We start from the raw sequence: 287,134 nt of genomic DNA on the forward strand, positions 1-287,134 counted from the left end.
GTGTTTGAGTATTCCGGGGTGAGGGCAGGATGCATTGCCTTTGCTCTGACTGGGCTTCATGATATCATCACAAAAGATTATATTGGAATAAATTTTCCTTTCCTTCTTTGCTTCTATGACCCGTAGGTCCTGAGCAGTTACAGAATAAATTTTGTTAGTCTTGACGGTGTTGTCGGACTCCCAGAATCCTGTTTTTCTTTTTTGCTACAGACTAAACAGGTTGTACAAGTGGGCAGGGACAGTGCCATAAACCAATTCATCTATCAAAAACTAAGGAAATGAGTTTTAGATGTCCTTCAGGAATGCCACCAGGGGTGGGGGAGGAGGCTGTGACTCAGAGGTAGAGCATCTGCTTGGCATGCAGAAGGTCCCAGGTTCAATCCCCCGCATCTCCAGTTAAAGGGAATAGGCAAGTAGGTGATGTGAAAGACCTCTGCCCAAGGCCCTGGGTCTTGTAGTCTGAGTAGACAATACTGACTTTGATGGACCAAGGGTCTGCTTCAGTAGAAGACAGCTTCATGTGTTCAGGTTGCTGAGAAGGCCCTGCTTTTAGCAGAAGCCAGCTTCTGAAGTGAATTCTCAAATTTGGGGAATGATTATTGTATTAATAATAGCTAATTAGGCGGAGTTTGATTTTGTTATCCAGTGTTCATCTCTGCCTCTTTCTCTTGCTGGAGTAGGGTGAAGCTGGCACCAGAGGCTCTTTTGGACTGCCTGGGCCTAGTGGAGCTACAGGGGAAGTTGGTGGAAAAGGACAGAAAGGTCAAAAGGGCCAAGAAGGATTCCTGGCAAGTACTTAAATCTCCCCCCTGACCTATATGGCCTAGGCTAGCCTGATTTCATCAGTTCTCAGAAGCTAAGCAGGGTTGGCCCTGGCTAGTACTTGGATGGGGGACCACCAAGGAAATACAGGGTCGCTATGCAGAGGCAGGCAATGGCAAACCGCCTCTGAACATCTCTTGCCTTGAATACCTGATGGAGTTGCCAATGCCAATAATCAGATGATGAATGGTCTGTACAGAGAAGCTTATCCTCTATAAGGGTGGAAGCTGTTATTTTAATTGGTTTCATTGTTCTATTTATGGCTTTTACTTCCATTTTATTTGTATTGATTGTATTTTAAATGTATTTTTAAATGTTGTAAGCCGTCCTGAGTCCCCTGCAAGGAGAGGGTGCTGGGTATAAATTAAATAAAGAAATAAAATAAAACTTTGAATTGATAAGAAATGGGCTGGTGCTTTTCCAGCTGCAATAGTCCCTGCTCTGACCTGACTGGGACTTGAATTCCATCATGCATTTGCATAGCGTGGGCTATTCCTGGGCTGTATGTGGGAATACAGAGTTTCCCACTGAAATGCCTTCAGAGGTTTTGCTATAATTCTTTGAATAAAATACTTCTGTGGAAAATGAAATCCCAGCAAGGACTTTTCTCTCCACTAGATGGCAGTGTCATTTAGGCATCTATGCCTCGCTGCTCAACTTTATGGGATTTTTCTGGGGACTTCGGGAACCAGGGCAGATTCTGTCTCCCATCTTCAGGGCTTCATCAGAAGTAAGCTAACATATCCCCTTCTTCTCCTCCCTCTTTTTTCTCCCTACAGGGCCAAGCAGGTGTACTTGGGATGGCTGGAGCGGAAGGAGCCATAGGACCAAGGGTAGGTGAGATGTAATTATGGAGTGGGGTTGCCAGGTCCCTCTTGGGCACTGGCAGGAGATTTTAGGGATGGAGCCTAAGGAGGGTGGGGTTTGGAGAGGGGGGGACTTCAGTGCCATAGAGTCCAATTGCCAAAGCGGCCATTTTCTCCAGGGGAACTGATCTCTATCGGCTGGAGATCAGTTGTAATAACAGGAGATCTCCAGCTACCACCTGAAGCAACCGTATTATGGAGGTAGTCCGTTTCTTGAGCTATTTCTGAGCCGCCCTGTCCTTGTGGCCAGGGTAAGATTGGCAGCGCCTGAACCCTCCGGTGGTTAAAAGAACCACTCACCCACAAGATCAGAGCAGTTCCTAAAGATGTTTTCCATGCACTGGGAACATCTGGCTTGTCATTGCTGGAAACAGTATGGTAAATTCAGTGGACCCTTGGCTTGGTCCAGCAGAGGTCCTCCTCTCGTTCTCCCATGCAACACCCTTTGCTTATCTGCTTGCCAGTTCTAGAATCTTTCCACACACACCAGTCCCTTCCATGTTTGTTTGTTTTTGCTCTACAGAAGGCTTTCTGTTGACACTAATGTTTAAACAGATCTGCCCTGTGGAGAGACAGCTGTTTGGTTCTTGTAGGTTATCCGGGCTGTGCGACCGTGGTCTTGGTATTTTCTTTCCTGACGTTTCGCCAGCAGCTGTGGCAGGCATCTTCAGAAGAGTCACACTGAAGTTCAGTGACTGTCCTTCAGTGTTACTCCTCTGAAGATGCCTGCCACAGCTGCTGGCGAAACGTCAGGAAAGAAAATACCAAGACCACGGTCGCGCAGCCCGGATAACCTACAAGAACCAATGAACTCTGACCGTGAAAGCCTTCGATAAGACAGCTGTTTGTTTGGGCAAAAACGCATGGGAGGTTTTGTCTTGGATTTGCCCCTCTCTAGATGCACAGTTTCCCCATCTGAATTCTCAGAACTCTGCCTGGGGGCTTATTTTTGAGTGTTGAGAGTTTGGAAACTCTCTCCCCTCTCCCCTCTCCATTTGGAAAATGTGTATGTAGAGAGCAGCAAATCCAAGGCAAAACCTCCCATGCGTATTCACTCTTTGTTTGTTTTTCAGGGTGAAGCAGGAATCTGGGGGCTTCCTGGATTAGATGGTCCCGAAGGGCCAAAGGTAAAGAGTCAAATTAACTTCTCCCCACAGTGACTCTTGCTGTCTACCTTCCGCCTGCAAGTCTGCTGATAAATCTTCTAAGCAGGCCAGGGGCAGTGAGATAATCTGCATTTGTTTATCTGCACGAAAAGGTATTTCTACCCCTCGTTCTCACTGCATGGTCCCCCACCAAGTCAGGTCGCAACGTTCTTTTAGAACAACCCTTTCACAAACCAGCCACAGCAGTCAAATGAAACTACAAAACGGAGCACAGCAGAAACAGACATGAATAAAGCAGCATTTAAAACAGCAAGATTTACAGGGCAATCCTATGTAAAGTTTTTCTATTGCTTTTCAGTGGGCTTAGAAAGGAACAATGCTGTGTAGGATTGCATTATCCATCAAATATACGTAAAAGCAGATAAAAACGTTTATTATCGTTTAGGGGCTGGATCAAAAATAAGGGGCAAATAGAACTGGGTGCCACTGTCCATCTAATGTGGCCTTACTTGTTTGTGCTCCGTAAAAAAATTGGGATATGGTACCATATGACAGGGCCTTTTCTGTGGTGGCTCTGAGGTTGTGGAACTCCCTCACCCTGGAAGAACCATCCCTCCAAATCTTTCGAAAGTTGGCTACATTCTTCTTTTTTGTTTGAGCCTGGGATACGTCGGCTGGGAGGTTGGTCGTACTCTTCCCTCCAGTCTGCTGTGATCTATGTGCTTACAGTGCCATTTTTAAGCCTCTTTATCTTGTTGCTGGTTTCTTGCCCTAACTATGAGTCACTTTGATGGTATGTGTAATGGGAAAAAAGCTACAAATATTATTTAAAAAATAAATAAAATGAATGGGAGGAGTTCCATGAAAAGTCACCACTATGAAAATAGCTCTGTCCGTGGTAGTCAGCCATCTTCCCTCCAGTGGCGGGACATCCTGATGAGAGACTCAGTTGAAAGTCTTAAGGACATTTGGGGAAAGTCCTAAGGGTTTGGGGGAATGGGGTTCTGGGGTCATATGTAGGGAAAGCGTACTTCCTAGGGACCTGCATGCCAAGTAGCAAAAATAATTGGTATGTGCATGTTTTGCATTTCAGGAAAATCTTTGTTCATTTTCATTGTATTAATAATTATCCCCACTCATTCCCCCCCCCCCAATTCCATTGCTTTAATTGGGAAACCTTAGATTTCAGGTTGATACCACCTGCTTGCTCCTGATTCTTTTCTCCTCCTTCTAGCCTCTGCTTTGAAGCTCTTCTGTTGTGAGAGCTGGTAGACCTTGCTGATTGGAACTCTTACATGTCAGTTTCACTCTTCTGGCTCTTTCCTGTCTGTCTCACTTCCCTTCGACTTCATTTACCTGCAAGGAAATAAATAATATTAGATCTTGTTTCCCTTTCATTTCCATTGCAATAATGAATATATTAACATTTTTGGAAGTGAATGTGCCCTCCCCCACATACATACAATAGTCTTCATCTTTGTTTCCCCTCAGGGAAATCCAGGACCTGATGGTAAGATTGGACCAACTGGTATGCATGGTGTGGAGGTAAGAACAGGGCACTTAGTACTTAAATCTTAGTCTTTCTGTCACTTGCATTCTTAATTTTGTTTCCCTGAGAGGCTTTTGCTGGAGTCACCCACAGTTGCCAGTGCCTCCTGGCGACTATGGACCAAACTAGACATGATGGCATCCGCAGGTAGATGCTGTCGCCGTTTTAAAATGATTTGACGAGTGTTGCAAGGACCTGAACCTGATTGGACTTGTAGCTGGGCAGGCTAAAGAACTCTCCCCACCCCTCTCTGGAGCAGCCATGTATGAGGGGGTGCAACTCTTTGGGGTTATCATCGAAGGCTGTTGAATCCATGCCAGCTCTGTCCTTTTCTGACCGCCATTCTTTCTGTACCTAGAGATGAGGCTGGAACTGTTAATCCTGATTTTGTACATAATTCCTCAGTCAGTTTGCTTGATAAGGGGAAGGGGTTTGATGATCTAAGCATGAGATCACTGTCCATTGCTACACGGGCTTCTACAATCCAAGCGAATGTGGTTAGCTGAAATGACGTTTGCTGTCAGAACAAACTCATACTACTGAGCTTGCTAACAAGCCGTTGTGTCCTTTTTATATTTCTTCATTTTTTTAATGGCTTAAGCAATTAACTCATCTGCCTGTTTGTACAGCAGTGGCTAAGAGACTTAGCAACAAATCAGGAAGAACCTGGTCTGAGAAACTCGCTTTCTGCTATGAACTCTATAGATAATCTTACAGCCCAATCCTTTGAAGGTCTGCTCAGGAGTAAATCCTATCCAATCCAATGGGATTTACTGACAACTAAGTGTGTGTAGGATTGCCACCCAGATCAAGCCTGTGTGCCTCAGCCCTGCCATCTTGAATATAGGGGTAACAGCATTGACCTACCTTACGAGGTTGGTTTCGTAAGAACTGCAAAGTGCAAATGTGAACATTTAGAAGCTCTATATGCATTATTTATTATTTTTTTCAGGGCTTCCCAGGAGAGAATGGGGTGAAGGGAGACCAAGGCCAGCGAGGTCCTCCAGTAAGTAGTGAGCAGAGTGCCTGGATGAAGAATGTTCATTCAAAGGCATCCAACAGCCTGTATGTGGGATTTGACCCCCACCTCATAATTTCTGTATTTATTTATTTATTATTTACACTTATTTTCCCACTCTGCCCTGCCAGAATCAGGCTCAGAGCAGCTGTACACAAACACACAGGCAACTGAGAGCCAGCATGGTTTAGTGGTTAAGAGCCATGGTTTGGAGCAGTGGATTCTGATCTGGAAAACCGGGTTTGATTCCCCACTCCTCCACATGAGTGGTTCACTGGTTATTCTGGGTTTGCAAAAGTGCCCCCACCTTGAGTGTTCACTGCAGAGATTCTCTGGTTTGATTTTGGTTCTGTTTCGCTTGGCGTAGTGGCTTTTGGTTCTACTGGGATTACTGGGTGCTGCAGTGGTTCTGTTGGGCTTGTTTAGTTGATTCTTCCATGGGAGGCATGGTTTGACCAGTACTGCTGCTTGCAGGCATGGCTTTAGCCTGGAAGCAGCTTGGAGATTTTTTCCCCTTTTTATCCTCCATAGGAAATAATGGAGGGTGGCTGGAGGCACCCTATTCAGGGGGCCATAGAATTGGACCCTTTGGTCCAATCTACTTGAAATTTGGGAGGGTTATTTAAAGAGTAGGCACCAGCATCTCTGTGGCAATCTTGGTGCTTGTACTTTCAATAACAAACCCCCCCCCCAGCCACCTGGAAATTTCCCCATAGGGAATAATGACCCCACCCCAATTGGATTTCCCCCAAAAAACCCAGAATCCAAATACCATATTGGTATTGGAATTCGAGAATATCGGGAATACTGATATTTTTCAGGTCTGATATACCCGAATCCAAAAATCGATACACAGTTGGCAAACATTGATATCTCGATACACAATTAGCAAACATAATTTATCCCCATTGTATCTGTAGAATCTATATCTATTCATGCCATATATAAAAAAAGCAAAATAAATTTGTGTTTGATACTCACTACTCATACAATGCTCAGTTGTGTTTATGGAACTGATGATCTTGCAGTCATTCTTGTTGAATGGGCATTGATGTACATCGTCTCACAAATTAAAAAAAACAACACAAAACAAGTGAATGTTAATGCAACACTGGCCATGCAACTCAATATTGCCAGTCAAGTTCTTTCTTTATTTCAAATAGTCTGATGACCAAATGGTCTTGGACAACAGTATTGCCAGTGTTACAAGCAAAGATGAAGTTTGTCTACTCTTTTTCCGCTACTAATTGACTAGTTGACTAGGTAACCTGTGGCAGCCACACACCCCGATCCAACCGGGTTGCCTACCTGTAACTTCAGCCCTGACAGTTTGCTTTTCAGGGCAACTATTTAAGTTGCTTTACAGGGCAACTATTTAAGTTCCAGCAGTCGCTGACAGAAATATCGGAAACAGTTTTGTCTCTTGATGAAGAGAAAAGTCATTTCTCTGATCTGGATCTGTGGTTAAAAATCAATATTTGCTTTAATATATGATTAAACTTGTATGATAGTCTTCCTGATCCCAGGCAGAATAAGCATGGAAGTTTCATTTTGAGCCTAAGGTTGCTGTATCGGTTAAGATCGGCAGGTTTATGATGAAATAACTCTGTTCCTCACAGAACTCTTCAAAAAGCACAATTTTACTTACTTTATTAAATTCATATAGTTAAGTTGAACTTACAGAAGCAATGTGACTTTTCTTACACTTTGTGGGCAGATATAATGTTATCTGAACTGATTGAAACATAGTTTTAACACAGAGAGAGAGGTTTACAGACTGATAGAGCTTAATCAACCAACAGAATTCGGTCAAGAATTCTCCCAGCATGCAACACCCCCCCTCCAATAGGAACAATGTCCTTATGCAAGGATGTCCAATCCCAACAGTTTTGTCTCTCTCTTTTGTGCTTTGCAGGGTCTGGTGGGCCCTGCTGGTTTGAAGGGGGTCCGAGGACTCAAAGGTCTTGATGGCCCAGAAGGATTGAAAGGGAATGCGGGCAAGAAAGGAGCAGTGGGGCAGAAGGTAACTTTTTTTAGCTCTCGGGTAATATTATGGTGGTCCTGGATGGCCCAAACTATCCTGATCTCATCAGATCTTGGAAGCTAACCAAGGTGAGCCCTGGTTAGTACTTGGATGGGAGACCACCAAGGAAGTCCAGGATTGTAACACAGAAACAGGTGATGGCAAACCACCTCTGAACGTCTCTTGCCTTGAAAAACCCATGGGGTCGTGTTAAGTCGGCCATAAGTTGGACACAACTTGATGGTACTTTCCACCACCAATGTTATGGTGGCTCTGGCTCCCTTCATATCTGCAGATGGGCCCATCTCTTTGAACAAGAACTTGACAATTGGGATTTAAACCAAAGAACAGTTACGCTCCTTGATGACAGAGAATCCCCATCCTTGGGAATGGGATGCTTGCTAAAGCGGGGCCAGAGAATCTGTTTGGACTCCGTTTTGCCATTTCTCTGTGGAATCAGAGAGCGGCAAGGGGAGGGCTTTCCTTCTAAAGCTGGAGATAGCCAAAACATGGGGGCGGGGGGGGGGGGGACCTTGGACTTGGCTGAAGAGGGAAACCCGCCAGGGGAATCCTTCTCCTCCCCCATCCCTGTTCTTTAGCATAAACCTTGCAATTCTTTTTGTTTGACAGCTTTAATTTGACAGATTTGTTTTCTCTCCCGTCCATTTCAGGGCCATCGTGGGTCAGCTGGCCAAAAAGGAGTGACGGGGCTGGCCGGCGCTGCTGTAAGTAGGTTTTGTCTGCAGTGTTTTTTATGCACTTAGAAAAAAAGGCAGAGCAAGAACTGGGTCAAAGGAAGCTGTTCCAGTGTCTGAATGATACATTGAATTTAGGTTCTTATGATGCCCATTGATCAGTTCCTTGGGCAGGTAGGCCAAATGGGGCTGGTTTTCCCGCTGAAACCACGTTTTCCGTTTTCTCTGACTCTCCCTCTCTTTGAAACAGTTGCCATGGTTTCAAAGTCCCCAATCATAACAGACAGTTCCTGCATGCTAAAAGCAGTAGTTTGGGGGAAGGCACCATAGCAGGCATTCTTCTCATGGAGAAATGCCAACTTCTTGCCTACTGAGCTATAATACTCAAATGGTACCGTTAATCCAGACCTGGTCCTGCTTTATGAAAGCATTGTTCCATAAAGAATTACATTGTTTGACACAATATAGGATTTGTTTTTCTTTATAGGGACCTCCAGGCAAGAAAGGAGATTGCGGGCCACTAGGAGAACAGGGCCAAAAGGTAATATACTAAGAACAGGATTGGTGGGAAGCTTTCTTACTACCAAGCACCGTTCATTGCAAGGGTCCCCAAACATTTTGAGCCTGTGGACACCTTTGGGATTCTTTGAATGGCTACCACCGTTTACCTTCAGTCACACAGCGAAGATCCTTGTGCTGTGGTGGCAGCTGCTGCCAAAACAATTTTGTTTAAAAAAAATAATCTCTACAGCCCTTCAAATCTCCAATGGCCTATCAGAAAGCTTGCTGGGCAAAAGCCCCACCTGGCCCCACCCATTTTCTAAAAACACTTGGCCGGTACGGGGAAAGCGGTTGGCGGTTGCCACATTGGGGGCCCCTGATCTGTTGTCTACTCTGACTGGGAGGGACACGCCAAACCAGAACCGGGTGTTTTTGGAGCATCCGCATGATATTGTCCTCTCATCAGCTACTTTACAAGGTTTCCCCTGGCTTTGCTCCAATCTTTCTGAGGCATGTTTCGAGAGTTTGTGGAAAGATTCCCCATCCAAGCATGTTTGTATGCCATGTAAGCAGGGAGGTGGGCTTAGTCAAGGAAAGTGGGGTGGGGGAAATGCCATGTGGGCGCTGACAGCTTCAAGGAGAGTCATGGCCATGTGGACACAAACAGAGACTGAATGGATTCTAAAAGCTCATCTGGTCTGGGAAGCCAAAAAAGAGGCATGTTAATGCCTTCAAAATGAACATTTAATGTTACAAATATATTCCCATTGTATTCTGGCTAGGGGTGTGCATATTGATATCCTGAAGTAAAAAAACAACAACCAAAAAATACCTTTTCGGTATTTTTGGTTTTTTTTTTAAAAACCTGGATGAAAAAAAGGAAGCAATAAAGGGAGCCAAAAAAGCAGATCCTGCATAATGCCGAATTTTTTCGCCATTATTCAGGCCACTTTGGCCCACCACCATTTCCCCCTTCCCTCCCCTCTTCCCTCTCCCTTTATTTACCTACCTCTGAATTAAGTCCCACCCACCCCCTTTCCCTTAGATCCATGCTGCCAAGGTTGACAGCATGGATCTTAATGAAGCCCACCCCGCCTGGGTTCTTTGGACTCCGGAGAAGCTGGGTGGGGTTGTTTTCTTTCAGATTCATGCTGCCAGCCTTCTCCGGACCCCAGATCTAAGAGAAATCCATGCCGTGGATTTGAACCATTTTTTTGCTTTGGATATATTTCGGGTTTGGGTTTATTAGCTTGAAAATTTTTGATTTTTTTTATTGAAAATTTTAGGGTTTGATAAACCCAAACCCAAAAAATACCGGTGATTTTTTTAAAAAATTTTTTTGCACAGCCCTAATTCTGGCAGGTTTAATAAAAGTAGTTATTAGCTTTTTAAATTAAAGTACTTATCAACTTTAGAGTTGTTTATATGACCGTTTCCCTTCATGCTGTTGAGAAATCTGAATGCCAAAAAATGGTTTTGTGTGTTTGTATCTGTTGAGGATTTGCTTGTGCAACACTGTCGGTGCAGTCCTGAAGAGGGGGTGGGCAAAAGGGTACGATGTGAGAATTGCAGGTAACTGCTGTCAGTAAATGAGCCGTGGTATTTTTGCAGGAATTGGAGTTTTCAGATCTATCGCCAAAGGTTGCACCAAGGAGATCATGTTACAATAGCCCAAGGCTTACGGCATTCCTAGTGTGTGTTTTTACTTTTAAACAAATCAAGGTTCTAGACCTTATGAGTGTGCTTGCCCAGCTCCTACATCAGTCTTTTTGTGTTAACCGTGACAGTCACTGCTGTAACCACCACTACCTGGTAAGAAGTTCTTGTCTCTTCTTGGTTCAGGGTCTTGAAGGGCAGCCAGGTCTGAATGGTCAGAAAGGGCATAAAGGAGAAAAGGTATCTATTTATCATTATTGCTCTATGCCTAGTGTAAGGAAGAGGGGAATGTTTTTTTTTTCCAGAAACTGAATATCTCAGCAACATTTCTTTTGAACCCCACCCCTCCCCAGGCTCCACCCCAGAAATCTTCAGGTATTTCCCCACCTAGAGCTGGCAATAGGGTTGTCAAGTCCCTCTTTGCCACCAGCGGGATGTTTTGGGGTGGAGCCTGAGGAGCGCAGGGTTTGGGGAGGGGAGGGACTTCAATGCCACAGAGTCCAATGGCCAAAGTGGCCATTTTCTCCAGGTGAACTGATCTCTATTGTCTGGAGATCAGTTGTAACAGCAGGAGATCTCCAGCTACTACCTGGAGGTTGGCAACCCTAGCTGGCAACCCTACCTATAGGTCTCATAAAGTGGCATCTGTTTTATCTTTTGTCTCTTTCTCCTTAGGGGCAACGTGGGCATGATGGGGCACCGGGATTCCATGGCAATCTTGGCAGGAGGGTAAGAAAGCATTCCCCACTTCCTGCTTCCCCATAAGTGACTGCTAGGCTGATAAGACCAGCAGAGGATAAGCACAGCATGTCAGTGACTAGATACTAAGAGACAGAAGGGTGCAGTAAATGGAACCCTAACTGATAAGGTGGTAAATCTGTGTCTGGCCTATTTTGCTTCAGACAGCAGGAGTGTGGTTGCACGACGGAGTGGTCTTCTGTGAGAGGGTGGAGCTTGGGGGCTGGGTTGTGGTGTTGTTGGGACTAGCAGCATGTGGCTGAAGCAGAGGATGTCACCTGGTGAGTAAAGGAGCAGAGGGGTGGAGCCTGACACACACAGGGGTGGTGCTAACAGCTAAAGTTTCGATGCCCATCAGAAAATGGCTTGCCCTTTCCACTCTCCTGAGGTTTAACGCCTTCCTCTGTAGACCAAGGCCTTGAAGTAATGATATTTTGGTGTCTTCCTCCCAATCCTGCTTTTTCGCCCAGGGCAAACGGGGCAAAGCTGGATCCAGACCCCCAAGAGGCTCCAAAGGCCCCGAGGTAAGCCGAACCTCTGTGTTTTTGCTTCAGCCTCTCATAATATAAAAACTCTCAGAGGCACTCAGTAAAATTGACGGGCGGTAAATTCGGGGTAGACAGTTCTTCATACAATGTAGAATTAATTTATGGAGCTCACCGCTACAAAATACAGTGATAGCCACTACTTTATAAATGACTTTAAAAGGGGATTAGACAAATTAATGGAATGCAGAGTCTATCAGTGGATGTTAGCTGGGATGGCTGAATAAAGCTTCCATCCTCAGAATCAGTGCACCATGGAGAGAGCTGAACTAGATGGATTTTTGATCTGATCCTCAAGTTCTCTTGTTCTTGTTAGGTTTTCTTGGACAATAAAGAGAGAACACATTACTGTTTGTGTATGTTACTGTTTGGTAATCCAATCATCTGAATATATACAGTTTCTAGGAGCCCCGTAGTGCAGAGTGGTAAACTGCAGTACTGCAGCCCAAGCTCTGCTCACGACCTGAGTTCGATCCCGACAGAAGTCTGTTTCAGGTAGCCGGCTCAAGGTTGACTCCGCCTTCCATCCTTCCGAGGTCAGGGAAATGAGGACCCAGCTTGCTGGGGGTAAAAAGAAGATGACTGGGGAAGGCACTGGCAAACCACCCTGCAAACAACGTCTGCCTAGTAAACGTCGGGATGTGACATCGCCCCATGGGTCAGGAATGACCCGGTGCTTGCACAGGGGACCTTTACCTTTAAGCAGTTTCTAGGCTGCACGCTCAGCTAGAAAGTTCTCAAGGTGGCTTATACAAAATCTATGGCATCTTTCCTGCAGTGGAGGAGGAGGAGCCCAGTTAATTTCACATTTCCTGCCTGTGTCTCCTGACTGATGGTTTAAACACGATTTTATTGATGTCAGTGGAAAAGCCTGAATCGCACCACTTTGCTGCCATATTTGAGCACTGTTGAAATATTAGACGTTTCCCTTAATTCTTCGTGCCTTCCTTGCAGGGCTCTCTAGGTGAACCAGGCCTCACGGGACCCCAAGGACTCCAAGGCCCTTATGTAAGTATCAATCCCAAAGAAGGTTCATTTGTTATCCCCAGACTAAGAAGGCTCCAGTTCATACCTAGAGGCAAAAAGGCAATTTTTTTGCTACATCATAACAAAATTGATCCTGCTGGCAGCAGTTTATAAGCCACAGGATAAGGGCCAAGAGGGAAATGGTATCCTTTTTGGCTCCAGATAGCATGATGTAGTCTGTACAGAATAAAGGTTATGCGGGCTGTATTGTAAGATTTTTTTGTTATAGGTGGGACGGGACGTTGGTTTGTAAGTTTGTTTTGCTGTTTTAACTTCAGGAAAAAAATATTTCTGCATTTGTAAGGAACTCTAAAAACAACCATAAAACCAGTTTTCGACATTCCTTTACACTCGAACGTGACCAAGAAACGGAATCCAAAACAAAGCTAAGCAGTCAGGCTCTTTGGAGCAAGTAGCTCATTTAACTATCTCAGTTTGCTTCCCATTCTTGGCACCCTCATTGTCAAATGGATCCTGATGAATATTAATTTAATTTGGCTGCTATTCAGAGACTTTATTATACATATGGGCACAACATATCCCTTTGGCGTTGCAAGTGTATAATGCAATAATTGTGACCCAACTTTTTTATGGGGTACTTATATGGATTCAAGCATTCAAATGTAATGTTGAATCAATTCAGACACCTTTTCTTTGTATACTCTTCCAAGTCCCAAGATGTGTGGCTTCGTCAACCCTCCCCCCAGAGGCTGCCATGAAGCAACTGGCAACCCTTGCTTGGTCTGCGCATACAGGCTGGCTTGGTTTTTCCATTAATCTAAATGAGTTCTAGCTCACTTTGCAGAGCCTACAGTCAAACTATAGGACTCATTGCCATAGGACAGCAACAGTTTCCATCAAAATTGGCCTCCCTATTCCTGCGTTGTGTATAAATGAGTTGGTGCATCTTGCCCAACCACCTGTGTCTCCTGACTGATGGTTTAAACACGATTTTATTGATGTCAGTGGAAAAGCAATCATGCTAGGAAAAGTGGAGGGCAGCAGGAAAAGAGGAAGACCCAACAAGAGATGGATTGACTCTACAAAGGAAGCCATGGCCCTCAGTTAGCAAGACCTGAGCAAGACTGTTCAAGATAGGACATTTTGGAGGACATTGATTCATAGGGTTGCCATGAGTCGGAAGCGACATGATGGCACTTAACACACACATTGATGCCTTGGACTGAAAACTGTATAAAATGTGGAACTTTATTGGATTTTAATAGAAACTTATAAGTATTTGTTAAAACATAACATACTGTGTATGATTGTTGACCATAGTGATGTAAGCTGCCCCAAGCCCAGCCTTGGTCAGGGAGGGGGCGGGATATAAATGTAATAAATAAATAAATAGTCTGTTGGGAAAGCAGCTTGAACACATGAAGCTGCCTTCTACTGAATCAGACCCTTGGTCCATCAAAGTCAGTATTATCTACTCAGACCGGCAGCAGCTCTCCAGGGTCTCAGGCAGGGGTCTTTCACATCACCTACCTGCCTCATCCCTTTAACTGGAGGTGCCAGGGATTGAACCTGGGACCTTCTGCATGCCAAGCAGATGCTCTACCACTGAGCCACAGTCCCTCCCCTTGTTTGTGAAGAACTGCACGTTTGGAGGTTTTGCCAGCTGCTAGTTTGCCTAGAGTGCGATTAAATACGAAGCCCTGCTGTGAGTGTTGTTTCTCATATTTTCCATTCTCAGGGGCTTCCTGGCCTCAGGGGAGAGACGGGAACGAAGGGACCCAAAGGACGAAAGGTGAGTTCCATCCACCAGTTTATTCCTCCAGCTGAGCCTATCTCAGCCACTTGCACATCAGTTCCCACCAGTTACTCATGTTATTACAAATGAAATGAAAATTATCCATTACATTTGAAAGCTATTCATACTTTTCTCCTTCTTTTGCCCTCCTCTAGGGTGACAAAGGCAGCAGGGGATACCTCGGTCCACAAGGAGATACTGGTTTTAAGGTAGTTCCAGATGGGTAGCTGTGTTAGTCCATAGCAGCAGAATAAGAACATTTATTCTGGCATAATCCTCTGCGAATCAGAGCATGCTTCATCCGGTGAAGCAAGCTCTGAGATACCTATGTGTGTGTTTGGTTTCCAAATTAATTTTGTGAAGGATACAATAATCAGTGAGTACCTTCTGTGAATTCCAGGGCAAGCAAGGACCTGTCGGTGTTGCTGGGAGGCCAGGACCCAAGGGGAAACAGGTAAAGTACTTGAATGAATACATAAAGGTAGTTTATAATCTGTCAGCCGATTGGCCCATCTGGCCTGCTCTGACAGGCGGTAGCTCTCTCTTCCCCAGTTCTGCTACCTGAGATGCTTCGAAATTGGAGATGCTTGGAATTGAACCTGTGACCTTCTGCAGGCAAAGCATGATCTCTAGCACTAAGCTATGATCCATTGGAGCCCAGTATGATCTCCTGTGACAGGGCTCTCCAAGTTCTTAGGCAGAGAGAGGTTTTTTTCTTCCACTTTGCTACTGCAGGCTGTTTTTAACTGTAGACGCTAAGGACTGGTTGAAGTCCTGGGGCTATTTGTATGCAAAACTTGTGCTGTACTGCTAAGCCATAGCCCCTTCTCACTGTTCTCTTTTCCTCCCTGTGCCACCAATAAAGCTTGTCTGGATGATGCATAACTGTAAGCTAGTGGCTGAGGTGATACTGATCTGCCCAGTTACTGTCCTGCAGAATGTACACTGAAATTGTGCAGGAATGTGACATAGATGCCCCTGGACATGGAACAAGCCAGCCAGTTCACATATTTGCACTAAATGCAAATACTTGTGGAGTAAAGACTAGCCAAGCTGATCTGCTCTTATGCCCCTTCTCACCCATCCCTCTCACAGCCATTGTCCATTTGCCTGTCATAATTGGCAATTATGTACTACCAGGGGGTTAATGAATTGCTCAGAAGAACACCCTAGAGTAGACACATAAGATGCCCGGTGAGTCATCCACGAGGAGATCAAAGTGTAATGTTGACTTTCATGATTGTTATAGTGCTTGGCAAGATTGGACCAGCTGCCCAATCCAAGGCCAGTTGAGGGGACCCCATGAGCCTGAGAACACTGCCATGGGTTGTTCCTAGGGTTCCAACGTCCAGATCTCCCACTATTACAACTGATCTCCAGGCAACAGAGATCAGTTCACTTGGAGAAAATGGCCACTTTGGAAGGTGAACTCAATGGCATTATACCCCATTGAAGTCACTCCCTTCCCCAAGCCCCACCTTCCTCAGGCTCCACCCCCAAAATCTCTAAATATTTTCCAACCTGGAGCTGGCTGTTCTAGTTGACCACATGAAGCTGCCTTATACTGAATCAGACCCCTGGTCCATCCAAGTTAGTATTGTCTACTCTGACTGGCAGAGCTTTCCAGGGTCACAGGAAGAGGTCTATTCAGATCACCTACTTTCCTAGTCCCTTTAATTGGAGTTGCCGGGGATAGAACCTGGGACCTTCGGCATGTCAAGCAGAGGCTCTGCCATTGAGCCACAGCCCCTCCCCAAGTTGTACCCATCTGGAAAAAAATGGGAACTAATTGATCTAGCTAAGGATGCTGGGTCAAGGTTTCATAAGATAGATATCACAACTGGGGACCCCAAGACATGGGAGCTGGCCATGTCAACAATGTATCTCTCATTTATTTGCAGGGTGCTATTGGTCCCCCTGGTGGACAGGGGTATGCTGGACACCCGGGCATTCCGGTAAGCTTTTCCTTTTGGGCCCAAGGGAGATGAAGGAACTGCATGGTATAAAATTGCTGGGTTTCGCTTCATGCTGTTAGTGACTGATGGACAAAGACACATGTACTAAATGACACAGGCATGCTACATTCTGTGCCAGGAATTCTGCGAGATGTATAAAGTTGCAGTTTCTTTAGGGGCACAATATGGATCAGGGCCATAGCACCGGGGAGGAAGATTAACCTTTTCCCTTTCATGCCATTTCTCTGAAGGGGCTATTTTCACAAAGCATTTTCTTCTTTCCCTCCCGCCCCCCACCTCTGCAGGGCTCATCTGGACAAAAAGTAAGTTACACTCTCTCCCTTGGTGCTTTATATGTAATTGATCCTGAATATTTTTCTAAGCAGGTCTGTGGTCCCCCAAATTGCTTATTTCATACATATTTAACTATGAACAAAAAACCACAGTAATAACCATAACCAGCGGTGTACTGTGATAGGCATACTTGGATCTTGTGATTCTTTTGTCCTGTCTCTTGTTTTGCCAGGGCCTCAAGGGCTTAGAGGGCCTCCCAGGACCAAAAGGCAAGCCAGGCCTACCAGTAAGTCAAGCTGCCCACATGAGGACTAGAAACTACAAGTAGCGATCAAGCAATTTCTTTACTACATGACCTTTTTTCAGTGGTGTAGTGCAGTCATTGCGCAATCTTAAACAGAGTTAAACCTTTCTAAGCCCATTGAGTTCAGTGGATTTAGCAGGGTGTAACTGTTTAGGATGGCACTGCAAATCAGTTATCAAAGCATGTACAAATACTATACATTAACGAAGTTTCGTCATGATCCAGGATCTCGTCTCGATAACTACTTTTACAAAGATAGCCACTCTTTCAGTAATACTCACCTTCTCTTCAACAAGAAAATGATTAGTAATATCTTCTGCTAAACAGCCTGGTACAGGAGCTATAAGTCTTCCAGATACCTTTAACTTCATCATCAAACTTTATTGCTCATTGACAGAGTCTTAAGCATTTACATTGTACAAAAGGAACAGTTTTACAAAAACAACTGGATCCCATTTAAACTTAGCACAGAATAGAAACCTTTAACAGAACTTTTTCCTTGCCAGACTATTTTTGCTGGTTAGAAATCCATAAATTCAGACAAGCTTTCTTATTGGTGAGGTGGAATGCCTTACAGCCTATTCCTGAGGTTGGGGGCCAAATGGGCATAGGAGATGGCGTGATCCCTACACTGGCGTCCCTGCCACTTGCACCGTCTAAACTGGCACAGACGCTAGCGTTGGGGCACGCTATCCCCAGCCATGGCAGCTCTCAGGATTGTGCTGTTAGACTCAGTCAAGATTTAAGGGAGATGTGTGTGTGTGTAAAGTGCCTTGAAGTCACAGCCGACTTATGGCGACCCCTTTTTGGGGTTTTGGTGGTAAGAGACTAACAGAGGTGGTTTGCCAGTGCCTTCCTCTGCACAGCAGCCCTGGGATTCTTTGGTGGTCTTCAATCCAAATACTAACCGGGGCTGACCCTGCTTAGCTTCTGAGATCTGACGAGATCAGGCTAGCCTGGGCCATTATTGCAGAAATGCCCATTTTTTCTGGATCAAGTAGACTTCCTAGCCCACCTTGTTTTAGCATGTTTACAAAATAATGCTGCATGAAATAAATGTATTACTCCCTGGATAAAACAGCTAGTGACACTTTCTGAGAAGCGGATACTGTGTTATCTGCCATCAAGTAGACCAGTGAATTGCATGAAAGACATGGTAACTTTTCTCTCTATAGTGTCAAGAAAAAAATAATTTTCATCCCCCCCCTTTTAACATGTGGAATGGTAGATGAATAGCCGATGGCCATGAAATCTAGGGAAAGGAAAGTAGCTACAAGAGGGTAAATCCCTATCTCTGACTCTTTTGGAGTAATTATAGAGGAACATCACATGAGCTCCTACCGTCTCTAATTCCTCTGCACCAGAAAGACAAAAAAGTATTGTTCGAAGGAATTTGCCTGTAACACCCCTCAAGGATTGTTAGTTGCAAAACATTACAGTGAGCTAAAGTAAATGCTCTTCTATATTTAGGTACAGTTAGAAATTGTAAATAGTTTGCACTTCGCTGGAGTAATGGAAAATTTGGATTTCAAGTTGAAGAACAGGATGCTCATGCGTAGCACTAACAGTGCCATTTACTGGGAGTAAGCCCTACCAAAATGTTGAGTAGACCTGTTTAAGATTGCTTTGATATTCTGGTAATCCCTGTCAAAGAGCTCCCCAACCTGTCTCCACCAGTTGGAGGCTGCTTTGGTTTGGTCAAAAGTTTTCCAAAAGACAAAATCTTGAACTCCAGGCTTTCGCCCCAAGTCCAAGGAGTAGCTGCCACCAGCCCTTTCAAAAGGTTGAGCTCCAGGGGGAAGATAAGGGCAATCCTCTCCCAACTCACTCCAAAATTGAGTGCAATGCTTACCCTGCAAGGTAGAGGCCTGCCAGGGAAAGATTACACTCCCAAAATGTCTTAGGTTTTTGGTAGGTGGTTTTACACTCACACAAGGCACTTAGAATTTAGGCTTGGAATCCCAAAATCACAGACACAAGCCATTTAAAGGCTAACAATTTATTTATAAGATTCAAGCTGGTTTACAGGAAAGAAAAAGTCATGAAGTGTTAAGCAAGAAAATAATAAACTATTTAGCTTAGCTAATTAATACATTCAAAAAGCCTTTTTGGTTCAAAAGGATTGGCAAAGGTTTCTTGCATCAGGTTTATAGTTACCAAGTTCCAAAGATGCTTCCAGCATTCAAGTTTCAAAAGGTTGTCCAAAAGGTTTCTCCAAGCAGGTCAAGTTGACCAGAGTTTCCCCGTAGGGCCAAAATCAAATGGGTTGTGATGCAGCCAGCACAGCCTTCCTGCTGTACCCCCAAAGCATGCATCGTTTTCTCAAGGGTTGGTTTGTCCTTATATTCGTTTTCTCAGTGGCATGAGCTCATAGAGGCCAATTGAGAAAACGCAAGCACTTAGCTGTTAATTAATCGCTTGGTCAGAATTGCTGACTCACTCAGAGATGTGTTCAGGTGAGGAAGCCTGCAGAACTACCTGCACCTGGACATTGTCATGATGGCCGACCATTCAATTACCATGGCAATGCACGGCCTTGCATTCCAAAAAGAGGAAAGGTTAACTAGCACCAGCTGGGGCTTACTCCCTCCACAGAAGCAGTTTTCAAAAGGAAACTTATTTTTCTGGTCTAAAATCCCAATAACACAGAATTCATAGGCCTCCCAGGCCTGAACCAAAAGAAATAATACAATCCAAGAAATTGAGAGGTCTCAACTTCTTGACAATCCCTATCACAAATTCTTTGTGTGATTAATGCCTGAGCCTTTCCAAAGTTATAAAACAATAATGCTGGGACAGAAACAACTAGTGCCATTAAAAAAAAATAGTCACACCAGAAAGGATTTCTGTACTTTCACAGTTTCATTGAAACACCATGACCTGGGGATGGCAGAAACAAATAGAAGGGAGAAACCAGGGCAGTTCAATGCATAAAGAATTGGCCTTTGATTGGCATTGAAGACCTGCGTTTAGGGATGCTCCAAATGTTTGCTCACTAACATTTTGGAGGCCAAAATAAAGGCCTCCCAAATCCCCCCCTTTGTAACCTATTTATAGCCTGTTTGTTCTCCAGTTAGCAGATGCTTCTGAATCCCCTCCCCACCATGAGTCTTCTTCCTGGGAGTAGTGATTTTGCTGTGTAGCCAATCCTATTTGTATCTGTGATGACATCTCTGAGGGGGAACAAAGGTAGTAGAGAGTGGGTGCAATAATTCCTTCCTACCTTGTATATGCACAAACATTTTTTTTTAGTTCCCTCCCTGTGTGATTAAATCACCAGTTGGGAATCCTTTTCATAAGGAAGTGAGTGTTTGGAGAAAACAGATGCTGTTAATGTGAGCAACAAGTTCTTGCAGCAGGAGAGTTGCACTGAAGCCTTACCCCTAGATTAGTTGAAGCCTAGCCAAGCGTCCCTTCTGGGTTTCTGAACCTTTAGTTGTGCAAGTTGCAGACTTCTTGCTTGAGGGCTAGAAATCTAGTTTGTTTTGTTAGATCAAGGATACAGCCAGGATGGCTGGTTTCAGAGGGGAACCTGTGGGCATGAGGAGTCCATCTCATTCTGGAACCTCCATTTCTCAGACTTCAGCGATGCAAAGACAACCATCTGACAACCACAGTGTTGAACATCAGTTGGTCCAAGGCAGGAGATCAAACTTGCTTGTATTTCTAGGGCACACCTGGCATTCCTGGCCTCCCTGGTCCTTCGCTGAACATGTCAAGGGAAGAACTGAAGGTGGGTGTGACAAATGGAACATCATGGCACATGGCCTGGTCAAACAGATCATAGGGCTGGGTTAGCAGAACAGTTGTTTTCTTCCAGCTGATCCCATTCCCCATGTGTGTTCTAATATACATTACTTTGCCTCTCTGAACCACTTCACACAGCCTCTCCTGTACCTACCCATTCAGTTCACCATTTCCCTCCTTCTTCCTTGGCTTCCCAAATCCCTCTCTTCCCATTCCCTTTTTTACACAGCTAGGGATGCTAACCTCCAGGTGGCACCTGGGAATCCCCTGAATTACACCTCATCTCCAGACTACAGAGATCAGTTCCTCTGGAGAAAACGGATGCTTTGGAGAGGGGACTCTATGGCTTTGTATCCCTCTGAGGTTCCTGTCCTTCCCAGGCTCCACCCCCAAATCTCCAGAAGTCCCCCCCAACCTGGATCTGGTAACCCTATCCCTCCATCTTCTGCCAGTGGCCATAGGGGACATGGCAACCCTATGCATAGCCCTTTCCCAAATCTCTAGGCTCTGTACAATATTGAGATTGTGACATCTAAACTACAGTCATTTAGGGTTGCCAGGTCCCTCTTCACCACTGGAAGAAGGTTTTTTTGGGGTGGAGCCTGAGGAGGGAAGGGTTTGGGGAGGGACTTCAATGTCATAGAGTCCAATTGCCAAAGCAGCCTTTTACTCCAGGGGAACTGATTTCTGTCGCCTGAAGATCAGTTGTAATAGTGGGAGATCTCCAGCTAGTACCTGGAGGTTATGCAAAAACAATCCACACAAGGCTCAGTTCTATACATATATTCAAAAGGAGATAGTCAATACAAAAGGTGGTGCAAGCAATATCTATAGGTGAGAGACAGTCAAACAAGAGAACATTATACAAAAATATCAAAAGACAAGTCAAAGAACAATATATACAACAAATCTATGTCTAATGTTTCTCTTTGAGTCTTAAAGACTTTCCAGTATAATTTCAGTCTTTGTAAGAGCTGTTCCCCAAAGTAGAAAGAATTCCTACAGATTTTCCAAGAGTCCAAGTGGGGAATCAGACTTTTATATCCACTGGCTATGTGCTGCAGGTGTTTCAAAAGGAGACCAAGCTGGCACTTATAGTAGAATGGAAACGTCTTCCAGGTAATAGACGCTTTCACCAATGATGGCTTCTTCAGCCTTGTTGTTTTCTTAATGCTACATAGTAGTCTGGTGGTTGAAGTTTGCCTGTGTGGTTGAAGTACTGCCAACTTTGGGTTGGGAAATTCCTGGAAATTTGGGAGCCGAGCATGAGAAGAGCGAGTTAGGGAAGGGAAGGAGTTCAGCACGGATGTGATGCCATAGAGTCCATTATCCAAAGCTGCCATTTTCTCCAAGGGAACTGATCTCTGTAGTCTGGAAATCAGTTGTAATTCTGGGAAAATTCTAGAACGTGGAGGCTGGCAACCTTAGGCGCTTGCCATGGGAAAAAAAATATACTACTCTATTAATTGGGACCTTTTAAAATGGGTCAATTATTAAAGGCTTTTATAAATTGATTATATTATTAAATGTCCCAGTCCTGTGTAACTAGGGTTGCCAGGTCCCTCTTCGCTACCGGCGGGAGGTTTTGGGGGCAGAGCCTGAGGAGGGTGTGGTTTGGGGAGGGGCTTCAATGCCATAGAGCCCAATTGCCCAAGCGGCCATTTTCTCCAGCTGAACTGATCTCTGTCGGCTGGAGATCAGTTGTAATAGCAGGAGATCTCCAGCTAGTACCTGGAGGTTGGGAACCCTACAGTCATTCCAAATAGCCGTTTTCTCCATCTGCTTACCATACATGTGGGAGGGAGCCTGTGAGCTCCGAGGGCTTCCTGTCTCATTTCCATCACAGACAAATTGAGGTTTGTTCGTGGCACCGGAGTACAGCCGATGCTTTCGTGTTAAATCTCTGATGAGCCAACAGAGTGCCACTAGAGAAGCTGCCGGCTGCTGACAGAGAAAATGAAAGCATGGGAGCCCTTTTAATTGTGAACTTTCTCCTGTGCTAGCAACTGATCTACTCAGCAAGCAAGCTGAACTACAGCATGGTGTGGATGCTCATGGATAGTCTAGGCCGGGAATTGAAGCTCCTGGTGGACCCCCCAAATGGCACCAAAGACTACCCTGCTGCTTCTTGCAAAGAACTTCTGCTGGCTCAGCCTCACCTGCCAGACGGTAGGAGAAAGAACCAGACCCTTCCTTTCCAGATCAGACTCCATGTGACGTGTCAAACGGTGTCATTTCTGGGGGACAGAAGCACTGCTATAGTGGTACTGCAGGAGCAGGTTAGAATCATAGAGTTGGTAGGCACCACCAGGGTCATCTAGTCCAACCCCCTGGGCAATGCAGGAAATTCACAACTACCTCCCACACACACACCCAGTGACCCCTACTCCACTCCTAGAAGATGGCCAAGATGCCCTCCCTCTTATGATCTGCTGAAGGTCATAGAATCAGCATTGCTGACAGATGGCCTCTGCTCAAATACCTCTAGGAAAGGAGAGCTTACCACCTCCCGAGGAAGCTTATTCCACTGAGGAACTGCTCTAACTGTTAGAAAGTTCTTCCTAATATCTGGACGGAAACTCTTTTGATTTAATTTCAACCTGTTGGTTCTGGTCCGACCTTCTGGGGCAACAGAAAACAACTTGGCACCATCCTCTCTATGACAGCCCTTCAAGTACTTGAAGATGGTTATCCTATCACTTCTCAGGCTTCTCCTCTCCAGGCTAAACATACCCAGCTCCTTCAACCTTTCCTCATAGGACTTGGTCTCCAGACCCCTCACCATCTTTGTTGCCCTCCTCTGGACACATTCCAGCTTGTCTACATCCTTCTTAAATTGCGGTGTTCAGAACTGAACAACAAAACTCTAGGTGAGGTCGAACCAGAGTAAAGTGATACCATCACTTCACGTGATCTGGACACTATACTTCTGTTGATACAGCCCAAGATCCCATTTGTCTTTTTAGCTACCGCATCACACTGCTGACTCATGTTCTTTGTTTGGTCTACTAAGAGTTTAAATTTCTAATGGCTATGCACAGCTGCTATAAGGTTAAATTTATTTTTAAATATATGTGATTTGCACCGACAAAATAGGGCAGGGGAGAAAGGGTTAAATTCAAATCCAGCTTCATGAGTTGGCATGCTGGAGCCCTGAGGGCCCATGGCTGACCCCAGACAGGCAGCAGAGAGAACCGACCCCTGACCAAGGAGGAAAAGGATGTGATCTCCTTCCCTGAACATGGTTTCCAGCTGGAAATGGGGGATCCTCCTCAGGGGCTTTCAGGGCAGTCTCCCGTTTCTGGTTGGGAGGGGATGCCCAAGGAAGGAGCTGAGCATGACTCAGCTTTCTCTCCCACTGATGCTGACAGGGCTTGAAGGATCATGGAGCAACCACCAGTGGGACTCTACTCATGGAAGGCAGGGAGGGAGGTTGTCTGTGTGCATGTGTTGTGTGGGTTCACATGCACATGTGTGAGAGGAGGTTCAGGGAGATCATTTCTGCCAGAACCCTGCCCCTAACCTGGAACCAGCTTTGATTAAACCTCTCCCCCATCACTGATTCAGTTCCTCCCCTCCTCCTTTAGTAATTTTTAATCTTAACAAATTGGGAGCTAATTGATGGTCTTCAGAATCACATCTAGTTTGAGAAGGAGGAGGAGGAGGAGTTGGTTTTTATATGCCGACTATCTCTACCACTTAAGGAAGAATCAAACCGGCTTACAATCACCTTCCCTTCCCCTCCCCACAACAGACACCCTGTGAGGTAGGTGGGGCTGGGAGAGTGCTAAGAGAGCTGTGACTAGCCCAAGGTCACCCAGCTGGCTTCATGTGGAAGAGTGGAGAAACCAACCTGGTTCATCAGATTAGCGTCTGCCGCTCATGTAGAGGAGTGGGGAATCAAACCCGGTTCTCCAGATTAGAGTCCACCACTCCAAACCACCGCTATTCTTGGGCAGGCTGTGAAAAGTCAGTATAGTGGTGGTTACACCTATGTTGCTGGACACAGATGGGGATCTGACCCCAAAGAAGTAGAAAAGAGCAAGAGTCCAGTAGCACCTTAAAGACTAACGCAATTTCTGGCAGGGTATAAACTTAAAGAAGTGTCTGCTATGCATCTAACAGGTGTGCTGGCTGGTCCTCCATTTGCAAGAACCCTTCTGTAATCAGGCAGGAGCTGAGCACCTTTGAAGAATGAGGGGAAATCTTTCTCACAGCTGGGGAATCTTTCCATTTCTAAATTGGTCTGTCTTAGGCTCTGTCTTTAAGCACGTAACTATAGCAACACCTCATCCTACCTTGCTGAATGGTAGGAAGAAACAGAAGATGCGCTGCTGAATTTAGACACACTTGAGAGCGAACCACCGTTTCTGACAAAGGGAGCATTGATTCTCAAATGTTCATTCCCAGAAAATCTTGTTGGTCTCTAAGGTACTGTGTGTGTGTGTAAAGTGCCATCAAGTCGCAGCCAACTTACGGCAACCCCTTATGGGGTTTTCAAGGCAAGAGACTAACAGAGGTGGTTTGCCAGTGCCTTCCTCTGCACAGCAACCCTGGACTTCCTTGGTGGTCTCCCATCCAAATACTAACCAGGGATGACCCTGCTTAGCTTCTGAGAGCTGACGAGATCAGGCTAAGGTGCTACTGTTCTCAAATCTAGCTCTTCTACTGCACACCAACATGGCTACCCTCTGAAACCAGTTTTGTATGATTCTGTTGGGGCGCTGGAGGTTTCCACAGCACAGGACATTGGCCAGTATCAGACATGGCTCTTTGTTGAAGCAGAAGTGGTCAATGGGGAACAACCGGTGTAGACACCCCTCCAGGTTTCTCAGACCTGCACAAGCCTGACTGACATGCCGGCATAGAGAATACCACCTGACCTGCTCTGGCCTATTGTGTGAAGAGGCTTTCTTGTTCCTGCCATTCCCTGCTTTGTCCAGAGCTGACTGGTTGCACTCAAGTTGAATCCCCTCCCGACATCCATCAGGTCCCCATTTCATACTTAACCTTGGGTTTACTTCCCAAGTAGGGAAGGGATTCCAGTTCTAACAGTGAAAGGGTGCATGGCTGAGGAGTGTGGGACCAGCATGGAGCCAGCATGGTGTAGTGGTTAAGAGCAGTGGACTCTAATCTGGAGAACCAGATTTGATTCCCCTCTCCTCCACATGAGTGGCAGACTCTAATCTGGAGAACTGGGCTGGTTTCCCCACTCCTACACACGAAGCCAGCTGGGTGACCTTGGGCTGGTCACAGGTCTCTTAGAGCTCTCCCAGCCCCACCTACCTCCCAAAGTGTCTGTTGTGGGGAGAGGAAGGGAAGGCAATTGTAAGCTGGTTTGATTCTCCTTAAAAGGTAGAGAAAATCGGCATATAAAAAACAACTCTTTTTCTTCCATTGTCTTACAGCCTCTCTTTCAAATTGCTTTTAAAATTACTTTGCTCACAGCTGGACTCCACTCTGGCACCCTCCAGGAAGGTATGAGGCAGGTAAGGGCAGGAGTTATCACCGTGTAAGTGTGTATCCCTTTTCCTGTAAAAATTAGGTCCACCTTGCCCCTCTTTCTGCATCATCAGGGCAGATACTGGTTTAAATCATGGAAATGCCACCCCATATCTAATTTGGCCGAAAGAGGACTTAATTCCCCCCTTTCCTTTCAGGCTATTATTACATAGACCCCAACCAAGGCAGTCCCCAAGACTCTTTGTTGGCATTCTGCAACTTCACTGCTGGAGGAGAGACCTGTGTTTCCCCTGTGCAAAACCAGGTAAGAGTTGTGGTTGGGTGTGGGGAAAGCCTGGTTATGTAAAAAACGCTCCACAGCAGGGTTTTAAAAAGCACATACACACACACACGGCGTGGTTTGTGTAAAGTGCTGTCGAGTTGCAGACAACTTATGGCGACCCCAGCAAGGGGCTTTCAAGGCAAGTGAGAAGCAGAGGTGGTTTGCCATTGCCTTCCTCTGCAGTCTTCCTTGGAGGTCTCCCTTCCAAGTATCGACCCTGCTTAGCTTCTGACATCAGATGAGATCAGGCTATACCATGCTGCTTTCCTTCCACACATAGTGTTACTGGTGTTTATAAAATATCCTGGGGGTGGTGGTGGTTTACATACAAACTACTGAAAGATAGAGACAAATGCGTTGCTTTCCAAATGGCAAGATTTGCTGCTGCCAACACGAAGGATAAAAAGACGATGGGGCATGCTGAACCCGTGACTGCTCCACTCTGGGTCATTTGTCAGTTTTTATTTGTCTTTGGACTATATGGTCTTCCTTTCTTTGTAGTTGTATTTTAATACTCTCTTGAAAATGTCTAAATTTTAAAGTTGATTATTTTTTTATTTTATTCTGGTGCAGTTTCCACCTTATTCTGTATTGTTGCTATGGGTTTTTCTTTGGCTAGTGCAAGGTAGACTTGATTGTGACATTAAGCAGAAACTATGGTTGAAATCCCAGGTGCCCATCAAGGCTTGGTTGAGAGCATACTCTTCAGAAGACGTCTTCCAGTGGCTCAGTTCCCTGCCCGGCGGCTTCCTGGTAAATATTTTTTGCAGCCCACTGAGGTTTCCAGTACAGATTTTCAGATGGGGGATGAGGGCAGAATAAACCAAAAGTAGCCATGGCGGGTTAGGTTTGCTGTGGTGAAGCAAGAATTAAGAGAGAGCCTTCAGATTGGTCAGATGGAAGCAATGGGTGTAAGACTGAAGCAAGCAGGTTTTCACAAGAGTGGACGTTCAAACCCTCAATCCAATGAGCTTATATCCCTCCGGACGGGACTGGGTGAGCCCCGACTTTTAATGACCCTTCTGCCTCTAGACTATCCTGATCCAGATCACTCCACTGAATGGTGATGGATAGTTTTGTCAGACCAAGTTGGCTCCGCTTACATGACCCCTACCCTAACAAAACCAGTCAAAGATAGAAAAGTGGGAGAAAGCACAGAGCATCTGATCAAAGGGGAATAGCCCAACCAGAAAAAAGTCAAATATCTATTCAAATATCTATTTGGCTTTTTCGGGAATCGCCTGATCGGTTTCGAGCAGATTCCCAGCTTTTGGTATTTGGTCAACCCCAAACCCGAATATTGCTGAAATGGCTAATTTCAGGTTTATTTTCAGTTTGGGTATATCATATGCACTACCCTAAATGAGCTTCCTCATACCATTGGTCCATCTGGTTCAGCATTGTCTGCTGCAGCTGGCAGCAGCTCTCCAGTATCTCAGGCAGAGAAAGGTCTTTCCCAACACCTGGTGCCTGGGACCCTTCAATTGGAGATTGCAGGGGTTCAACTTGGGGCCTTCTGCAAGTCAAGTGAGCACTGTGTTTTTCAGCCATGATGTCTCCAGTTTCCCTGCCTGCATTCTGAAGCGGTACAGGCCTGAAGGGCACTGGAGCAATGCCTTTGAGAAAGACAGGGCTTTGGGGGAGTCGCATGTGGGTCTGTGTTAAGTGATGTTCAGTTGAGCACTGGCGCTCTTCTTTCTGCTGCAGTTGGAGTACCAGGGCTTGAGCACGGTGCAGCTGCGTTTTCTGAAGCTCCACAGCAGCCTAGCCACCCAGAAGGTCTCTTACTCCTGCAGACCTCATCATGATGGATCTGGACCACAGCTTGAAAAGGAAATCAAGTTCCTTGCTGACTCCAGGGAACACAGCTACTTGGCTACACTACAGGGATGCATGGTAAGAGAGAGGAAAGAGGGAAGCCCCAAGTGAGGTACTGGACAGGGCTGTTCTGATACACACGATTTGTGCATCGCATCTGGTGGTTCTCAAATTGACGGGTGGGTGGTGCAGGATCCATTCCCTTTCTGGGACTTTGCAATAGATCTAGAGATGCTTTCCTCCCTGCAGCAGAAATTCAGTGTGGCAGTGGCAAAATAAATTATGCTAACCATGGAAGCTGCAGAGGGGAAGCTGGAGAGCTTCTGGCCAGGGTATTTGCACTTCCTCTTTCCTTAACATAAGAACATAAGAAAGGCCCTGCTGGATCAGACCAAGGCCCATCAAGTCCAGCAGTCTGTTCACACAGTGGCCAACCAGGTGCCTCTAGGAAGCCACTAACAAGACGAGTGCAGCAGCACCATCCTGCCTGTGTTCCACCGCACCCAAAATAATAGGCATGCTCCTCTGATGCTAGAGAGAATAGGTATGCAGCATGACTTGTATCCATTCTAACTAACAGCCATGAATACCCCTCTCCTCCATGAATATGTCCACTCCCCTCTTAAAGCCCTCAGGGCTGGCAGCCATCACCACATCCTGGGGCAGGGAGTTCCACAATTTAACTATGCGTTGTGTGAAAAAATACTTCCTTTTATCTGTTTTGAATCTCTCACCCTCCAGCTTTAGCAGATGACCCCGTGTTCTAGTATTATGGGAGAGGGAGAAAAACTTCTTTCTCCCTCTTGGGTGGTGTTACGGTAGGAAGGGGAAATTGGGGTCTTTCCTTGCTGGGAAACAACCTTAAACGAAAGATTCCCTGGAAAACCCACTGGTAACCCACCACTACAGTTGTGATGTGACGTCACTCCATGGATCAGTAATGACCCGGTGCTTGCACAGGGGGCTACCTTTACTTTTATCCCACCACCACCACTCAGGATCTCCTGAGAACATCTAGACTGACCTGCTGAGGTTTCTCCAGTTCCTAGCATTTTGGCAGGCATTTCCCACATGCTTTCAAGCATACCTTTGCGGAAGCAAGGACTAGAAACACAAGTTTCTGAATAAAGCAAGAGCCCTAACCCTGGCAAGAGGCTCGGCACTACCATCATTATAGATGGAAAATTTAGGAAGTTAGCAAAATCGGGAGTGGGGATGCCATTGTAAGACAGGAGAAATAGAGAATGTAGGTCATGTTTAATCAGATGTGTCTTTTATGAGGAAATGTGCCAGAAATTGATTTTCCCACTTACTAATACAACAGATTTTAGCTCAGAGGTGGAGAAACTGAAATACCTCTTGTGGGAAGGAGATCGTAATAAATTGTTACAGGTAGCTAAATTCTGTGGCGATTAAAATTCGCTCAGAAAAGGTGGGTAGAGTCAATAATTTTAAATCCTGAGTTATTAAAATTTTTGGCCATTTTAGGGGGGGAGAGAATATTTTATCTGGGTTTTTAGTAATTGCTTATTTTCTATTTATAGTGTATTTAAGGTATGTTTGTTCTCTTTTGCTGGCAATCGCTGTACTAATAAACTGAACTGAACTGAATATTGCTGAGATCCTCAAGAAGCTGAATTTCCATGCCACGTTCTCTGCTTTTTCTTCGGCTCCTATGGAATTGCACACAGGCATACAAAAGGCCTGGCCATAATCCCTCTTTGTGTGTGTGTTTATGTTTCAGCTGGACAATGAATCCTCCATCACAGACACCATTTTCCGTTTCTCCACAGAGGATCTCAGCCTTTTGCCCCTGCGTGATTTTGCTGTGTTTCACAACGGGGACACCTCCCATCAGTTTGGGTTCACAGTCGGGCCTGTTTGCTTCAGCTAGGATTGTTTTTATCCTGCTCTTTTCTTTTCCCTTGGGGGGGAAACAAAGCTTCAAGACATGGGCAAACACCAAAGAGACCCTCGTGCTATATTTCTGGCTGACTCTGGAAGGCTGTGTTTTCTATTTATGAATTTCGTGCCTACAGCCTCATTACCCTACAGAGAAATGTTTCCTTTTGAAGGATGAAGAAGTATTGTTTACATTTACATGGCTATTGTTTAAATCCATTGTTCTATAATATATAATATATGTATAAAAGGTGTTAATTTAAGCAGCAGTGATGTTATTTTGGTGAGGCTCTGCCACCTCTGTCTGGACAGAAGTTCTGTGTTTTTAATGGCTGCATAATAACCATTTAAGAGCCCCATGGTGCAGAGTGGTAAGCTGCAGTACTGCAGTCCTAGCTCTGCTCACGACCTGAGTTCGATCCCGACGGAAGTTGGTTTCAGGTAGCCGGCTCAAGGTTGACTCAGCCTTCCATCCTTCTGAGGTCGGTAAAACGAGTACCCAGCTCACTGGAGGTAAAGTGTAGATGACTGGGGAAGGCAATGGCAAACCACCCCGTAAACATAGTCTGCCTAGTAAACGTTGGGATGTGACGTCACTCCACGGGTCAGTAATGACCCGGTGCTTGCACCTTTACCTTTACCTAATAACCATTTCCAGGAAGGAGGATCTTTTCTTGCCGATAGGAAAGAGTAGATTTCAGAGACTGGAGACGAGGCCATAGCTAAGCGGCACTGTTCATGTTTTGTATGTGGAAGTGTGTGCGTGTGTGTTAAGTGCCATCAAGTTGCTTCCAACTCATGGCGACCCTATGAATCAAGTATGTGGAAGGTTCCAGGTTTAATCTCTGGCGTCTGCGATTGAAGGGTTTGAAGTAATTAGTGGATGTGAGGGCGATCTGGCGATGACATCTGTCACCCCATTGATCGCCAGGGTTGATTCGTCTGATCTGGCTGGCTAGGCGGGTGTCCCCTCCCTCCCTCACCACTCCATGTGCGTCCCTCCCGAAGCTGCGCACTTGGTGGAAGAGGATGACCACCCCAGGTAGAAGGAGTGTACCGTTCTTCGGTCAAAGGTATACGATAGCTGCGCTCCCCTGCTAGTGATTAGTGTGGGAGAAAGACCTTTGCCTTTGAGACTCATTGCCAGAGTAGACAATGCTGAACTAAAAAGACCAATAGTTTGACTCGGTATAAGGCAGCTTGATGTGTTCACAGATCTGCCACTCTGTGTGTGTGTGTGTGTGTGTGTGTGTGTGTGTGTGTGAAGTGCCGTCAAGTTGCTTCCGACTCATGGCGACCCCATGAATCAATGTCCTCCAAAATGTCCTATCTTTAACAACCTTGCTCAGGTCTTGCCAATTGAGGGCTGTGGCTTCCTTTATAGAGTCAATCCATCTCTTGTTGGGTCTTCCTCTTTTCCGGCTGCCCTCAGCTTTTCCTAGCATGACTGTTTTTTCCAGTGACTCTTGTCGTCTCATGATGTGACCAAAATACGATAGCCTCAGTTTAGTCATTTCAGCTTCCAGGGTCAGTTCAGTCTTGATTTGATCTATAACCCATTGGTTTTTGTTGTTTTTTGGCAGTCCAGGGTATCCGTAACACTCTCCTCCAACACCACATTTCAAAGGAATCTACTTTCTTCCTATCAGCTTTCTTCAATGTCCAGCTTTCTGCTACTGTAAAGTGTCAATATGTTTTTTGAAAGAGAGCAGCCGTGGTTATTGTATGTATTCTCCCTTGAGTTAAGAGGACTTGAAAATTTAAGGAGATAAATGTACATTCTAATACTTGAAGATTCCAAAGTGCCCTGCAAGCATTTCCGCAGGCTTTTTCCCATAGATAAACAAACATGTTAAATCGTTTGCAGCATAGGGTACAACAGTGGGCAAAGCCGAACCTGTTGGCTTCAGCCTGCTGTGCAGTTCTTAAAGGCATTGAGTTTCTGTCCACAATAAACTTGGACACCCTAATGAAGGTACATTTTTAACAACACAGTGAGTCGCTTTGGAGGTGCCCTACTCAACTGCACAAACAATCTGTAGTCCCTTTTTTGCAGATCCTGGCCGGATATCATTGCCTCTCTGTCATATATTGGTTTCATCCAAAACTGAGCACCACAACAGCGAATCAAGGTTGGCCAGGTAATCTTTTCTTCATATTAGTAAGGAGAATCACATTGTTTTTTGCTCTCCTTAAATTCATTTATACTATGTGCTGTCCTCAGGAGCCATCCCTTGCAGCTCTGCATAAAAGGATCACAGCAGGTGTTGGGAAAGACCTTTCTCTGCTTGAGACCTTGGAGAGCCACTGCTGGTTGGAACAGGCAGTAGTGAGCTAGAACGTTTGGTGTAGCCAACGGGGTGAAGTGGTTAAGAGCAGCGGACTCTAATCTGGAGAACCAGGTTTGATTCCCCACTCCTCCCCATGAGCAGTGGACTCTAATCCAGAGAACCCGGTTGGTTTCCCCACTCCTACACATGCAGCCTCCTAGGTGACCTTGGGCTAGTCACAGCTCTCTCCGAACTCTCTCAGCCCCACCTACCTCAAAAGGTGTCTGTTGTGGGGAGGGGAAGGGAAGGCAATTGTAAGCTGCTTTGAGTCTCTTTTCGATAGAGAAAAGCGGGGTATAAAAACCAACTCTTCTTCTTCTTCTTCTTTAAAGCAGATTCATACATTTGAAGAACATAACCATGTCAGGTCTGACAAAATGGACTAATAATTTCTGCCATGAGTTTCTGTTAGACTTTAATGTGCCACAAGACTGGTTTGTCTGTAACAAACTGACACGGCTACCTCTTTGGCATTTTGCACTCCGAAAGGAGGTAAATCCAACATCCTTGCCCAAGGCCCTGTCTCTCTAAGCGGCTTACGCAGCTGAGGCGGTTGCGCTTGGAATTTAGGCGCCCCAGGCAACTGTCTAGGTTCCCTTTCAGGTTGGACTGGCCATCCCCTTTCAAGTAATACCAAGGGTAATATCAGAGGTTACTTTGTATGTGAACACTCTGAAGAGGAGCAGGCGAAAAAGCAGCTTTCTTTACACGGGGGGGATTCCTACATTCAGGGTCGGCCCAAGGATTTGTGCTACTCCAGGCCAATCAGTCCCTTCCCTGCACCACAGGGAAACTCAGACCGGGATTGAACCTGGCACCTTCTGCATGCCAAGCAGATGCTTCGACTGTGCCTCCTCACATGAACACATGAACACATGAAGCTGCCTTCTACTGAATCAGACCCTTTGTCTGTCAAAGTCAGTATTGTCTACTCAGACTGGCAGCGGCTCTCCAGGGTCTCAGGCAGATGTCTTTCACATCACCTACTTGCCTAGTCCCTTTAACTGGAGATGCCAGGGATTGAACCCGGGACCTTCTGCATGCCAAGCAGATGCTCTACCACTGAGCCACAGCCCCTCCTCCACTGATCCCAGACCAGCAATGGAGTAAGGTCCTGCTCAGATGCTTTGGCACAGCATTGCTTGGGGCTGCTGCTCCTGGGCCCAGTGATGGGGGAAGGCCCAGCCCCCTGTATGCATGGGTATGGCTTGGTGGCACCTGGGGCCGCTGCTTGCCATGCACCGTGCCGCCACCCCTCACAGACCTAGCAGTGGAAGAAGACTGCATGGGTGCAGTGCAAAGGGGCCCAGGGCTGCTGCATGTCATGCTGCCACCACTTCCAGATAGTGTTTCCAGCTCCGAGTTGCCTGGAAATTACCTGGAGATTTTGGGGGAGGGGCCTGAGGAGGGCAGGTTTTGGAGAGGGGAGGGACTTCAACGCCATAGAGTCCAATGTCCAAAGCAGCCATTTTCTCCCAGTGAACTGATCTCTGTCACCTGGAGATTAGTTGTACTAGCGGGAGATCTCCAGCCACCACCTGGAGGTTATGCAACAAAAATAAACCAGCACTAGACTAAACCTCTCAACATGTATTGTATATCTTCACTTACAATGTGCAAACACAACGTACAACCTATAAACATACTATACACATAAGAAAACCTACTCTTACAACAATACAAAACAAAAGAAGTCCATACAGATCCTCTGTTTCAATAAACTTGAACAACTAGCATCTTATCAGGGTTGCAAAGGTAACACCAGTTCTTCTGCTGACAAAATAGCAGTCCAACCTGGAGTAGGGTTGCCAACCACCTGGAGGTTGGCAACCCTCCTCCCAGACCTGGAGATGGACTGGGCCTGCCAAGGGCCCCAGCAGATCCCATGACACTGCTGGAGGACCGGTTTGGAGCTTCTCCATCTCTTTGCATAGAGTGCCTCCCTAGGCGATCGTCTAGGCAGCCTGTTGGGTGGGCCAGCCCTGCCAGCTATCAGTGCAGAGTGATGCCCCGTGGGAGGGCAGCAGAATGTAGATCAGCCTTAACAGAGCTGTCATGGGAAACCAGCCGGTTCCAGCTACATTGTAGTTTCTAGAATCCTGTCCACTTCCTTTTTGTCTTCCTCTAAGGGGCGGTCTCGCAGAGGCGTATTTTCCTAGGCTTGCGAACAGACAAGACTCGCAGGGAAGGGTATTCTTGTCCTCCCACCACGCTTGTTTTTGTCACCAAGAAACAAAGCGTCCAGGTGTTCCTCCTTCCCCATGCTCAGGAATGGTGTGGGTGGTGCTTTTGACAGCACCGGCATGTTGACGTTGGGCTCAGCTGGTATCGCATCAGTGCAGGGACAGGAAAGGTTTCGAAAGGGTTGTTCTCAAGCCCTGGGTTTGTGAAGCCGTGGACCTAGGGTTGTTGCCACTGTGCTTCTTTGCTCCTCACTGACTGGATGTCCCCTAGTTTGGAAAATCTGGTCTGGCAGCCTTAAATGTACTCCAAGGGTTATGATCATCCTAGAAAAGCCTAAGTGTCACAATTGGTGGCAGTTTTTTTAATTAGAATAAAAGGTAAAGGTCCCCTGTGCAAGCACAGGGTCATTCCTGACCCATGGGGTGACATCACATCCCGACGTTTAGTAGACAGGCTTTTGTTTACGGGGTGGTTTGCCAGTGCCTTCCCCAGTCCTCTTCCCTTTACCCCCAGCAAGCTGGGTACTCATTTGACCGACCTCGGAAGGATGGAAGGCTGAGTCAACCCTGAGCCGGCTACCTGAAACCAACCTCCGTCGGGATCGAACTCAGGTCGTGAGCAGAGCTTGGACTGCCTCTGCGCCATGGGGCACACTTAAAAAAAAAAAAAAGGCCCATAGAAAAATGGTGGTCAGTAGCCCCTCCGTAACTGTTCTCTTCTCCCACAATGGCATCTACATTTCTCCAAGTGTTGCTAACCTCCTGATGAGATTTCCTGGAACAACAACCAATCTCCAGATGAAAAACCTTTGTAGAAAATGGCTGCTTTGGAGGTTGGACTCTATGGTGTGTGTGTGTCCTGCTGAGATCCCTCCCCAAACCCCACCTATCCCCAGGTTCTACCCCCAAACCTCCAGGAATTTCCCAACGGGGAGCTGGCAACCCTAGCTTCTCCCCAAATTGTTCTTGTCTTTTACCCAGCCACCCCAATACCTCCAGACCGCACCAGCATCTCCAGTCAAGGGTGGGCTCTCTGCCAGCCAGGGATGTAAGCTATGGAGGGCACTGGGGCTCAAGCCCCCCCCCCATATTTCTCACCCCCCTCCTGGCTGTCAGACTCTCCAGGATTTCCCAGCAGGGGCGATGCTTCCTGCCCCCATCCCCCTGGGCTGCCAGGTAGCATCATGAAGCTGCTCGGGCTTTAGGTTCTCAAGTTCAGTCCGTTCTGTTTGCCTTTGTAGCAACTTAACAAGTTCCTCGGAAACACAGAGCCGGTTTTCTTTGTTTGTTTTTGTAAAGATAAGAGGAGGAGGGAAACGTCAGTGGATAATACTGCCTGTGAAGAAACAATAAAGAAAAAGAAAGAGCAGGGAAGTGGGAAGGGAAAGATCAATCCATCTAGCAATCAGGAGGCCTCAGTGGTTGGACTAAAGGATATATTTTCTGTAGCCTGCAACACACGCAAATCTAGCTCATTGAAGTATGGCTAGATTTGAGTCCTTTATTCCATTCTTTATGCTCGTGGACCAACAGGTCATGAGCAGAACAAATTCAATGCATTCCATAATACAAAAAACCCAAACATACAAAAATATAATATCTAAACAAAGCCTTGGGTGGGAGACTGATTCACTAATGGAAGATCTGCATGCCTACCCATCGCCACAGGGGCTTGCAAAGCCAGGCACCCACCTTGGTCTAGTAAAGTAATTTCATTGGCCAAAGCAAGTCTTTCTGAGTGGGAAATCTGATTCCTATCAAGCAGCCAGGTGAGCTGCTTACCTTTCACTGACCTTCTCTGAATGTCTCCTAGCCTAACAACCTGCTCCAGGCATGGGGGAAGCCAGCCCTTTCATCCACCCTGCCTGGATTAGGGTTGCTAGGTCCCACTTCGCCACCGGCGGGAGGTTTTTGGAGGCAGGGTTTGGGGTAAGAGGGACTTCAATGCCATAGAGTCCAATTGCCATTTTCTCCAGGTGAATTGATCACTATTGGCTTGAGATCAGTTGTAATAGCAGGAGATCTCCCGCCACCATGTGGAGGTTCCCCAGATTAAAGCCCACCACTCTTAACCACTACACCACACTGATTTTCTACTGTAGGGACAAGAGATAGGGTTGCCAACCTCCAGGTGGTGGCTGGAGATCTCCCGCTATTACAACCAATCTCCAGGTGACAGAGATCAGTTCCCCTGGAGAAAACGGCCGTGTTGGCAATTGGACTCTATGGCATTGAAGTCCCTCCCCTTCCCAAACCCTGCCCTCCTCATGCTCTGCCCCCAAAATCTCCAGGTATTTCCCAACTCAGAGCCGGCAACCCTATTTCCCCATGCGGCTGAGATTTGACATCACTTTACACACACACACACACACACATACACACACATGCACTTGGCGCTAATGCTGGTCCTGCTGAAGATCCAAGCCAAGGTATTTCTCACATCCCCCTGCAGTACTCACAAAGTGTGTGTGTAAAGTGCCTTCAAGTCGCAGCCGACTTATGGCGACCCCCTTTTGGGGTTTTCGTGGCAAGAGACTAACAGAGGTGGTTTGCCAGTGCCTTCCTCTGCACAGCAACCCTGGTATTCCTTGGTGGTCTCCCATCCAAATACTAACCAGGGCTGACCCTGCTTAGCTTCTGAGATCTGATGAGATCAGGCTAGCCTGGGCCATCCAGGTCAGGAACCTCACAAAGAGGTTCCTCCATTTTGCCAGTCATATGCTTCACAGCCAGTAGAGAGCAGTAAAGAGTCACTTGAGTAGCATTCCAAGAAGAGCTGGTGATATTTAGGAATGAAAGCTGAAGGGCAGGATGGATGTCATTTAGATAAGATTTGCAGTACACAGATCATGCACAGAGTTCTCAAGAAGTGGGGGGGGGACACCATGGAATTATTAGTGTCTTTCTGCTGTTACGGTACATGCAACAAAAAAATGAGTGGAGAAATTGTGTGCATTTTTTAACACGAAGCCTTGCCAGGCCAAAGATTTTTTTCGTTTTGTGTTCAGTGAATTTTCCTATAAACACTAAAGCAATATGGAAACAATATATGGCTAACAGTTAATAACCAAAGTTTAATTGGACCCTGAATCTCTTGAATGTATTTGTTAACATATACAAACTTAATCCAACCTTGCAATATAAATCTGTCCCTGACTTTGTTTTTCACAGAGTATTTTAAACAACTGCTATTTAATGGAGAGCCATAGCATCAAAGAAGGGGACTTTAAAAAGAATTGCATTCTAATGTTTAGTGCATTATTCTGTGATTAGAAAAATCAGCATATACATAATGGAGAATCACAATTACATAGCCTAATTATCCAAACTCAGTCAAACATTTGTTGAATGTATATACATCAAAACATCTTGTCTGAAATTTTGTTCTGGTTTCACTTTGTTCCACTGCTGAATAAATGGTTTCCAAGTTTGGCTAAAATACTTCTCATAGCTCATCTTTTAACAAACTTTTAGCGATTGATGAGTAACAATAGCCGGGGTGGGGTAGGGTGGGGATTTCTCGCGTATGTGTGTGTGTCAGCTGAGAAACATGTGCCTCTGCAGATTTCTTGTTTGCCTGTGTATGAGAGAAGGTATTTCTGGTATCAGAAGAAGGTGAGCTGTGACTCACGAAAGCTCACACGGCCCACATTGTTTAACATGTCCACCAAATGGTATTGCACGAAATAAATATATCACTGCCTGGGTAAAACAGCTGAAGACACTTTCTGAGAAGCGGATACTGCGTTATCTGCTGTCAAATAGATCGTGGCGACTTTTCTCTTTATAGCTTCAAGGAAAAAATAAATTTAATTTCCCCTTTTTAAAGTGTGAAGTGGTTGATGGATAGCCAGTGGCTGTTAAATCTAGGGAAAGGAAAGGTCATACACTGCCAGAAACTTTGTTAGTCTTTAAGGTGCTACTGGACTCTTGCTCTTTTTCACTGCTACAGACAGACGGACACCTGCTTCCCATTGTGGTATTTCTGTGTTTCATGTACCAGGGTACATGAGCTCATGAAGCTGCCTTATACTGAGTGAGGTCATTGGCCTATCAAGGTCGGTCTTGTTTACTTTGACTGGCAGCAGTTCTCCAGGGACTTGGGGGAGGGAAGTCTATCAGCCCATTCCTGAGCCCCAAAGCCGAAAGTCCATAGGAGGCATGCAAGTGGCCGCACCAGCGTCCTCGCCACTTGTGCTAGTGCCTGTGCCACCAAAACTGGTGCCACTAAGACCGGCGTTGGGGTGGTTATGCCAGCCTCTGTGGAATGCCGCAGCAGCGTAGCCTCCCATCAGCATCCCAACGGCGCAAGTGCTTGCGCCGGTGTCTCGAGGTGTTCCCAGGGCATTCGGGGCAGAGCTGCTGGTAGGCAGCTTCCTAACCCCTTCCAGCCTGGGATCGCCCCCCTCCACCTCAGTGGTGCTGCACCAGGTTTTTGCTGGCGCAGCATCGCTTTAACCTAAGGGGCTCCCCCCCCATTTTTATTTTTGAGCGTTAAATGGCCCTTTTTACTGCTCATGGCAGCCTCCAAACCTCTTTGGAGGTGCCACGGCGGTGCCCCTGCCATGCCGTCCCCAAGCACTGCTGGGCTCAGGAATGGGCTGAAAGTCACCTACTGCCTGATGCTTTAAACGGGAAGTGCCACAGTTGAGCTGGGGACCTTCTGCAAGCCAAGCAGGTGCTCTGCCACTGAGCCATGGCTCCTCCCCGTTATGTATGCTGAGTGTATGAGGGATGGGGGAATTAGCAATGGTAAATGTTTCCTAACACTTTGATCTTTCAGACATATCATGCATGATATGATGAGTAGTTTTCTGTGCCGGAGCGGGCACACTTCCTTCAGTGGTTTGCTGTTGCTTCGGCTTGGAGTTCTTTGGCATGGCTTAATCTGAATTGTAACTTATGGGCTGGCTGCCTTCCTCGAATATTCTGCTTTGCATGGATTTTGAGTCATCTGTAATGGATCCACCACTTGCCTTTCATACTGGAGGCTCTTTGTTTTGCATCCTGCAAAATGGGCGCATGTCTTCCGGTCTGTCCCTTAATTGCTTAAGTGCTTAATAATACGATAGACGTGTGCAATCTGTGTCTGGTTTTGCCTGCTTGAATGGGACATTTTTTTTAGTTTTCTCGTGGTGCTTGTGATAGTTGGAGACAGTCTGGGTTGAATAAGAGAGATCTCTGCTGCCCTGTGTATTGACAGAAGAGTTTCTGTGTGCTTTGCCTTGGACCTCTCCAGACACTGTCCCAAAGGAACGTGCAAGTGCAAAAAAGTATTTCGACCCTAACTCCACACCTCCCCTGTCTACACCTAGCCCCAACATTTTGGATTTCAAGCGTGGCAATTAACTTAACAGGCAGACAAAATCCAGAGGTCAGCCTCAAACATGGACACTAATGGGTGAGGATCCTGTGTGATACTATGGTTTGCTGGTATGCTGGGATTCAGGCTGAACACTGTACAAGGTACGAGTGCACAGCTGACTGCCACGAGGGAGGATGCCAACCCAGAATTCAGGATCCTTCTGCCAAGACATCTGTAAGACAAGACCATCCACCTACAACGCTCAACCCGCTAATAGGCATGAATTAAAAAAAATCAGTATTTTTTGGATCCAGGTATATCGGAGCCAAAAAAATATATCGGTATTCCTGATCTTTTGGGATCCCAATACCAGTGTGGTATTTGAATCCAAGTTTTATTCAGGAATCCGAAATTATTTGGCTCCATTATAACCTATGGGGAACCTATCCAGAGGTCTGATTTTTAAGCAGCAGCAACAGGCCTTCCAGAGAAGCAGAAGAAGCTTAGCACTCCAGAAGCCTCTATCTGTATTTCCCTTCAGTTTTTAATTTTATTAACATTGCAGACTAAATCAATTTCCATCAATCCAGAAACAATTAAAAAAGGCATAATAAAAGTAATACTTTTTAAAGGGGAGACATCACAAGGTGGATCCACATAAGTCTAACTTGTCTCCTACTACTGAGCTAGGCATTCACATTGCTATAAAATCACAAGGGGACAAAAGCCCATCTAATCCAGCACCTTGGCACAAGGCAACATGAGTTGTCTCAAGGACTCAGCCACCACTGCAACAAGCTTTCACCTACATAGACAAAGGGGACAGGAACTCTACACAAAAGTAAAGCCTGTGATTTGTTCATATCTTGAAATGCCTCTCTCTGTAATGGAGTCTAGCTGCAGCCAGGGCCTGCTTTTATGCTCTTTGCCCATACAAGAATTTAAAGGAAACCAGCCATGAAACAGCTCCTGTGATTGGGCAAAGAGTACCGCTCCCCCTCCCTCCTGTTCCCTGAGAAACCTGAAAATGCAAGGAACAAGGTTGTTGGACTCCACATTTCAAGCCAAACAACCTGTAAAACAACTGCAGTGATTGGGCAAACAGTGCAGATCCTCTTATTGAGATTTCTTATTTGCCTGTGAGAAATGCCTCATCCTCCCTCCCTCCTGTTGCTCTGAAAACCTTCAAAGGTGGGGAAAAGGCAGCCTTGGACAGCCCCTATTTGGTATTCTCGAATAAATCCAAATACTTTTCCCCCAGGAGTTTTTTAGGATTGGTACAGGAGATTCTCTAATGTGTATTCAGCTGGGGGGGGGGAATACCCCCCTCCCCAAATACTGGTAAGGTATTTTGGGGATATTTTTTCAGCTCAGATATACCCGAATGTATTTGCTAGGCCTCTGTGCCTCTGCTGTAGGCTTTCTGGGACATCTAGTCGGCCCCTGTGAGAAACAGGATGCCAGACTTGATGGACCATTGGTCTGATCCAGCAGGGCTCTTGTGCTACTATATTTATATACAGCTACCAGTCGTATCATGAGCACAACCTATTAATGTAATAAACTTGGAGGAAATTTAATTAGATGCCTCTTTATGCCACCCAACGCCCTGTCCTGGCTGTGACTCCTGTTGCCCGGAAGAAATGGAAGGGGGGAAATCTAGATCATTAGGGCGAGGAAAAGAGTATTCTTAACCCTAATCATGCACCACTGAAGCACCAGAAACGAAATGGCACGACGCTCTTCAAAAACATACCCAGTTTTGACTTGAACTCACTGTGGTTCTTTCTCTCCACCCCTTCCTTTCCCCAATGGTCCAGGAGGAATATTTCTAAATTCCACACCATTAAGGACAAAGACAAGATTATTTTAGAGCACATTCTTTACCTGCTATCGAAGTTCGACTATTCAATATGTTTTACAAGCGGATGTTCTTGCAAATTAAACAGTGAATCAACTGCTTGTTTTGTCGCTTTGGTTACACATCCCACAGGCTGTCGACCTTTTAAAATTTTTATAACTGCCACATTTATATATTATATATGTTTATCCTGCTCTGCCTTTAAGGATCTGTGGAAGGAGTAGGGCCGGCTGATCAAAATTATGAACTCTGATGGTATACGTAGAATTAGAGTTGTCAGTATACCAGAAATTCAGGATCTGTCTTTCAGTCTGGAATGGTTTTGAATGTCTAATTGCTGCTCAGTAAGACCCATTTCAGTTTGGCTTCTCCCTTGTGTAAATCAAGCCTATTTGTTCTTCTTCTTTTCTTTTCTGTTTTCTTGTACCAGATTTTCCCCAAAAAGATGTATACTACTTTTAATCTTCATTTGTGCGTCTTCAAATCAGCACAGTGCGTACATGTACAAATAATGTGCATTGTACAGAGAAATGCTGTATAAATTGCATATGAAAAACCACACCACATGTGCATACAAGTGGGTTGACAAAACCAGCCTTGAAAAAAAGATTGAAACCATTCGCTGAAATATCTATTAATATAAAAAGAAATCAAACAGGGAGCACAGGTTCAACCCTGCTCTCAGTCTAGTTGCCAGAGAAGCAAGGCCATTTCTGTCCTAGCCCCGCCTCTGGGACCCTCAGGGTTGTTGTTTGTTTTAAGTTGTGTAAACCTTTAAGTTAATAGATTGCTTTTGCGCTGGGCTCTGCTTCCTGGACCTGCCAGAAAAAATGGGGTTTTGCTCCTTGGTTCTACCACCTGACTTCCTCTGGGCACCAGCTCTTGACAGACAGGACCCACCCAGGTGCCAGCTTCGATGTTTTGAAGAACTGGCAAATCTAGTTGTGTTTGATTCCTCGGGTGTGAACTGAAGATACAGAGACACAAACAAAGGTGGCGGCTAGATTTCAGCTTCTTCCAGCCAACTCCCTGTGTGTTAAGGTCTCATCTGCTCCACACCCGCAGATGAACTGAGGTCTTGCTAATTCTGGTTTGGCTTTGCAGCTCAGCTCTTGCAAAGCTCTTTTTCATAATTTACCGGTAATCAATTGTTTTTAATTCATCAGGAATTTATTGCTTGAGTAATTAAATTAAGACTTGGGCAGTCCGTTTTTTCCAAAGTGTTCAAAAGATGCCTGTTCAGCAACCCCTTTTCTCTTTATGGGGAGGGGCTGTGGCTCAGTGGTAGAGGATCCGCTTGGCATGCAGAAGGTCCCAGGTTCAATCCTCAGCATCTCCAGTTAAAGGGACTAGGTAAGTAGGTGATGTGAAAGACCCTGCCTGAGACCCTGGAGAGCCGCTGCCGGTCTGAGTAGACAATACTGACTTTGATGGACAGAGGCTCTAATTCAGTATAAGGCTGCTTCATGTGTTCATGTATTCTCCATGGGGTCATTCTAGCCCCTCCCAGCACAAACATGTCCCAGTTGAGAGGAAAAATAAATACCTCTGTGGTAATAACAGTTGCATTGATGCGAGTATGCTCTTCAGCCCCGGTGTGTGTGCGTTGCAGGGGGGATGGGACATGCAGGAGGAGGGGCACCTCCTGGCCCAAGTCTGGCAGAGTCCTCAGAGTGTAGCTCATCTCCATCTGCCAAGCAAAGCAAAGGCAGACAGAGTCAACAGGATACCTTGTGCATAGTGCCGTTTTAGCGCAGGCCACAAAACCTCTCCTCTTTTTCCTCTAAGGTGCCAACGACGAGGTAAACACTGCAGCCCGGCAAAGACACAGAGGCTTAAGACGTCGCCTTGAAACCATTTTATAGTTTTTCTCACTCTCTTTTTGCGACTTGGCCACAACCTCTGACCACTTGAGGGAGGGGGGAGGACACACACAGTGCTTTTCTGTGTGTACCTTCCCTCTGGAGGCAGCAGAAGGTATAGCCCTCCTGGCCTCCCCCCCCCCTGCCCCATTTCACAGTTATCCCTCAGGAATATCTCTGGAGCAATTTTTCATTTTGCATCTAAATTTCAGCCTTTTAAACACATTCAATCCTGAGGATTTTTACTTCTTAAAAACTAAGTATTAATGGGAGAGCTGACAGCCCTTGGAGTGGTTAGACTTGGATGAAGAAGACCTGGGTTCAATCCCAATGTGGCTACTGGGTGATCGTGGTCTTTTATGCATGGCTGTTTCACTTCGGGTCTTTGTGTTAATTACGCATGCCATTTCTGACCGTCGGAGGTCGCCTCGCTCTCCCCCTGCGTTTCCCTGTGTTTTCAAATTTGAGGTAAAACAGGTCTCTGAAAACGCGGGCAAAACGCGGAGAAACGCAGGGGGAGAACGAGGCGACCTCTGATGGTCGGAAACAGCATGCATAATCAACTGAAAGACCCGAAGTCGTCAGAGGGGTGACGGCGAGTGAAACAGCCATGCATAAAAGACCCTTGTGTCAGTTGCTGTTTCTCAACATAACCAACCTCACAGGGTGGTTGTGAAAATAAAATTAAGGGAGAGAAGCCTCTGCATGCTGCTGTAACATCCTTGGTGGAAGGGTGGGGTAAACAATCTGATAGATATGGCACTTCCAGTGGCAAGGCGCCTTACAGACTTTAGCCACTGAATGATCCATTGAAAACAATGGGAGACTTCATTTCTCTCCCCCCACCCATCATTCCCATTTTACAGGGGCAGAGGAAAGACGAAGCCTGAGCAAATGGGTTTCACCAAAACTAGTAGTGAGACAGAAAGAAAGCAAGAAAGCAAGATCTGGAGGACTTACTTGGCCCGATTCTCTGTTATACCTTTGGACCAGGCTTGCCTGAAGAAGCAGGGCCCCACATTGTCAGTGACAGAATTTGTGAAGATTTTATCCTGCCGTTCCTCTAGAGAACTCAGGGCTGCACACGTGGTTGCACGCTGAGCAGGCACCCATTGTGGGTACCACTTTCCATGTCTGAGCTGTAAGCATACGGGCTGCCTAAACTCCCAGACAGGACCTGGCAACCCGATATGCAGGCACATGACTACTGTTCCAGCTGCGTGCCCGCTCCAAACGCTACTGGACAGCCACTGCGCGCTCAGTTGAAACTGACATGGCTGCTCCTGTGAGCTCCATGCAGCCGGCAGCTAGGAAACAGAAGCAAGGGCAACCTCCAGCGAACCTGAGAGACTCCATGTTCCTGTGTAAACTCTGTTCCAGCTGCAGCCATGTCGTGGAAAGCAGACAGTCACGTAGTCAGTGCCAACACACACACCCTCTCCCATTGCAACATCAGCAGCTTAATGGGCAATCAGCAGCGATCCTGATATCAGCGATGAGTCGTTCTTCCAGCGATGCAGCAGCGATCCCCAGACATTTGCAGAGATTGCATCTATTGTTCCAGAACGTTAATCACTTCAGCAGAGATCTCCCGGTTCCTCCCGGGTTGCAAAAGCCATTGGAATCAGAATAGATTTTCAAATTCTCCCTAGCCCACCCCGACAGCCACAGATTAATCCTTTTGTCACCTTTTGTCACCTGGGAACCTAGGAGGGGTAAATCCCCTCTCCCTGCCACCAGAAAAACAGTATATCTGAGGTGCCCCAAGCCCATAATGGTACCTTAGGTCTTTCCTGGCATTTTTGCCGTTACTCTGTTGGTTTGGTTTTGCGCAGCCTGACCACGCTCCCTCCCACCTTGCTGGCCAAGTCTACAGGAACCCCTTGCCCCCGCCTTTGCTCTTAATGTCTTCTATCTTAGTCTACGTGAACTTGGACAACACTTCTTCAAGAACGGTAAATATCACCCCATCAACGATCCCTGCCACGTTGGCATCTGTGCTTGTATTACTCTCTTTGAATTTCTTAGACTTCTCTGTATGTGTGTATGCATCACTGATTTGAAAGAAAACAATTTGAACTCTCTTAATTCGGAATCCTTTGCTTCTGTCTTTATTTAAAGGTCACAGTTATCGGCTCTGGTATACAAAGGTTGCTCCCGCTTTATAAATATTGTAGTTTGCCATCTTGCTTGCTAATTCCCCAAGTTAAAGGGCAATTTGGCTAACAGAGCTGAGGGGTCCCTGTGGAGCCCAAAGCCAGTGCTACTGAAGCCAGCTGGGTGACCTTGGGCTAGTCACAGCTCTTTTAGAGCTCTCTCAGCCTCACCTACCTTGCAAGGTGTCTGTTGTGGGGAAGGGAAGGGAAGGGAAGGGAATTGTAAGCCAGTTTGATGCTTCCTTAAGTGGTAGAGAAAGTTGGCATATAACAACTAACTCTTCCTCTTGTTCTCAGACCTGGCTAGGGCCCTCCATCGGTTTACCCGCTGCTGCATCCTGGGTGAGCCCACACTCAATGTGGGTACCACTTGCCAGGTCTGAGCTGAGTAACCCCTGCAGCGTGACTAGCAAAGTCACTGGGGCCTGGGTCAGGTTTCCTCTGGCTACCAGTGGCCCTCCCGATCAGTGGCCCACTGGGAAACTTCCCTTGTAAGTTAAATGGCCCATCTGCCCTGCCCTATATGGAAAAGATGCCAGGTCTAGAGTGAATAGGATTTGTTTTGTCAAGGCAACACCTCTTGGGTTTGTTTTTTTCCCCTTTGCAATACCATGCATTCATTTGCGAGCTCTCTGGGGCCGACGGAGGCGGGTGAGGAAGGAACACAGTTTCTTCAGCGGAGAGGGAGGAAGCCCTTGTGCCAGGAATCTCTCTCCAATCCCCACCCCAGATAAACTCCTCCACCAGCTCTCTGCTTGGGTTCAAGTTCCCACACCTTCTCTCCTCCCCGGTGAGACACACCTGAGGATTAGGCAGGGATGAAGCCTGTCCTACCAGTTTCTGGGGAGAATCGTTTGGGCCAGGAAGGGCTGGGCCGCCAGATTGCAATCTTGGCTGAAGCAATGTCAGGAATGGAACTCGGTGCCAAGGAGGAGCTGCTGGCTATGCTGGTTTTGCGGTAGGGCTTACCTGAACGGCGCATCCTTGGGCTACCGTTTCAGATGGTGGGGTGACGGGACAAGGCTTTCTCAGCAAGGGCTCTCTCCGAAGCTGTTCTTGAGCATATTTCGCTCCACAAAAATTAAAATAAAATAAAGCAAGGTCCTTGGATAGCAATAGTTGCGGTTTCTTTTTAATACGTTGACCTCATAATGACAAGAACTGAATTCTCCTAGGTCATAGCCACCTCAGCTTTGTCTTGTTAAGCAAGGGGATTTGCGCTTTCAACATGCCTGTCAGAGGCACAGGGATAACGGAGAAGCATTCTCTTCCCTTGCGGTATTTTCAAATTATTACCACACTGTTTGTGTCTTGCAGTGCCGTCGTAAACAGAGTTGTGCGTGCAAAGTGCCGTCAATTTGCAGCAGACTTATTGCAACCTCAATGAGGGGTTTTCAAGGCAAGTGAAAAGCAGAGGTGGTTTGCCATCGGCTTCCTCTGCAGAGTCTTCCTTGGTGGTCTCCCATCCAAGAACCGATCCTGCTTAGCTTCCGAGATCTGACGAGATCAGGCTATGCCGTGCTGCCTTCCCTCTAGCATAGTGGTTAAGAGCTGTGGTTTGAAGCAGTGGGTTCTGATCTGGAGAACTGGGTTTGATTCCCCACTCCTCCACATGAAGCCAGCTGGGTGACCTTGGGCTAGTCACACTCTCTCAGCCCCACCTACCTCACAGGGTGTCTGTTGTGGGGAGGGGAAGGTAAGGTGATTTGATTCTTCCTTAAGTGGTAAAGAAAGTTGGCATATAAAAACCAACTCTTCTTCTTCTTCTTCCCCTAATCAGAGTCACACCCTTCTAAATTCCTTGATGTCAATGGGCTTAGAAGGCCGCAACTCTGTTTAAAATTGCAAGATGCCCCAAGTTAATTTACTTATATTTTCTCTCTTGTGCAATCCAGGGAATTCCCTTCAGCCATCTGTGTTCCAGAGAGGTGAGATTCCTGGCTGGATATGCCCAATGTCTTTAAACACAAAGGTTACAGCAGCCAGTGGCCCTGATTCATATTGGGGTTGTTTGGGAAAGGGAAAAGGGAATATTAACACTCTGTGGCAATCCTTAAGCAAACCCTACCCTTTCATTTACCATCGGCAGGCCCTGGGAAGTTAAGGAATCTTGTCCTAGGAACAAGCTGTCTGCACCCCATCCTGTCAACCAGCTAGGTAACATCACCCACATTTGACTTCTGTTGACCCTTTTACCTAGTGCATCACCTAAAATTAATCACTAGGTTTTTAAAATAGGACCACCACATTTGGCTTCTGTTCTTTGCCTTACAAGGGACCAAAGGACCAGTGTGTTTCAGTTGCTGTAGGGGAGATGTCTGATTGACTGCTGACTAGACTGTTGCAACACACTCCACACGGGACTGCCCTTGAAGACAGTTCAGAAACCTTAAGTAGTGCAAAATGCAGCTGCTTACTGCTTGGCACAGCTGCTTGGCACATAGTCTACTTGTTTTGAGAACTCAGCTCTAGTTGCTGTTTCTGAGTTCAATTCAGGGTTTTGTTTGTTATCTTGGTAACCTAGGACCTACGTAGCTGCAAGACTGCCTCTCTCAGCATCATCCTGCGTGGCAGCTCTGACTAACAGTTCCCTTTTGAAAGCATGTTAGGTCGGCTGTTGCTTCACCGAGAGCTCTTTCAGTGGCTGCTCCTGGTCTGCAGCTTCGCCTCCTTGAAGCTGTCAGGAAGCCTTCCATGGTGCTGCGATTCCCACAAGCTGTGTAAGGGCAGAGTTATTCTGGAGGAATTTTTGACACTGCTGCCTATTTGTTTTAATGATGGCAGGCTCAGAAACTGAGCCAAAGGGCAAGAGCCAAAGGTCAGGAACCAATCGGCTCTTAGCCTGAGGGTTCTGGCTGGGAAGAGCGGCTGTGGGGCTGGAGAGAGGGACATGCCCTGCACTTGAAAGCGTATAGACACATAAAGAAATATATAAGTAAATACCCCCCTCTCTCTCCCTCCCTCCCCACAGTAGAAACATAGAGCTGGAAGGTACCTCAAGGGTCATCTAGTCCAACTCCCCCCCCCCCGCACAATGCAGAAAACTCACAACTAAATTCCCCCCTCACTCCCCCAGTGACCCCTGTTCTATGCCTAGATGATAAGGAGTTATGGGGATCTGGAAATCTCTCCGAGTTATGACAGATCTCCAGGCTACAGAGATCAGTTCCCCTGGAGCAAATGGCTGCAGAGGAGGGTGGACTGTCTGGCATTATACCCCGCTGAGGTTCCTCCCCTCCCCAAATCCCACCATCCCCAGGCTCCACTCCCCACTCTCCAAGAATTTTCCAACCCACAGTTGGCACCCCTACCTGTTCCCCACAGTGGCTGTTTCTTAATCACGATCTCTCAATTAAAAATGAACCAAACAAGGCCTGTGGTGACGGTGCAGCTGCCCTGAACCTGTTGGAGAAAGATGACAATTTGTACAGGTTCCTGAAACAGCTGTGTTCGTCCACGAACAAATCACAACCATTTTTTTTTTAAGTTGAAGAATATTTAATCTGAGAGTGGGTCGCTGGTGCTTATTGTAGAACATGTGCCAACTCAGCCAAATTCAGAAAATGTGCCTAGGTGCCCACAAAATATCATTTAGGGACAAAATGGAACACCGATTTATTGGGGGCCATAATCAGAGAATAGAAATTGTCCATGGTAAGTAGTGACAGGGCAAGAGTATGGATTGCAATAGACCAATAATTGCACAGTGCGTAGAACCAACGACTTAGCCAAATATATAAGTGTGCCAAGGGCTGCCGAATCCAGCTTTGGAAACTCCTAGAGATTTAGGGTGCCTGGGGAGAGCAGAGTTTGAGGAGGAGAGGGAGCTCTGTGGGGAAGTGATGCCACAGTGCCCACCCTTCAAAGCTGCCGTTTCCTTCCGTTGCAACTCTGGGAGAACTCCAGGCCCCTGTTTGAGGCTGGTAACCCCTAGTGTGTCTAAGGTTTCATGTGGTCTGGTACCTTGGATTTGTGTGTGATGTCCTTGTAGATTGGTAGGGTTGCCAGGTTCCCAGCATCCAAGCCTTGAGATTCATGGAGTGGGGACTGATATCATTGGGTGTGGACGCGGGTTATCATATTGAATAGCAGTACTAACAGAGTGCTTCCACACATGACGAGGAATGGTACGAGGTGTTACCTGTGAATATGTGAAATCACGATCATGCGGCTTTAGGGATGCCAGGTCCCTCCTCGCCACCAGTGGGAGGTTTTTGGGGTGGAGGGTGGGTTTTGGGGAGGGGAGGGACTTCAATGCCATAGAGTCCAATGGCCAAAGTGGCCATTTTCTCCAGATGATCTCATCTCTATCAGCTGAAGATCAGTTGTAATAACAGGAGATCTCCAGCTAGTACCTGAGCCATAGCCATTTTGAGCAGCCTTTTTGGTGCAACAAGACTGAATTATTCTCTCTGTATTAGATTGCTATTATTGCATCTACAAAGGCAAACCAATTAATATGTATGAAGATTCCAGCTGATGAAGCTGCAATTTTGCAGTGAAAACGCTAGTGTGCATCCGGACCGCGTTACTGTGAACTTTTTCAGCCTTCCTCGTGTTGCTTTTTGAAGAAAACAACCTAGAGATAAGACTCTTACTTACCTTGAAAAAGACTTTCCATCTTAGATTTGCTTGTACATACTATCACTGCTGTTTTCACTTGTCTGTAGATGTTACACATTGTTCACAATATATGTTTGCATAGTTTGCTTGTGTATTATTTAAATTAATTGGTTTGAGCCTAGTACTATATTTTCACTACTAGTACCTGGAGGTTGGCAATCCTATATGGCTTAAAAGAAATTGTCTATTCCCCATGCTAAATGTGGAAATTAATTTTATGCAGAATGCAAAATGTAGATGTGATGTTACTTGCCACCCATCTCAAATGTACATGGGCTGTAGTTTCTGCAATCAGGAATGCATGGGAGAAGGCATCACATGCCTGGGATAGCTTTAGGGTTGCCAGGTCCCCCCTGACCCCTGGCAGGGAATGGGGGAGTAGGGTTGCCAGATCTGGGTTGGGAAACTCTTAGAGATTTGGGGATGGAGCCTGGGGAGGAAAGGTACCTTAGTGGAGTGCAATGCCATAGAGTCCCCCCTCCAAAGCATCCATTTTCTCCAGGGGATCTGATCTCTGTAGTCTGCAGATGACCTATACTTCTGGGGGATCCCCAGGTCCCACCTGGAGGCTGGCATCCCTAGCTAGCTGACAACCCTCCAGGATCAGAGGAGCATGCCTATTACATTAGGTGCTGTGGAACACAGGCAGGTTAATGCTGCTGCACTCGTCTTGTTTGTGGGCTTCCTAGAGGCACCTGGTTGGCCGCTGTGTGAACAGACTGCTGGACTAGCTGCTCTGTAGCCCTGGACCCCCCCCCCCCAACATTGCAACTCTACAGATCAGGGCACCCTGCAGACCTTTTGGAGGGATTCCTTCTCAGACACCCAAGGAGAAGGCCTCCCTGCTGCCACACACCATTGGTTTCTGCACCGAGTACTTCAAGGTGACTTTGGGTGGCTCTTGCCACTGAGAAATGCAGCAACAACGTCGTAAATTAGCGCTGGCACCTCTATTGAGACAACTTGCTGGGTAGGTTATTTCCTGGATTTCCTCCCAACGGGCAGCCCCTAAAGGAGGTTTGCCGGCCTGCCTGGCGAGAGTTTGGAGATGACCTGGCTTCTCCCAGGATAAGCCAGTTCCCAGCGGCCTGGATCTCCATCAGCCTCAGAATTGGGGAGGTGCGAGGGATAAATCTATGCCCTGCTTTTTCCTTCTCCCTTTTGGAGGTGAGTTTCGACTTGGTCCTCACGCTACGCTCTCCTTGCCAGGTGTCAGGGGACAGGGCTTTCAGCCGCCCCTGGCGTTTCCTGCAACTTCCAGGTCCCTGGAGAAATCCGTCTCCAAAGTAAACATGGTTGCTACCTGAATTGAGGCCTGATCACAGTTGCCAAGGCAGCTGAGGCTCCTGCGGCCATGGCACTGTTTTGTGCATGGTTTTTTTAGAGCAGTTTGTGCCGTGGCCGGCTGGTGGACTGAGCTCCTTCCCCCTCTCTTCCTGAGGGCCGAGGTGGACTCCCGCAGCTGTCCTTGTGGTCCCAGGGCCCAGTCAAGGTGGAAAGGGGGGCTTCTTACACTCTCAGGCATCCAGGGGAGCCCATCCCAGACTGTAAGCCTAGCACCCCATCGTCTGTTTAAGGTCCTTGGGCTCGTTTTGAAAATGAAAGACAATTGCATGAGATTGTTTTCTATGGAATGGCTTGCCCCTGGCTTGGAGAAGCGATTCGTGGGCCGTTTCCAGTACAGCGATGCTAAAAGGGAGATCTCCTTTCTGTAGAACTGTTTGTTCACCCTCTTGCAAAAAAAAGAAGAAGGCTTCCAATATCAGTGATTCTCTGGGAGGGTCACCCTAGCAGGAGAAAAATAGGTTGGGAGAGCATAACCCTCTCCCCCCTCAGAAGACATGCCCCCTTGCTCATTTGCAGCTCGCATCCCTTGAAGGCAGGGCCGGATTTAGGTTTGATGAGGCCCTAAGCTATTGAAGGTAATGGGGCCCTTTATATGTCCAGCTGTCCTTTGCCAACAACAAATTGTCGCTGTTTTTTGTGTTGAATATATGCTATATGGTAATTTATGGACCTAATAGGTATCTAAAGCCATTTGCGCATAACAAAATATGTATTTTATCAAAGTAATTGTTGAACTGAAATATTTTCAGTTATATTTTGGAAATGTACATCCAGTTTTTTTTTTCTTTAAATTTTTTTGGGGGCCCCAAGAGAGTGGGGCCCCAAGCTATAGCTTGTTTAGCTTATAAGTAAATCCAGCACTGCTTGAAGGGGATGCTGAGAGACATGGAGACAGGGTGTCAAGCACCATTCTTCCCAACCAGCCTATAGAATTATAGAATGATAGAGTCGGAAAGGGCCATGCAGGCCATCTAGTCCAACCCCCTGCTTAGTGCAGGATCAGTCCCTAGAGCATCCCTGACAAGTGTTTGCCCAGCCTCAGCTAAAGACTGCCAGTGAGGGCATCAAGCAATGTCCACATGTATGCTCCTTTCCTATGACTGGAGTCGCTGCTTTCTAAAGATTGCCGATCAACAGGAGGGAGCATATGTGTGGATACAGCCTCCAGGTTAGGCTTGCCAACCTCCAGGTGGGGCCTGGAGACCTCCCAGAATTACAACTGATCTCCAGAGATCAGTTACCCTGTAGAAAATGACTGCTTTGGAGGGTGGAGTCTATTATATTCTGCTGATGCCTCTCTCCTTTCCAAACCCTGCTGTCCTCCTCAGACTCCACCCCAAATCTTCACGAATTTCCCAACCCGGAGCTGGCAACCCTACATGTGGAGTTGCCATACTCATGAGCTGGCGATCATGGGGAGGGGGGGGACAACTCACTATGGTTGCCAACCTCCATGTACTAGCTGGAGATCTCCTACTATTACAACTGATTTCCAGCCGATTGAGATCACTTCACCTGGAGAAAATGGCCACTTTGGCAATTGGCCTCTATGGCATTGAAGTACCTTCCCTTTCCAAATCCCGCCCTCTTCAGGCTCCACCCCAAAACCCTCCCGCCGGTGCCAAAGAGGGACCTGCCCACCCTGCAACTCACTGACGCCCGCTCTCCCTCGCCATCCAAAGGGATCATGCATACAAGGCCTTGGTATCTCTCTTGTGGCATTTCAAACGCAGCAAAAGACAATTCTGTCCTGCTTTTGCAAATCAGCCCTATATGGCCTCCCACCCCCCGGGTGGTTTTTTTTATTAATGTTTTGATAGTTTTGTGCAACAGCTGGGGGGGGGGGGAAAGATTTAGAAATTTAGGAAATCAATTTCACCAGCAGGAGCTGCACACAGTTCCCCTGCCCCCCAAGATACAGAGGACTTGGTTTTCGGAGAATTGTCCCTTCTCATGAAAAGCCCTGCCAGTTCTATGGTGGCCTTTGCATTTTTCAGAGGCAAGAACATGTTTTCCACCTCAGACAAATGCAGATCTGTTGTAAGTGCTGACTCAAAGGACTGGATTTGAGGAGTATTGTTTTTTTTGCTCCCCGTGCGTGGGTAGGGAGTTCCAGGGACGGCCGGTATAAGGTCACTTTAATGCTGCGGAATTTAACAGTGTTTTTCGTAATATCTGTTTACCAACACATGAGCTGAGCAGGGCAGTGTGGAAGCGGCGCAAGCCCCCAGGCTTTGAAGCAGCATCAGCTGACCCAGAGCAAACAGCCCTTCCTTATGTCTCCCACCCAGTGTAGAAATGCAGACTTTGGTCATCTTTACTGGCTGCATTCTTCCTGTATGTCCTCATAGCATCAGTTGTCGATGCTCATTTAAGGAAGCAGCTTTTGGTCTTCTAAGCCCGTAAAAGAAACACCTTTCCCTATTTATCTCATCTTTAACTCAGCCCTTTAGCCAGATTATCAGGGTTATTTTAAATGGTTGGTACCTGTGACTTGCATGTATTATGAAAATCAAGCAGATTTGCATTTACTAGATTCATTTGTATGTGCTACTCAGATGGCATGGCTCTGAAACCTTTCTTTCCTCATCTCTGCAGATGAAGTAGTAAAGGTGTGTTTGGAACATACCTCTTTATATTGCAGGTAAGGGGTCACATGGTAGAGGAGGGGCTGAAACCTTAGAGCAGGGGTGGGGAACCTTTTTTTCTGACAAGGGCCATTTGGATATTTGTAACATTATTCGCGGGCCATACAAAATTATCAACTTAAAAATTAGCCTGTTTTCTTGAATTCCTTGGCATGGAGTAAATTTAAGATTGGCACGGAATAGTTGTTCCCATTCGTCCGTTGTTATGATCTCTTTAAAATTTTTCATCCATTTGATTTGGCAAGATTTTATTTGTTCGTCTTCCGTATCATATGTCAGCAGCAATCGATAGATTTTGCCTAAAAGGTGATCTGTTGGCTTACTTATCAGCTGTTCGAAATCTGTTTTACCTTGTAAGACTCCCTGCGTCCAACAATCTTCTTTAAATCTTGAAATTAATTGGTAATATATCAGCCACGGCATCTGCAGGCAATCATTTTGTAACTCAGTTAGTGTCTTGAGAGAGCCATCTGTTTTTATCAAGTCCTGATATCGTATTGTCCCATACATTTTTCTATCAGTTACAGAGCCATAAACATTAAAAGGCGCCATCAATAGTGATCTTTCAAAAGTCAATCTGGATTTCAATTTTCGCCACACTGCTATCCTATTTTCTACTGTTGGATGGCCTCCCATTTTTTCTAGGCATGTCTTCCAGTTTTTCCCCCATAGTAAATGATGTACTCCACCTTGTAGATTTGCCAATTCTAATTTAGTAGCTCTTTCGTTAGTTTGCAAACGAGCAACTCGCTTTTTGAGCTCTGCTGTCCCCAGCTGGGCCCAAGATATTCAGGCAGGGCAGCATCCTTCTGAGCTAGAAATCTGCCAGGACCCATGAAGGGCCAGGCCAAATGATTTTGCGGGCCTTATATGGCCCCCGGGCCTGAGGTTCCCCACCCCTGCCTTAGAGTGTCTGCACTGCATGCAGAAGGTCCCAGGTTCAATCCCAGCACCTTCAGTTAAAAGGCTCAGGCAACAGGTGATGGTGAAAGATCTTGACCTAGGACTCTGGAGACCTGCTGCCAGTCAGAGCAGTGAACATTGATCCTAACAGGCCAGTATCCTGACCACATATAAAGAAGAGAAGAAGAACAGTTGGTTTTTTATATGCCAACTTTCTCTACCACTTAAGGAAGAATCGAACCGGCTTACAATCACCTTCCCTTCCCCTCTCCACAACAGACACCCTGTGAGGTAGGTGGGGCTGAGAGAGCTCTAAGAGAGCTGTGACTAGCCCAAGGTCACCCAGCTGGCTTCATGTGGAGGAGTGGGGAATCAAAGCCAGTTCTCCAGATTAGAGTCCATCGCTCCAAACCACAGCTCTTAACCACCACGCTGGCTCTGCATGTGTTCCAGCAGCTCCGTGTGTTTATATGACAGAATGCCCCTTCCCATACCAAAAAATCCCTGGCATGTAGAAAGCTAGCATCTCAGAGGAAAGATGTTGAAGCTAGATTTGTTCCTGGCACTTTAGTTTTCTGTCTGAAAGGGCTCTTTCTGGTCTGAAAGAGCATTCGGCCTTGTAAATCCTCACCTGTAGTCTTGAAGTGTTGCAGCCAAGGTAAAGATTGAATGCCATTTGTGAGTGCAAACTAGGCATGAGTTCAATACCACCCCTGACCAACAGCAAGGACAGCTTTGATTTATGGAAAGCTTAGGGTTTTACCCTCACTTCCAAATAGGCAAACATCAAGTTGTTTGAGGGAAAGCAGTGAATTGGGGTGTCCCAGGTTCAAATCTTATTGCTGCTGTGAACCCAGTGCTCCTTAGAACCAAGCTGCCACCTTCAGTTACCCATATCCGATATGAAGATAATGGCACTGGCCTGCCTTACAGGGTTGTTGGAAGGATTGCTGAGATTATGTTTGAGAGTTCAACCTGCAGTAGGGTTGCCAGGTCCCTCTTCGCCACCGGCAGGAGGTTTGGGGGGTGGAGCCTGAGGAGGGCAGGGTTTGGGGAGGGGAGGGACTTCAATGCCAAGGCGGCCATTTTCTCCAGGTGAACTGATCTCTGTCTCCTGGAGATCAGTTGTAATAGCAGGAGGTCTCCAGCCAGTACCTGGAGGTTACATAAAAAAATTACAATATATACAAAAAACTAAGTCAATATCTCAATAAACATAGAGCAGTGACATTTATATCATAAGCATAATAGCAGTCTCCAAAGAACAACGCGACTGTCCAAATATACTGGGATAGAAATCTTCACATCCAAATTGGGAAAAGTTGCTCCATAAAGGTAGGTAGCAAGAATGAAGACCTGAGATCGCTATTCCGGATACTTGTAGCGCTTTCACCAAAGCATAGCTTCATCAGCCTCAAAATCAAGTGACATATTTGGGAGGTTTATAATCCTTTTAAGTCACCCATATCCACGAGTGATATATGGAATAAAATAAATTTGAAAGACAAGCCTCTTAGTTTTTAATTTTGGCTTTTAGCTCCCACTAAAATTGGGCTGCTAATATTCCCGAGATATTGACTTAGTTTTTTGTATATATTGTAATTTTTTTATGTAATCACTTTGTTGTTGTATATTGTCTATGCACTTAGTGGTAATACATTGTTTGAATATATTGAGTTGTACTGTTTCTTTTTCTAGTACCTAATTGTAATAGTACAGTGAGTCTTTCTATACAGTACCTGGAGGTTGGCAACCCTAACCTGCAAGCCAAGGCACATTTATTTGGAAGTCCAATGCACTGCTGAGCTTGGCACTTCAGAGCAAATATGCCTTAAACTGGTCTGTGAAGCTTATACACACCCACCACCAATTATTCCTGTCCCTGTTGCCAAGCAATTTCCCCCTCTTCTGCTGGGGGGCGGGGAGGGGGGAAGATGAGGATATAAGATCCTGCCAGCAACTTGTGAGCTGGGTGAAAATGCAGGGAGGTTTTGCCTTGGATTTTCCGCTCTCTAGATGCACATTTTCCCCTTCTGAATTCTCAGAACTCTGCCGGGGGGGGGGGGCTTATTTTTGAGCATTGAGAGTTTGGCTGGGGAAAATGTGCATGTAGAGAGCAGCAAATCCAAGGCAAAACCTCCCATGTGTTTTTTGCTCTCTCTGGACATTTATGCATGGGAGGTTCTGCTGCTCTCTAAAACGCACATTTTCCCCAGCCAAACTCTCAAAACTCAAAAATAAGCCTCCATGCAGAGTTTTGAGAATTCAGATGGGGAAAATTTGCATCTAGAGAGGGGCAAATCCACGGCGAAACCTCCCGGGCGTTTTTGCTCTCTCTGGACATTTATGCATGGGAGGCTTTGCCTTGGATTTGCCCCTCTCTAGATGTACATTTTCTCCATCTGAATTCTCAAAACTCTGCACGGGGGGGAGGGGGCTTAGTTTTGAGAATTGGGATGGGGAAAATGTGCATCCGGAGAGAGGCAAATCCAAGGCAAAACCTCCCATGCATAAATGCCCCCCCTCTCTCTTTTGCTTCTTGTAGTAGAAAAGGGCAAGAGTCCAGTAGCACCTTAAAGACTAACAAAAATATTTTCTGGTAGGGTATGAGCTTTCGTGAGCCACAGCTCACTTCTTCAGATACAACTAGAATGTGAATCCATCGGTCTTTAAGTAGAGGAGAGTGAATTCAGACAAAGCATTAGTATGTAAATGTTAACAGTATGTAAATGTGAATAGCAGACTTGATGGGATGAGGTGTGGTATGCAGAAGAGTCTGTGATGTCCAGGGGAGAGATGGGTGTGGAGAAATCAGCATTGGTAATGAGCCATGAATGCAAGGTCTTCATTCAGCCCAGGTAAATGCATTGAGCCCTGACCTGGATGGCCCAGGCTAGCCTGATCTCGTCAGATCTCAGAAGCTAAGCAGGGTCAGCCCTGGTTAGTATTTGCATGGGAGACCACCAAGGAAGCCCAGGGTTGCTGTGCAGAGGCAGGCACTGGCAAACCACCTCTGTTTGTCTCTTGCCATGAAACCCCCCCAAAAAAGGGGTCTCCATAAGTCGGTTGCGACTTGACGGCACTTTACACACAAATGCATTGACTTTACACACTTGACACTGGGAGACACTGTCCTTTAGTTCACAGCGGGTAGCCGTGTTAGTCTGTTTGCAGTAGTCAAAAGGGCAAGAGTCCAGTAGCACCTTAAAGACTAACAAAAAAAACTGTCCTTTAGTGTGACTCCTCTGAAGATGCCTGCCACAGCTGCTGGCGAAACGCCAGGAAAGAAAATACCAAGACCACGGTCACACAGCCCGGATAGCCTACAAGAACCAAAGCATTGCCTTTAGTTGGAATATCAGCTGTAATTCAGCAGTTTCTCTCCCCAATCTCCCTTTGAAACGCCTTTGCCAGAGAACTGCTGCTCTGAAATCTGCAACAGGACGTGCTTCTGGTCCGAGTTTCGCCCTTCTCCCTTTTCATTTCGGAGCGGACGGCCAAGGGAGAGCCGGGAGGCGGGCTAAAGGGGGATAGAGGAGATCCCGGGAAGGGGAGCGGAGGAAGCCCTTGCTCAAGAGCCGAGGAGAGGGAGAGACGGAGGGAGAGGGGGAAAAAAAGGGGAAATATAAAAAGGGGGCGGGAGGACGGGAAAGAAAGCCGGGCGTGTCCAGGGGCGCAGCGTGCGCAAAGGCAGGGCAGTTTCTTCCTGGCTGGCCCGGCTCCCTTCCTCCGGCGCCTGGCCCATGGAGCTCATCGCCCGGCGGGGGCTTCCTCTGCGGCCGTAAGCCGGGACTACTCGCCTACCTGCCTACCTGCCTGCCTACCTACCTGCCTACCTGCCGCCGCTCGCCATGGGGGACGTGATCTCGGCGCACCTGGACGACAGCCGCCGCCAGTTCATCGCAGGTGAGCCGGGGCTGTGCGGGGGGCGCCTTCGGGGCCGCGGCTGGCTTGGCGGGGGGGGGCGTGCCGCTGCTGGGCGGGGAGGGGCTCGGGCGACCCCGGCCGTGGCTCGGGCGACCCCTTTTTCCTACCCCCCCCCCCAAAATACGCAGGCTTAAGCGAGGAGCGCGAACCGTCTGGGCGGATGGAAAAGACGCGTTTCCCGACCTTTTTCGCTCCGTCCCCCCCCCTTTCACCATTGTTCAGAGTATAATTCCTCCCCTTCCCAAGATAGTCTTAAGCAGTCATTGAAAACAAACTGCAGTTTTGCAGATTGTACATAATTTGTTCAGAGTATAATTCCCCCCCTTCCCAAGATAGTCTTAAGCAGTTATTAAAAACAAACTGCAGTTTTACAGATTGTGCATAACTTGTTCAGAGTATAATTCTCTCCCTTCCCAAGATAGTCTTTTAACAGTTATTAAAAACAAACTGCAATTTTACACATTGTACATAATTTGTTCAGAGTATAATTCCTCCCCCCCTTCCCAAGTTAGTCTTTTAACAGTTATTAAAAACTGCAGTTTTGCAGATTATGCATAATTTGTTCAGGGTATAATTCCCCCCTTCCAAAGTTAGTCTTAACAGTTATTAAAAACAAACTGCAGTTTTACAGATTGTACATAATTTGTTCAGAGTATAATTCCCCCCCTTCCCAAGATAGTCTTAAGAAGCTATTAAAAACAAACTGCAGTTTTACAGATTGTACATAATCGGCGGGGCATCGCGCTTTGCTGAATAGTGGTCCCAGTGTCCCCCCCCCCAACCCTAAAATTCCCCCCTTGTTGAGAACCCACGCTTTATAGAATCGCTTTGCACAAAAATCAGGGGAGGGTCAAACCCCCCCCCCAAACCCGGATCCTTGCTGGCTTGTTCCAGGTTTTATGTCAAGGGACCTTGAGACCCCCCCCCCCGTCTCTCCCCCGCCCCAAAACCTCCACGTTGCAGCTTCAGAGTTCTTGGGATAGAATGGGCCCCGCCCTCTTCTTGCCTCTGGAAACTGGGTGGGGGGAGAGAGAGAGAGACAGGCCAGGAAAGGTGTTCCTTGTTTGAAAGGCAAGTCTCTGCAAAGACTTCTTGTCCTGACTGCTGGGTGGGTGGGTGGGGGGAGAGAGAGAGAGGAGAGGCACTACTGGATTTGTTGCTGGGGGAGGGAGTCGTCCTTATGTGCTGCTGGGAAAGACCTGGCTTCTCCCAACGCCCACTCCGAATGTGCTTTAGTCAATGCACATTTAATGAGTAACCTTGCCATGCCTTTATCTAGCCATACCTTTACAGCTTATTTCCTAAACTGTTCGGGGTTTTTTTGTGTGTGTTTGAGGCTGAGGGGATCTTCTAAGCACGGCGACAGGCTGAAATCCAGCAGGTGATGTTTTCCCATCGGTTTAAAGGATGGGGAGGGTCGCTTGTTGGATTTCTGCCTGCGTCCAGAGACGGCTTTGCTTCAAGTTTGGGAGCGGAGATTGAAAATCTGCGTTTCTGGGTGCCGATTGTAAACCAAGGGAGTGGCGGCAGCTCTGGCTTGAGTAATATGGGACATCAGAAGGGGCATCACGTGGTGTCAGAAGTGGTCATAAATCAATTAAGCCTTTGAGGTGTTGGAGACTCTGTTTGCTAAGTTCTCCCTTGGCAGCTGGCCTGATTGATTTGCGGCGTAGTTTACTTTCAAGGTCCTGGCGATCAGGGCTTAAAGTCCACAGGTAAAACACCCCTTAGCAGGGTTTAACAGCAAACTAGGCAATTCTTAGCTGGCCCTTTGTCTGATAATGCTCCTGGTTTTGTTTAGCCCCCCCCCCCCCCAAAAGCAGCAAACTGAATGTTCAGCAGCAATCTTGCGTCTTCGGATCTGGCCGCTTTTAGCCAGGCTTAATCTGTGCTGAGCTAGACTTCTGGAACTGCATCTGTGGAGTTACGCCTGGAGTGGTTTTAGTAAAGAGGAACGTTTCTGAGTATGTGGGGAGTATTGTCCTGCATGGTAGAGAGACCACATCTGGCATGGACCAGTTCAAGGAGAATTACAGGCTGGGCAAAGTTTTTGGTGGGCAGCAAAGTTGCTTCGGGTAGCCTGAGGATTTACTGTCCCTTGATTGGCATGTAGGATCTGTGTTGCCAACCATCTGTCTCTGCCCTTGTGGGAGCAGGATGTATGGTTCCCTGTGAGAAGGGAATTCCCCCCTTCCCCCATAATTGGGCTTGAGATTCTAGCCAGGATCCTGTTTTCTGTACAATTTGCTGTCTTGCCCCAGGAGGTATCGGCCTGATTATAGACCAGAAATGGGGGGTGGGACTATGATAATTGCTGCCTGCAGAGACTTGATTGACCCTAATAAGGGGGGAAGGAGGAGAGGTCAGTGGTCAGAGGAGGGGGTAAATCTGCTGTGTCTCTCTGCCTCCCCCTAATTGACAAGGCCAGGCTCTGCCAATTCTCTGGTTTGACCTCTTGCTGTCCTAGCAAGTTTTGATTCACATTTTCTCATCTTCTGTCCTGGAGAGGGACAGTTTGTTTTGATCTGTGTCGAGGCTGTTGAAATGCCTACGTTTTGCCTCTTGCTTTGAGGTCTCCAGGGCATCTAACAAGACTCTAAAGAGAGCAATAGAAAATGATCAAATGCAAACATACTTCGGAGATATTGAGGGTTCGGTTCCAGACCCCTGCGATAAACCAAATATCGCAATAAAGCGAGTCACGCAAAAAAAAAAAAAAAATTCTTTCCCAGTGCATATAAAAGTTACGTTTACACCATACTGTAGTCTGTTGAGTGTGCAATAGCATTATGCCTAAAAAAATGCTGTAGTAATAATGAAAAAGTTTGAAATATTGCGAGAATTACTAAAATGGGACACAGAAACACTAAGCGAGCACATGGAAAAACAGCGCCTATAAGACTTGCTTGAAAACGCAATATCTGCAAAGCACAATTTCTGCGGAGCACAATAAAGCAAGATACACCTGTAATTAAAAACAATGACACTAAATGAAAATGAGCTGAAAATGATACCAGCGGTAGTATTGCAGGTTTCCGGTTAGGGGTGCAGCCCTGAAAGCTCTCTGGAGGAGAACTGCTTTGGCTGAATGCTGAAATGCCAGTGGAGGAGGAGGAAAGCAAACTTCCAGGGGGAGAGAGTTCCGCAGTCCTGATTCCACTTCTGGGAAGGCCCAGTCCCACATAACCTCCCTTTACCCTTCAGATGCCGAGGGTGCAGGGCTTCCCAAGAACCTAATGTAGATAGGATCATCAATCTGGGGTGAGACAATAAAAAACCTTAGGAGCCCCCAGTGTGGTCTTCACCACCTCCCCCACATACAGTTTCAACTGTGTTCATGACCAGAAAGCTGGTGGTCATTGTAAAGCGAAGGCAGCTGGTTCTAAAGTAAGGGGATATGGGAAGGTCCTTTTTCTCCCTCTCCCATAATACTAGAATGCGAGGTCATCTGTTGAAGCTGGAGGGTGAGAGATTCAAAACAGATAAAAAGGAAGTATTTCTTCACACAACACATAGTTAATTTGTGGAACTCCCTGCCCTAGGATGTGGTGATCGCTGCCAACTTGGAAGGCTTTAAGAGGGGAGTGGACATATTCATGGAGGAAAGAGGTATTCATGGCTATTAGTTAAAATGGATACTAGTCATGCTGCATACCTATTCTCTCTAGTATCAGAGGATTATATTAGGAGCTGTGGAACACAGGCAGGATGGTGCTGCTGCAGTCGTCCTGTTTGTGGCTTCCTAGAGGCACCTGGTTGGCCACTGTGTGAACAGACTGCTGGACTTGATGGGCCTTGGTCTGATCCAGCAGGGCCTTTCTTATGTTCTCTTTTAAGGGCTGCTATTTTGTTTTAAGTGCAAAAGTGCACAAATAGATAAAACCACGTTATATAATTTCAGGTGGAACTTACTGGGGGGAGGATAAACTACAGGCGTGAGCATCAATGGGGTAGAGTAGACCCTCTGACCTGTCGACTTTCAGTCCATTGAAAGGTTTCTGAAAGCGCATTCCTGTCCAGGAACAACCTCCACTGATTTCATTGGGGCTTGAGTCCCCCAAAAATGTGCATTGGATTTCAGCGGAGTGAGAGCAGCCCTTTTCCACTGGTGTCCCCGAGACCTTTCCAAGAAAGCAGCCTGTTTCTACTACTGAAAGGGTCATCCCTTCATGACTCGTGTCATATGATCAAGTGGAATGAATGAGTCGTCCTTTTGCGGGAAAGAACTGGTCTGTCCTGTGGGGCCTTCTCTTCTCACCCACCTCTAGCATATCGGTGAATCATACTGAGGTTGGCTTCTGTGGAAAGCAAACATCTATGGTGTTTAATTTGCTGGCCCCAAGGGCTTCTCAGGGAACTTTGTTGTAAGATAGAAGTGTTGGCTGCATACATTTGTTAATTAGATTAATTTTATTAGTGGCATGGAGCTTGCCTAATTTCATGCACTATTTCCATGACTGTATAAGATTTGTCATAAACCTCAATGTAATTTGTTGTGTCGATAGTGACCTGGTTCAGACATTGCACCAAACTGTGGTTTGTACTAACCATAGCTGAGAATCAGACCATGGTTTGAGCTTCCAAACCACCAGGGAAATGTACAAGGAAAGGCTTATTTGCTTATGTTTTCTGTCAAATGAGCATTCCCATTCCTGTGATGCAGAAGCATCTAATTCTAGCTGCTGGCTGATGATAAACCATGCTTTGTCAATTCAGGTTTTGCACTAAGCCATAGTTAATCTGTCAACCTTGGTTTAGTACAATGTCTGAATGGAGTCAGCATTCTTATGCTTCTGTTAAATGTAAGGTGCTTGACTTGCAATGAAAATTAAATGAATTTTTTTGCTCCTTAAATACTGAGACCACCATGGTATTCATAATTTTCTCTGGACTCACGAAGACGAGAAACTTAGCTGGATTCAATAAGGGAGTTGGGCATTTTGAGGCTCCTATGAGATGCCACAGGCAGCATACAGTACCAGGGAGGCCCTAAAGAACCAATTTAAAAGGGCCTTCGAACTTCTCAAAATGGCATGTGTGACTTTTCTACTGACAGATATTCGTTTCAACCTAGTAAAATTGAGTTAGCAATCTATGGAAAGGATAAAGGGAGTGATCTCTTACATTTTTATCCCACTCTCTCTCCAGAGAGCTTGGGGCAGGCATACATGGCACACCCTGGTCTCGGTATTTATCTTCACAACAACAATCCTGGGAGGCAGGCTAGGCTGAGTAGGGATTTACATCCGAGTCTTGGCCGTTCTACTCTGGGGAAGGGCCATAGCTCAGTGGTAGATCATCTGCTTGGTATGCGGAAGGTCCCAGGTTCAATCCTCGGCATCTCCCATTAAAAGGACTAGGCAAGTAGGTGATGTGAAAGACCTCTGCCTTGAGACCCTGGAGAGCTGCATCTCCCGTTAAAGGGACTAGGCAAGTAGGTGATGTGAAAGACCTCTGCCTTGAGACCCTGGAGAGCTGCTGCCGGTCTGAGTAGACAGTACTGACTTTGATGGACCAAGGGTCTGATGCAGTATAAGGCAGCTTCATGTCCTTTCTGGCGCTTCAGATCTGTGCTGCATCTTTGTAATTTTGGCAGTGGAGCCATTGTTAGCAATCAACCCTTAATTTTTTTCTTTCCTCTTGTAAACCCTGGAAGGCCCAGGGTGTTTCCCCGTGGAAATGTTTGAGTGTTACAAGAAAGCTTTTGAGAGGCTGCGGTTGGCCAAAATTCTGTACGGGTGCTTACTACAGGGCACCCCACCCCCAAACTCAGGAGAGGCTTGGTCCAGGAAATGGGAGCTGTGCTCTGTGGTTTTATCGTTTTTTCATTAAGAATTCCGATACTGTTCCTTGCCCAAACAGGCCCTGGTTTTGCCAGGCTCTGTCATTATCCTTAGGAGTCTAAGCAGGGAGGGAAAGAAGACTGCGTTGTGGATTATGGTTAACTTTGCTGGATTCTGCACCGTGCGGCCATTTTCACACATTACACGTTTAATTGTGCACCTGAAAATGTCAAAAATGTGAATGCAGTACACTTGGGTTTGCACACTTGTTTCATATTGGTACATGTGTAATGTATGAAATGGCCCCGAGTCTTCACTACTTCTATTACAAGCATACCTTGGAGATATTGCAGGCTTGGTTCAGGAGTACCGCGATAAAGCAGATATTGCAATAAAGCAAGTCACATGAATTTTTTTTGTGTTTCCCAGTGCATATAAAAGTTAAGTTTATACTGTGGTCCATTATGTGTGCGATAGCATTATGTCTAAAAAATAGTTCTGTAATAATAATGAAAAAGTTTGAAATGCTGCGGAAATTATCAAAATGTGACCCAGAGACATGAAGTTAGTCCATGCTGTTGGAAAAATGACGCCGATAGACTTGCTCAATGCCGGGTTGCCACAAACCTCCAATTTGTAAACAATCCCGCAGTATCTGCGAAGCACAATACAGCGAGGTGCAATAAAGCGAGGCATGCCTGTATATTAGTTGTTAGGGTACCTTTCTAAGCTAGACCTTGTACATGAAATGACATACGGTGCAAACCCTGACCTCTGTCTTGGCTCAGTTATTGAGACTTGATGGAGAGTCTTAAGTAGATGAGATGTCCATTCTTTTGACGTAGCAGCCTCTGGACTTGGTGACAATGGTAACCAGTGGCTTGTCCATTTGGATATCATACCAAGAAGCAGTTAGCATGGACTGTAGTTTATGAACACTTCTAACCCTGGTTTCAGGTGTGGTTTTGGCAGCCGATAGCAGACATTGACTTAAGTTCTCTGCCATCATTTGGCATGGCGTCTGAACTGGTCATGGAGCAATAGATTATTGTCTAGAATAGTTTGAACTAGTAAGTTTGTTTATTCTCTCCAGAATGTCAGAACAAAGGTTCTACCAACCCCTAGTTCAATTTTCTCAATATTTTATCCGACATTTTGTTTTCATTGGATTTTGGTCTTGTTAGAAGGCTAATCTAATCTTCAACACAATATTCTCCCCCACGCCATTGCCACATGGCTGTCTGGGAAGAATAGCATGTAATGTACACTATTTCAGGGACTATAAATTGAACAATTATAAAAAAGAAACGTATATTTGGCAGGGATTTCCCACCCTTTATGACATTTCCAATTAAGAAATTAGAGGCATCCACTTTTCCGGAAAGCAGGGTAGAGTCTGAGTTCGTAGGATTAACCATTGAAGAGATCTTTTCCATAACCGTATGATCCCACGTTTTAAGCTTCCATAAGTATCTTTCTTCCAATTTGCTGTTGCCAATAAAGCTGAAATAAGTTTAAGCTTTGGAGTATCAATATCCTTTCTATGAGGTAGATCCAATAATAATCATTTGGGGTCAAAGGTATTTATTACGGTCCATGACCAGCAAATTTGGGATCTGATTTCACCTGACAGGTCTTATAAATCACCATAAGTACTGTGTTACGAAACCTTTGGATGATTGGGCATTGCCACCAGCAATGATAGAAAGGTCCCACCTGTTTACATTTTTTCCAACATGCATTTGGAATCTTAATACAGAAATAATACAGCTTTTGTGGGGTAAGATACCATCTTGACCAAATTTTGAAGGATGAAATTTGAATATTTAATGCCTCTTAGGTGAATGCGGATGATTTATGCGCATGATGCGCATGATGTCTTGTCCAGGGTACTTCACTCTTGCAATCAGTGGACCAAATTTTGAAGGATGAAATTTGGAAATTTAATGCCTCTGAGGTGAATGTGGATGATGTATGCACATGATGCGCATGATGTCTTGCCCAGGGTACTTGATATTTATTTAAGAATTAACTGCTTATCTCCCCTCTCCCAATATGCTGCACTTACAGGCTTTTGTTGTTATACATGTCATTGTCTTATTTATTTGAATATATATATTTATATTATTCTGCTCAGTGCCGCCCTGCTGACCAGTGTATAAAAATATAAAAGTCCTCTTCCAAAGAAAAATAACTATTTACATAAGCCACAGACAAGATCAGTGAAACACTCAGCAGGGAGGCAGTAAGATCGGTAATGGAAGGAATAATTTGTGTGGGGGGGTCCGATTTCCAGAGCTGACATCTTGGTTGAGCAGGTTAGGTTGTTGTTGCTGCCCTAAAGGTGGCAAGGGGAGGTGCCTCCTGGGTTAGGGAGGGTGTTCCCTAATTTTGGTGCTGCTACCGAAAAGGCCCTGCTACCTGTCCAACCTGTGATGGTGGCGCACAAAGCAGGATCTTGCCTTCTATATCATACTTCCTTAAAACCTCCTTGGTGTCTCCAAGGTGCTTGTGTTTTTCCCTAGAAGAGGCTGAAGGACTCCAGCTATGGCTAGATCGTTGCTACACAATGACTTTCTTGTGCTTTTTATAAGAAGATGCTGGTACAGTTTTATCTGGTCAGTGTTTGGATGGGCGGTTTCCTAGCGGAGGCTGCCTTCGGTTCTATGATGAAAGAAAAAGCCAGATAAAAATGCAATAAATTACCTCTTCCCCCCACCCCTTCAGTCTTCATCCCCAGCTGCAATCAATGTGAAATTGCCTTGTCTACATCAATCTTTTCCCACCCTACCCATTGCCTTTTTGACTGGTCCACTTTATAGTGTAACCTGTTTGGGGGCAGAGACCGAATTTTCTTTCTTCATTTACCTTGTAAATTGACCTGTACAATGGAGGCATTGTATTAATAACTGAAATGGGTCATGAGTCTTTCACTTCAGCTGGCTGGAAGCTAGATGGTGACTCTCAAATTGCAGTTTGTATCCTCCCCTCCCTAGTTGTTAAAATCAGCCACTGTGGTTTTGACCTCCGTTGCAGGCCTGGTAGTCTGGTTCATGGCCCATTGAAGGCCTCTCTCTCCCATCTTCCCTCCCCCCACCCCCAGCTTTCCCATCAATGTAAAGGACTGGTGGCTGTTCCCTTTTCATTTTGCCTCCAGCTCTGCCACTTGGGGGTGGAGGGAGAGGAGAAACTCTGCAACTGAACACTTGTCTTTTTGTCCCACACTGTGACCTGAGCTTCAGGGAGGTTTGCCCTTTGAGGATAGCCAGAGTTCCCCCCTACTTTCCCTTTAATGGTGGAATAACCTAAGAACATAAGAAAAGCCATGCTGGATCAGACCCAAACCCATCAAGTCCAGCAGTCTGTTCACACAGTGGCCAACCAGGTGCCTCTAGGAAACGGCAGCAGCAGCATTATCTTGCCTGTGTTGCACAGCACCTAGTATATTAGGCATGCTCCTCTGATCGTGGAGAGAATAGGTATGCATCATGACTAGTATCCATTTTGACTAGTAGCCATGGATACCCCTCTCCTCCAAGAACATGTCCACTCCCCTCTTAAAGCCTTCCAAGTTGGCAGCCATCACCACATCCTGGGGCAGGGAGTTCCACAATTTAACTATGCGTTGTGTGAAGGAATTCTTCCTTTTCTCTGTTTTGAATCTCTCACCCTCCAGCTTCAGCAGATGACCCCGCGTTCTAGTATGATGAGAGAGGGAGAAAAGCTTCCCACCTCTGGCTTCCCACCCCCGTCTGCCTACGGGAAAGCCCTGAGAGGCGGCCTGTTTGCCATCAGTGGTTCAGCTCTGGCTCTCCCTTCACCTGCTGGTCTTGGAGGGGCAGGGCGTTGCAGGCTGGCATCAGATATCGCCTCCTGTGCCAGCGGCTGTGCTGTGAACCGCTGGTTGGATGCCCGGCTTCCTTCTCTCTCTGTCTTTCTAAACAAATGGGAACAAATAGGCTCTTAAAGGGAGGCCCTGTTGCAGGAACAAAACCATGCCTCTTGATGCTTTGGGCGGGTTTGTTTTTCATTCTGGGCTTAGGCTGTCGTGGATCCTGGTTTAGGGGGTTAGGTTGGCAGGTAGCCTAGAGTCATGAAAGCCTGGGGGGGGGACTTGCTCTCTCCCTCCCCCCATGCGTATTCTGAATTTCCCCCTCCTTCCTCTTCTCCCCTAGTCTACAAATCGCCAGGTGGCATCTAACCGTGCCTGGATTTTATACTTTTGTAATGTCCCCACAGAGGTGATATCTACAGTATGTTCATACCTCCCACCGTTTCGGGGTTGTCAAGGGCCTCTGAGCTCCAAGAAGAACACATCTTGTAATGTATAACGTATAATGTATCACATCTTGTGATGTATAAAAGCAAACGGGTTATGCAGACTTTGGGGGTGGGGTGGGGGAGCAGCTCCAGGCCTCTTTCTCAATGGTACAATGTAACTGTGGGATGCTTGAAATAATCTCTCTGACTTTATAAAGAACCATGTTCGGTAGTGATTAACAATGGCATGTCTGATTAGGGGAAGAGTGTCCTGGTACCCTTAGTTGGGAAGCGGCTGTGGCTAAGTGCCATAGTACCTGTTTTGCATGTGTCAGATCCAAATTTTCGTCCCTAGCATTACCAGTGGCAGCTCGTGCTGGAAATTATTCTGCCAAAGATCTCAGAGTCGCTTCCAGTTGGAGTAGGAAGTATAAATAGCCCGACAGTGTGAGTTGATCCAAGGCAGCGGCTTCGAAGGTTCCTATACATGCTTTAAGGGCTGCTTCCACCCATGTGAACCTGCTTAGGAGGTGTGGTCAGTTGTTGGTTTCCTGCTTCGTGAACCCAGGTTAGCCAAAGTGGGGTTAGTAGGCATGCCTTACTACAGGGCCTTATTTGTGGCTGCCCCAGGACAACACGATTAATTGCTTCTAGAAGTTCATTTGGCCCTTCATGGCCATCCAACAATCTTCTGTTCCCTTTCTCCGTCTCCATGGCCATTGTAATGGGTCAAAATCAGGTTTTCTTGTGCTGAGCTAGCGTCTTGCTGCTGCTCCTTGGATATTCTCATATTTATTTTCTTTGATCTCACATATGTGTTTTTTAATACATACATTGGTGGTTCCCCAAGTGGGTGGTACCATTGTTTGGGAACCATTGACATACATAGTACAAATTGTAGTGTTTTGTTAAGCTGGCTTTGTATATTTCACTCGGTGAAAGTTGGCTATGGATAAATACTTACAAAGTCAATTAGCAATGACTTTCAGGTAGGTTTGATTTTTCTCTCCCCCTGCCCCCCCAGTTATATGCCTCTCTCTATAAAACAAACGTCTGCAAGATGTACTGGGCACCACACCCTTTGGGCTTGGCTACTGTTGCCCCTTTGGTTACCATCCGGGCACTGCGAACTGTCAGAATTTACCAGCCCCGAATTACTTGTTTGCAAATCGTGTACCATCCAGCTCACTGATACTTGTTTAGATATTTCCTTTCTGGTTTAAAAAGCTGGCAGCTGGGCAGCGGTATCTGTTTCTGAAATTATTCCCTCACCGATAACCCGATATCACAACAAAGGGGAGAACCGCCCCAATAGACAGCTAATTTATAAATCATAGCTTGGCAGTGATTCTTAATTCATAGTAGGTGATCTGCCAGCGCGGCGTGCCTGGTCTTGCACATTGGGTTTGTCTGTAGGCAGTAGTAATATTTGGTGTATGCCGAAGTCTATGTGTTTGCATGTGCCATGCACACTACATTTTATCCCTATTGCTCCAAGGAGCTCAGGGTGGCATGCACGGTTCTCCTTCCTCCATCCTGTCCTCCCCGTAATACTACGATTGTTATCTTGGCAGAGTGACTTTTCCCAAATCAGTCGCACAGCTAAAGGGGGTGGGGTGGGGATTTGATCTAGGGTTTCTATGTTTCTAGTCAGATATGCTAGCCCATAGGTCCCCAATAGAATTGCCAGCCTCCAGATACTAGCTGGAAATCTCCTTCTGTTGCAACTGATCTCCAGCCAATAGAGATAAGTTCCCCTGGAGTTTGGCAATTGACCTCTAGTCCCCAGCCTTTTTGAGCCCGCGGACACCTTTTGAATTCTGACACCGCGTGGGGGGCGCAGCCACACAACGGCTGCCATGCAGTGGGTGCCGCAGGGGGCGCAGCCAACCACTCCAATGGCGGCTGCAGCTTGCCTTCACTCACACGTTGAAAATCCTTGAGCTGCAGCTGCTGCTAAACCAATGTTTTTAAAAATCTGCACAGTCGGTCGAAAGTCCAGTGGTCAATCAGAAGCCATGGTGGCTAGAAGCCCCACCTGGCCCTCCCATTTCTTAAAAGCATTTGCCGGGTAGCAGGAAAGGTATTTGTGGGCACCATGGTGGAGACCCCTGCTCTAGCCATGGTATTGCCTTGGCTCATTGAGAGGATGCTGAAAGAGAGAGAACCATTTAATTAATTGATTAATCAATTAATTTATAGCCCGCCCTCAATCCCTGGTCAAGGCTGGGCTCAGGGCGGCTAACAACATTGATAATATACAATAAAATCATACGCAATAAACAACATAAATATGTAGCAAAACCAATCCGACTACTGCTTAATTAAAAATGATTAATGCAATTAACACAGATAAATACCGATGGTGCCAAACATAAACCCACAGCCTACAGAGCCAGCGGTGGGCTGGAAGGCACTTAGGATGACATATAAAAAGTTAGATTAAAGTTTGATTAGGAAGGTAGCCATTTCTGCCTAACAGCTGTGACTTAACTCTTTCAGTTGTTGCTGCAGTTCTTTAAATAGCGCTCTCTCGGATTTTAAAGAATTTTCTTGGGGCTTGCAATTAAAATCTTGGATTGATACAGTAAAAAAAAAAAAAAGTCAAGACTGACCGAAAGTATAAATAAAATTATTAAAAAGATCAGTCTAAAACCTGATCCTTAAGTTTTCCTGCAAAGGTAGGTTCTGATTTTCGGAAAGGGATTGCCAACCTCCAGGTACTAGTTGGAGATTTCCTGCTACTACAACTCATCTCCAGCCGATAGAGATCAGTTCCCCTGGAGAAAATGGCCGCTTTGGCAATTGGACTCTATGGCGTTGAAGTCCCTCCCTTCCCCAAACCCCGCCCTCCTCAGGCTCTGCCCCCAAAACCTCCCGCCGGTGGCAGAGAGGGACCTGGCAACCTTAGTTCAACCCCATCTCTTTGCTTCCTGTACTTGCTCTCTCTTTGCAGGGAGTTTCTTTTCTTTTTTAAATAAATGCTGAATAACACCTGGAATCTTTCACTTACAACCTCAAGTGTTATAATCCTTTCTGCGGTGTGTGTGTGTGTGTGTGTGTGTGTGTGTGTGTGTGTGTAAGTGTTCTCCCGTCTCATTCCCCTCCATGTGTGAACTAGGTCTTGGCCTCCCTGGTAGTGGGAATATTCAGGAGATTAAAGACGATTTGCCACGAGGAACCGGAGAGCAAGTTGGGACAGGAGCTTGATTTTCAGCCTCCAGCAAGCCCTGCCTGTTCTGGGGGCGGGGGCTTTTTGTTGGGTCTGTGCTGTCCTTCCCTGAGCGGGGTGTCCTGCCAAAAGCAGCAGCACACTTGTGGGGCAAACCTGCAGCGTGGAACAGAACAGGGAGCTCTGACATGTGCTGGGTGGGGTGGATGTGATTGAAGGGCACAGTTGAGATGGAATGTGACCAGGCATGTTTTGGGGGAAGCAGCTTCTTCCTGCTGTCGCAGTACAGGGAGGGTTCGAAGACCGGTCCGGCAAACCCTGTGGACTCCCTGGTCCCATACTGGATTGTCTTCCTGTTTAGTGATTTGGGGGGGGGGGAACCTTGAGATGTTAACTTCCCCATGGATGGAGTGAGGGATCAACGGGTGGCATTGGGATTCGGGGACTTGGTTTCTTTGTCCCCAGACTTTGATTGATTTGCTTCCTAAGCAGGTCCGGTGCCAGTAATTTTTGTGTTGGTTCGCGGGCCGGATAAAAGCTCTCAAGGGGCCGGATCCGGCCTGTGGGCCATATGTTTGACACCCCTGGTGTAGAAGCTAGGAAGTTAGATTGGGGCGACCAGGGTTCAAATCCTTGACTGGCCAGAATGCTTGCTAAGTAACTTCCAGTAATCTTCCAGCCTAACCTACTTTGCAAAGTAGTTTTGAAGAAAAATGGTGGCGGTGGAGGAAGCATTTGCTTGGAGGAAAGGCGGGAGAAATATGTAACCGTTAATAAAGAGCCAGCTTTTTTAATTAAGGCAATTTAGCTGCTTAATTAAACTGCTCAGGATGTTATGAACTGTTTTTTTGCTAATGGCTGTTTTGTTGGGTTCTGGCTCAACGTTGCTTTCATTGCATGGTGTTCACTTCATAAGCCATTTGGAGAGCTGCTTGGCTGTAAGGCAGAGCAGGAATTTTAGAACATGTACATGTTGTGCAATATTGCAGAGATGACGGTTTTGACTGGGGGCTGTGGGGAGGGATTGTGGCTCGGGAGCAGGGCACCTGCTTTACATGCAGATGTTCCCAGGTTCAGTTGAGCGGCACGAGGTACTTTATCTAAAGGAAAAGTATGTTGCTGTGCAATTAACTTGCTTGGTCTACATTAGGGGTCTGCAGCTAATGGCTTATGGGTTCTCTGGGGGTAGGGAATAAGGCTCCTGTCTGGCCTCCAGCTAAATCCATGATCCCAAAGACCATTTCTGTGCACAGCAGATACTTTCTCCCAACAAAAGCAAGGAACTCTTTAATAGGGTAGTGCATGTACATGCATAAATACATGAAGCTGCCTTGTACTGAATCAGACCCTTGTTCCATCAAAGTCAGTATTGTCTGCTCAGATGGGCAGCGGCTCTCCAGGGTCTCGGGCAGGGATCTTTGACATCACCTACTTGCCTAGTCTCTTTAACTGGAGATGCCGAGGATTGAACCTGGGACCTTCTGCATGCCAAGCAGATGCTCTACAAACTGAGCCACAGCCCCTCCCCAATACCTCAGTTTATTGCACTGGTTGACCCCAAAGCTCCCTGCCATTAGTTAAATTGTGGAACTCCCTGCCCCAGGATGTGGTGATGGCTGCCAGCTTGGAGGGCTTTAAGAGGTGAGTGGACATATTCATGGAGGAGAGGGGTATTAATGGCTATTAGTTAGAATGGATACTAGTCATGCTGCATACCTATTTTCTCTAGTATCAGAGGAGCATGCCTATTATTTTGGGTGCGGTGGAACACAGGCAGGATGGTGTTGCTGCAGTTGTCTTGTTGGGGGCTTCCTAGAGGCACCTGGTTGGCCACTGTGTGAACAGACTGCTGGACTTGATGGGCCTTGGTCTGATCCAGCAGGGCCTTTCTTATGTTCTCACCAGAGAGTGCCGGTCTCTCTCTCGGCTTTGCTTTCATTCCACTGTGGTTGTGAGGATGAAATAGAGGAGGAGAGCCTGGAGGATATAGTGGGACAAAAATGTGGTAGAAAATTGGCAGGTACTGCAAAGGAAGCTGGAATTGGCTTAAAATCTTGTTCAGTCTGGGGGCTGCCCTAGAGAGGGACGGGAATAATGGCAGTGGCCTATAATATGTGCCTGGAAAAACCTCCTGAAGCGTGGTCTGAGATTTCTTCCCGGTTGGCACAAAAAATTTGCAGGCAGAGTATTTTCTGAACAGAGGTGTGATTCAGGAAGGTGTTTGGAGTGTGGGGAAGAAGATTCCGAAAGAGAGACCTCTGCCCTTCTTGGGAAGATGGAGCAACTTATGTAATGGCTGATCCTTGATTTGGTAGGGTGTGTGTGTGTGTGTTTGTTTGTAGAGCCGTTGCCAAGTCTCAAAAGAATAATGGCCTCTATCTTGGCTCCGCGGTTTTGCCTCCGGATGTTTGGCACCTTTGCAGCTGCAGAACAGTTGAGGCTTGTCTTGAGCCGTCTCTGGAAATGGCAGGGAGGCATCTCTCGATGTGAATACTGAGAAGTGACCCTCTCTGACACCACAGGCAGTGCACGTGGGTGGGTAAGAGGTTTTATTTACCCGCAATGCATCCCAGGCAGCACTGGTGTATGAAAGGTGCAGGAGGCCTTCTTGGGTCCCAGAATCACTCCTGGGGGTGTTCCATAACTTGCAGGCAAACTTAAACCCCCTCTTGACCAAAGCACAGCCACCTTTTGTCTGTTGCAAGGGTACTCCTATGAGCAAAGCTTCTGAATGTGGTATGTATTGGCAGACCTGCAGCTTCCTTCCTGTCCGCCCCTTCTACAGCTGGTCCTTTAGGAGCCTGCGATACATGGGGTTGCTTCCTCTAACAGGAAAACCCAATTTTTAAGTAAACTCTGGGAGGAAGCCTTTAAATGCCTTTGCAGAAGCCAGAGCTTGCCTTGGCCAAAGCTAGCCCCACAGGCAAAGGTGCAGAAGATGAGACCTTCTTTTTGGAAGTCTTGCTGAACTTCTGTCTGGAAGTGTTAGTGCATACCTTAGAGGAATTATCCTCACTTCTCCACCCCCCACCCCCCCTGGCAGAACCCATGCTGATAGCTGTTGACCATTTAGATGTAGGGTTGCCAACCTCCAGGTAACAGCTGGAGATCTCCTGCTATTGCAACTAACCTCCATCTGATAGAGATCAGCTCACCTGGAGAAAATGGCCGCCTTGGCAATTGGACTCTATGGCATTGAAGTCCCTCCCCCCAAACCCCACCCTCCTCAGGCTCCGCCCCAAAAACCTCCCTCCAGTGGCGAAGAGGAACCTGGCAACCCTATTTGGATGTGAGATTAAACTGGCTTGGTTGGGGGCTTCCTGCTCGTCTCAACAATGGGGTCAGAAACGTCTTGTTTGCTTCCATTTTCAGAGTTTTGTAAATAAGGCCTTTTCTCCAGCACTGTTCACTCGAAGTTTAGGTCCCTGTGGATTCTGCCCTTGCAGGGAATGCCAAGCTGCGCCTGCAGCCTGTTGAGCAATCTCGTGTGTTCAGTGCATGGCTGCAATGTGCAGCTGCGTGCATGGCTTTGCTTCATTTAACTGTCTGGCCCAGCAGGGCATCACCGACCTGCATGGCGTGGGTGTTCTCTCTCCCTGCCGGAAAGGGAGTCGGTAGGTATGCAGCTACTGTGGTGCTTCACAGCTTCCCACATGGGTGCACTTGGGTTGCTAGCTTCAGGCACGTTCCCATTTTCAAGGCTGCCCTAAGGTAAACATACCAGGTTCTTGAGAATAATGAAGAACCATCTCTCCTGGAAGTCTATATGTGTGTGAGAGCGATGTTGAGGATATACAGTTTGGTATTCTGTGCCGAAGCCTGCATTGTAAGATGCTCAGAGGAAATACCCCAAGAGGAATCCTGTTTGGCAGGAAATGCCGATCATTCCTGGGCCTTGGTTGCAGTGGTCTTGGCGAATCTTTGTAGCCTCGGAAGGCCCATCTGGAGCACACTCCGGGCTTCCACAAATATTGCTGCTGCTATCGAGTGCCAAGAGCCAAAGCCTGAGAGCCGAATACTTCTCACACCCAGGGAGGTTTTCTTTGTTTTTGCCGCAAGAAATAATATCTTCTCCCGGACGCGCGCACGTGCTTTCTTCCTTCTAGAGACTTCCTTGTTCTGAGAAATCCAGTTAGTCATGTACCCCGTGCTCCTAGTTTCATGGTGTAGATCCACTGGATTAGTTCATTTTCTGACTAAAAATGACAGTCTCAAAAGAAACGGTGTTGCTCTAACAGTGAGGAGAGACATAGCATGGGCAGTCAGGGGCTATAATGTAAAGTCTGACCAGTAGTAAAGAGCCTGAGTCCAGTAGCACCTTAAAGACTAAGAAAATTTCTGGCAGGGTTTGAGCTTTTGTGAGCCACAGCTCACTTCTTCAGATATCTTCAGGCTCATACCCCGCCAGAAATTTTCTTAGTCTTTAAGGTGCTACTGGGCTCTTGTTCTTTTCTACTGCTAGTAACAGACTAACGCGGGCTGCCCATTGTGATCTATCTCCAAATAGTATCAGTCAGAAATCGTGGGAAAGCCTGTCAACATAACCATCATTCACGTTTATGCCTTAACTACAGCTGTCGAAGAGGAAGAAATCGAAAGCTTTTATGCAAGTGTCCAGGAAGAAATTGACCATATGCCTAAATAAGATGGACTGATAAGCATAGGTGACTGGAACACAAAAGCAGAAAATGAAGCAGAATCAAATGATGCACAGAGACAATAAACCACTTGTTCGGGATTCCATATGCTTGAGCATCTCCTGTAAAGTGTATCGTACCTATGGGCAACGCCCCCCCCCTTCCCCGTGTGCAGTATATGTCAGCTGTGGCCCAGAAGGAAACTGCTGGATTGCCAACAATAAAGGAAAACAGCTGATACTCTCAGGTGGGGGAGAGTGACAGAGTGTCGAGCCTAATTGGACCTTGCATGGACTTTGGCTTGTTCTTGGCATTTTGCGAAAACTCACTCTGTGCCGTGTGGGACTGCAAAATGTGGGGTGGGTGGGAGAGACCAACAAGAGTTCTGGAACTTGGGTGTCTGAGTGCCTTGGCCACCCATGGGACCCAAACATCCCTCCCGTTGGTATTCAGGAAAGCAAGGGTGTGGTGCAGCCAGAAAAGGCCTTCCAGACTCCTGGGGCTGTGAGCATGGCTTGTCTAGCAACAGTATGATGCTCTTTGGGGAAGCATTCCTTGTGGTTCTCCCTATTCCTCTATGGTTAGCCTTGGGCATACCCTTACATCACTGCATACAATACAAAAGAACATGGCTGTTGCCCCTCCAGTTCTCATAATGAGGAGCCCTCACTCAAGGGCTCCCTTCTCCCTTTGTTTCTGAAGCTCTAATCCTCCTCCTTTATGTTGTGTACCCTGAGCTTGGCATTAATGGGCCTATTATCCATGATGGTGAAATGGAACCTCCATGTTCAGAGGCAGTGTACCTCAGTGTTGGGAATCAAGGGTAGGGGAAGATTATCAACTGTACTTACCTGGGGATCTCTGGTTGCCCTTTGTGAAAAAACGAGATGCTGAATTATTAGTATGGTCCAGCAGAGCAGCTTGTTTGTATGGACTGATTCATAAATGCTACAGCCTGTTCTGCCAATTTTGAAAACCAGGAGGGTGTGTTTCCTTTAGAAGTTCCAAGTGTATGTTGCAACTGTGGTGTGTGACAGAGCAGGCTATGCACCATGTGGCGCCTTATCATTAGTGAATTCACCTCAGCTGCATGGCATTCTCCATTCTAAAATACACTTTCTAGATAAGGGCAAAATCCTGAAGATTCACAACTCTAGCAGTTTCCTCTTACACAAGGCAAAATAGAATTGGCGATTCACCATGGACAGTTACCAGGAACAGACCCTAATTTTGAGTAATCGGGACCGAGAACCCATATTGTTAAAAGGAAAAATGACGTAGAAGAGCTTGGACTTTTTTCTTCGTGTAACCAAGGAGTTCGATCCCGACGGAAGTCGGTTTCAGGTAGCCGGCTCAAGGTTGACTCAGCCTTCCATCCTTCCGAGGTTGGTAAAATGAGGACCCAACTTGCTGGGGGTAAAGGGAAGATGACTGGGGAAGGCACTGGCAAACCACCCAGTAAACAAAAGTCTGCCTTGGAAACGTCGGGATGTGACGTCACCCCATGGGTCAGGAATGACCCGCTGCTTGCACAGGGGACTACCTTTATCTAACCAAGGACAGGAATTTAATAGTGTGATATAACTGGAGGCCAAACCTCGATTAGGGATGATTACTTTTATGTCCTTTCCTTTTTTTAAAATAAAAAAAATTATTCAATAAAATAAACATCAACGAAAAACATACAACAATTTCCATGGCTTAAAATACAATATATAACATTTAGCAGATACAACTTATTCCAATATCCTCATTCATACTACCACACCCAAAACACGGTTTAGTCCTCTGTAAAATAGCTAGACTATCATCGCTCCACATTGCCCTTTCTCACCCTTGATTATAGGATTTTCCATTTTATTTACAGTTCATAACCATAGCTCATCTAGGTTCATTATATCACCATTTTTCTGATGTGTTGTTAACTTTATTAATACATGTATTTCTTTAACTTTAACCAACCATTCCTCTATCTTTGGAGTCGTTTTTTGTTTCTAGTGTCTGGGCTTTTATGCCCTTTCCAGTCCAAACTCCAATGAAAATTAACCTGGGTACCACAGAAGAACTTTGGGAGTCTGTTGATGCTGCCCACTGGATTTCTGCAACTTCCCCTTTTCCTTAGGAAAGGAGGGATGCTCATCTGGGGGGTTCAGCCTGCTCTTTGGCCCTTGTCCCTTGCTGTTCACTGGTCCTCTGACCAATCTAGCTGATGGCCACAGATATCCTCCCCTCCCCAAGAAAGGTTGGAGCAAATTGGTTCATGAAATCAGTTGCTTCAAAACAATGCTTTCCAAGATTTGGTCACAGTGGTCCCCTCCCTTCCGCTAACTAGCTGAAGTCCTGGCTCAGCAATTCTGCATAATCAGAATTGTGGTATTGTGGTACTGGTGATGGAGAATCACATTGAGCAACAGGCATTCCTGGTGACTCATTGCCGGCGTGCGACAGCTGAGGAGGAGGAGAGTTGGTTTTTATATGCTGACTTTCTCCACCACTTAAGGAAGACTCAAACTGGCTTGCAATCACCTTCCCTTCCCCTCCCCACAACAGAAACCCTGTGAGGTAGGGGAGGGTGAGAGAGCTCTGAGAGAGCTGTGACTAGCCCCAGGTCACTCATAGTTAAACAACGCATAGTTAAATTGTGGAACTCCCTGCCCCAAAATGTGGTGATGGCTGTCAACTTGGAAGCCTTTAAGAGGGGAGTAGACATGTTAATAGAGGAAAGGGGTATTCATGGCTACTAGTTAAAATGGATACTAGTCATGATGCATACCTATTCTCTCCAGGATCAGAGGAGCATGCCTTTTATATTAGGTGCTGTGGAACACAGGCAGGATGGTGCTGCTGCAGTCGTCTTGTTTGGGGGCTTCCTAGAGCCCCCTGGTTGGCCACTGTGTGAACAGACTGCTGGACTTGATGGACCTTGGTCTGATCCAGCAGGGCTGTTCTTACGTTCTTATGTTCTTATGTTCACCCAGCTGGCTTCATGTGTAAGAATGAGGAAACAAATCCAGTTCACCCGATTAGCCTCCACCTCCCATGTTGGGAATCAAACCCGGTTCTCCAGATCAGCGTCCACCGCTCTTAAACAGTACACCATGCAAGGCAAATGTGGCTATGCCCTTGCAGAGCTGGCTTTATACCCATGTTTCTGTTGGTGCTGCCCTGGGGCAGTGAGAGAGGAGTGCCACCGGTTTCTTGCTCTGGTTAATCGTGGATTGAACTTACCAGGCAAGTTTGGGGAGCTCCTGTGTAGGGTCCAGGGTGGTTTGGGGATCTTTGACCTGGACGGTGTGTGAAATCAACAGGACACTTAACAGGGCTTTGTGGTTTCAAAGGGTAGTTGTGTTGGTCTGCAGTAAAACAGTTAGATTCAAGCCCAGTAGCACCTTAGAGACCAATAAGAGTTTCAGGCCATGAACTTTTGAGAGTCCGAGCTTTGTGGGTTATGAAACGGAACTGCACAGACATAGAAATTTGGTATTGGGATGGAATTTCACAACCTGAGAATTCAAAGCTTTCACTTTCTTTGTAAAGAACGGATTGTAGTATTTATGACAGCAAGGGTAGTCTTTGAACACTTATAGTATTTTAAAAATGCCTGCCACTCCTTCCCTGACACCCCCCCCCCGGTGTTTTATAGTCATAATTTAAAAAATGACTTAGTTAAACTCAACTTTAATTATGTAGAATAAAAAAGGAGTTCAGTTGCACCTTAAAGACTGAACAAAATTTATTCCATCCGGCCTATGCTTTAGTGAGTCACAGCTCACTTCCTCTGATACACAGGAGTTTAAATCATCAGGCTGATTCATATGCATGACTGATAACAGGAGGGGAGAGAATGTTACAACATCAGTCTGGTTCAAAACAAGGCACGTAATCCACACAATACCTTTATTAGGACCAACCAAATGGCACATAATAAGGTGCAAAGAACACAGGTCACATTTACGTATCATTTGGTCCTAATGAAGAGCATTATGTGTAGGGCTGCCAGGTCTCTCTTCGCTTGGGAGGTTTTTGGGGCAGAGCCTGAGGAGGGTGGGCTTTGGGGAGGGGCGGGACTTCAATGCCATAGAGTCCAATTGCCAAAGCAGTCATTTTCTCCAGGTGAACTGATCTGCATCAGCTGGAGATCAGTTATAATAGCAAGAGATCTCCAGCTAGTACCTCGAGGTTGGTAACCCTAATTATGTGGTCTGTTTTTTGGCTTTTACTGTGGGAACCGCGTGGTTTTCTCAAAGCAAGATCCAAATCCAGAGAGTAATCAGTTCACTTGACATTGGTGTGTTGATATAGGCGCCTTCCCCCACACTCCCAGGAAAACTTGTATAACCTATTCTGATTCCTTATTGGCCTTTCCAGTTTTTTGCATCCTGAAATATGCTGTTTCCATTCTTATGGTAACACACTGGGATCAAACCAGCTTCCCCAAATTAAACAGGAGTGCTCAGACCAGCTTGTGAAAAGCTAATCTGTTAGTATCATTTGGAGGAAGGGAATTTTGCTAGTGATGCCTTCTACCTGGTGTTACCATGCACCGGAGTGACATCAGTGCAGCGGCTCCTCTGGCGCTCACGCCCAAAGGCGGTGTAAGAACATAGGAAAAGCCATGCTGAATCAGTCCAAGGCCCATCAAGTCCAGCAGTCTGTTCACACAGTGGCCAACCAGGTGCCTCTAGGAAGCCCACAAATAAGATGACTGCAGCATTATACCTGCCTGTGTTCCACAGCACCTAATATATTAGGCATGCTCCTCTGATTCTGGAGAGAATAGGTATGCATTGTGACTAGTATCTATTTTAACTAGTAGCCATGAATAGCCCTCTCCTCCATGAACATGTCCACTGCCCTCTTAAAGCCTTCCAAGTTGGCAGCCATCACCACATCCTGGGGCAGGGAGTTCCACAATTTATCTATGCATTGTGTAAAGAAATACATCTGTTTGGAATCTCTCACACACACACCCCCAGCTTCAGAAGATGACCCCACTTTCTGGCATTATGAGAGAGGGAGAAAAGCTTCTCCCTGTCCAATCTCTCCAAATCGTGCATAATTTTATAGAGCTCTATCATGTCTCCCCTTAACTGCCTTCTTTCCAAGCTAAATAGCCCTAAGGGTTTTAACCGCTCCTCATAGGGCAGTTGCTCTAGTCCCCTGATCTTTTTGTTTGCTCTTTTCTGCACTTTCTCCAGCTCTGCAATATTCTTTTTTAGGTGTGGTGACCAGAACTGCACACAGTATTCCAAGTGTGGTCTCACCATAGATTTGTACAAGGTGTACGTGAAAAGGGTGGGTGGCTTTGTTTGCACCGAGAGGTGGAAGTTGGCTTCCATCTAGTCATGTAACTGGCAGCGTATATAAACTGCAAAAGGGGTGGGTAATGCTGGCCATTAAATTTTTTCCCTTTCTTAATAAACCTTGTGGGCTTAAACTTGGCAGATTCTGCTGTGCATATTTGCTGGGTTCCTCCTCCTCTTCTGCTTCTACGGCTTGGGGAGCTGCCGAAGCTGGCGCTAAACATGGATAAATTATAGATTAACTGAATCCCAAGGTGGTTGCCAGCAAGGCTAGGGGCGGTCGCCAGGTACTTTCTCTTTCACAGGCTCCATGCTTGGTACAGTAGCATGCCTGTGATTCCCCCCCCCCTTTGTAGGAAATGCCTCTTGTACAAAGTGGTCTTTGCAGCCTGAATTTATGAACACTTCCATAGAGGTTGCACTTCGTTTGGTGATGATAGGAAACTCTGCGCTTTGTAGGTGTGAATGTTCCCCTGAAGGTCCCCTGGTGTTACCCACAGCAGTCGTGGTGGCATAAAGTGTGTCCATACCGGGGTCTGGAAGTTGGCCCGATCAGATTTCACAGAGGCATGCTTACACTTAAACTGGTATTTCCTGCAGCATATAATTTCACACACATCAAACACACCCTCTTGTTGCATGAAGTGCCCATCCTCAAAAGGAAGGTTGTGTAGTAGGGTTGCCAACCTCCAGGTATTAGCTGGAGATCTTCTGCTATTACAGCTGATCTCCAGCCAACAGAGATCAGTGCAGCTGGAGAAAAGGGCCACTTTGGCAATTGAACCCTATGGCACTGAAGTCCCTCCCCTCCCCAAACCCCACCCTCCTCAGGTTCTGCCCCAAAAACCCTTCTGCTGGTGGCAAAGAGGGACCCGGAAACCCTAGTTGCCAACCTCCAGGTACTAGCTGGAGATCTCCTGCTATTACAACTGATCTCTACCTGACAGAGATCAGTCCACCTGGAGAAAATGGCCACTTTGGCAATTGGACTCTATGGCATTGAAGTCCCTCCTCAAATCCAGCCCTCCTCAGGCTCCAACCCAAAAACCTTCAGGTATTTCTTAACCCGGAGCTGGCAACCCTATAGTGTAGGTTTGTTGAACCCTTAAAGATGTTGTCTTATAGTGGTTAGAGTGACAGCCTAGGGCTGGGCTATGTAACCCCCACCTTGCAGTGAGACACCAGACCATTTTGTTTGACACCAGGGCCAGTACACCAACACCTTCACAGATAATGTTGCATTTTTGGGGTACCTGGGCCTACCCTGGTCTAGGGCTTGGAAGAACAGGTTCAAATCCACGCTCAGCCATGAGGGTCATTGGGTGAGACCTTCAGGCAGTGACTTGCTTTCTGTGTAATCTACCTCACAGGGTTGATAGGAGGATAAAATGGGGGGGGGACCACATTGTGGAACGCCGTGCCCCAGGATGTGGTGATGGCTGCCAACTTGGAAGGCTTTGAGAGGTTAGTGGACATGTTCATGGAGGAGAGGGCTATTCATGTTTACTAGTCAAAATGGATACTAGTCATGATGCATACCTATTCTCTCCAGGATCAGTGGAGCATGCCTATTATATTAGGTGCTGTGGAACACAGGCAGGAGGGTGCTGCTGCAGTCGTCTTGTTTGTGGACTTCCTAGAGGCACCTGGTTGGCCACTATGTAAACAGACTGCTGGACTTGATGGACCTTGGTCTGATCCAGCATGGTCGGTCTTATGTTCATACATGGTGCCCTAGGGAAGGATTGGATTAAAATAAGACATATAAATAAACTGATAAAATGGCAGTAGGTTCTTGTCTAGCATAATTGCTTTACACCTAGGATTTGTTGTGGCTGAGCAGATGACAGGCCCTGCTTAACATTTCCAACAGTGATCAGCAAGTTGCCTGTAGAAGCTCATGCATGTGATGTGTTGGCCTTCCCCACTTCTTCTCCGTCTTCTACTAGGAGATACACTGCCTTTGGATATGGAGGTTCCATTTAGCTATCTTGGCCAATCCTTAGAAGCCATCCCCAAGTTTTTGACCAACCCAGATTTTGTGATAGTCCTGTGTTCCAACAGTGTATTTGTAAGAGGTGGTGTTTTTTTTAAAAAAAGAACCCTGAATCTGTTGCCTGTACATTTATTGAGCTTCAAAAAGGGCAAGAGTCCAGTAGCACCTTAAAGACTAACAAAAATATTTTCTGGTAGGGTATTGAGCTTCAAGTTATACTACTGCGTGAGAAGGAAAAGAATTTCTCTCTACACAGTTTATAACTTTTATAGGATGATTATATAAGCTGGCATATGGGTACTGGTACACAGCCATCAATTATCCTTTGCCTAATAAATGAAGTTTAGACTAGTGGCTATTTAACTGTGCCCGTTCTTGGCTGGCTCAAAACTGTCCACTGGATCTTTGCCAGTTCTGGGACTGTGTGCTGAATTGTGAGAAAATGTTTTTGGGGTGGAAAATGCTGCGCAGTGACAAAGTACACTTTTACAAATTAAATGTGAAGTTGGGTGTGTTTTGGGCAGCACGGAAATGGTGCGCTGGCAAGTTTAATAATTTGACAGCGCTTGAGATACTTTGCTGGGCTGCCCGGTAAGCCAAGACTGGAGAGTTTTGGAGTTGGGGCTGGTACTCTTAGGACTGCAGTCCATCCTTTGCTGCTTGGGAGAAATTTTCTTAGACTGGCTGTTTTGACACTTATAAGGAAAATATTTTCCTTATAGCTAACAAAAACATAGAAAAAGAAACATAACAACATAGTACATCAAAAGAAAAGAATATACATTGATATAATAAACAATTGATAATAATAGCAATAATAATAGATCTAAGCATAAATGTTTATAAATAGTTTCCAAATATTGAGGGATGAATCCATATATAGTTGTCGCCTTTATTCATACAGATGATTTTCTCGATTTAAAACATCTAAACAAAATACATGGCATCTATATCAATTCAGTTTCCCCTGCCTCCACTTTTCACTTCTTGAAAATAATATGAATAATATGCTTTCCATTTGTCTTGAAACTCTGTAACTGATCTATTGTTGACATAACTTGTTAATTTCACATTTTTAAGCCCAGAAAATACAATGTAATTTGTATTATATCTTCTCTGGACCAGCACATTAATTTTTAATTCTTCACAATAGAAGTGCATCAGAATTCCTGCTGAGAGACTTGAGTGTATTGATCTAGAAGTGTAGGAAACAGTGGTCAAAGTCCAAAGAGAGATGAAACCAGTACTGCAAAGGAAAAGGGAATTCAGATCCCCCCTCAAATAACAGCTCCTCTTGCCTCATCCCCCCCTGCCCCCAGCAATCAAATGCTGCATGGCAACACTGCATTTTATTTATTTAGCGACTTATATCCCATTTTTCTCCCCAGTGGGGGAATCCATTCCCCCCTTCCATTTTATCCTCACAACAACCCTGTGAGGCAGGCTAGGTTTACAGAGAGCAACCCAAGATCACCCAGCAGATGGCAGAGCGGGGATTTAAATCCGAGTCTTCCAAATCTTACTGTAACACTCTGCCACACTGTGGAGTCTGCAAAGCAGTGTGATACTTAGGGTTGCCAGGTCCCTCTTTGTCACTGGGGGAGGTTTTTGGGGTGGAGCCTGAGGAGGGCGGGGTTTGGGGAAGGGAGGGACTTCAATGCCATAGAGTCCAATGGCCAAAGTGGCCATTTTCTCCAGGTGATCTGATCTCTATTGGCTGGAGAACAGTTGGAATAGCAGGAGATCTCCAGCTATTACCTGGAGGTTGGCAACCCTAGTGAATCCGCATGTGAGATACCAGCTGATCAAAGAAGAACGAATTCTGCAAGGCTCGCATAAGAGCTTTGAGCGATCCTCAGTGGTGTTTTAGATCCCCGCCTACTTCTACAAAAGATAAGTATAAAGTATTTGGGGGGACAGTGGGAATGGTAATGTGCCAGACATGTTCAGCTGACTAATGTCTTCCTCTTTCTTTGCTCACCTCCTGTGACCTGATCCAAGATCATAGCTTGGCTTGTTCAATCCAAGGGGCACCTTGCATGTCTTGCACATTATCACCAGGGGTCCACACGTTTGGGCTGGGTTTGGGAGCTAACCGTTGTTTCAAGTGGCCAGCAAGGGTCAGCTTTCTGCTTCCACACTCCAGAGATAATGAATAGGCGTGTCCCTTTTGAATCTGCTGTTTGGCACAAGGACCTTGTGGGGCAGGAGCAGAGGGGCATTGCATGTCTTTCTATCCATCCCTTCTCTCCAACCCATTCTGCTTGTGGGGATTGTATGCTGTAGAGCTGTGTGCTGATTTTTTGTGTATGTTAAAAGCAGTAAAATAAGTTCAGGGTTGACAAGGAAGTAAATACTGCATATTGTTTCAATGTTCTCAGCATTTTTTTAAACCAGGATTTTCCTTGTTCAGTGGCTTCAGAAGGTCCAGAAGTTGTAAAAAAAAAAAAAAGGTCCCTTGTGCAAGCACCAGGTCATTCCTGACCCATGGGGTGACGTCACATCCCGACATTTTCTAGGCAGACTTTGTTTATGGGGTGGTTTGCCAGTGCCTTCCCCAGTCATCTTCCCTTTACCCCCAGCAAGCTGGGTACTCATTTGACTGACCTCGGAAGGATGGGAGGCTGAGTCAACCTTGAGCCAGCTACCTGAAACCCACTTCCGTCAGGATCGAACTGAGGTTGTGAGCAGAGCTTGTAGTACTGCAGCTTACCACTCTGCGCCATGGGGCCCTTGTTCCAGAAAATGTACATCTCTATTTATATAGCACCGTCAATGTTTAAGGCACTGCACTTCATTATAGGACTGTTGTGATAATTATGATAATGTCAGTCAGTAGTTGGATCCTCGTACTGCAGGTGTTAGGAGTGGGCTGTGGCTTGCTGAAGGCTAGCATGAGTTTGTGGTGGAGGAAAGATTTGAATCAGCGACACTCTGGCTCTTCATATAGGGTGGTGGAGGAAAGTGTCATCCAGTATGGTGTAGTGGCTAGGAGTAGACTCTAATCGGGAGAACCGGGTTTGCTTCCCCACTCCTCCACATGAAGCCAGCTGGGTGACTTTGGGCCAGTCACAGTTCTCTCCGAAGTCTCTCAGTCACACCTACCTCACAAGGTGCCTGTTGTGGGGAGAGGAAGAGGAGGAGATTGTAAGCCAGTTTGATTCTCCTTAAAAGGTAGATAAAGTTGGCATACAAAAAACAACGCTTCTTCTAGTCCCACAACTGATTTATGGTGATCCCATAAGGTTTAACCAAGAGATGGTGGTTTGCTATTGCCTGCCTCTGCGTAGACCCTGGACTTCCTTGGTGGTCGCCCATCCAAATATTAACCAGGGCCAGCTCTGCTTAGCTTCTGAGATCTGACGCTATCTGGGGCATCCAAGTCAGGATCACATAGATTATGGTACCAATAACTGCAATATTATTTGTAGAGGTGGCTTGTCTCTGGTTTCGATCTCGCTGGCTCTCTCCTAGTCCCCTTCTTTTGCCAGAACGGAACCTGGCCAGGTGCGTTAAGCCTTCGAACGTGCACCAAATTGTTTCTACACATCCGGTCTCACAACCTGCAGCTCCCACTTCAGGGCCTCTCTCTCACCTGCCTGGTTGTTTTGAGAGCAATGCAAACGAGTTTCTACCCCTAAGCAAATGTTTAGTTTTGAATGATTTTTTCTTTTCCTTCCAGCCGTAGCTGGTTGCTGTTAATAGACCTCCTCACATCTTGAGCTTTCGGAACAGAGGCATTCCACCCCAGGCAGGCAAAAAAAGAAAAGAAAAAAAAAGCAGGAAATACTGTGAATAGCTAATGTCTGAAGCTGGCTGGAAATCTTTTATTGCTGGGTTCTTTTTCTTTCCCTTCCCCTCCTGATGGAATCCAAAATGTGTGTTCTTGGTTCCCTCCCTCTTCGTTCTCCCTTAAAGGGAAAGAGCAAGAAAATTGTCAGGAGGCGATCCAAAATAAGTTGTAATTGAAAACACTCCTCTGTTTTGTAAAATGGGGGAATGAAACATGTGGCTCAGGCCTTTATCTCCCTACTTCCTTGCATGTTAATAAAGCCATCATCACTAGTCCCGGAATAGAAAGATGGTTTTTCTTTTGTTCCTTGGACTCAAATGCACAGGGATTTTGAGGGCAGTGCCTGGGGTCGGTGGAGTTTGGGGAGGATGTGAGATTGCTTTTGGGTGATGCTCTAGGAATTTCCCATAATCTCTGTGGTGAAGACCATAGAGACACAGGGAAATTCTTAGTGTTGTTGTGGAGGCCTTTTTTCACCTGCTTTTCCAGTATCTCAAAGGCAGGGGGATTAAAGTTGAGGGAGGGGAGTTTACCTGCTGCAAGTGGCAAGCATAGGAAGGGACTGTGGCTCAGTGGTAGAGCATCTGCTTGCCATACAGAAGGACCCAGGTTTAATCCATAGCATCCCCAGTTAAGGGACTAGGCAAGTAGGTGATGTGAAAAACCCTGCCTGAGACCGTGGAGAGCCGCTGCCGGTCTGAGTAGACAATACTGACTTTGATGGACCAAGGGTCCGATTCAGTATGAGGCAGCTTCATGTGTTCATAGGAGTATTACAGAGACCTTTCTCTGCCTGAGACTTTGGGGAATGGGAGTAGATGGTATGGAGATGATAGTTGGGCTCTTGATCTGATTTGATGTAAGGTAGCTCCTCAACAGGAGGATCGAGAACTTGCCAGCAGAGCCTATTCACTATATACTGAAGGTTCCGTTAAAGGATTTCGGAGTTTATTTATCAAGGTATTTCTATGCCTTTCTACCCAAAGGGAATTAGAGCAGCTTATACAAATTTCCAAAACAAACACGAACATTGAACACATCCTGGACAAGGCCTCATCAACTGGCTGGCTATTTTAAGCCCCAGGTTGCAAGCCACGTGCCAAGAGCTCTTTGTGTCTCTCCCTTTGTCTCCTGCCTCCGGCCACACCCAGCCTGAATTCCTGCAAGCAGAGGAGAAACCAACTTGGCCCTCTTAGCAGGAGCTTCCCTTCTTCTTCTTCTTCTTCTTGCCAGCAGTTGGAGGAGTTACAGACGGATCTTCTTTAGACCTCTGCTTAGACTTGAGTGGAGCTAGATGGACTAGGGGTCCAAACAAAGGTCTACCTATTGAGATAAGATTGCCATCTCTGGGTTGGGAAATACTTGGAGATTTTTGGAGCAGAGCCTGAGGAGGGTGTGGTTTGGGGAAGGGAGGGACTTCAGTGCCATAGAGTCCAATTGCCAAAGCAGCCGTTTCCTCCAGGTGTCCTGATCTCTATTGGCTGGAGATCAGTTCTAATAGCAGCTAGTACCTGGAGGTTGGCAACTCTAGCTGCCAGGGCGACTAGACAAGTTTGTGCTAGAGGGGCCAATGAGCTGACTCTGTGTAGGGCAGCTATAGATGTTAAGAGGTAGCTGTCTCCAAGATGGGAAGGGTTGTTTTGTTTCATTTATTTCTTCAATACATTTGTACCCTGACTTTCTCCCCAGCGGGGACCCAGAACAGCTTACAGCATTCTCCTCCTCTTAATTTTATCCTCATAATAACCCTGTGAGGTAGCCCAGGGTTACTCAGAGAAATTCCATGGATCGAGCGGTGACGAGTGGGTTGTGCAAGCAGAAACCATGGTACTGCAGTGAGCTTAAATGCCGGGTGGTGTTACAGATGTATGGCACTATGAAAGACCGGGTGGATGGGTGGATGGGTGTTGGGAGAATAATGGAGGGAGGAGGAAAAGTAGTACAGGAGGAAACACATAATTGTCCCTTAGTTACTGTATAAGGCAGATGGCAGGCTTTCAGCAATTGCAAACGCCCTGATTTGCTTGCGTGGTGAATGCTCCAGTCATGGTTGAAGTTTAGGCCCTGTTGACTGGATGCTACACAGGGGGATGCTACATAGGGGGAAAGTCTTGCTGCTGCAGTGTTGATCCTTCTTCCAGTGCTTGACCTGCTGGTGATCTTGCAAGCATGTTCTTGGTGGTCTTCAGCTGTCTCTGTTCTGGAACTTGCTGGACGTGGTAGGCCAAGCAGGTTTCTCTTGGAACCTAGTTGGAAGGGAGTTGTTGTGGGAACAGCCCTTGGGTTGTATTTTTTTCTAGTCGAGCTTCTCCTGTGTTCTTCAAACAGAAACAGCAGACTGCCATTAGACATCCCTTTGGAAAATGTACAATAGCAGAAGTGATATTCTAGCCAGGATTGCTGTGAAGTCTTAGAAATGTGAGAGTAGGAGCTTCAGATCTCATAGGCCAGACACTTTGTATTTATGCTTGACCTGGCCAGTTCAGGGCCTCTTGTTACTTGCCTATCTCAGGAGACTGATGTCGAGCGCCAATTTCCTGTTAAACCCATTCACCTGTTCCCCACCAGCTCACTGGGTGACGTGTCTGTTGCAGATCTACAGATGCCCAGCACAGGTCCTGGATCCTTTGACAATACCTTGAGGGAATGCCTTTCAGTCCTGAGTTGTTAACTCTTGGGTGCCATCATGGATAAGGTCTTTCTTTGGAGTGTCATGCCCTTGGAGACTTGCCTGGTAGGCCTCTTTAGAAGATCAGCTATTGTGCTTCTGTTCAAAAAGGCTTTTAGGCCCTGGATTGAACTGCATTCATAATATAAATTTTGCTACTTTGGGTGAGATTATCGTATTTTGGTCACATGAGACGACAAGAGTCACTGGAAAAGACAGTCATGCTAGGAAAAGTTGAGGGCAGCAAGAAAAGAGGAAGACCCAACAAGAGATGGACTGACTCAATAAAGGAAGCCACAGCCCTCAATTTGCAAGATCTGAGCAAGGCTGTCAAAGATAGGACATTCTGGAGGACTTTCATTCATAGGGTCGCCATGAGTCGGAAGCGACTTGACGGCACTTAACACACACACTTTGGGTGGATTCGCCCTTCTAAAAATGCACGTGCATGACTTTAAGGAGTGCTTGTTTGGATATTTTTATCCCACTTTTCAGACCCACAAGATTGTGGCAGATGGCGATTAAAATTCAGGAGACTGTCCCAGTGGCAGTCCACCAATGGAAAGGATACACGGCCTCTTCTCTGCTCATTCTCCCTTTTCCAGGTTTATGAACAAAAAGCTGAGAGTCCAGAGAAGGAATGGAGGGAAGATGGTAGTGCCAAGGGAGATGGGGGTGAACACACGAACACATGAAGCTGCCTTATACTGAATCAGACCCTCGGTCCATCAAAGTCAGTATTGTTTACTCAGACTGGCAGCGGCTCTCCAGGGTCTCAGGCAGCGGTCTTTCACATCACCTCCTTGCCTAGTCCCTTTAACTGGAGATGCTGGGGATCGAACCTGGGACCTTCTGCATGCCAAGCAGATGCTCTACCACTGAGCTACTGTGCTTCCTGCTGAGGGGAACTGAGATGGACATGTGGTTGGAGCTGATCCACCGCGCTCCAGGCGGTAATGCAACTCTCCAGTGAGCCTCTGGCTGGGGGAGGCCGGAACAACATTGCTCTGGCAAATACTGCCCTTTTAATTTTGACGTTGCCCTGTGCTGTAGTTGGTTAGCCTTTAAAGGAGCCACATCTTCGTTTTAAAGCTTAATCGGGACACCAGTCAGCTGGAAACACAAAATTAAATTGGTTCTTGTAGGTTATCCGGGCTATGTAACCGTGGTCTTGGTATTTTCTTTCCTGACGTTTCGCCAGCAGCTGTGGCCGGCATCTTCAGAGGAGTAACACTGAAGGACAGTGTCTCTCAGTGTCAAGTGTGTAGGAAGAGTAATATATAGTCAGAAAGGGGTTGGGTTTGAGCTGAATCATTGTCCTGCAAAAAGTATCAAAGGTAATGTGCTAATCATTGTCCGGTAAGTATCAAGATAATGTGCTAATGAGGGTGTGGTATGTTAATATGGAACCATTGTATCCTGACGTGATCTGTTAATGTGTGAAATTCAAAGCTAATCTGCATGGCTATTGTTGACTGTAGTCTTTGTTAGTCTGGAGGTTTTAAAACCCAACCCCTTTCTGACTATATATTACTCTTCCTACACACTTGACGCCGAGAGACACTGTCCTTCAGTGTTACTCCTCTGAAGATGCCGGCCACAGCTGCTGGCGAAACGTCAGGAAAGAAAATACCAAGACCACGGTTACATAGTCCGGATAACCTACAAGAACCAATGAACTCTGACCGTGAAAGCCTTCGACCATATTACAAAATTAAATCTTTGCCCTGCCAGGTGGAGGCTTGGTATCTGAGATACATAGATTTTTGGCCTTCGTCCTGTACCCAGAATCTGGCTGCTTGAGGCTGTCTGGGAAAGCTTCTCCCCCACTGACCGTGCTCAGCTATAAACCTGGGAGGAAGCAGGCTGGCTACAGGCTCCTTCCCTCCTCATTCGGCTTCTGCTGGCTGCAATCTCTGTCCTCGGCCTTTCTGAGCAACCAGCCGCAGCATCCTGGTTCTTTCCGTCTCGGGCTCCTGGCTGCCAGGTCAGCTGACTGCCTCGAGCCAATTTTTGGGGCTATTTAAAGAGCACGTTCATTTTCACGTGATTTTGGGAGTGGAGGGACGGGTGGCGGTGGCTCCCCCCTTCCTTCCTTCCTTGGCAGCCGTCCTTTCTTCCAAACCTGCTCCTTTAGTTACTGAGCTCGGCATGCAGCAAGGGCCTGTCTAGGTCCGTCAAGCTCAGATTGCCTCTCTGTCTGAGCTTGGGCCCAGGGGTTTACAGTTGGCAGACTTTACTTGTGTTGTTATTGCGGTCATTGACCAGAAAACGTATGCCCACGTACAAAAAAACATTCAAGTGAAGACGAAAGCAACCCTCGACAGGAGAACACCAAAGGACCAACCCACGACAATAGCAAAACCGCTCAGCCACCCGCACAACTCCAATAAGAATAGTGTCAATAAACAAATCTGCAAAAGCTAAAACAAAAATAAAATCCAACAAAATAGAGAAAAACATGAATACAAAATTTAAATTTTAAATTCATTTAGCATTTTTTATCATTATACTTGCAGCGAACTTTATATGCAAAAGCACAGAACTTAGCAGCGTTACTTGTGACGTGTAGATTTTCCTAAGAGAGGAGTTTTTTGAGTTGAGTTTTTTCAGAACAACCTGGGATTTTTACAGTTGGCAGAAATTTCCCTCTGCTATTATTGATAAAAGCAGCAAGGTTTTTATTATTATTATTATTTTATTTTTATAATTAGGGGGATACAGAAAGGAAAATATAGGGAAGGGTGAAAACCGTTTTAAACACAAAAACAATGTAGCATATCAATAAAACAATAGACTTAATCAAATACAGTGCCATATAACAAGCATGAATATTAATAAGGTAAAATAGAATATATCTTAATGTATAGTTATAATTATAAAAATATAAAAGCAGCAAGGTTTTGATGGCTAATATCAAGGTATTTTTAACTGGTTGCAAGTTGCTGTGTTTAGTTGAATGTGGGGCTCTTTTCCTAGATGTAAAGCAAGTCCATGAAGGTGCCTTCTAAAGAGGCATTCAAAAAACAAAATACTCTCCATCCCTCTCTTTAGAACTGCTTAAGTGTGCAGACAGTGCTTGTGTGAGCTTGTGAATCGGCTGCAATTCCTTTACGTTGCATGACGGCTGTGTAAGTAGTGCTTTATAGTGTCAAACAAGCAAGTGGAGAGCAAGGTGGGCCTCTGCCCCAGGTAGCTGGGAAATCAAAAACATTGGAACAAGACGATAGAGGGGCAAGGAAGTGGTATGGAGGGATAGATGCGGGCTAACTTAATAGCACCCTGACCTGGATGGCCCAAGCTAGCCTGATCTCGTCAGATCTCAGAAGCTAAGCAGGGTCAGCCCTGGTTAATATTTGGATGGGAGACCACCAAGGAATACCAGGGTTGCGGTGCAGAGGAAGGCACTGGCAAACCACCTCTGTTAGTCTCTTACCATGAAACCCCCCCCCCCAAAAAAAGGGGTCACCATAAGTTGGCTGCGACTTGACGGCACTTCACACACACACACACACACACACACACACACACACACAACTTAATAGCATGTACGTGGGTCTGACTTCTCTTGGGGAAGGTGAGAAAAAGATTATATGGAAGAAGTGTCAATGCATAGGTTTGGGTATTGTACCCCCCCCCCCGAACATCCCCCTAAAAAACCTCATCTGAAGTTCTACCTGCTGCTGCTCTACTAGGAATAGTGAGGCTGTACCCTTGCAATGCGGGAATAATAAAAAGCTCCTCTTGCATACTGGTTAGAGTGTTGGATTAAGAGGAGACCTGGGTTCAAATCTTCCCACTCTACCATGAAGCTCCCTAAGGTAACTTTGGGTCATTTTTGCTCAGCCTCACCTACCTCACAAGGAAAAGTTGGTTTTTATATGCTGACTTTCTCGACCTTTTATGGAGAATCAAACCAGCTTACAATCACCTTCCCTTCCTCTCCCCACAACAGACACCTTGTGAGGTAGGTGGGGCTGAGAGAGTTCGGAGAGAACTGTGACTTGCCCAAGGTCACCTAGCAGGCTTCATGCATAGCAATGGGGAAACAAATCTGATTCACCAGATTACAGTCGGCCACTCATGTGGAGGAGTGGGGAATCCAACCCAGTTCTCCAGATTAGAGCCCACCGCTCCTAACCACTAAACCACGTTGGTGGAGGAGAGAACCACATATGCTATCCTGAGCTTCTTGGAGGAAGGATGGGATAAAATTAGCCACACCCTAACTTCTGGCCTTTGAGACATATAGGGCTCGAGTTGTCCCGCACCCCGCTTTTGTCCATCTTCTTCTTCCAGTTTGAAATGTGGGGCTCTGTTGATGTAGGACCATGTTCTGAAATTGCAGGCAGAGGCAGAGATAATCCGAGCAGGTTTTAGTTCAGCCCAGATGTACCCACCTGTTGCAATGAGCATTCTTCAACCATGTGAGGCTGTACATGTATGTGGAATGTTCATCGTTTACCGGCAAACTTGTAAGTCCACAATGGTGTGCACATCTGGGTGTGTACACACTAATGTTGTTTTTCACTTGAGCAAAACAAAAGCTATGCCACGTATGTGGCATCACCAAGAGGACTAATCTGAGGCTCATCTAAGCAAGCCTGGCATTATGATGAATGTGCAGAACTCAAGCAGAAGAAGAAGAGGAGGAGGTGGTGGTGGTGGTTTATATATACTGACTTTCTCTGCCACTTAAGGGAGAATCAAACCGGCTTACAATCCCCTTCCCCTTCCCACAACAGACACCCTGTGAGGTAGGTGAGGTTGAAAAAGCTGTGACTAGCCCAAGGTCACCCAGCTGGCTTCATGAGCAGGAGTGGGGAAACCAACCCAGTTCACCTGATTAGGCTCCGCTGCTCATGTGGAGAAGTGGGGAATTAAACCCAGTTCTCCAGATCAGACTCCACCGCTCCAAACCACCGCTCTTACCCACTACACCACGCTGGCTCTCTAGAACTAGAGGATCTCCCACACCCATGTTTTGTATTATCTTTTCTGCTCTGGACCTAGATAGAGACACGGAGCTGGAAGGGACCTCAAAGGTCATCTAGTCCAACCTCCTGCATAGCGCAGGAAATTCACAACTGCTTACCCCCCTGCTCCCCCAGTGACCCCTGCTCTATGCCCAGAGGAAGGCAAAAACAAAACAAAAAAACCTCCAGGATCCCTGGCCAATCTGGCCTGGAGGAAAATTCCTTCCTGGCCCCAAAGTTGCGATCTGCATTTGCCTGGGCGTATAAGAAAAGACCACAGCAGCCGAGCACTGTTTCATCCTTTCCTTTCTTCCCTCTCAAATAAATTAATTTTGACCTATTTAAACTCAAAAGCAGAGGCAGGGGAAATAATTTACAATATTATCTTTAATGTATTGACTTCATTCATAACCCGCCTTTTGTCCCCAGTGTTTTTTTTTACATTGCAAAAGCCTTTGGCTGTCAGCAATAAACAAACCTGTTTGCAGCAGCAAAAATCAAAATCAAAATGAGGGTACGTATTGTTAAGGCTTATTTAGCTGGACACCTGTTGGCTTTTTTGCTCTGCATAGGTGAGTCGCTAGTTTTCTGAAGCGCTGGGCAGGGAATACACATTTCCCGAAGGCATCACTCTTGGGTGTTGTACAGTGTTGGGCTGCTGATGCATAAGCTGAGCTGGAGGCGGATCGAGGCTTTCTCTTGGCCTGTACGCCCAGCGTGGTTTGCGCTTCTGAGCTATGAATCATCCTCGGCTGTCACTGGAAAATCCGCTTTTGTGAGGCCAATTGAGAAAGAAAAGCAACTATGACTAATAAACCTGGGCTCTCTTCTCCTTCACCCCCAAAGCAGAACGGATGGCTGCTGGGTCAAGATGACTTCATGTGGATTAGTTTGTTTCAGCATGCTCTGGTCTCCCATAGTGTTCACAATTGGGATGGATTTCTCTCTCCCCACCCCCCTTTCATTGCAATGCTGTTGGAATGGGGATCATATCCGTACTTAAGTTCAGTTCAAGCCTAACTGCAAACTGTGGGGTAATGCTATGCAGACAAGCTTGGGGGTACTTGGACTGTCATGTTCCTTTAACTATAGCGGGGGTCCCCAACGTGGTACTCCTAGGTACCAAGGCACCCCACCCACAGACAGCTTTCCTCGTGCCCAAGCCTGGTTAGAAAATGGGCAAGGCCAGATGGATCTTTTGCTGAGCAGGACTTATGAAACGAGCCGGGAGAGCGACGCGACCTCTGACGGTCAGAAAATGCAAGGCCAAAGAAGTCAGCGGGGTGACCGCGAGGAAACAGCCATGCATAAATGGCCGTTGTGTGGCAGTGTACTTTGGAACATCACATGTGCGCTGCTAACTACAAAGGTGTGCTCATGTTAGCCTTTATCTCAGAGGTGCAGAAGGTTGTTGCCAAGATGGAGTTTCTCATCCAGCAAATCTGCTCTTATTTTGAGTGGACTGAAAAGGGATCTTCAGCAATTTCGTACGTTTTTGAGAAGTATCCTATTATGAACCTTTTTGGCCACGGAGGTCCAAAGTATTCCCAGTCACCTGGGAGATCAGATTTATGTCTCTCTGTGTTTGGCAGGTCAGCAGTTATTAAGGTGTAGGTTGTATATGTGTGTACCCCGGGGGTAGCCTCAGCACCCCTGTACTTACAGAGATGAAGAGGAGAGGGCCAGCTGGGGCAGCCTGCCTGGCAATGGCCTGCGCGCAGCAGAATACGGCCCCTCCTCTGTCAGTTGACACAGCAGGGCAGTCTGCCCTCCCAGTGGTAGGCCCATTGAAGCAGGGACGGCCCAAAAGGCCTGTGGCATGCCAGCTCCCCCTTGGGAAATACCTGGAGAATTTGGGGGTTGGAGCAGAAGAGTTGGTTTTTATATGCCGACTTTCTCTCCCACTTAAGGGAGAATCAAACCGGCTTACAAATCACCTTCCCTTCCCCTCCTCAGAACAGACACCCTGTGAGGTAGGTGGGGCTGAGAGAGCTCTAAGAGAGCTGTGACTAGCCCAAGGTCACCCAACTGGCTTCGTGTGGAGGAGTGGGGGAACCCACCTGATTCACCAGATTAGCGTTCGCTGCACGTGTGGAGGAGTGGGGAACCAAACCCGGTTCTCTAGATCAGAGTCCACCGCTCCTCGTTTGGGGAGGGGAGGTATTTCAGTGGGATATAATGCCACGAAGTTCATCTTCCAAAGCAGTCATTTTCTCCAGGTGAGGGGAGATCACTGTTGCCTGGAGATCAGTTTAATAGTGGGAGATTTTCAGCCACTACCCGGAGGTTCAAAAAAATAATTCACCAGTGCTGTATGTAGGCTATGCAACAAAAATAAACCAGCACTTTATACAACATACATCCTATAAACATGCTATGCACATAAGAAAACCCACTCTTACAACAATACAAAACCAAAGAAATAAGTCCATACAGATCCTCTGTTTACTTGGACAACTAGCATTTCAACAAGGTTGCAAAGGTAGCAAATCAGTTCTTTTGCTGACTGCTTTTTTGTCAGCAAAATAATTGATTTGTTACCTTTGCAACCTTGTTGAAATGCTTGTTGTCCAAGTTTATGTAAACAGAGGAGATCTGTATGGACTTATTTCTTCGGTTTTGTATTTTTGTAAGAGTGGGTTTTCTTATGTGTGTAGTATGTTTATAGGTTGTATGTTGTAAGTGTTTGCACATTGTAACTGAAGATACACCACCGGGAGGTTGGCAACCCTACTAACACAGGAGGGCCAGGCAAGAGAGGATCAGCTGTCACATGGGATGGCTCTGAGCCTTAAATGCTTCAAAATAAAATTAAAAAGTTGCAGTAAAAAGGGGAGGTGATGTGTGCAATGGACTACAATACTCTCTTAGAGAAGATTATACTAGATGGAGCAATAAGTCCCGTTGAAGCTGCTTCAATCAAACGGCCAACTAGGCTAGGTTCCAGCTTCAGGCTATCAGATTCCTGATGGAGTCCCTCAGGCGGTCTTGTTTAACCATTAACTGCCCTGTGCTAATGGCCAAATGCTTGCAATGTGCTCTCCGCTTGCTCACAGAAGGCTGCCAGGTGAATGAGGAAGGGAGCCTCTTGAATATCTGGGCTTGCAGCAGCGACTTATACAATAATCCCTTCTCTACAGTCTGTGCTTGAGGCATCTTCAGTATTACTCACCCACTATATGAACTGTAGATGAGGATGAGACTCTGCATCTAGTTTCTGCAAAACGATTGCCATGCATTATATGCCTGTTTTCTAACTTGCTTTTTCTGCCTCTGGGGCCCTATATAACAAGTCCAAAGGCTGTTGGACTAGGGTTGCCAGGTCCCTCTTCGCCAATGGCGGGAGGTTTTTGGGGTGGAGTCTGAGGGCAGAGTTTGGGGAGGGGAGGGACTTCAATGCCATAGAGTCCAATTGCCAAAGTGGCCATTTTCTCCAGGGGAACTGATGCCTATCGGCTGGAGATCAGTCATAATAGCGGGAGATCTCCAGGTACTAGCTTATAGAGAACACAATCCAGGTACTAGGTTATAGAATATCATCAAAAATGATAGCTTCTTTTTGATGTATAATCACAACTAGTATGTTGGCATTACATTCATGTCAATAAACTGTAATTCCTAACTTAGTAGGAATACTAGTTGTGATTATACATCAAAAAGAAGCTATCATTTTTTGATGATATTGTTTTCCATAACAGAGCCTCGTGGTATGTTTAGTACCTGGAGGCATTCTTGTTTAGTACCTGGAGGTTGGCAACCTTAATTTTGACCCTCACACGCACTTGGGGCTTTAATGTTCCCTTCCCCCTCCTCCAAAGAAGCTTTTACGTGCGCTATTATTGGAAGACTGTCACACTTATTTATTTAGATATTTTATACGCTACTTTTCTCCCCAGGGCACGTTACAGTCTTGTTCCTCCCCCTACCATCATTTTAGTTAGGCCAGAAGTTGACCTGGTTAAATAAAGCAGCTCTTTGTTTTCTTAAATCTGTCGTCCTGATATCTGGTCAGAGTGTTACTGTAATCCTGCATGGACATCTGATCTGGTTGACCCAGGACTGCCTGAGTTAAAAAACCTTGCAGGGGCTACATTCCTCAGGCCAGGTGATCTCTTCTTGTGCTGTCATCCGTATAGTGCCTGAAGCGCTGCAGAAGAAGAAGAAGAAGTTGGTTTTTATATGCCGACTTTGTCTACCTTCTAAGGGGAATCAAACCTGTTTACAATCTCCTTCCCTTCCTCTCCCCGTAACTGAGACCTTGTGAGGTAGGTGGGGCTGTGAGAGCTCTGAGAGAACTGTGACTAGCCCAAGGTCACCCAGCTGGCTTCATGTGTAGGAGTGGGGAAACCAGCTTGGTTCACCAAATTAGAGTCCGCCACTCATGTGGAGGAGTGGGGAATCAAACCTGGTTCTCCAGATTACAGTCCACCGCTCTTAATCACTACACCATGCTGGATGCCTGCAGTGAGGTTTGAGACCTTGCTGAATGTGCGTGGCCCGAAAAGTTCTGTATTTGCTGGGTGGTGATGCTTCTGTAGACAAGTGCTTTGGTCTTGGGCAGGAGAGGTGTCTGGGGGAAAACAGTGCAATTGATAAGTACCATGCATGTCTTTATTTATTTTGCATTAATTCATGCCCTTGTTTGGGAGACTATTTCCTTTCTAGTAGGGGCTTCTGGTGTGCATAGGGCAAACCGCAAGGTGCAGTGTGCGTCCTGGCTTTGATCTTTAATGAGGGGTCAACCCAGATCTGAGTTGTGCCTCTTAAGCAGGGGTGGGGAACGTCAGGCCAGGGGGCCGTTTAAGGCACGCAAAATCATTTGGTCTGGTCCTTCCTGGGTCCTGGCATATCTCTAGCTCAGAAGGATCTAAGACTGGCGATCCCCTCCCGCGGACAGGCATAGCCTCTATTTAAGGCGGATGTGAGTTTGTTTTGCCTGATTGGGGCTTGGTCGGCTAATTTTTAAGCTGATAATTTTGTATGGCTCACGAATGATGTTATAAATATCCAAATGGCCCTTGGCGGAAAAAAGGTTCCCCATCCCTGCTCTTAAGGAAGGGACTGACACAATTGAATGGCCTTGAACTTTTTAAAAAAGCGCCCTGCTTCACATAGAAAATTAGCATGGACCTTCTAGCATAACGTTCTCTCTGGTGTGCTAGCCTTCTATGAGCAGGGATATCTTAATTCAGGGGTGTCAAACTCAATTGTTCCAAGGGCCGGATATGACATAAACGTCACTTGGTTGAACCGCTAGCCCAGATTTAGATAGTGGGGATGGCTGCCTCGGCTGGCTTGTGGGCCGGATAAGAGCTCTCAAGGGGCCAGTTCTGGCCCGCAGGCCTTATGTTTGACACCCCGTCTTAACTTTTTTCATATGGAGGAAAGTTCAGTCATGTTGGCTTCCATTTGAGGGCTGAAAGGGACCATCCCCGATGGAAGCTGTCCACTCCGAGAATGAGGCTTCATAGAATCATAGCGTTGGAAGGGACCACCAGGGTCATCTAGTCCAACCCCCTGCTCAATGCAGGACACTAACAACTACCTCCCCGCCCCACAGCTTCAGCTGATTGATGTGGTTGTAAAAGAGACTGGAGCACTGCCAGGGGAAGCCACATTTTTGCAGTGAGTTTTCGTGCCTGCCTGCAGCTGGTATGGCATGCTTCCCCCTCTTCATGTTGTAAGGTCCTAGAGTCTTCATTTTTTTTGCTTCCAGTCTTCTGTGTACCTTTGGCGCAAAAAGAAGTCATTCAAAAGACTCAGCACAGGCAGCACAGGCCTGCATGTTTTCCTTTCTCTGGAGTAGTTTACAATTGGTCCCGGAAGAGCTGTAACTGGAGCCTGTGGATAACTTTCTTCAAGAGAGGCTGCTCAGGCTTGGCTTCCTTACAATCAGGATCGGCCTTGACAATGTGTACTACTTTTTCTCCTTCTCTTTCTGGACTAGCCCCTTCCTTCTGCCCAGGAGGGGTCATGATGGCCCAGTGCTGTCTTGTGTGAGGCTGCTGTTGCTGCCCCGGTTGCCAGCTCTGGGTTGGGAAATAGCTGGAGATTTTTGGGGGGTGGCGCCTGAGGAGGGTGGGGTTTGGAGGGGAGGGACCTCAGCAGGGTGTAATGTCATAGAGTCCACCTTCCAAAGCCGCCATTTTCTTCAGGGAACTGATCTCTGTTGCCTAGCAATCAGTTGTGCTAGCGGGAGATCTCCAGCCACCCCCTGGAGGTCGGCAACCCTTCCTGGGATGCAGATGGGTGGAGTGGTGGCTGTTTGGTTCATAGAGGAGTCCAAAATGTAAAATAAGGAAATTTCATGAAGCAAAAGGATGACTTATTATTATTTTCTTTTCACAATGATCGTCTGAGATTCCAAGGGAACTGCACCCAAAAAGTCACAAGGCTCTCATGCCTATGCCAGGGGTCGGCAAACTCATTAGTCAAAAGAGCCAAATATCAACAGTACAACGATTGAGATTTCTTTTGAGAGCCAGATTTCTTAAACTTAAACTATATAGGTAGGTACACTGTTTATTAACTTAATAAACTTTAATTAAAGTTTTAAGTCTTAAACTATAGGTACACTGAATAAAGTGAAGAGCCCCGTGACACAGAGTGGTAAGCTGCAGTACTGCAGTCAAAAGCTCTGCTCACGACCTGAGTTCGATCCCGACGGAAGTCGGTTTCAGGTAGCCGGCTCAAGGTTGACTCCGCCTTCCATCCTTCCGAGGTCGGTCAAATGAGGACCCATCTTGCTGGGGGTAAAGGGAAGATGACTGGGGAAAGCACTGGCAAACCACCCCGTAAACAAAGTCTGCCTAGAAAACGTCGGGATGTGACGTCACCCCATGGGTCAGGAATGACCCAGTGCTTGCACAGGGGACCTTTACCTTACCTTTTACACTGAAAAAACTTGATATCATACTTAATAGTGATCTTATTTATTGATAAAAATTAAATTGTAAGTCCCTGCCATTTCCCCCTCCCCATCTGGAGTCCTCGTCTGGAGGCCTGGTCTACCGCCATAAAAGCCTATTGGTGGACCTGGCCTCCGGCTGAGTCCCATTGGGAGGCCAAGTCTACCCACTGGCTTTCTTGGCAGTAGACCTGGCCTCCGGAGGCCCATAGAAGCCAATTGGTAGACCTGGCCTCTGAAGGGGGACTTTTTCCCCCTCCTCGGAGTCCAGGTTACCGCCAAGAAAGCCAGTGGGTAGACATGGCCTCCCAATGGGACTCAGCCAGAGGCCAGGTCTACCAAAGGAAGCCCGCCCCGCCCAACAGCTGATAGGCAGGGGGGGGCAGGAACCGCCGAGCCGCCCGCCCAGCAATCGCGCAGCTAGAGGGGAGGGGAGGCTTTAGCCTCCCAACCATTGAGGGAAAGGGAAAGGGGGACCCGGCCATTCTCCATGGTGGTGGGTGGGGAGGGAGAGACAGCCTGGTTGCCGGCGCGAGTTCGGAGAGCCGCACTCAACGGGCCAAAGAGCCGCATGCGGCTCTGGAGCCGCAGTTTTGAGACCCCTGGCCTATGCCAACAGTCACAAGCTGCAGAAAGATTGATCCAACATGCCTGCGAGGATTTGGCATCTTCTGAAGTTGAAATAAATATTTGACTGTAAAGGTGCTGATAGCCTCCTTCCACAGCACAGGTGGTTTGCTTGGTCGTGTGTGTTCTCTCAAAGGGAAATGACACCAAGGGTGGGTGTCGAAGAGCACCTAGTAAACAAACCCCCAATGTCCTGGGATTAGTAAAGTTAATGCTTGGGCTGAACAGGTGAAGCTTCTTTGTACCGAATCAATCAAATAGCTTAGGTCATTTTTTCACGGAGGTTTGCAGCGGTTTCACTTTTGTTTTGCCCCGCTGCTAATTTTTGATTTTTCATGACTCCTTCGAATTTGAGAAAAAATACCGCTTCATCCCCGCGTCATGTCAAACCTGTTTTGGTCCATTCTTTGCTTTTGCTACACGGTTTTTGGCGCAGATCTCCATGATGTATTCTCCCCGCCCATGCAGGCAAATTTCTCCTCCCTCCCTGTGACTCGTCACGCCCGCGAACTTGATTGGACAAGGGGCGGCACATAGCTGCTGCAGATCGCGCTCTTTGTTTTCGGAGAGCAAGTGCCACGGCTTTGCTTGCAGGGGGGGTCTGTTTAGGGGATCGTGCTCGGGGGACAGCCTTCCTCCAAGGCAGGACGGATTGGCATGCTGCAAAGGGAAGGGAGAGTGTTTGGCCATTTATACATGGGAGGTTTGCCTTGGGTTTGCCACTCTTTACATGTACATTTCCCCATTCAAATTATCAAAACTCTGCTTTGGGCGCTTATTGTTGAGTTTTGAGAATTCGGATGGGGAAAATGTGCATCCTGAGAGTGGCAAATCCAAGGCAAAACTCCCTCCCATCACCCTTCTGAGGAGGGGCGGCCAGTCTGCTCTGGGTCTCCCTCTTCTCCCCCCCCCCCAATGCATCCTGTGCATCCCCAACCTGGTAAAAGAACAAAACAAAGGAACTATGGAAATTTTGGGAAAGTGTGCGGATCAGCATGCTGCAAAGGGAAGGGAAGGGAGAGTGTGCATCCAGAGAGCATCCAGAGAGCAGCAAATCTGAGGCAAAACTCCCCATACATTTGGTTGCATGAAAGTGGAGTCGAGCGGTTTGGTCTCCTGAGCGCTCGCCACCAAGGCTCGCCCCCAAGGCTGCCAGCCCTCTTGGATGGAAGTTCCTGACACTGGACGGCCGGAGCTGTATTGGGGGGGGGGGCACAACGATGACCGTCTGTCAAAGTCTGGGAAAGGGGGGGAGTGTCGCCAAGTATGGGGGTGGGGGGGAAACGGGGAGCATGGTAAATAGAAAAAATTATATAAGGAAACCAGAGGGACTGGTGCTTGTTTTTTTACGCTGGGGCCGTGCACACAGAGGTAAACCGCACAAGGTAATCCGCTGGGTGGAGTTGGGGCAGAGTTGGGGGCGGGCATAAACAATTAGCTTATCAGAAGGGGAGGGCTCCAGCAAAGGGGCAGACCAAACCGTTGTATAATACTGCCCGCTTTGTTCCCATGAAAAACGAGGATGATCCGCGGCCATGAATTATTTTTTTTAATTGGTTTTTTTTTTTTTTTTTTGCTCCACGGCAAGAGAGAAGCAAAATCTACCGTGAAAAGTTGGCCTTAAGAGTTTCCAGCTCTCCAGGATCTTGGGCAGAGAGAGGCCTTTCCTAACACTTCCTACCTGAGTTTTCTCTAATTGGAAATGCTTGGAATAGAACCTGGATCCTTCTGCATGCAAACCCTGCATTCTACAACTGAGACCCCACCCCATCTCATAAACAAAGTTCCACTAGGCTGGTTACCTCTGTTAAGTGGGCTGCTATTGCCATTAAACACTTCGTAGCAGATACAGGAACTGACACCCTTCCATACCGAAATGCACTATTGTTCAGTAATAGACTCATTAGGCAAAAAAGACTGCTTCGTGCAACGCATCCTTCATTTTTTGAATCCTCCATCACAGGATGTGGTGATAGCCTCTAGCTTAGGAGGCTTTGAAAGAGGATGAAATCAATTCATGCAGGAGTGGTCTGTCAACTGCTATTATTAGCCAGGATAGTTAGATGCAACTTTCTGTGTTTCACAGAAGTAGGGAGAGACCATGGCTCAGCGATAGAGCATCTGCTTTGCACACAGAAAGTCCCAGGTTCAATCCCCAGCACCTCCAGTAAGAATCAGTTTGTAGGTGATGTGAAAGACTTCAGCCTGTGACCCTGGAGAGCCGCGGCCTGTCTGAGTAGGCAATAGTGACTTTGATGGAACCATGGTCTGATTCAATATAAGACAACTTTGTGTGTGTGTGTTCAGGTATATCTTCCCCTTCTCTATGCTCCTCTCGAGTTGACCAAGGCCCTGTACGTCAAACTTGTGCGCCATCTGATTTTTTAACTTAGTTTTAATGGGATTTTTACTGAATTGATGATTTTAATCGTTTTTGGGTACGTGTTGATGTGACCCGCCCTGAGCGCAGCCATGGCTGGGATAGGGCAGGATATAAATCTGAAAATAATGATGATGACAATAATGATGACAATTAAATACAAGTTGCTGGTGGGAAGACTAGAGGGGGGCTGTTGTCTTCATGCCCCGCTTATGGGCTTCCTGGAGGCATTTAGTTTGATTATAGCAGGATGCTGGATTAGATGGACCTTTGAGTTGATCCATCAGGACTCCATGGTTGTGATGCATTCAAACGAGAAACTAGCAGTAGATGATATGTAACAGTGCATTTGTGCCAAGACTATTTGGGATTATTGCTAATAACTAGATCTTTTTTTTCTTTTAGAGCCATATCTCCCTCTTGAAATTCATATCTATGTATTTTTTCAACTTGCAGAGAAGACTGGCAAAGTCCTTGCAGATTTCTCTCAGTTCTATGAGGAGCAGTATGGTGTTGCGCTCTTCAACAGCGTCCGGTATGAGATCGAAGATGGAGGGGGGCCCCAGGCACAGCTGCTGCACCGCAAGGTAAGGAGGGGTGATGGATTTGAAGGTTTTGTGTTGATGGTGGTGCGTTTCATGCTTCTCATGAAGGTAGTGTAGAAGCCGTAGGATGGCTATGAATTCAACAGCTAGGCAAAAGTTTCCTACAGGACTCTGCTATTCTATACTTCTGTTCTACAGACTCCTTCTGTAGTGGTTAGGAGCTGCGGACTCTAATTTGGAGAACTGGGTTTGATTCCCCACCCCGCCACATGAAGCCAGCTGGTTTACCTTGGGCTAGTCACAGCTCTTTTAGAGCTCTCTCAGTCCCACCTACCTCACAGGGTGTCTGTTGTGGGGAGGGGAAGGGGATTGTAAGCCAGTTTTATTCTCCTTTAAAGGTAGAGAAAGTTGGCATACACAAACCAACTCTTCTTCTACTACTACCCATCCCGCATTTTCGATGTGGAAATAGCACAAATTGTGAAGCCCACGTAAGGTAAATTTTATTGCATGTGGCCACACGGAAGAGGTTCACTTGATGCAAAGATAACCTGTGTATTAACAGGATGGAGAAATACCTGTGTATTAACAGTACATAGACAAATCTGATGAGTGTATTGTATAAGAATATACAAATTCAACTTAGATATCCATTGCCCATTGTATGTAGGCCCCAGGGCTAAATTTTTGGCAGGAATATTATGCGGTATCAATACACATTCGGATGCAGAGAAAATTATGTCTTCTATCTGATTTTGATGCATGCACATCATGTAGAGTTTCTTTGTTTGCTCTTGCAGCAAAGAAAATAAGATCTAATGTGGTATCGGACGGAGCAGCTACTTATCTTTTAAATTGAAATATTTTAGTATACATTAATAGTATACTATTTAATATTTTACTTGTGAATCCATTATATTTGTATTATTATTTATTTGTTTTAGTAAATTGTGATGGCCAATGGCTATATACAATTTTCATTCATGTCAACTTAGATATTCTTCCAAACTGTGGTTTACGCTTAGAGGCCAAACTGAGGTTTGAGCTTCCAATTGTACATGGCTTAGAGTGGACTTTATGCTCTCCTTTGAAATCTGTTTGGTACTATCATCTCTTTAAGACAGGGGAGCCTCCAGGGGTAGAGCACTGTCAACATCTCTGTGCCAACACAATGATTCATAATTAAATGCTAGGTTGTTTGGAAGGCAAATGTAGCTCTACTGATTTATATTAAGTGGTGGGAGGATATGGAGTCACCCTGCCAAACCATGGTTTGCAAACTTTCTTCAAACCATGATGTCTAGTTCTGTTTCGCTAGTTGGTCTTCATGACTTGTAAATTCTGACACTGTTCAAAACCATAGCTAAGATTTGTTAGGTACGGCTTGGTGTGGTGTTTGAATTGAGTTAGCATATTAATTCTGTGAGTTACTTTCTGTGGCAATTATGCTTGCAAGAGCCACATTACTTAAGGGGGACAGGTGCCAACTGTTTCCATCTTGCATTTTCTGACATTCCTTGCAACTTCTGTTCAGTATGTCTCTTTTGGCTAGGATGAGTGTGGATTCCCCCCCCCCCGCAAGTGTACGATAAACTGCTCAGCAAGCCGTTTTTCCTATCTCTTAGGTCTTTTATGCATGGGTTGGATCTCCCTGCTTGGACCTGGGTTCATCGCACATGAAAGTAACCCTGGTTGGGGGAAACTGTATGCATTGGCTTGAATGATCAGGGACGAAACTGTGTGCTAATCGAACCATGAATACAGAAAAACAGTCTCCCAAGCTCAAATCAAGTCCCACCCCTTTAAATGCTGCTCTGTAATTGGCTTACTTCTCAGTGCTCTTCGTGAGAGAAGATTTCCTTTCCCCCAAACTCAACCGCCGCATTAAAAAGCATTTTAAGAACAAAAAAACAAAACACGGAGCAATCTGAAAGAAGGGGGGGGGGGAGAAATCCAAACCTCATTTTAAAAAAAGCCCTTCTTTTGCTCAGAAAGAGCTCCCGAGGTAGCAGGAAGGACTTGAATCCCCGCCTCTTTACACACTGCTTTGTGATTGGCTGTGAGAGAAGCCAAGCTTCTGTTTTCCCCTGTTTAACCATCGCATTGCTGCTTTGAGGAGGGGGTTGGAAAAGGGTGGGGCGTGATGGCGCGGGGAAACTGAACCCGAGAACGGAGTATGCACGCTCTGTGACTCTGGAATGAGCCAGGATGAACGGTTTAATTCGGGCCAGAAGAGGAATGGGAAAAGCCGGGTTCCTTTTGCGTCGAAACAGCATTGAGCTTCCAAGGAATGAGATATCGTGCATACTGAAAAAATTGATCCTGGCTGAAACGGGGAATAAAGGAGGTTAAAGCGACCATGCGTAAAACACCTTACTCTGCTGCTTGAGACTTTTCCATTGAAGAGCCCTTTGTAGCATCATTTTAACATCTTTGTACCTTTCAGCTGGTTACCAGCCTAGGTTTCTCGTAAGCACACAGCCCCAGTCTGTTGAACTGGGGGCTAAGTCTGGAGTCTGCAAAAGCTCTGTTTGTGACTGCCACTTGGCATCTTCCACCAGTCAGGCGGTTAGGATGATTTCTTGCTCTATATCTTCAGGAACCATGCCATAACTGCTTGGTTGGCTGTCATGAAGCTTAGAAATAATGTTCTACTGTCAGTGTTTTTTTTCCCTACCCCAACTTTTGTGTTCTTTGCTCTTGTTAAACAAACCTAAACCCTTTGGTTAAATAAACAGGGTTGTTCTGATGGGGGTGGAGGGGAGAGATTGACGTTAAGACTATCTTATCCCATATTAATCCTTTCAACAAAATTGCAGAGTATGCGATTAACACTTTGGAGGAGGTGTTAGGTGAGGAGAGATAGGAAGCTGGTGGCATTATAACTCAGCGGGTCTCTATGCCAACACAATCATTCATAATTAAATGCTAGGTTGTTTGGAAGGTAATCGTAGTTTCACTGATTTACATTAAGTGTCGGGAGGATATGGAGTCACTTCACACTTCAGGCTCATCTCTGGGTCTGCTCATTTTCATCCGGTAACAGTATTTATATAAATGCTGTCCTGTGTGACACTTCTTTTGTAAAACTAAAATTTAAACAGTAGTTGAAGCAGTCACAAATCTCTGCTTCTACTTCAGGGTCCAGTAAAAAAGAAAATACCTCTGTACTAATGACAAGAGCTAAATCAAAAGAAAGTACAGGATGCCAAGCATATCATAACCACACTCCGAATATATTAACACCCAAGACACAATTCCAATCTTGTGTAAAATATTGCAGATAGAACTCCTCCAAATGAGGAATACATACAATACAGTCCATAAATGGAAATCTTCAAAGCAAAGTGTATTTTGAATATTCCAAACAGCGATGTTCAGTTCCAGTTCCAATTTCTTGCACAGACGGTGATCTAGAAACACAACCATTTCTTGGAACCTTCTTCAGTGTGCTGTGTAACACTAATTTCTATTATATTCTCTCATGTAGTATAGGACAATTTCCCATTCCCATCTTCAAGTTATTTCCAAGGTTGAACTTTATATGGACTGTATTGTATGTATTCCTCGTTTGGAAGAGTTCTATCTGCAATATTGTACACAAGATTGGAATTGTGTCTTGGGTATTAATATATTTGGAGTGTGGTTATGATATGCTTGGCATCCTGTACTTTCTTTTGATTTAGCTCTGCTTCAGAGTCGACTTTATGGGATGGGGTATGTGGGCGGGAATGGGATTTTTTAAAAGTGTTAAATAGGGTTTCTATTGAGGTGTGGGGGAGATGGCTTTCTGTCGCCACCTTTAAGATAGTGCAGACAACCAACTGAAGAGGAGGAGAGCATGTGAACCAAGGACGGAGCTAAAACTTATGCACCCCTAGTGGGGAAAGGTATGATTGACTTATGGACGGGAGTGGAGCGGAACAATACACAGAGCAAAAGCATCAAAAAGAGCCAGCTACATGGGACACCCATATGGAATTGAGGCCCCATGATTAGTGTTATGCCATAAATGTGCAACTTGAATCTTAAGCCTGGTTCACAAGTTGCCCTGGATGCATGTACAATCTAGCCCTGGTTGATACCAGGTTGATAATTGCACACATTTTATATGGGAGACATATACAGCCCAGCATAACAACTTGAGACAATCTTACCAGATGTTTGTATAATTGGTAATATATTATAGAACCTATATATATATAAAACTGTAAATGTGTGTATGTTTTACATTGGTTTCAACTGACCACTGAGGAAGGCCAAACAGGCCGAAACGTGTCTGGCATGTGGTTATAAATATCAACCTTAGGAAATGCCATTGTGCTGTTTTAACATTTTTAAAATAATTTTTATATTGACATAGCGCTTTAAATAAATTATATTTTTATTATCTATGTATTTTATTTATCCCACCCAGCCCTGGGTACCTAGCTGCTGCATCTACAATCTAGCCCTGTTGAAAAGTTACCATGACTGCATGTTCAATCCATGTCTAGCATAAACTTTAAAAAATATATGTGCACTGGATAGGGTTGCCAAGTGCCCGGTGGTGGCGGTTAAAATCCACTGTCCACGAAAGTGACACGGACTCTCTGGCAATCTTGGATAAAACTCTGTGGAAACTGTAGAGTTTTAGCCAAGATTGCTAGAGCGTCCGCGTCGCTCCCGGGTAAACCCGGAAGTGATGTAGGCGCATCTTGCGCCGCAGCCATGGCCCCAGAAAGCTCCCGCCGGTGGAGCTACAGGGCCTGGCAAGCCTAGCACTAGGTAATCCTCATGTCAACATTCCATGTGTATATGGCTGAACAGGGTATACAAACCCCACGCTCATCCAGGTACTGTGTGAGAACTCACACTGGGTCTGACAAACAGATGTGCGCATGAATGTGCAATATGTGCGTGCGTTCACTGTACCGTGAACAGGGCTTCTGTGTACAGTTTATCCTTGATCTTTCTTTATGTGTGCATTGAGTAATTTGTATGTTTCCTTCAACGTGTGATTGAAACCCCACATTTAACCACGTATTGGTCCCAGGTTCATTTGTAAAGTGAACACACACTGATTTCTTCTTACATACAGATGTACGCATGTACATGTGATCACTGTAACATGTGAACAAGGTTTAGAGCTCTCCGGTGACTGAACCCTCCTTTTTAATCTTGTGTATCAGTGATTAACCTGAAAGCATGCAGGGAAGAATAGTTGCCTTGAGCCAATTGTGGAGAGGTAGGGAAGAAATGATGCACATAATAAGTAAATATTTCCAGAGTGCTCCGGGAAGCTGGGGAGCGGCGGCTGCTTGCGCAGGTCTGCTTTGGATGGATTACTTTTCTCTGTGCTATACCATTGTGTGGTTTTGGATGGATGACTTCTCTCTGTGCTAAACCATTGTGCGGTGTTTTGTGGGAGCTGCCCAAATCTGCACGGTGAGTGGCTGGAACTGGTGGCTGTAGTTGATGACCCAACACAAGGAATATTTGGCTTCGCCTCTGAGCACATCTCATGGTTTTTAAAGAATATTCTGTGACATGCAGCTCCCCCAGTGAAAATGGCATGGGGAGGCAGGAGAGACCAGTTCTAGTATGTCCGGCTTTATGCACACCCATTCATTCATGGAAATGGATAGCTTCTGAAATTTTGTCACACACCAGAATGTTCTGTTAGGCAAGGTGTTGTGTCCTGGTGGAACTGTTGGTTTGATAAATGTCTCCTTTGATTCTGTGTGCCCATTTTGAAGGTTTTGCTGTATCCTGCAGGGAGATTGAGCTTGGTTTGGCCCGAACATCGGGGAACATTCCAGACTGTATTGTTTAGTAAGGGTGCCTTTCAGCTCTTGACTGTGGTAAAGGTTGGAAACAATCAAATATGTATCCCCCTAAAGACATCTGCTTTAAAGAAGCCCTAAACCTAGCAGAATACAGTCTCTATGGTATGCATATATCGATCATGAAACCCAGTGGTTGGCCTCGATTAGCAAATGTTGATTTTCTGCCAATGCGTGGCTGTACAGTGGGCAGAACTTCAAATATGTGAAGCTGCCTTCTATTGTGTTAGACTGCTGGTACTAGCTCAGTATTATCTCTTCTTACTGGCAATGGCTCTCCAGGGGTTTGGAGAAGAGAACGTAATTTCACAACAGCAGCTATTTGAGATACTTTAACTGGAAGATGCTGGGAATTCAGCCAGGGACCTTCTGCATGCAGAGCAGGTTCTGTCTGTCTCTCATGGAGCCACAACCTCTCACCTTAGCTTCTCTCTCAGATATCAGCAGAAATGTGAGGTCGGGTCTGGGCCCTGCAATTTGATTTATCTGCTTCTTCTTGCATTGCCCAGGCTGTGCAACTCATTTGCTCCTGAGTATCGAGAGAACGTCTCTCCCAGTTTTGGCCTTCTTAGCTTCTAGCTGTGTTTCTGGTGGGGAGAGTCTGCCTTAGCTTGCTGGTGTGAAGGCTAGGGAGACTGAACTTGATTAAGGCCTGGTGTGTGATTTGGGTGATCTTATGTCACGTTGTCCTTTCCGCATAGAACCTGGTCTAGGCCTTGGGCTGCCCTGACTTGAGCCCTGAATTCCTGGCTAGGTGTTTTGCTGCCGAGCAAGAAGAAAATACCGTTGTCCCCTTGGCAAGGCAAAACAGTTTAGCTGACCTCCTGTTTGGCCAGTATTGCTGGAAAAAAGCTTATCGCAGTGTAAAAGGGCCTGAGGAATAGGAGTGAAACATGATGCAAAGTATAGGGCTTTCGCAACAGAAATACCAAGGCTTAAATCAGCACCATTATGCATTTCTAGACATCTGGGGCCTCCACTCTTACTATCCAGCCCACAAGTTAAAGATGCTTTCCCCGAATCCTGCTCTTGTATAATTGGTAATATATTATAGAACCTATATACATGCCTGGTCTGCTAGGGTTGCTAACCTCCAGGTGGAGACTGGGGATCTCCCAGTATTACAACTGATCCCAGATGACAGGGATCAGTTCCCCTTGGAGAAAAAGGCAGCTTTGGCAGATGGACTCTATAGCATTATACCATGCTGAGGTCTCTCTTCCTCAAAACTCTGCCCTCCCTTGGCTCCACCCCCTGAATCTCCAAATATTTCCCAACCCAAAGTTGGCAACCCTATTTTGCTCCCACTTTCAGAGGTGGGTTGGGTGGTTTTTCAATGGTGGGTGGTTTTTCAATGGTGGGTGGTTTTTCAATGGTGGGTGGTTTTTCAATGGTGGCACCTCAGCTTGAATGTTGTTCTCCTTGAGACTTGGCTGGCACTTACCATACCACCTTTTAGGCATCAGACCAAAATGTTTCTTTTTACCCACACTTTTTTAACTAACGGGCCTAATCTCATAGCTGTCTTGTGGTCTCCTTTGGTCCTGAGCAACCAGTGAGAGGGCTGAGGGCAGGGCAATGGGGGGGGGTGGCACCATATCGTTGTCGTCACTGTGTCACATCTGGTTTAAACCCGGAAGTGACAAAGAGTAGGTCTAGGAATTGCCGGAAGCTCTGTGGTAGTGACATCGGCAACATCATTTAATTTTTTTCCCCCTCCCGCCGCTTCTCTGAGCACCAGGGCTTGCCAGCAGGAGACTTCTCATCATAGCAGGAGGTCTGGCAAGCCTAGGCCTGAGGACCATATTAGCAATATCGTTTTATGCCATCTTGTGTTTAATGGTTTTGTTTTGTGTGTTAATGCTTCGGTTTTATTCTTGGTTGTCAGTCATCTTGAGAGAGGCTAGTAAACCATGAAATAGCAGATTTTAACATACTGCTGGTTTGGAAGAGAGCACCATTGAAATGCATTGAGTTTCCAAAATGTATGTTACATGAACATTTTATACATCAGTAATTCTACAATAAATAGCAAAACACACACACACACACACACACACACACACACACACACACACATATATATATATATAGTAAGATTCAAAAAGCCTACTTATACCAGGGCTGTATAGTAACATGCTCCTTGTGGATGGGATCAATTGTCCTCTTAGTGAGGCTATGGTTGAGCAATTAAAGCCTCTCTACTGGCTTGCATGTAACTGTTACTAAATGTTATTTTAAAAGTACAGTATCAAATAGCCAAACATATACCAATATATATATATATATATAAATAGTAAGATTCAAAAAGCCTACTTTGAGAGAGGCAGCATATAATTTTTTTCCACATAAATAAATAGCAGCTTGCAGCACAAGTTTGGCCTGCGTGTGACTCTCTAGACTAGTGGTTCCCAAACTTTTTGAGTCATGGAGCACTTTTCAGGAGAGAAATTCATCACGGAGCACTAATTTTCACCTAGCACCTATATAGGGCCGATACGATGGGCGACAAATGGCAAACTTTGAATTTGGCACAATGAACGCTGACTAGCCCTTTATAGTTACTGCTTCACAGCACACTGCAGGAGCTAAATAATATCTACTCGATACTTACCTACGCACAGTTCATGGTCGCAAAAATTCACAATTTTGAGATCTCGTCACATTTATTTTATTTATTTTTATTTCCAATCTCTTCACGGAGCACCTAGTGCTCTGTGGAGCACAGTTTGGGAACCACTCCTCTAGACTATCCGAGTCCCAGACTGAAGCCATAATTGGCAACTCAGGAGGGAAGTGCCCCTTCATTATGACCAGGCTGTGGCCTCCAGCATTGGCCTGAGTCATCTGTTGAGCTGGTGAGTCTCCTAGACTAACTCTGTGTGAAGAAAACCGAGTGTTGTTTTTTTTTTTTTAAAGGAGGTCATTGCACAGCTGGTGTTCTTGCACCATTGTGGAAGATCTGAGGAGGTGGTAGTATGTTCCGGTCTTTATCAAGTACCAGCTGACACCCTAATTGGGTGTTTGTTGGTGCCTGGATACAGTTACAGTTACCATGCCCACTCCTCTTGGCTGATGGCCAACTCAAACGCTAAATAATCTCAGATTGGCTAGGGTGTCACTGTTTTCTTGGCTTGTTGGTTGGCATTTTTTTGGGGTAGACAGGGTGTGTCTGTTTGGGTTTTGATTCTTTGCTGGCTCAGAATTAGAAATTTGGCTCAAACTTGCCTTATATAAGGTACAAGAACGTAAATTTGAAAGTGAAGCCCAGCATGGCATTTGGAAACTTGAGCATTTTATTGCACATGTGGGAAGAAGCAGGGAAGACCAAGAGATTTGCTTCTGGATTTAGAATTGCACCCTGCAATTGATTTTGGTGTATCTGCCAGATAGTTGCCCATATCTAACTTAGAATCGCAACAATGCCATGCCAGCAGTACACCATGGCTAAAGAATGTAGAACAGTATCATTGCACTGTGGTCTTCCTTAACTGGAAGGGTATCACAAAAAACATCAGAAAGATGCTTGGATCTGGTACAGCTGATGGACACCTGGGTTAGGATGCCAGGGAACCACCTGCGAGCTTTACCTGTGTGTCTGAATGCCCTGTCGTCTGCCTCTTTTCCCAAATCGTAGTCTGCTTTCTCAGTTCATATGCTGGATGTGGTTTACTGTTGGAGAAATTTGCCATAGCTGATTGTGGCCAGGTTCCCTTGAACAATGGAGCTGGAAAGAGGGGTCTCTTTCCTTCATAGAATCTCCATCTATTGCAGGCTTACAACACACACCTAGCTAAACTCATGGGCTGAGCCATGCTTGTGCCATATCATAAGGCCATGGCTTCCCTGCCTGTGTTTTCAAGCAATAATCCAGGGCTGCTACTTCACAGCATTGTTGCAAAGGTTACTTGAGAACGTATGTGAACGTATGCTCACACATTTTAGCTGGCCTGGACAGTTTAAATTTGTCTTAGCCATCAACCCTCCTCTGTGGATCTTGTCTTCTAATTCTTTCTGAAGTTGGTGGCCATCCTGGGAGGTTCCCTGCAAAGATTTTACATAGACTACACTGAAACTACATCAGACCAGAGAATCTCGCAGAGAAAAGATTTCCCACCATAGGCGATAATGGAAGGGGAATGCTTCCGTTGAAGCCTGTGGGGAATCTTTGTGTGTGTGTGTTTATGGTAGAGACACCAAATTTGCAGTGCAGCTGCTGGTGACTCTCCTTACAGGAACCTCCAAGTTTGGTAAAGATTGGGGTTTCCCCTCCCTCCATTTGAGGGAAAATAAAATTGGACCTCCTGACCCCATCTTTACCAAACTCGGGGGTTCTTGTAAGGAGAGTCATCCGCAGTCATGCTGCAAATTTGGTGCCTCTGCCTTGAAAAGCAGCCCCCACAGAGCCCCGCATGCTTGAATGGAAGCATTTTGCTGAAAAGTTGAAAAAAGCTGAAATTTTTCAGCTCTGTCAGCTTTGGCTTTTTCGGCTCCAGTCAAATGGCCCCTTTTCAGTTTGGCATAGCCAAATGCGCATCCCTAATGATACATTCAAAGGCAGCTAATGATTGAATACCAGTGCTAGGAGGCAACCTCAGGGAAAGGCCTTAACCTCTGTGGTTGGCCCTCCATAGTACTGGTTGGCCACTTTGTGGGACACTGTGCTGGACCGGATGGACCACTGGTCTGATCCAGCAAGGCTCTTCTTCTGCTATCATTTAACTCCTTAATGTTATGTTTGATTCCTATTTGCTTGGTGCCACTGTTCTAAGGGTCTGGGGAACAATCTAGAGACCATACTCTAGGCCAGGTGGGTAATATAACACAACTCGCCTGTCTGAAGGGAGCCATTTTATGCAGGGGTGTTGGGCTGCCTAAAATTCCTCAGAAGGTTTGCACCTCCCCAGATGGGTAGACTGTTAATGGGGGGGGGGGCTGTATGCAAATGTGGATTGGAAGCCCCACCCCACCAAAGAAGGGAAAGAGAGTGAGCCTGCCCAGCCAGTCCTGAGCAGGAGGTGTCCAGCCAGACAGGGTGAGGCCGGGCAGGTGCGCTCCATCTCTAACCATGGTGAGGCCTAGCTGGGAGAGAGTGGGTCGGGCAAGCACATCACTTGAGGCAGCAAGCCCTCCTTCCCTACACCTCTGCTTCAGGCCTGCCCCTCTCTTTGGAGTGAGGTGGACCTGGCGTGTGGGGGGTTGGCCCCTGGGTTGGGGTAATCCTTATAGGGAGGTGGCCACTCTTCCCAGTGGCCTTAATGGCCTTTTCGCTCCTGCCTGTATGGACTGCGTTAAGAATTATTGGTACAAATATCTCTGTGTGCTAGCTACTCACCACCAGTTCCGTGCAAGGGGTGCGCCAGTTTAGACTCTTGGCTTCATGTGGCGATCATAAGGGTCAGATTCGTGTGGGCATGTTCCTTGCTCACTGACATGCAGCCAAAGGTGGGAACTGCCTCTGAGGAGTATTCGCTTAGCAGCAAGTGCTGAGCTTGATCCGTGTTGAGCTTGATCCGTGTTAGGTAGCTGATATGTGCTGATAGACAGTAGACCAAGGACACCCAGTGAGCTTTATGGCTGAATGGAGATTTGAGTCTCATCTACCTAGCCTTCTGCCCTGAAGTCCCCTTTTCTCCTTGTGGTCTGCTTTTGGTGTGTGGTCTTTGTTCCCCTCACTGAAGCCTGTCAGGTTTCCACCAAGCTTAATGGGGGATTGTATGTTGAAGTGTCAAGTTTAACTTTGCACAGAGGCCTCTCCAAATTGGGCTCAGATGGAGAAAGGGGGCAAAAAGAACCTGAACTGTCATGTCTTCTGTGAGAACTGAAGAGGTGATGATAGTCAAAAAAACACAACCCCTGGGAGGATGAGGAGGGTGGGATGGAGTTCTGCTAGCAGAAAAGGCCTGCTCTTTCACCTCGAATGCTCCATTGGGAAAAGCTGCAAAGTTTGGGGAGAAAGATTTGGAGCCGATCCCTTCGTTGCGAGACAGAAGGCGATGATGACAGATCAGCTTCAGAAGTGTGGGAAAGGCTCCTTCCATGATGCCTAACAGGTCTGATGTGGCACAGATTAGGGCGCCCTTTCAGGTATTTGGGGACACTGGGACACACACGCAAGGGAGGGTTGGTGCAATTCAAGGCTGCGTTAAGCTGAGTTTTCATGCCTTAAAATTTGGGGGGTGGAAACAGTCTTACCTGCCCGTCCCGGCTTACTGTTTGAGCGTGGCTTTGCTATTTCTCAGCAGCTCTTTAGAAAATTTCGAATCATGATGGAGGGGAGGGAGGGCAATGCTTCCCGCTTCTTCTTTGAAAGACTAAATTATCCTAGTTTTCTGCTGTCCCCACCCTACCCCAACTTTCAGGCCAAAGTTTTCCACAAAACACGTTCTTCTCTCACTCTTGCGTATCCCCATTTTGACTCGACCCTGAAATAGTTAAGATTAAGAGAACAAACTGGAGGGTACATTAAGACCTGTCAGTCTGGAAATATTCTCTCTTTCTCTCCCAATATTCTCAGTAACTATAACCAAAATATCCCCCTCTTATGGAATAGAAAGGTTGTTTTTAAAAACCAAATGAACTTGTGCCATGGATTACGATGGGTAGCCGTGTTAGTCTGTCTGTAGCAGTAGAAAAGAGCAGGAGTCCAGTAGCACCTCAAAGACTAACAAAATTTCTAGCAGGGTAAGAGCTTTCGTGAGTCGCAGCCTTAGGTATGTGTAGCTACAATGCAGGATTGTTGAGCTAGTTATTCATTAGATTTGTATCCTATGATCCTTCCTCCAAATTAGTTCAAAGAAGCATTTGCGGCTCGCCGTGTCTGTCCTCGTAGCAACCCTGCAAGGTAGGTCAGCCTGACTGGCCTCAGGTCAGCCAAGGAGGATCAAAGTTGAGGAGTGATTCGAACGTGGGCCTCTCTGGTCTGACACGAATACAATAACCACTGCGCTGGCTTAGCTCAGCAGTAGCGACTTGGTAGGCAAGACGGAGGAGATGCGGCGAGCGCTCTGTGCACCCTCTTTCAGCCCTCACGAGATGGTGCTCCTGACACAAAGGCATCAGTGCCTGGTTGAAAACTGTCTGGCAGAGAATCCCCAACTCGGACTGCAGATGCGGGGTTGGTAGTGGTAGGACAGAACTGAGGAAGCCCAGCCCTGGAAACGGCCACTCTATGCCCTCCCCTGTCAATCCAGGGGCCCTGGCAACATCGTAGCACCTTCCAGCCTTATTTTTGATGATTTTGTTGCTCTTTGGCTTCTCTTACCCTTGTTATTTTTGTGTTTCGTTCGCTGCTTTTGCTCCTGTGGCTCTGGATCTTCAAATGTGGGGACACTCTCCTCCCCGTCCTTTCCCTGCCTCGTTTTTTCTTTTGGCAACACACCTGTGAATCCGAAGTTTCGGAATGTAGCTTGGAGGTAGAAGGAGGGAACCGTGGTAATTGAACAGTTGGAGAGATACTTTTAATTAATTGCTCGCTATCCGGCTGCCCCAAGGCTTTGCCTCTCAGTAGTTTGGAGAACCAGTTAGAGGAGCCATAAAACAGGGACTGAACCACTCACCTGTACCTGCTTTTCCCTTGTCATTTTCACAAGATCAAGGGATGCGTCTTTTCTCAAGTGTCATCATACAGTGTACGTGTGGGCTACTAGAATGCTGATTTAGCACGCCAGACCTCTGTGAGACGAGTGTTACCTGTGTCAGCAATTCCCCAGAACTGCCCGAGTTCTGCAAGAAATAAATCATGTAAAATTCCTTTAAGACCCATGTAAGTAAAATTCCTTTAAGCTGTGCTTGCATGATCTACTACCAAGTCTTTCCCTCTGTCTTGCAGGGTGAGTATTTCTACCACCTTTCTGTACCAGGTGTGATTGCACCATTAAGTCACACCTAATGCAGAATAATGCTAGAATTGCCTATCCTCAGTGGAGACTGGCTGTTGCATCTTCATGAATTATAAAACCTCTTCTGTCTCCCTACCCCCATAGTGGGAGAAAACCGAGACAGGCTTGAAAATCTAAGAATGATACCTGATGCAAAGGGTAGAGGCAAGCTTTTGTAATCGGGCACTAGAAACTTGATCATTTTTCTTTTTAAATGAAGGCTTTTGTACTTAAACCACCCTTGGCTACTTTTCTGAGCTACTGGAACTAGTCTTCTAGCTTTTTTGGGGATGGGCCGTGGCTCAGTGGTAGAGCATCTGCTTGGATTGCAGAAGGTCCCAGGTTCAATCCCTGGCATCTCTAGTTAAAGGGACTAGGCAGGTAGGTGATGTAAAAGACCTCTGCCTGAGACCCTGGAGAGCCGCTGCCGATCTGAGTGGGCAATACTGATTTTGATGGACCCAGGGTCTGATTCAGTCTAAGGCAACTTCATGTGTTTTCACCTTTCGGGGTATGTGTGAATCTTTCAGTAGTATACGCACTTCATCTTCACAAGATGGCTGCTGTGTGTTGCATAGAGTGTTTCTACATGTAGTCAGTAAAAAAACCCCGAAGAACTCTGGGATATCCCCACAACAGGACAGTGTTGTGTCTGGCTCTTCTAAATCGGCTTTTATATACTCTTGCATTGTAATTGTGAAAGGCAAGGCAAACTTTACTGAGTAATCCCTAAAACTGTCCAGTGGTGTCCATATGAGCACATCTCTAAGGGACAGTCTTGTTAGTACCTAGTTTCTTATGGTGTGTGGCAGCTGCCGTCAGGCAACCACGAAGGCAAGGAGAATCTGGTCCTCAGTTTACTAATGTGCACCAGAAAAATAGCATCAGTGTGTTGTCTATTATTCACTTGCAAGGGTAGATTATATGTCAAAACGTGCTTGAAATTTTCCTGTAGGAAGTAGTAGCTTGTCGTCATCATCTTTCCTGGCTAAATGAAAGCCAGAGGATGCTGAACAAATCCTCTCTGTTTGTATTGTTGGCCAGTTCATCCCATTTTTTAAAAAAATAAATAAATAGAGGCAATGTTTCTCTCCAGCTGATCTTCAGCCTTTGCTCAGTGTAAACACCCTAAGAGCTTAATTGCAGCTTGTGTCTGTCTGTGGAGAGGCAAGCAACGCCCAGACGCAGACTGTCTGTGTAATAAAGGGCTGTCTGCTTCAGAGCCTTTGATCCAGAGGGATGCCCAACTGCTTGCCTGCCTGTTGACACCCTTGGCTGTTGGACGATGTAGTGCTGGCAGCACATGGGACTGTAGTGTGTTTTCGGTCTTGTGCTGTGGGATGTTAAAGATGGATTCAAAGCGGTTAGTTCCAGGGCGCGCTGATTCCTACAAAAAGGGGACGTTGGATCTTGGAGTAGCAGGTAGAAATTCTTGGTCATCTGTCCACTGTCCGGGTCATCAGAAGGAAGTGCAAAAGCAGGATTACAAGGACGGTGCTTCTGTAATGTACAGGGCCTTGCGGATTGTGTGCCATCATGGCCAGCTGTGCTTTCAAGTGGCGCACAAGACCATAACAAACATGGAAGAGAAATGGCGACAGCCTCTTGGAGGAAATTCTCACTTAACTCCTTCAGTACTCCAGTTCAGCTATACTGAACATGTAGGCTGAAGAGCATAAGAAAAGCCATGCTGGATCAGACCAAGGTCCATCAGGTCCAGCAGTCTGTTCACACAGTGGCCAACCAGGTGCCTCTAGGAAGCCCACAAATAAGATGACTTCAGCAGCATCCTGTCTGTGTTCCACAGCACCTAATATAATGGACATGCTCCTCTGATACTGTACAGAATAGGTATGCATCATGGCTAGTATTCATTTTTTCTAGTAGCCATGGATAGCTCTCTCCTCCATGAACATGTCCACTCCCCTCTTCAAGCCTTCCACCACATTCTGGGGCAAGGAGTTCCACAATTTAACTATGCCTTGTGTGAAGAAATACTTCCTTTTATCTGTTTTGAATCTCTCACCCTCCAGCTTCAGCAGCTGACCCCGTGTTCTAGTATTATGAGAGAGGAAAGCTTCTCCCTGTCCACTCTCTCCATACCATGCATAATTCTATAGACCTGTATCATGTCTCCCTTTAACCGCCTTCTTTCCAAGCTAAACACTTCTGCAATCACAGCTCTGCTGAGGCAAGAGATTGATTTCATCCCCTTGACCATCCTCATTTCAGCCTACCAACCCAGGAATGATCTTTCAGGAACAGAGAGGAATGCAGGGAAATGCCCATGGATGGTTGGATACACGATGGTTGGATACACGCTGGTGCACTTTGCAGGCATCTGGCAAAGGATCCAAATGGCGAAAGGAGAACTGCAGCTCCTAACTCGGAACATGTTTTCCCTGCAGCTCCTTTACTTCCTGGCAGGCTAATCTGGAGTTGTGGATGAAAGCAGCGCGGGTGTGTATTTTTGTTGTGTGCCAGGCGTGGGTCAGACGATTTAATTGTGAGGCGCATAAACAGCCAAAGGTACCTGTGAGTGGTGTCCTTACCGCTTCTGCCTTCGCCTGTGTTTTGTCACAGGGCATCTGCAGCCAAGAAACATCCAGGCTTTAATAAGCACCCTTGGGTGTCCCGCCCTTGTGGTTAAGGTTGAACCTTGTCCAGGCAGATGTTGAATATCCCTTCTTATTACTGAGTGGTGCTGGTCTCTCATGTGAGGGTATGTGAGTGAATGAGAGAGAGGGGCCTTTCTAATTCTCACTGAGGTGGTGTACCTGCCTTTGGGCCAAGGACCAATTCGTGCTGCGGGACATATCACCTGACTGAATGTTCAACCATTTAAATCTGCCTTTAACTGCAAGGAAAGGTGGGATATACATGTTTTAATAAATAAATAAATAAATGTTAAATCCCTGCATATAGAAAGGAAGCATGGCAGTGGAAGGGTTATATCCTTTCTTTTCCCTGACGTGCTAAAAAAGAGCATTCACCCGTGAGCCGCTTTCTTGAAGCATCAAGTAGTACTCAGCCTAAACCAGGGGTGTCAATCATCCGGCCCATGGGCCGGATCTGGCCCCTTGAGAGATCTTAACCGGCCTGCAAACCAGCCGAGGCAGCCATTCTCAATCTGGGCTGGCGAGGCATGGTCTGACCCGACCAAGTGACATTTGCCATTCTGGCAAATATCTAGTTTGGCCCTTTTTATTGAAAGTGCTTGGAAGTTTAAATTGTGACTCTTGGAAGTGTAAATTGTGGCTCAAGATTCATTAACTGGATACAGACTATTCAAAACAGCATGCAAAGATTTTAATGAATGGAGTGTTAACTGATGGACTTCAAATCGAAAAAGGAACATGTTAAGGCTGTCCGTTATCACCAGTTCTATTTATTCTTGTGCTAGAAGTGCTGGCTACTAAGATCAGAGAAGACCCCCAGAATTAAAGGATTGAAAGTGGATGGAGAAGAGTTTAAAATGAAAAGTTATGTGGTGCTGACAATCTCAAAGCCCTACCTGTCGATGCAACACATAATAGAACAAACTGAAAAATTCGGATCCTTTTCGGGTTACAAAATCAACAGAAAAAAGACAAAAATAATTTTTTTTTCAATGAAGCAGCAAGAGAAAGATATCTGAAGGACTACAGAATGCACTGTAATGTCAAATTCTGTTAAATATCTGGGAGCAAAAACGACCAGACAAAACCACCAGACAAAAGGGGAGGGGTCGCGGCTCAAGGGGAGGGGTAATGGCTCAGTGGTAGAGCATCTGCTTGGCATGCAGAAGGTCCTAGGTTCAATCCCCGGCATCTCCAGTTAAAGGGACTAGGCAAGTAGGTGATGTGAAAGACCCCTGCCTGAGACCCTGGAGAGCTGCTGCCGGTCTGAGTAGACAATACTGACTTTGATGGACCAAAGGCCTGATTCAGTATAAGGCAGCTTCATGTGTGTTCATGTGTGACACACTATTTAAAGACAATTACAAAGTGGGCGAAGATACAGGAGGACCTCCGGAGATGGTCTAAACTAACAATCTCATGGCTGGAAGAATTTCTACAATAAAAATAGATATTGCCAAAACTAATTTTTCCATTCCAGATGTTATCAATCTATAGACAAGAAAAAACCTTGAGGGAATGGCAGAAATAGATAAATAAGTTCATATGGAATGGCAAAAAGCCAAGAATTAGATTTAAAGCTTTACAAGATGAGAAAAAAGAGAGAAGAGCTAGCTGTATCTAATATTAAATTATATTATCTAGCAGCTGGCCTGGTTTGGATGATGGATTGGATTAAAAACCCAGATCAAAGAGTAATAAAATTAGAAACAGCAGATTTGGAAGAAGGTATACGTAATTACCTATGGACTAAAAAATTAGTCAAAAATTTCAAGATAAATGGAAAGCATACCACTTATATTTTTCTTAAAGAGAGGGGAACAGAGAATGAGGTTGTTGAAATTATAGATATGATTTACTAATAATCCTCTTGATATACTGAAAAAGTGCTAAAAGGGGAAAAACGTTTAAATATATCATGGATACATAGTAATAATATGTGAACTAAATTTTCAATATTTGGGAAGTATTTTTAGAAAATTATAATAGAAATTGCCACTGCAATTTTTTTTCTTTCACCTATTTTATTTTATTCCATTTCATCTTATAATGTTGTCTAACATTATTTTCGTGTTTATCATGTATTGCACAGGGTAGCTTATGATGTATGCTGAGATCTATTATTATGATAATCACCATTTAATGCTCATAATATCACAATTTACTGCCCATATTTGTTGCTATTATCATATATTGTTTATTGCATATTATATCATTGTTTAATATATGGGCAGCCCATACCTGAAGGGGGAGGTGGATCCGTGGAGGGAAGAAAAGCTCTTTAAAAAATAAAATAAAGGTGAAAATGCCTCATAGTGAACAGCGAGGCTGTGCCACCTAAAACGTTGACGCAGCCCGCCACTCAAGGGGGCGTTCCTGGGGCAAAAGGGCTGTGGTAGCTGCCTAAAGGCAGCTCCAGCCCTGGGAACCCTATTCCATGGCACCTACGCTGGCGTGAGGTCATGCTGGCTCCTAAGGAGCTTGCTCCCCCTTTCAGGAACAGGGTTGCCAGGTCCCTCTTCGCCACCGGTGGGAGGTTTTTGGGGCAGAGCCTAAAGAGGGCGGGGTTTGGGAAAGGGAGGGACTTCAATGCCATAGAGTCCAATTGCCAAAGCAGCCATTTTCTCTGGAGGAACTGATCTCTATCGACTGAAGATCAGTTGTAATAACAGATCTCCAGCTAGTACCTGGAGGTTGGCAACCCTAATCAGGTATGGGCTCTATGTGTATACCTTTTCTTATTTTTCCCCCTTTGATGTAATTGTAATTGCGGTTGTGATATGGTTTCTGTTCTTTCCTTTTTTTCTGTTCTCTATATATTTATTTAAAAAATTGTATTTTTAAAAGATGTACAGCATCTGAGTGCTCAGCTCATTCATCTGCAGCTCTGGTTTGCTTTCTGTGCAAGCACACAACTAGCATTATAAATGGACAGTTCTTCTTTTTAGGAAGGAAAAAAAAAAAAAACCGAAAACTTGCACATGCATGAAAAGGGAAACTGGGAGGAACAGAAGGGTGTCCACTGGCCAACGTCTATTTTGGACAATGTGGCTCAGGATTGATACTCATGTTCTTCGTAATGTGAGTGGGGTGGGTGAGTTTGTTCCTTTTTAGGCTTCCTGCTCACACAAGCCAGCCCAGGAAGTGAATTCTTTTGACTCATGGGGAAAAGAAGAAGGGTTGATTTTTAAAACCTACTTTTCTCTACATTTAAGGAGTCTCAAACTGGCTTACAATCGCCTTCCTTTCCTCTCCCCACACCAGATACCTTGTAAGATAGGTGAGGCTGAGAAAGTTCTGAGAGAACTGTGATTAGCCCAAGGTCACCCAGCAGACTTCATGTGTAGGAGTGGGGAAACCAACCCGGCTCTCCAGGTTAGAATCCACAGCTCATGTGGAGGAGCAGGGAATCAAACCACGACACCACGCTGGCTGTCTTGGAGGCTTGGGCAGAGACTTCCAGAATTGCTAAAGACCACTTTAACAAAAGATAACTGGTTTGAAATAAAGATCAGGAGGCAGTTAATTCTGGTGCAACCTAAATGTGTAATCGTGGTATCATCTGCTGAAATCAGTGGGTGGCAGAATTATGACAAATGACCCCAGCCTTCACTTAATTCAGTACTGTGGGATTTTGATGGTGGCTAGAACTATATTTTGAAGTGTAAGGATGTGTCACTGGCCACCAAGACTAGATTAATTCATGCCATGGTATTCCCTATTACTATGTATGGGTGTGAAAGCTGGACAGTGAAGAAAGCTGATAGGAAGAAAATATATTCCTTTGAAATGTGGTGTTGGAGGAGAGTGTTACGGATACCGTGGACTGCCAAAAAAACAAATCACCCCTGAACTGACCCTAGAAGCTAAAATGACTAAACTGCGGCTATCGTATTTTGGTCACGTCATGAGACGACAAGAGTCACTGGAAAAGGCAGTCATGCTAGGAAAAGTGGAGGGCAGCAGGAAAAGAGGAAGACCCAACAAGAGATGGATTGACTCAATAAAGGAAGCCACATCCTTCAATTTGCAAGATCTGAGCAAGACTGTCAAAGATAGGACATTTTGGAGGACTTTCATTCATAGGGTCGCCATGAGTCGAAAGCGACTTGACGGCACTTAACACACACACACACACACACACACACACACACACACACACACACACACACACAGAACTATGACACTCGTTATACAGAACTTTTCAAGTGCTTGGGGGCCTATATGTGCATCCTTGTGACAGCACTATAAGGTAGAAGTGTGTGAGCCGCTGTAGTAAGTAACGTTGACCCCAAATACAACCTCCAGTTTTCTCAGAATTCAGCCCCTGCACCAAGGAAGCTTGACTGTGATTTGGTATAATGTGATTTGGTATAATGTCTGGAATAATGCCCAGCTCATTCATCCCCTGCTCTGGTTTGGTATATTTGTCATAATATCTGGATTGACAAACCAGTATTTGTGCTTGACTGGCGAACTCAAAAGTTGGAAGCTGTGGCTGAAAATGGGGTTTCACACTATGGCTTGGGCCTGCCGTTAGGGTTGCCAGGTCCCTCTTTGCCACCGGCAGGAGGTTTGTGGGATTATTTTATCACGATGCTCAGGGAGGTCAGACCAGAACAAACTGGTGACATTACCTGCAGACAGAGATAAATAAGCAACACTACAATTAGCAAAGTTTGTGGCCCGGGCTATAAAGATTCAGTCAAAATCCTCTCATGCAAGTTTGGTCAATTCTATCCTATTAATGGAGGTTGCTGTTTTCAAGCCAGCAGGCTTTGAATTCATTTGATTGACAGAGTTACAGTCCTGTTGAGTGATACATTCTGCCTAAAAGCTATCTTGGATTCTTCTTGCCATGCCTGTGTTTCTCTTTGCTCAGAGCATCCTCTGTGTATTCCCCTCCCTTACCACGTTCCAGCTTCTTTATCCTATAATAACTAAATTTACAGAAAGTTTGGAGTGGGTATGGCTGGAAAAGTTATTAATTCGCGAAAATCCCACAATCTCGAAACAAGTGGCCAAATTTTGTGCTTGTGTTGTAAAAGCACAGAGCAAGATAGGGGTTGCTGGAAAGGATAAGGAATTGTAATAAATATAGAAATACTGCTCCAAGTTTTATACTGTTATGTTTGGTTTAATTAGTATTTTATCTGTATTTTATCTGTTTTGTTAGCAGTTTTTGCTATGCAAGTTTTTAGGTTTTGGAAATGTAGCATAGAAATGTAATATGATATTTTCTGGTCTATGACTGCAATAAGTTGTTGTTATTATTATTATTACCAGGTTCCACTGGAGGATCGCACCATCTTCTCGGGAAATCTTTTCCAGTACATAGAAGAAAACAAGAAGTGGAGAAACCGCTACAGTGTCGTGCCACACAATTACGGGCTGGTGCTCTATGAAAACAAACTGGTGAGCCACCTTATCCTCACTGACACAAGGCACATTCTGCTTGCTGGTGGAAAGAGGAGAGAACCTTTGTGCCAAGAGGTGCCGTCTTATCAGGTGCCCAGTAGATATGGTACTTGAGTGCTTGTTGAGTTCTCATGTGTTTCCAAAGAGTCCTCCAATGATAACTGTTCAAAGAGGTCCTCCTGCAAGTGAGTAGCACTTGGAGTGCATACTTGGGGAGAAGTTTGCTTCGAATATCTCCAGTGTGGTCATTTGGCCTGGCTGGCAGCCCAGGATGGAAGGGGCTGGTAGGCTGTAGCGTCTGGCTTGATTTTTTTTTCTGTCAATGTACCCATTTTTGAAGGCTGGTGCCCACAAATTCTGTAGTGGTGTATACGGTCCCAGCAGGACCAGCCCAAGGTTTTCTGGTACCCTAGGCAAACGATGGCATCTCCCCATTCAATAGAGAGGAAAGGGAAAATTTAGGATGAATATTTTACTTAATGGGCATTCAAAATGAACACTTTAAAAACTAAACATTGGTATGCTCTTGAAAAGCTGTGCCCCATGGCGCAGAGTGGTAAGCCGCAGTAGGGCAGTCAAAAGCTATGCTCACAACCTGAGTTTGATCCCAACAGAAGTCAGTTTCAGGTAGCCGGCTCAATGTTGACTCAGCCTTCCATCCTTCTGAGGTCGGTAAAATGAGTACGCAGCTTGCTGGGGGTGAAGTGCAGACGACTGGGGAAGGCAATGGCAAACCACCTCATAAACATAGTGTGCCTAGTAAATGTCTGGATGTGACATCACCCCATGAGTCAGTAATGACCCAGTGCTTGCACAGGAGACTACCTTTATCTTTTTATGCTCTTGGAAAGTCCTCCATGTTCCATCATGTGCCCTATAGAAGGGCAGGGTTAGTTCTAGAAGCCAGATAATTCTAAGCTTCACTTCATTCCAATAGAAGATGCTCCTCTAGCCTTTTTTGCACCCCTCAAAATCTGGTGCCCTAGGGCAATCACCTACGTTTTCCTCGTGGCCAGGCCAGCCCTGCGTCCCACATTCAATCCCTGACATCTCCAGTTCAAAGGGTGATAGGCAGTAAGGCTGAGGAAGACATCTTGTCTGTCTGTAGAAGAGCTGCTGTCAGTTGTGATCTTTTGAGCTAGGTGATCAGTGGAATGATGGGAGTCACTAGAAGCTCCTTGGAAGGAAGGTGGGTGTTAATTCGGGTGGTAAATGCAAAATACAGGGAGGTTTTGTGCAAGGCCCAGATTTCGTTGCAACAGAGAACCTGAGGCCTGCGTCCTCCCCCTCCGCTCAGCAGTTTGAAGGCTTCCAACAGCTATAAATGGCCCTTTCCCTTGGCTACTGTTGTTGGTGTGAATTGTTCTTTTGGAGACAGTAGAATCATGAAGCAACACGTGGACTTTTTCCTCTTCTCCAGGCCTACGAGAGGGGGCTGCAGCCCCGAATTCTAGTCAACAGTGCTGGCTACAAAGTTCTCACCTCCGTGGAGCAATATCTGGAACTGATCAACAATAACCTGCCAGGTGAGTACACTCCTGAGTCCTTCAGATGATTGTGGTCAACTGGCTACATCCAGGAATGCACCTTGGATTGGCTGTCCAGCTACCGCAAAGCTGCCATAAAGCAATTGCTGAAAATACCTTCTTTCCAGGCAGACGTTAGCAGAGCAAACCTCCTGCTATGAAAGCAGAATCCAGATTTCTTTCTTTTCTGGGGAAAGTTGGTTTATTGGCTTCCTCTAAAGGCTTTCCTTTTCTCAGCATCTCATGAACACATGAAGTTGCCATCAAAGTATTGTCTACTCAGACCGGCAGCGGCTCTCCAGAATCTCAGGAAGAGGTCTTTCACATCGCCTACATGCCTAGACCCTTAAACTGAAGATGCCGGGGATTGAACCTGGGATCTTCTGCATGCCAAGCAGATGCTCTACCACTGAGCCACAGCCCCTCCCACAATCCAAATGAACGTTTTTTTTTGCATTTGGTTCTCCGGAAGCAGATTTTTGGACTGGTGCAGAGCAGTGCTGATGGGGAGGATAGCTATTGCCCTCCTTCAGGCCTGAGACCCACACTAGGCTAGGGGCTTTTGGGGAAGGGGGTCGGTGGGAATACATAGAAAGTGCGAACAGTATTTTTTATAACATTTTCAAACTCTTAATACATCGCTGGGAATACAAGTGTGGTCACCTCCAGAGTGAAGCTGTTAAAACCACAGTTTTGGGAAGAAAGGGCTCAGCCCAACAGCTCTTGGTGCCTCAACAAGTTTCGATGCAAATCTGTGTCGGCAGTGTGAGTGCAGAGGCTGGGTGAGGGCATTTCTCCCCACTCCTGCCCCATATAATCAGGAGCTAGAAGTGAAAAGATCTTGTCGGAGATAATCTGGCCAGGAACATTGAGTTCCCACTTGAAGTAAAAGGCGAAAGATTTATACGATCTGAAGAGAAACCAGAGTATAGTTCCCACTTGAAGTGAGATTTCCTCTTCAGGAGGAGTGCCCTGAGATGGAAAGTGGTTGCGGCCATTTGGCTGGACCAACCAGTCGAAGGGTGCTTTAAAAGATACAGAAAAGGATTTACCCTATCCAGATGCTCCACCTTGCCTTCAGCAGTCTTAGAAGGTAGGTACAAAAAGATCCACTTCCCGGAGAGAAAGGGTTCATGTAACTAAGGAGCCCCATGGCGCAGAGTGGTAACCTGCAGTACGGCAGTCCAAAGCTCTGCTCACGACCTGAGTTCGATCCCGATGGAAGTTGGTTTCAGGTAGCTGGCTCAAGGTTGACTCAGCCTTCCATCCTTCCAAGGTCGGTAAAATGAGTTCCCAGCTTGCTGGGGGTAAAGGGAAAATGACTGGGGAAGGCACTGGCAAACCACCCCATAAGCATAGTCTGCCTAGAAAATGTTGAGATGTGACATCACCCCATGGGTCAAGAATGACCCAGTGCTTGCACAGGGGACCTTTACCTTTTACACTTGGGGAAGTAGAGACCCGAGAACATGTGTTTTTCCGTTGTCCTTTTTGCAACGGAATGCGAATGGAGGTTATTTACTCTCTACCAAAGAAAATCCCAGTTCGTTCTGAAAAAATTTGACTCGAAAAACTCCTATCCGATGAAAATTCACAGGCCACATTGCTAAGTTCTGTGCTTTCGTATATATAGTTCGCTGCAAGTACAATGGAAAAAAATGCTAAATGCATTTAACTCTCTAATTTTATATTAATATTTTTACTGTATTTTATTCTTATTCTAGCTTTTATAGATTTATTTATAGACTCCATTGTCAGTGGAATTTTACAAGTGATAAAACGGTCTTAATATTATCACGAATTAGTCTTCTGTTGTTGCCCTATCAAAACCTATTTTCTTCCTCACTTGAATGTTTTATAGATGGGAATATGCATCTTACTGGTCAAAGACCGTAGCAGTAATAAAAATAAAGAAGGGTGCTTTGTGGGGAGCAAGGGGGAGAGGGGCAGATTGGGGTGATAGTTAAAGGTCGGGGCATCTGGCCCATGATGCTGCTGTTGACCCTGACCCAAAGCTTGGTCCATGTGGCAAAGCACACTTCTGGATAGGGGAGGGGCTGTAGCTAAGTGGTAGAGCATCTGCTTGTCATGCAGAAGGTCCCAGGTCCAATCCTAGGCATCTCCAGTTGAAAGGGTCAGGTAGGAGGTGATGTGAAAGACCCCTGCCTGAGACCCTGGAGAGCCACTGCAGGTCTGAGTAGACAATACTGACTTCGATGGACCAAGGGTCTGATTCAGTATAAGGCAGCTTCATGTGTTCATGTGATTATCAGCTGCTGTCTTGGGTGCAGAAGGGATCTCCCTCTCTTGTGGATGTTTGCATGTCTTTCAGGAAGCTGCTGTCTCCTCATGTGGAAAAAGGCTGGGTCAGGCCAGAAGTCTGCCTAGTCTAGGGTTCTGCCTATGTATGATTGTATTGATATAACTTCTTATGTCCTTCATCCCTACCCCCCACCCCCCAACACCACTTATACCATGTCTGTGTGAGTCGCAATCTGGCAGCCTTGAACACATGAAGCTGCTTTATACTGAATCAGACCCTTGGTCCATCAAAGTCAGTATTGTCTACTCAGACTGGCAGTGGCTCTCCAGGGTCTCAGGCAGAGGTCTTTCACATCACCTACTTGCCTAGTCCCTTTAACTGGAAATGCCAGGGGTTGAACCTGGGACCCTCTGCATGCCAAACAGATGCTCTACAAACTGAGCCACAGCCCCTCCCCTGAACAATTGGGGTGGTTAGCTACTTGCCCTGCCAAAAAAGAGGAATCCTGATGATGAAGGGGAGAGGGCCCCGGTTCAAGGCTAGAGCATCTGTTTTGCATGCAGAAGGTTCCAGGTTCACATGAACACATGAAGCTGCCTTCTACTGAATCAGACCCTTGGTCCATCAAAGTCAGTATTGTCTACTCAGACCGGCAGCGGGTATCAGGCAGAGGTCTTTCACATCACCTACTTGCCTTGTCCCTTTAACTGGAGATGCCGGGGATTGAACCTGGGATCTTCTGCATGCCAAGCAGATGCTCTACCACTGAGCTACGGCCCTTCCCCCTAACCTTGAACAAAGCTCCCTCACCCACTCTTATTGCAATGTATGTCTCTCTCTGACCATAAGCTTTCCAGATGTTCCTGCTCCTTTCTTTCGTCTTCTGGAAACTTGCCACCGATAGCAAAATTCAGATGGCTTGCACATCTGCATGACTCCTGGCACGTGGCAGACGACTCTTTGACTCTCTTCTTGTAGAAACAAGCCAGCAACTTGTCAGTACACAATGGTGCTGTGTCTCTTGCACCCTTGGCTGCAGGCCTTTCAAAGTTTTGTTTGGTTTTCCCTTTTTTTGTGTGAGGGACATATGGCTAAATTGCTTTAATGTTGACTTGATGGAAATGTATATGTCTGGATGGTGTCTCCTAATTGCGCAAGCCCAGAGCAGTGACTCATGCAGTGAAGCATCAGGCAGCCTCTTTTGAGGGCTGGCAGCCATGTTACCTTGAGAGTTATTGGGTTGATTCCACCTGATTCTTCGGTATGGCAGAATTGGTTCCCCTTTAAGTCGGCTGCCTATTGCATTGCTGCATGAGTTGCTGACCTCAGCTGGTTTCCTAAAGCAGTGACATGCAGAGATGCGACTGCTAGCCTCTTTGGAGGCTGAGTAATCCTGCTGATCTTAACATCAGGTGAGACGATGCCAAGATGCCACAGAAGTAGCCACTGACTGGCTGTGGAATGATGCGAGGCCAAAGCAGTAGAGCGTTTGAGAGACGGCAGGCAGCCTCTGCGGAGGGGATGCTTTGGTGCTGTAGTGAAGTTTTGTTTTGCAGCCTTTTCCGGAATAGTCTGAATTGCAGGATATGTTTTGAAAATGCGAAGAAAGTGCTTGGAATCATGGCAGAGTTATTTTTTTTCACCTCCCGCCGCTTACATTTTTTGTCATTCTTCTCCAGGTCCTGCGCCCAGATCTGGCAATGCCACCGTGCTGAAGTGCCCCACCCAGTTTCCCCTCATCCTCTGGCACCCTTATGCCCGGCACTACTACTTCTGTGTGATGACTGGCAAGGAACATGAGAAGTGGCGGGCCGTCTTCCAGGACTGTGTGCGCCACTGCAACAATGGTACGTGCGGCGTGGAGACTTCTCTTTGCGCAGGCTGGAGCACAGGGGTGTAGAACTCAGTTGTTACGAAAGCTGGATGTGATCTAAATGCCGGGCCAGGTCTTGCTTCGCCAGCCCAGATTGAGACTGGGGGGTTGGCTGGTTCGCAGGCCAGATGAGAGCTCTCAAGGGGCTTGATCCGGCCCGCAGGCCTTATGTTTGACACCCCTGCTTTAGCACTTGAACACACGAAGCTGCCTTATACTGAATCAGACCCTGGGTCCATCAAAGTCAGCAATTGTCTCCTCTCCAGGGCAGCGGCTCTCCAGGGTCTCAGGCAGAGGTCTTTCACATCACCTACTTATCTAGTCCCTTTAACTGGAGATGTTGGGGATTGAACCTGGGACCTTCTGCCTGCCAAGCAGAGGCTCTACCACTGAGCCACAGCCCCTCCCACTTCCGTTTGCTCTCCCTTGTCTGTGTTAAGGGGCCATCTGTGTATTGTGGGAGCCTCCATATGAGACATCTCTGGAATTCCACCTAGAGGGAGGGGGATGCTTACCTTAAACCTTTGGACAAAAATGCAAAAGAGCCCACAACGAACTCTTCATTCTGCACTCACCATGTGTGCTGTGCATCCATCCTGTCCCACTCTTGGGCATAAAATCTAGGGAACTGGTATGGTGTAGTGGTTATAAAGGCAGGCTGGGATCTGGGAGGTCCCTGGTTCAAATCTCTCCTCCGCCACAAACTTTCTGGAGAGCCAGTTTGATGTAGTGGTTAACAGAGGTGGTCTCTCAGCTGGAGAATTGGGTTTGATTCCCCCACTCCTACACATGAAGCCTGCTGGGTAACCTTGGGGTAGTCACATTTCTCTCAGAACTCTCTCAGCCCCACTTACCTCACAAAGTGTCTGTTGTGGGGAGAGGAAGGGAAAGTGAATGTAAGCCGGTTTGATTCTCCTTAAAAGGTAGAGAAAGTCGGCATATAAAAACCAACTCCTCCTCCTCCTTTTCCTCCAAGTCTGGAGGCATGTACCCCTGGTTCCGAGATGCACCATCCTTTGAAACAATCTGGCCCAAAGTCATTACATGAATTTTATGTCTAAAGTGGGGATTCAAACTTGGGACTTCCCCATTCAGTCCATGGCTCTAACCCCTACACAATGCTGCCTCTGTTTTAGAAGTTGGCCTTTAGATTTTTTTTTTTTATGCTTCAGTCTCTTCGTGGCTCATGATACCGTGTGAGAAGAGCCTCTGCTTGCGATGGGCATAGAGTTACTTTTTGCCAGCTACAGTGAGGTCCAGCTGCTTTTTTTTTTTTTTAATCTTATAGAAACAATGGGGGTTACCGCACTTGTATTCCCAGCGATGTATTAAGAGTTTTAAAATGTTATAAAAAATACTGTTCACACTTTCTATGTATTCCCACCGATGTATTAAGAGTTTGAAAACGTTATAAAAAATACTGTTCGCACTTTGTTTGGCCCCTTTAGCTGTGAAGATGTCTTCCAACCATTTATTAGCTGTGGTATCCAAAAACCCTTTTAAAGCGATGTTTTTTATAACATTTTCAAACTCTTAATACATCGCTGGGAATACAAAGTGCGGTAACCCCCGATATTTGATGCAACAAGTTGAGAATTCTTACGGGCTAGGGGTGGGAGTTAAGCAGCAGGTGAAGTGAGCAGGGTTTTTTCCCATGGCTGCCTCCTAAGTTGGATGTGTGTTTGTGTTTAAACAACCAGCTGCTTATTTTAAGGAACCGGTTTAAAAGAACGCCGGGCAATGGCCAAAACAATTACTCTTTGGGCATGGAATGTCTTCCGGTCACACCCCTGGGGTTTTCTTTGCCAGTGGTTTGCATCATTCACCTCTGATGGTTTAAAGGTGGCACAAAAGTGAAATTAACGTTTCGCCAATATAATCTGTGCCAAGGATTGAGCCTGTTAGTTCAGCAAGTGGTGCCAGATACCCAGGGAGGGGGGGCAATCCTGGCCTGAATTGCTCTGAACCAGATGGTGACCAGGGTTGGGCAAGAAGAAGAGTTGGTTTTTATATGCTGACTTTCTCTACCACTTAAGGATGAATCAAACTGGCTTACAATCACCTTCTCTCCCCCTCCCCACAACAGACACCCTGTGAGGTAGGTGGGGCTGAGCTCTAAGAGAGCTGTGACTAGCCCAAGGTCATCCAGCTGGCTTCATGTGATGGAGTGGGGAAACAAATCCAGTTCACCAAATTAGCCTCCACCGCTCATGTGGAGGAGTGGGGAACCAAACCCGGTTCTTCAGATCAGAGTCCACCGCTCTCAACCACTACACCACGCTGGCTCTCCAGGTCAGCAGATGTGGCAAAATCCGAAAGATTGAGGGCTGCGAATAATGCCCTATGGGTCTTGAGTTACCCTCCATCTCTGTGGTGATAAATTGGCTGGGGGGAAACAGCAAGCAGGATGCCGTCTTCGCCGGACTAGACAGGCATTTGTAACTCCTGTTGCGCGGCCTCAGAGGATGCAGGGCATCCTGGAATATGAGAGAAGCCCATCTGGATCATACCTAAGGCTCACAAAGTCCAACGTCCTGTCTCCTAGAGTGGCCAACCACAGATGCCTTGGGGAAGCCCACAAACTAGAGAGGAAGGCAACAGTACACATAAACACATGAAGCTGCCTTATACTGAATCAGACCCTTGGTCCATCAAAGTCAGTATTGTCTGCTCAGACCAGCAGTGGCTCTACTCACATCACCTACTTGCCTAGTCCCTTTAACTGGAGATGCCAGGGATTGAACCTGGGACCTTCTGCATGTCAGGCACATGCTCTACCACTGAGCCACAGACCCTCCCCTCCAGTACCCCCTGTGGTTACTGCCCCTCCCCTCCATAAATGGAGTTTGGAGGTATACAGCCTCTGGAGGTTCCACTTAGCCATCAAGGGAATTCCCCTCCATGGATTTGTCTAATCCCCTTCTAAGTCATCTGGCGTAATGATTGTCCTCATAACTTGTGGCAGTGAATTCCATTAGTTCTGTGTTGTGAGAAGGTGTCCCCCTGCCCCCCCAGGTGAAGGTGATTTGTCCTAACCTCTTTTAATGTGGTGGCTGTGAGAATAGCAAAAACTAAGTTGTATCATAGGGAGACTAGTCAGGGGCAAGTGGGATTTTTGTAATTTAAATGGCATATTCGAGCTCATAGCTGATTGGAAGAAAGCAGATTCCTTTGAAATGTGGTCTTGGAGGAGAGTGTTACGGATACCATGGCCTGCCAAAAAAAGCACACAAATCAGTGGGCTTTAGATCAAATTAAGCCTGAACTGACTCTAGAAGCTAAAATGACTAAACTGAGGCTGTCGTACTTTGGTCACATTATGAGAAGAAGAGAGTTACTGGAAAAGACAATAATGCTAGAAAAAGTTGAAGGCAGCAGGAAAAGAGGAAGACCCTACAAGAGGTGGCTTGACTCTATAAAGCAGTGGTGGCGAACCTATGGCACGTGTGCCAGAGGGACACTCAGAGCCCTCTCTGGGCACGTGCGCCATCGCCCCAGCACAGAGTTCGCCTGAGTTCAGTGCTGCGCAGAGGGGATGGCTCACCTCGGGCACCGGCTGCTGGAGCAAGGGAAGGAAGGGCGCTGCTGCTGCACTCCAAAGGCGCGAGGCGGAGAAGCCGGCACAGGAGCGCAGCGCGGCCGTCTCCGGACTGGACACGGCGCCTTCTCCTTCCCGGCCCAGAGTTGGAAGGGCGGCTTCTCGTTCTCCCGATCAGCAGCTCCTGGAGGCCGACGAAGCCGGGACTGTGAGCGGAGGAGGACGGCGCGCCTATTGTTCCTCCCTGCACCGGCTGCAGGGTTTGGGGCATTTTGGGTGGGGAGGCCGATCCGGGCGCATCCAGCGGGACCTGTTGTTGCGTCTCCTGTTGTGGGCAGAGTAGGGGGGCCATCCCCCTCGTCCGGTTCCTTCTCCGGGAGCGGGCTGAGCCGGCGCGGTAAGTTTGCCTCCTTCTTTTCTGCTTTCCGCGTGTGCTGCTCACTCCTGAAGCGGCCGCCGAGAGCCGGGGAAACTTTCCTCCAAACTTTGCGGTTTCCAGCCGAGGGCTCGGGAAAGACCCTTGTTAATTGGGGGGGGGGCACTGAAACCCCCCTGGCTTCCCTATCCTTCTCCCCCCCTCCCGATTTTATTCCAGTCTCTTCAGAGGAGACTTGGAGGGGGGGGCGAGGGATGAAAACTGGTGAACTTCCCGCTGCTCTCCAGCTGAGCCGGGTTCTCCATCGCTCCCCAGTGTTTAGTGCCTGGTGGTGCAGCAAGCGCGAGTTGTTTTTTTCTAAACAAAAACCTCAGTATTCAGGTTAAATTGCCGTGTTGGCACTTTGCAATAAATAAGTGGGTTTTGGATTGCAGTATGGGCACTCGGTCTCTAAAAGATTCGCCATCACTGCTATAAAGGAAGCCACGGCTCTCAGTTTGCAAGATCTGAGCAAGGCTGTTAAGGATAAGACATTTTGAAGGACACTGATTCATAGGGTCACCATGAGTCGGAAGCGACTTGACGGCACTTAACACACACACCTTTGAGCTCAACCTGGAATCTGATAGCTTCTTTCCAGCCTCTTGAAAAAAAGTCGGAATGTTCTGGTTATAATTTACGAAACCTGTAAAAGTTTTTTCCTGTATTTGCCTAATGATTGTTTTTCCCATTCTTGCCCTAATTCAGAAAGCATTATCATTGCATACCTTGTGGATTAGATAAGTGGTTTCCAAGCTTTTTTCACTTGGACACCCCTTGGCAGCCTATTTCCATAAATTGTACCCTTCATATTACCAAAATGTTTGCAATTAATAGAGTTGCTGTTATTTCAAATTCAGTTTTTTTCACGCACCTGTAAATGTCCTGGTTCGTACCTATGTGGAGGAGCGGTGAATCAAACCCAGTTCTCCAGATTAGAGTCCGCCACGCATGTGGAGGAGCAAAGAATCAAACCTGGCTCTCCTGATTAGAGTTCACCTCTCTTAACCACTACACCATGCTTGATTCAAACTTCTACCGAGCCATGAATTTCTCTGGGTGATCTCTCTCTTGGACTACCCCACCTCACATGGTGGCTGTGAGAATATAACCATTTTAATCCACAAAGTGGCCACCACAGGCTCCATGCATGAGAAAGGCTAGGTGTCTTATGTGACTGGCCTTTGGTGTGGGCTTTGGAGCATCTCCTTTTAGCCTTGGGTCCCCTTCCTTGTCTCCTCGTCCTTCTTTTGTTTTGCATGTGCTCCAAGATGCCGCTGAACCATCTGAAGAATCTCCCTGCACTGTCTGCTTCTTTCCCTGCACCAGGTTCCTCTGCTTCCCCAAATTTGAGCTTCCAGTTTAATCCAAACTGTCAGGCCCTCTTCCCAATGGCCGCCTTCTCTTTCACCGCCTCTGGTTGTTCAACCTCCCCCTGACTTTGATGGCCTTGGAACCTGCTCAGGTGGCAGGAAACCTTACTACAGGTTGGGCCTTATGCCATGCCTGGGGGGAGCATTCCTTGGATGAGGGGGCATTTGTGTGTGCAGGGGAGAGCCAGCGTGGTGTATTGCTTAAGAGCTGTGGTTTGAAGCAGTGGACTCTAATCTGGAGAGCCGGGTTTGATTCCTCACTCCTCCACATGAAGCCAACTGGGTAACCTTGGGCTACTCACAATTCTCTCTGAACTCTCTCAGCCCCACCTACCTCACAGGGTGTCTGTTGTGGGGAGGGGAAGGGAAGGTGACTGTAAGCTGGTTTGATTCTTCCTTAAGTGGTAGAGAAAGTCAGTATATAAAAGCCAACTCTCTTCTTCTCCTTCTCCCTCGTTCTCTCTTCTTCCTTCTTCTCCTTCTTCCCACTCCTCCTGCTCCGTATCACCCTTGGCCGGTTTCCTGATCCTGGCCCTGCGAGGAATGCTGGTGGGGGAGCATTAAAACAGCTCACTATGAAAAAGGCCACCTGCCTCCCTCCTCTGTCCCTGGATGTGTGGGACCTTCTTCTGGAATTTCTTTCCCACCTCCAGCTGGGCAGAGCCTTCCACCCTCCTGACAGTATTTGGCCTGTTGTCCCCCGCCCCCCAGCTGTAGCATTTGGGTCTTTCCTCTTCAGTGCCCTCCCCCCTTTTAATTCCTATCTTTGCCATGGTTAATGAAACGCTTGGCTGAGGTGGCGCCTTGCCACTTTCCTGTAGGAGCCTGGCACTAGGCTGGCTGTTGCATAACGGAGGTCAAACGTCAGGTGTGTGAGACTGATGAGGCTGATTCCAGGGTTGGTCTGCCTTGTCTTGCCTTCCTTGGGCGTTGGCTGCAAGAGAGATTTGGGTGCCTTGCCCTGGATGAAGAAGAAGTGTTGGTTTTTATATGCCAGCTTTCTCTACCACTTCCCCACACAGCAGTGAGACAGGGCACTTTAAATATCAAACAGACAGACCCGAGTGAAAACTCCGCAGCTACGGTCTGTCTACTAAGCTTCGGCCCCCACTTGGCCAGGAAACCGCTGGGAACAGGCCAGTTTAAACAAGGGGGGCAACGCTGATTGGAGGAAGGCAGGCCGGGCGGCAAAAGGCTTGGCAGAGCCGAGCCGTCCAAAAGTGCGGGCACTCCTGGCTGCCTCCTTGCCACCTCGTCGAGAACTGAGTGGCCCGAACTCCATGCCTTCAGCTTTGAGAGCTAGCATCTCGTTTGATTTTTCCCCGAAGTGAAATGCCTGGGTACAGGTGACCTAAGCAGGACAGATAGTCCTGCACCTAATCTGCGGTGGCTTTCCAGCTTCTTGGCTGGAGCAGCTTTCCAGCCCATTTGAGTGGGGAGGGGCCATGGCTCAGTGGTGGAGCATCTGCTTGGCATGCAGAAGGTCCCAGGTTCAATCCCCGTCATCTCCAGTTAAAGGGACTAGGCAAGTAGGTGATGTGAGAGACCTCTACCTGAGATGCTGGAGAAATACTGTCAGTCTTGAGTAGACAATACTGGCTTTGACGGACCAAGGGTCGGATTCAGTATAAGGCAGCTTCATGTGTTCATGTATTCTACTTCTTCTCCTTAGTTACTTATTCATGGGGAGGGGCTGTGGCTCAGTGGTAGAGCATCTGCTTGGCATGCAGAAGGTTCCAGGTTCAATCCCCGGCATCTCCAGTTAAAGGGACCAGTCAAGGAGGTGATGTGAAAGACCTCGACCTGAGACCCTGCAGAGCCGCTGCTGGTCTTAGTAGACAATACTGATTTTGATGGTCCAAGGGTTTGATTCAGTATAAGGCACCTTCATGTCTTCATGTGAGGGGGATGTTGATCATTCTGCACTGAGGTCCTGTAGGGGCTGCTGAGAGAAGTCTGCCATAGGCACCTGCTTTGGTGGGACTGTACCATCTCAGGAGGCTAGTGGAACGTTCCGTGTTGGAAATGGGTCAGAAATCTCCCTCCCTGTGAGAAGGTATCTTGTCAGGAAGGTGGTGTTTCTCTTTGGGTGTTTTCTGTCTGGCCTCTTCTTCCAGTTGCTTTTTGGTGGGGGGACCTTGTGTGGGATTTCACTGGGATGGCTCTAGAATGTTTTTCACCCCAAAAAATGCTTGAAAAGAGACTTCAGCTGGGAGCTCGGTACGTGCTGTGGTGTGTAACGTGCTGCCACTTTAGGGCAAAGAAATGGGCATGTGGGTTTTGGAGCCGATCCAACATTGGATACCCACATTTCCCCTCTGCCAAAACAGGAGCAGTTTCCCAAAGAAACACTGTTAAGTTTTTTTCCTCTCCTACACACCTTCCATTGATCACCCAGAGCCTTGAAGCTGGAAGAAGGGATGATGGATGGATTAAGGGGGGGGGGGCAGGGGGGGAAGGATTCAAGGAAGATTCTGCATCTAATTTCATCCATCACACATTCACACTTCAATTGCAACATCTGGAGCCAGCCTGACAGTTGGCTTGGCCGGCAATAGTATTGTAACCTGAGATTCCTGGTCACATTCTGAGTTATTCCTTCTTCTTGAGGAAGAGAGAGAGATCTGCTCTCTCCGGTGCCTCTGGCATCTCTTTGCCCATAGGCGAACCTCAAGCTCCTTCCTGCATTCTTCAAGTTAGTAGCCTGTGTGTGTGTGTATTTTTCTCTCTTGCCGAGAAGCATGGTGGCAGTATGGCCCCACTCTCAAAGGAAAGAGTGTTCTTTGCCTACCTCCCCTCCTTGATTTTCCAGTTCCATGGCGCTTGCTGCCAACTCTGGGTTTGGATTGTTGGGTTGTGCAAAACAAAGCCGGAAAGGTCAGTGCCTCGTGGTTCTCCTGACGTGAAAGGAGTTACGCAGAGCGGGTCACGCCACTGCGGTAAATCTTGCTGTCGCAACCTGGTCTCCTCCCCGGCTCCCCTGCGGGACCTGGCAGTAGCCTGGCTCACCCCTCCCCCAGAAGAGGAAGCCGCCTGCAGAAATCTCTCTCTGCATTCCCGGAGCTTCCAGCCCTTTCCCTTCTTTGGGATCCGCTCTTCCTGTGAATCACTCGGAGGGAATCTTGGGCACAAAGCGTGGCTCCTTCCTCCCTATGGGGGGGTGTTCACATTTTAGCAATCCTGTGTTGTCTGTGATTCATCCGGTCTTATTATTTTTAGTCCCTTTCTCTCCCCCTCCCAGCCCCCAAAATGTGGCAATTTCCTTTTCAGACCTCACTTCCGGCAGCTTGCGCTTCCAGATGGCTCCTTGGTGGGTTTAAGCCGACCTTCCTGAGCCAGGCAGGCAGTGGCCAAATTCTAGCCTTGCATTAACTCTTGCCTGCACCGCGCCGCGTTATGCTGCAAATTCTTTGCTCTACTGCACCGGTGGCTTGGAGCTGGTTCCGAACGTGCCGCGTGGCAGTTGTGCATTTTGCAGCGCGCGTGCCAGCTCATCATATGGGTTTGCCCACGGCTCTGCTCTCCGAAGCTCTTTCTGTTGCGTTTGTTGCTGTGGCCAGTCCACAGTTTGTCTGTGTCAGTGGCTGAGCCACTCTGAGCCAGTGTGGTGTAGTGGTTAAGAGCAGTGGTTTGGAGCAGTGAACTTTAATCTGGAGAACCGTGTTTGATTTCCCACTCCTCCACGTGAAACCAGCTGGGTACCTTGGGCTAGTCACACTCTCTCAGCCCCACCTACCTCACAGGTGTCTGTTGAGGGGAAGAGAAGGTGATTGTAAGCCGGATTGATTCTTCCTTAAGCGGTCGAGAAAGTTGGCATATAAAAACCAGCTCTCCTCCTCCTCCTTCGTGTGTGCACATCCACCAGGGGTCGTGATGCAGAAGAGCCTTGAGTTGGGAGCAGCAGAAACGTGCAGGTGGAACCTTATCTTTTAGCACCCCATCTCCCCATTCATGATGGAAAAGTCTGATTGGCCAGAGGTTCTGGCAGTCTGAATTAAATCCCAGTTCTCTTCTTCCCCCAAGTATATTCAGTCCGCCTGTTTGTCTCTTCCAGGGATCCCAGAGGACTCCAAAGTAGAAGCGCCTGCATTCACGGATGCCGTCCGCATGTACCGCCAGGCCAAGGACCAGTATGGAACCTGGGATATGCTCTGTGGCAACGAAGGACAGGTGAGGCTAGGAGGGAGCCCTTGGAGTGGAAGACCTGGGAAGGAAGAGTCAGAAACGCAAGTTGGCAAGCAAACCATAAACAAAACGAGTAACGGACTTGTATTGCTCGTAGATCACACAGCAGCTGTGGGGAAAGACATATTTAAAGCGCACAGGGGCCTGATTTGGCTCAGGACCATGACATACAAAAATCAGAATGTGGTGTTTGGCTATGAGGACATAAGAAGAGCCCTGCTGGTGTAGAGAGCCAGCGTGGTGTAGTGGTTAGGAGCGGTGGACTCTTAATCTGGTGAACTGGGTTGGTTTCCCACTCTTCCATATGAAGCCTGTTGGGTGACCTTGGGCTAGTCACAGTTTTCACTGAACTCTCTCAGCCCCACCTACCGTACATGATGTCTGTTGTGAGGAGAGGAAAGGAAGGTGATTGTAAGCCGATTTGAGACTCCTTAAAGGCAGAGAAAATCGGGGTATGAAAACCAATTCTTCATCTTCTTCTTCATCATCTTATTTTTCATCATCATCTTCTTCAAGAAGAAGAAGAGGAGGAGGAGAGTTGGTTTTTATATGCCAACTTTCGCTACCACTTAAGGGAGAGTCAAACCAGCTTACAATCACTTTCCCTCCCCCCAACAGACACCCTGTGAGGTAGGTGGGGCTGAGAGAGTATGGAGAAAACTGTGACTGGCCCAAGGTCACCCAGCAAGCTTCGTGTGGAGGAGCGGGGGAAACCAACCTGGTTCTCCAGATCAGAGTCCACCCCTCCAAATCACCACTCTTAACCACTACACTGGCTCTCAAGTGATTCAGTGTCAGTGAGACGACCTTCTCCCTCTTGCTCCGTTTAAATTACAGCCCCTGTGTGTTTGTTTGTATTTTAAGTTACCAACTGTAAATGCGAAAAGACCCTCTCTTTGCAAGAGGCAGCTTTGATCAGCAAGCCCGCTTGGCTCAGTGTCTTTTGGGGCAAGCCATCTTGTTCTAATGTGGGGGAAGAGGGACCAATAAGGAATCAATTGGCCGGCAAGAAAAACAACAGGGAAAGGGAAGATTGGGTAGAGTGGAAGGGTACTTGTGGGTTGTGAGCCTGCTAAAATAGTGTAACTTGTCCCTCTAGGTCTTGAGCAACTTGGTGATGGAGGAAATCCTGCCTGAGCTAAAAAACATGATTGGTCCTCGCCTGAAGGGCAAAGCCCAGGAGAGGCACAGAGTTTGGATCCAGGTAAGGGTGGGCTGCACATGCTGGGTGACCTTGGGCTAGTCACAGTTCTCTTTGTACTCTCTCAGCCCCACCTACCTCACAAGGTGTCTGTTGTGGGGAGAGGAAGGGAAGGTGATTGTAAGCCAGTTTGATTCTCCTTAAAGGGTAGAGAAAGTCGGCATATAAAAACCAACTCTTCTTCTCCCATGGTTAGGCAAAGCGGGATCAATTATGCAGAATCTGTGGGTGGTGTTAATTGGCATAGTCTGGATGTTCAGATATGGCTTTCCTTGGCACAGAATTGTGACTGCTTTTGATTTGGTTGTCTTGCTGACTAATACAACTCTGAGTCACGCCCTCCTTAATCCCATGTTACCCAGAGGACTGGATTGTACAAAGCCATCTTTTATTCTTGAAGCTCGGCTGTCACTGCAGTGCAAACAATCCATCTCTCTCCGGCCTGCCAGATTCCACAGTGCCAGCATGTCGGGGTACAGGGCTGACCCATTTTGGCGTGACCTGCCCCTCCCAGAGACGATGCTTATTGAAAACATTTTTAGCCCTCCCGAAGATAATTCTGGCACAGAACCTCAAGCTCGGGCAGGAGCTTATTTGGAAAACAAATGGAGCTCTTTCCATGAGAGTTACTTTTAAAAATAGCTCTGCAGAAAATCTCTTTTAAATGTTTGCCTTTTGGTGGAGAGGTTCGATCCAGTGGGTGGAGCGCATGTATCCAGCCAAGGTTCAGTTCCTAACATCTCAAGTGAACAGATTTACGGGGGCCTGGCTTGGGAGAGACCTCAGAGCACTGGTGCTGCTGAATGGACATTGGTGGACTAGCCGGACATGTAACTTGACTCTTTATGGGGCAGCTTCCTGGATTCATATTACCATCTAGGAATTGAGAGCCCGCCCCCTGGGTTGGTTTTCTGTGTGGACATTACCATGTCTCCAACTCCACAATGACCTTCCTCAGCCCTTCGCAGATCTCTGGTGGATTACAGATCTTTGCTCGCAAGCAAAGCTGTATTCATGCTTTACTTTAGCAGGCGGGCAGATTTGCTGCATCAGGTATAGATGAATGAATGAATGAAAGAATGAAAAACCTTTAATGACATAAGTAATATTATAGTTGTTACAGAAGGTACATAAAATATGCAGTCATTAAGATAAGAACATAGGCCAGTTAATTCCAAAAATAGAAATTACAAACTTTGGGCTTTTTGAACTTTCATCACATCCACTAGAAAATTGGCAACATCTACAGTAATCTTGGGATCGGAATCATTTAATAAAAATTGACGTTTTGCTTGGGTAGATAGGTGATATTTGGAAAGAAGCCAATTTTTTAACCATTTCCCACGGGGTGTTTCATGTAGAGGGCAGACCAACAGAATATGATCAATTGAGTCCAGGGAATTGGTATCACAGGGTCAAGTCCTTTCCTGGATTGGTATTTGTTGATACCTTCCATATAGCATCCTTGAAGGAAAGGCATTAAGCCTAGCGAGAGAGAAGGCTGTACGGAGGGGTGGGATGTCCAGAGTGTGAAAATAATGGGGAATATTGTTGGTTAAATTCTTGAGACCCAACATTGCTGGGGAGCAGACCAAGGGTTGAGTGGGGAGTAGGTATAGATTTCTAGCTATCCTTTGGCTCAGCTGAAGTTTTGCCATGACCGTAAGCCATGACAGAACTCGGGTTTGTTAGAGTCCAATGAACATAATACCAGTTGGAGAACCTTAGGTCGTATTAAGATTTTTTTCTGCAAATTTGCAACAGCTTGTTGCGGAATGTTACGGTTGACCTCTAATTTGCAGCCTACGCTTCTGTAGAGTCCAGGTGAAACCGTAGGAGCGGCAGAGCGAAAACTTGTCAAGTTCTGGTATAAGCAGGAAAAAGGGGGGCTGCACCGAAACAAAGCAGAGACAAAAAGCAACGATTGGTGCCAGGGAATAGAATTTAAAATTTAATTATTAAAGTGAGGGGTCTGGAGACGAAGTCCTATGAGGAAAGGTTGAAGGAGCTGGGTATGTTTAGCCTGGAGAGGAGAAGACTGAGAGGTGATATGATAACCATCTTCAAATACTTGAAGGGCTGTCATATAGAGGATGGTGCCGAGTTGTTTCTGTTGCCCCAGAAGGTTGGACCAGAACCAAAGGGTTGAAATTAAATCAAAAGAGTTTCCGTGTAGACATTAGGAAGAATTTTCTAACAGAGAGGTTCTTCAGTGGAACAGGCTTCCTCAGGAGGTGGTAAGTGCTCCTTCCCTGGAGGGTTTTAAGCAGAGGCTAGATGGCCATCTGTCAGCAAGGCTGATTCTATGACCTTAGGCAGTTCATGAGGGCATCTTGGCCATCTTCTGGGCATGAAGTAGGGGTCACTGGGGTGTGTGTGGGGGAAATAGTTGTGAATTTCCTGCATTGTGCAGGGGTTGGACTAGATGACCCTGGTGGTCCCTTCCAACTCGATGAGTTTCTGATTCTACTCCTGTGCATTTTGCATGTGCTTCTTTGGGGGGAATCTTTCTCTGCTCAGGCATCCCATGCAAGCAATAAAACAGCTATGAAGCCTATTCCCATAATTCATAATTGTTTTATTGCTTGCATTGGATGCTTGAACAGAGAAAGATCTCCCTGAAGAAGCTGGTGCTAAACTCGTAGGAGTATTTCAATGATCAAATTTTAAATTCTGATCCCTTGTACCAATCATTGCTTTTTGTCTCTGCTATGTTTCTGGTATAACCTCCTTGTTGGAATCTACACTGATGACATGTGACGTCTCCCATATCTGCTTTCTTTTAAAAGATGTTCATAGTCCTCATGTGAAAATAGGGTTGACATTTGTGTGGGTAATTCTTGCTGGAATTTAGAAAGCTGTTGACTGGTGGTGGTTTGGGTTGCCAACCTCCAGGTTGTGGCTGGACATCTCTCACTATTACAACTGATCCCCAGGCGACAGAGATCAGTTCACCTGGAGAAAATTGCCACTTTGGAAGGTGAACTCTATGGCATTATACCCTGTTTAAGTCCCTCCCCAAACCCTGCCCTCTTCAGGCACTACCCCCAAAATCTCCAGGTATTTCCTAACAAAGAGCTAGCAACCCTAGTGGTGGTGGGAGAAGCAGGTGAATAAGATTTCCAGTGAGGATAGAGTTTGGCGTAGTTCTTTGTCTTTCCCCTTGACTAGTAAAACCACAAGAAATTGTACACATGTGCATAATTTATGTACAGGTCACAGAACTGAGATTTTCTTGGTGCAGAATGTAGATTGTTGGTATGAACTTAAGGTTGCATGACCATTTTGATATGCCGCTTAGAATGACTAGCTTTAGCTCTCTTGTGTATTCCCTCCTGAGTTGCAAGCCACGTGTATTGTTTTTCACTGCAGTCTTGCGGCTGAAACATAGGTCTGGAATGGTGATTCTCTCCCTGTTTGACAGAGAAACATTCCCTTTTTCTCTCTGCATTCCCCATTCTTCCCCCTTCCATAGATCTCCGATGCTGTGTATAGGATGGTCTATGACCAGACGAAAGCCAGTTATGACGCAGCTGTGACATCATGTGAGCATCAGCGTCCCAGGATGCAAAGCACCATCCGCACAGATATGGACCAGATCATCCAATGCAAGGAGCACTTGGCCAGCAAAATTAAAGGTAGGAAGCAGAGAGCGGCTTGCTTGGAGAGCCAGCTTGGTGTCGTGGTTAAGAGTGGTGGACTCTGATCTGGAGAACCGGATTCGATTCCCCACTCCTCCACATGAAGCCTGCTGGGTGACCTTCGGCCAGTCATAGTTCTCTCCGAACTCTCTCAGCCCCATCTACTCCACAAGGTGCCTGTTGTGGAGAGAGGAGGGGAAGGAGATTGCAAGTCGGTTTGATTCTCCTTAAAAGTTAGAGAAAGTTGGCATATAAAAACCAACTCTTCTTCTTCTTCTTTTGAGTTTGCCCATCAAGCACCAATACTGGTTTGTCAATCAAGATATTATGACAAATACACCAAACCAGAGCAGCAGATGAATGAGCTGGGCATTATTCCAGACATTATACGAAATCACAGTCAAGCTTCCTTGGTGGAGGGGCTGAATTCAGACAAAACTAGAGGTTGCTTTGAGTCTCCTTAAAGGTAAAGAAAAGTGGGGTATAAGAACCAACTCTCCTCCTCCTCCTCCTTCTTCTCCTCCTTCTCCTTGGTGGAGGGGATAAATTCAGACAAAACTAGAGGTTGCTTTGAGACTCCTTAAAGGTAGAGAAAAGCGGGGTATAAGAACCAACTCTTCTCCTCCTTCTCTTTCTCCTCCTTTTTCTCCTCCTCCTTCTTCTCCTCCTCCTCCTCCTTGGTGGAGTGGCTGAATTCAGACAAAACTAGAGATTGCTTTGAGACTCCTTCAAGGTAGAGAAAAGTGAGGTATAAGAACCAACTCTTCTTCTCCTCTTTCTTCTCCTCCTCCTCCTCCTTGCTTGTTCACCCAACATCTGCACATTCCGACATAAGGGAGAACTGAGCAAAATCTGTTTCGAGGCCAGGGCTTTGCCACAGAAAGTTGGGAGCTGCTCGGGCATGCATCATGTGTGGGATGCTCTGTGGTTGGCTCCTTCCTAACCTCCCGGCTTCTTCCTTCCCTGGCCAGCCTCTGTCCTTTCCAAAGCCGAGATCTGCGTGCGCAACCACGTCCAGCCGTACATCCCTTCCATCTTGGAGGCGCTGATGGTTCCCACCAGCCAGGGTTTTGCCGAGGTGCGAGAGGTCTTCTTCAAGGAGGTCACCGACATGAACATGAACATCCTCAATGAAGGAGGAATGGAAAAGCTGGGGGAGGTAAGACCCCTGGTGGAGAAGACAAGATGGGGACTGGAGATCCAGAGGGGAGGGTCTTGCTAAGTGGGCCTGACGGACAGAAGGCTGGACAGGCTGCATCAAAAGGGGCAGGGAAGTGATTGGTGCTCTCGGAGCATGGTAACAGTGTAGGCATGTTCACTCTGACATTTTGGTTGGGATGGGTAATTCATCCATTATAGGCTGATGTGCGTAGATGGTTTTTATCCAGGATCTTGAGAAATCTCTCCTTTTCCAAGCTCTGCATGTGATATCAAAGCTGGGAATCCGTGAAATAGCCATGTTGCCCTTCTCCTTTTTCCTTGTTTCCCCCCTGTTCTTAGACCGAGGTCCTGAACAATAAAACCATAAAACTTAAATAAGACCCATCTCTAAAAACACCTCCCTGCAACTCTTCTCTGCAGCCTCCAAAAAACGAGCAACAAAATAAGTACGCTGAGGGTCAGGGTCTTCTAAGAGGAACTGAACCTTTTGCTCCTAAGTTGCTTAAGAAAATGTGGACCTTTTGTTAAAACATGGTATAATCCATTTTAGCCTAAGATGGTTCACACTGGTAAGTTTCCCTTCTCTGTTGTATTTCACTGGAGCTACCTTATACTGAATCAGGTCACTAGTCCGTCAAAGTCACTATTGCCTACTCAGACTGTGAACAGCTCTCCAGGCACTCAGGCAAAGGTCTTTCACATCACCTACCGCCTCTTCCTTTTAACTGGGGGATGCTGAGGATTGAGCCTGGGACCTTCCGCATGCCAGGCAGATATTCTAGTGCTGAGCAACAGCTCCTCCCTGGGGGGAGTCAGGATAGTAGCCCGAACGCATTCACAAACTGTGTAAGCAATATATTGGCATTAGGCTTCTCTTTTGGCTCTCCCAATTTTTACTTTGTTTCCCAAAGGACCTCAAAGGCCAGGTCTCTGGAGATGCTGGACTCTGAACCCCCAAATGGCTGCAGCTCTGGGCCGGCGACAATGTGGCCCTGCCCCTTGCCCTGGTTCGTAGAGCCGGGCATCTGTGTGGTGGTGAGATGCCTCCACTGCTGCTAGTGGCTAAGAGAAGCCACCCAAACACATTAGAATCATAGAATCAGAGTTGGAAGGGGCCACCCAGGCCAATGTAGTCCAACCCCCTGCTCAATGCAGGATCAGCCTAGAGCATCCCCAACAAATGTTTGCCCGGCCTCTGCTTAAAGACCGCCAGTGAGGGGGAGCTCACCACCTCCCTAGGTAGCCGATTCTACTGGCGAACAACTCTTACTGTAAAAATAAAATTTCCTAATATCCAGCCGGTACCTTTCTTCCCCCAATTTAAACCCATTATTGTGAGTCCTATCCTCTGCTGCCAAAAGGAACAGCGCCCTGCCCTCCTCTAAGTGGCAGCCCTTCGAATACTTAAAGAGAGCAATCATGTCTCCCCTCAACCTCCTCTTCTCCAGATTAAACGTTCCCAACTTACCAGGACACTAGCTGGCTATTTCTCTCCCTGGCTCTTGATATGTGAGACTTGCTCTGAATACTGAAGGTTTTTATCGGTCTTGCCTTTCTTTCTTTTTTTACTTCTTAAGTATATGGCCAAGCTTTCCCAGCTGGCTTTCCACCCAGTCAAGATGCAACCCTGCTACGAGAAGATGGACCAGTTGAAGCTGGAAGGGCTGCAGCAGAGGTTTGACGTTTCCAGCGCCTCGGTCTTCAAGCAGCGAGCCCAGATCCTCATGAGGCAGGTAGGGAATGCTGGAAAGACGGCTTTGCTGGATCGCACCCAAACTCCACTTCGGTCCGAGTCTTGTGGCCTGCTACATGGCCTTTGGGAAGCCCGGAAGCGGGGTAGTGAGGCGAAGGGCCCTCCTTTGTCTGCCCCATAGAAACTGGTATTCAGATACTCTGATTCTTCCCATGGAGGAGTCACATTGGCCTTTTATACATGACTGTTTCGCTCATGGCCACCCCTCTGATGACTTTGGGTCTTTGTGGTCAATTTCAATACCTTTATTGGCATACCATCGAGCTATCAAACAGAGTATAACCTAGCCACTATACATCATTTTACCTCTCCTCTTAATTACATCACCAAGAAATCTAGCCACAGATTCAATAATCTCAGAACTTCGGGAGGATAACAACAGGTTAATCTTACTATCATCAGCTTGATCAGCATAATTTGAGAGAAAGGGATGGGTCTTTGTGGTGATTATGCATGGATTCAGGTTATATAATGGTCTCCCTGGTCTCTATAAGGATTATTAAAGCTGTTTGTAGTTACTATTTGTATATGTCTGGCCAAAGAATGGCCATTTTAAAATTGCTCTTCATTTTGCACTAGATGTCTCATTTTTGTATTTGATGTTTTAGCTAACATGCCAATAAATAAGGTTGTGAATGATTATGCATGCTGTTTCCAACCGTCAGAGTTCGCTCCACTCTCCCTCTGCGTTTCCCTGCGTTTTGCCCGCTTTTTCAGGGACCTGTTTTATCTCGAATTCGAAAACGCGGGGAGACGTAGGGGGAGAGCGAGGTGACCTCTGACGGCTGGAAACGGCATGCATAATCAAAACAAAGTCCCAAAGTCGTCGGAGGGGTGACCGCGAGGGAAACAGCCATGAACAAAAGGCCTTAGTTACCATGGTCAATAGCTGCCAGTAAACTCCACCTCTGAATGTGTCACGTTCTCCGCCAAAGTCTGGCTCGACACAACTGATTTTTTGTGAGTTGTAATTATGAATGTTGGTAACATGATTATAGTTTCAGGTGGGTCTGTAGTAGAGAAGTAAAATGCAAGTCCAGCCGCGCTTTAGAAACCAACAAAAAATCTCCCGTTTAAGCTTTTGTGAGTCAAAACTCATTTCATTAGATACGGTAGAGCCAGTGTGGTGTAGTGGTTACGAACGGTGCTTTCTAATCTGGAGAACCGGGTTTGATTCTCCGCTCCTGTACATGAGCGGCAGACTCTAACCTGGTGAACCAGGTTGGTTTCCACACTCCTCCGCCTGAAGCCTGCTGGGTGACCTTGGACTAGTCACAGTTCTCTCTGAACTCTCTCCGCCCCCACCTACCTCACAAGGTGTCTGTTGTGGGGAGGAGGAGGTGACTGTAAGCCGCTTTGAGACTCCTTAAAGGTAGAGAAAAACCGGGGTATAAAAACCAACTCTTCTTCTTCACAAAAGCTTATACCCTGAGAATTTTTATTGGTGTCTGAGGTGCTACTGGACTCTCATTTTGTTCTGCTATTGTTGGTGTAATTTCCTGTAATTGCACCCTGCCTTTCCTCTCTCTTGAAACTCAGGGGGGCTCGGTAAGCTTCCCAGGGGGTCTTCCGGCCAGGCCTCAGCCCTTTGCCAGAGCCACTTAGCTTCAGCAAAGATGCAGGAGCTTGGGTCCCCATCCTGCCTTGGGGACTGAATTGCCATCTGTATAATCCAGTGTTCTGTGTGTATCTCAAGTCGGCTTTATTGGACGTGCCAAGACTTCCCCTTTTTTAGGAAAAACCTGCTTGGCACCTAATTGGGGGTAGGGCGGGGGTTGGCAGTGTCTTCCTCCTTGCAAAACACCCTTCAGTTTGAGAACAGTTTCACTGATCATTGGGCAGGCACTTGGCAATGAACCACCTTTTCTTTGGCCCTCCCATGGGCAGCGAGTGTGCCACCATCGCCCCCTAATGGCTGGGAGAGTTTTGTACAACATGTTTTTGTGTGCGTTGGGTAGTCTGTGATGCATTTTTTGGGGGGGGGGGTCAGAGTCTGCTGCTCCAAACCACCCCTCTTAACCACTACATGACACTGTCAGTTTACCCTTCCAGGTGGTGGGAAGAGGTAGTTGCTACAAATGGGAACTTTTGTCTGCTTCCCTCCGTAACATCACATGCAACTTACTCATGTTGTGGTTGTCTCTACATTGTGTTCTTCCCCTTCCCTATGTCTGATTATTTGGTTGTTGCTAGCAAGGGGTAGGGAAGTGCATGCACATCATTGTACATCTGGAAACAGGCAAGATGAATTAGCTAAGCAGAAATTGGACACGGGGCTGTCATTTTTGATGGCAGCTATGTGTATATTGTGCCTTGGCATCAACCAAGCCTCTTGGGCTTGTGTGGACTGAAAGTGTGCATTGGAGAGTGAGATTTTCCCATAGCCATGCTTTACTCTTGGGCCTTTCCTCTGAAGACCATCACATGAACACATGGAGCTGCCTTATACTGAATCAGACCCTCGGTCCATTGAAGTCAGTATTGTCTACTCAGACCGGCAGCGGCTCTCCAGGATCTCAGACAGCGGTCTTCCACATCACCTACGTGCCTAGTCCCTTTACCTGGAGATGCCGGGGTTTGAACCTGAGACCTTCTGCATGCCAAGCAGAGGCTCTACCACTCAGCCATAGCCCCTCCTCCCCCAGCAACTGCTGATAAGCCTCAAAGGAATTGCCCAGAGACAGGGTTCTACCAAAAAATCAGCACGAGGGCTCTGCTTTTAAACATAAGATTATATTCACCAATTACAAGTTGCAAGTTTCCCTTATTTAAGTAGCACTATATACATTGAAATCAAAATAAAACATTTAAACAAGATAATACAAAGTGTTCAGTCACACCATTCAATTTCAGCATCAGTTACTCAAGTGTAAGCTGTAAAAGAGTTGTTACTCAAGTGTAAGCTGCTAGAGAGTTCAAATGAAATTCAAAAACAAACCAAGGTATAAATCATGCTGTGGCTGTCTTCCTGCAGCCAAAGGTCAGACCAAGGTGTAAATCACGCTGCGGCTGCCTTCCTGCAGCCAAAAGTCAGGGATTCTGTATGGCTTGTGAGCATCAAAGTTCAAAACAAAAAGTCATACCAGAGTTCTCCCGATCAAGAACACCGCAAATTAGAACAATGTAAAGTCCAACTCAATGACACCCTAGGTTGGTGCTTGTTTCGTAAGCTTCATCAGTAAGTTGGCTTTCCTTTTGGATATTTATTTAAATTCTTTGTAGGAAATTGCCCACGTTGTGTTATTCAGGTATAAAACCTCTGTGAAGAAAAAATAAATTTATATTGCTTTTATACTATATTTCTTACTATACAATGGTGTTCAATAGTATAATTAATACTGTTAATTTTAATTAGTAACACATTCTCATTGCTAAATTGTAACAATCCCACATTATACAATAATGTTGTTATTTTTATCATTGCATTGCATTACATAATTGTGTGGTCCCACATATACCTTATTACATTGTTTGATGACCAAATAAGGTTCTGTCAGTGTGTTATGTTCTACACCTCATACAATTAAATAGCATTAGACAAGGGGCCATGGTAAGTAACAGCTGCTGATGATTACTGTTTCATCTTAAAGGTATATCAGGCTAAATATTTATTCATTGCATGGCTTTATAAAAAAACAGGATAGATCAAATTCAGTGTTGAGACCGGCAGTGGCTCTCCAGGGTCTCAGACAGCGGTCTTCCACATCACCTACCTGCCTAGTCCCTTTACCTGGAGATGCCGGGGTTTGAACCTGAGACCTTCTGCATGCCAAGCAGAGGCTCTACCACTCAGCCATAGCCCCCCCCCCCGAGCAACTGCTGATAAGCCTCCAAGGAGTTGCCCAGAGACAGGGTTCAGCAGCATACCATCGAACAGCTGTTGGATGCAACATTCCACTGGCTCTGCGGATTTCTTATAAACATTTCAGGAATTGGCTCCGGGTGTCTGGAGAATCATAGTAAACTACATGATGGGGCCACCCGCCCTTATGACCAGTCTTCACCACTGCTTCTCTTTTTGACACTGCAGCAAATGGACGATGCTGTCTACACCTTTGAGACTCTTCTTCATCAGGAGCTGGGGAAAACAGCAAGCAAGGAAGAGCTCTGCAAGACGATCCAGCGCATCCTGGAGCGTGTGCTCAAGGTAAGCTTTCCCACCCACCCACCAGGCCTTAGGTGTTGTTGCACTGGTGCCAAATCAGATGGTCAGTCGAGCTCCTGACAGAGGGTGGCATTCCCCAAACATTGTATTTGAATAATAGAATCACAGAGTTGGAATGGACCTCCAGGGTTATCTAGTCCAACAACCTACACAATGCAGGAAATTCACACCTCCACACCCCCAGTGTCCCCTGCTCCATGCCCTGAAAATGGGGGGGGGGAACCCCTCCAAGATCCCTGGTCAATCTGGCATGGAGGAAAATTGCTTCCTAGCCCCAAAGTGGTGATTTCCCTGGGCATGTATGAAAGGGCCACGAGAGCCAACCTCTGACACAACCCTTCCTGCCCTCTCATGATCTGCCTAAGTTCACAGAATCAGCATTGCTGTCAGATGGCCATCTAGCCTCTGCTTAAAAACCTCCAAAGAAGGAGAGCCCACCACTTCCAGAGGAAGCCTGTTCCACTGAAGCACCACTCTAACGGTCAGGAAGTTCTTCCTCATGTTTAGCTGAAAACTCTTTTGATTTGATTTCAACCCGTTATTCTGGTCCGACTTTCTGGGGCAACAGAAAACCCATTTCCCATTTAGGAAGTCCCATTTTGGAAGTGTTTAGGAAATGTTCCCATTTAGGAAGTCCGCAAAGGTTCCATGCATCAACGATGCACTCTGTAGAGAGAAATACTGCCTGTTCTCCTTTCATCTCTTTATTGGGTCCCCAGTATTGTTGGGTTAAATGGTTTCCCTCTCTTCTCCCTCTCCAGAAATATGACTACGACAGCAGCACAGTGCGGAAGAAGTTCTTCCGGGAAGCCCTGCTGCAGATCACCATCCCCTTCCTGCTGAAGAAACTGGCGCCCACTTGCAAGGGGGTAAGGCAAAGCTTCCGCGCGGCTGTGGAGGAAGCCCCCTCCCAGGTGGAGTTTTCAGGCAGAAAAGGGTCTCATATGGGGGCTTTTGGTGCTCCCCCTCCTGTGGTTCCCCTTAGAATTGCCTTGATGGCTCAGCCCAAAGATCCATCTCATCTTTTCATAGTGGGCAGCCAGAGGCACCCGAGAGCTCAAAAAGGATACACAAGGGCGAGATTTGGTATGGGGTGAAGAATTCATCACTCTTAGAATCCTGAGTTTTCATTTTAAATGGGGCACAAAAGAGCAGGGCTTATAAGAACATAAGAAAGGCCTTGATGGATCAGACCAAGGCCCATCAAGTCCAGCAGTCTGTTCACACAGAGGCCAACCAGGTACCTCTAGGAAGCCCACAAGCAAGACAACTGCAGCAGCACCATCCTGCCTGTGTTCCACAGCACCTAACATAATAGGCATGCTCATAAGAACATAAGAAAAGCCATGCTGGATCAGACCAAGGCCCATCAAGTCCAACAATCTGTTCGCACAGTGGCCAGCCAGGTGCCTTTAGGAAGCCCACAAACAAGGTGACTGCAGCAGCATTACCCTGCCTGTGTTCCACAGCACCTAATATAACAGGCATGCTCCTCTGATCCTGGAGAAAATAGGTATGCCTCATGACTAGTATCCATGTTGACTAGAAGCCATGAATACCCCTCTCCTCCATGAACATGCCCACTCCCCCTTAAAGCCATCCACGTTGGCAGCCATCACTACCTCCTGGGGCAGGAAGTTGTAGCTCTTGAGGGCAAAATCTTGGAAGCCAAGGTTTTGATGAGTGGGCCCCCCCATGACTTCTTGCCCTTCCCTTGATTTAGCAACAGAAGAATGTATATTGCAGGTGAGTGAACTGTTCAGCTCACTCAGCACTTTGTGCAAATTATTACTGCAGGCTTTCCAACTGCTGCTTACTTAGGGGCTGTTTTGATTTGCATTTGGCAGCATATCAAGTCTTAAGTTTAAACAGATATATCTATATTTCTTCTATATCTATCTACCTAATCTAACAATAATGTCAATTGATATGTGAATTCATATCACCGTTAACAATGAATTTATTTATACTGATTCATAACAGTAGTTTAGTTATTCTATTAATGTTGGTATAGTGGTGTTTATAAACTACTATGAACAATTAATTGGGTTGCACTTGAGGCTGTAAATAATTCATCTTTACAACTGATGCTTGTCGATATATTAACAGCTGCATTTGCATAGCATTTTCAGTGTTCAGCATGCTTCATGTGCATTCTCACAGTAGCCTTTACAACTACTCTGTAAGATGGGACAGTATATATCGATCTGGTTTTCCCCCACACACACACCTCTGGGAGAGCTGGCTCTGTCACTCACTTCACTTTCTAGACGGCCTCTGTTCGGTCTTAAATACCGCTATTTCCTTACAATGCCTGTTTGTTGTTGTTGTTTTTTCATGGCAGGATTTACCCAAATTCCAGGAGCTGATTTTTGAAGACTTCAGTAGGTTCATACTGGTGGAAAACACATACGAGGAGGTGGTGCTGCAGTCGGTCATGAAGGACATCATGATGGGTAAGGGCAGAGAAGGGAGGGGCCATGGCTCAGTGGTAGAGCATTTGTTTGGCATGCAGAAGGTCCCAGGTTCAATCCCCGGTGTCTCTGGTTAAAGGGACTAGGCAGGTAGGTGATGTGAAAGACCTCAGCCTGAGACTCTGGAGAGCCTCTGCCGGTCTGAGCAGACAATACTGACTTTGATGGACCAAGGGTCTGATTCGGTATAAGGAAGCTTCATGCATGTTCATGTGTCCTCCTGAGAGTGATGTGCAGGACAGCTGCAGAGCGGGAGATGCATCTTTGGGGACCATCTTGTTACCCAGGTTTAGCACTAAGAATAGGGATATAGCTGACGATTTGATGAGAGGTTCTTCTCTGAGAAATGCTGCTGCTGCCCCAGGCTGGACGAGAGAGCAAAACACATTCATTATAAATAGATGCTCTTTCCCCAAGGGTGGCATACGTTGGACTCTTCCGTTTTTATCCTAACCACCTCCTTAGGAGGAAGGCCAGGCCTAGAGAGCATGTTGTCTAGAACTGCCGGATGAGTTTGTGGCTGAACAGGGATTGAGGATTGAGCCCAGCTCTATCATGGAATATGGAGGATGGTTGAGCATCAGTTACCGAGAGGGGGATGGGTGGTCAGAAAACAGGGGGAACGAGAGAAAGAAATTGGCTTATTCAACCCCTTGAAGAGTATAGGCCCCCATCTTGTGGGGCTGGTGATAACGACCTACTTTACAGGGTTGTCAAAAGTATTACAACGCAGCAATACTTGCTATTTATTGAGGGCTTTCAGTGTTCAACATCCTTCCCATCTATTATGATAATCTTTACAAACATAAGAACGTAAGAAAGGCCATGCTGGATCAGACCGAGGGCCGTCAAGTCCAGCAGTCTGTTCACACAGTGGCCAACCAGGTGCCTCTGGGAAGCCCCCAAACAAGATGACTGTAGCAGCATTATCATTCCTGTGTTCCACAGCACCTAATATAATAGGCGTGCTCATGTGATCCTGGAGAGAATAGGTATGCATCATGACTAGTATCTATTTTTACTAGTAGCCATGAATAGCCCTTTCCTCCATGAACATGTCCACTCCCCTCTTCAAGCCTTCCAAACGGTTTTGTAAAGTAGGCCAGTACAGGTCGAGTATCCCTTATCTGGACTGCTTGGGGCCAGAAGTGGTCCATATTTCAGATCTTTCCGTATTTTGAATATTTGCATATACTCAATGAGACATCTTGGGGATGGGACCCAAGTCTAAACATGAAATTCATTCATGTTTTATATACACTTTATACTCATAGCCTGAAATGTAATTTTAAACAATATTCTTAATAATTTTGTGTACATTGAACCATCAGGAAGCAAATTGGCGTGCTGCTGAGGGCCTGTGAGAAATGCCGGCTTTAAAAGTCTGGATTTTGGGTCAGTCCAGATATTGGATGTCTGGATAAGGGATACTCAACCTATATTATCCCCAAGTTACAGATGGGGAGGAGGGAATCTTTGGATTGGAGAATTTAACTTGCTTAAAGTTAACTAATGAGTTTGTGGCAGAGATGAGATTTGAACTGGTGACCTCCTGGATCACAGTTCTATTCCCTTAGCTGTTACACTATACCAGCTTCCGATGTATGTGAAAGGTTTGGATCTCTCTGAAGGACTATATGAATGCTATTGGTACCTTAAGGCTTGAAAATTGTCCTTCACTGGACCCTACAAATAACGGTGCTAGCATTATAACGATATGGAAACATAGCCTGGCCGTGAATTAAAGTTCTGTACATGTCTGTTTTTTTACCATTGTAGCTGTGAAAGAGGCAGCGGTGCAGAGGAAACACAACCTTTACCGCGACAGCATTGTGATGCACAACAGTGACCCCAACCTGCATTTGCTCGGCGAGGGGACGCCCATCGACTGGGGGGAGGAGTACGGCGGCCAGCCGGACTCGGATCCTTCGGACGAAAAACAGCGCCGGGCCAAGCAAGTGGTGTCCGTCATCCATGTGGACGAAGATGCTGTGCCTTACGATGTCACGTCCCTGGAGGGGTCCCCACAAGTGACAGAGCCGGAAGAATTGGGCCGCTCCCCTAGCTCTCCGACGCCAGGCTCTCCCGGCAGCGTGGAGGAGCTTCGCGGGATGTTGGTGAAAGAGTTTCAAGTGGAGGTTCCGGTGGCGGTCAGCGAGAAGGCGGAGGAGCAGCTGAGCAACGGCACCGTCATTCAGGAAAGCAATGAAACCGTAAAGGAGAAAGAGGGGAAAGGGCAGGCGGAGGATCGCTCCACAGGAATCCCCGCTACTCAGCAGGGTGAGGAACGGGAGGCCGTCGCCGCCCCACCAGCCTCTCCCGCCAAACTGCCGTCCCCGGCCCCTGCCAGAGAAGTCCAGGTGGACTGCCTTAAGCCCAGCGATAAGGAGACGGGGGAGGAGGTGTCTGCCCAGATCTGCAAGGTGGAAGCGAGTAGCCATGGGGCCGCAGAAGACAGCGAGGGGGTGCAGACTGAGTTCTAAGCCAGGCCCTCTCGCCGGAGGATTTCTCTTGGCCACGTTAGCACCGAAGGCAGACCGGAGTTGGTGACCCTGTGGGTGGGTTTGGGAGGGGGGGGCAGTGCCTCGGCTGGTCCAGCAGCATCCCTATTATGTGGCGTGGTTTGAGCCCTCTGGACGGGCACTGCCTTTTGGGGGGAAAGCGAGGATGGAGTCCCCAAAATGACCTTGCTTGCTGCAAGGTGCTTCAGCTGCCTTGCGGGACCAGGCCGTTGCTGACCCTTCTGGGCCTTCGTAGCCCTGCGTAGATTGCTTTCCCGCTCCCCTTCTTTGCACAGTTGGATTCTTCAAGTCCCCCCTGCTACTGATGTTTGATTCTGGACTTCGAGAACGCCTGCAGCAGCAAAGCAGAGCGTGGCTGTCAGATCTCTTGTCTGTCCAGCGAACGTTTACTGTTTGCATCAATCTGACTTGGTCCCCTAACTCCCTATGTAACTCCATCTTGGTCGCTCTCCTATTGATAATGGAAGCTGATTTATGCAAGCAATTCTCGGGTCTCCCCCACCCCAACACACCCCGTTGGAACTATTACAGGGATGGGGGAACTTAGTATCCTGTCTCCCCACCCCTCCCCGAGTTAGCACGGTTGCTGCCATTTCATACCCCAGCTGTCCCTGGACCACAGCATCCAGGTTGGGCAAGTAAAATTAAACTTTGAAAGGAGAGGCTTAAGATTTAAATGAAGGCCAGGAACAGGATGTGATGTTGGAAGGTGAGGTGAGCAGGAGCAGGTGAGGTTGCAGAATGTGAGGTGAGCAGGGGAAGATGAGGTTGCAGAAAAAATCTTATTTTTACTTTTTTTTTTTTTTTTTTTTTTTACGGACGAGCATCTTGGGTATTAGGCTTGCAGATGAAGCGAGGGTGCTCCGTAAATCCTCATTTATTTACGAGCCACAAAATGATACGAGCTGGTTACTTCAGGGAGGACGCTTGGGTGTTGGTTTTCCTAGCTCTGTTAATGCACATTTGTCTTGGCTGGAAACTGCAGGGTGTCTGCAACTTTTTAAAGGATGGGTGTATTCAAACCTTTCTATTAATGCACTCGTGTTTGCGGGGGGAAAGGGTCACTCCCAAAGCATCCCACTAAGAGGATATACCAAGGGGTGTGTATGCAATTGTTGAGTATGAAACTCTAGCCTGATGGCATTGTAAAGTTGTATTTTGCCTTTGTGCACTTGTGGTGCTCCCAACGCTGGCTTGTTTTGGGAGAAAAGAGCCTCTCCCTGCACCGGAAATGTCCTGGAGGATGCTGCAGATTTACTGCTTAACACTTCAGTAGTATTTGATGAGGCAGAGTAAGTTCAGAGATATTTGGTGATGTCCTTGGATAGAAGCCTCATTCTCATAAAATGTTCCCTGATTTGAGATGGTATCACCCCCTTCTCTTCTTCTGTGCATCACTAGCAGATGAAAATGCAATTTTCGGCAGGGTGACTAAGGAGAGATCCTGCTTTCCCCCTGCCGTTTCTGCAAAATGGCTTGCCACTTGGTAGAAAGATGACAAGTTGAATAGCACTAAGGTTGCAAATCAATTTAGCTCACATTTTACCTCTTGGGGAGGCAGGGGGTGTCTGGATAACCACCAGCCTCTGATTTGACGTTGTCCCCTGCCCCAATTAAGTTTTTAGGACTTGCTTTGACATCACGCTGTGCATATATTGCGTTCATCTCTCAAGTTTTGAGGCAAGCAAAACAAAACCTCAGAGGTTTTAGTAAGTAGGATGGTGACAGGCGATGATGAATCAGAGTCAGGGGGACCTCATCTCAAGAGTTGTTTCAAACATCACCACCTGTATAGGATCCAAATATAGGGCAAAACTCCCAGGAATATTCCAGAGAAGTAACACGTGTTTGCCCCCAAGGTGATAATGGCTGACTCAACTGTAAGGGGACACAGGTGAGAACATTTGTACATGCTGCTTCTCTCTGCAGGTGTCTTTGGAAGGGGGGAAGGAGTCATACTTGAAGCGGCCCCGTCAGGATCTGCATCTTTGGAGGCTGAGTGGGGGAGTCGGGCTTGCGACGTTTGTACAGCTGAGATCTGAGCAGGGCAAGCTGGCCTGTTGGCCATTCTGCTTGGCATAAGGGGAAAGCGCAGGACAGATACCCATGTGCGGCACTTTCCAAAACAGCTGTGTGTGGACAGCTGCAGAAAGACCTGCGTTGCAGCCCAATGCCCCCCCCCCCCCTCAAAACCTCAAGGAGGGATACCTGCCTTCTGCAGTGTTCAGGGTAAAGACCTGAAAATGATCCATAGAAACCAGATCCGAAGGCTCAGTAAAAGTATATCAGCGTGGCAGTGTTGTAGAACCGACGGTGACATGGGAAACGGGCCGTGACCCTAACCTCCTTCTTCCCCCCCCCTTTAAACCGTGGCAGAATTCCAATTCCCGGTTAACCTTTTCAATATTTTGTAACTTCTGTGTTGGAAATGCTCTGGGCGGAGGGGAAAAGAACTGCCCAGGAGGGCTCCGACCGCCGTAAAAAGTGCCTTAACGTCGAGAACCAAAGCCTCTTTTTTTTCTGTTCCAAGATAGTTTATTGCAAATGTTATACCAAATGTTTAAAAAAACAAAGTGCTTATATATTAATAATAAAACCCAGCTTTATTTAAGGTCAGCAAGGTCCGTCGTCTTCTTTTTTGACAGCGTTGTGCTCTGATGATAATAACTGTAGTTTGTTTTTTTAAATCATTCAGAGGGGTGGTGGTGGTTAAGAATCATGGTTGAGATGCACAGTCTCTCCTCTAACACATCGGCAAGTGACCTTGCCATTGCCTCCTAACGCTGCTGCTAGTCAATTGCCAGGATCAAAATGTTTCCCTTTTGCAGCCAAATAATACTCTTCATCCAAGCAGAACAGGATATAGTGTAAATGGAGCCCGTTCCCCCACCCCCACACACACACACTTCAAACCTAGAAGTCTGTTCCAGTTGTATTTTACCAAGTTTTCATCCTAATCTCATACGTACACAAGACACGCCGATAATTTGAGGCCCCGTTTTGTTCTGCCGCCTTAACTGTATATAATCGGGCACAATCTTGCAGGCTTGGCAGTGTTTCCAATAGGGAGGAAAAATCTGATCGGAAAACTTCTGGATGTGCAGAAGAAGGTGCCGTCAAGTTGCTAGTGACTCATGCAAGAATATTTCAGGCAAGAGAGAGGCAGAGGTAGTCTGAGAGCCAGCGTGGTGTAGTGGTTAAGAGCAGTGGACTCTAATCTGGAGAACTGGGTTGGTTTCCCCACTCCTCCACATGAAGCCAGCTGGGTGACTTTGGGCTAGTCACAGTTCTTAGGGCTCTCTCAGCCTCACCTACCTCACAAGGTGTCTGTTGTGGGGAAGGGAAGGTGATTGTAAGCCGGTTCGATTCTTCCTTAAGTGGTAGAGAAAATCGGGGTATAAAAACCAACTCTTCTTCTTTGCCATTGTCTTCCGCTGCATAGCAACCCAGTCTTCCTTGGATATGCAACTGATGGATGGACAGCAGTTCTACTAATTTTAGGATTTGCAATCAGGTCTTGTGATGATCGGTCTGAAAGAAAGGCTTGCTCTGCAACCTGACTGTTGACGCTGACTAAGGGGTTAGAAATGCCAGGGCCTGTTCTAGCATTGAAATCCCCACATAAGACAAGATGGGAATTAGGAAGTTTCAGAGCTAACTTGTCAAGGGTGGTGGACAGAAGGTCCCAGAAGTTCTCAGGGCCCTGAAGTTTCAGTCTTCCTTAGAAGTCTCCTATCCAAGTGCTAATGGTGGCCAACCCTGCTTAGCTTCTAAGCTCTGACAAGCTTGGGCAAAGCTGGTCTATTTGGGCAGAGGCCCAAAACATGCTTCTGATTCTTTATAAAACCTCTTTCTCAAAGATCCTGGTTGTCGCCCTTTTGAAAGTGCGCTCATTTTTAGACCCATCTCCATCTTCTCTGCATTGTCCAAACCTGCCATTACCATTCCACCCCAATCTCTGGTGTGGCAATGCTAGCATTGCCAACCTCCAGGTGGGGACTGGAGTTCTGCTGGAATTACAACCTGCCCTCCAGTCTACAGGGATCAGCTTCCCTGAAAGAAATGGCAGCTTCAGATGGGGGACTCTATGGCATCACGTTCTTGCTGAACAGCCTCTCCAAACTCTGCCCTCCAGTTCCACCTCTAGATTTCCAGGCATTTCCCAGCTTGGAGTTGCCAACACTAGGTGATAGCCATTTGGAGATGAGATTCTGATGCCCAATCCATTTTAGAGTTTGCATCTGGGGTGCGGGTGTTCCTCATCTCTCCTGTCCAGTTACTCATTTTAAAACTGGCCTCTACTTCCTTCATCCTCTGGGCATGTCAGAGGTTGAAACTGGCCCACCTCTTTAAGAAATCGGTTCCCACTGACTGTGAACATGAAGAAGTTTATTGATGGAAGAGGTGATCTGGGAAGAGCACACAACGGTAGAGGGCTGCTTTGTGAGTATGGAATTGTCCTGGTAGCTAGACCTTCCCCTTGGTTTAGGCCCACAAGTACAGACCAGGGCAGACACACAGCAAATGGCTTTGGCTAACACCAGCAAAAAATGGGTAAACTTCTACAGAATCAGACCCTTGGTCCATCAAAGTCAGTATTGTCTACTCAGACCAGCAGCTGCTCCCCAGGGTCTCAGGAAGAGGTCTTTCACATCACCTACTTGCCTAGTCCCTTGAACTGGGAAAATCCTAATCCATCTCCATGCGTCTTGTCTGATTTTTGCCCTCCTCGAAATGGAACCATGGTACAAACTATGGGGAAATTCTAGTTCAACTCCCCCCCCCCCCATTAAACTCTACGCCAAAGTCACTGATTGTGTGAGGGCTCAATCAACTTTGTGACTCCAATTATAGCTACAATGGCCTTAGAAAATCTTTAGAAGGTGATATTCAGAGAGAGAGAGTGTGTGTGTAAAGTGCTGTCACGTCACAGCCGACTTATGGCAACCCCTTACGGGGTTTTCAAGGCAAGAGACTAACAGAGGCAGTTTGTCATTGCTTTCCTCTATGCAGCAACCCTGTTATTCCTTGGTGGTCTCCCATCCAAATACTTACCAAGGCTGACCCTGCTTAGCCTCTGAAATCTGATGAGATCGGGCTAGCCTGGGCCATCTAAGTCAGGAAAGAGCACTTCCCGTATTGTGTTCTCCAGGCAAGCTGAAACAATCCACCCCAGAAACAAGAATATACAACTTCCTTCCTACTAAAGAATTAAGAGTGCAGGCAAAGGGCCACACTCAAGGGCTCCTGGCCCTTTATAATATTTCCTGTCCAACATGTAATGTGTCAACACCGCCCCTGCGCTCCCTAAAGCACCAGTTAGAAAACTCAGAGCACAGTTTAGGAATTGTTGCATAAGGTTGGAAGTTCCCCCATTAGCACCTGGTCCTTATTGGGGGAGGGGCCATGGCTCAGTGGTAGAGCATCTGCTTGGCATGCGGAGGGACCCAGGTTCAATCCCCGGCCTCTTCAGTAATAGGAACCAGGCAAGTAGGTGATGTGAAAGACCTCCGCCTGAGACCCTGGAGAGCTGCTGCCAGTCTGAGTAGACAATACTGACTTTGATGGACCAAGGGTATATCCAGTATAAGGCAGCTTCATGTGTTCAACCAGAGGCCTGCAGTTAGCTGGGAGCCTGGTTCCCCACCTTTCCCCTCATTCTCTCCTGCATACCTTAGTTTTGGGTCAACCTTTCCCATATATTTTACAGACTCTTGCCCAACTGAGTCCGACGATTCTGGCACAAATCAAGGCAGTGGGGTTCTTTGCCACTCTATCCCTACCAAACTAAGTTTGGGGGCATGCGCCGTTCTTCCCAATGCAAACGGGCGAGGCAAAAGAACACAGATCAATAGATGGCCATATGCTTTGCAAGCAGGCCAGACCCAGGATTCAAATCCTGTCAGTTCTTGGTAAAAAATAACCAGAAGGGAGAAGGGTGTAAAATTACCCCATGCTTTGAAGAAGCTGCTAGGTGGAGTCGACAATACTGGGCTTTTGACTCGATAGAGGGCCACTCTCTAGCCATAAAATGTCACAGACGTGGCCATAGACTCCTTCAGTCTTTTATATATATACATATATATATATTTAAGTCACTCTGTAAAAGTGGGGATTAAAATAGCATTTTAAAAGGCCAGAAGTTGTAGGCACTCTGAAGATGGAAGTTGGAACAAAGACCAGCTGGGTGGGAGAAATAACACCCTACGTTGGGGAGACTTGCCCTTTCCCCCAACAGACACCAACTTAGCCTCGTCGATCAGTTTCTGAAGCGGAATCTGGGCCGTTTGAACCTTCTGGATGGAGTCGCGCCAACCAAAGCTATCTGGTGTTGAGGAGCGGGTAGGCAAAGTAGTATCCGATGGCTGAACCCGCAATCACACCCAAGAAGATCCACGTGTTGTAAGACATCACAGCCAGCATCACCAGGTAACCGAGGACCACTTGGACTACGTGGAGCAGGGTCTGGGTACTGTGCCACATGAATATCCTTTCAAAAGAAGAGGGGGGGGGAAGAGGACCAAGAATCAGAATTTGCCTCCGTTTTTGATCACGCCTGCTTGTGCTGATCCTTCTGCTTTAATCTACAGCAGATGTCTTGGCAGTAGAACTGGTGAATGATGAACCGGATCGAAAGAGAGAGACAGTGTGGAGCAGTAGTTAGAGGGCCGGACTCGGGCAGGGGTCCCCTACCTTTTTTGAGCCTGCTGGCATGGCCTGGTGGGAGCCGCGGCAAAATGGCCACCCCAAAATGGCTGCCACAGGAGGCGGAGCCAGCCACAAAATTAATGCCACATCTTAACTTCAGTCGCACAGTGCAGATCCTTGTGTTGTGGTGGCAGCTGCTGCCAAAGCGACATTTTTTAAAAAAAATCTGCACAGCCAATCAAAGCTCCAATAGGCCTGGGCTTCTTAAAACTTTTTGCATTTGCGACCCCTTTTCGACCAAGAAATTTTTATGCGACCCCGGGTATATAGGTATATAAAATCGATATACAAATCAAACATTTACTGATAAAAGGTTCAGAAACCTTTTACTGTTGCCAAATTTTTCGCGACCCCCACATTCAGTTACGCGACCCCATATAGGGTCGTGAGCCACAGTTTAAGAAGCTTTGCAATAGGCAATCAGAAGCCTTACTGGGCAAAAGCTCTATCTGGCCCTGCCCACTTCCTAAAAACACTTGGCACCAGAAAAGGTACCAGTGGGTGTCATGTCACCCATGGGCACCATATTAGGGACCCCTGGACTGGAGTCTGGGAGACCCAAGTCAGAATCCCCACACTACCATGGGAGCTTGCTGGGTGGCCCTGGGCCAGTCACTGAGCCTAACCTACCTCGCATGGTTGTTAGGATAAAAAGAAGAAGGGGAGGAGAATGTTATAAACCCATTCGGGTTCCCACTGAGGAGAAAAGCAAAGTCTAAATATCCTAGGAGCGAAGCTGACGTTTCATCTGTGATGGCCAGTTCACACATGGGGTTGGCTGACAAGTTTCCTGTCAAATACATAAGAAGAGTTGGTTTTTATAAGCCTACTTTCTCAACCACTTAAGGGAGAATCAAACCAACTTACAATCGCCTTTCCTTACCCTCCCCACAACAGACATCCTGTGAGGTAGGTGGGGCTGAGAGAGCTCTAAGAGAGCTGTGACCAGCCCAAGGTCACCCAGCTGGCCTTATGTGTAGGAAACCAACTCGGTTCACAAAATTAGCGTCCGCCACTCATGTGGAGGAGTGGGGAATCAAACCCAGCTCTCCAGATTAGAGTCCACTGCTCTTAACCACCGCTCTTAACCACTACACCACACTGGCTCTCAGTTTTTGGACTGCAGTCAAGTATTGTATGAACCCCTTGTGTGGTTGCCAGCTTTCTTTCTTTCTTTCTTTCTTTCTTTCTTTCTTTCTTTCTTTCTTTCTTTCTTTCTTTCTTTCTTTCTTTCTTTCTTTCTTTCTTTCTCTCTCTCTCTCTTTCTCTCTTTCTCTCTTTCTCTTTCTGTCTTTCTGTCTCTTTCTTATTTCATGTATTTTATTAGCAAACTTACAGGAACAGCACAGCAGACAACATTAAAAACGTGTACTTGCACGTAGCACAACTTAGTTAGAAAAGCATACGGAATGGGTGGAATCTACTGTATGATAAAAAAAAAAGTTAGACACCATATGGTTGCCATCGATAAGAAATTTACTTATTTTGTTTTAAAAAACCCAAAGGCTGGCATTGTCCAGAAAGGTTTGACTGGCATATTTTATAATTGGTATAAAGTTGAACTGCCGAAATTTGTTCACTGAAACGGTTGCTGAGAGCAATAACGCTTTAAATGTCCCCACGTTTATATTAAAAATCCACACTCACATGAAAATGAAATCCTTTTTTGATTTCAGTATGGCGTCCTCCATTAGTCAGGGTAAGATTCTTGAGCCTGCAATAACCGGGGGGGGGGGGCAACAGGCGACCCCCTCCGGCGGGAGAGCTCATCAGATGCTGCAGAGGCAAACTATCTCTTCAGTCCCACCCATTTGTTCTTACTTTTTGGGGGTGCTGGCTAGCTGTTCCATGCCTATGTTCATGGATGTCCTCTCGGGCTCTTCTAAGGTCTCCTGGCTGAGGCTGGGGGCCATGGTTGGCATCGTGCGCTGAAGCAGCTTGGCCCTGCCCACTTTGATGGCTTCGTACAACACCGCCAACAGCATGATCACCAGCACCGAAAGGACCATTCCTGGGAGGCAACAAGAGCAAGAGCTGCAGTCAACTCTGAGCGCTTCCAATGTATTCCCACTCTTCCAGGACCACTTGCAAACTGTTTTTTTTTTTTTTTAAGTTCTAGTCCCCTATTGTGGTTGAAAACAAACTTTTAAAAACGTGCCCATCAAAATCTGTGTTAGCTTTCTACTTCAAACTGCAGGCCTTGCGGCTACATTGTACCTAGCACAGGGGATCATGTGCTAGTTTTATGTGCCAGCGTGGTGTGGTGGTTAAGAGCGGCAGACTCTAATCTGGAGAACCGGGTTCCATTCCCCAACCTCCACATGAAGCCTGCTGGGTGACCTTGGGCCAGTCACGGTTCTCTCCTAACTCAGCCCCACCTACCTCACAAGGTGCCTGTTGTGGGGAGGGGAAGGGAAGGCGATTGTAAGCCGGGTTGATTTTCCTTAAGTGGTAGAGAAAGTCGGCATATAAAAACCTCCTCCTCCTCCTCTTCTTCATACAAACATGCAACTTGACAGAAGTGTTTCTTGCAAAATTGTAAGCAAGTTGTGGTTATGCTGATGTCTCAAACTGAGCATGTTGCATTGCCTTTGCCTGCTTGCAGAAAACGGGTCTCCAATGTTATGCCAGTGGGTGCCATGGCTTCCGCCAGCATCTTTTCTGGTGCCCACCAAGTATTTTTAGGAAGTGGGAGGGGCCAGGTAGGCCTTTTTGCCCAGCAAGGGTTCTGATTTTTGCTCAGCGAGGCTTCTGATATTGGACTTTGATTGGCTGTGCAGATTTTTAAAATGCTGCTTCGGCAGCAGCTGCCACCACAGCGCAAGGAACTACATTGTGTTATTGAAATTAAGCGGTGGCGATAATTTTGTGGGGCTGGCTCCGGCTCCTGCCAGCGTGGTGTAGTGGTTAAGAACGGTGGTTTGGAGCAGCGGAGTCTGATCTGGAGAACCGGGTTTGATTCCCCTCTCCTCCACGGGAGCGGCGGAGGCTAATCTGGTGGACTGGATTTGTTTCCCCACTCCTACACATGAAGCCAGCTGGGTGACCTTGGGGAAGTCATTCTCTCTCAGCCTCACCTACCTCACAGGGTGTCTGTTGTGGGGAGGGGAAGGGAAGGTGATTGTAAGCCGGTTTGATTCTCCCTTAAGTGGCAGAGAAAGTCGGCATATGAAAACCAACTCTTCTTCTTTCTGCAGCAGCCTGAGATTCTGGAAAAGTGGCTACCCATCCGACAGAGTAGGAAGTACGAAGCTATGTGGACCAGTTGTACTGATTTGGTCTAAGATGGTTTTATGTCTGTGGGTCTTGTATTGTGGGGGTAAAGCGTTTTGTCTCCCCTGTTACCCAGAAAGAATTCTTCGGCCATTTATGCTTGGTAATTAGCAGTGCGTTCCAGGCTGAAATGCCCGGCATTTTTTTTAGTTTTTCACAATGAACCGTCATTCAGGAAGTGACTGCGAAGCCGGCACATACCTGCTTCGCATTTCTTAAGAGCCCCTTTATCGCGACCTTTTGTATTTGCTCCGCCCCTGCACCAAAGCATTATTTACTGAAGGAACCGTGAAAAATCACAAATGCGGCTTAGCTATGCAAATGACCATTGCCAATGGCTATGCGAGCGAAGGAGCAGGCGAGTGTGTGTGTGGGGGGTGGAATTTCTCCTTTTGCATCGGGACCGTGAACAGGCATTTTAAAGGTAGCATTTAAAAAAAGAGCTTTGAGCAAGCATCAAAACTGACCCTGCATAAATGGACTTGGTTTTCATTTGCATAACTAATTCTATACCCCGAGAGCCTGGAGAAGATGGCTTTTGTAGGGACTGCAACAGGTCGAGATTGTGGCTGCCTGTGTGTGATTAACAAACACTACTTTGGCAAGAATCATTCCAAGGTCTTGTTTGCGTTGGAGCAAAATGAGCATTAAAGAGGGGAGGGGAGAGCCTGTTCCACGAGCGCTGATTCTGCTCTGTTTATTGTGAGAAAGGGCAGACTTCCTTTAGACAGCAAATGTCCAGGTCCGTGATTTTACTGCCTTTTTGAGTCACCGGGGCACCTGCATTTGTTGACTGAGTTCCTTGCAAGAGCATATTCCAGTCTGAAGCTGGCCTGCCCACAGCTTCTCTTGCAGAAACCGCCCAGCATATCCCAAAAGCGCACACAGCAAAGTAGACGACATGCTCATTTGCTGTGGCTCCCCTTGCCACTGACCTGAAACCCTCTTCCAAACTAGGGCTGCCAACCTCCAGGTAGTTACTACAAAGAAACAGCACTAATGGTCTAATGAACAAAAGTAAGGTGTTACCAGATCTGTATATACTAATCAAAATTATTTATCCAATTGATTTTAGTTACAGGGATCCAAGATCCAACAACAGGATACAAAATACACAGTTAACAAGAATTTCAATTGCGAAAAATTGCAGAATAAGTATACAATTGTATTTGTGCATGTAATCGTTCATTGCACCAAAGATGCCACTGGATTCCAAAAAAGATGGGTTTCCGGTATTTCTCTACTCATTTCGCTTATTCAGGCTTCATCAATCCAAGAACGATTTACTATGACATCCATTTAAATCAGTGAAATATACTATCAATTGTTGCATAAACACCTTGTCCTGCAGCCACCCAAGGATTTCTTGGATTGATGAAGCCTGAATAGGCGAAATGGGTAGAGAAATACCGGAAACCCATCTTTTTTGGAATCCAGTGGCATCTTTGGTGCAATGAACTACTACATGCACAAATACAATTGTTTAATTATTCTGCAATTTTTTGCAATTGAAATTCTTTGTATTTTGTACAATTGAAACTGTGTATTTTGTATCCTGTTGTTGGATCTTGGATCCATGTAACTAAAATCAATTGGATAAATAATTCTGATTAGTATATGCAGATCTTGTAACACATTATTTTTGTTCATTAGACCATAAGTGCTGTTTCTTTGTAGTAACTATTATTGCAGCATAAGGCATACTTTGAGTACTGAACTTCCAGATAGTAGCTGGAGATTTTTTGCTATTACAGCTGATCTCCAGCCGATGAGATCAGTTCACCTGGAGAAAATGGCCGGTTTGGCAATTGGACTCTATGGCATTGAAGTCCCTCCCCAAACCCTGCCCTCCTCAGGCTCTGCCCCAAAAACCTCCTGCCGGTGGCGAAGAGGGACCTGGCAACCCTCTTCCAAACTGATGCAATCTTCTGTTCCACTTCCCCCACCCCCATCAACATCACTTGGGAAGTCTGCCACTACCTGCCACCTCCTGCCTGTTTTATTCAACATCAGGGTTTGACTCCTATGGATCTGCCCTACAACCTTTTTCAGCCTGCGGGCACATTTAGAATTCTGAAACAGAAACAAAATGGCTGACACAAAATGGCTGTCACAGGAGGTGGAGCCAGCCACAAAATGACTGCCACAGCTTAATTTCAGTAGCGCAGTGCAGATCCTTGTGATGTGGTGGCAGCTGTTGCTATAGCAATGTTTTAAAAATCTGCACAGCAAATCAAATTTCCAATAGTAAATCAGAAGCCTTTCTGGGCAAAAGCCCTACCTGGCCCCACTCACTTCCTACGAACACTTGGCGGGTGCCATGGCGCCCACAGGCACCATGCTTAGGGTTGTCAACCTCCAGGTAGTAGCTGGAGATCTCCTGCTATTACAACTGATCTCCAGCCAAGAGAGACCAGTTCACCTGGAGAAAATGGCCACTTTGGCCATTGAACTTCATGGCATTGAAGTCCCTCCCCTCCCCAAACTCCACCCTCCTCAGGCTCCGCCCCAAAAACCTCCCACCGGTGGCGAAGAGGGACCTGGCAACTCTAACCATGTTAAAAAGGTAAAGGTCCCCTGTGCAAGCACCGGGTCATTCCTGACCCATGGGGTGACGTCACATCCCGACGTTTCCAAGGCAGACTTTGTTTGTGGGGTGGTTTACCAGTGCCTTCCCCAGCCGTCTTCCCTTTACCCCCAGCAAGCTGGGTACTCATTTCACCGACCTCGGAAGGATGGAAGGCTGAGTCAACCTTGAGCCGGCTACCTGAAACCAACTTCCGTCGGGATCGAACTCAGGTCGTGAGCAGAGCTTTTGACTGCAGTACTGCAGTTTAACACTCTGCGCCACGGGGCTCCTCTAACCAGGTTGGGGACTCCTATACTAACACATTTTTTTTCACCACTTCTCGGAAACATCCGCAGCTGCCTCTTGTGTCAGCAAAAGGCTCCTTAAGCCAGAGGAACGTGCCACTGTTAACAGAACGAATCTCTGGGATCCATGCCAGGGTGACCACAGAGGGAATGGTTCCAGCTGGCTTAAACCCGTAAGCTGAGCAGCCCTGGGACAAAGGCTTCAGTGTGTCGCTTTTGCTCGTCAATTCACCTTCCCTTTCAAGGTAAATTCCCAGCTCCTGCACTGGATTTTCTGCCACACTTTCCAGGCTGGACCTGTTGGCTTCCTCCTCTCTCGATTTAGCCCAACTGCCCCCTGCACCCAACATTCCCCTGCTTGCTGCTCCCTCATTGGCTTCCTCTGAAAATTGCACTTGAAGTCCCACCCTCTTGACATTCCTGGCCACTCCGGCACTTCACCTGAGTAGTTTCACAGAAATGGAAATTTGTTTGTCCCAAAGGCGTGCAATCTATATGATGCAGCTCCACACACACATGCCCAAATCACAGAAACATAGAGTTGGAAGGGACCACCAGGGATCTAGTCCAACCCCCTGCACAATGCAGGAAATTCCCAATTACCTCCCCCCCCCCACCAGTGACCCCTACTCCATGCCCAGAAGATGGCCAAGATGCCCTCACTCTCATGATTTTCCTAAGGTCATGAAATTAGCAGTGCTGACAGATGGCCATCTAGCCTCTGCTTAAAAGCCTCTAGGGAAGGAGGGCTTACCACCTCCCGAGGAAGCCTGTTCCGATGAGGAACCGCTCTGTTAGAAATTTCTTCCTAATGTCTACACCGCCTGTCTCGGCCTGATCTAGCCACGGTGATCCATGCAATAGTCACCTCCAGATTAGACTACTGTAACTCACTCTACGCAGGCCTACCCTTGAGGAACCGATCTAACTGTTAGAAATTTCTTCCTAATGTCTACACATTAGACATTATCTGGTAAAGGAGGTCCTAATGTCTACACAGAAATTCTTTTAATTTCAACCCGTTGGTTCTGATCTGACCTTCTGGGGTAACAGAAAACAACTCGGCACCCTACTCTCTACGACAGCCCTTCAAGTACTTGAAGATGGTTATCATATCACCTCTCAGTCTTCTCCTCTTCAGGCTAAACATACCCAGCTTTTTCAACCTTTCCTCATAGGACTTTTCATTTATTTATTTATTTTATTTATTAGATTTTTAACCCGCCCATTCCCAACCAGGCTCAGGGTGGCTTACATCTTGTCAAGAGTCATGCCAAGAGTCATGCTTATTTCTGTTCAAGTGTATCTATTGGTTTTGCTGTTCAAGTGTATCTAGTGGTTTTGTTTCTCTGAGATGTTCAAGCTGTCAGGAGTCATGCTGTCCAGGCAGGCTCTTGACATGAGTTAGGCCCATTTCTGTTCAAGTGTTATCTTTTGGTTTTGTTTCTCTGGACTGTTCAAGCTGTCCCCGCTCCTTTCCTCCCCACATGCTCTGACCTTGAGTCTCTAACAGGCAACTTCAGTATTATGGTTTGCTCACTCCCTACTTCCTACCAGGCACCGTTATCTCCTAATTCCCAGGCCGCTTGGCTTTGCACCTGGGATGACTCTGTGCTTAAAGTTATGCTTAGTAGTTTGGTTTGTCATTAGCAGCTTTGAACCTGTGGATTACTTATGCTGTATCTGTGGCTCCTGAATAAACGTTTACCTGATTTAGACCTGCCTGTCTGAGCGAGTGACTTTTTAGGATTGCCGAGGTTGGCTGGAGAACCTCACACATCTAGAGCACAGTTATCCATAGAATGCCAATTAAATACCCAAACACCATAACAATAAATAAATTATCATTAAAAACTTGTAGTATATCCTAACAATTATTTATCATCTTATGATATAACTAGGACTGGCACACCAATCAATTGGTTGGTCAAATACTGCATAAAAGTCCTTGTGTGGATGACCATTTCATTCTGGTTTCCACCGTTGGCAAGAGTTGCGTGCCCCTTGGCCTTGGCAGGCATCTGACCCAACCCAGGCAGCAAAGGGAAGTTCCTCACCAGCCCCACTCTGTATAATAGGAGGCCTTCCCACACAAGAAGACAAGATCTGTTGCCTACTTGGCGGAATAGTGGCAGGCTTCCCCTCTATGAGTTTATCCAATCTACATTTCAAGCCATCTGAAGTAGAATCATAGAGTTGGAAGGTACCACCAGGGTCATCTAGTCCAACACCCTGCACAATTCAAGAAATTCCCAACTACCTCCCCCCTCCACACCCCCAGTGACCCATACTCCATGCCCAGAAGATGGCCAATGTACCCTCCCTCTCATGTAGAAATCATTGCTATCACTTGGGGGCAGTGTACGGTTGCCAGCCTCCAGGTACTAGCTGGAGATCTCCTGCTATTACAACTGATCTCCAGCCGATAGGGATTAGTTCACCTGGAGAAAATGGCCATTTTAGGGAAGAACTTCAATGCCATCAAGTCCAATTGCCAAAAATGGCCATTTTCTCCAGGTGGCAAAGAGGGATCTGGCAACCCTAGGGCAGTGAGTTCCACACATTCGTTCTGTTTTGTGCAGAGAGAAAGAAGAAGAGATAGTTTTTATATGCCGATTTTCTCTATCTGTTAAGGAGAATCAAACTGGCTTACAATCTCCTTCCCTTCCTCTCCCCACAACAGGCACCTTGTGAGGTAGGTGGGGTTGAAAGAGTTTGGACAGAACTGTGACTAGCCCAAGGTCACCCAGCTGGCTTCATGTGTAGGAGTGGGGGAACCAACTTGGTTTACCAGATTAGCATCTGCTGCTCATGTGGAGTGGGGAATCGAACCCAGTTCTCCAGATTAGAGACCACCACTCTTAACCACTACACCACGCTGGCTCCCAACACACCCTTAGGTGTAAGTAAAGTTCATGTTGGGTCTTGTTCGTTCTTTTCCTACTTTTTGATCTTTTGTCCTTGGCAGGCAAAAGCCTTGCGAAGTTCAAGTAGTCAAGGAAGTGGTTACTTAAGGGAACCAAACAGAGAGGCCTTTCATCGTTTCAGAAATCTGAAGGAAGTTTCTGGTTACACCTAATCTTTGCTGTACTCATGATGTATCTGGTTGGGCCCATCAGCTTGCACAATTTCAGATATGATTGTTTTCCTTACCTGCAGGGCTCTGGACATTCCAAAAGTCAAACAGAAGAACCACTTTGTCAGAGAAGAAGAAATACATCTGCGGAGAGAGAGACAAGGTAGAGCCAAAATAAGAGTCTAATCTGACCCAGGCTTCTTTGGCTACCTACTTATTCATTCTCTTTGTTCTGTAATAGGATGTCGATTTAAAACAACAACGTATTGGGGGACCGTATCTTCGGCTGCTGCATTCAAGCCAACTTTAATATTTTAATTGCAGCTAATTTTCATATGAGGAGCCTCGTGGGGCAGAGTGGTAAGCTGCAGTACTGCAGTCAAAAGCTCTGCTCACGACTTGAGTTTGATCCTGACGGAAGTCGGTTTCAGGTAGCCGGCTCAAGGTTGACTCAGCCTTCCATCCTTCCGAGGTTGGTAAAATGAGTACCCTGCTTGCTGGGGGTAAAGTATAGATGACATGGCGAACCACCCCATAATGGCAAACCACCCCATAAACAAAGTCTGCCTAGTAAACATTGTGATGTGACGTCACCCCATGAGTCAGTAATGCTTGACCTTGACCTTTTTAATTGTCATATTCCTTTCACAGAATATGCCTAAGGTCAAGCTAGAGTCACTAGGTATAATGATAACCTCAAATATGGAAAACACTTTCAAATGCATTTGATTTTCTATTAAATGTTTATAAAAACTTATATGTAATGGTAGCAAAGAGCAAGAGTCCCTCAGCATCTTGAAGACAACATTTCTGGCAGGGCATGCGCTTTCATGAGTCACACCTCACTTCACTTCGTTAAATGTAATGAATTTTGATTTTAAAAACAAAGTTAATCTTAAACATTTTCTAAAGTTTGAGAATTTCCTTCACACTTTTTTCAAATCCCCGCGTTTTCCAAACAGCTATTTGTATTTATACCGTGGACTGCCAAAAAAAAAAAAAAAAAAAAAATCAGTGGGTTATAGATCAAATCAAGCCTGAACTGACCCTAGAAGCGAAAATGACTAAACTGAGGCTATCATATTTTGGTCACATCATGAGATGACAAGAGTCACTAAAAAAGACAGTCATGCTACGAAAAGTTGAGGGCAGCAGGAAAAGAGGAAGACTCAACAAGTGATGGGTGGACTCAATAAAGGAAGCCGCAGCCCTCAATTTGCAAGATCTGAACAAGGCTGTCAAAGATAGGATGTTTTGGAGGACTTTCATTCATAGGGTCATGAGTCGGAAGCGACTTGATGGCACCTAACACACACACACACAAACTTGTATTTATTCACTCCATTTATGGCCTCACCTTTCTTCCCAGGGGCTTAAAATTGTTCTCTCCTCCATTTTATCCTCACAACAGGCCTATAAGACAGGTTAGGCTGAGTATGTGACTGGCCCAGGCTCACCCAGTGAGTTTCCATAGCAGAATAGAGATTCAAACCCAGGGCCTCCCAGATCCTCCTCTAGCACTCTATCAACTACACCACACTGGCTCTAGCACTGAAGACTAGCTAATTGCTGCTCCCTTTAATGAAAGCTATCATGCTCTGACCTGGATAGCCCTAGGCTAACCTGATCTCTTCAGATCTCAGAAGCTAAGCAGGGCCGACCCTGGTGAGTATTTGGATGAGCAACCTCCAAGGAATCCCAGGGTCTTGATGCGGAGGCAGGCAATGGCGAACCACCTCTGAGCAGCTTGCCTTGAAAAACCTACGGGGTCCATAAGTCCGCTGTCACTTGACGGTACACACACACACACACACACACACACACACATTATTCCAGTAAGAATAGAATGGAATTTTTGTTGCCATCTTCTGGGCACGGAGTAGGGGTCACTGGGATGTGTGTGGTGGGAGGTAGTTGTGAATTTCCTGTATTGTGCAGGGGGTTCGACTTGATGACCCTGGTGGTCCCTTCCAACTCTATGACTCTAAGATCCTACAGGCTAAATTAAAGTCCTTTAAGGGATTGCGCTACACTTATTCCTGCTCTGGCTATATCCTAATTTGAATTGTCTGTATGGTACGATACTTACGGAAATGCATCGGATCATAGTATTTTTCAGTGACAGAAGGTTCCAAAGACCGATTTATCTGGCTAAAACAAAACATTCTGAACTACAAGGATTTTCCCCCAAAGGGACATTGATAGCACTGTCTGGAAAGAAAACTCTGTAAACTCCACAGACATGCCAATGCTAACATAGTTAATCTGCAGATAAACCTCTAGTACTAACTGTGGTCTGATAAGAGGAGTCTAGTGTCTGCTGCTTGTTATATCACAGGAGCAGTTAGTTCCTCTTTTGCTGCGGGAATATATCTCAGGTTAGCACAGAGTACCAAGCAGAGATGTAACATTTCTGAAGGCGTTGGTGTGGGTGGGGGTAAGGGAGTTTCCTGAAAAAAAGGGAAATTTGAAATACATGCAATATTTACTTTCCTATCAAACTGAAACCTTTCCAATGATTTAGCAGCATGAAACACATAACTTAGCATATAAGATTGTACAATTGGGCATATTTATGGGATTTTAAAAAAATCTTCATTTACTATAAGAAAAATTGCAAGGACACCCAATACCTGCGGAAAAGTTGCAAACTGCTACACCCTGTGATTGCCAAAATTATTTGCATTAAAAAGAAAAACCTTGGAAATATTGTATATGTCTTCAATATAATTTTTCCCCAGTGCTCCCCCAATTTCCCCACTTTTTCCATTGGGAAAACTGATAAAACCCTTAAGAGTTTTTCATGCTATACATTTTGAATGTGAAAAACCTTGCCTTAAGAAGCATTTTACTCGTTTTAAAAGAGAAAATGTTTCATAGGAGTTTGGGAAAGACCTGTCTCTGTCTGAAAACCTGGAGAGATGTGGTTAGCCAGAGTGGGCAGTATACAGATCAGTGATCTGCCTCTGAACAAGATAGGTGGCCTTTTAATCGTTGCTGATGTCTATCTGACGTCTCGTTCCACCCAGTAATTGTTGCCTGCATGTGGCTTAGCTTTAGGCCTGACCAAAAGATCGTAACTGGGTTGGCATCTTTACAGGAATGCCACCAGGCCGTGGTTTCTTTGCACTGAATTTCACACTCCTGTAGAGTCATGGAAAAGAAGTTCCCCCGGGTGTTGAAAGTCTGACTCAAATCTCAGCTGTCAAAGACGGGAACCAAACTGTTGTGTGATTGGGGAACAAAAACTGAGGTTGAGAGGGAACCATTTCCAGAGATAAATAGACTAGACGATGCCTTTTGGCTTGACTTTTGATGAGAAAGTCCCGTGACTTAGGACCAATTCACACGTGCTGTTTTGGGTGTACACCTCAAAGGGAGAGCGGCATGCTTGCAAAATCATATTTCAAACAGGTAGCTACTCCTGTCTGAGCAGCAAGGACAAATGGAAGTTGCCATGGAATTGGTACTTAAAGTGGATTGTGCTTACTCAGTGGTGATGAAAAGGCACTCCGAACATGCTCAGGCAGACTTTAATATTACTTGCCATAGGAGAAGACCTGCTGGACAGGATAAACAGTGTCTTGTAATCTAGCAGCCTGTTTCCCGCATTGGGCAACCGGATGCTCGCGGAATGTCTGTCAATGGGGTGGAACGGTTACTGCCTCTCTCTGTTGCACCCCAGTAACTGCTATGCAGAGGTATACTGCCACTGGATATGGAAGCTCCCATGTAACTGTCACGGCTAATGAATGCGATAGGGTTGTCAACCTCCAGGTAGTAGCTGGAGATCTCCTGCTATTACAACTGATCTCCAGCTGATAGAGATCAGTTCACCTGGAGAAAAATGGCCGCTTTGGCAGTTGGACTCTATGGCATTGAAGTCCCTCCTCTCCCCAAACTCTGCCCTCCTCAGGCTCCACCCCAAAAAGCTCCCACCATGGCAAAGAGGGACCTGGCAACCCTAGACCGCAAATAGGTCTGTCCTCCTCCACGAATCTGACTAATTCTCTTTTAAAGCCATTTGAGCCAACGGCCCTTGTCAGCGACATCTATGGGTTATTTATGGGTTTTTTTGGTCTGTCCCCACCCGAGCCTCTGTAGCAAAGGGACATTGAGGCCAATCCTTGGCAATGAGCAATCGCTGCATTTATGAGCCTGAGTACCTGGGAATGACAATGGGAGTTGGCAAAGTGTGCCTGCAAGACAGGATTGGCCTGGGTGTGGTGCCAAATTAATGGGTGTTCAGCATGAACAACGAGGCTCTTATTAGGTAAGTGCAGGAAGCTGTGATTTGAGGTCAGCAGGATAATTGTGTAAACGCAGCAAGCAGATCAGATGAAGGGAGAAAAGAGAACTAATTTTTGTTTTGTCTTGTGTTTTTCCGTCATTCCGCGGGTGCCGGGCGAGATGGAACAATTGTGCCGCTCTCCTGTCTGGCTATTTGGCAAGAACCTGTATGCCAAATGCCAGGGCAATAATACCAAGAAAACAAGTCTCATGGTACCCCGGTTCGATTCTTATCAACCACAAACCTGCTTTCTGGTTAAGATCATCTTTGGAAGCTCTGTTTTGTGTGCCCCCATCCTCAGAAGAAAGGTTGCTGAGCCCCGGAGAATGGGCATTTGTAGGTCTGGTTCTACGACTTGGGCACTCCCTCCCCAATGCGCCTCGCTTGGTACCACATTTTACAGGAGAAGACCTTTTTCTTCTCCAAAGCTTTTGTGGCATTGCTCCCTATTTTGTAACCCTGCCCGAACACACACTTTAAGAACTCCTGATGATTGTTGGTTTTGCCAGGGTGTACTGGGATGGGCCAGGTTAGTACAATCTTGTCAGATCTCAGCTGCTAAGTAGGGTTGACCCTGGGTAGTACTTGGATGGGAGATCACCAGGGGATTCAGGATTGATACGAAGAGGCAGGCAAGGGTAGACCACCTCTGTTTGTCTTTTGCTTTGAAAGCCTGTGAGGGATCAGCAATGAGTCAGTTGTGATTTGTAGGGTTGCCAACCTCCAGGTAATAGCAGAAGATCTCCTGCTATTACAACTGATCTCCAGCTGATAGAGATCAGTTCGGCTGGAGAAAATGGCCGCTTTGGCAATTGGACTCTATGGCATTGAAGTCCCTCCCCAAACCCTGCTCTCTTCAGGCTCCGCCCCAAAAATCTACTGCCGGTTGCCAAGGGGGACCTGGCAACCCTACACTTTATACAGACATTTATTTATGTTTGCTTACAGAAGGTTCAAAATCTGATTTTGTGTATGTGTGTGTGTCTAGATGCTGCTTTCCTTGGATTGCTTTTATGCTGTTTGTTCCTTTTGTGCATTTTAAAAAAATTAATACTGTGTGCTGCCTCAGGTGTTTTACTAAACATAGTGGGAGGTATAAATATTTAAATAGGTGGCCTTTTACAAGTCCCTGTCTCTAAACCTCACCTCTTCATCTCCAATATGGATGGTAATACTGGCCTACCTTCCAGGGTTATTGTAAGAATCTATGTGCAGTCTTTTAAGAAATGTTTTGGCTGCTTCTCTCTCTAAAATATGTACTGTGACTTGTCAGAATTGATAAAACTAAACTGTAAAAATATAGTAACTTTGAATAATGGAAACAGCAATTAAAATAATTTACAAGGCAGCAGGATTCAACCATATATATATATGTCCAAAATATTGTCCTTTTGTAGAATCTTATAATGGCCTCACCCTTATTTCTTTGGTTTCATAACCCCCTTATATTCAAAAGGTTTCAGGGAGGGTAAATTCCTTGAATACAAATGCCTATTCAAATTAATAAAGATATCACTATTATTTAAATGTCATTTTAATGTAATCCAATTCCTAATGTAAGGCTGTTTTTATCAGCCAGCCATTTGGAAGCTGCATCTTGAGGTGCCTGAACATATTAAGCTGCCTTATACTAGCCCTGTTCATGTAACAGTGAACACATGAACAACCTGTATGTATGTGCATTCATCTGTTGGTAATAAACAGCCAATGTGCATTCACTTTACAAATGAAACTGGGGAAATTTGAGGTATGAATCATATGTTGAGCTGTATATGCATTTAATGTAATATACGAATTATCCAGTGTATGTGTAAAGAAAAAACAAGTGCACACTGTTGGTGGATTGTACATGTGCTCACTGCAATCTGTGAACATGGCTACTGAGTTAGGCCACTGGTCTATCAAGGTCAGTAATGTCTACTCTGACTGGCAGCAGCTCTCCAAGGTCCCCAGCAAGAGGTCTTCTTCATCATCGAATGTGTGTGTCGAGTCGCCGCTGCCATCAGGTTGCAGCTGACTTATGGTGTCCCTGTAGGGTTTTCAAGGCAAGTGCCAAAAAGAGGTTGTATGCCATTGCCTGCCTCTGCGTCACAACCTTGGACTTCCTTTGTGGTCTCCCATCCAAGTACTAACCAGGGTTGACCCTGCTTAGCTTCTAAGAGCTGGTGAAACCAGGCTAGCCTGGGCCATTCAGGTCAGGGCAAACATAATTTAATACTTGATCCTTTTAACAGGAGATGCTGGGAACTGAGCCTAGGACCTCCGGCATGGAAGACAGGTGCTCTCTACCGCTGAGCTGTGGTCCCTTCCCAGGTCGTTCTGTTTGGTTTTGTTTGTTCCCCGTGGGTCAAGTTTCTTGTAAGCCACCCTGGGGTCAGTGGGAAAGGTGGCATATAAATGTTTTAATTACAAGGATAAAACCGTGCTGACAAAAGAACCCTGCCACAATCTGTTTGCCCAAACAACTTTTGTTTCCGCAAATTCCGAGGGAGATAACCAGTCAAGAGAAAAAGCTGTGTGCATCTGGTGCTGTTGGGTTGTTGAAGCAAAGGTCTGACCACTTCCTGACCTGAAAAGCTTCCACCACCACCACCATGTTAGCTACTCTACATCGTGTAAAGGAAGAGTAAGTTTTACACATGAGATAAACAAAGCCTTCCAGACAGTTTTTGTTTCACTTCTACAGAACTTAGTGCATGGTTGGTTGCAAAGAAGTCACTAGATCCAACAACAGAAGTATGACCTGATTCAATCCTTGTATATCACTTTCAGATAACTGTTAATCATAGAGTCATAGAGTTGGAAGGGACCACCAGGGTCATCTAGTCCAACCCCCTGCCCAATGCAGGAAATTAACAACTACCTCCCCCCCACCATGCAGGATCCCACAATCAAAGCACTCCTGACAGATGGCCATCCAGACCTCCAAAGACGGGGACTCCCCCCCCCCCCACCGAGGCAGGGCATTCCACCATCGAACAGCCCTCACCGTCAGGAAGTTCTTCCTAATGTTTAGGTGGAATCGCTTTTCTCTTAGTTTAAATACATTACTCCGTGTCCTAGTCTCTGAAGCAACAGAGAACAAGCTAGTTCCCTCATCGACATGACATCCCTTCAAATATTTAAACATGGCTATCATGTCTCCCCTCAACCTTCTCTTCTCCAAACTAAACAAACCCAACTCCCTAAGTCTCTCCTCATAAGGCATGGATTCCAGACCTTTGACCATTCTGGTCGTTCTCCTCTGGACACGCTCCAGCTTGTCAACATCCTTGTTGTCAACAGGGGTGCATTATCAACAGGGGTGCATGCAAATCTCTTTCATTGAAACCAAGAGGATGTTAAAGCGTTTGAGTGGATTGTGACCAAGCTTTTATGCACCAAGATATGCTAGCAGTGTGATCTGATGCACACACACACCCTTTTTTTTTTGCTGTCAAGTCACAGCTGATTTATGGCGATCCTGTGGGGTTTTCAAGGCAAAAGACGTTCAGAGGTGGTTCCCTATTGCCCGCCTCTATATACCCTTCCATGGGACTAAATTTTACAATATCTGTGGGAGACTTCTTCCTGAATACGCAAGCACAGGGTCGCATGATTCGCTTTTTGGAAGCTAAACCCTGGGCATGACACCAGGGGGTAAACAAAGAAGAAGAGTTGGTTTTGTATATGCCGACTTTCTCTACCACTTAAGGGAGAATCAAACTGGCTTACAATCACCTTCCCTTCCCCTCACAACAGACACCCTGTGAGGTAGCTGGGGGTGAGAGAGCTCTAAGAGAGCTGTGACTAGCCCATGGTCACCCAGCTGGCTTCATGTGTAGGAGTGGGAAAACCAACCCGGTTCACCAGATTAGTGTCCGCCGCTCATGTGGAGGAGTGGGGATATCAAACCCGGTTCTCCAGATTAGAGTCCACCACTCTTAACCACTACACCCCCCTGGCTCCCACTTGGGGGCATTTTTTAAATTAATTAGTAGCACCTTTTTTAAGCCGTTGGTGTCATTTTGGTTTGCAAAGCGGCCCTGGAAAAGATCAGCGCCCACCGAGGTCAAGTTGTACCGGATCGATCAAATCAAACACTTTTTTTTCTACTGCCGTAAGATATCTTCAATCAAAAGCCTTTTGATTTCAAAGAGACTGGAGGGCTTGGATCCCAACTTAATTTCCCCGAAAGCCAAAATTAATGCATCTCTCCACTGCCGGATGGCTGAACTCTCAGCATAAACATTCACCAGAACTGCTCGCCAGCTGTCAGTGTCAAAACGGTATGCTCAAGACTTACCGTGCAGTCCTAACCACAGCGACGCCCTCCGAAATCCCCTGGATTCAGTGGGCTTAGGTGTAACTCTGTTGCCGATCTCTCTGTTCAACGTGTAGTTATCTCAAATGCCATTTATTCCTGGAAGGTTTTGCATTGGATTTGCCACTCTTTAGATGCACTTTTCCCCCATCCATATTCTCAAAACTCAACAATAAGCCGCCATGCAGTCTTGAGCATTCAGTTTTGCATTGGATTTGCCACTCTTTAGATGCACTTTTCCCCCCCATCCATATTCTCAAAACTCAACAATAAGCCGCCATGCGGTTTTGAGCATTCAGTTTTGCATTGGATTTGCCACTCTTTAGATGCACTTTCCACCACCACCCCCATCCATATTCTCAAATCTCAACAATAAGCCGCCATGCACAGTTTTGAGCATTCAGATGGGGGAAATGTGCATCTGTAGTGACAAATCCAATGCAAAACCTTCCATGAATAAATGGCCAAAGCGATCGAAACCCAGGCGCCTGAAAGATACTTACTGGCATCATCTTGACTTCTTTCCCCCTCCGAGGCGCGACAAACGCAGCCGCCCAGCCGCGCGCTCCAACTTTCTCCCCAGCGATCGGCTTCCTCCTATGGCCAAATGTATGTCTCAATGAAAGAAACAGTATCTTTTCCGAGGCACCACGTGGGAGGCTCGCGGGGAGGATGCTGGGGGTTGTAGTCGCCGCTTTGGGGACTCCAAAAGTCGAGATTTGGGGTCGGGGGTCCGTCGGAGCTCGGGCGCATCCCCGAGGCGAGCGACGCACAGAGCCCGCTGCGTGAAGATGCGCTGGCCGGAATGCAGCCTTCCAGGGGGCACTCGGGCGTCTACTCTGGAGTAGTACAAAAGAGCAAGAGTCCAGGAGCACCTTAAAGACTAACAAAAATATTTTCTGGCAGAAAAGTATTTTCCAGTAGCACCTTACAGACTAACAAAAATATTTTCTGGCAAAAAAATATTTTCCAGTAGCACCTTAAAGACTAACAAAAATATTTTCAGCAAGAAAAATATTTTCCAGTAGTCCCTTAAAGACTAACAAAAATATTTTCTGGCAAAAATAATATTTTCCAGTAGCACCTTAAAGACTAACAAAAATATTTTCAGCAAGAAAAATATTTTCCAGTAGCACCTTAAAGACTAACAAAAATATTTTCTGGCAAAAATATATTTTCCAGTAGCCCCTTAAAGACTAACAAAAATATTTTCAGCAAGAAAAATATTTTCCAGTAGCACCTTAAAGACTAACAAAAATATTTTCTGGCAAAAAAGTATTTTCCAGTAGCCCCTTAAAGACTAACAAAAATATTTTCTGGCAAAAAAAATATTTTCCAGTAGCACCTTAAAGACCAACAAAAATATTTTCTGGCAAAAAAAAATATTTTCCAGTAGCCCCTTAAAGACTAACAAAAATACTTTCTAGCAAAAAAAAAATATTTTCCAGTAGCCCCTTAAAGACTAACAAAAATATTTTCTGGCAAAAAAAATATTTTCCAGTAGCACCTTAAAGACTAACAAAAATATTTTCTGGCAAGAAAAATATTTTCCAGGAGCACCTTAAAGACTAACAAAAATATTTTCTGGCAAAAAAAATATTTTCTAGTAGCACCTTAAAGACTAACAAAAATATTTTCTGGCAAAAAATATATATTTTCCAGTAGCACCTTAAAGACTAACAAAAATATTTTCTGGCAAAAAATATATTTTCCAATAGCACCTCAAAGACTAACAAAAATATTTTCTGCCAGAAAAATATTTTCCAGTAGCCCCTTAAAGACTAACAAAAATATTTTCTGGCAAAAAAATATATTTTCCAGTAGCACCTTAAAGACTAACAAAAATATTTTCTGGCAAAAATAATATTTTCCAGTAACACCTTAAAGACTAACAAAAATATTTTCTGCCAGAAAAAAAATATTTTTGTTAGTCTTTAAGGTGCTTCTGGACTGTTGCCCTTTTCTACTACTGCAGGCTGACTAACACGGCTACCCACTGTGAATTGTCTACTCTGGAGTAAGTGGATCTGGTAGGTGTCAGCAGGCAGGCAACTCGCTCCCTATATTTAAGTGTTTCCAGTGGTGCATTCTGCGACAGTGGCGCCAAAGCAAGCCTGGTGTGGGAAGATCGTGAACTAGCATCTGGGCACTTGCCTTTTCCCAGTTCGGCTTGAACTCGTGGCCTGTTGGGACTCCCGAAAGGGGAGGGGGGAACAATCGGTCACCTGCGAACTACATCTCCCAGGCTGCTTTGCTCTGCAAACCCGGATGACACATCTGGACCAATTTGAAGGCATATACTGGCTGGCGTTATGTGCTTTCCTGTCGTGCAAAGCAGATCTTGGTGTGTGTTAAGTGCCGTCAAGTCGCCTCCGACTCACGGCGACCCTATGAATGAAAGTCCTCCCAAATGTCCTATCCTTGACAGCCTTGCTCAGATCTTGCGAACTGAAGGCTGTGGCTTCCTTTATTGAGTCCATCCATCTCTTGTTGGGTCTTCCTCTTTTCCTGATGCCCTCAAAGCAGATCTTTAGCTGTTTGTATTTACTAGGTTCAGCGCACCGAATCTGGATCTTATCCAAGGCCAAATAATGAAGTATGAGCATCTCACACATCAGTTAGGGTTGCCAACCTCCAGGGCGTGGGGGAGAAACAGGCACCTCTATACTAATACCAAAGGTTAGGAAAACAGTATAGGAGCAAAAAACATTTACAAACAAGGTGCAATTGTTATACAAACCACTGAGATTCCTATAAACATACAATGTACGTCTTATAGTAACCTGATTTATACTTACCCTATGAGGGATATGAAATGAATGTGTATGAATATACACTCTTTAGAAGCAATTCTCTGAAGGGCTGAAGAAGGATTCTACACTATTGTGAAATTGAAATGGCCGTATCCTATTGAAGATTGTGGCTTCTTATTCATCTGAAAATTGAACTTGAACTTATACATACTTGGTACTCTGCTGAGACCTTTGAAAGATTTTTTGCTCCTTTATTGTATATTTTGTACATACTATGTGTTGGTTATAGTGTGGTTACTTGTATTTGTACATTGTATGTTTATAGGAATCTCAGTAGCTTATATAAAAATTGCACCTTGTTTGTAAATGTTTTTCGCTCCTATACTGTTTTCCTAACCTCCAGGGTGTAGCAGGAGATCTGCTATTTCAACTATGGCATGGAAGTCCCGCCCCAAACCCCTCCCTCCTCAGGCTCCGCCCCAAAAACCTCCCGCTGGTGGCAAAGAGGGACCTGGCAACCCTACACATCGTGGAGGAGAATTCCAGAAGGGTGGCCCTGTTAATCTGCTGCCCCTCAAATTAAAACAGAAGTCCAGTTGGGCTTTAAAGACTAACAGCATTTACTGTGCAATCCTAAACAAAATCACACCCTTCGAAACCTATTGATCTTGGTGGACATGTTTAGCCCAGCATAAACTGCCCTGAATTAGCTCCCTTGGTATGATGTGTACAGTGAACATCCACAGCAGATATATTTATACGTCCAGTTTCATCCACTGCTGTTACTTGTATAAATATATCTGCTGGGAATGTAGGCTTTCTGCATGTAATGAAGTTAGGGTCGTCCGACTCCTAAAAGCTTAAACTGGAATGAATTTTGCTTACCCCATTAAGTGTCACTAGACTCCTGTTCTATTCTGCTGCTGCAGGCTAGCAGGGCAACCCATCTGGAATTTCCAGTCTACCGTCTTCTGCAGCTTGGCCATTAAATTGCTTTCAGAGATTTAACCTGTAAAGAGATTTTAAGAGAGAGGTAAAAAGAATATAGGAGCATACCAGGGGTTGGGGAAAGTGGCTTGTGCATACTTATGTCAGGAAACTTGGTGTCTGTGGGGGGGGGGCGGTTAATATTAAGCAGCCTGACAAGGCTGTTTTTAAGGAAAATGAGATCCCTTGTGAGATAAAGATGTGATAAAGGTGTCATAAAATAATACTGCATCTGGTTATTCCTTTCCTCCTAAGGAATTTAGCCAGCATCTTGGGAGTTATTATCATTCGCCCTCCGGTTACCTTCTCAAGAACCCTGGGAAGTATGCTCATGTGGAAGAAAGGCAGCCAGTCCTATGTCTAGGGCTGCCAACCTTCAGGTACTAGGTGGAGATCTCCTGCTATTACAACTGATCTCCAGCTGCTAGAGGTCAGTTCACCTGGAGAAAATGGCCACGTTGGCAATTGGACTCCATGGCGTTGAAGCCCCTCCCCTCCCCAAGCCCCACCCTCCTCAGGCTCCACCCCAAAAGTCTTCTGCCAGTGGCAAAGAGGAAGCAATCCTACCTATGTCACCCTGTGAACATGTCTGAAAGGGGGTTTGACCCTGGATCTTTCAGATTCCAGTCTGACACTCTGTCTGCTGTGCTGTACCTTGAGTATGGGAGACTGCCTTGTACCAAGTATGATCATATCTGGCATGGTGTAGTGGTTAAGAGCGGTGGACTCTGATCTGGAGAACCGGGTTTGATTCAACACTCCTCCACATAAGCCGCGGATTGGTTTCCCCACTCCTACACATGAAGCCAGCTGGATGACCTTGGGCTGTCCACAGCTGTCCTAGAGCTCTCTCAGCCCCATCTACCTCACCAAGTGTCTGTTGGGAGGAGAAGGGGAGGTGATTGTAAGCCGGTTTGATTCTTCCTTAAGAGGTAGAGAAAGTCGGCATATAAAAATCAACTCTTCTTCTTCATCATCCATGTAGCTTGTGCTCCATGTCTGATCTGAACGGCAGTGGTTCTCCAGGGTCTCTCTCTCACACCTAATATCTTTTTAGTGGAGATGCCGTGGGTTGAACCAGAAATAAGGTTGCCAGCTCTGGGTTGGGGGGTGGAGCTTGAAAAGGGTGGGATTTGGGGAGGGACTTCAGTGGGATATAAGGCCATACAGTCTACCTTCCAAAGTCGTCATTTTCTCCAGGGGAACTGATCTTGGTCCTCTGGAGATCAACTGTAGCAGCGAGAGAGCTCCAGGCCCCACCTGGACCCTAACCAGGGACCTTCTGCATGTGAAGCCATTGCTCTGTCCCTATGCCACTCCCTTGGAGTTTGCCCCATTCATTTATCCAAATGTTTTTGAAAGATGGGGTAGAGAGAACAAAAGCTTTCCCAGTTGCAGTGTACTATGGAATCATTGCACATGCAATGATAACAGTTAGCATTTATAACACTTTAAAGGTTCCAGGGCACATTATCTTGTAATTCTTACAACAGCCTTATGAGATAGGCAAGAATTATCACTCCCTATTGTAATAAGTGTTATTTAACAACATTTATACCTAGGGTTGCCAGCCCCGGGTTGGGAAATACCTGATGGTTTTGGGGGTGGAGCCTGAGGAGGGCAGGGTTTGGAGAGGGGAAGGACTTCAATTTCATAGAGTCCAATTGCCAGAGCAGCCGTTTTTATCCAGGGGAACTTATCTCAGTCTCCTGGAGATCAGTTGTAATAATGGGAAATCTCCAGCCACCACCTGCAGTTTGGCAACCCTATTCATACCCCACTTTGTGCCATCATAAAGACTCCCAAGGCAGCTAATAAATTAAAACATATGTAATAAAGATTGGAGTGCTGGGGGGAGAACAGCTTGTGTGAGAGAGCCCCTAATGAGTTAGTGGCAGGGCTGAGATTTGAATAGAGTTGCCAGATCCCTCTTCGCCATCTGCGGGAGGTTTTTGGGGGTGGAGCCTGAGGAGGGCAGAGTTTGGGGAGGGGAGGGACTTCAATGCCATAGAGTCCAATTGCCAAAACAGCTATTTTCTCCAGGCGAACTGATCTCTATCAGCTGGAGATCAGTTGTAATAGCAGGAGATCTCCAGCTAGTACCTGGAAGTTTGCAACCCTAGATTTGAACCAGGGGGGTTACCGCACTTTGTATTCCCAGTGATGTATTAAGAGTTTGAAAATGTTATAAAAAATACTGTTCGCACTTTCTATGTATTCCCACCGATGTATTAAGAGTTTGAAAACATTGTAAAAAAATACTGTTCGCACTTTGTTTGGCCCCTTTAGCTGTGAAGACGTCTTCCAACCATTTATTAGCTGTGGTATCCAAAAACCCTTTTAAAGCGATGCTTTTTATAACATTTTCAAACTCTTAATACTTCGCTGGGAATACAAAGTGCAGTAACCCTCCAGGGGGCTCCTGAATCATGGGTCAGCCTCTTGGCTATTATGCTATGCCAGTTTGTGTCAAGCAGAGGTCCCTCTTTTCTTCCATCATGGTTTTGGGGACCTGGGGTTCCTTTTTCTATCAGTCCTGGACAGTTCATTAGAATGCAGTAACCTCAGCCAGACACCTGTAGACCCCTCCTCTTTCAGCCTCCCATCCCAGGTGAACGTGCTTCTTCCACTGGGCTTCTCTGCCGGCTCCCTGGTCCCTCCTGATTGATTTCTCGGCAAAACACAAGGGATGCTGCAGCCCTGCTGCCTCCCCCACCCCCACCCTGCGGCTGCTGGAAGCTTAGCCTTTTTGCAGCAGACTGCAGCCAGACCACCTGATGCTGCATCACCTGTCCCCATCTGTAAGCAGAAAACCAAGAACAGTCCGGATTCCTTTTTGCAGCCAGAAGCGGATTGCCTTTGAGGGCATTTGTGCATCTCGTAGGGATGCTGCTGCTGTTTCTTTTTCACGTAACGGCCTTTACAAGCCTGTCTCGCTCAGTGCGGAAATCTGGACGATTGCTTGGAACAGTATGGGATTTTACACTTTTAAAAAATCATGCAGAAGATGGCAGGTTTAAACCCGGGTATCTCCAGTGAAAGGATATCGGGCAGCAAGCTCTGGGGAATGACTTTTCCCAGCCTCTTGGCAAGCTGCTCCAAGTCATACCAGAAAATACGGAGATAGATGGACTAATAGTCTTACTCTGTATGAAGCGGCATAGATCCATAAACCTAGGGTTGCGAGGTCCCTCTTCACCACCGGCGGGAGGTTTTTGGGATGGAGCCTGAGAAGGGTGGGGTTTGGGGAGGCGAGGGACTTCAATGTCATAAAGTCCAATTGCCACAGCGGCCATTTTATCCAGGTGAACTGATCTCTATCTGCTGGAAATCAGTTGTAATAGCAGGAGATCTCCAGTTAGTACCTGGAAGACGCCAACCCTATAAAAACCGCCTATTCGCATACTAATCTACCCTACCACTATACTTTACCTGATTCATGCTTTGGGTGCCTCTGCCTAATGGCAACCCAAGAATTTTAGTCATGGCATTGAAATGATGGAATCCCCTCCCCAGGGAGATTTGTGTGTCCCCCTCTATTGCTGTCTTCCCATTTATGTGTTTGTATTTTGTTGAACTGTTTTTATTGTTTTATACAGGCATTTTAAATAATAGTTTTCATGTTTTGACAGTTTGCCACCTTGGGAACCTTGAACTGTGTGGAAAGGAAGAATAAAAATATTTTAAATATATGAAAAATAAAATACTGTGGGTCTTTGTACTCCAGCATTAACGGAATCTCTGTCTATCCTGCTCAGTTTCCTCTTTTACAGCCATTCTTGCTTAATCATATCTCAGAACCCCCAAACCCTTACCATAACCTTCAACTTCCTATCTATTATGCTGACCTTGGTCTATAATATGGCACAATGATAGGCTCCCCCAGTATTATACTTCCACAAAATATTTATTTATATTTATTATTTCAACTTCTACCCTGCTCTCCCTGGCCAAGGCCGGGCTCAGAGCAGCTTACAGAGGGGTATAAGGTAAAGGTAATGGTAAAGGCAAGCACCGGGTCATTCCTGACCCATGGGGTGACATCAGATCCCGACGTTTCCAAGGCAGACTTTTGTTTGCGTGGTGGTTTCCAGTGCCTTCCCCAGTCATCTTCCCTTTACCCCCAGCAAGCTGGGTACTCATTTCACCGACCTCAGAAGGATGGAAGGCTAAGTCAACCTTGAGCCGGCTACCTGAAACCGACTTCCGTCGGGATTGAACTTAGGTCGTGAGCAGAGCTTTTGACTGCAGTACTGCAGTTTAACACTGCGCCACGGGGTTCCTACAGAGGGGTATAACATCCCCTTAAATAGATAAAACCTTAAAAACCTTAAAAACAACATTTAAAATAGCCCTATAAAACAATCATACCAAACAGAAATAGCTTTAAGTTATCTGGTGCCTCTGAGGTGTAACATAAAGCTACATCCAGGCGAGCAGATGGATAAGACCTCAAGTTGGAATATAGGGGGGAAATATAGCAGTGGGGGTTAGGGGAGGCCAGCATTTGTATATAAGGGAACCATAGCTGGCCTCAACCATGGGCCTGGCGGAATAGCTCTGTTTTGCAGGCCCTGCGGATCTCTCCAAGGTCCCACAGGGCCCTGGTCTTACTAGAAAGGTTATTCCACCAGGCAGGGGCCAGGGCAGAAAAAGCCCTGGCCCTGGTCGAGGCCAGCCGGACACTCCTTGGGCTGGGGACCACCAAAAGGTTGGTATTAGATGAACAAAGAGTCCTCTGAGGAACATACCAGGAGAAATATGCTAGACCAAAATGTTCAGGAGGGCATTCTCGTAATGGAAATAAGGTCTGTACTGGGACAGAATGGTCCCGAAGGCCCCTTGCAAATCAGGGGACTTAAAAACTGTTGAGCATGCCCTGCTGAACTGCAATTTTTATACATTACCCCGTTCAAAGTTTATTGAGCCCCTCTTATCGAGAATGGGACCTGACTGGGCAGGAGAAAGGATTGAGATGCTCCTACAAGGGGATAATCCTTCAATCACTCTTCAGGTTGCGAAATTTTGCATAGCAGCAATGAAAATTCGACGTCATAGAACAGCCTCTTAGCGCAATTGACAGATGTGTCCCAGCTGTAATTTTCTTTTTAACTGTTATAAGACTCGGACTGTAATTCTTTGTTTGTAAGAATTTATTAGCCCATGTTTTCTGTTTTACCTTGTTTTATCTGGCTAAGGGCCGTAAATAAATTATCTATCTATCTGGTCCCGAAGGCCGCCTTCGTGTGGGAGTGGGGAACAGATACTGCATTGCCTTGTACCTTTCTAATTCCACATTCTGCATTGCTTGTACTATGCCAGGCTGGGCAGTGGTCATTGCTGTTCACATGGTCATTTAACTATGTATTCCTAGTCATATTTCATTGTTCACTGAATGTCCTATACTGTATGATATATCTATAGATATAGATAGATATAGATATAGATATAGATATAGATATAGATATATAGATATAGATATATTTCTGTACTCTGTAATCCGTCTTGAGTCTTAGTGAGAAATAAATAAGTTAACAAATAAGTTACATAAATGAATTCCTGTTCCACACGTGGAAGCACCTGCCTTTTAAATAATTGCATCGATGTAGTGCATTTTGGGTACTCAAAATAATATTCTCTCTATCTCTGGTTACTTCCGTTTTGGGCATGGCAAACTGGAGGTGGCGAGAACCGGGGCTTGCTTAAAAGCTAGCTGGCAAGTTGGTGGCCGGGATGAGGTTTGAAGTGGGAAGTTTCTCCCTCAGTTCGTGCTCGTATCTGCCCATTTTTTGATTAATTGCAGCGTTTAATTTTGGATCAAGGTGAAGGACAAAGTCAAAATAAGTTGCTAGGGGTTGTTGACGGCCCTTTCTCACTGTTTTCAGGGGTTGCTGTTCTAAGCCACTTGGGGGTGGTAGTGATTTCAGATTAATTTGCATAGTTCTGCATGTGAAGGGGAATTAGGGGAGACAGAGAGCAGGGCCGGTGAATCAAAGCCAGAGAGATTGTGAGTGCACTTGGGGGTGGGGTGTGTGTGTGGAATACATCTGTGTTTGTTGCCTTACCTTTAAAAATATTAATTTCAGAAAACGATCTCTATCAGTGTTTATATTACGTCGACAAATGCATCAAAGCTAGAATTACACATCCCATTTGCCTGATCAAAAATGTCCTTTCCTGGGTTGCTTTTTGCCCTAATTTGGAAGAAAAAGGCAGGCACAATATGTTGGGAAGACTGAAAAAGATTAAAGGGATAGGAGCGGCCCCGTTGTAAATTCCATACACTTTTTATCCAGTAGTGGTCCCTCTTTTTGGCCCCCCTATCCCGGGCCCTCAGTTGAGAACCAGCGTGGTACAGTGGTTAAGAACGGTGGTTTGGAGTGATGGTAGAATTGGCGGGGGGGGGGGGCACCCAATGAAACTGACAGGCAGTAAATTTAGGATTGCAAAAGGTGATAGTCTTTCACACAATGGCCTTGTGGGTCTCCCTGCTCGAGGATGCATTTACAGCTCTTAATTTTTTAAAATTATTTTTATGTACATTATTTATAGTCCGCCTTTTTCACAGGGACTCAGGGCAGATTACATAGAGTGAATCAATACAATCAACAAAATGGAACATTCAATAACCAGTGCATTATGGCTTTAGAAGTCTGAAACAACCAGAGAGGAGTGAAGCGTAGCATAAGTATTGACATTAAGCAGAGCAAAATTACATAACAGGATCCTACTACAAGAGCCAGCATGGTGTACAGGTTAAGAGCGGTGGTTAGGACTCTAATCTGGAGAGGCGGGCTTGGTTCCCCACTCCTCCACATGAAGTCAGCTGAATGACCTTGGGCTAGTCACGGCTCTCTTAGAGCAGAGCTTTCGACTGCAGCTTACCACTCTGCCCCATGGGGCTCCTAAGGGTTTTACACAGAGATCAAAAGGCATGGGGGATACAATTACGCCCTGTGGAACCTCACAAGATAGTTCCCACACTGATGAGAGCTGGTTTCCAATAGCAGCCCTTTGGGTCAGATCCGTGAGGAATGATCTGAACCAGTTCAATGCTCATCCTGATACCTGCTTCTGCCTCCAAGTGCCTCAACAAGATGGCATGATCTGCTGCATCAAAGACTGCAGATAAAGCCAATAAGAGCAACAGAGAGGCTTGCCCTTTGTCTACACTCAGATGGAGGTAATCAACTAAAGCTAGAAGAACTGTCTCTGTCCCATAGCCGAGCCTGAAGCCAGACTGAAAGGGGTCCAGAGCAGATGAGTTATCCAAGAAGATCTGGAGTTAGTCCACTACTGCTGTCTCAATTACTTTGCCCAGAAAGGGTAGATTAGAGATGGGGCGAAAATTCACATCTCTGCTTAACCTTACATAGAAACTGGGATGGATTCAGCCTGGGGTTTCGTTTTTTTTTTTTTTTTACTCAATTACTTTTCTTATTACAACCCCCCGTCCCATGTGGCTTCTGCACGTGCAGATTCCACAATCTGCAGCACAGTCCTTTTGGATGGTCAAAGGGGACCTTTCCTTCTATTTTCACCAGCAGAAAAGCTTGTTGGATCCAACTCACTGTCTTCATGTACTTCCCTTCTCCATCTTCATGTACAAAGGCAGTATATCTCTGAACACTCATTGCTAGGGTGCAACAGTGGGGGAGGGCTGTTGCTTTCCTGCCCTGCTCTTAGGCTTCCTGGAGGCATCCGGTCAGACACTTTAGGAACAGGCCACCACACTCAGTCTGATCCAAGGTTACTTTTCTCCCCATGTGTGTGTGTGTGTGTGCCGTCAGGTCACAGATGACTTATGGCGACCCAGTAGGGTTTTCAAGGCAAGAGACATTTAGTGGTGGTTTGCCATGGCCTTTCTCTGCATGGGCTGAGAGTTCCGAGAGAACTGTGACTGGCCCAAGATCACCCAGCAGGCTTCATGTGGAGGAGTGGAGAAACCAACCCAGTTCTCTTGGTTAGAGTCCGCTGCTCTTAACCACCACACCATGGTGGTTCTCTCTTTTTTTCTTCCCATACCCTTATGATAATTAAATAAGGAAATTGCTGTTTTGAGATGTAGTTGCAGGCTGGGTTGCTATCAATTCAGGGCTGGGTTGTTTACTTGTGCTTCCCATGGCAGAGCCTCACACTGCAGATATGACTATTGATGTATATATACCAAGTATGCTGCTTTAAAGTAGTTTCTTTTCTGAATTGTATGTTGCAGTTTGGTAAGTTTCCAAGTTGCTTTTATGAATGATAGCTGTCTGCTGGCGGTCCCTTTCTGAATGGGGTGAGGGGCTGTGGCTCAGCGGTAGAGCATCTGCTTGGCATGCAGGAGGTCCCCAGGTTCAATCCCCAGCATCTCCAGTTAGAGGGACTAGGCAAGTAGGTGATGTGAAAGACCTCCGCCTGAGACCCTGGAGGGCCGCTGCTGGTCTGAGTAGACAATACTGACTTTGATGAACCAAAGGTCTGATTCAGTATAAGGCAGCTTCATGTGTTCATGTGTGTAATAAAGAATTTATGGGAAGGGGCTGTGGCTCAGTGGTAGAGCATCTGCTTGGCATGTAGAAGGTCCCAGGTTCAATCCCCGGCATCTCCAGTTAAAGGGACTAGGCAAGTAGGTAGGGTTACCAGATCCCTCTTTGCCACCAGTGGAAGGTTTCTGGGGCAGAGCCTGAGGAGGGCGGAGTTCAGGGAGGGACTTTAATGCCATAGAGTCCAAGTGCCAAAGTGGCCATTTTCTCCAGCTGGAGATCATCTGTAACAGCAAGAGATCTCCAGCTAGTGCCTGGAGGTTAGTAAACAAAAAACAGCAGTAAAAAAGAGAAACACAATATGACAATGCAATATTACTCTATTAGTAAGCTAGTTAAATAGTAACATATAATAAGTTCATTGTATTTACAGAAACACATTCAATTGAAGGTAACTGACAACACAGTCCAATGTAATTATAACGCTCTGTTGCTTCACAGGCACTTGGACGTTGAAATAAACCAAAAGGTTCTTGCAGACTGTATCACTGACTTGCTTCAAAGGAGCGTAGGTTGCAGTCACGGAGCGTCTTCTAGCTTGTATTAGAGATAGTGATTTTCTTCTGTTTACGCTTCGTGGAGCTTGAGTGTGTGTGTGTTAAGTGCCGTCAAGTCGCTTCCGACTCATGGCGACCCTATGAATGAAAGTCCTCCAAAATGTCCTATCTTTGACAGCCCTGCTCAGATCCTGCAAATTGAGGGACGTGGCTTCCTTTATTCAGTCAATCCATCTCTTGTTGGGTCATCCTCTTTTCCTGCTGCCCTCAACTTTTCCCAGCATGACGGTCTTTTCCAGTGACTCTTGCCTTCTCATAATGTGACCAAAATACGACAGCCTCAGTTTAGTCATTTTCGCTTCTAGGGTCAGTTCAGGCTTAATTTGCTCTATAACCCACTGTTTTTTTTTTGTTTTTTTTAGCAGTCCACGGTATCCATAACACTCTCCTCCAACACCACATTTCAAAGGAGTCTACTTTCTTCCTGTCAGCTTTCTTCACTGCCCAGCTTTCACACCCATACATAGTAATGGGGAATACGACGTGCATCTGTGTGTGTTAAGTGCCGTCAAGCCGCTTCTGACTCATGGCGACCCTATGGATGAAAGTCCTCCAAAATGTCCTATCTTTGACAACCCTGCGCAGATCTTGCAAATCGAAGGCTGTGGCTTCCTTTATTGAGTCAGTCCATCTCTTGTTGGGTCTTCCTCTTTTCCTGCTGCCCTCCACTTTTCCTAGCATGGCTGTTTTTTCCAGTGACTCTTGTCGTCTCATGACGTGACCAAAATACGACAGCCTCCGTTTAGTCATTTTCGCTTCTAGGGTCAGTTCAGGCTTGATGTGATCTATAATAGCTCATTATTCACACCAGTGCCTGGAGGTTGGCAACCCTACAAGTAGGTGATGTGCAAACCCTCCACCTGAGACCCTGATATAGATTTGATCTATAATAGCTCATTATTCACACCAGTGCCTGGAGGCTGGCAACCCTACAAGTAGGTGATGTGCAAACCCTCCACCTGAGACCCTGGTATAGATTTGATCTATAATAGCTCATTATTCACACCAGTACCTGGAGGTTGGCAACCCTACAAGTAGGTGATGTGCAAACCCTCCACCTGAGACCCTGGTATAGATTTGATCTATAATATTTCATTATTCACACCAGTGCCTGGAGGTTGGCAACCCTACAAGTAGGTGATGTGCAAACCCTCCGCCTGAGACCCTGGTATAGATTTGATCTATAATAGCTCATTATTCACACCAGTGCCCGGAGGTTGGCAACCCTACAAGTAGGTGATGTGCAAACCCTCCGCCTGAGACCCTGGTATAGATTTGATCTATAATAGCTCATTATTCACACCAGTGCCTGGAGGTTGGCAACCCTACAAGTAGATGATGTGCAAACCCTCCGCCTGAGACCCTGGTATAGATTTGATCTATAATAGCTCATTATTCACACCAGTGCCTGGAGGTTGGCAACCCTACAAGTAGGTGATGTGCAAACCCTCCTCCTGAGACCCTGGTATAGATTTGATCTATAACAGCTCATTATTCACACCAGTGCCTGGAGGTTGGCAACTCTACAAGTAGGTGATGTGCAAACCCTCCGCCTGAGACCCTGGTATAGATTTGATCTATAACAGCTCATTATTCACACCAGTGCCTGGAGGCTGGCAACCCTACAAGTAGGGGATGTGCAAACCCTCCGCCTGAGACCCTGGTATAGATTTGATCTATAACAGCTCATTATTCACACCAGTGCCCGGAGGTTGGCAACCCTACAAGTAGGTGATGTGCAAACCCTCCGCCTGAGACCCTGGTGTAGATTTGATCTATAATAGCTCATTATTCACACCAGTGCCTGGAGGTTGGCAACCCTACAAGTAGGGGATGTGCAAACCCTCCACCTGAGACCCTGGTATAGATTTGATCTATAATAGCTCATTATTCACACCAGTGCCTGGAGGTTGGCAACCCTACAAGTAGGTGATGTGCAAACCCTCCGCCTGAGACCCTGGTATAGATTTGATCTATAATAGCTCATTATTCACACCAATGCCTGGAGGTTGGCAACCCTACAAGTAGGTGATGTGCAAACCCTCCTCCTGAGACCCTGGTATAGATTTGATCTATAACAGCTCATTATTCACACCAGTGCCTGGAGGTTGGCAACTCTACAAGTAGGTGATGTGCAAACCCTCCGCCTGAGACCCTGGTATAGATTTGATCTATAACAGCTCATTATTCACACCAGTGCCTGGAGGCTGGCAACCCTACAAGTAGGGGATGTGCAAACCCTCCGCCTGAGACCCTGGTATAGATTTGATCTATAACAGCTCATTATTCACACCAGTGCCCGGAGGTTGGCAACCCTACAAGTAGGTGATGTGCAAACCCTCCACCTGAGACCCTGGTATAGATTTGATCTATAATAGCTCATTATTCACACCAATGCCTGGAGGTTGGCAACCCTACAAGTAGGTGATGTGCAAACCCTCCTCCTGAGACCCTGGTATAGATTTGATCTATAACAGCTCATTATTCACACCAGTGCCCGGAGGTTGGCAACCCTACAAGTAGGGGATGTGCAAACCCTCCACCTGAGACCCTGGTATAGATTTGATCTATAATAGCTCATTATTCACACCAATGCCTGGAGGTTGGCAACCCTACAAGTAGGTGATGTGCAAACCCTCCTCCTGAGACCCTGGTATAGATTTGATCTATAACAGCTCATTATTCACACCAGTGCCCGGAGGTTGGCAACCCTACAAGTAGGGGATGTGCAAACCCTCCGCCTGAGACCCTGGTATAGATTTGATCTATAATAGCTCATTATTCACACCAGTGCCTGGAGGTTGGCAACCCTACAAGTAGGTGATGTGCAAACCCTCCACCTGAGACCCTGGTATAGATTTGATCTATAATAGCTCATTATTCACACCAGTGCCTGGAGGTTGGCAACCCTACAAGTAGGTGATGTGCAAACCCTCCACCTGAGACCCTGGTATAGATTTGATCTATAATAGCTCATTATTCACACCAGTGCCTGGAGGTTGGCAACCCTACAAGTAGGGGATGTGCAAACCCTCCGCCTGAGACCCTGGTATAGATTTGATCTATAATAGCTCATTATTCACACCAGTGCCTGGAGGTTGGCAACCCTACAAGTAGGTGATGTGCAAACCCTCCACCTGAGACCCTGGTATAGATTTGATCTATAACAGCTCATTATTCACACCAGTGCCTGGAGGTTGGCAACCCTACAAGTAGGGGATGTGCAAACCCTCTGCCTGAGACCCTGGTATAGATTTGATCTATAACAGCTCATTATTCACACCAGTGCCTGGAGGTTGGCAACCCTACAAGTAGGTGATGTGCAAACCCTCCGCCTGAGACCCTGGTATAGATTTGATCTATAATAGCTCATTATTCACACCAGTGCCCGGAGGTTGGCAACCCTACAAGTAGGGCATGTGCAAACCCTCCGCCTGAGACCCTGGTATAGATTTGATCTATAACAGCTCATTATTCGCACCAGTGCCTGGAGGTTGGCAACCCTACAAGTAGGGCATGTGCAAACCCTCCGCCTGAGACCCTGGAGGGCCGCTGCCGGTCTGAGCAGACAACGTTGACTTGGACGGACCCAGGGTCTGGTTCAGCAGAAGGCAGCTTCGTGCGTTCACGTGTCCGAGGCGCCTTCTCTCTGTCCCCCCACCCTACCCCGCAAGCAGGGATGCCGCAGCTCCGCCCCCTCACAGAGCCAGCGGCCAGGCACCGCTGCCGAGTGGCGGCGCGCTGATTGGCCCGCCGGGCCCGTGACGTCGCCTGGGCACCACCAGCCTCCCCGCATCAGCATCCGCGGCCAGCATCACAATCCGGCCCCGCCCTGCCCTCCGCAGTCAGCTGAGAGCCCGGCCGGAGCGCGGCTGCGGGGATCTGAGCAGCAGCGGGAAGGGGACTCCCCCACCCCAAAAAAAGAGGAGCAACCGGGTCGCCATGGCCCCCGCCGGGCTTAAGGCTGTCGTGGGGGAAAGTAAGAGGAAAACCCTTTAACCCCCCCCCTCCTCCTCCTCCTCCCTCTTCTCGATTTAATGGCGGGCACAGAAAAGAAGATGAGGTCCCCTCCGTTTGGGGGGGGGGGTGATGGAGGTCCAAAGATCTGGATCGTGCGCAGGATCGGGGGCCTGCTTTCATGTCTCCCCTCCCCTCCCCTCCCAATTTTGCCATTGGCAGCGACTATTCAAATGCCAACTCTCTTAACTATCGATTTGATTGCTAGGTTGGAAAGGGGGGGGGGCAGATGAACAGCAGAGGGATCTGAATTTCGACCGCAATCGTCGTCGCCTTATTGGGGGCAGGAGGGGAGAGCCTGCCGGAGCGCCAGGAAACCCGAAGAGGAAATCCAAGCAACCCCCTGTGGTGTTTGGAGAGGGGGGGAAGAGAGGGAGGGTGGCTGCTGTTGGCATTTTTCTGCAGTGTGCTGTCTAGAGGAGGAGCTAAAGCACGGGGGGGGGGGCAGCGTTGTTTTGTCCTTGTCCTCCCCCCAGGTCTTCATCTTTGCCTGATCTTGAATGGGGGGAGAGGGGGGGAGACCGTCTTGTAGCATATTTTCCTGTTTAAATTAGAAAGAGGATGGATGGATGGATGGATGGATGGATGGATGGATGGATGGATGGATGGATGGAAGGAAGGAAGAGTTGCTGATGGATTGTGGAAAGAGGATTGTAAGGGGGGGTGTTCATGGGTTAGAAAACATATTGTGATATGGAACAGATACGTGGCAGCCTGAAATATGTGACGCTTGATAAGCAACGCAGGCTGAGAAATCTCTGGGCCTGGTTGGTTTGGATGTTGCTTGCAGAAATCCACTCTACAATCCCACACACACACACTCCGGAGAAGATCCATTCCAAAGCCTGCAGTGTCTGTGCAAAGCATTCTGGTTGTTATTTTCCTCCTTCTCCCCCGCCCGCCTCTTCGTAATATCTCCTGTCTTGCTTTCCTCCCTACCCCCCACCCCCAAGAAGCAAGTGCAGCCCAAAGGGGGGAGGTCGTGCCACTGAAGTCTGCGGTGAAACTGACTGATCCTTAGAATTGAAAACCTGTCAAGTGGGAGCTCTAGTTTTCTTCATGCGATTACTCTGATTTCGCCAGGGGTGGGGGGGGCAAGGCTTTGCACACGGTGCTTCTTTTGCTGTGTGTTGGTGTGTGTGGGGTTGTTGTTGATCACTACCTATTAAAGAAGATTCAGCGAATTGTTATGATGGGGGAGGTTTGTTTGCTACTGCGAGATGGTTACATATCAGGAATGGTTTTTTTTTTTAAAAAAATATATATAGCTAGGCTATAAGCTTAGTCTGGCCAGGTGAGAAAACAGCAGAGTACCAAAACCTTTCATTCTGATGATGGAGTTAAATCCTCCCAGCATGTGGTAGGATGTGTCTATAAATATCGGCGGGGGGAGGAATACTGGCTAAAATTACTTTTAAATTACATTACTTTTAATGGAGATTTGTTGCTTTGGCTTCACTATGCCCCCCCCTTTAAACCATCACAGACAACTCCTGTTTAAATGGCAGATGTAAACAGAATACGTTTGAGGGTTTTTCTTTAACCCACTGATTAATACTATTTTTCCCCCTTTCCTCTAGAAATGAGAGCAAAGTATGGATGAAAATAGATTTAAATGTTAAGGGATGGGAAGGTCTCAGCATCCAGGAATGAGCGTCTCCCATGTTTTCAGTATGGACTCAATCCTACAGTTGAGGGTGGAGCTTGGGAGAATGTTGTGATGTGACTTGGGTTGGGGGGTGGGGGTGGAAGAATGATCCTCTTATATTTATAGCTTCTTTTGTTCCAGGAAATCACCTGCCTAGGGAGTTAATCCTGATCTCTGCACTGTTCTCTGTCTGTTATTTCTTCCAGCTTCCAAATGGTGGTTAGGCACTGGAAGGGGGTCAGGCAAGATACCCCACCTTTCTTTGAGCAGGACAGAATCCTCCCCCTGCTTATATGTTGCAGTATTTATGTTTGAGGAATCCATAATAGGGGAAAGTAACTGGGAAGAGCTTTACCTTTTCTTTCCCCTCTGAAAAGCTCCCTGTTGGAGCTTGTAAAAAAAAGAGAGACGTGTTGGAAAGGGGTGAATGATCGTGACCACGAAGCAAGCAGCACGTGGGGCTATATACGGCTGCTGTCTTTGACGCATCATCATGTCTTGTACGTTTTCTGCTTGGGCACTGTGTACCTTGACGGGGGTGGGGGGACACCATGTTTGCGATAGCAGCGCAGTCTCCATGATCAGTCACACAATCACAATCTCCTTTATTGGCATAAAATTAATACACAGGGTGACTACATAATAACATACAATTGTTGCAATTGAGCATTGCTGACAAGGTTAGAACATAGATAGATAAAAAGGATGCTAAAATTAATAAACACTCTGATTAGCTTGCGGGCGAACTTTCACAGCAAATCTCAGATATTGTGCCACTTGCTCCGATGTAACAGGAGAATGGTTGTTCAGTAAAAAAAAGAGCATTAAGACCATCAGGAAAATTTGACTTATTTGTCAAAACAGTATTTAAAAATTTATTGCGAATTTCTGTATAAAAACTACAATGGATTAAAACATGTGCAATTGATTCAATGCAGTTGTTACCACAGGGGCAAAGTCTATCTGAAAGGGGGATTTTCCGAAATCCTCCTTCCAAAATTGCAAATGGCATAACATTAAATCTGCCCAGGGAAAAGGCTCTAAGTTGTTGTGGGTTGTAAAGATGGTACAAATCATGATCAGTCTCTGCAATGAAATGAAAACAAGAGAGGAAGCTTTTTTTTTTCTTTTCTTTTTTGTCTGCAGCTAAACGAATAGGAATATTGGACCCAACGGAAGGCTCTGTTCTCTGGAGTTTGCGAACCAACTGTCTTTTATTTTTCTGAAGCATTTTTAATGGTGGGGCGGGATGAGAAGGGATGGGTCAGAGGCCATTTCCCCTGATACTTGGATGGTTCTGCCCATTCGTTGTTTTTGTCACTTGAGAGCCTGCCCCCCAGCTCGGAACCTGTGTATGTGTAAAGTACTGACAAGTTGCAGCCATCTTACAGGGTGGGGCGGGGGGGGGCAGCAAGGGGCTGTCAAGGCAAGTGAGAAGCGGAGGTGGTTGGTGGTCTCTCTTTCATAAGAACATAAGAAAGGCCATGCTGGATCAGACCAAGGCGCATCAAGTCCAGCAGTCTGTTCACACAGTGGCCAACCAGGTGCCTCTAGGAAGCCCACAAATATGACAACTGCAGCAGCATCGTCCTGCCTGTGTCCACAGCACCTAATTTCATAGGCATGCTCATGTGAGCCTGAAGAGTAGGTATGCATCATGACTAGTATCCATTTTTACTAGCAGCCATGAATAGCCCTCTCCTCCATGAACATGTCCACTCCCCTCTTCAAGCCTTCCAAGCTGGCAGCCATCACCACATCCTGGGGCAGGGAGTTCCACAATTGAGCTATGCGTTGTGTGAAGAAATACTTCCTTTGATCTGTTTCGAATCTCTCACCCTCCAGCTTCAGCAGATGACCCCACGTTCTAGTATGATGAGAGAGGGAGAAAAGCTTCTCACTGTCCACTCTCTCCATGCCATGCATAATTTTATAGACCTCTGTCATGTCTCCCCTTAACCGACTTCTTTCCAAGTTAAACAGCCCTAGGCGTTTCAAGTACTGACCCTGCTTAGCTTCCAAAATCAGACAAGATCGGGCTATACCATAGTGCGTCCCCTCTGTGCCCTGGTTCTTAGGGGATTTTAATTGTTGATGGGGTCTACTCCGTGGTGGCACCTTGACAAAAATATTGCTCTGGCACCCACTGTTTTATTAGATTTTTATGCCAAGCGTTGGGTTAGGAATCTGGTTTTCAGCCTCTTCTCCCCCGCCCCTGCTGCTTCTAGGTTAGTTTAGGTTTTTTGTGTGTGTGTTCAGACTGATTTTTTTTTTTAAACAACAACAACAACACAGAACTATTATATGCTGGATTATAAAACACCTGGGAGTGGAAAGGTCACAGCTCACTTGTTTTCCTCTCTTCCATTGGTTTTGTGGCTTCTGTCTTGATATATGTTGTTGTGTGTCTGTGTATATAATTTATATAATTTTTGCTGCTGTTCTTAGAAACATTGCATGTTAGTAAACTCTTTCATGCTGGGTCTAACAGAATTTATAGGCTGTTGGATCTTTATTTTTATGCCTTTTACTGTGAATAACAAAGCGTCCCATAAAGGCAACCCCACCAAATGGGAGCAAGAAACAAAAATTGATAGTAGGTGCCAGGAGACAAATATGTTATTCCAGTGTGTGGATCTCTAGCACATTGTAAATGATTAACTCTTCATCAGAAGAACGAGAAATAACTTTTTAAAAGTGTTACAAGTTGAGTCTTACAATGACTTCTGTACCTGTTTAGATCTTGGGGTATCCCTCCCTTTTCCTGCATTTTTGACTGTGTTCATTTGTTTTTCATTGTCCCAAAATGTATTTGATTTTTACCCCGCCTGTTCTTAAAGGGACTCCAAGTGGTATACCCGCCACTTTATCCTCACAATAACCCTATTAATGTGAAATCTGTTCGGCTGGGCCATAGAGGCAGAGCTATGGATTGGCTCACAGTAATTCCCCGAGCTTCTTGGTGAAATAGGAAGACCTGAGTTCAAATCCCTCATCGTAAGCTGATACCCTAGCTTTCCTCCATGCAGCAGTGTTGGGCAGGAGAGACCTGGGTTCCAAATTGTAATTTTCCTAAAGAATTTCCAACGGGGAGTATTTTTAAAAACATGTATTTGACTTCTTTTAGTTGGCTGAACCAACTGTTTTAATTCTGTGTATGCTCAGGGGGTTTCTGTCTTTCATTCCTGAGTTGAAGAGTGGTAAACTCTGGCTTAGCTGAACATATTGTTACTATAACAGGAGCGTTTATCCGAGGATGTGGAATCTTCCACCACAACCCCCTTGGCCCTTGATTCTTTCCTCTGAGGTGGCTATGTCTAGAGCATCCATTCCAAAGTTTCATCTGATTGGTCAGTGGAGGGATGCAGCAAAGTTACCATGGCTTTCTCGTGCAGGGCCTCACCTTTGGTACTGATGCATCAGTCCCAGGGTCCCTCTTGTTTGTGATGCTGCCTTTATTAGAGATTTCAGTTGAGGTCCCCTGCCAGCCTGTCTTTCAAAGCAGATCTTGGAGGTCATCGTAACCGTGGTGGAATCCCAGAGCAGGATGGCATGGCATGGCTGTTACTGCCCAGTCAGGCATGCAGTAGAATCAGGGAAACCTATGGCATAAGCATCCTGAAGCAGTTTCAGGCAAGCTTTTTCATGTAGTTTCTTGCATTGTGGTCACTGGCTTGGCGTGCCCTGCTGAGAGGGTATGAGACTTAAGGGCTGGATTGGTGGGGTTCGAATCCCCATGCATGCATTTGTGAAGCTCATATAATCAGCTTTGGACAGCCACTCTCAGTGAAACATGGTCGTTGTAAAGGTACGATATCTTGTCCTGTTCTGGCTGGAGGCGAGGCAGGACAAAAATGTGATTTACCATTTGCTATTGATTCTGGATTATAGATTTTTTTTGCATAAAGAAAAAAATTCTGTTACAACAGGATGCCTTTTTTGTTTGACTTTATGGAGTACACAACCACATTACCTTGTGGAATTCCTTGCCACATGAAGTAGTTACAACCACCAGTATCTGTGGCTTTAAAAGGGAGTTAATCTAGCTCATAGAGGTCAGGTTCATCAGTAACGATTATCTATGATGTCTAAATGGAACTTCCATGTTTAGGTGCACTGTACCTCTTAATTCCAGTATCTGGGGAGGCAACAGCAAGGGGAGTCCTTGGCCTCCAAGTCTAGCTTGCAGGAATTGGGATAGCTACTGTGGACCACTGGGCACTGGATAGGGTTGCCAGGTCCCTCTTCTCCACCAGCGGGAGGTTTTTGGGGCAGAGCCTGAGGAGGGTGTGGTTTGGTGAGGGACTTCAATGCCATAGAATCCAGTTGCCAAAGCGGCCATTTTCTCCAGGGGAACTGATCTCTTTCGGCTACACTTTGGAGTATCCTTCGGGGAACTATGAACCATTTTGATGACTGAACTGACATATATTTGAAAGAAATTTATTTGGAAACATAAAGTTGAATGGATTTGGGGCTGAAGAAAAGACTTTGAAACAGCCGTCCCCCATCTTCTCCCATAAATTGTATTTCTGGGATATTTTGAATATCTACCAAGCTTTGGACAATTTATTCAAGGAATATATACCAAGAAGATTGTATTATTCTGTTGCACAGAGACTACACCAAACTCGTGTTGTATATATTGTATATATTTCTGATACATTCTTGTTTATGTATTCTACTTGGTGTTGTCATTGATGTTCCATGTTTAAGCACTAATAAGAATTTTGCTACTTTTGTACACTTGGTCTCTGATGCTGTTTTTCCTAACCATATTGGTATAAGCACGGAGGTGCCTCTAGCTTCGGACAGTACCTGGAGGTTGGCAACCCTAGTGCTGGGTGAGGCGAACCGCTCGCTCGTCTGATCCAGCAGCGCAGTTGCTAAGTTTAATGCTGATGCTTCCCTAGCACTGTTTGCTCCAAGTCCTCCCTCACTTGGCTTCTGGAGATACAACTCAGGGCCATGAATGCATTTTAGAGCTTGCTTACAGTACCACAAGGAGTAGAAACGTGGTTGATTTTAAACGAAAAAGCAAGCAAAGTTTCTTGGGCTGCTGGATTCTGTACCAGAGAGAATGGCTGTTCTCGCCATGATGCTAAATTCATTTAAAAACTCCCTCAGGCACTTGTTAACACTGCAAGGAAGGAGAAGTGGAGGCAGATATCTTCAGATATCTTCTTCTATGATGATCTAGTTCTGGACTATATAGAATCATAGAAGGGGCCACCAGGGTCATCTAGTCCAGCCCCTTGCACAATGCAGGTAATTCACAACTACCTCCCCCCACACCCCCAGTGACCCCTATTCCATGCCCAGAAGATGCCCTCCCTCTCATGATCTGCCAAAGGTCATAGAATCAGCATTGTTGACCGATGGCCATCTAGCCTCTGCTTAAAACCTCCAGGGAAGGAGAGCTCACCACCTCCCGAGGAAGCCTGTTCCACTGAGGAGCTACTCGAACTGCTAGAAAATTCTTCCTAATGTCTAGATGGAAATTATTTTGATTTAATTTCAACCCATTGGTTCTGGACTATATATATGGTTGCCAACCTCCAAGTACTAGCTGGAGATCTGCTATTACAACTGATCTCCAGCCGATAGAGATCAGTTCATCTGGAGAAAATGGCCGCTTTGGCAATTGGACTCTGGCATTGAAGTCCCTCCCCTCCCCAAACCCCACCCTCCTCAGGCTTCGCCCCAAAAACTTCCCGCCGGTGGCAAATAGAGACCTGGCAATCCTAACTATATATGTCTGGACTATACCACTTCAGGCTCCAGGTCAGGGCTCACATGACCTGTTGCTGCTTCTCCATCTCAAAATAGATAATTCCTGTATATGGAATGCCAGCATGTCATGGCCTTCTCCCCAACACGCTAGCATTCTCCAGTCAGGGACTTTTTTCACATGGACAAATATGCAGTCCCGTGAGCCCCCCCCCCCCACATGAATTGCACACAAAGTAGTGCAGTCCCCGTGCAGGTTTACTCATTGGCTGCATGGCACCGAAATTCAGAATCAAAGTTCAACAGCAGCTCCCTGTATGGTTGAGTGACTTTGTTGCATTCTAAATTACACATTGAAATTACACATTTCTGCCTCTCTCGTAGATACGCACACCCCTGTGTATATCCTGTTGTGAAACACAGTTTAACAAACAATAGAACAATACAATCTCCTTTATCGCCATATAATCGAAACATGGGGTGTCTACATAGTAAATAGAATTGTTGTAGTTGAGCATTTCTGACAAGGTTAGAACATAAATAGATAAAAAAGATGCTAGAATTAGTAAAAGCCCTCTAATTAACTTGCTTGCGAACATTCACACCAAGTCTCAGAAATTGTGCCGCTTTCTCCAATATACCAGGAGAGGGATTATTCAGTAAAAAGCGAGCATTAAGAAAATCAGGGGAATTGGACTTTTTTTGTCAAAATAGGGCATAGAAATTTGCTGCGAATTTCTGCATAAAATCCACAGTGGAATAAGACATGTACAGTTTATGTTGTGGTTTAGTGAGGGCCTTGGGGAGACCTGTGTCATAGGGATCATAGGGATCTCTCTGAGACGTTGCCTTAACCACGTGACTTGCCGTCACTGTCCCTTGGACGGTGGCTTCCTGATGTTCTGCATCCTTGGAGTGCAGGCTGCCCTTCCTTGCAGAGCGCTCATCCGCTGTTCTTTCCTCACTTCCGTTTGAGGCTGTGTGGCTTCCTTTTCTAAGATAGCCTGAGGGCAAAGATTGTATGAGGAATTGTTTCCCCCAGAGATATGAGGCTTACATTGAAAAAGAAGAGTTGGTTTTCATATGCTGACTTTCTCTACCACTTAAGGAAGAATCAAACCAGCTTACAATCACCTTCCCTTCCCCTCCCCGCAACAGGCACCTTGTAGATGGGGCTTAGAGAGCTTTAAGAGAGCTTAGACTAGCCCAAGGTCACCCAGCTGGCTTCATGTGTAGGTGTGGGGAAACCAACCCACCGCTCATATGGAGAAGTGGGGAATTGAACCGGATTCTCCAGATTAGAGTCCACCACTCCTAACCCCCACTCTTAACCACTACACCATGCTGGCTCTCTTCGTCGTCTTCTTCTTTATATTGGGGATGCAACTGAATTTTGAAAGCTGTCTGGTTCCATCTAAATATTCCTGTTGCAGCTTTTGATCCCTTGTGAGAAACGTACATATAGCTCCTGAATTTTGTCCTTTGTCTTGCTGTCAGATTTGATCTATTGAACTTTAACTATGTGTTTCAGCTTTATTTTGGCATTGGCAGCACAAAAGAGTCACCTTCAAAATTAGGAACATCTGCAAATGGGATGTTTGTATCACCTCCTGGAAATGAGGGGTAGATCCCAATGGCGGGATTACAAAATGTCCAGCATGATCAGCTATACACTTTTTAAGAGGAATATGCATTTGATATTTTGTTGGTTTATCTTGTTACAAACTGTCTCAAGAGAAATTCTGGCTTCTAATATGGGGGTACAGATGCCTAAAATAACTAGATAAGCTAAGGATTGCTCTCAATTTAATTTTTTTTAAAAGCTTTGCTTCCCCCACCCTGGTAGTCCTTCCAAAGACAGCATTAAACATTCCAGTGGGTTTTAGGGTAACATTCAGCTTTTATTCTCGAGTCTTGGTTGTTTTTAGCTAGATGGGGTTTTATACTTTGCCGGTTTTAATGTATTCATTGTGGTGTTTAATGGTTTTAATATTTTTTATTGTGACTTTGTTATTGTTATTGTTTGGGAGCCAGCTTGAGATAGCAATGTTTAGAAAACTGGCATGTAATCAGCTAGATAATTAAATAATAGGCAATTCTGCTGGGACGCAGGGCTGGCTTAAAAGTATATACGACCAAATTCAAAATGCCTGAAGTTGATATGAATAAAATGTGGGTGAAAACTATCCATCTTTTGGAAGAGATTTCAAATTTCTTGCCCCCAAATGGAATCGGTGTGTCCAGTTTCCCCCTGTGATTCTTAGTTCCTGAAGCACCCAATCACATCGTTAGGGTTGCCAACCTCCAGGTACTAGCAGGAGATCTCTTGCTTTTACAAGTCATCTCCAGCTGATAGAGATCAGTTCACCTGGAGAAAATGGCTGCTTTGGCCATTGGACTCTATGGCATTGATGTCCCTCTCCTCCCCAAACCCCGCCCTCCTCAGGCTCCGCCGCAAAAACCTCCTGCCGGTTGCAAAGAGGGACCTGGCAACCCTACACATAGTGCGTTTTCCTGCCCCTGAACCGCTTTATTGGCTGTGTATGGGAGTTGGTGAAAGAATACATAATATTATGGTATGTCATTCATCTCAGGAATTAAATGTTTTGACAAGCGGTTGCAAAAGTATAAGGGGGGGGGGTTCTGAGATTTCTTTTTGGAATCCCCTGTTTTACACTAATAGAAGAAACCAGCCATGCTTGTGGGCACAGTGATGTAGTCCAAAGGCTCTGGAGCAGCTGTGTTTTCCCTTCTGCTCTTTTCCTCCTCCTATATCTTGGTCCTCTGACCTGTCAGCCCTTGGCCCACAGAACCAGAAATCACCACAAAGTCATATAGAGTCCAAACAGATGGCTTTTACTGGTCAAATAGGCATACAGTGCAAACGAATAAAATGACAGCTATGAGAGGCTCACTAGCTGGGAGATATTATAAGGCAGGAAAGGCGGGAGATTACACGCACAGGCTGAATACAGTTTCCCAGGAGCTGAGTTCCCAGGCCTAGGTATGCGACCTTGGGGGGCAGACAATACAGCGCAGAGACAGAGGCAATAACGAAACCGAGATAGCAGCCTGACATTCTGCTCCCCTCAAGGCCCCCTCCCAGTTCGCAAGGGGGCTGGCCTATCTGGGTAAGCAATGTGAAAGGCGTCGACGAGGTCGGGGGCGGAGACATCCCGTGCGCGTACCCATTCGTCATAGGCAGGGGGGAAATGTTTCCAACGGACCAAATATTGCAGGTTGCCATGGTGAACACGGGAGTCAAGGATCTTGGAGACTTCGAAGTGTTCCTCCCCCCCCACCATGATGGGTTGCGCAGGAGGTGGGTCCGGATGCCACTGTGGAGAAGCAACATGGGGTTTGAGGAGGCTAATGTGGAAAACAGGATGCACACGCCTCAAGGATTTGGGGAGAGCCAGTTCCACCGTGACAGGGTTTATGACCCGGGTGATGGGGAAAGGGCCAATGTATTTAGCACTGAGCTTATGGCACGGTTGGGTGGAACGGAGATTTTTGGTGGAAAGGTAAACCAAAGTACCCACTTGCAGATCACCCCCGGGGGAGCGATGTTTGTCAGCTTGCGCTTTGTATTTACGTTTGGCCCGGTCGAGGTTGCTAACGAGCCAGGGCCAAGTGGTACGGAGGGCGTGTGCCCAGGAGGCAATGTCGGGGTTCCCCTCCCCCTCTATATCATCTGTAGGAGCGATGGGACTGAAATCTTGTCCATACACAGCAAAAAATGGGCTAAAACCTGTGGATTGATGCATGGCATTATTGTAGGCATATTCTGCTAAAGGTAACAGTTCCACCCAGTTATCCTGGTGGTAGTTAACATAACAGCGTAAATAACATTCAAGTACAGCATTGACACGTTCAGTTTGACCATCAGTTTGAGGATGGTATGCACTAGACAACCCTTGTTCCACTCCCACCAACTTGAGGAAAGCTTTCCAAAACTTAGAAACGAAACCACTTCCGCGGTCACAAATTATCTTACGCGGAAACGAATGTAAACGAAAGATATGCGTCACGAAGAGGCGGGCCAGTTTCTGAGCAGAGGGGATCCCTGCGCATGGAATCAAATGTATTTGCTTAGAAAACAAATCAGTAACAACCCACAACACAGTTTTACCCCCACTGAGAGGGAGATCAGTCATGAAGTCCATAGCAATCACTTCCCAAGGTTTGCTGGGCGTTTCAAGAGGTTGTAGCAGTCCCGGGGGTTTGCCCTGCGATCGTTTCGCAGCGGCACAAACGGGACAGCTGCGGATGAAGGAGTCAATGTCGGAACGCATTCCCCCCCACCAGAACTGTCTGCGCAATAAGTGAAGGGTTTTCAGAAACCCAAAGTGCCCAGCTGTTTTGGCTCCATGGGCTAAATGTAAAACGTCCTTCCGGAGAGCCTTGGGGACATACAATTTCGAGTCCTTGTACCAGGATCCTCCTTGTTCCAAAACACCAGGAGGTAGGGTATGAGCGGAACGTTCTAAAAGGCACTGGTCCCGAAGGACAGTTAAAAAGGACTCGGAGATGGGGATTTTGGAGGGGGCCCCCCCGTCGGCCATGGAGATCTTAGAAACAGTTATGGGGCTAGTGCTTACGTGCGGCGGCGCGCAGACTGCAGGCGGCTGGGCGGTCGGAGGGGTAGGAAGGGCGGGAACTCCGGTTTGTTGCGGTGGCGGCTGGGCAGCCGGTTGGGCTGGCGGAGCTTGTACGTTGGGTAAGGTGTGCTGATGCTGGGATCGAGTTTGTACAGCCAGCATAGGTAGAGCCCCACGTTGCATAGGGGTGAACAGAGAGTTGGTGGGTCTTTCGAGTTTTACCGGATATTGTGGTAAACGGGAGAGGGCATCCGCAAGAACGTTCTGCTTCCCAGGGACGTGCTTCAGGGTGAAACGGAACTGCGCAAAGAACTCCGCCCACCGTTGTTGTTTCGCCGATAGCTTATGGGACCCCGTGAGGGCAGCTAGATTTTTGTGATCGGTCCAAACCTCAAAGGGGACTTTAGACCCTTCCAAGAATTGTCGCCATAGAGTCAGTGCATGATGAACTGCTGAGGCCTCTTTCTCCCAGATGGGCCAGTTTAATTGAGCGTGCGCAAATTTTTTTGAAAAGTAAGCGCAAGGGTGAAGAAGACCATCCGGTCCTTGCTGGAGGAGAGCCCCTCCCATGGCTACATCGGAAGCATCGACTTGCACAATGAACATTTGATTTGGGTCTGGGTGCTGTAGCACCGGCTCCGAAGTGAAGAGGCGTTTGAGGGCCAGAAAGGCGGCTTGGCATTGCTCAGTCCATAGGATTTTCGCGGAGGGCAAGGCAGCCGAGCTTACTTTTCCCTTAGTTCTCAGTAGGTCCGTAATGGGTAGAGCCACCTGGGCGAAGTTAGGGATGAATCCTCGATAGAAGTTTGCAAATCCCAGAAATTGCTGTACTTGCTTCCGGTTGGTGGGGGGAGTCCAATCGAGGACGGCTTGGACTTTGGCGGGGTCCATGCGAAGACCTTGGTGGGAGATGATGTATCCCAAAAACGTGAGTTTGCTTTGGTGAAATTCGCACTTAGCTAGTTTTGCGAAAAGTTGATGGTTACGCAGGCGTTGCAGAACTTCCCTGACCAGAGCCACATGCTCGTCCATAGTTTTCGAATAAATGAGAATGTCATCTAAGTAGACCACCACCCCACGATATAGAAGGTCATGTAGGATTTTATTGATGAGTTGCATGAAGACCCCCGGGGCCCCTTTTAATCCGAACGGCATCACAAGGAATTCATACATTCCGAAACAGCTAGAGAAGGCAGTGAGGTGCTCATCCCCTTCGCGGATACGGACTCGGTAGTAAGCTTCCACCAAGTCTAATTTAGAGAACACACGGCCTTCCTGTAATTGTCCCAAAATATCGGATATTAATGGGATAGGATAGGCGTTGGTCTGGGTAACTGCATTGAGCTTTCTAAAGTCAATGCACAGGCGAAGGTCGCCCTCTTTTTTCCGGACGAAAAACGCGGGGGCCGAGTTTGGGGCATTCGAAGGGCGAATGAACCCTCTGGCGAGGTTTTTGTCCAAAAAGTCCCGGAGGACAGTGCGCTCGGAAGCGCTCATAGGGTAAATCTTACTCTTGGTTAATGTGCAGTCCTTTACCACTTCAATCGCACAGTCTGAGGCCCGGTGGGGGGGTAAGGCATCACATTCCCTAAGGTCGAAGACATCTTCAAAGTCCCGGTATACAGCGGGTAGAGCCGGTGGTGCTGGGGCAGTAGAGGTTAATGCTGGAACGGGCGGATATAGCAGAGCAAAGTTTTGCCGATGCTGGTCGCAGGTGGGACTAGCGAAGGAGATAGTGTTTGTTTCCCAATCAATACTGGGACTATGTCCTTTAATCCAGTTAATTCCCAAGACCACTTCAAATCGGATAGGGGCTATAGTGAAGTCTATTTGTTCCCAGTGGGAACCAATTCCCATTGCCACCCCTATGGTGCGGTGATCAACTGGACCCCCCTGGAAATGGCTTCCGTCCATTTGGGCAAATTGGACGGGGGCGGGTAAAGCCTCAGAGTCGGCTCTGAGTGCAGCAAAAGTGGTTTCGCTTATGAGAGTGCGACAGCAACCGGAGTCAATTAGTGCTTTGACGGGGATTTGTGGGCCACCGTTAAGTTGCTGTAAAACTGCATCCACGTAGACGGTGGAGTCCACTTCTTTGATTTTGGTAGGAGCATTCGGTTTGATAGGAAGATCCTGAGAGGTCTGTGGAGACGCTCCATTCACCACAGACCGGAGCCGTTTTTTGACAAGTCGAGGGGAGATTCCAGGTTTAAGGCTGGAGAAATCCAAGGCTTTCCCTCATCCGAAGAGGGAAAATCGTCCCCCAATGGGGCACTTGTAATCCGAGACCCGGCGGGGTCGTTGGTAGTAGGCAGGGAGGCTGGGTCCCCGGCATGGAGTGCAGAGGGTGTGGGTCTTCCCGGAGCTGCGCTGCGGGTGGCCGCGGTGCCTCTGCGTGGTGGACGACCTCGGGCGCGGGATGTCGTGCTGGGACGAAATATTTCCTGGCGGCGTGGGCAAACGGCTGCAAAGTGGCCCATTTCTCCGCAAGTAAGACAGGCACCCCTCTGAAATCGGGCTTCACGTTCCTGGGGCGGACGTGGGGGATTTCGTGGGACGAGCAGTGGTGCCTTGGGTTGAGGCTTTTGGGTGCCTTTTTCCTTGTGCTTTTGACGGACGAGAGAAATGAAGCGTCGGCGGCTTTCCACTTCCTCGGCTAATAGGATCCAGTCTTCGAGGGTATCGGGATCGCCTCGCATGTAAGACCAGTTCAGAATGTCAGGATGCAAGGCTTCCCTGAAATGATGGATCAGGGTGGTCTCGGGCCAACCTACAATTTTACTTGCCAGTCGTTGAAATTCATCGGCAAATTCTCGAACTGTAGCAGAGCCTTGTTTTAATTGTAAGAGTTCCGTTTTGGCTCTTTCCCCCAGGAAGGGGTCCTCAAACCTCCTTCCCAGGGCAGTCATGAAGTTGTTGAGGGAACGAATAGCACGAGAGCGGGTGTCAAACTGGAGGACCATCCAGTCAGCCGCTTTACCTGTCAGAAGGGAAGCTACGTAACGCACCCGGCTGTCTTCCGTGGGGAAAAGTTGTCCTTGTTCTCGCATATAACTGTCCACTTGATGCAAGAAACAAGGCAAAGTCTCGAGAGATCCGTCATACGTAGTCCTCAATTTGAGTTGCTTCCAAGGGCCGGGCGCAGGTTGACCCGGTTGCACGGGTGGTCCGGGCGGAGGAGCAACAGGAGCTCCAGGAGGCAAGGGTGGAGCAGGCACATTAGCGGGTGGTTGCACGGGTGGTCCGGGCGGAGGAGCAACGGGAGCTCCAGGAGGCAAGGGTGGGGCAGGCACATTGGCGGGTGGCTGTACGGGTACCCCCTGACCCGGTATCGGAATGGGCTGTCTCTGAGCTATCAGGGTTTGTTGTAATTGCCTGTTCTCTTGAAGCATAAGTTCCATTACTTCCTGGAGTAATTTTTGAAATCTTGAGGGCTAGAAACTTGGGCTGCAGGTTAATTCTAGGTTTATGCCATTAGTCGTTGGCAGCCACTGGCGACCCTGGATGGGAGAGGGCATGTATTCTCCTGCACGTCAAATGAAGCATTGAGCCATTTCAAAGAAGCCCAGATGATTACTAATGAAAATGTGCCTTGGTTGTGCACGTTGTAATCAACTTTGGCACATCACTACTATATTGAAACCCTCTTAATGAATGAGAAGATGCTTTTAGGATATTGATTTTGAAACCCAATATCAATTTTCCCCCTGCTGTTGTGGAGTATGGTTGTGGAACCTAGTTTACAGACTAAGGATGTATAAATCTACCTGCCTGTAAGGGAGCTGTCAGTATGATGTGATCAACAAGCGTTATACAGTATATATTTGCTATGGAGCTCTTGAAACCTCTCATGGTTTGGTAGATGTTTCTGTAGCAATCTTCTTTTTAGCCTGACATGCTTGATCTTCCTTAACAAGGTGCTTCAAAAGTAGAGCATGACAATTTTGTGTTGTGCCTGGATGGTTCCTTATATCGCCTCCCACACAAGGACAGATTGAAATGTTTGTTAATTTATTTGGGAAATTCATATGCCACCTCTGCAGAGGCCTGCTCAAGGTGGCTTACAAGTAAAAACAACATAAGTGATCAATGTAAAAACAAAACAAGCATGAAAACAGCATAGAAGCACCAATGAGCACCTTAAATGATAGCCATAAAACAGGTATCCATGAAACAGATAAAAATCCAGGGTGAAAAGAAGTGTTTTGGCCTATCAGCTGAGCCTAGGGTTGCCAGGTCCCTCTTGCCAGGGCTGCCAGGTTCAGCAGTGGAATCAGCTACCTAGGGAGGTGGTGAGCTCCCCCTCACTGGCAGTCTTTAAGCAGAGGCTGGACAAGCACTTGTCAGGGATGCTCTAGGGGCTGATCATACACTGAGCAGGGGGTTGGACTAGATGGCCTGTATGGCCCCTTCCAACACTCTGATTCTATGATCTATGAGGTTAAAGGGACACAAGTGTTGGCACATGATTTGTACATGGTGTTGGAAGCCGGTTGCGATCTAAAGCCCTTTGTGCCCCATGATGGGGGGCGTGGGGGGGCACACATGTACTGTACCCACATTCCCATGATCTAAATGCAGGAGCATGCGGGGCTCCATCCAGAGCAGTCCTTCAGTGATGCCTTTCAGATTTACCTGTGTCCCTTTTACCTTTTCTTGGGGGTGCCTCATATCAATCCAGTATCAGGTTGCTCTCGAACATTCTCCTCATCCCCTTGAGGCTGAGCCTGTTTGTATCTTCTGCTGGTTTAGAAGACGATAACTTCCCCCTTCTAAAGAGTCTGTTAGCCCCATGACACAGAGTGGTAAGCTGCAGTACTGCAGTCCAAAGCTCTGCTCACGACCTGAGTTTGATCCCGACGGAAGTCGGTTTCAGGTAGCCGGCTCAAGGTTGACGCAGCCTTCCATCCTTCCGAGGTCAGTAAAATGAGGACCCAGCTTGCTGGGGGTAAAGAGAAGATGACTGGGGAAGGCACTGGCAAACCACCCCAGAAACAAAGTCTGCCTAGTAAACGTCGGGATGTGATGTCACCTCATGGGTCAGTAATGACCTGGTGCTTGCACAGTGGACTACGTTTACCTTTATAAAGAGTCTTTTCTCCACCTAAAATGGGTTTTTGGGGGAATGGGAAAGGCTTGAAGCCTCTCCTCTCAAACCTTCAGTCTTATACACAGAATGTGTGTTTTTGGGCTGTTTCTTAGGACCCCACTCCCTAAATTCCAACCAAACACTCCCTATGAATCGTTTACACATACACCCCCTTTTATTCTTTCTGGGCTTGCTGAGCTGGAAGCTGTGAATGACTCTAGTAATGCTGCAGTGCAGTTCTTTGAGGCTCAAGAGCACGGCAAAGGAGACGGATGAGTGGTCCAGGGTAGGTTTGCTGCAGAGGGACTAAATCTCTCTCATATTCTCCGTCATTTTATACAGTTGCCTCCCTCGGGACCCTCTGCCTGGACTGCCCTAGCTGGGTCATGGCGGGAATTAACAGGCTCATGCAGTATTTAAAAACGGAGAGTGGATTGTATCAGAGCAGCAAGCGCAGTGGAGGAATGGCAGTCACATCGGATCGGGAGGAAGACCTGGCTGGATCTGACCCTTGCTGTGGGAGTGAGACGACAGGTTCCTTACTGCCGGGAGCCGGCGGGGACAGGTACCAGCTGGCCAGAGAGCTGTTGATCCGGCTAAGTTGAGAGCTCTGCCAGCTTACAGAGGGAGACGATAGTCCCACCTAGGCTTGCACACAAGAAAAAAAATTGGTAAATTTCAGGATCGGGTTTATTGGGCCTAATTTTTATTCTGGTTAACATGGGAATTCGACTTATTTTCGGGTTTCCCAAAAAAATTCGGGCATTCATGCCTATGGGTTTTTTTTGTGAAGCTCCAGTGGGGCATTTTTTGAGGTGGAGCTCCCAAATTTGCAGTGTAGCTGCAAAGGACACTCTCCTTTAGGTAGTCCCCTGTGCAAGCACCAGGAGAGCCAGCATGGTGTAGTGGTTAAGAGTGGTGGTTTGGAACGGTAGACTCTGACCTGGAGAACCAGGTTTGATTCCCCTCTCCTTCACGTGAGAGGCGGAGGCTAATCTGGTGAACTGGATTTGTTTCCCCACACCTACACACGAAGCCAGCTGGGTGACCTTGGGCAAGTCACAGCTCTCTTAGAGCTCTCTCAGCCCCACCTACTTCACAGGGTATCTGTTGTGGGGAGGGGAAGGGAAGGTGATTGTAAGCCGGTTTGAGTCTCCGTTAAGTGGTAGAGATAGTCGGCATATAAAAACCAACTCTTCTTCTTCTTCTTCCTTGCCTGAACCCCCAAGTTTGGTGAAGATTGGGTCTGGGGGTCTGGAATGGTCGCCCCCATCCTCCATAGAGAAGAAATAGTGAAGTGGCCGCTGTCAGATTCTCTATTGTGAACTTCGTTGTGCTTCTCTATGGAGGAGCCTGGCAAACTTTCCCACCATTGAAAGCAATGGAGGTGACCCCTTCTAGACCCCATAAAACAGGACCCCAGGACCCAATTTTCACCAGATGACTTACTATGCCATCCATTTGAACAAATGAGGCACACACCTTGTGTTTGGATAAAGCACCCTGTTCTGCAGCCACCCAAGGATTTCTTGGATTGATGAAGCCTGAATAGGTGAAATGGGTATAAATACCAAAAGCCCATCTTCTTATGGAATTCAGTGACATCAATGGGGCATTTGGTTGAAAATTTGATTGAAAACATATGTGAAAAATATATGGTGTATTTGATTGAAATTATATGTGGAAATTGATACAATCGTGATACAGTTGTGTATCTTGTTAATGAACTGGACTTTCAACTGATATCTCTGTATCCTGTATCAACATTATTGTATCAACGTAGCAAAAGCAATAGCATTATAAAATACTTACCTATATTAAAATTATTTTGAACTTTAAATGGTTATTATATTGGCATATTAGCATATTGGACATTTGACCAACAGTGCTGATTCTTTACAATGCTACCTGGAGGTTGGCAACCCTAGAAGCTGGGGATGCTGGAGGTTTCTGGTCTGCATGTTCTCTTTTGTGGGTGGAGCCTGAGGAGGGCAGGGTTTAGGGAAAGGGAGGGATTTCAATGCCATAGAGTCCAATTGCCAAAGCAGCCATTTTCTCCAGGTGAACTGAACTCAATCGGCTGGAGATCAGTTGTAATAGCAGGAAATCTCCAGCTACTACCTGGAGTTTGGGAACCCTACGCCTGGAAGACAAAAGCCTGCAGTTTGGCACAGATTAACAGGACAGAGGAAGCAGTCTATAGCTGCAGGTTTCATTTCCTCTGTTTGAGCCCCAATGCAGCGTTTCCGATCCATAATTCAAGGAAACTCCTGCTTCTCCTTCTGTGGATGGGAACGTTTCCTCTCCTAGTCCTTGTTGAGAAAGCTTTTGTTGAAAGAAACTGAAAGTAGTTTCAGCCCTTCATACAACTGATGCTATACTTTGCTTCAGTTCTGTTTCCAGATTTCTGGTTGGTTCCACAAATGAACACATGAACACACGAATCTGTCTTAAACTGAATCAGATCCTTGGTCCATCAAAGTCAGTTTTGTCTACTCAGACTGGTAGTGGCTCTCCAGGGTCTCAGGCAGAGGTCTTTCATACCACCTGGTTCTTTGGAGATGCTGGGGATCGAACCTGGGACCTTCTGCATGCAAAGCAGAGGCTCTTCCACTGAGCCACAGGCCCTCCCTCCTTCCCTCCACATTTCTTTCTTTTGTAATTAATTTTTTATCCTGCCCTTTCCCGACCAAGGTTGGGCTCAGGGCAGCTCACATAATTAACAACAGCAATATATTCAATTTAAAATACACTCCAACAATATATAATATAATAGGTTAAATTAAAAACTTGTATAAAAGCCTCTTACACAGTGATACAGAGCAATGATACCACTTGGGTATCCCAAAATATGGGTGACTATGCAACCCAAACAATGTGTGGGGGAGGAGTTCCGGTTTTGATACCATCCTCATGTTTTGTGTATTGCCCTTTAAGAACTCATGCTAAAAAACAAACAAACAAACAAAAACATGATGATGAAGTAGTCATTAAAGTATTGGAAGTTTCCAAAACACAGTCTTTTGACAGGCTGAGCAGGTTGTGGTAGTTGTATTGATGGTGATGGCCCCAGGTAGATGGTTTTTGCCCCGAATCCAACAGTCATGGAAGCCTTTGAGTCAGCTTCTCCAGGCCTCTCCCTTCTGTACAACTGGTCCATTTATCCAGTTGCCACTTATGACGAGCCCCTGTTGTTGTTTTTTCTTGAAACACCACAGTCTTGGGGAACCCAAATCTCTTCTGCTCAGCCTTCTGGCTGTAGGTTTGTTCTTGGCATAGCGCTGTAGGAGAAGGGCCACGGCTCAGTGGTAGAGCATCTGCTTGGCTTGCAGAAGGTCCCAGGTTTAATCCCCGGCAGCTCCAGTTAAAGGGACTAGGCAAGTAGGTGATGTGAAAGACCTCTGCCTGAGACCCTGGAGATAGGATTGCCAGGTGCCCAGTGGTGGTGGGCAACCCCCTGGCAATTTACCCCTCTGCCCGACGACCAGCTGAGGGTCGGCGGGCAAAGGTGCACGCGCATACACAAACTGCGCGCAAATCACTTCCGGTTGTAAACCACTCTTAGTTTGAGTGGTAAAGGGCTGCTTGCAATGCTGCACTTCTGGGTGTAAACGCATTGCAAGGGGCCTTTTACCGCTTGAGTTTGAGTGGTAAAAGGCCCCTCACAAGGCAGCACTCCTGGTTGTAAACCAGAAGTGATGCGCACGCGTGTCGGTGCGCGATGCTGAGCCCTGCCCCAAAAGCCTCACCCCGGAGGAGAGGGGGGACCTGGCAGCCCTACCTGGAGAGCCGCTGTCAGTCTGAGTAGACAATACTGACTTTGATGGACCAAGGGTCGGATTCAGTGTAAGGCAGTTTCATGTGTGCATGTGTTAGCAAAGTACCTGTGGAGGGAGGAGATGGCTATGAGAAGAGGCGGATAAAAACTATGCTTCAGTTGATTGCTGGGAGGGGGATTTTTTGGAATTTGTGAAAAATAGATGATGTGATGAAGAAGTACATGAAATGCAGGTTCCTTAGAAATGTCGGTATTAAATTTCAACCGCCTGGTGGACCTTTTAAACATATGAGGCCTTAATGAATGAGTTGGTATTCTTATGGATTTTTCTGGAAGGATCTGGATCAATGTGACAGTGGCAGTAATCTTATATCTCAGAGAGAGTCCTCAGGCCTGCTCTGGAGGATTTTTGATTACTGCCTGATTCAGATTACAAATATGTCCAGTTTAGATCAAATCTGAGCTGTGTCTGCTTTAGTTTAAAATCTGAAAAAGTCTAGTTTAGACGGTCACAGCTGGGAACATCCAAACTATTGTTGCTTTTTGTTGGGGGGGGATCACCTGGTTTATACTCACCATGACGACAAAGCCTAGTTGTGTGTGTGTGTGTGTGTGTGTGTGTGTGTGTGTGTGTGTATTTAGAGCCGGCGTCATAATTCTGATGTCTAATGTTGAAGTTCGCTAATCTGGGGCATGTGTGCATCAGGGGTCCTGCTCTGTTCCTTTTCTCTGTGTGCTCAATGTAACTGAACATTGTGACGGATCTTTCTAGTTCTACCAGAACGCCATTCACATTATAATTATCTTTGGTGGGTTTTTTTTTTTTTATAACATATGTCTTTTTAGAAACAAATTCCATTTGTACCTTAAAGGCTAACAAAATTTCTGGCAGGGCATGAGCTTCCTTGAGCCAGAGCTCACTTCTTCAGAAACTTCATACCCTGCCAGAAATTTTGTTAGTATTTAGTACTGGACTCTTGCTCTTTTCTACAGCTAGTGGCAAGCTAACACAGCTACCTATCGTGATCTAAATTCCATTTGGACTTTTTTTGTCCTGGGGGTGCCAGTCAGAGTCAGAGAGGGGGTGCAAGGGGCATGAACCCTGTTAGCCTGTCCCAGGGCGATGTTCCCACCTCTGCTTATGTAAACTATCCACAAACGGGATGCACAATGTGATTTGCCTGGGATTATAAGGTGTCGCCTCAAGCTGCTTGTTTCTAAATGAGGATCGGACGTCTTTCTTCATTTGTCAGATTAGAGGCTTCTTACTGAGCAAGAGAGAGTTAGCGTACAGGTGCCTGACTTTGGGCGAGTGTTGGTGCATGGCACCGCTGTCACATTGAGCATGTTCTGCTGTGGATTCCTGCTGTCATTTCCCCCCCTCCCTCCCTGTTTGTTCTCTGATGCTTGGTGCAACATTCCACTGGGTCATAACCTCCTAGCTTCCTACTTATATGCCGTCTCTTTCACTAGCTCCTTCTTTGCCTTGCCCATCATCAGTAGGACTAAACACATCTTAAGTAAGGTAAAGGTCCCCTGTGCAAGCACCAGGTCATTCCTGACCCATGGGGTGACGTCACATCCCGACGTTTCCTAGACAGACTTTGATTACGGGGTGGTTTGCCAGTGCCTTCCCCAGTCATCTTCCCTTTACTCCCAGCAAGCTGGGTACTCATTTTACCGACCTTGGAAAAATGGAAAGCTGAGTCGACCTTGAGCCGACTACCTGAAACCAACTTCCATAGGGATAGAATTCAGGTTGTGAGCAGAGCTTGGGCTGCAGTACTGTAGCTTACCATTCTGCGCCACATTTTACTTATTTTGATTTTTTTGTTCCATATGGCCTAACCGTTTAGAAGACTAATATTCAGTGAGCATTAAATAGGTAAGACTAGCAGAGTCAGGGCTAAAAAGTCAATGCAGCCAAATAGTGCAATTTATCTGTGTAATGAATTAAGTGAATTAACTCCTCATTAATTCAGATTTTACTAAGAACAGTTCTGTAATCAGTCCCAGACCTGGAGCCTCTCGTGTTTTGCTTCAGACCATTTGTCTTGTTCCTTTTATTATTATTTTTTATTTACTTCATTTATACCTAGGGATGCCAGCTTCCAGGTGGGACCTGGGGATCCCCCCAGAATTACCGTGCATCTCCAGACTACAGAGATCAGTTCCCGTTGAGAAAATAGTTGCTTTGGAGGGTGGACTCTATGACATTGTACCTCACTGAGGTCCCTGTCCTTCCCAGGCTCCTCCTCCAAATCTCCAGGAGTTTCCCAACCTGGATCTGGTGACCCACCCTATGCCCCCCATCTCCTGCCGGTGGCAGGGGGGACCTGGTAACCCTAGTTCACCAGGACAAAATGGCAGCTTCAGAGGGCAAACTCTATGGTTAGGGTTGCCAGGTCCCTCTTCGCAACTGGTGGGAGATTTTGGGGGCAGAGCCTGAAGAGGGCGGGGTTTGGGGAGGGGAGGGACTTCAGTGCCATAGAGTTCAATTGCCAAAGCGGCCATTTTTCTCCAGATGATCTGATCTCTATCGGCTGGAGATCAGTTGAATTAGCAGGAGATCTCCTGCTACTGCCTGGCAGTTGGCAACCCTATCTATGGTATATCATAGATCCTAGATGAAATCCATCCCTAGATTAAATCCTGGCAACCCTATTTATACCCCACTTTTCTCCTACATGGAAATCTAATCCAATATTTTCCTCTTCTTCATTTTGCTAATAACAGTGATACAGGTTTTCTGGGGTGAAATATCCTGAAAAAAATCATTTAAATTTTAAATATATAATTTAAATGCTGTCAGTGAAAGGGGACAAATACACCATGTAGAAGCCTGGACCATGTCCAAGCACTGGGTTTTGTCCATTCCTCATTCCCCACATTTAGCCTATCTAACATGATTGATTTGCAGCACAATAGCCCTGACAACTATAGGCAAAGAGACTATATTTCCTTATGTGGGGTGGACAATTTTCCATGGAAAAATATAGCATTGGAAATGTTTCCACGCATCTCATCACTGGCTATTTACCATTGTCTGCATATGTTCCTGCTTGTTAGTAAAACACTACACAGAAAGAATAAAGACACAACCAGCGTGGTTGCTTTTTTGTAGTGTTTTATCAAAGCATGGATACCCATCAGTGGTGTACAGAGGGAGAAAGATGCAAATTAATGGAAATAACTAAAAAGCTGTGAGGGAAATGCATATGCATTGCGCCAAGTTGAAAACTGGAACAATGGGAGATCCCTAATGCCTCAGTTGTGCCCCAGAAACAAGATCAGGTAACCCAGAACTCCACTTTTAGAGAGAAGTTCTGGCGAAGACTGTTACGGAAAGCATTCCCAACAACCAGGGGCTTTTGGTTATCAGAAATGAAATCAAGGAAGCCTTCTTAGTCAAACACAGTCGACGTATTTCCTTTGGTGGTAGCTGATTTTAAGTAGACTCTTGGGGGTTGGTTTGAGAAGTGCATAGCTGGAATCTCAAGGCACTGAGACAAGCCATTTGGTGGGTTTCTATAGTCTTTGTAGCTCTCTGTCGCTATTTAAGATTCAATACCTGTTTTTTCTCTTGTGTGTGTGTTAAGTGCCGTCAAGTCGCTTCCGACTCATGGCGACCCTATGAATGAAAGTCCTCCAAAGTAGGTTATTGATATGTATTCCTTTTGTGACTGATAAAGCAGTTCCCTTGGCATCCATTGGTAGCGGTGGTGGTGGGGAAGCCTTTACAGTTTGATTGTGTGCATGTTTACTCAGAAGTAAGCCTTCTTTTTTTTGTTCTACAGCTCTTACATGTTAGTCGACTTGGACGCTAAGATCATCGGACGAGTCTTTATTACGTGTGCAGAGTTTTGGCATGTGGTAGCATATGTCAGGGCCTTCTTGGTAGTAGGGCTGAGATCACCATCCTGTGTGGCAGGCCTGGCTATTGGTCTAATTTTTCTTTCCTGGAAGCATTTGCTCAAACTTGAATGAGGATTTCGAGTTTGTTTTGATCTCTTTAATAGGATCCAGTTTGATTTTACTTTCTTGTTTGGTGTGTGTGTGTGTGTGTGTGTGTGTTGTGTTTGGATCATAAAGTATGTTGGCGGGGTTGCTAACTCTGGGTTGGGAAATTCCTGGAAATTTAGGGTTGGAGCTTGGGAAGGGAGGGCAAGGCTTGGGGAAGTGAGGGACCTCAGTGGACTATAATGTCATACTATCCACCCTCCAACGTAGACATTTTCTCCAGGGGAACTGATCCCTCTAGTCTGGGATCACTTGTAATTCCAGGAGTTCCTCAGGCTGCACCTGGAGGTTGTCTGCCCTATGTGCCAGCCATGGTTTGTGTAGCTTCCATGGTTTTGAGGGACTGTTGTGGGTGGATGGAAGGATTAATACCCCAAAGCAGCATATTAAATTGTTTTTTTATAATGAAGTAAGTGTGAATAGGATTGCAGCATTAGTAATAGCGGTAAACATCTTAGCAAAGAATTACTTGAACTTGCCCAGCTGGCATGTTTGCAATCTTGAAAGTTGATAAGATAGCACTGAAACAAAACTTTGCAAAAGTTTTGAAATTCTCCTAATTTAGAAATTTGGGTTTTGTGATCCACATTTGATCGCTAGCTTGGACATCAAAATCTGATACCTGACTGTTGTGAGTCATTAAATGAATGCAAATGAAATAAACTTCACTGAACGCTGTTGCAAGTCATCAGATGGTGTCTCTGAGGCTGATCTGCCCGTCTCCTGTTAAACATTGGCAGATACTACAAGTCTGGTGGTATAGCCTACTGTCTGCTTCTACAAAATCATCAGATGTCAAATGCTGAATGTTCATGCATCTTCAGATAGGGTTGCCAACCTCCAGATACTGGCTGGAGAACTCCTGCTATTACAACTGATCTCCAGCCAATAGAGATCAGTTCACCTAGAGAAAATGGCCGCTTTTGGCAACTGGATTCTATGGCATTGAAGTCCCTCCCCTCCCCAAACCCCACCCTTTTCAGGCTCCTCCCCAAAAACCTCCCGCTGGGGGCGAAGAGAGACCTGGCAACCCTATCTGTAGAATATTCGTTGTAGAGGGGATAGTGGGTGGGGATTCATTTGTAGGCTTTGGGGTCAGACCTTTAATAGGGTAGCCAACTCAAAGCTGGGAAATTCCTGGCACTTTTGGGAAGTAGAGTCTGGGGAGGGGAGGGAGCTTGGCAGGGTATAATACCATAGAGTTCATCCTCCAAAGCAGCCATTTTCTCCAGGGGAAGTGATCCCTGTTGCCTGGAGATCATTCATAATTCTGGGAGATCTCCATCCCCCACCTGGAGGCTGGCAACCCTAATCTTTCGTAAGATTTATTTTTGCAGTCCTGTTTGTTTATTTTTTAAATGCTTGAATCTAGGGTGGCCAACCTCCAGGTACGAGCTGGAGATCTCCTGCTATTACAACTGATCTCCAGCCGATAGAGATCCATTCCCCTGGAGGAAATGGCCACTTTGGCAATTGGACTCTATGGCATTGAAGTCCCTCCCCTCCCTAAACCCTGCCCTCCTCAGGCTCCATCCCAAAAACCTCCCACCGGTGGTGAAGAGGGACCTGGCAATCCTATCTATGGCATGGAAGTTCCGCCCCTCACAAAACCCCACCCTCTTCAGGCTTCGCCTCAAAAATCTCCAGGTATTTCCCAACCCAGAGCAAGCAACCCCAACTGAATCCCATGAAGACATCCATAGGTGTATCGTTTTGATCTTTTCCCCACTTTATCTCTATGCATTTTAAACATAGGGAGGTATTATAAGCAGGAAGAGGAGGGGCAGTGGAAGAGGGCCAGGACCAACTTCTGAATGAATGGTGCTGCTGAGTGTGAATTCAAATGCCTTTTTATTATATTATCTTTTTTAATGTTGATTTTTGTTGTCACTGTTTTTCAGAAATTATGGCTGACGTGATAAAGAAGGTGAAGAAGAAGGGAGAATGGAAGGTAAGGTTCTTGTTGCTAGGGTCATGGGTATGAAAATACGAGGACCACATCCGATCGAGTTTAAAAAAAAACACAATCATACCTGTGGCATCATCATGTGAATGTTCTCTCGCTGCTTACACATGACACTGCTTGGAGTCTGCTGATAGCAAGGAAGGAAGCCATGCCAATTGTAGATTCAGTTTAGACACCAAGTCAAATTCTGGGCTATTCTTTTCCTAAGAACCTTAAAGTTGAGCTAAAAATTATAACAATTATCATATTTATTATACAGTGTACACGGTAATAAAAACACATGGCCTTACATAAAGCCTAATCATTAAAAAGAATAGATATATATAGTTACTAATTTTCCAACATTGTTGATGATAAAAATCTTTGTTAATGATCAATAATTAACCAGATGTGTTTTGGCCGGTATGGCCTTCTTCAGTGGTCATATATACAATTACAAATATTACAAAGACACATCCAGAAATACATATAAAAGGTGTGCTGTAAAGCAGTAACCTTATATATTGTGTGGCCCGTTGTCACTTATTGTTGTATACCATGAATATTTCACCATGAGAATTGGCTCATACAGAAATCTTGTAATGTATTTCTAATGTTGTACAGATGTGCATACCATCAACCAGTGATAAAACGTATTGGCCCTTCTGAACATCCCTTCTGTAATGGCTTGTTGGGGCTTCAAATGTAGTGGTAGTAATACTTCCCCTTTTTTTTTTACAGAGCATGGATTTGGAGTCTGTTTTCTTTCTTTTTTAAAATTAAATTTTAGTATTGACAATGCTTACTTAATAACACATCACAACCATCTTTCTATTACGGAAATCCATGAACCAAAACAAATAGAAAAACATCTTTATAATATTATCCAAATCTCTAAATTGAAATATACATCTCACATTGATAATGCCCAGAGCTGCATTGATTCTTTTGGTTTAATATTATTCCAATGTTTTTTATGAATAAAAGGCATCTTTGTATAAATAATTTTTGTGCCGAAAACCTCTTTTCTTCTCTTTGCCTGTATGATGTAATCTTATCCATCAGCAGACACTGGGTTATACTTCTTCACCCCCCCCCCTCTCTCTCTTCCCTCCTTTTTCCTTCAGGTGCTGGTGGTGGATCAGCTGAGCATGCGCATGCTCTCTTCCTGCTGCAAAATGACCGACATCATGACGGAGGGGATAACAAGTGAGTGGAGCTGCCAGTCACCTTCCTACCCTCCTCTGGCATCCTCTGCTTCGACTGCATGTCCCTCGGTTGCCCCTCTTTGTGGAAATCATCAGAGAAGGTCTACATGGGTTCAGGGAAGAGAGAGATCTCCTGCAGAAATTGAAGCAAATAAATAAATAAATTAAGATTCTTAACCAAGAATTCTTTGTATATAAAGAATTGTTTATTAAATTGCTGGCCCCAGTTGCTGGGTTGCTTGATTTATTTGCTGCATTGTACCACTTAAGCCTGTGCTACCTGATTTCTGGTCTTTGGATTAGCTCCAAGCAACATGGCTGTCAACATGGAGTGTGATGCCAAACATAGAGATCCTTCCTATGAGGAAAGGCTGAGGGAGCTGGGAATGTTCAGTCTGGAGAAGAGGAGGTTGAGGGGGGACATGATGGCTCTCTTTAAGTATTTGAGGGGCTGTCACTTAGAGGAGGGCAGAGAGCTGTTCCTGTTGGCAGCAGAGGACAGGACTCGCAATAGTGGGTTTAAATTGTGGGTGGAAAAGTACCAGCTGGATATGAGGAATTTTTAAGGAATTTTTTTAGGCTGGATATTTGGAATATAATAGGAGTTGTTTGACAGTGGAATCAGCTACCTAGGGAGCTGGTGAGCGCCTGCCCCACACACACTCTTTAACCAGAGGCTGGACAAACATTTGTCAGGGATGCTCTAGGCCAGTGGTTCCCAAACTTTTCGGGCCACTGCCCCCTTGGTTCCACAAACTCAACTCCAGTGCCCCCTACCCTATCCAACAACACAGTTGAAGGGGCCCACCTCTAGCACCCCCCTGCTGCTCTCTTGCCTCTTAGTGCCCCCCTAGGTTATTTCACCCCCCCCAGGGGGTGGTACTGACCACTTTGGGAACCACTGCTCTAGGCTGATTGTGCATTAAGCAGGAGGTTGAACGAGATGTCCTGTATGGCCCCCTCCAACTCTGTGATTCTATGATTCTCTAGTTTTTTTTGGGAGGTGGGGGGGTGGGGGGACCCAAAGGCACCTTGGCCGAGAGGCATTTCCTTTATGTGTGAGAGGGCATTGGGGGTCTGCCCCACCATTTTCTGATGTTGCTCACTGGCCTCAGAATCTGGAGGGGGCTTCCAGCTCTTTCTTCCTCTTTCTGTCTAGACTCCATCTCACAGCCTGGGGATGATAGCCTTGTGCAGAGCCTGCACGGTTTAGTGGTTAAAGTGTCAGCTTAGGATCTGGGAGACCTCAGGTTCGAATCCCTAGTCTGTCATGGCAACATCCCAGAATCCTCTGCAGCATCAGAGTGGAAATCTGGGTTTCATTCCTAGTTCATGTAGGGTGTGGTGAGATCCAGCAGCAGCATAAGATACCTCCAACCTGGGCAGGCCCCATGCTGAGAGAGAACCAAGATGGCATCTCAGGCTCCAGGTGGATGGGTATCTTTAATGAGCTATATCTTCCTATAACTGTTTGATCCTGCCATTCTCTGATTTGGGCTGTGGCAGGGAGGATAGCAATGGGTGGGCAAAGGAACTTTTTATCAAGATTTATAGAACTGTAAGCCTTTGGTCTAGGGTTGCCAACCTCCAGGTGGTGGCAGGAGATCTCCTGCTATTACAACTGATCTCTAGCCGATAGAGATCAGTTCACCTGGAGAAAATGGTCGTTTCGGCAATTGGACCCTATGGCATTGAAGTCCCACCCCGCCCTCCTTAGGCTGTGCCCTGAAAACCTCCCCCTCCCCCTGCTGGTGGTGAAGAGGGACCTGGCAACCCTACTTTGGTCCTTGGGGAAAGCTAATGACGGATTTTGGAATCTCCCAGCTTTTAGCCCTGTTGACATCTGCTGTCAACAGGATAAGACTGCTGATGGATAAGATTATGCTCTCCCCACTCAACCTGTTTGTGATTTCTTGTCCAGTTGTGGAAGACATTAACAAGCGCCGAGAGCCACTCCCCAGTCTGGAAGCTGTGTACCTCATCACCCCGTCGGATACGGTAGGTGCCTTACCCATAAAGTACTGTACGAAAGAGGATGAATGGCCTGGCTGTTGAACTTGCCTGGAGTCTAGGGGTGTCCAGTCATTTGTCCGGTTCAAGGGTGCCAGCATCCTCAATACTTGGAGTCCGGTAAGATATGAATGGTGAGTAGGCACTTAGAAACCCCATCTTTTCCTTTGAAACCCTCTTGGGCAAAGTACCACTTTTGAATGCACAATGATAAAACTCCCTGCAAGTGGGGCGGGGGGACTCCCCTAGAGAGAATGGCTCTAGCTTAGCCTGCTCCCTGCTGGGCTAGTTTTCTATGTATGGGGGTGGCTTGTTGTACAGTGGGGAGTATTCAAAACCATTACCCCCACCCAAACCCCACAGTGTAAAATAGTATGATCCAGTCTGCCATTCTGCTGCATGTACAGCCCGGGGTTTAAGGAGTAGAAGTGCCTTCTCTGAGAAGAGAGGAGGGGGACTCTGAAAGAATGGTCTTCTGTGCTGGATCTGCGATGGCACATTCACATGTGCGAACCGCTTGCTCAGTGCTGCACTCTTCAGATGATTAAAAGGTTGGCCTGCCTGGTTTCTCCTTAAGAACATAAGAGGAGCCCTGCGGGATCAGACCCAAAGTCCATTTTGTCCCCCCACCCCACGACGACCAGTCAGACGTCCCAGAAACAGGGGTGTGAAAGCAACAGCCTTTACCTGCTGACATTCCCTGCAGCTTGTATTCAGAGAAACACTGTCTCTGTCCATGGGGGCTCTGTTTTGCTGTCGTGGTCTGCCATGACCTGCTCGTGAGTCATCGAACGGCTAAGGACGCTTTCTGCACTGGATGCTTTTGAACATCTGCAGTCATATGCGGAGTCAATCAATTAATCAGCTAAGGCTTGTGCACTGAATCACTCGAGAGATCTTTATTTGTGGGGAAGAGCCCCATGTATTAATGCTGCTCTTTATGTCTTCTAGTCTGTCCGCTCGCTCATCAATGACTTCAAGGATCCCCCAGCTGCCAAGTACCGGGCTGCCCACGTCTTCTTCACTGACTGTAAGTATTCTGGGAATTGGGTTCCTTTGCTGTTTCCACCCACGGTTGTTTTGCTTTTGTGATTTATAATGGCGTTCGGAGGGGGGGAATTATTTTGTTGATTTTGCTTCTCCACGTGAAGTATCTGTGCATGTGGAGCAGCTAAATAACTCTCACCCAACATGGTTTTTGCATGAGAAAACATCGGGGGGGGGGGGGGAGGCAGGAGCCCTTCCCTCTACAGCACTGCTCTGAGCCTGTTTGGGCTCTCCACCGCTCATATGGAGGAGTGGGGAATCAAACTTGGTTCACCAGATCAGAATCCGCTGCTCCAAACCGGTTGATTCTTCCTTAAGTGGTAGAGAAAGTCGGCATATAAAAACCAACTCTTCTTCTTCTTAACTGACTCATTACCAGCAGTTCTCACTGGAACTTTCTCATTAATGTAGAGTTCATTGCATTGCAACCTGTGGTTGTGTGTCCTTTTTGCATGGTGCTGAGTTTATACTACAGTTTGGAAGATGGAAGAAAAAAAGGAGGGGAATAAAACCCAACCTAAAAACAAAAGCTGGGTACCCAAGGTTGGGTGAAAAGAATATATATATAAGACTATGTATAAATACTGAAAGTATAATTTATTAGAAGTGCTATGTAAAAGTTAAAATTATTTAAAAGCATTAAAATAGCACAATGGCATTTCCTGAGGTTGATAACTGTAACCACATACTATACCAAACACGTTTTGGGCTATGGGGCCTACATCAGTGGTTAATTAAAACCCTTTGTTAAGCCTGCACACATTTACAGAAATACATTAATGAATACAAATACGAACCGTTCAAACCCAACCAGGCATGTGTATATGTTGTAAATTCTATTCCCAATCACTCAAACATCTGGTATAATAGGTTCTTGTTGTATAAGTCTCTCATATACTATGTGTGCAGGTATCAACATAGTAAAACACCTTTTTGCATAGTGCTGAGTTTATGCTACAGTTTGGAAGGTGACCAGAGTCCGCGAAGGCTGAATGGGAACATCATCCACTTTATGTTTCCGTTGCCTTGAGAAGTTATTGTGGAGAGAAAAAGGAGCTGTCCACACCTGTCCATAGAGCCAGGTTTTCTTATCTTAATGTCTTGTTATTGTTTCTTTTAATTCTGTTTTGTATAGTATGTTATAAAGCTGGCTTGGGTGATGGTATCGGTAGAAAGGCAGGATACGGACATTTTAAAATAAATGGAGGTTTTTAAAAATAGGAGATGAAAATTGAATAAGCATACAGAGCACAAGCAGTAGATCCCCTTTTACTCCATGAATAACTGTAGAAATCCCTGCCAGTGGACATAGTGATGGTTGCTAGCGTTAAATGGCTTTAACTGGGATTAGACAGATTCTTGGAGGGATAGGTTCTCCATGAGTAACTGTAGAACTCCCTGCCGGTGGACATAGTGATGGTTACTAGCGTTAAATGGCTTTAACTGGAATTAGACAGATTCTTGGAGGGATAGGTTCATCAATGGCTACTAGCTGAGATGAATGAAGAGACCCTCCACATTCAGAAGCAGTAAACATCTGACTACCTACCATTGCTTGGAGGCAACATCAAGGGAAGGCTTTGGCCTTTTGTGTCCTGTTCATTGGCCTGTCTGTTGGTCCTCCAGGGCGACTGGTTGGCTGCTGCACTACATGGACCGCTGGTCTGATCCAACAGTGCTCTTATGTTCTTATGAGCCACTTTCAGCTCTCTAGGGCGGGGGCAAAGAAACCTGCCATGAGCTCTCTCCAGTCAATGGTAGCCTTTAGTAGACACCAGCCGAGTCTCCTGTTTCTCTGTAGATTTTGTCAGGGATTTGGTGGCAGCAGAGTGGTAAGCTGCAGTACTGCAGTCCAAGCTCTGCTCACGAACTGAGTTCGATCCCGACGGAAGTCGGTTTCAGGTAGCTGGCTCAAGGTTGACTCAGCCTTCCATCCTTCTGAGGTCGGTGAAATGAGTACCCAGCTTGCTGGGGGTAAAGGGAAAATGACTGGGGAAGGCACTGGCAAACCACCCCGCAAAAAAAGTCTGCCTAGTCAACGTCAGGATGTGACGTCACCCCATGGGTCAGGAATGACCCTGTGCTTGGGTCAGGAATGACCTTTACCGCTGGTGGCAGCGGTGGCATGTCTCTTTCATATTAAACTGTCTTGTTGTGGGGGCATCCATATTACTGCAGTGTTGACTCCCATGTCTCCTCCCTCCCCAGCATGCCCCGATGCACTCTTCAACGAGCTGGTGAAATCCCGTGCGGCGAAAGTAATCAAGACCCTGACAGAAATCAACATTGCTTTCCTGCCGTACGAGTCGCAGGTGAGTCTGAGGGGGAGAGAGAAAGAGAGCAGTTGTGGATAGGCTGAAGTCCAGATCTTTCTATACCCTGTTGTTGCTACTGATCTTTTTGTGTTGTGTGTGGGGCTGGCCTTCTGGGAACCCCCTACAAATTGCAAGGAGAAGATGGAACAGCATTACATTCTAGTGTGGTATAGGGGACATAGAAACTATGGAGCATGTTCTCGTCCGCTGCCTTTACTGTGAAGAGATTTGTGGCAAATTTATTCATCCTTGGACTAACAGGGCAAGGAAGCTGCTCTTAGATGAAAATCCAAGGGTTTCTGCTGGCACTGCTACATTTTGTGCCGCTGCGTCCAAAATTAGGCGCAAATTGTTGGGATGACCTGCCTTATTAACTATGCAAATAGTAGTGTCCTCTTAGGATTTTATGTAGCCTCCAGTGTATTTTATACTTGGAATGCTTGGTTTTAATGTTTTAATGTTTTTGTGTGTATGTCCGGCTGTGTGCCATATCAATAAATGACTGACTGATATATTAGCGCTGGGAATCCTGCCTGGCTGTGAACCCCATATTTGCTTCAGGCTTCCTGAAGGGAAAAGAGGGGGATTTGAAGGGGTTCCGTCACAGCTATCAGTGAGAGAAAATGAATAGCTCTGGCAGGAAGAAGCTGCTTTCCTATTCATCTCGTCTGTCTTGATAATTTCCCCTTGCTTATCCTCTGTTCTGTGCTTAGCTTTTCCTGCTTCCAGCCACCCTGCTTTCTCTCTACCACCATTGGATAGATCCTTGGCCCATCCCTGTTCAACAGTGGAGGGGAAACATTCTCGGCCATCTGCTGCGCAACCGTCTCTTGGGTTGGGGCGAGGGGTGGGGGTGGGGACCGTGACTGAGAGCAGATGGCGAGGGCTGCGTGCAGAGCCATAAATACCAAACACAACAGGTTGCTTCCCCCCCTTTGCTGGCTGCAGCAAGCACACCCTCTGAATACCAGCATTTGTTGGTTGGAGCAAGCGTTCCAGGTGTCGGTGAGCAGAAGACATAGATGCAGAAAGGACTCTAGCTTTTCCACATTCAGACCTGCCGTTGCTGTTCACAAAGTGCAGTGCTGGGTGTCCCCGGTTCAATTCCCGATATCTTCAGTTAAAGGATCTCATGTAGCAGGGGAAAGGTCTTTCTTCTGCCTGAGACTTCAGAGAGCTGCTGCCAGACAAAATATGATATTTCATTATTATTTTATTACAGTTCTATCCTCGAATAATACAATCATTGAGTTGGAAGGGACCACCATCTCTAGTCCAACCCCCTGCACAATGCAGGAAATTCAAAACTACCTCCCCCACCCCACACACACCCAGTGACCCCTGCTCCATGTCCAGAAGATGGAAAAAAACCCACTTCCAGGTTCCCTGGCCAATCTGGCCTGGAGGAAAATTGCTTTCTGACCCTAAAGTGGCAATCGGCACTACCCTGGGCATGCAAGAAAGGGCCACAAGAGCCAAACACTGATGCAAACCTTCCTACCCTCCCTCTCATGATCTGCCTAAGGTCATAGAATCAGCATTGCTGGCAGATGGCCATCTAGCCTCTGTTTAAAAACCTCCAGGGAAGATAATAACATAAGAAAGGCCATGCTGGATCAGACCCAGGCCCATCAAGTCCAGCAGTCTGTTCACAGAGTGGCCAACCAGGTGCCTCTAGGAAGCCCACGAACTAGACGACTACAGCAGCATTATCCTGCCTGTGTTCCACATCACCCAATATAATAGGCATACTCCTCTGATCCCGGAGAGAATGGGTATGCCTCATGACTAGTATCCATTTTGACTAGTAGCCATGAATACCCCTCTCCTCCATGAACATGTCCACCCCCCCTCTTAAAGCTTTCCAAGTTGGCAGCCATCACCACATCTTGGGGCAGGGAGTTCCACAGTTTAATTCTGCAGCACTCCCAGTTCATAAGAACATAAGAAAGGCCGTGCTGGATCAGACCAAGGCCCATCAAGCACAGCGTCTGTTCATACAGTGACCAACCAGGTGCCTCTAGGAAGCCCACAAACAAGATGACTGCAGCAGTATTAGCCTGCCTGTGTTCCACATATATAGGCATGTTCCTCTGATCCTGGAGAGAATGGGTATGCATCATGACTAGTATTCATTTTGACTAGTAGCCATGGATAGCCCTCTCCTCCGTGAACATGTCCACTCCCCTCTTAAAGCCTTCCAGGTTGGCAGCCATTACCAAATCCTGGTGCAGGGAGTTCCACCATTTAACCGAGTTTCTGGCTGCTGTACCTCTTCAGAGCATCCGGGCTTATTGTCTTTTCTCCTTGTCTTTTGGACCCCACGCTAGGTTTACTCCCTGGACTCTGCCGACTCTTTCCAGAGCTTCTACAGCCCGCACAAGGCCCAGATGAAAAACCCCATCCTGGAGCGCCTGGCAGAGCAGATTGCAACTCTCTGCGCCACTCTGAAGGAATATCCTGCGGTCCGATACAGAGGGTATGCCGGGAGCCAAAGAGTCACTTTCGTTAGCTGCAACAGTGAAAAGAAATCTCCATGTACAGAAGCAGCCGACTGTTTTTTGAACAAAAACCCTGCCCTGCTTCTGAATTTCCTATAGGAATTTGTGTATCCTCTGTTGGAAACAGGGCACCATAGAATCATAGAGTTGGAAGGGACCACCAGAGTCATCAAGTCCAACCCCCTGCACAATGCAGGAAATTCACAACTACCCCCCCCCCCACACACACACAGTGATCAGAAGATGCCCAAGATGCCCTCCCTCTCATCATCTGCCTAAGGTCACAGAATCAGTACAGCTGACAGATGGCCATCTAACCTCTTTTTTTAAAACCTCCAGGGAAGGAGAGTTTACCATCTCCAGAAGATGCCTGTTCCACTGAGGAACCGCTCTAACTGTTAGAAAATTTTCCTAATGTATAGACGGAAACTCTTTTGATTTAATTTGAACCCGTTGGTTCTGGTCCAGCCTTCTTGGGCAACAGAAAACAACTCAGCACCATCATCTATATGACAGCCCCTCAAATACTTGAATATGGTTATCATATTCCCTCTCATTCTTCTCCTCTTCAGGCTAAACACACCCAGCTCCTTCAACCTTTCCTCATAGGACTTGGTCTCCAGACCCCTCGCCATCTTTGTTGCCCTCCTCTGGACACGTTCCAGCTTGTCTACATCTTTCTTAAATTGTGGTGCCCAAAACTGAACATAGTACTCTAGGTGAGGTCTAACCAGAGCAGAGTAAAGTGATACCATCACTTTGCATGATCTGGACACTATACTTCTGTTGATGCATTCCAAGACCACATTTGCCTTTTTGCCTTTTTGCTGTACCTCTTTAGCTGTACCTTTGTACAGATACCAGGTGGATCTTGGTCAGATCCAGCAAAGTGGTTTGTCGCTTTTTAAATGTCATGTGCTTGTTGGGGTTGGACAATTAAGAAAGCTGAAAGGAAGAAAGAAGACTCCTTTGAAATGTGGTGTTGGAGGAGAGTGTTACGGATACCGTGGACTGCCAAAACAAAAAAACAAATCAGTGGGTTATAGATCAAATGAAGCCTGAACTGACCCTAGAAGCTAAAATGACTAAACTGAGGCTATCGTATTTTGGTCACATTATGAGAAGGCAAGAGTCACTAGAAAAGACAGTCATGCTAGGAAAAGTTGATGGCAGCAGGAAAAGAGGATGACCCAATAAGAGATGGATTGTCTCTATCAAGGAAGCCACGGCCCTCATTTTGCAAGACCTGAGCAAGGCTGTCAAAGATAGGACATTTTGGAGGACATTGATTCATAGGGTCACCATGAGTTGGCAGCAACTTGATGGCACTTAACACACACACACTTGTGAAGTCCACCTAAATGTGGGCCAAGAATTGCAAACCGGAGAAGCCATAGAGGTCATAGAATCTTAGGAATGTAGATAGCTGGGTTTCTGGCGGGTGCATGGACTGCATGGTGACTTGCCTGCCTGGTGCAAAGGTTGCGGACATTACCCGTCATATAGGTAGTCTGGTAGATAGTACTGGGGAGAAGCCAGTGGTTATGGAAAGTATTTTTTCACACAACGCATAGTTAAATTGTGGAACTCCCTGCCCCAGGATGTGGTGATGGCTGCCAGCTGGGAGGGCTTTAAGAGGGGAGTGGACATGTTCATTGAGGAAAGGGGTATTCATGGCTATTAGTTGGAATGGATGCTGGTCATGCTGCATACCTGTTCTCTCTAGTATCAGAGGAGCATGCCTATTATTTTGGGTGCGGTGGAACACGGGCAGGATGGTGCTGTGCAGTTGTCTTGTTTGTGGCTTCCTAGAGGCACATGGTTGGCCACTGTGTGAACAGACTGCTGGACTTGATGGGCCTTGGTCTGATCCAGCAGGGCCTTTCTTATGTTCTTATAGAATCATAGAGTTGGAAGGGACCATCTAGGTCCTTAAATGATGTTTGTGTCCACTTTGACAGAGACTACAAAGATAATGCCATGCTAGCCCAGCTAATCCAGGACAAACTGGATGCTTACAAGGCGGACGACCCGACCATGGGTGAGGTGAGCGAGGCCTTGCATGTAGGGTTGCCAGGTCCCCATGGCCACTGATGGAGGATGGGGTAGGGGTAGGGTTGACAGATCCCAGTTGGGAAACTCCTGGAGATTAGGGGATGGACACCAACAACAAAGGGGGAAAAGACTTAACCCTAAAAGCAACAGAATAAAGTACCCAGAGGTCAAGAAAAAATCAACATCCAAGGCCAAAAAGTTATATATATATATATATATGTAAAAGGTAAAGGTCCCCTGTGCAAGCACCAGGTCATTCCTGACCCATGGGGTGATGTCACATCCCGATGTTTACTAGGCAGACTTTATTTATGGGGTGGTTTGCCAGTGCCTTCTCCAGTCATCTTCCCTTTACCCCCAGTTTTACCAACCTCGGAAGGATGGAAGGCTGAGTCAACCTTGAGCCGGCTACCTGAAACCAACTTCCGTCAGGAGCGAACTCAGGTCGTGAGCAGAGCTTGGACTGCAGTACTGCAGCTTACCACTCTGCGCCATGGGATTGCGCCATGGGACAGGATAAAATCAATAACATACATAAGGCCCTGAATAGCCTACCCAACCAGCATGCTTATGTTTGCATACAACACAAATAGACACAATATCACCAAATTAGACTTTAATCAAACATGTTTTGGCCAGATGGCTTTCTCCAGTGGTCAAAACAATCACAATTCCAGACTAAAAATGTACATAACTTTCTAAAACTCTTTATATATATATCCTTTATATTGTATAACTTTTGGCCTTGGATGTTGATTTTTTCTTGACCTTTAATTCTGTGCTTAATTCTGTTGATTTGGGGATGGAGCCTGGGGAGGACAGGGACCTCAGTGGGGTACAGTGCCATAGAATCCATCTTCTTAATGTGTTGAACAATCTCCCAGCTGATAGGAAACCAATCCTTATAATATATGAGGTGAGGGGCTGTGGCTCAGCAGTTGAGTCTCTGCTTGGCATGCAGAAGGTCCCAGGTTCAGTCCCGGCAACTCCAATTAAAGGGACTAGGCAAGTAGGTGATGTGAAAGACCTCTACCTGAGACCCTGGAGAGCCGTTGCCGGTCTGAGTAGACAATACTGACTTTGATGGGCCAGAGGTCTGATTCAGTATAAGGCATCTTCATGTGTTCAGTTTCCTGGGGGATGAAAAGGACAACTATCCATTTCGTTTTCCTCTCCCCCTACCCCCTAGGGTCCGGACAAAGCTCGATCCCAGCTCGTCATCCTGGACCGTGGTTTCGATCCCTGCTCCCCGGTGCTGCATGAGCTGACGTTCCAAGCCATGAGCTATGACTTGCTGCCCGTCGAGAATGACGTCTACAAGTAGGGGCCCCGTCCATGCTGAGAAGTTTTTTGTTTGTTTGTTTCTCATCTTTATGTAGAAGTCGCCTTGAGAACATCGTGCTGGGAGCTTGGGGGTGTCCAGTGCTTGTAAACTACGCAAATAGTTTCAGCTTCCAGCTTGCACAAGCGGTCATCCGATTCCCTGGAGTCCCTGTGTTTACCCTGTGGATAAAAGGGGAATGCTCAAAAAGGATGGAATGGGATCCCAGCCCTTCCTGCCTCGACCAGGGCCAGGGCCTTTTCTGTCCTGGCCCCTGCCTGGTGGAATAGCCTCTCAAATGAGGCCAGGGCCCTGCGGGACCTTAAAGAGTTCTGCAGGGCCTGCAAAACAGAACTATTCCACCAGGCTTATGGCTGAGGCCAGCTACGGTTTCTTTCTCTGTAAATGTCAGCCTCCCTAACCTTCCACTGCCAATCCCCCCTCTTTGCTATCTCTGTGGGGATTTATTGATGGGCTCGCCTGGCTATAACTATACGCTGCAATTTGGGGGTGCCGTCGGACACGTTTTTGTCCTCTATTTACTGATTTTATAGGGCTGTTTTAATTGTTGTTTTAAAATGCTTTTATACTATTGTGTTGCACATTGTAATACTTTGTGACCCCGCTCTGGGCCAGGCCTTGGCTGGGGAGGGCAAGGTAGAAATTTAATAACCAACCAACCAACCAACCAACCAACCAACCAACCAACCAACCAACGGACACATGAGGCTCTGTCCTCATGGTTGGGAACACTGCTTTTTCTAACACTCCCCCAATGTGCACACAGCACGAAAACTGTACGTGTATAAGGCTCCTTACCTGCTATGAGGAGCTTTTTGGAAATTAGCATTGCCAGTCACGGGATGGAGCCTACGCGCGTACAGTTGTTATCCATTTAGGGAATGCATGGAACCCGTTGTGCAGCCAGTAAGCTCAATCTTGGGCAGGGGTCGGACCAGTGTGTTTGATCCCCTCGTGCCCCCCTCAGATTGCCCCATGTACACACACTATGTTCATAGGGCTCACATAGACTGACTTTCCTCTGCAAATAGTTTCCCTTTCAAGAGAGGTGCGTCCTTCTGAGGGCCACAGAATCACAGAGTTGGAAAGGGCCATCTAGCCTAACCCCTTGCTTAATGCATCTTTAAGAGGACCACAGCCTGTGGTGGATCCACTCCAGGTAATGGTGGAAAGGGGTTTCTCCAGGGTGACCAACCTCCGTATTCTTGAGGACTGACCTGTTCTCCACTCAGTAGCCTGGAGGGCCATTATTGCATTTAGCCCCCAAGTTAGGTTACAATGTTTGGAGCTATTTAGCAGCAAGAACAGCCCTTCACACATTGCTGTCACATCTCTCTCTCTGATGCTCCAGCTATGCCAGAGTATCTATCTGGGTTTCATACATCTTTGAACCCATTTTCTTCTGCTGTTTGGAGGGATGGTGGAAGCAGACTGTTTACAACATCTTGGTAGAGCAGCGTAAGACATCTGGGGGAACTGCTGTGGCCTGAAGCAGCAAATTAGCATCCGTAGGTGGGCATTCCTTAGGATGTGGTAACGGCCTATAGATCAGATGGGGAGGAGAGGATAGAGAAAGAGTCCAGTAGCACCTTAAAGACTAACACAATTTCTGGCAGTATGAGCTTTCGTGAGTCACAGAAGAAGTGACCTGTGACTCAAAAAAGCTCAAACCCTGCCAGAAATTTTGTTAGTCTTTAAAGTGCTACTGGACTCTTGCTCTTCTCTACTGCTACAGATAGATCATGATGGGTAGCCATGTTAGTCTATTTCCAGAGAGGATAGTTGTACCCATGACTGTTAGCTCGGAGAGGTAAATGCAATGAAAGTAGTATCTCCCTGATTATTGGTTGCTGGGCAAATGCTGGCAGAGAGGTATTGCCTTCATGTCTTGTTTGTGGGCATTGTGGAGGCATCTGGCTAACCTCTGTGTGAGACACAATCAAGGTTGTCAAGCATAAGGCCCAGGGGGCAGATCAGGCCCCTTGAGAGCTCTTATCCGGCCTGTGAGCCAGCCGAGGCTGTCACCCTTCTCAGTCCCGATCTGGGCTGGCGAGGCATGGCCCAGCCTGACCAAGCGACATTTATGTCATATCCGGCCCTCGAAACAAACGAGTTTGACACCCCTGGATTTAATGGTCTGGTGCATCAGGATTCTTTTTTTTTGGTGTTGTTCACCTGTTCCCATTGCTTGATGGAAAACCACCCTGCAGATCTTGGAAATTACAGGGCGTCCCTTCCTCTCCCTGCAGGTACGAGACGAGCGGCATTGGGGAGGCCCGTGTAAAGGAGGTGCTGCTGGATGAAGATGATGACCTCTGGGTGACGTTGCGCCACAAGCACATTGCCGAGGTGTCCCAGTAAGAACTCTTCTCCCTCTTTTCCTTTCCTCCTTTGTGGGTGACTGCGTCTCTGAAGCTGCCTTGCGATATGGGAAATATTTATTGTTGGGCCCATTAACCGTGCCCATTAAAGCTGCACAAAACTCTTCTGTGCATAAAGTAGAAAAATGGATTACCATTTTAACAGTTTTGACTAAGGTAAGAGAGTTGGCACTTACCCTAGATGTACGAGATCCATATAAACGCATATATGTCACTAATTAATAGCGAATTAGCAGCCTTACTTGGCTGCTTTGAAGATTGAGGAAGGGTCACTGGTGGGTCATCTTTAAGGGCTGGGGAGGGCGATGTTGAAAATTCAGAGAGGGCTCTGGAATATTAAATTGAAAACTGGATAGCTTGCAAGAATATACAATGCCAGCACCTGCAGCTGCCCCCACCTGCCGCCGGTGGCTTCAACGTTCCCAGGGAATTTGTATGAATTGGACTTGCTCAAGAAGGAAAGTCCAGACCTGGATAGCCCAGGCTTAACCCGATCTGGTCAGATCTCAGAAGCTAAGCAGGATCAGCCCTGGTCAATATTTGGATGGGCAATCCACACCAAGGAAGTTGAGGGTTGCTACGCAGAGACCGGCAATGGCAAACCACCTCTTTCATATCATGCCCTGAAAACCCTACACTAGGTCACCTTTTGTGACTTGATGACAAAAAAAAATGAAGGAAAAGAAATTAGGGTGAGAAGGAGTAATTTTGCAGGCTGAGTTGGAGCTCTTTGTATTCCAGGGAGGTCACTCGGTCTCTGAAGGACTTCTCTTCCAGCAAAAGGATGAACACCGGCGAGAAGGTTAGATGGCACTTAACCACCCACTAGGCACCTGATGGGTTCTGGGAATCTTTTTCCTCCAGTGGTATTTGCTTATTTAGTTGGGATGATTTCAGATTCCTCATCCCTGCTGTTTTGATCCCCACTTTGATTTTGCTTCTCCCTTCTGTGAATTGAAGCTGTGGTTCTTTATTTTCCTGTCAACTTCTGATTCTTCAGCCCAATTCCCCCCACCCCCCACGTATACATTTTAAAGATTATCTGTTCCAGTAAGTCAGATTACACACACGCATATAAATGACATGCATTCTATGCATAAATCCTATATAAAATTGTATCTCAGAATTGTATGTTATGCAAACAACATTAGAAATGAGTTTACAAAACCAAGTATGACAAGCAGAGAACTGAAGCTGTTGACAAAACTGGAAATTTCCATAAGAAGAGGCAACGTGGGGAACCCTCACTCATCCTGATTATCGAGTGGAGGAGCCAGAGATGGATACAACCAGTTTGCATCGACTCGTTTCAAGAGCTTTTACTTCGGCAGGAATGAATGCCCTTCCTTTGGCGGTTTTGGAGGGCAGATAAAAAAGAGTGCCATACTCAAACAGAACATGTAGATGCTCATATGACAAAGCTGAAACTGCATATATTTTGAAAATATATGATCATGGAGTGTCCGATATTTAATGAGCTGAGGGCCAGTTTAATTACTCTTTATTGAAAAATATGGAAATGTCCAACGAGGCATCTGGCGGTATGAGGGCACAGGTGACGTGGCTACTATCAGATACAAATGATTTTGTTACTCTGTGACAAAATTCATAGGAGCAATAATTAACTATCAAAAGAATAACACCGTATATACTCGAGTATAAGCTGAGTTTTTTAGCCATGATTTTTGGCTTAAAAAACTCACCTCGGCTTATACTCGGGTCAATACGGTAATTCGCCTGCAGGGCCCTCTCCCAGCGCGCTCCCGCCGGCCAGCTGATGGGCGGGCTGTCCCGCCTTCAACCCCCCACCCCACCCAATCGCGCCTTTTGCGCGGCAGCTGTGGCGGCTTCTTCCCCCACCCCACCCCACCCAATCGCGCCTTCTGCGCGGCAGCGGCGGTTTCTTCACCCCCCACCCCCCACCTCACCCGGGCCAGTCCTCCCGCTTGCCAGCTGACCCTGCGGGGCCTCCTGCGCACAGGGAGGGGGCCGCCGCCGCCACCACCTGCCTGTGTGCCTGGAGCCCGGTCAGGTAAGCCTGCGGGGGTGGGGAGGGGGTGCATTTCCCCCTCGACTTATACATGGGTGCCTAATTTTTCCCCCATTTTTGGGGTGAAATTAGGCACCTCGGCTTATACTCGGGTCGGCTTATACCCGAGTATATACGGTAAGTACTGCATTTTTTATTCCTTTATTTTCTGCTCAAGGCTGTAGCTGTATGAGCAGTGACAGACAGACAGACAGATAGATAGACTCGTTTTAATGGTTTTCAGCTAGATTACTTATTGCAGTATTACATGGAAACTGCAACCCAAAGTCCATTGATTTTATCATTCTAAACCCAGCTAGGGGCAATCTGAAGTTGGGCATGTTGATAAGGTTCACTCTCTCTTTTTGCTTCTGATTTGTAGACAACCATGAGGGACCTTTCCCAGATGCTGAAGAAGATGCCACAATATCAGAAGGAGCTCAGCAAGGTAAATTCCCATGTTGCTTGAGGACTTAACCACTCTTAGGAAAGAGTGACCAGAACATCTCACATCCTTCTGCCACACCATGCTCAGAAATGGCTTTTTTATTGTGGCTGGGTTTGTGCTCTTCTCTATGTTGAATTTCCTCTTGACCAAATTAAAAATGATTAGGTTTTAAAAAATGCTTTATTTTATGGTTAATATTTTTAATGGATGGTAATGTTTTTAACTGAAGAACCATATTTGGTGGTAGGATGGGGGGGAGGTATATATATATTCAAATTAATAAAACAAACCTGGTTTCGGGATGTTGAAACATGTGTGATGACCCACAGGAGTCCCTTTTCCTAAGGTTTCAAGACTTGCATTCTTTTGAGGGGACCAATCAACTGGGAACTGGTGAGAGGATAGATAAGGCTGGTCCATGGAAGGATCATGTTTATGAAGTCTTACCCTGAGGCAACTCATTGGTTCATCTAGCTCAGTATTATCTACTCCCATTGGCAGCACCGACTCTTTTGGATCTTGGGCTTCCCTAACACCAGCTACTTGTGAATACTGCAGCTGGAAAGTGGACTGGGACCTTCTGCATGCAAAGCATGTGTTTAGCCAAGAAGCGTGGCCAGTCCCGATAACTGGTCCTAAAACTGTGGACCTGATGAGAGGATGCACTTACGGCCATTTGCAGTCAGAACTATGTATTGTCTGGCTATTTCTTAGGGTTGTTTATCATGATGGGGATTGCCTGGGAGGTTCTCCCGGGCTTACCAAATCTTCTGGTTACTCACATGGAGATTCTTATTTATTGTTCCGGGACGGGAGCAACTCTGTCTCTTTTCTGTCTCCCTAGTACTCCACTCACCTTCACCTGGCTGAGGACTGCATGAAACATTATCAAGGCGCTGTGGATAAGCTTTGCAGGGTTGAGCAGGTAAATCACCTAAAAAGAAAATGCTGATGAATGTTCGTGCGCATGGCGGGAGCAGTTTGTGCTGATGGAAAAACCGTACGGCAAGCATCTTTCTTTGTGCTCGCTGTCTGTTCTGGCTGCACCTGTGGGTTTTTCTGAATCGTAAATCTGCATAATTTGACAGAGTTTTGCAGGAGGCTTTGAATTAGCATCTTGGCTGCCTTGCTGAGGGCCACATTTTTCTCTCTCTGTCTTTCAAGGGGGAATGAATTCCTGCTGGGTCTTCCCTTATGCTTTTAAAGTTGTGTCAAAGAAATTGTGGGAAGGTTCACAACACGAACTTCTTCCTTTGAAAGGGGAGATGTGTGCAATAGACTTTAAAAGAAAAATAAATAACAAATAAAATAATGAACTTATGAAGCTCTGACTTACACATTTAGTTTGGGCAAGTCTGTTGAGTCCATTGTGGTTGGCATCTGAGGCACCAAAATGTCTTCACCTGCAACCCAAGGTACTTCCAGCATGGTGTAATGGTTAGGAGTGGTTGACTCTAGTCTGGAGAACCGGGTATGATTCCCCACATGAACAGCAGACTCTATTCTGATGAACTGGGTTGGTCTCCCCACTCCTACTCATGAAGCCTGCTGGGTCACCTTGGGCTAGTCACAGTTCTCTCTGAACACTCTCAGCCCCACCTACCTCACAAGATGTCTGTTGTGGGGAGAGGAAGAGAAGGAGATTGTAAGCTGGTTTGAGTCTCCTTAAAAGGTAGAGAAAGTTGGCATATAAAAACCAACTCTTCTTCTCCTTCTCTTCTTCCTCCTCACTGGAGATAGAACCTGGGATCTCTTGTAAGCCACTTTGGGTAGAAAAGTGGGCTATAAATGAAGTCAATAAAGAAATGTCGATGGTTACTGATGTTTCCTGCAGGACCTGGCCATGGGTACTGATGCCGAGGGTGAGAAAATCAAGGACCCGATGCGAGCCATTGTCCCGATCCTGCTGGACGGGAACGTCACCACCTATGACAAGATCCGCATCATCTTGCTTTACATCATCCTCAAGAATGGTAGGAGGAATAAGAGCAGCAGCTTGGCAGTGGGCAGGGTAAAAGCAGGAGAGCCAGAGATGCTGAGAAAGGCGTTTGAAATAGCAGCTCAGAGGAAACATCCTTCGACAGTTTTGAAGGCATGGAGTTGCCCTATACCAAGGTCCACCTCTAGTCCATCTAGTTCAGTTTTGTCTGCTCTGACTAGCAACTTCTCTGCTGGATCTCAGTCAAAGAAAGGTCCTTCTCAGTACTTACTACCTGAACTCATTTTAACTAAACCAGGGCTTGAACCTGGGACCTTCTACATGTGAAGTATATGCTGTACCACTGAGCTACTAATTCATTTTAAAAATAGGAAGCTACCTTATGTGAAGTGAAACCATTGATCCATCTAATTCGAGATCATCTCCTTGGATTTGTAGTTGCTCTCCAGTGCTTGGGATGAGAAAGGTACTCCCCACTGTGATCTTTCAAGGGGAGATGCTAATGTTCACCTTAGACCTTGTGCATACAACATAGCTATGATTCTCTAAGCCCCCCCCCCCACACACACACACTATATCTAATAGCAAAACACACACATAATTGGAGTTCTGGACCAAGAATGTTGCAGGATCTCAGAAGTTATCTTTGATATAGGGAAGCTAGTGGTGTCTTTAAACATTCTGACTTTCTGAAGACAATTTTAGATTGGAGAATGGCTCTTCTTTGTTGTGTTTTCCAGGAATCACTGAGGAAAACCTGAACAAGCTGATTCAACATGCCCAGATCCCACCTGAGGACAGTGAGATCATTACCAATATGGCCCACCTTGGAGTACCCATAGTCACGGATGTGAGTCTCCCAACCTGGTCTCTGAGCTTCTACCATTGGCCACAGGTTTCAACTCCCAGGGCCTGAGAGAAACTACAGTTGATGATATTAAAGAAACCTGTCCTTGAGGTACCCTGGCCCTAAACCACTTAAGATAGAAACCAGCCATTTGAATTGTGGTCTGAAATACACAGAGAAGATACCCTTAAGTGGTCCACAGTTGAGGCAAGAGGGTAGGCAAGAGGTAAAAACGAGTGGTTTGCCTCGTCCAAACGTTCTCCTTGTTTGTCCTTTGTGTTCAGTCCACTCTGCGCCGCAGAAACAAGCCTGATCGGAAGGAACGTATCAGCGAACAAACCTATCAGCTATCCCGATGGACCCCAGTGGTCAAGGATATCATGGAGGTGAGGCTAAGGAGGGGAAGGGAATGTAGAGCAGGGGGATTTTTTCCCCTGAAGCACATTAAAAAAATGTTCCTTGCTAGATCAGGCCAAAGGTCCATCTCCTTAAAAGGTAAAGATCCCCTCCAGCAATTCAGTCAGGGTGGGATGGGGTCTCCTTTGGAGTGCTACTTGGCTCAGGAACAAATACTGTGCTGGATTTCACAAACTCCAGTTCCACCTTCCATAACGTATGGGAGACCCCCTCCCGATCCCTTCCAACAGTCCTAAAAAGTAAAGGTAAAGGTCCCCTGTGCAAGCACCTGGTCATTACTGACCCATGGGGTGACATCTCATCCCGATGTTTTCTAGGCGGACTTTGTTTACGGGGTGGTTTGCCAGTGCCTTCCCCAGTCATCTTCCCTTTACCCCCAGCAAGCTGGGTCCTTGTTTTACCAACCTCGGAAGGATGGAAGGCTGAGTCAACCTTGAGCCGGCTACCTGAAACCAACTTCCATTGGGATCGAACTCAGGTCGTGAGCAGAGCTTGGACGGCAGTACTGCAGCTTACCACTCTGCGCCACTGGGCTCCTCCTTATGCGAGGCTTATAGGGTTACCACCTCTGGGTTGGGAAATTCCTGAAGATTTGGGGGTGGAGCCTGGGGTTTGGGGAAGGAGGAACCTCTGTGGAGTATAAAGGCATGCAGCCCACCCTCCAAAGCAGCCATTTTCTCCAGGGGAACTGATCTCTCAAGTCTAGAGATCAACTGTAATTCTGGGAGATCTCTGGGCCCCATCTGGCGGTTAGCAACCCTAGAGGCTTGCAAAGCAGAGCACGATGCCCACCTCACCAATTATCTGGGTATCTGTTCATTGAAGCATCTATAAGGAGTCACAGGGAGGGGGGACAGAGAAATGGGAAATTCTGCCCCTGTGGAATTCTTTAAGCTCCCTTAAGGGCTGGAGCAAGCCAATTTCCTCTTCTTTCTCTTCTCCTGCACCCCTTGGTGGACTCAGTCCACTGACTGACTCAGTCCATGCCTCCTGCTTCATGCTCCGACCTCAGCAGGCCATTGTTTTGGTTATTTTATAAAGGCTGTATAATTCCTTATACCTGGGAGATCCCTCAAGTATGTAGAAATCCTACCTTGTCCATAGGTGGACTGGTTTGGTTGCTTTCAGGATAGGTCGGCACTATCGTTTTTGCTATTAGATATAGTAATGAGGTATTTTATTATTAGTCAGATACTTGTATCCCGCTTTTCTCCTCAATGGGGACCCAGATCAGCTTAGAGTTTGGTTGCCCCTTCCTCAGTTTTATCCTCACAACAACCACCCTGTGAGATAGGGGCCAGAACCGATGAAAATACTCCATGTGGAAAAGCCCCAAGTTCAGTCACAAATGTTTTCCTGTTCTTAAAATGTGTTGGCCACTGATTTTCAGTGGGAGAGAGCCTTGATGGTTAGGTGAAGAAAAAAAAAAAAGCTATCCCTGTTGAAGTTCTCTGGATAGAACATCTTTCCATTCAGGGTAGAAGAGAAGGCTGTGATTAAAAGGACCCAAGTTAGTTGTAATCTGTGCAGTTGACAGGAGGTTGAGCATCTTCCCTGAAAGGAAAGGCTAAAGCATACTTCTTTGTTTTAATTTAGAAAAGCTGACCAGTGGGGGTCATAATAGAGGTTTGTAAATATAGGGATGGGGTGGAGCAGATGGACTGAGAGTTTTCATCTTCTACTTCAGTTCTAGAACTTGCGACCACTCAACGAATTTCATATGCAATAGGTTCAGGACAGGCGGGAAGTACTCCTTCAAACAATGAAGAATTGACTGAAGGAATTTGCTGCTATAGGATCTAGTGCTGATCTCTACCTTAGATGGCTTTTAAAGGGGATTAGGCACATTCACAGGAGCGAGTATTATCCGTGCTGGCTAAATGGAACCTCCATGTTCAGAGGCAGTCTACCTCTGGGATACATATTCCAGGGGCAACAGCCAGAGAGGGCTTTTGTGTTCATGTGCTGATGGGTAGTGATATTAGAAGTTTCCAGTTATCCACTGCAGGGAAACCAGATGCTGGACTAGATACCAGGAAAGCTTTCACCTTACATTCTTAGAAATATGTTAGAAAAAACATGTGGCAGATGCAGAACTTCCCAATATGCTGATGACTTCCCTTTCTTTTTCCAGGATGCCATTGAGGATAAACTGGACACGAAACACTACCCTTATATTTCCACCCGGTCCTCAGCCTCTTTCAGCACTACAGCAGTCAGGTAGGAAGCAACAGCTCATTTTGTACCTGAGACAGCATTAAGTATAAGCCATAGCTTGGGCTGCCATCCTCCTGTTTCTCATCTATTTTAATAGCTGTTGCCAGAATTGTTGTTCCTTCTGCCTTAAAAAAAAGTAATTGATAGTTTTAGAGGAACAACTTCAGGCACACTTCAGTGTGGTTCAATTAACTCTACTGCATTTCGAATGAAGCCATGGAAACTGGTACATCTCGAAGATGTGTGGGCAGCTGCCAAAGGGGGGATTCTGTGCCTGCTGTAAAGGCACTGTAGTAAGAGGGAAAGTCTTTTTGCTATATGTTTCTATGTTTACAAAAACAGGATGTTAATTGTTGGTTTTTATTTGCTGGAAATATTTCTGTGCCACCCAGAAAAAACATATGTCCAGTGGCACCTTGAAAGTTAACGTTTGTTCCAGCAGGAGCTTTCTTGAGTCGGAGTTCCTGTATTTAGATAGCTACGAAGAAGAAATCGTGTTTTTATAAGGAAAATTACAGAATGGGAGGGGGAGAAAGGGAGGAGTTGGGGCCAGAAAGAGGCTTGGTGTAAACCCTGTCCTAAATCTTTCCCAGTGTGGAATAGATTAGGTTGTTACACGTAATGCATGGTGAGAGAGGGCAGAGGTTCCAGCCTCTCTCTTTCATGCGGTACAGATCAACAAAACTTGCAGATAAGTAAGATACTCAACAGCTAAATCAAAGAAGTCCGAAGCTCGAGGAAATTAATTGACATCAGTGAAGGGTTTATAGTATGATGTGCCACCAAGCCCTTTCTCAGCCACCCAAAACAGACACAGGAGGGGTCCCCACCCTTTTTGAGCCTGCGGGCACCTTTGGAATTCTGACATGGCTCGGTGGGCGCAGAAGCCAAAAAATGGCTGCTGCAGGAGGCGGAGCCAGCCACAAAACGAGCGCCATAGCTTTACTTTCAGTCACACAGTGAAGATTCTTCTGCTGTGGTGGAAGCTGCTGCCGATGCAACGTTTTTAAAAAAAATCTGCACCGCCAATGCAATCTCCAGTAGCCATTCAAACCCTTGCTGGACAAAAGCCCTGCTTGGCCCCATCCTCTTCCTAAGAACACTTGGTGGGCATTAGAAAAGGGGTTGGTGGGCACCGTGGCACCCACTGGCAACACACTGGGGACCCCTGACTTAAAGCATCCAGTCTCATGCTTTAAAAGTAAGCACCAGCACTTTTGACTTATGCTCAGAAACGAATTGGCGATTGGTGACGAGCTTTCAGAGCTGACGAGATGTCCTCCCAGTATCCTTTCTCAACCAGCAGTCTCTTTGCAGCCTTCTGTACCCACAGAAGTTTCTAAACTGTCTTCAAAGGGAGCCCCACAGAGCACATGTTGCAGTGATCCCATCTGGATGCGCTCAGAGCATGAAGAACTGCAGCCACATCTTGTCTTTCTGGCAGGAGTCATAGACGGTGAATTAACTGAAGTTGGTTAAAGGTGCTATATGTCACATATAAGAGCAAAACACCACATGTGGGCATGGGCCTAACAGGCCCACAAGCTTTACTCCTGCTTTATTAGTGGGAGTGTATCCCTGTCCAGGACAAGCTGGCGCTTCAGGCCCTGGCTGGCAGCATTGCCCTAGAGGAATCTCAAAATAACTATATTGACATTCCTCTCCACCATAAAACAGCCTATGTACTACATGTTAGATCTACTCACCATATAAGGTAAAGGTCCCCTGTGCAAACACCGGGTCATTCCTGACCCATGGTGTGACATCACATCCCAACGTTTACTAGGCAGACTTTGTTTATGGGGTGGTTTGCCAGTGCCTTCCCCAGTTAACTTCCCTTTACCCCCAGCAAGCTGGGGACTCATTTTACTGACCTCAGAAGGATGGAAGGCTGAGTCAATCTTCAGCTGGCTACCTGAAACCGACTTCCATCGGGATCGAACTCAGATCGTGAGCAGAGCTTGGACTGCAGTACTGCAGCTTACCACTCTGCACCACGGGGCTCCACCATATGGACGGTGGTAAATGGCAGCAGAGATCTGGAAAAAGGTGTTTGGGTGAGGGCTGTCATGATGTTTACTGGAACGGGTGACTGATTTCAAAGGACTCTTGCTGCGTTTAATCCGAACGTACCTTAGCAACGTTCACAAGTTACAGTGTGCCCATGCAATCTGTGTACAACGTACACTTGGTTTTTCTTTATATGTGATTGAGTAATTCTTATGTTACATTCCTCATGTGTACAGCTAAACATGCAACGGAAACCACATGTATATGGAAGCTATATGTGCGTTCACTGTAACTTGTGAACAGGGCTCACGTTAAGAGTATCGAGCTCTGAACTGTACCCTTCATCCTTGTACTATGTAAAGGGCCATGCTCACTGCTGACTCTACCATCGTGATAATAATAAAAAATAATAACAAATGGTTTCTTTCTTCCCTGTATTCAGTGCCCGCTATGGACACTGGCACAAGAACAAGGCTCCTGGGGAGTACAGGAGTGGCCCCCGCCTCATCATTTTCATCCTGGGGGGCGTGGGCCTGAATGAGATGCGCTGCGCCTATGAGGTGACGCAAGCCAGTGGGAAGTGGGAGGTGCTAATAGGTGAGTCTTTTTTCAGTTGCCGGAAGCGGGGTCGTGCTTTGCTGCTTCTCGTTGCCGCAGACTCCATCTTGCGCTTGTGTGTCCCTCTTTCCCCGCCCTCCTCCCCAATACTAAATATGGTAAAAATTCTCTTCCAGATGAGTGTTCCCCATAAAGTACATCCGTTCCCCTCCCGCCCACCACACTATTGCCTCATCCCCAACTTCTTATATGTGCAGATGTGCGTTTTTAACATGTCTAGCCTTCACATAAGTGACCGTACTATCCTATTATCCTATTATTGTAGAAATCCTACCTTGTCCATAGGTGGGCTGGTTTGGTTGCTTTCACTCAGTGAGGTGTTTTGGATGAAACCCCATATTCTGTGATAGGACAATTTGTGGAGTTCTCCAGGTGATGGTGGTTTCTCTCACAAATGTGTGCTGCTGCAGAAAAAGAGACTTGGTGAAATCTCTGTATAGACTTGGAGATGTTCAAGAATGTTGTCAGCCGGGCCGCTGCCTCTTCAAATGAACGTTGACGTACATGACAAATATACAGAATTATCAAAATGTAATTAATCATAGATGCAGAAATAATTGAGCCCATTTCTGTTTGGGCCTTGATGGGTTTTCATTGATCTGCAAAGCCAAAGCCCCCCACTGAGGTAAATGCACACACACAAAAAGTGGTTTTGTATGTCTGATGAACATGTGTTTTTTTTGGTATGTCTGAAGGAGGTAACAAGCCAGAAGTAGGCAAAATAAAGAAAATAAATCAGTTTATAATGTGACGGTAGGGGGTTCCTTTCATTTTCTCTTCTTGCCCAGCCTGCGGAGGCTTATGGGAACTGAGGCATCGTAACAACCGAGAATAGTTGGAAGTGCTGTTTGTGTTTTCACAGTTTTGATGCACAAGGTAGAAGGAAAGTTATTATGGAACCTTGTACACATGATAGCTTTGGGACCCTCCCTGGGAGCTCCACCCCCACCCCAAATTGTGGTTTGATTCTCTTTTTTGCCCTCCTTCCCAATTGTGGATCTTTTCCCCCGACCCTCAGTTCTGTCAAAGTGTGACTCTCTTAAGCTGCTTTTAGTTCTGCCCCTACCAACGGTGCCAGTGGATCTAACTGGAGCATGAAAGAGTTACTGCTCCCCTCGCCCCCAGCACTCTCCTTTCTGGAAATGGGAGACTGTTTAGAAAAGGCACCTGCATTCTTGGAGAGTCCTGTAGGCCATTTGCAGGAGAAGGCAGCAGAGTGCATCTCTTGGGTGCTCTGATGTCTCCACAGCGTGGAGAGCAAGCGTGGTGTAATGGTTAAGAGCAGTGATTTGGAGTGGCAGACTCTGATCTGGAGAACCGGGTTCGATTCCCCACTCCTCCACATGAGCGGCGGACACTAATCTGGTGAATCGGGTTGGTTTCTCCACTCCTACACATGAAGCCTGCTGGGTGACCTTGGGCTAGTCACAGTTCTCTCCAAACTGTCTCAGCTCTGCATACCTCACAAGGTGTCTGTTGTGGGGAGAAGAAGGGAAGGTGATTGTAAGCCGGTTTGATTCCTCCTTAAGTGGTAGAGAAAGTCAGCATATAAAAGCCTTCTTCTTCTTCTTCACCACAGTCTGCAGGTTCTTCTCCCATTGGGAAATGAGTAACAGGGAGAACTTCAAAAGTCGAGGTGGAAACTATAAACTATAACAAAACAATTATATTTATTACAAAGTGTACACTATAAAATTGTTAAAAACACAGGGCCTGTATTGCAGGCTACATATACAATTATCAGTTACAAAGTTCTTATATACAGTTGAAATATAATCAGTATGAATGACCAATACCAGACCATGCACGTTTTGGCCTAAATAGGCCTTCCTCAGTGGTCATAAATACAGAAACTAATTAAAAACACACATCCAGAAATGCATCTTACGAGGGACTTTTATCTGAAAATTAAAAACCACAAGAAAAGGGAGACGAGAAAGAAAGCCAAATTAATATAACTCATATTGTTACTATGACTAGAATTTTTTCAAAAACTCATTGAATATAAGAGGCCATAGATACCTAATATCTTGTGTGGCTTGAAGTAACCTCTTAACCCAAATCGTGGGTTTACAATCTAGATGCCAAAAGTATATCCATGAGTTGAGGTTACTATAAATTTAAGAAACCTTAACCCCCCCCCCCCAACAAAAAGTTCAATTGGTTAAATAACCAATTAGAACTAGCCTGGTACAGAATTAACCGTGTTTTTGAATGTGTGTACATCAGGTAAAAAGGTAAAGGTCCCCTGTGCAAGCACCGGATCATTCCTGACCCATGGGGTGACGTCACATCCCGACGTTTCCAAGGCAGACTTGGTTTGCGGGGTGGTTTGCCATTCCCTTCCCCAGTTATCTACACTTTACCCCCAGCAAGCTGGGTGCTCATTTCACCAACCTCGGAAGGATGGAAGGCTGAATCAACCTTGAGCCGGCTACCTGAAACCAACTTCCGTCGGGATCGAACTCAGGTCGTGAACAGAGCTTGGACTGCAGTACTGCAGCTTTACCACTCTGCGCCATGGGGCTCTTCGTTGTGTGTGTACATCAACCCGTGATAAATCGTATTGGCGCCAGTATTCTGATAAAAGTCAGCTATTATAAGAAACGAAAGGATGATGAGCGATAGACCAAACATCTTCAGTCTGGAGTGGTCCCTCATCATGGGCATTGACAGGTCCCAGCCACGCTGAGGCCCTTCATGCCAATCTCGCTTGCACCTACAGCTGAATGAATAGACACCTGTTTGCTCCCTAACCCGGCATCTGCCTTTGCCCATCCTAATGTCTAACTATCCCCTCATCTGCCCCTTGGATTTTTTCCCTATGCCAAGATGGTGCCGTCTTCCCTCACCCTCTCTTTCCTTCTCTGTCTCACGTCTCATACATCTGGTTGGTCGCTTCACTTGATAACTCCGTGTGTTTCTGTGTCGGGTAACTAAATGTAGCTTCTTCTAATGTTAACAATGCCTTTCTTCGCTCTATGGTTGCGGTGGGTGCATGTTTGTTTAATGTTCATCGGAGATGCTGTCTCATGTTCGTTCTGGGTGGCGGCAGTTCACCTCAGGACTTCCTTTTTGCCAGGCCTAGGGCCACTGCTGCTATGCCAACCACTTCATTTTTTTTTTCCTTTTAAGACAACAGAGATGACTTTGCAGCAGTCTCTCGAGTACTTTATCTTTCGGTTTTGCTTCAAAAGATAGGGCCATGACAAGAGGATATTTTAACATGTCTAACATCCTAGACCCACTCAGGATTGCAGACCGAACATATAGGAAGGGCAGATACCAGTATGTCTTGAATCAGCTTGGTTGTAGGAATTGGCCAGAATATATATTAAATGCCTGACCAGGACTACCCACAACCAGTTTTATTTTAATTGGGAGCAAGCCTTGTCAAGAGCAGAGTATATTTGATGCTGGCTTTCAGTGGTTGTAATATTTGCTATTTATTCATTTATACCCTGCCTTTCTCCCCAATGGGAAACCCAAGTGGCTTACACCAGTGGCTTATACCCTCATTTTAGCCTCACAGAAATGACACAGACGCTCTAGCAATCTCAGCCGAAACACTAGTTTGGGCGGAGATAGCTAGAGCATCTGCGTCGCTTCCAGGTAAACGAGGAAGTGATGTCGGCATGTTGCGCCTCCCCGCCACACGCCTGCAAAGCTCCTGCCAGTGGAGCACAGGGACCTGGCAACCCTACATCCAGATAACTGGGAGTTGACCTGCACCGCTGGGATACTTTGAAACAGAGCCCCCAAAGCAAGAGAAGCCTGCCCACCAGCCCTGAAAATGCTAGTCATGCAGGCCTAGGGTTGTCAGGTGCCCGGTGGTGGCGGGCAAACCCCCGGCAATTCGCCTCTTTGCCTGCTGACCACCTGAGGGTCAGCGGGCAAACATGCACACGCGCGCTGACGTGCCGCCTCGCAAGGGGCCTTTCCTCTTAGTTTGAGCGGTAAAGGGCCGCTTTACCACTCAAACTAAGAAAAGGCCCCTCGCATGGTGGCCGGAAGATCCGCGTGCGATCGCGCCAACAGCCCCATAGCCTCCCGCCGGAGCAGAGGAGGGACCTGGTAAGCCTATGCAGGGCCTACAGTGACTGCCAAAACCCAGCCCCGTCTGTCGCGTTTCAGAGCATGGCGACGCTTCGCTGACCATCCGTTCACCTTCGCCGTGCCCATTTCTCTCCGTACATCTCTCTCTCTGTCTCTCATCTCATTCCTTTTGCTTCCTCACACATCCTCACCCGCTATGTACTGAGATTTTGACGGTGAAATGATATGTAAGGCCTTTAATCTTTTTTGGCATGTTCCTTTGATTTCCTTCTGTGCAAGACGTCAGCCCGCACTCTGTTCTCTCACAGGTTCTACTCATATTCTCACTCCCACCAAATTTCTCATGGATCTGAGGCACCCCGACTTCAGGGATTCCACTAGGGTATCTTTTGAGGAACAGGCTCCAACAATGGAATGAGAGCCACAGAAACCAAAAGTAAAAGCAGCTTACTATAGAGAAGAAACCCTCTCCCGTGTGGAAGGGCTTCTTTGGTTTTTACGTCACTGTTTTCTTTCTTTCTCTCTTCCCCCCCCCCGTTTTTCCTCCTTTCTTCCTTCTCTCTGTTTTTCCTTCTTTATCGGTTCTTGGGTGAGAAAATGCTTGCAGATTTTGAGCGACAGTTTTTTGAAAATGTGTCCAATGCTGCTTCCATTAAGTCCTTTACCATGAATCTCTTGTAGCCAGAACTTGCTGAATATTCGCGCCATCAGATACCTGTTTCCAAAGGAAACGGCAGTCCACTTAAATATATATATATATATATGCAAATATGAAGAAACATTTATTTGGCCTGCTGAAAAGCATCCTATTATTATTTTTAAAAATTGCATTTGTGATGCAGTGTGTAATGCCATACAGTTTACCCTCCAAAGCAGCCGTTTTCTCCAGGGGAACTGATCTTGATGGTATGGAGATCAATTGTAATAGAAGATCTCCAGGTCCCACCTTCCTAATGATAGGAAGTTTTGGAGCACATTGATTCATCTATGAATCAGAAGTGACTTGACAGCGCTTAAGTCACACACAAGATCAGATTCTTAAGCACTCCTTAAGACTCCAGCCAGACCTTCACGAATAACAAGATGAACTGGCTCAGTAGTAGAGCCTCTGCTTTGCATGTAGAAGGTCCCAGGTTCAATCCCCGGCATCTCCAGTTATAGGAACTAGGCAGGTAGGTGATGTGAAAGACCTCTGCCTGAGACCCTGGAGAGCCGCTGCCAGTCTGAGTAGATGATACTGACTTTGATGGACCAAGGCTCTGATTCAGCTTATGGCAGCTTCATGTGTTCATGTGTGTTCAACACAAATAATAAGGCTTGGTTGCAAATGCAGCATTGGGTTCATGTCCAAATATTAGGATTGTCTGATACTGAACCATTCCAGTAGCGTGGTCTAGTATGCCCATGTGTGTTTGCTCTGCCTGGAAGATGCCCTCCATGGTTTCAGGATGAGGCCTTTCCCAGATCACCTTCTTGATACCCTTTGAGTCCAGAACTTAGTGCATGTAAAGCATATGCTGCGCTTTGACTCTGATCTGTTCCTTGAGTACACTCAGGCTGTGCATCCCTTTGCCAGAGCAGTGGACTGGATAAAACTTCATTATGATCCAGTAAGAGAGAAGCCTTTTATGCTCTTGTTGATGTAAGTGGGTAGCTTCACTGAACTTTGATCCAGTCTTGTGGATGGAATAGGAAATGTAATGTGTGTCAGTTAAGTACTAAAGGGCGAAAACGCATGGTCGCTTTAGCCTCCTTTATTCCCTGTTTCAGCCAGGATTCAGCCAGAATCGAACACATGCGTTTTGCCAAACGTGCGTTCGATCCTGGCTGAATCCTGGCTGAAACAGGGAATAAAGGAGGCTAAAGCGACCATGTGTTTTCGCCCAAAGAGAGAGCAACTCCCTTTTTCCAACAGCGGCTGTCTTAATGAGGCAGGTGTGATTTAGTGCCTAGAGTGCTAGATCCTGATCAGAGAAACCAGCTTTTAAGCCTTGCTCAGCCTGAAACTCACTGGATGTCCTTGGTCTGTCACTTCTCTCAAGCTGATCTACCTCATAAGCTGATTGTAAGGATAAAATGGGAGGAGGGGAATTTATGCACGCCATGCTGATTCCCTTGGAGGAATGCTGGGATAATAGACTGGGTCTGCTCATGCAGTAGATCATGATGGGTAGTCGTGTTAGTCTGTCTGTAGCAGTAGAAAGAACAAGAGTCCAGTAGCACCTTCAAGACTAACAAAAATTTGTGAGTCACAGCACACTTCTTCACAGCACACTTCTTCATTTGTGAGTCACACCACACTTCTTCACTTCTGAAGAAGTGTGCTGTGACTCATGAAAGCTCATACCCTGCCAGAAATTTTGTTAGTCTTGAAGGTGATACTGGACTCTTGCTCTTTACTACTGTTCATGCGGTAGAATGAGATCAGAGTGTTTAGATGATAGAATGGATTGTCCTATTACAGACTACAGGGTATCACCTGAGGTTTTTTTTTTAAATATTGAGAAGCATCCAAAACTGGAGTCCCCCACAGGTGGTCTTGTGAGGTCCATTCTGCCACACAATTGCTTGGGACGGCCAGCACAATTCTGCCCCACAATTGCTTGTGTTGACCAGCACACAGCTAGAATGTAGGCGGGAGATGCTAATGAGAAAATACTTGAGTTCTGTCTGGTTTGCATCATGTCCCTTCCCTGGCAGTGAAGGACTGCTGTTCTTAGTGTTTAGAAGACACATAGCTATCTTGAAGTTCATTCAGGAAAGATGGGGGACTCCAGCCACCTATTTCTGCCCAGGAGAACCTGAAATAGATTGTTTTTGTTCCAGATCTAGCAAATGCTGCCTCTCTGTCCTGAGCTTCCAGTGGCTATTGGCTCTTCCAGTTGTCATTTAACTACGTTTGTTTAAACACAAACCCTTCCTCAGTAGGACATGACCAGAAAAAACAGTGGTGTAAGCAACTAATGAGAACACAAGTTTGAACTTTCAAGATGATTCTTGGTCCAGTGTAATTACAGTAAAAACAACCCTACTGGCACAGTGGGGATGTGCTAGTTTTTGCACCTGAAATGTGGCTTTGCTTCAACTCAAAATGTTCAGCAGCTTCATAGTATTAGAGGTCATGTACAGTGTGAGATGAGCCAATGCAAACGCAGTTAGACAGTTGCTGTTCTTTTTTTTTGTCAGTATATTACTTTCTGTCTGCTCTAATCAGTCAAAGTGCCTGCCTCTGTCTAGTCATTCCTTTCACTTTGGCAAGAGTGGTTTGGGGTGAGGGGCAACCACAGAGGAAGGCATCTTTTGCCGCCATTCACCCATTCTGAGATACCTTAGCTGCTTGAAAACCAGGGAACTTGATCCTTGGATTTGTTTCTTTCTATATAAAATTGCACCCTTGGGCAGCAACTACCATTCCCGGGAAATCATTTTTGCAACCTTGGAGATCATGCCAAGCCATCCCCTATGCCCGTTTCCAAACTGGATTGCAATCTAGCCTTCTTTCCACTGTTTTCCATCAAAAGCAACACGTCATTGTGCTGTTATCTGTTTCTAAGAGCACCGCGATCAACAGCAGCTTTTGATTTTCTTTCAGAAGATCAGGGCGTGCTTTGTTGTAGTGTTTTTTATCATCTCCTTAGTGTTTTGCTAAGCCCCACAAGACACTCGAGGTGTCCTTAGGGTAGTGGTAGTAACTCAGGAAGCCACAAGTGGCACTTTGACATGCTATCCGTGGTTCTTCTGAGCATCATCTCCCCCCCCCCACGTGACACCTGCCATGCTTCAGGAAATTGGGCAAAGCTATTGCCCTGAGGGGGTTGCGGTTAAGAACATAAGAAAGACCATGCTGGATCAGACCAAGGTCCATCAAGTCCAGCAGTCTGTTCACACAGTGTCCAACCAGGTGCCTCTAGGAAGCCCACAAACAAGCTGACTGCAGCAGCACCATCCTGCCTGTGTTCCACAGCACCTAATATAATGGGCATGCTCCTCTGCTCCTGGTTGGCAGGTGGCTCCCGCTGAGCAAAGAGAGGGGTTCTAACCAACCCATCTCTTGCAACACTAGAGTTCGACTGAAGGAGGACTTGAACACTTCAATACTGTTTTGTGTCCTATCTGACCTGCAAAAAGAAGAAGAGTTGGTTTTTATATGCCGACTTTCTCAACCTTTTAAGGAGAATCAAAGCGGCTTACAAACTCCTTCCCTTCCTTTCCCCACAACAGACACCTTTTGAGGTAGGAGGGACTGAGGGAGTTCAGAGAGAACTGTGATTAGCCCAAGGTCACCCAGCAGGCTTCATGTGTAGGAGTGGGGAAACCAACGCAGTTCACCAGATTAGAGTCTGCCGCTCTTAACCACTACACCACATGGGCAATACCACTAGTTCCGGCAATGCAGAGCATATGGCCAAGTGGTAGAGTGTCCTGTTTGCAAGCAGAAAGTCCCAAATTCAACCTCTGGTATCTCCAGTTTAAATGGATCAGATGTGAAATGGTATATGAAAGACTCTGGAGAGCTGCTGCAAGTCCGAGTAGACAGTACTGACCTTGATAGACTAATGGTATGAAGTGAACACATGAGCACATGAAGCTGCCTTATACTGAATCCGACCCTTGGTCCATCAAAGTCAGTACTGTCTACTCAGACCGGCAGTGGCTCTCCAGGGTCTCAGGCAGAGGTCTTTCACACCACCGACATGCCTAGTCCCTTTAACTGGAGATGCTCAGGATTGAACTTGGGACCTTCTGCATGCCAAGCAGATGCTCTACCACTGAGCCACAGCCCCTCCCAAAGTGGTATAAGGTGAAAGCTTTGGGGCAGATTAGAGTCTGTCGCTCATGAGGCAGAGTGGGGAATCAAACCTGGTTCTCCAGATTAGAGTCCATTGCTCCTCACCACCACTCTTGACCACTACACCATGCTGGCTCTACACCATGCTGGCTCTCACACGAGTCTTTACCCTCACTCCAGATAAACAAGACCAGCTAAGGTTGAGCAGTGGTGGGGTGCAGCAACCCTACATACTCAGAGGTACTCTGGAAATTTTATAAAGTTATCATTGTACACATTGATATTAAATCTTATTGCATGTGTGTTTGGGGAGAGGGCACACCGGGCACGCAGCAGGTACGTGGCTCTTTGGGTTGATGGTAATTGCCCACGTGGCTCTCTGTGAGCTGTGGAGCAAGTCACACTGCTTAGGGCTACAATTGGGCGCCTTTGAAGGGAGTTGTCTTTTTTTCCCTTTAGAAGTAGGTTTTGTTCCGATGCATTAAATTCTGGCTTCCAGCAATATTCTCGCCACACTCCTTCCACTCCTCTTTCCCTCCATCTCTCTCTTTAAATGATGCACATTTTCAAGTCTGAGCGACACGTCTTTCATTTGGTTCTCCTCTCCCTCTCGAGGGGGGAGGGGCTGTTCCTTTCTTGGAAGGCGGCCCCTGGCCACTGCATGTGCAGGCCTCATGATCCACACGGCCCCCTCCTGCCTCTCTGCGCACTCAGCATGGGCGTCCATGACCCCAGCAATCCACACACTCCATGCCTCATTCCTTCACTGCACTTGGTTTTTGGAGAGGCTTCCATGTAACATTTTCCTTTTGATTTAAATTTCCTTTCTAGTTTTCTGCACTAGTCCTACTACTCGTAGTTCCATAGCCTTACTTTTTTGTTTTGTTTTTGGCAAGCATTTCTTCCAACTAAAGTACAGTATGGTTTTACAGCCCCGTGAAAGGTAAGGTTCCAGGTGCTGGAGGTGGACTCTCCCCTCCCTGTTCCCTCTCGACGCATGTAAGGCAGCGACCTTGTGCGTCTCTGTGGGAGGTGCGCTGGGGATCACTGGTCAGGGGATTCACAAAACCTGCACCACAGCCCCTTCTCTGCCTTTGGGGCCAATAGCATGCTTGGGGGCCTTCCCTTTGGCTTTGGTGACCGCCATGGCCGTTAGCCACCATCTCCAACGTTGAGAAGTTTTATCCATTGAGGGGCCAGCCAGTCCTTGGCTGGCGCGACTGGGGGACACGCCTGCATGTTCACTTGAACATTGGGTGGGACAACCCTCCCCCTCCATGTCCCACCCTTAAAGTCCATCTTGGGTCTCTAAAGCCGGCCCCGTAGATTGGTAACCTCCTCCCCGCTTCCTTGATGCTCTGCTTGGGATTGTAACCCCTCTCTTTTTGTCTTTCCATTCTGCTGCAGGCTCCACTCATATTCTCACCCCACAGAAACTGCTGGACACACTGAAGAAGCTGAACAAAACGGAGGAAGAAAGCAGCAGTTAAAAAGAGAACCCCCAACCTGCTTTCTCTCCGCCTCCCTTGCATCCAAAAAAAAAAAGCAGCAACCGCTCTTCGGCGTATCCCTCCTTTCTGACATCACTGCTGCCCCTGGTTTTAATTTGCCAACCACGGAGTCATTTCTGCCCTCTTCCCGTGTTTTTTTGATGGACCTCCCCTTCCCCTTCTTTCATCTTTCATCGTTCATTTGAAGCAAAGGTAAATAAGGAAACAAAAAATATGCATTGTGTCTCAAGGGAAAAAAATATATTCTATAATATATCTATTATCTCCGTATGTATCCGACAAAATAAAACCACCGAACTCATTTCTCGAAGATCCCCATTGATGCATCCTTGGCGATTATAGTATTTTTTTTAAATAGTGTATTTTTTATTTTTCTGCCTGGATGGACGAATGCTCGTTAACTTATTTATGGTTCTGTGATCATGTACCTAACCTCAGATTGCAAACTGTGAATGCTCTCTTCTGTGTGTTGGAATTTGCTTGCATTTTAGACATAGATTATCTCTCTCTTCCCCCCCTTTTGTCCCCCCTCCCTCTTGCTGTTGTTGGGATTGTCGTCTTGGTTTTGTATTTCTTGAGTTCATAAAAGTGTAGATGGTTGGGCTTTTGTGCGCGTGAGCGTGTGTTTTTTCCATCGTTGTTTTCGTGTTTTTCTTTCTTTTTTTTAAGAGGAATGTGTTAAATGAGTGGCGTTTGAAGTTCCAGCATACCTGGACCAGACTTCCCTAAGCCTTATTTTGACAAAAAAACAGCATTTTCGGTGGCCAACCTTGCTTCTGAACTGGCCCAGGGCATGTTAGCAAATGAGCTTTCAACTGAGCTCTTTAGTGTAAAGGGGGGCATTTTCCTTCTAAATTTGTGCCCTAGAGAATGGCAGGGATGCTCCTTTTACTGGCTGGTGTATGTCAATCATCCTGGACACTTAAAGCCTATCAGGATCTGCTGAGACTCCAGATTTTCCTGACAACCCCCCCCCCCACACACACACACTGATACACACCATTAGCTAAGGCATGCAATGTGCACCAGTTTAAGACTTATTCCATTCTTCCTGCTGGAGAATTGTAATTCAGGGAAAGAACTCTAAAAGAAATCTTAACTACAATACCCAGGATGCACTGTGGGGAGGGAGAAGCCTTGACATTAACTAATGTGTATGTCTTGAAGGTTGGCCTCTTATTTAATTCCCTTCTCTGCCCCTGCCCACCTCCTGCATATGCAAGGCAAGAGGCTCTATTCCACCACCACCCCCAATTTGAAGGAGGCAAAAGAATTGGTCTCCTGGATGCACAAATGTGACTTGAAGGGGTAAAAAAAAAATGTTGCAAGGTGTTGTCCACTTTCCTCCACATAGTCTGTACTACTTACTTGAGGCTGAAGACAAAACAAGTGGGTATTTTTTTGTGGGGGTGAAGAGTTTAAAGGTGTATTGCTACTCATGATGTGCATGCACATCCCTTCCTTTGACCCTATAAACAGGTTCGACAGGTTTTTGCTTTTGAAAAATCTACCAAACCCATATGAGCAGAGGCAATAGCAAGACCAAATTGTATGTGTGCATACCTAGAGTAGTGATTCCTCTGTCATAGCACTCAAGCTTGTCTCTTTCTCCAGCCTGTTATTACTCCCCCCCCTCCTCTGGTGTGCTGATCAGGACCACCTCGGGGATCCACGTGACCTGTGCTGGGGTCTTGCAGTATATGTGGTTGGGGAGGCAAATAGGGTTGCCAACCTCCAGGTAGTAGCTGGAGATCTCCTGCTATTACAACTGATCTCCAGCCAATAGAGGTCAGTTCCCCTGGAGAAAATGGCCGCTTTGGCAATTGGACTCTATGGCATTGAAGTCCCTCCCCTCCCCAAACCCCGTCCTCCTCAGGCTTCACCCCAAAAACCTCCCGCCAGTGGCGAAGAGGCACCTGGCAACCCTAGAGGCAAAAACAAAGTCCCCAGTATTTGAGTGGGACATGTTCCTTTTGCAAATACAGGAGGAAGGGCTTTCAAGATCAGTCAGCCGGGAAGCTGGTTTGTATTTTCAGTGGTATCAACTGAATGGTCTATGCAGTTTTCATAATCTTCGTCAATTGCATGATGCTAAATTTTGTGAGCACTTTCTTGTCCTCCCCTTTTTGTTCTATTTCCACCGCAGCTGTGAACAGCTATGAAGCCTAGAAATCAGGAAGAGGGGGATCAATAATGTAGGGCAGTTGCCCCAAGGAAGCAAATAATTTTTTTTAATTCATTATTGAAATGGAGAAAAACCTGCCAAGCCTTGAGCAAACCCCAGACAACGCTAAGTGCTTCTTGGCAAATTAAGTGGGAAAGATTAAAGCGGGTACTTGGTTTATTTAAAAAAATGTAGGATTTTTAAAAATTGGGTTTCCCTTTCTCCCCCCTTCTTAAGTATGGATTTTGTCTTGCTGATTTTAGCCTCATGGCCCTTTTCTGCGCTGGCCTAGTTGAAATGCTGTCCGTTTAGGGTTTTATCGATTATTATTATTTGCGGGCTATGGCAGGTGTCTTTTTCCTGTTTTTAGAGCCTCTCTTTTTCTGTTTTTGGTTGCAGCCGATGGTGTATCTGCGTATTAAACAACTGTGTCTCGTGATGTCATTGCAAACTTGGAGTACAGTGCTTTTCTGGAGTGTTTTCTGTTCCACAAATGCTGCATTGAGCTTATTGTGATTTGCGTTTTTGAGTCCTCTTTTCTCCTACCTTTATTTTTTTTTGTCCCTGCCCCTTAGATCAGGGGTGTCGAACTCAATGGTTACAAGGCCCGGATATGACATAAATGTCACTTGGTCGGGCCGGGTTATGCCTCGGCTGTCCAGATCAAGAATGGGGTGTGTGTGGCTGCCTCGTGGGCCGCATAAGAGCTCTCAAGGGGCTGGATCCGGCCCCCGGGCCTTATGTTTGACACCCCTGGCTTAGATGGTATTCCCTTCTCTTCTTCAAATTTCCCAGCAGAGAGAATTAAAAGGCAGACCTCCTTATATTCTTAGGGGCAAAGGCTGTATCTGTTTGCACTGATCATTGGTTGGTTGTTATCACCCCCTCCCACTCTTTTCCTGCACTCTCCTGTCCCCCCCATTTTTAGTTTAGCACTGCAACTGCTTCAGGGTCTCCTTTTGCTAGATCTGTTTTTTTTTTTTAAATCAGTTATTTATATTAAAAACAAAAACCCACGACTTTATCAAAACGAGAAAAAAAATCTACTCTTCTCATGGAATTTTGTTTTAACCTTGGAACGTAAATGTTTGGAAATGTTGAAGCACAAACACGCGTCATCTCTGTATAGCTGTCCTTCTGTATTTAAAAAAAAAGCACTCGGTCAATAAAAATTTGCTGTCCTGTCCATGAAGTGAAGAGCTTTGGCTGTGGTTGGCACTGGGGAGGTGGTGGACACGCCATGTAATGGGACAGAAGAACAGAAGCTGCGCACCTGTAGGAGCAAACAGCGGTATGCACAGCTGCAGGAGAGCATAGAGGGGGGTTGAGGTTTATGTTGGAAGAACCTAAGAAAAGCCATGCTGGATCGGACCAAGGCCCATTGAGTCCAGCAGTCTGTCCACACAATGGCCAACCAGGTGCCCCTAGGAAGCCCACAAACAAGATGACCGCAGCGGCATTATCCCGCCTATGTTCCACAGCACCTAAACGTTTCAAAACTTGGCTTGATACAAAGATGGGAGTGTACTGCAGTGAAGTTGGAGAGCTGCCAAATTAAAACAATTCTGCTGGAACTGATTACACCAAATTTTTAGCTGGAGCAGTTCAGGTGGATTTTTAAAAGGATATTTAAAGAGGATTGGTCCGGCAGTAGCTGGACATCTGGACAACTAAACTCCCAGGTTGAGAAGCAGTATACCATGGTATATGGTAACCAACAGTGTGGCACTGGCCACGTCATGGCTTGCACGTGAGCCTATATAAGTCCCCACTGTTGGAAAGAGAATGATTGACCTCCTCTTGGCAGGCAGTCTATGCATAAACACAGTTCCATTTAGATTGGCAAATAAATGAAGCGATAGTTGCATTAAAAAAAGAACCACACAAATCATTTATTAAGCAAAACTTCAGACAAACAGCCCCTTCCCCCCAAAGTGTGTGGGTTCGTTTTTGCTACTTCTTCATTTCAAGAACAAAATCATGCACAGAACTGGTACCATTGCCATGATCTTGGCTCTGCCTAACACACACACACACACACACACACGTAACACAAACATCCTGGGTTTGAAAAGAAATAAACAAAGTGCAGGTTGGCTGGCTCACAGAAGAGCAGAGGCAGATCCAGTTGCACGCACTCTTAACTCTGGCTGAAGTCACTGGAAGGCCCCAAATAAGCTCAGCTGCTAGACTGGAGGAGCTGGGAGAATCTTGTCCATTAAAAGTGGCTTCCAGCGCTCACCTAGAGCTCAAATGTGACTGCAGCCATTCAACAGACTTTCATGCTGCTACAGGTTGCAGGGATTGGCTGGCAGGTGTGTTGCTACCTGCTATTGAGGAACGATGCACCTGGCAGCCAGGAGCTTGGGATGGACCGCTTCCATCCAGGGGACGAGGGGTGGGGGCGCTTTCCTTCACAGCAGGAGACAGAAGTGCAAGAGGCAAGAAGAAGAGTTGGTTTTTAAATGCTGACTTCTACCTTTAAGGAGTCTCAAAGTGGCTTACAATTGCCTTCCCTTCCCCTCCCCACAACAGGCACCTTGTGAGGTGGGTGGGGCTGAGAGAGCTCTACGAGAACGGTGACTAGCCCAAGGTCACCCAGCTGGCTTCATGTGTAGGAGTGGGGAAACCAACCCGGTTCACCAGATTAGAGTCCGCCGCTCATGTGGAGGAGTGGGGAATCGAACCCAGTTCTCCAGATCAGAGACTGCCGCTCTTAACCACTACACCACTCCGGCTTAAACCTTGAGACAAAAGTGGCCGACTCAGTGCTGCTTTAGGAAAGCGGCATTCCTTTGTAGCAAGCAGAAGAGAAAAAATGGCTGCAACGGATGGGCCGAGCTAGCAGCCACAGCATTAACCAGCCGTCAACTGGCTAATATGCTACAGGCCGCTCAGAATCCCTTCATGTTGCTCTGCTTGGGGTCTTAACTACCCAGCTCTTTGCTGATTTATTTAGGCATTCCCCCCCCCCTTGCTTTTCTCACCAAAAGGGACTCCAAAGCTTATTTCTAAAGGGGAGAGCTTCCTTTTCATTAAAAACAAAGGATAATTAAGGGGGAAAATAAAATTTCACAATCCTTTGGTGGTCTGGAAAAAAAGGATTCTCCTGCTCTAGGGCATCCTCTCACATCTTGAGCAGCTGCCAGGCTACCACAGAAACTAGTTTAGCTTTTGGCAGCGCACATTAAAATGAATGTTACATTCTGCGCTCTGCGAAGCTGACCTCCTTTTGAGATTTGCTGTTGGCCGTTGGGCATGACTGTGTCTTGAAAGGCCCTCTTTAGCTAGAGAGGGGGGAAATGGGGATATGATCCAGTCAAAAGTAAGTATCTAGAAGTCCCATTCAAGTCAATGATGTCCTCCATGTCTACTGTTGAACACATGAAGCTGCCTTATACTGAATCAGACCCTGGGTCCCTCAACGTCAGTATTGTCTACTCTGACTGGCAGCGGCTCTCCAGGGTCTCAGGTCTTTCACATCACTTGCTTGCCTAGTCCCTTTAACGGGAGATGCCGGGGGTTGAACCTGGGACTTTCTGCATGCCAAGCAGATGCTCTACCACTGAGCCACACAAATTAAGTCCTTTATGCTGACCTCAAACATTTGGGCATCGCCCTGCCTGGAATTTTAAATAGTTCTCAGCTAAGGGATGGAGCGGAAAAGCCAGAAAGGAAATCTTGATTTCTCCCCTCAATTAAAATAAAATAAAATAGGACACGCTCTTGTAGGAAGTTATAAACAGCACCTGGGATGAGGCTGATAACAGCCTCCTCTTTGGAGAGAGAGCAGGGGGCGGACAAGTGCTGAGCTCACCAGCTGCTCTAGAAGACAAAAGAATCCATGATAACAACACAAACAGAAAAAGCTGCATTCTGACCAGGGTTGAAACGACACTGGTTGTTTCTTCTTTTGTTCTAAACCAAACAGGAAGGGTGGTGGTGGTTAGTTCTAAGTTTGGGAGAGATGCTCTCCAGGGCACCAAGCCACCCTTTTTGGGTGTGCACAGGATTCCCCATCAGCCCAGTGCTGCCGGCAAGAGTAAAAGGAAACCTTCATCCACTTCAGGTGCCTCTCCCAGCAAGCAATGGGAGCATGCTCCGAAGGCCTCCGCCTCAATTCCCCCCGCCCTTGCTGGCTAGGGTTGCCAGGTCGCCACAGGTGGGGGATGGGTGGGGTAAGGTTGCCAGATAGGGTTGCCAGCTCCGGGTTGGGAAATATCTGGAGATTTGGGAGGGGGGTGGAGTCTGAGGAGGGTGGGGTTTGGAGAGAGGAGGGACTTCAATGCCATAGAGTCCAATTGCCATAGTGGCCATTTTCTCCCAAGGAACTGAGTTCTATCACCTGGAGTTCAGTTGTAACAGTGGGACATCTCCAGCCACCACCTGAAGGTTATTCAACACAAAGCAATCACTATGGCTTCTTAAAAACCAATGATATCAGTTATAAACACAATTCCTGTATTAGTCTTTTATCATAGTTCATAAAAATTAACCCTCTATCTTCTTCTTTTTTCAGATTTCTTGCTGAAGATTGAGCACCAGCATTCTTCAATAAATCTTCAGCAAGAAATCTGAAAAAAGAAGATAGAGGATTAATTTTTATGAACTATGATAAAAGATTAATACAGGAATTGTGTTTATAACTGATATCATTGGTTTTTGTTTAAGAAGCCATAGTGATTGCTTTGTGTTGAATAACTAACTAACTAAATATTGCAATCCAAGTTTGTTTGTAAATTGAAACCACCTGAAGGTTGGCAACCCTATTGCCAGATCAAGGTTGGGAAACTCCTGGAGGCTTGGGGACCTCAGTGGGGTGCAATGCCAGAGAGCCCCCCTCCAAAGCATCCATTTTCTCCAGGGGAACTGATTTCTGTAGTCTGGAGATGAGTTATAATTCCGGGGGGTCCCCAGCTCCCACCTGGAGGATGGCATCCCTATGTGCTGGCAGTGGATGGACCAAGCGTCCCTAGTTCTCACCCTGCTGGGCCAAACCTTGATGCTAACCCTGCAGATGTACCAAACGTGTAAGAAAAATATACAACCCTTTAAAAAAAAAAAATCCATCCCCCACTTTTTGCAAAACAGATCTTTTCTCACATTCTTCTCACACAAGAGCAAATCATACTGATTGGTCCACAGCCTGGACAAGGCCTGCGAAGGGCATTTGCTCCATGACGGCCGGTCATCGTTTCCAGTATGGCTGGGCGAGGAGAAGAGGTGACCGAAAACTAAAGTGCAGAGGTCTCTCCCCAACCCACAGGCAGGCAGCGGTGGTTCCGCGGCGCCTTAAGACGGTCCTTTGTGGTCGTCGAGCTCCTTACAAATAAATAACCAACCGGCCGACATAGAGGAGGACAGGAAAAAGCCACGTCCATCGCTCTCTGTGCAACAGGAGCTGCTGCTCAGACCTTGCGGGGTCGTTCCAGAGCTACTGCGGCTGCTCCTGAGCAGTCCAAGGGCTTAAAGGCTTAAGGCAAAGGTGAAACCAAGAGGAGGCTGAAGACGATATTCCCAACAGGGAAAGCTCTAAGGCTGCAGAAGGATTCACAGGCAAAAGTTAAGACGCATGGCCTTCCCCAACCAGGCTTTAAAAATAAAAAAATCACCACTCCCCCCCACCTCTTACCACCGCTGCATGAAAAGGGCATTGCTTCCAGTTTCTGGAGATACTTACATTGGTAGGTAGGGTTGCCAACCACCAGGTAGTAGCTGAAGATCTCCTGCTATTACCACTGATCTCCAGCCGATAGAGATCAGTTCACCTGGAGAAAATGGCCACTTTGGCAATTGGACTCTATGGCATCGAAGGCCCTCCTCAGGCTCCCCCCAAAAACCTCCTGCCGGTTGCGAAGAGGGACCAGGCAACCCCTATCGGTAGGGTTGCCAGCTCCGGGTTGGGAAATACCTGGAGATTTGTGGGTGGAGCGTGAGGAGGGCAGGGTTTGGGGAGGGGAGGGAGTTCAATGCCATAGAGTCCAATTGCCAACATGGCCATTTTCTCCAGGGGAACCGATCTCTAGCAGCTGGAGATCAGTTGTAATAGCAGGAGATCTCCAGCCAGTACCTGGAAGCTGACAACCCTATATATCGGGCTCTGCTCTTTCTCCAGGGTAGCAGAGATCAGCAGTGCATAGTATCATGGTCTGTATCAGGATCACTGAGATAATAGTGCACTGTGTTTTTCTACCTTCTAATGCAAAAGGTAGTCAGGGTTTTCACCTACTGGGATGTCAGGGAAAGAGTGGTGCTATTCTGCACCCTAACTCCTTTTGGGGTTTTACCGGAAAGCCAGATTAGAGTGACACTCTTGCTTTTCCCACCTCTGTGTAGAAGGAGCACAGAGGGCAGATCGGAGGCGGTGCAAGAAACAGGAAATGATTATGCTTTTTTCTTCATGTGGCAGGAAGGAGGTGGGGAGGCCAGGCACCTCTGAAGGCTGATGCAAACTCCCAAGTGAGGGTGCCTTTGTGGACAAGCGGGGAGCACTGGTGCCAGACTCAGCCTTCCAGCCTAGATTTGGTTGCAGTTTTTCCTTGTGGGGGCTGGGGAATTTCCCCTGATACTTAGAATCGTAGAGTTGGAAGGGACCACCGGGGTCATCTAGTCCAATTCCCTGCACAATGCAGGAAATTCACAACTACCCCCCCACAACCCCAGTGACCCCTACTCCATGCCCAGAAGATGGTGAAAAATCCACCAAAAGTTGGGTACCCAAGGTTGGGTGGAAGAGATAAAACAATATAGTAGAGAATTTTTTAAATTATTATTTTATGGCACTAAATCAGAATTAAAAACATTAAAAATAATAAAACATGGCACAATGGCATCTCATAAGGTTGATAGACTTATGAGATGCAATTGTGCCATGTTTTATTATTTGTAATGTTTTCAATTCTGATTTAGTGCCATAAAATAATATATATATTTCTCTACTATATTATTTTATCTCTTCCACCTAACCTTGGGTACCCAGTTTTTTGGTTTTTAGATTGGGTTTCTTTGCCTCTTTTTTTCTGGGTTTTTTTTGGGGGGGGAACCCTCCAGAATCCCTGGCCAGTCTGGCCTGGAAGAAAATTGCTTCCTGGCCTCAAAGTGGCAACTGGCATTACCCTGGGCATGCAAGAAAGGGCCACAACAGTCAAACATTGATGCAAGCCTTTCTGCCCTCCGTCTCATCTGCCGAAGTTCACAGAGTCAGCATTGTTGACAGATGGCCATTTAGCCTCTACTTAAAAACCTCCAAAGAAGCCTTGTCAGGCCCAAATCCTCCAAGGCAATGTCCTTCTGGAAGATTAAGGGGTTGTGGTGTTGCTCTTTGGCACACAAACACATGAGGAACACTTCCTGAAGAGGCATCTTGGTCCACTTTTCCTTGGTAAAAGGATTGAGGAGAGGAGGGGTTTCCACAGTCCTCTGCTCTTAGAAGAGGCAAGATCCCCGCAGGCGCCGAGCTTTACTCAGTTCTGATGAGAGAGACCTGCTCATCTGCTTGGTGGTGAGCTTCACCCCTTTGGCGGCTTCAACGGCACGGTTCAGAGCCCAGTTGAGGTTCTCCATTTCATCGAAGCTGAGCATCAGGGAGCAGGCGGGGCCTCGTGGGGGTTGCTGCCATGAGGACCACGTGCCAAGTGCAGTGGCTTGGTACCCGATGGGGACGTTAACGGGAACACCAGCTGGAGAGGAAGCTGAGGTAGATGCTGGTGGTGAACAGTAGCTGGGAGTTGGAAAAGAAACATCCCATGAGCTTCAGACCAGAGAGAGTGATACTTCAGTGCTTAGTACAGTAGAAAGTAGTGGTGGGTTCCATGATCCCACCATGGTCTGAGGGAAGAGAGAGATTTCCCTATCTCCTAATATTGAGCCCCATGGCACAGAGTGGTAAGCTGCAGTCAAAAGCTCTGCTCACTACCTGAGTTCGATCCCGACGGAAATCAGTTTTGGGTAGCCGACTCAAGGTTGATTCAGCCTTCCATCCTTCTGAGGTCGGTAAAATGAGTACCCAGCTTGTTGGGGCTAAAGTGTAGATGACTGGGGAAGGCACTGGCAAACCACCCCATAAACACAGTCTGCCTAGTAAACGTCGGGATGTGACGTCACCCCATGGGTCAGGAATGTCCTGGTGCTTGCACAAGGGACTATCTTTACCTCCTAATATTAGAAGCAAGGATCATCTACTAAATGCAACTGATCAGGCAATAGGTTCAGAATGGAGGGGAAAACTAGATAGTATGCCATCTGAGGATTTTCCTTCTTTTCCTTTTACTAAATATCAGAACCTTAGATTTTGCTACATTAACTGGCAGACCTTCATGGTTACAGTAATACTCAAAAATTTTAAATCAATTTACAGAGCCCCACAACTGATCTGGACACCAACACTGCACCGTCTGCATATAAAAGAATTGGGATTTCTCAATTGGAAAAATACGGAAGATGGAAGTCCTTCCTCAAAAGACAAGGTCTAAGATAATTTAGTGTATAAATTAAACAGAAGGGGTGAAAGAATACACCTCTGTTTAACGCCTTTGTCTAGGGAGAGTACCCCAGATAACTGGGGTATATAAATCCCAACCTCCAACCTGTGCCCCACTCTCCATTATTTTTTTTAACCTCTACACATGAAGTTGCCTTATACTGAATCAGACCTTTGGTCCATCAAAGTCAGTATTGTCTACTCAGACCGGCAGCGGCTCTCCAGGGTCTCAGCCAGAGGTCTTTCACATCATCCACCCACCTAGTCCCTTTAACTGGAGCTGCTGGGGATTGAACCTGGGACCTTCTGCATGCCAGAGACCTTCTAGCTGGGACCTTCTAGCTGGGATCTGCATGCTGGGATCTTCTAGCTGCCACAGTTTTCCTTTATCATTTCGTCATCCTCTTTTGGCTGTTTTTTCTCCTGCATCTCCATCCCTCCCATCTAACAAATCCATAAAGTGGTTGTGGTGTTCCTGGCATAACTCTTGTCTGGGTTCTGAGTTGCAGACCAACAGTCTAGTCTGAACCCTGACACTGGCAGGTATGCGGTCTACCTTCTGGCCACCTGTGCTGCCTCTAGGGTTGCTAGCTCCAAGTTGGGAAATACCTGGAGTTTTTTTGGGGGGGGGGTGGAGCCTGAGGAGGGTGGGGTTTGGGGAAGGGAGGGACTTCAATGAGGTATAATGCCAGAGAGTCCAACGGCCAAAGCGGCCATTGTCTCCAGGGGATCTGATCTCTATCGGCTGGAGATCAGTTGTAATAGCGGGACAATTCCAACCTGGAGGTTGTCAATATCAAATACAGGACTTGAGCTGCCAATGTCGTTACCACAGAAAAAATTTGCAGCCACTTGGAAACTGAGTTATATATGCGAATTACAACTCAGTGAGCTTTGAAACAAGTTGAAACTGTGCTTGGTTATTATTCTATTAATTTGTCACTATTGTTTTTGTACAGAAATTTATAGCCATAGTGGCTGCAATTTTTTTCTATTGTAACCACCTGGAGGTTGGCAACCCTAGCTGCCCCCTACACAATCTACCCCAACAAGAGCTGCTCTCTGTGTCTGTGGTACAGCTACTGCAAGAAGGCCAAGCCGTCAGGAGGAAAGGACACCATCTCCCAGACGTCTCTGAACGAATGCGGCTGAGCCATTCTTACATTACAGGCGATGGGAGGCAGGCTGCCAAAGGAAGGGTGGGGACGTAGCCAATCGACGCAGCCGGGGATGGGACAGCCCAATACCACAGCCCAGGCTGCTGTGGTTGCTGCCGATTACTGGGCTTCTTTTGCTCGCTGTGGTCTTGTGAGGAGGTGGTTTCTCTGCCGTGGTCCACCCCTGAAGGTAACAAGAAAACAAGAATTAAAAAAGAAGACATGAACTAAACTGTCCTGAAAAGAACCGGGACCAGCTGACCTACAAGCAGGAGAGGCGGTGCTTGAATTACAGGAATCCTGCATCCCCCGTCTTTTGAGACTGTTTAGAAAGTAATGGGGGCAGAGGGGTGGGTCTCGGGGTTTCACTAAGCCCCCCCCCACCTCTCCTCTCAATATTTTAAGCAGGGCCGGATTTAGGTTTGATGAGGCCCTAAGCTTTTGAAGGTAATGGGGCCCTTTATATGTCCAGCTGTCCTTTATCAACAACAAATTGTCGCTGTTTTTTGTGTTGAATATATGCTATATGGTAATTTATGGACCTAATAGGTATCTAAAACCATTTGCACATAACAAAATATGTATTTTATCAAAGTAATTTTATCAAAGTAATTGTGTTGAATATATGCTACATTTTTTGGGGGGGGGGGCAAGAGAGTGGGGCCCTAAACTATAGCTTGTTTAGCTTATACGTAAATCCGGCACTGATTTTAAGCACTGGATGAGAGTTTGACCAGAAACGGGAGTTTGAGCCTTGGAATCAAGAGAGCCAATGTGGTGTAGTACTTAAGAATGGTTGCCTCTAATCTGGTGAACCGGGTTTGATCCCCCACTCCTCCACATGAAGCCAGCTGGGTGACCTTGGGCTAGTCACAGCTCTCTCTGAACTCTCTCACAAGGTGTCCGCTGTGGGGAGAGGAAGGGAAGGTTTGACTCCTCCCTCCTCCCCTCTTCCCCATACTTCACTGCTTTACCACACACTACCTCCACCATAGGGATTATCTACCCATAGCAAACAACCCTTGCCCCAGCCACAACACTTGCCATTGAAAGCCAGTGTGGTGTAGTGGTTAACAGCGGTGGTTTAGAGCAGTGGACTCTGATCTGGAGAACCAGGTTTGATTCCCCACTCCTCCACATGAGCAGCGGGGGCTAATCTGGTGAACTGGATTTGCTTCCCTACTCCATCACATGAAGCCAGCTGGGTGGCCTTGGGCAAGTCACAGCTCTCTTAGAGTTCTCTCAGCCCCACCTACCTCACAGGGTGTCTGTTGTGGGGAGGGGAAGGGAAGATTATTGTAAGGCGGTTTGATTCTTCCTTAAGAGGTAGAGAAAGTTGGCATATAAAAACCAACTCCTCCTCTTGTTCTTCACCGATCCCTTCCCTACAGTCATGCTGTGTGTCTCCCTGCCTCATTCCCAGCAGCCATTGGGGTCAGGAGAGGAAGAGTGTGAGAAAGGAAGCGTGGAGACTGGCATGGAGTTTTCGCCAATATAATCAGATGGGCACTGGCTGCAACAGAGAGCATGTTTTTGGTTGGTTTCTTAAAGACAACCAACTTGGATTTTTACCCACTTCTGGACCAAACCCCTCAAAGAAGCTTGGGATAAAAGATTAACATACAGTTCACCCAGTAAGGATTAAAAATATATCTATAGCACGCCTACAGTAACGGACTGTGAAGAGGATTTTGCCTAAGGGCAGGTCAAATAAGAAGCCATGAGCACACTCAAGTGCTCCAGAAACGCTTTCACGGGCAACACCTCCCCTTGTTCTCAGTTCTTGCAATTAAGGAAAACAATATTCTAAGTACAGCGGAAGTGGTTTGAACATGCATTTGCAGCAAGCGGGCATTTATGTTCAAGGCAGTGAACGTGTATTCAAACTTAGCACAGGCTTCTCTTCTCCCCTCAAATGCACCCCTCTTTCTCTCGAAGCATTCTCTCACCATGTACTGTTTTGCTCCTGCGATGCTTGGTATCTTTGCACATCGGACATGGTACTGTCTTCTGAGTGCTGTGCAGGGTAGGTCGGAATGAATCACTGGAGGGGAGGTGACAGCCTACAAAATGCAGAGTGAGGAAGTCAGTACACCATGCTCAGGAAAATGCTAAGGATCTCTTTCCCTCGCTGTGAAGACAGCGTAGAGATCAGTTCGGAAATTATGTCTTAAGTGCTTCTTCTTTCAATATCTCCAGTGAAATTCATTAATTTTGTATTGCTCCCCACTCTAAGGATTGGTGCATTTATAAGTGAGAACAACTGCATGTCCCTTAAAAATTAGCACTTTTCATTGGCTAGAGAGGCTTCTTTCAAACTGAGCTGATTTGTAAGTCAGAACTCAGATATAAATCCAGCACTAGTTACTAATTAACAGAGCTTAATTGTTCAAGTATTTTTCCATCACTCCCACAGTTCAGCTGTTGCAAGGCTCTGGCATCATAAAAACAGAATCCACAAAAAAAAGTTAAGAGTAGGTTCAGACCTTATTTCCAGTAGGCAGAAATGCTTAACAGCCGTAACTATGATGCAGGAAAAAATTTTCAACCCTCTCAGTAATCCAAAAATTAGTTTGCCAAGGAAGAACTGGCATAGGGAAGAAATTAAAGAGCTCTTACTTATGAGTACCTACTTATAGTGGAGAATACCTACTTATAGCATGCTTTACCTCTGCATGATTTACTGTTCAGACCAACTGGTTTAGGGCGAGCTGGAGAAATTCTGCTGCAAGGGATACCGCTGCATCATTCAATCCTGATGCAGAGGCTTGGCAGAATTACTAACTCCCAGAAAGGGTGCCCATTATTTCTCTGCATGAGTCACTGTTCTTGGCCCTTCTGATGCCACTGAGAGAACCTAAGGCCTTCTTGATGCAAAGCAGGTACTTTGTCACTGTGCTATAGCCCCTTCTCCTTTCCAGGTATTAACAGTCAAGTATTGCCTTCAATTTTCATTCAGAAAGTGCTCCTTAATTATCACGTTTGGAACACACAGTGCAGGTTCCTTTTACAATGGTTTAAAGAAGCAACACGGTCCATTCATTAGTAAATGTCAAGGGGTTACCCAGGAGTTACTACATCTGAACCAAACACAGGATGCTTTCCACAAGCGGTGAATAGGCAAAGATTCCTACCTTCAGTGTCCCAGGCATTTGGCTCATGCGCAGGTTCTTCTCCAGTCCGGGGTGTGACCTCTTGGCAATGGGGGCAGGAGTCAGGTCCTTTGTGAACCTTTGGTTCTCGGGACAAAGGAGTGGACAAGGGATACCGTGCCCCTAGGAAATCAAAACAACACGCTTGATGAGTACTCGTGGCAATGAGCTCCATGGAGAGATATGGGCCCCAATCCAGTGCAAGGAGAAAGGGAGCAACCTTGCAAGGAAGTCTTCTGGCCGAACATCAGTTGCACAGAGGCGGTGGGTCGCAAAGAATGTTGTTCACACATCGGACAGGTAGGACTTGCAGAGGTCCTCCATCACACTAAGTCAAGCATGCAAATGCATACCCATTTAACCATCACGGTTGCCCCCAAACCTTTGGCACTGCTCAGAGAAGTCTGTTGGAGATCCCTCGTCTCTGCGCTTCACAAAAATTACAGTTTCCAGAGGGGACAGAAGGCACATATGTGTTCTGTTATAAAGGACAAGACTTTAATCAGAGACTAATCTGGTGAACTGGATTTGTTTCCCCACTCCTACACATGAAGCCAGCTGGGTGACCTTGGGCTAGTCACAGCTCTCTTAGAGCTCCCTCAGCCCCACCTGTCTCACAGGGTGTCTGTTGTGAGGAGGGGAAGGGAAGGTGATTATAAGCCAGTTTGATTCTTCCTTAAGTGGTAGAGAAAGTTGGCATATAAAAGCCAACTCCTCCTCGTTCTTCATTTTTAGAGGCACAAAGATTTTATATTCCCCCCACAGAAAGCACCATTGAGGAGGAGGATGCTTTTCCGAGCTTGAGTTTTCCCCATTTCTACTTCCATGGTCCTCTCTAGTCTGTGTTCACTGGGAAACACAAAGCAGAGCCGAGCAACATTTCTCACCTGTGTAGGGTCCTTGTAAGGTGGGCTGCTTTCGAGATTCTGCCCTAGAAGAGGTAGCTTCCTGGGATTTACTTTCCTGAGGCTTCGACAGAGAACCGTCTGACTCTGAAGGGCCTGTAAGTAAGTGGGCAGCGAAAGAGAGAGTACAGATCCTCAGGTCAGGAAACACACTTACCCTATCGTGTACAGATTTATAACCATCTAATTAGGACATAATCTTCTAATCACTACATCTTCTAATCACTACATCTGATCATTTTGATGTGCAACCTGTACTCTGGACAAGAGGCAACAGTTAGAACAGAATATGGAGAAATGGAATGGTTTCCAATTGGCAAAGGTGTCAGACAAGGATGTATTTTATCTCCCTATCTCTTCAATCTATATGCAGAACATATAATTAGGAAAGCTGGATTAGATTTAGATGAAGGTGGAGTGAAAATTGGAGGGAGGAACATTAATAATTTGAGATATGCTGATGACACTACATTATTGGCAGAAAACAGTGAAGATTTGAAACAACTACTGCTGAAAGTAAAAAGAGAAAGGGCCAAAGCAGGACTACAGCTGAACATCAAGAAAACAAAAGTAATGACTACAGGAGAATTACACAACTTTAAAGTTGACAATGAGAAAATTGAAATTGTTCAAGACTTTCTATTCCTTGGCTCCACCATCAACCAAAAGGGAGACTGCAGCCAAGAAATCAGAAGGAGATTGAGACTGGGAAGGGCAGCCATGAAGGAACTAGAAAATATTTTGAAATGTAAGGATGTGTCACTGGCCACCAAGACTAGATTAATTAATGCCATCGTATTCCCTATTACTATGTATGGGTGTGAAAGCTGGACAGTGAAGAAAGCTGATAGGAAGAATATAGATTCCTTTGAAATGTGGTGTTGGAGGAGAGACAGATTCCGTGGACTGCCAAAAAACAAATCCGTGGGTTATAGATCAAATCAAGCCTGAACTGACCCTAGAAGTTAAAATGACTAAACTGAGGCTATCGTATTTTGGTCACGTCATGAGACGACAAGAGTCACTGGAAAAGACAGTCATGCTAGGAAAAGTTGAGGGCAGCAGGAAAAGAGGAAGACCCAACAAGAGATGGATTGACCCAATAAAGGAAGCCACAGCCTTCAGTTTGCAAGATCTGAGCAAGGCTGTCAAAGATAGGACATTTTGGAGGACTTTCATTCATAGGGTCGCCATGAGTCGGAAGCGACTTGATGGCACTTAACACACACACAATTAGGACAGTGCTCAAAGGAAAACAGGCACAGCCCGGTTGCAGCCAAAGCTGCCTGTGCATTGACTGGCTAGTATCTGTGTCAATCAAAAACCCAGCTTCTCCCAGATGCATCATTTTTCAGATATGTACAAATGAATTTTCCTTAAAAAATAGAAATTACTTGAATAAATATTTATGCTGTGCTTCAAAGAAAAATAATATGGTGGTCAGCCTTTTTGAGGATTTGTGGGAGGAGGGGGAAAGACAGATCAGTGTTGATTATGTCTGTCAAAATGTCTCATGAGGTGGGGGAGCTAGTGTTGTTGCATGAGTGAAGAGAATGAACAGGGACACCTGTTCAAAGGAACAAGACTGGGCTCCATGCCAGATTAGACTGGTATGTGACGAGGGTACTTCTTCTTTGCCCATTTCACAAAGAATAGTTTTGCGTTTTCCAAAATGAGGATTGCACATCTTCTCCCAGCAGTAAGACAAATCCCATTCATCATCATGGATTCTAAAGCAACAGGCAGTTAAGGGTCAGAAGACTGGTACTACTTACTAAGATCCAGCTGGGACTCGTTTGGTGGAAGTGGTGCTCGCCTTTCCCGTCCTTCTGGCTTAGTCTCCAGACATGGCTCTTCAGATCCAACAGTACCTTTCCTCGACGTTTTGCTACAGGAAGACAGCTGGGCTCAGAATAAGGGGTATCATTTTACACATGACCACTGTTCTCTAAGTCAACAGCATCAAACTCAGGGCTGAAAATCCCAGGGGCTGCTCCTCCTTGCACAGCAGCAGGAGACTGGGGCAATTTGGGGGGGAAGAAGTAGGGGGAGGGATGGGGTTGCTTGGCCTTCTCTTTGTGTCATTTTGGTTGGTCCATTGCCTGCAGCCCCCTTCATCTATTAAACTAATCCAAGTATATGCCCGAAAACCACAACCTAATACACTGCTTGATGTATCCACATCCTTAAGAGCCCAGCATACAACAGAAGGTGAGTCAGTGAAGCCAGGTTTTAACATATAAGAAGTAAAGAAATTTACAGGGAGCTTCACTGTACTAGAAGGGCTTTTAGATATTTCTTACTGCTCATTATGATATGATTATATTATTAGGATGTGTGATAAACTATAATTTTATACTGACCACTGAGGAAGGCCTTTCCAGGCCGAAACGCGCCTGGTCCTTTTTGGATCTCAGTGAAAGAATGAAAGAACCTTTTTGGTCAATGAAAGAATGTACATCGCAGTTGTTCATGTTTGTATTTATTGAATGTGTCAGTTTTTGTCTGTACTAGGAGTTTTATGCTTTTAATCTATATGTGCACCTCATTAAAATTTATATATTTGTAATTCTAGTCATAGTTCTCTCAGACCTGTCTCAGCTCACGTGGAGGCAGGCAACGGCAAGAGCCTCCCAACGGCTCTTGCCTTGAAAACCCTACGATGTCGCCTTAGCTGTGACTTGACGTCACTTTCCCTCACCACCAAACAGCAGTTTTAGGTGCCGATTTTGGGCAGAAACAAAGGGAAAAGACTAAATAGTTCCTCTCCCCCTCTATCAGTCTCCTGCTTTCGACTGCAGCCTTCCAGAGCTGCAATCTGTTAAAATAAAATAAAAAAGAAGTCAGGAAAAATAATCATGGAACCCTGGGGAACCACACAACCCACAGAGTAACACTTCTGACTTGCAAACACATTTGGATAAACTATCTTCTGGGTCATATTTGAAAAAACCCTGCGCGTTCTGGCTTGCTCTTGGTTTTGCTCATGTTTAACTGATCTGTTGTTTAGATCAATCTATTTAAAAGCTTCAGTCAATTAAAAGGCCATCTCTGACTGGTCAGGGAACATTTTTTGAGTAACATAACTTTTATTGGAAAAACTTCCAATGGCATATGCTGGCAAAGGTCATCTCCCTCCACTCATAGTTTGCCCCATGATCAAAACCATTCCAGGAGGAACAGAAGACAGGCAGAGATGGCTGGGTGGTGTTTTGATTAAGAACACAGTGAAGAAGAAGAGTTGGTTTTTATACCCCACTTTTCTCTACCTTTAAGGAGTCTCAAAGCGCCTTCCCTCCCCCTCCCCACAACCGACACCTTGTGAGGTAGGTGAGGTTGAGAGAGTTCAGAGAAAGCTGTGACTAGTCCAAGGTTACTCTGCAGGGTTCCTGTGGAGGAGTGGGGAAACCAACCCGGTTCACCAGATTAGAGTCCTCCGCTCATGTGGAGGAGTGGGGAATCAAACCTGGTTCTCCAGATTAGAGTCCACTGCTCTTAACCACTACAGCACTCTGCAAGGAAAAGCACAGGACCAATTCAATTCAGTCCCCTCCTCACCCCAGCTATGTTGTATGGTCAAAAAACATATTGGGAGACCCAGTCACAGAACACTATAAACTTTCACCCACACCAGCCCCCGCAAACCTCAAATCCAAGATGAAGGCCTAGGCACTTTAAGGGTTACAGGAATACGGACAACAAAAGAAGAAAATGGTGTGTGTTACAACGTGTTTGTCAAATAAAGAAATTGTTTTCTGGCGCTCTTCTTTGTCAGACCTACCAATTCATAGCTACCAAAAGTGCTCATTTGAATGGTACAAATCTGATCTAGAACTGCAGATTTTGTACAGAGTTGCATGCTGGAAAGTCCCTAGAAATTTCTGAAGAGGAGATGCTCAGCATTTAACCCAGGACTTTCCACGTGCAAGGCAGATACTCTAGCACTGTTGGGCAACAACCTCACTCTGCTTGCGGGTTCTTATAGATTGGGTTACATGGGTTGAACCGGACTGGTCCAAATGGATTTGGCGCTTCTAAACTATAGGATTAGCATCAAGTGTCATTGTCTTTTCCTTCAAAGAATCTGCAAGGGACTAAACCCATGTTTTGCCTTTATGGCTTTCAATTTGCCTCTCTTGCCACGGTCGATGTTCTCCATGAAGCCCACTGAAGGACTGGCCAAAAGTCACCACCGACCTCACAGGTTTGTTGTGAAGATAAATTGTGGGGAGGGGGAAGAAAAAAGTAAGCTGCCCTAAACTCTTTGTAAAAAGAGTGGGATAAAAAATATAATAAAAGCATTGGCTTTTCATTACTTTTCCAGCCCGTGCAATGTTTTTCACAAGGGCTTGTGTGTTTCCAAAAATGTAAATATAAAAGGTGACTTCCCCCCCCCCCCCGAAAGCTGGCATAAACTACAAACCTCCGCAACTCACAATGGCGGAGAGAACAAGCACTGCATCATAATACCTACCTCTTCAGATTGGCGCTCTTGGGAATACAAGGGGGAATACAAGGCCTTTCCTGGGACAGCAGTCGGATCCTCGAGGCATGGGGGGAGGATGATTGCTTTGGGGGACCGCAAGGCTGGCGGAGGTTCTTCTCCAGGCTTTGGCGCAGCTGCGAGACCTCATTCTGCAAAGCCACAATAGCCTGGCTGGAATGGAAATAACAAAACCCAGGGTTGACGGCTAGAACATGACTTGTACGATATAAATATAGTTGTATCTGTTCCGCCCCACTCCCCCACATTCAACCCCCCCTCCAAAGTCTGTGCTGAGGAAGGAAAAAAAAAATGTTGAATTCGAGAATCTAGATAACTTACATGAACCGAGAATATATGCACATCTGTCCTGGTTATGTGGAGTGAAAGAGTGAAGGCAGACAGATAGACAGACAATCTGGATAATATATTTGTAGCGTTCGGGGGCAGAGAATGGGGCCAGGCTAGGTTTGTCAGGTAGAGGAGGGCAGCTCCTGTCGGCAACTGTGGCTCAGTAGTAGAGCATCTGCTTGGCATTCAGAAGGTCCCCGGTTCAATCCCCGGCATCTCCAGTTAAAGGGACTAGGCAAGTAGGTGATGTGAAAGACCTCCGCCTGAGACCCTGGAGAGAAGCTGCTGGTCTGAATAGACAATACTGACTTTGATGGACCAAGGGTCTGATTTAGTATAAGGCGGCTTCATGTGTTCATGTTCGTTTATGCCAAAAATTCATTTTGTTACTTTTCTTTTTACTACTTTGCATCACATATACTGGCTTTTGGTACTCACAGGAAGAGATAAGGAACATCAAAGCCTCTGCAATTCTCATGATAAGAGGTTAGTACCTCTTGGTGTGTCCCAACGACCTCGTGGAAATGCCATTGGTTTGACTCCAGCTGTTTGGCTGTGCATAAGGTCAGCTGCACCTCATTTGGAGGAAAACTGGAAGGTCAGATCGACCTCGCTACCTCCTTCCACCCAGCACCAAACTTTTAATGAGGACCCCCCCACACCATGAATGAAACTGTGAGTTAAACCAGAATCAATTTGCAAATGGAACAGACTTACAGAAGTTGGCAGCCCACTTTTGCAAAAACCCATCTGGTTCTTGGATAGAGGGTCTCCAGTCCCAGGTAAACTGCCAACTTAACAGTGTATCCTTCAAAGGAGAGTTGATGGCAGAAATCCATCTCTTTGGTTATGTGGTTTGGTTTTATCTGTTTCTCTCAGGATCCTCCCTGATAATTTAAGCCGTCTATCTCAGGCTCCCACCCCCTTGTTTCTTACAGTGCCAGCCACAGAGGGAATGCCTGGTCTCCTGGACAGAAAAGCAGGCATATGCTCTGAGAGGGCAGGGTGCTTTCTAAGCTGGCAGCCAACTACAGAATAGGCAGAGGATGGACAATGACCCTTAAAGGGTTACATACTTTTGGCATAGGATTTCAGCAGGGGGAAGGGTGTGTGGGGGTGGGTGGGGGAGGAATAGTAACTGAAGAACCAGAGTGCTCAGTGCAGGCCAAATGCAGTATTAGGGTTGCCAGTCTCCAGGTGGTGGCTGGAGAGCTCCTGCTATTACAACTGATCTCCAGATGACAGAGATCAGTTCCCCTGGAGAAAATGGTTGCATTGGCCATTGGAATCTATGGCATTGAAGTCTCTCCCCTCCCCAAACCCCGCCCTCTTCAGGCGCCACCCCCCAAAATCTCCAGGTCTTTCCCAACCTGGAGCTGGTAACCCGTTATTGGAGAATTAAACATCAAGCCCCTCTTATGAATGGGGAGGATGTGACGATTATTACTGGGATTGGAAAGATTACTACAAATCTAGGCAGACAGAACTGAAAGAATGTGGCTGTATGAAACCTGATAATACTGAATCAAAGCATTGGTCTTCCTGCCTTAGCATGGCCTTCTTGACTGGCAGTGGGTCTGGGATGCCAACCTACAGGTGGGCCCCGGAGATCTCCCAGAATTACAACTGATCTCCAGACTACAGAGATCAGTTCTCCTGGAGAAAATGGCTGCTTTGGGGGGTGGGATGTATGGCATTATATCCTGCTGAGGTCCCTTTCCTCCCAAAACCCCACCCTCCCCAGGCTCCACCCCTGAATCTCCAGGAATTTCCCAAGCTGGAGTTGGCAGCTCTATTCCAAGGTCTCAGATGGGACAAAGGTCCAAATATTAGGTTTCAGGTAATTTAGGTAGGGCATTTCAGGGGCACCAAAGGTATCATCTCCACCCACAAAGAGAATTATTTCTTCTTGTTGCCCACCTGATCCAGCACAACGACATCTGGCTCCCAACCAGATTTGGGTACATATTGATGACATAACACCAAAGCAAAGTGAGAGCTCCCTGCCCTCATTCTGGATGGGCAAACATCATTGTCCTGCTTCACAGCCCCTCCCCTAAACTATTACCAAAATGGGAGTAGGTTTCACAAGGGGAGATTTTTTTTCTCAGACACATAGAGATCTGCTAACATACTGCAGTTTCTCAAAGCACTCACCCATCCCACCAGATTACTGCAGCCAGGTTTAAATCCAGACTTTAGCTTTGATGAACCCAAGGAAAAAGATCTAGGGGTTCTAATCTCCAGGAAGGCATTTCAGGGGGGTGTCTCCATTCTGAACTTCCCGGGAACCCTCAGTAAACTTGTCACTTTCTTCTTGCGCACAGCAAAAAAAGTCTTTCCTTCTTCTGGCTGTTGTTACCCAGGTTGTATCTGAGGAAGTATGCATCTTAGCAACA

The 287,134-nt window shown here is 46.4% G+C and overlaps 5 protein-coding genes across 6 annotated transcripts in view; 3 read left to right on the plus strand and 2 right to left on the minus strand.

The window, feature by feature from the left end:
- Positions 1-1,607: 1,607 nt before the first annotated feature.
- On the plus strand, positions 1,608-30,114 carry LOC130486850 (collagen alpha-1(III) chain-like). The gene is made up of 19 exons (XM_056860150.1): positions 1,608-1,655; positions 2,762-2,815; positions 4,286-4,339; positions 5,296-5,349; positions 7,277-7,384; positions 8,056-8,109; positions 10,912-10,965; positions 11,445-11,498; positions 12,474-12,527; positions 14,245-14,298; positions 16,203-16,256; positions 16,562-16,579; positions 16,783-16,836; positions 20,525-20,587; positions 22,605-22,770; positions 26,262-26,368; positions 27,059-27,139; positions 28,094-28,282; positions 29,949-30,114. Exons 1-19 carry the CDS (start codon positions 1,623-1,625, stop codon positions 30,096-30,098), a joined length of 1,455 nt encoding a protein of 484 aa, XP_056716128.1. The 5' UTR covers positions 1,608-1,622; the 3' UTR covers positions 30,099-30,114.
- Positions 30,115-59,175: 29,061 nt separating this feature from the next.
- Positions 59,176-160,090, plus strand: NIBAN2 (niban apoptosis regulator 2). Its single transcript, XM_056860469.1, has 14 exons — positions 59,176-59,230; positions 106,210-106,340; positions 127,908-128,036; positions 129,460-129,565; positions 133,508-133,675; positions 143,082-143,197; positions 144,312-144,416; positions 147,889-148,051; positions 149,026-149,213; positions 150,793-150,948; positions 154,999-155,115; positions 155,895-156,002; positions 157,478-157,589; positions 159,387-160,090. Exons 1-14 carry the CDS (start codon positions 59,176-59,178, stop codon positions 160,088-160,090), a joined length of 2,358 nt encoding a protein of 785 aa, XP_056716447.1.
- Positions 160,091-166,450: 6,360 nt separating this feature from the next.
- SLC31A2 (solute carrier family 31 member 2) lies at positions 166,451-185,224 on the minus strand. Its single transcript, XM_056860799.1, has 4 exons — positions 185,158-185,224; positions 176,138-176,204; positions 168,659-168,848; positions 166,451-166,619 (listed from the first exon to the last, which is right to left on the minus strand). The coding sequence occupies exons 1-4, from the start codon at positions 185,164-185,166 to the stop codon at positions 166,451-166,453; spliced, it is 435 nt and encodes a 144-aa protein (XP_056716777.1). The 5' UTR covers positions 185,167-185,224.
- Positions 185,225-201,397: 16,173 nt separating this feature from the next.
- On the plus strand, positions 201,398-264,034 carry STXBP1 (syntaxin binding protein 1). Of its 2 annotated transcripts, XM_056859972.1 has the most exons (20): positions 201,398-201,458; positions 228,261-228,310; positions 229,432-229,513; positions 231,434-231,510; positions 232,474-232,552; positions 234,778-234,881; positions 237,215-237,363; positions 239,347-239,431; positions 240,630-240,760; positions 243,032-243,139; positions 243,905-243,965; positions 245,575-245,640; positions 246,485-246,565; positions 247,475-247,613; positions 248,320-248,429; positions 248,711-248,812; positions 250,978-251,063; positions 253,513-253,667; positions 258,053-258,180; positions 263,941-264,034. In XM_056859972.1, exons 1-19 carry the CDS (start codon positions 201,422-201,424, stop codon positions 258,160-258,162), a joined length of 1,812 nt encoding a protein of 603 aa, XP_056715950.1. In that variant the 5' UTR covers positions 201,398-201,421; the 3' UTR covers positions 258,163-258,180; positions 263,941-264,034. The 2 variants fall into 2 exon arrangements, with proteins under 2 accessions (XP_056715950.1, XP_056715951.1); XM_056859973.1 differs by lacking the exon at positions 258,053-258,180 and having other exon boundaries at positions 201,399-201,458.
- A 9,599-nt stretch (positions 264,035-273,633) lies between these two features.
- Positions 273,634-287,134, minus strand: part of AKNA (AT-hook transcription factor) — a 45,110-nt gene continuing 31,609 nt past the window's right edge. The window contains exons 15-21 of the mRNA XM_056860350.1: positions 284,376-284,558; positions 281,677-281,789; positions 279,884-279,997; positions 278,979-279,119; positions 277,794-277,907; positions 275,851-276,028; positions 273,634-273,928 (exon numbers count right to left, since the gene is read on the minus strand). Of these exons, the coding sequence (XP_056716328.1) occupies positions 273,634-273,928; positions 275,851-276,028; positions 277,794-277,907; positions 278,979-279,119; positions 279,884-279,997; positions 281,677-281,789; positions 284,376-284,558 (1,138 nt within the window). The remainder of the gene's footprint in view (positions 273,929-275,850; positions 276,029-277,793; positions 277,908-278,978; positions 279,120-279,883; positions 279,998-281,676; positions 281,790-284,375; positions 284,559-287,134) is intronic.

This window comes from Euleptes europaea, chromosome 14, assembly GCF_029931775.1.
Source record: "Euleptes europaea isolate rEulEur1 chromosome 14, rEulEur1.hap1, whole genome shotgun sequence".
Taxonomy (NCBI): domain Eukaryota; kingdom Metazoa; phylum Chordata; class Lepidosauria; order Squamata; family Sphaerodactylidae; genus Euleptes; species Euleptes europaea.

What these genes read in the sequence shown, in the direction of transcription:
- LOC130486850 (XM_056860150.1), top strand. Translation starts at nt 1,623, where the DNA reads ATGGCTGGAGCGGAAGGAGCCATAGGACCAAGG. An exon ending in AAGGCCAGCGAGGTCCTCCA is followed by an intron (nt 5,350 to 7,276) that starts GTAAGTAGTGAG and finishes TGTGCTTTGCAG; the next exon opens with GGTCTGGTGGGCCCTGCTGG. An exon ending in TGTCAAGGGAAGAACTGAAG is followed by an intron (nt 20,588 to 22,604) that starts GTGGGTGTGACA and finishes CTCCTGTGCTAG; the next exon opens with CAACTGATCTACTCAGCAAG.
- NIBAN2 (XM_056860469.1), top strand. Translation starts at nt 59,176, where the DNA reads ATGGGGGACGTGATCTCGGCGCACCTGGACGACAGCCGCCGCCAGTTC. An exon ending in GATCAACAATAACCTGCCAG is followed by an intron (nt 129,566 to 133,507) that starts GTGAGTACACTC and finishes ATTCTTCTCCAG; the next exon opens with GTCCTGCGCCCAGATCTGGC. An exon ending in CATGAAGGACATCATGATGG is followed by an intron (nt 157,590 to 159,386) that starts GTAAGGGCAGAG and finishes TTACCATTGTAG; the next exon opens with CTGTGAAAGAGGCAGCGGTG.
- SLC31A2 (XM_056860799.1), bottom strand. An exon ending in GAATGTCCAGAGCCCTGCAG is followed by an intron (nt 168,849 to 176,137) that starts GTAAGGAAAACA and finishes GTTGCCTCCCAG; the next exon opens with GAATGGTCCTTTCGGTGCTG. An exon ending in CTAGCCAGCACCCCCAAAAA is followed by an intron (nt 166,620 to 168,658) that starts GTAAGAACAAAT and finishes TTCTTTTGAAAG; the next exon opens with GATATTCATGTGGCACAGTA.
- STXBP1 (XM_056859972.1), top strand. Translation starts at nt 201,422, where the DNA reads ATGGCCCCCGCCGGGCTTAAGGCTGTCGTGGGGGAAA. An exon ending in CATGACGGAGGGGATAACAA is followed by an intron (nt 229,514 to 231,433) that starts GTGAGTGGAGCT and finishes TTTCTTGTCCAG; the next exon opens with TTGTGGAAGACATTAACAAG. An exon ending in GAGTACCCATAGTCACGGAT is followed by an intron (nt 248,430 to 248,710) that starts GTGAGTCTCCCA and finishes CTTTGTGTTCAG; the next exon opens with TCCACTCTGCGCCGCAGAAA.